Source organism: Strix uralensis, chromosome 2 (genome assembly GCF_047716275.1).
Source record: "Strix uralensis isolate ZFMK-TIS-50842 chromosome 2, bStrUra1, whole genome shotgun sequence".
In the NCBI taxonomy this organism is placed as follows: domain Eukaryota; kingdom Metazoa; phylum Chordata; class Aves; order Strigiformes; family Strigidae; genus Strix; species Strix uralensis.
Genome location: NC_133973.1, coordinates 103,697,917 through 103,934,057, shown reverse-complemented (window position 1 = coordinate 103,934,057; position 236,141 = coordinate 103,697,917). Strand labels below are relative to the sequence as shown.

The window sequence follows — 236,141 nt, the reverse complement described above, 5'->3', positions numbered from 1 at the left end:
AGCATCCAAACTACTGTAGAAATTCTGCATTTCTCCCAGTTTACACTGCCTGCTGCTTGGGACTGTCTTGCATGTGGCACTTGAGAAATGTTTTTAGCCTAAAATTTTCATTCATAAACTTTCACCACCATGTGCATTCTCTCTTCATTGTTATTATTCCCCTCATTAATAGCCTCTTCTGCACGTACTAGTAAGAGACAGCTTTTAAACAATTCCCTGAAATTTTGGGTTTCAGAAGGGGGAAATTATTTATGCAGCTGGCAGAAATTTTTCTACTTTCTAAACGAACAGCTTTAGGAAGTAAGAAATCACAGTGAGAAGAAAGCCTTGGGAAAAAAGTGTTTTACTGGAGCAACAGCAGAGCTGTAGAGGAACAATCCACCAGCCACTTCATTACCTTCCCACCAGTTTTATTTCCCCTTCTCAGTTTTTTCCTCACCCCGTGTCAACATCTCCTGCTTGTTCTGCTGGTGTGGATACTCAATGCCTCCTTCTGAGTGGCAGCATCAGGGGCTAACGGGGCTGAAGTGTGTTTTCCCGTATGGACTTCATTCAGAGACATCTAGGTGGGGTGTGTTTGTCACCCTGACTTGCTGCTGAAGTTGCAACAGGTACCCTGAAAATCTGCATTAAAATGTCATGAAAGCACAGATGGCTGCAGGTGGCAATTTCTTAAACTGCTGCTAACCTTCACTAATGACCTCTGCCAGTGCCTCTGGCATGTACTAATGCCATCGATTAAGGATATTGCTGAACTGGATTTAAGGCATTCTAGCTTGCCATGGATGATTTCATAAAAATACCTTTGGAAAGAGTCATTCACTCCAATCTTTTGGCCCAAGGAAACACCAATTGTATCCAAATCAACCACAACAGGCATTGCCTGTTCAAACCCTGATGACCAGGGCTTTATATCCTTCCTAGTGGATGTAGTTAGCGAACAACCTAAATCTGCTGTGCTGCAATTTTTACCTCATCCCCTGTGAATATGGAGAGCCCATTCCATGCCTCTTCAGTGATAAATTTTGGTGTGTTTGGAGGCTGTTGTCACACATTTCTACCTTAAACCAGCCCAATTTAATTCTCATCACTGACTTCTTAGCTCACATTTCCAAAGGTGTTGCCTGTGCCTTGCTTGACATGTAGTGCCCATCGGGCATCATGCTCCAGCTGAGGCCTCACCTCAAATAACATCAGTCTGAGTTTGTCCAGGTGTGATGAACATGCTCCTTGGTTGATCATCCTGACCATTAATGAGGATATTGAAACATCCTTCCAGCTTATATGTGAAGCAGGGCTTCCTCCTGACAGCATGTTGTTGGATCTGTAAGCTCCAGGAAATATTTCACCTGAAATGTCATTTCCTAGGAAAATACCACATCAGTGTCAAAAGCTTTAGTAAATCGACGTACATGGCATATACCCCATCCACAAGTCTGATTTCATAGAATCAGAATGGTTTGGGTTGGAAGGGACCTTAAACATCCCTGCCATGGGCAGGGACACCTTCCACTAGACCGGGTTACTGTCCAACCTGGCCTTGAACACTTCCAGGAAGGGGACATCCACAGCTTCTCGGGGCAACCCATTCCAGTGTCTCACCACCCTCACAGTAAAAAATTTCTTCCTTGCATCTAATCTAAATCTACCCTCTTTCAGTTTAAAACCATTATCCCTCATCCTATCACTATACTACCTGATAAAGAGTCCCTCCCCATCTTTCCTGTAGGCCCCCTTTAGGTACTGGAAGGCTGCTATAAGGTCTCCCTGGAGCCTTCTCTTCTCCAGGCTGAACAACCCCAACTCTCTCAGCCTGTTCTCATAAGGGAGGTGTTCCAGCCCCCTGATCATCTTCATGGCCCTCCTCTGGACCTGCTTGAGCAGGTCCATGTCCTTCTTATGTTGGGGGCCCTGGAGCTGGACACAGCACTCCAGGTTGGGGTCTCACGAGAGCAGAGTAGAGGGGGAGAATCACCTCCCTCAGTCTGCTGGCCACACTTCTCTTGATGTAGCCCAGGATGCAGTTGGCTTTCTGGTCTACGAGCACACGTTGCTGGCTCATAGTCAGTTTTTCATCTACTAATATCCCCAAGTCCTTCTCCTCAGGGCTGATCTCAATCCACTCATTACCCAGCCCATATTTGTGCTTGGGATTGCCCTGACCCATGGGCAGGACCTTGTACTTGGCCTTGTTGAGCTTCTCCAGCCTGTCAAGGTCCCTCTGGATGGCACATCCCTTCCCTCCAGCATGTTGACCGCACCATACAGCTTGGTGTCGTTGGCAAACTTGCTGAGGGTGCACTCAAACCCACTGTCCATGTTGCTGATAAAGATGTGAAACAGCACTGGTCCCAGTACCGACCCCTGAGGAACGCTACTCATCACCGGTCTCCACTTGGACATCGAGCTGTTGAGCACAACTCTTTGAGTGCGACTATCCAGGCAATTCCTTATCCACTGAGTGGTCCATCCATCAAATCCATGTCTCTCCAATTTAGAGGCAAGGATGTCATGCGGGACAGTGTCAAATGCTTTGCACAAGTCCGGGTAGATTATGTCAGTTGCTCTTCCATTATCCACCAACGCTGTAAAACCATCGTAGAAGGCCACCAGATTTTTCAGGCACAGTTTGCCCTTACTGAAGCCATGTTGGCTGTCACCAATCACCTCCTACTTTTCCATGTGCCTTAACATCATTTCCAGGATGATCTGTTCCATTATCTTGCCGGGCACAGAGGTGAGATAGACTGCCCTGTAGTTCCCCAGGTCTTCCTTTCTTCCCTTTTTAAAAATGGGGGTTATGTTTCCCCTTTTCCAGTCAGCAGGAACTTCACCAGACTGCCATGACTTCTCAGTTATGATGGAGAGTGGCTTAGCCACTTCATCCACCAGTTTCCTCAGGACCCCATAATGTTTGACATTATTTGTCCTTGAAAAAACTGTATTTGTTACACCCCTCACTGTTAGCTTCTAAGTACTTACAAATGGTTTATTGTTATTTTGGGAAGAATTGAAGTTTATGTAATGGATCAGTAATTCCTGAGTTCCTCCTTTTTCTCTTTTTTAAAGTTTCACTTCATAATACAAGAACTGAACAGGATGTATCTTCACCTCATTTTTACATATGAACCAAATAACTCTGATGGAGTTTTGCATTTGTGGTTACAGACTTTGGGAAGCCTGGCACAAACTTAAGTATCTGCTTCTTTGAATTCATTCAGACCTTGCAGATGCAAGTTTCTGACAAACATTTGTTCTAAAAGGGAAAGAAAAACAAATTGTAAAGCTTAAAGGTTACTAATGTGATACTTTAAAATCACATACAAATTATTAAATATATTACTTCTAAAATGCTCAGAATAAAAGTGAATGTTGTATTTAAACATTCTCTAAACTGCTAAAGGTTTATAATGGCAAAATTGAGGTGGGGGAAAAGAGCTTTGCCTCTCTCCTGATGCTTAAAAAGGAGAAAACAGGTGGCAAAATTATTTGTATGGAAAATGGAAGGAATTTAGCCCACCCAACAACTTGGCACTGAGATGAAGCCATTCCTTTTATCTTTTTGTGTTCTACTAAACACAGTATTTGGGAGCTTTCCAATTACAGCAGATCAATATATAAAATTTCTATTTTGGATGACTTTCTTCTTGCAGTCTATCACGGTATGTGTTCAAATAAAAATTAAATCTTTTTTCCAAAAAAAACCCCTGCTTAATAGAGGAAAGAGACAGACTTAACCCACCTGCGTTTTTATTGCTTGCACAAATGAAAGGAAGAAGTGACAAGATGTGTGCGAAGTGGTGGGGGAGTATAAATGCAGTCATGTGGTCATCCTGAATGAGTAAGATGGACTCGTGGCCATGGTCCTGAATCTTCTTTGAAGATGAGGTAGAGAATACTGAGCCAAATATTGTTGTCATAGCAAAAACCCCCTAGTTTTCACAAGAATTGGTGGATGCAGTGCTGAAAACTGGAGAGCATTTTTGTGGCCAAGCCAGTGAGGTATATATTTGCTTTTAAGCACACAGTTTGTCCCATTTATTTTACTTCCAGCACATGCTGAAATCACATACTCTCAGTGGGGAACCTTGCAAATTGACAGATTTGAGAAGAGAAATATTTGATCTATAGAGAAAGCATGAAAAGAAGGGAGATGGCTATGAGAATCAGAGCAGAGAATGAAGCATGTGTCTTTTTACTTTTCTAAGATGATACAATTTTCTGACAGTAGCAAATAAAATGTCAGTAACTCCACAAATACCAATATTAAGTAAAACTGATGCTTTTAGTAACTAAGCCAAGTATAACAAGATTAAATTATTCCTTACTATAATTCCTGTGATTCAAATTCAATTATCTCAGGGACAAATTGCTCCACAAAGTTTTGCACAGAGTCTATTAACTTACTTAACGTGGAGCTGAAATTCTGGCATTGCTCTAATAGTGTTCCCACATTACTTCCAAGGGATCCCATTTGATGGTTTGCATAGCTATTTTTACTTTTTAATAAAGAGAGGATGGCACATGACTTACCAGAAAAGAAAATACATTTTTGCTACTTTAACCTTGTTTAAGTTGTATTTCTAATTTAAAGAGTCTTAATCCATGAGACAGCCATAGCATATGGGAGAGCTCCAAATTAACATTGGTTAGACATAGCCAAGCCTAGTTTAGATAAATGAAAAAGTAAATAAAAGGGACATTTCTGCGTATTTTAGATTAATAAAGCTGAAGTGTACAGAAGTGAATATTATAAATACTTTTATTGAAGATGGTAAAGATAATATGTTCTGAACTTGACTGTCATCTTGTCATTTACCATGGAAGTCAAATGTGAATAATGTTTATCTTTTTTTATAAGGAAAAATATTGTATTGTCTTACTGAAGATTTGCACAGTTAAATTTTTGATATTTTTAGTACTACAACGAGGTGCAATGAACAAGTATGTATCACTACTAGGCCTTACAGGTGTAAGTAGTTTATTAATAGAACTTACCAATCTGCATTACTGCTGCCAAATAAAAACATATCCAGGCACGCATACTTCTCTCTTCTCCTTCATATTTTAGGACCAACCAAACGCTCGGGAATTTGGTTAGTCCTAAAATCTTACTTCACAAGGAGGTGAGGTAAGACCTGTCAGATTTTTCCTACAATAATGGAAATCTCTCGTCAATGGATGGAACAGGAAGTGTGCCTGCTGGTGGGTCCTGCCGGCCCTGTGCTGGTGGGGAAGGTGTGTTTGGCCTCCCTGTTTGCTGCGAGTGTGGTACCACTGGGATGATGCGCAGGGTGAGAGATGGGTCTGCTTGCTTGTATTATTGTGAATGGATCTGCTGGGCTGTGAAATACCCAAGGAGCTAATTCTTCCCTCACCAGGAAGGTTGGAACAAGGCAAAATGGTGACTAGCAAATACATTTTTGACCAGATGAATAACAAAAGGGTAAATTAAGGACAAAGTTTGGAGATGCTTTTTGCTTTATGTTTTTCTTCATTCATACAGTGTAGGAACAGGGATATGACTTACAACCAATCTTTTTTTCCTGTGTGAGGTTTGTGAAACTTAGAGGGGGTTACATGTTTGTGACCTGTGGGTGAAGCTATGTCAGGAGGAAAGGTCTGTGGTTTGAATGGAAAGGCACCAACCTGATGAACTCAAAAGAGACTGAGCAGTTCCTGGTCAACCAGATTTATGAGGCACTAGTTTCTAAGATGAAAGCATCTGAATCCCATGGAAACAAGCAGAGAAGGAATCAGAGACAAGCAGCCTTTAAGTGATAATATTTGCAGATGTCATGAAGACCAAGGGGATGGTAAATCATGAAAAGGGCAAATCATTGAAATAAATTATTTTGATTGGCTGGTGAGACAAACATAAGCAAATATATTTCTAAACAGCCAAATGCAAAGATGTGCACTTAAAGTCTGTAGGAAGCACTTATCTTTATGGGGAATTCTTTAGGGGATGCCTTGATTTTGAAAAGGTCTTAGGGGTCATGGTAATTAATCAGCTGTGTGAGATCTACAGCCAGAATCAAATGGTAAACCGGATTTATGAGTAGAATTGGATCTATGAACAGAAGAATTTCCGGTACTTGTAAGTGAGCAGTATTGCCTCTGTGTTTGGTACTGAGGTACACACAGTCGTGGTATCACATCTGGTGCTGTTGTCCACAGTCCAAGACAGATGATTATTGTTTAGGAAGGGTGCAAGGAAGATCCTGCAAAGCACCTGAAAGACCACAAAACATACTTTATAGTTAAAGACTCAAGGAGTATGTTCTGATTAACAAGAGAAGTTGAGAGACGACTTTTAATCAAAGCTTGGAGGTCCCAAAATAGGAAAGAGGTTAAGGGGGTTCTTCACTCTACATATGAGCTATCAGGAACTCTACATACTGTAAGTTTAAAATGAGGTCTAGAAAAAAAGACAGATTTTAAAGCAAGGATAAATAAATCATTGGAATAACATATGAAGGTTCATGGTTCAAAATTTTTAAACAAAAGACTGGGTGTTGTTTTAAAAGAAATTCTCATTCAGACTCAGGTGCATCTTATGACTTGCTCCACAGAGAACTAAATAATCAACCATCACTACTCTATGCATGAAAAATCTTCTATAGTATATATAGTGCATAATCTTTACTGACTAGGTAATCATCAGGGAACCTCCTGAGTTTATTATCATGGAAATATGATACCTCTTCTGAAGGTTAGAAAAAAATCTATTTTATTAGAGCAAATAGGGGCATACAAATATCCTCATCCTGTCCCAAAAGCAATATTTTTGGAATTAGAGGAGGTCTGGGTCACTATAGAAACCAGAGCATTAAGAATCCTACAACTGAGGCACGTTTTCTGCATTTTCTATCTTATGCTCCTCATGACATGGTAATGATTGAAGTTGTCTATTTATTAGATATGACAGCTTCCACTGATGAGGGTATTTGTAATTCTAAACAAAGAGCAGATGCTAAGATGAAGTGTCTTTAATTTTCTAACCACAGAGTTGTTCCTTTGGTAGACTACTGAGACAGCAGTTCTGTGATCATTTAATACCAACTCTGTGCGGTTGTATGTCATGTAGCAGTACAAATTTGATCAAAATCAGGCAAGAGCATATGATTCCATTTTGGTTGGTTTAGCCAGAGCATAAAGCACCGTGTTTACATTCACTTTATAATTTTATGTTGATTTTATGCTGGCTGAAGGAAGACAGCATGAAGTTAGAGTGGCCTAGACAGAGAATACTTGCTCTACATTAAATCTTCTAGGACAAAATTCTCTCTTCAATATATTGTTAACAAACCTGTATTAGTTAACAATCTGTATTGTTAACAAACTCTGTACCAGTATATTGCGTTCTTATGATTACAGTGGCTTTGAGATCTGACACTAAGTGCCCCAAAACACAGATTCACTGTATTGTCAAACCACAGCTTGAGAGCCAAGCTGAACTGAGAGTTAAAACAGAGACATTGAAAAGTAATCTGCTTGTGCCTGCTCTCCAACCAGAAATGGTAGTACTGCCAAGCTCTGGGATACCTTTGAAATTGCCAGTGATTCCTGAAAAGAAAAAAAACAAGCAAACAAAAATCTTCAGCCAAAACAGGAACACTTTCAGGAAAACAGCCAGAGGTAAGGATGGTTTACTTTGAACTTTCTGTTTCAAAGTCAAGTTGTGTCTCTTTAGATGTAGACCATTATTTGGAAGAGGTTAAATTCTCTTAGGTTTGACCTACATTCAGTTCTGGGGTTTGGGAGGGTGCTGTGTGAGCTGGGCACACCTATTAATTTTAAGGACGGTAGTAGTCATAGTAAATGAATGACCTGCAAGAATGAATAACTTCTTTGTCAACTGTCTCAACAATTTTAGAATCCATAAAGGTGAGACGGTTGTAGGTTGGGCCACAATGATTATATTATTTTTCAAAGCTGGAAGGAGTCATGGTGACAAAGATGCACTTTAAAACTGGCTTGGGAGGGAACATTCCATAAAACCCAGCAATAGAGGCATTAGTATCGTCAGTATAGTAATGAATTCTGGTGGACTGATTTTTAAGGATGAATGGCTTGGACAGTCTGGAATTATAATATCAGAATTTACAATGTAGGTAGCATGAGAAACAAGCACTTTAAGAAGTCTGGACAGATAGTGAGCATAGTCTTTGTGGCAGAAATCTGCTATGAGACCACTGATCTTCATGGTAGTAGATGAACTTGACCCTGTGAAAGCCAGATCAAGTTCTATCTCATTACTGTACATTTTGAAAATGAATTTTAAAAACACATTTCAGGGCATGGAAAAGTCCCAGATAGGGGAGTGTCACCTTCTGATCTGCTGAATTTCACATGGCTTTTATTAAGTGAATGCACAAAGGCTCAAGTCTTTATGAGGAGGCATTAACTTCCATGTAGCTAAAACAGTTGCGTGCCAAGTCCTCAAAGCACAAAGTTCACAAAATTACAGGGTAGGTTTTGGAGTATTGTTTTGAAGACCCCTGAAAGCACCACTTAATAAAAATACGCAATAAGTCTGATCATCTTTTTCTTCTTTTACTAGGAGGTCCAAGGTCTCCCATTCCCATGTAGTTTCAGAATGCAGTCTCTCATACAGTCATAGGATACATCTTGCCTAATTTTTTGGGGGGCTTCTTTTCATCCCATGTTGAGAAAATACATAGCTAAAAATACTTAGGATGCTTTCCAGGGAATACCACCCATGTGTCCCTCAAGACACTCTTCTTTAACATTCCTTAACCCACATGGTATTCAACTACAAGACTATGTGCCCCCATAAATAAGTTGCATAAGTTCATAATATGAACTGTGCATTGCCTTAAAAGAATGTTGAGGCTACAGAAGGAAGCAGTCATAGAGGTAAGAAATGCCAAAATTAAGCAGTCTGTGCAAACTTAATACAGTCCTATTGTGCAAATACCCAAATCTGAGCCAATCTCTGACTACAGCCTATTTTTTTTCTCCTGATTCATTCCAACTACAGGTATTTGCTATTCACCAGATGAGAAGTTACATGATATTTCTTTATATTCTTCATTTGTAGTAACCCTTCTTAGTGGCTTGACACATTACCTTTTACTTCCTATCCATATGGACTAAAAGTAGAGAAGTCACTCAGCATGAACATGGCTTCGTTGACGAACCATGTTTACTCTGGTCCTCTCCGCATACCTTCCCTCTCTCGTGTGGTAAAGCTGCGTTCAGAGTTTCATGGGACATGCAAAATAACTCATCTGTATTTTAAGGAATGTCCCTGCTGTGTTTCCAAACACCTCCTTTCAAACAACAAGGCCCTGGTATCCCTAACAATGGAAAGTATTAGGCAAGCCAAGCCTAGAGATGCTACCAGCTCTTTTTCCACCTCACATAGCATCACCCTCACAACTGCCTTACAAAGGAAAACTTAATCCATTCATCAGCAGTGTCTGTTCATGAGCCATACACCTTTGAACTACTGGATGCAGTTATTTTCTTGGGGAAAGTACAAAATCCTGCTTCCCAATGCACCAAAGCTCTTCAGTTAGTATCCCCCCTTCCATCATCCTTCTTGGTTTCAGAGAACTGAACTGTATAGCATGGGTCCCAGGGAGAAGCAGACTTTCATCCAAATGCCAGGTCTGCATTTTTTCCACGAGCAGGCACCTATCAGTACCGGGCTGCAGAAAAAAATCCCACTACCCAAACCCTTTGAACAGGGATGAAAATATATTCTGTTTGAGAAATCATTAGAAAACCAGATGTCTAAAGGGATGATGCAAAGCATTGCTGCTGCTATTAACGGTGCAATGATTAATGTTTCCAAGTATTTGGGATACAGTTAACCCCTTTCATCAACTCATCTAGGTGTATAAATAGAACTTGTAGGTTTTGACTTCCTAAAAGCCACACAAATTGCCTATTTTGGATTGGGTTACAACAACAGGTTCAGTGACGAATATGATGCTGACATGCAGAACTTTGCAGAACCTGCCTTATCATTAAAACAGGCAAAAAAAAACTCTCTGTGAGACTAATGGGGAAAAAAAAATAGCTTCATAGCTCCAAGCAGCCCTCAGGCACTCTGTTCTGGTTGTGGGAATCTGGGGTGAAGAAGATGAGCCCTACCAGGCTTCTCTAAGTCCAGTGCCTTTGAAAGAGGGGAGGCTTCTCAGAGCAGGGAAGGAGACCTCCCAGCTTTGCCTTGAGCTGGTGTTTTCTACATAATGTTATTGAGTGGGTCTTCAAAGAGGGCTGTGCAGAAGCCGTAAGATGATTTTTTTTTTACTGTTTTTATATGCTGTTTGTTTATTATGAGATCAAACATGTTGCTTACTTGCATCTTACTATTCCAGATAGAACTCCTTTGAAGTGGACCTGTCTAAAAAGGTTATCCACATGTGTCTGTAGCCTCCACTTTCTTGGGGAGCCCTAGTAATCCACAGTTACAGGGATAAGATCAGCTCTCTCTGAGATCACAGGGTAAAAGCATGCAGAGCCTGCCTAGTGCTGATATTACTTTTACACATTGAATCACTGAAGCTGAGGAAGCTGCAGCTGCCAAAAAAATTGGAACATTTTTAAATTAAGGCACCACACGGCCTCATGAAAATTCTTGCTTAGCAAATGGAATGAGAACAGCAAAAGAGAGGTACTTCATTAGCGATTTGATCAGCTAACTTTCCCTCAAGGGTGCATCGAGCTTCCTTTTTTTTTTTTAATCAACTTTCCTGCTGAGAGTAGAAGGGAGAAGTCCAAGACCTCAGTCATCCGTCCAAAGCTGGTTCACGCCATAGGTGTGCATGGGAAGATCAGTCCCATCTCATCAACCCATTTTGCTATAAGAAGGCAGACTTAAACACTCTTCACCTTCTGTACTTGGGCAGAGTGGCATCTCCTTTCATACTTCCTCCTGCTTTCATGTAGCCAGTGGTTTTGAATTCTGCAGGGCAAAGTCTATGCCTGATCCAGTGAGAGTTATCACAGGTGACTGGGACTACAACGTAAAAGTGGCCGAGGCACTCAGTTATTCAGCTCTATCTATCCATTATGGAAAGGGAAGTGGAAGTAATGAGGAGATGTATGTTGGTGGAACCGAGCAGCAGGAAGGAAATGACATTTCAAAGGAGGGAAAATGCAAATGGGAATCTACTGAAGGCTAGTTATAGGGAAGAGAAGATGGGAGCTGAAAGGACCATATGTATCCAACAGTTATCACGCTGTCCATACATATGTTACAGTTGGTGTCATGCTCTACGTGCCTCTGCGTAGACTTCCCATCAGCAAAGAAGTGAAAAGAGTATATAGGTTTCTTTTTCACATACAGCTTTCTAATTCACTCAACCATACCGATTCCTTTCCACCTCAAGCAAGTGGATACAAGAAGAGAGAAATAAGAGAATGTAAGAAAGACGCACTCTTTCACACTCTTACAATCGTCAGACTAAATGTATCATTTCTGCAGCTCCATGGAAGGCAATGAAGCTGAAATTAGTTCTTTGTGCATGGATTGCAGTATTGCATGGTGAATTTTAGGCATCCATAAAATGCAATGTAAATAGTTTACGCTCAGTCCTAAGGGTGAAGTGTTCCATTTGTTTACTTCTGTTAGATTACGGTTATTCTGCAAGGTCAAGGAAATATCTGACTGAAAATTTTAGTACAAATGAGAGAATTATTTTGAAAAAAGGGTGGAAAAGAGCTGTAGTGATAGAATGGAAGTTAAAAAAATACCTCCATTTGAAGAAAGCTAGAAAAATAGTTTACAAAAATACAGTAAAGGTGTGTAAGCCCAGAAACTACAGGAAAAACAAGCAAAGTTATTATACCAATTTTTATTTGTTCAAGACAGAAGAAAATTGGAGAGACATGAAAGGCAGCAAAGGCATCACGCCAGACAATTTTCTGATGGATAGTGGACAATGCAGTCTTGTTATTTTGTGTTCTTCCTTTGCCTATGCCTAGCATCCATCCGTTAGGTTTTGCTGTACATGTCCACGTCTCGAATACAACCTCAGATGGACTCAATTCTTAGATTTTCTTCCTGAAGGAATAAAAAGTTCATTGAGGTGGAGGAGAATTGGAAGTCAGTAACCTTTAATATAGAACAGACTCCAAATTCAGGTTGTTTCATAAAAAGTAATCAAAGCAAAAAAAATGCAAAAAGTTGGATTAGCAGGGTAGAAACATAAACATTGAACACGATAATAACTGATTTAACTTAAACACAAATACATAAGGAGGTTAAACCTTTCAGTCACAATCTGATGCGTTAGTGCACAGATACAAAGACTAGTGAATTCTTTTGCTTCTGGTTCTTAAGGAATAAATGTCACTTTGTGTCCCAACTGCATCTGAAGTCAATGAATCCATCTGCTGACTTTCACACATGCAGAATGCATTTTCATCCCCCCCAAGCCATGTTCATTGGCCAGCGTGATATAATTAAATGGCCCGCATGACACATTCATATCCTTGAATTTAAGCCATTAATTTAAGTATGATATTGCAGTCTCTCCCAGGTACAGGAGGAAAGGGGAGCACAAATAGCAATAGTCCTAAGATATGTCCCTTGCCATTATAGGTTGTCAAATGTGATGTTAACATATTTGACAAATAATAAAGATATCAGCTAATTTCAAGAAGTGCAGTCTATTTTAATTTCTTTTTGTAAAACCCTCTCTCGGTGTTCTTGGTAATGCCTCTGTAGACTGAGGGGCGTGTGGAGAATAACGTATGTCTCCTTCCATTAAATTAATATAACCCCTTTCTTCAATGGCAATATGTTAACTTGTCAAAACTCATCATCTTCATGCTACACAATAAAACATTCCTTAATGCAACACAGTACTATGCTATCACCTAGCTCACCTAGAAGCAAAATTCCACATAAACTATATTGTACCATCTGTTGCTTTGCCTAAGCAAGTTTTCCCTTTAGAAGATAACCCCTGTGAGATGTTAATTATCATCTTGTTTGGAAAAAGTCTGAATAAACCTCTTGCACTGAACAAGTCTTAACATATTAAATTATTTTTTTGTTCTTCCCCGTCTACATATTTCTTTTGACCCAAAGCATATTTTCTTCTTTTTTCAGAGAAGCTTGAATTTTGTTCCAGTTTCAGGAGAAATGCAAGCCAACCAGCTGTCAGTAAAGATTGTCCCATCTTACTAAAGACTAAAACTAAACAGAATTAGCGGTCTTTGTTATTGCTCCCACAAATACTATGGTTGCTTTTCATCAGTTCATGTGGTGGATATGATTTCTTTTTTAGAAAAAGACTTTGACTTGCTGAATGCATAATATGTTTTATATCAGGTTGTTTGGCATAGAAGTAGAATGAAAACCCTTTGGTAAGAGAGAATGTTTTTAAGAGAAAAAGTGCTTTTCTCAATCAGAAGAATAAAAGCAATCTAGATACATTTGTGCTGCATGACTGAAGTTTTGTTTCTTTGTTCACATTTTTGGCTAAATCTGACATATCCCCAACAAGAAACTGTGGATCTCACCAGAGAGAAGGGAAGAGACTGCAATCTATTATTCACCTGGATGTTACAAAAAGATCTTTCATGTGTCAGGTGGTATGATGTAGGTGGTATAATTCGGCATTATCGTGCATTGCTACTCGTCTATCACCAGACTTCTTAAAACTACCCCTGTCATTGGTATGGTGTCTACACAAAAGTGATAGCACTTGTTACTTTGATGCAAAAAAATCAGATTTCAAAATACTAGAAGCAGCTCAGAATAGGACTGACTAATCTTTACTAAAATCTATGTACCTATATATAAATATACAATATGATTTCCAAGTTTTTATTTTATAGTGATTTATAGAAAGAGAAGTTTCTATTTTATGGTTTATTAACCAAAAGACTGAGTTTGCAAGTCTTTGCAACAAGGATTTAAAGCAAACCCATCAGTAATATGGAACTGAATTCTGAGGTTTAAATTAGATTATTAGAAGAACTGACTATGTTACGATCTACTTGGGAAAGTACTAGGCAAAAAGATTCCATGGCCAATGTAGCAATATGGGCTCTGGTTACTTGGGCAACTGATCAACGACTTCGTCTCAGCAGTAAATGCAACACAGGGAAGAGATTAAGAAAAGGAAACAGGAAGGAGGGAGCTAATTTGAAAGAGAAAGAATAATGCCTAGGATCATAAGCAGGCGAGTAGTTTTAGTTGTTCATAAGTACAGGAAAAAGGACCCAATTCTTACAACGTGACAGGATAAAGTTAGGTGGCATTTAAAGAAGAGGTGCCGAGAGAATTTCAGAGCCCTTACCCATTGAGTCTTACCGAAAAAGCCAGATTCTAGTTACATAGAGGATGAAGAATAAAGGGAATATTTTGTAAAAGTACAATATAAAACATGCAGATGTCATCCTCTTCTGGCAGTAGGGAAACCTTGAATTTGAGTAGGTCTAGGTTGCTTATCTGGGGCACACCTTACTATTGTGAAAATACATAGTATTATTGCAAAAACTACTTGATAGCACTGGACTAAAACCTGGGGTTTTTGCACCTTAAAATAGTGACTACATGATTCAAAGAGACCGGATACACATACATTACATATTTAACTTGAATATTATCAAAATTACATAATTAGAGATGAAACTCTATTTCAATTTCTTGTTCTATTTTGTCTCCAGTCCACATTTAGAACACTCAAAAATTAAGAAAATAATCAGTGGTTTAAAAACCCACTAATTGAAAGGTGCCTTATTATCATTAAAGGGTTGCTTTATTAGGTCCTAAAGGGATTGGCTCTTATTCTGTAGTATATTATCATCAGTAATTCCAAAGCAAAGAAGCATACTATATTATAACTGTTTCTTGATGATACAAGGTTTGCAGGAATGGCAAATAATGCAGAATAAAGATGACTGAGCCCTCTCAATCATTTGATAAGCTAATTATGAAAGTTTTAGAGCAGCTGTGTACAAAACAATACCTTGAAGAACAAAGCAAAAAATCTGAGGTCATGGAAGCTAAAGGATGAACATATGCTCTCAGCCTGATCCTCTTAATACAGGTGGGCACAATCTTTACTGTATAATAGGAAACTGTATTCTCTCTGACACTGGTGCAACTGTCACTATAATACAGTGGCCAGCCTTGAGACTGGCCTGGACACTGTGAGTGTCCAGTAAAGAGTCACAAAAAAAGGATCAAAATGTTACAAAGCTTACAAAACAATCTGGATAAATTGTTCCACTGTCTAAATTAGCCTTAATTTCTGATCACTGGAATTTCCTGCACCTTTCGCTGTTGGAAGGACTCCTCTGTAACTAACCCACTGTTCCATGTAGCAGGAATTAGAAACTGTGGTCAAGCTAAATCAAACTTCCGCTTAGGCAAGCTAAGAAGACTGAGCCCACTGTTTTATTCTACTGCAACGCCTATTTTTTTCATGTCTTGATCAGTCTAGGCTCCTGCTATATGCTCTTAGTTTTTGTGCGAGGTAGAAGGATTGAGGGGCTCTTTTCTGATATTTGTATTTTGACTACAGTTAATGCAAAAGGATCTTCTTGTGTCCTGAGCAAGAAGGAAAACTGTGACAAAAAGGTGGAGCTTGTTGCTGAAAATACTGCTTATGTGTTTCTTTCCACTCTTATTAATCCAATTATTTTAGTGGGTGTGCTCTCAGACATGGTCAGATACCTGACCTCAGACTAGGGATTATTCTGTGAAGGTTTATGCACAAATTTGACTTCATGTAGTGCCAGTTCAGAGATGAGATGTTCCTGCTGAGTGACACCAAGTAAATGTTGGAGTTCTTTGAGCTCAAACTTCCCACTGTCTCGCTGCAGAAACCGGAATGCAATTGCAAATACTGGTATTAACTTGAAAAAGCTTGCAATATCTCAAAGTGAGCTTTGTCCCTTCTGTGAAGATTAGTTAGGAAAATTTGCTTGGGTTGTTTTTTGTTTTTTTTTTCAAACTAAGCCCTGAGGGCAAAACTCACTCTCTTGAGGCACCCAAAACATGGAGTCGACTTCTGCTGATGGCCTGCTCTGAAGCTGAGGAAACTTCAGTGCATGGACACAAAGCATTGTCAGTTGAGAGCTCAACTGCAGGATGGTCTCTCCTCTTTAACTCTGCTTAATTCTATGACTGAAATAAGGAAAACAGGGTCTATTTTTGGTTTTAAATGTAATTTATTATGTAATTGTTGCTCAATAAATGAGTTTATGTGGGATACAAAAATACAGAATTTCAACCTGACTTTAAAATCTGTCTTACAAATCAGTGTCATGTTGCTACTGGTTTAAGATCAGTGCTGTCAAATATTAACAAAATACAGGAAATAAGTCCTTTTTCAGGAAATGCTTGTATCATTGAGTCAGTAAAACTGTTTCAGCTTAAGAGAACCAGATTTAAATACTACTTACAGACATGCTTAGCATCTTCTAACAGCAATAAATATTACTCGTATATTAAGTGTTTGCTTAAATTCAGAAGCTAGCAGATGAACTAACTCTGTGTTAGTTTTCCTCTTCCTGTATACAGCATGATATAACAGCTCGATGAAGCATTTGCTATTAAAACATTTCTGAAAATATTTTCAGGAAATGTACTTTCTGTACGATACACCAATTTTGGGTCTTGTGCAGTATTGCACGTATGTATCCTTATATATTACAGGTATGTATTCATCGATAGCTGAAGGAAGGAAAACAGAGAAAACCATGCTTCTTTTTTAACAGGGATAAACAAAACTATTTCATTTTCACCAAGAGAACTGATGTTATTTGGTTTTGAATCCTAAAACAATTTATTTAAAATTTAAATTTAAGTGAAAATATATGTGGTATCACTAAACTGATGAAATTTCTGATTATAACCCTATACCTCAACTTTTTGTCTTTTTACCTGTCTTGTAACTGAAGACAGCTTTTAAGATAGAGGCTGGATTCATCATTACAACTCAGCCTTGCTGAAGAGAAGAGGTTAATGGTAATGTCACACTTTTAGTTCCCATCATTAAGTCCACGAGTTATTTACTGTAACTGCTCTTCTACTTTGCCTTCTTGCTGCAGTCTGAAGGATGATTCTGGTCCCACTTCCCACTGCCAGCATTCTGCCCATTTCTGCCTAGAAAACTATAAGAAAAAGACATAAAGAACAACAATGATGGATCTATGGCAGCCAAAGATCTTTCTTGATGCTCCAGCCACTTTTTGGTGATTGGTGCAATCACCTTTATTGCCCCAGCAGGTCTTTTCCATATCTGACATATAACATTCCATGTCCTCTTGCTTTGTAGAACCTCAACAGTAAATTTCCAAACATTTTTTCCCACTTGCATCTGTCTGTCGTTTTGCCTCTCTCTCTTCCAGTTTATTTCACATATTCTGACATGATCCAAGAAAACAACAGATGGCAACTTCATCCAAGTGGGTGTTATACACGAGGGACTGCAAAACAAGAGCTTGTTTTCCAATAACTTCCTGCCTTTCAGGTTAAAAGTTTCAGAACCTACTGCAATTCTCTAATGTGAGTCTCAAAAGTGAGTTAGGATAGCATGGTTGGCTTAGGCAGGGAAAGATCGGCTGTTGGCTTCAGTAAACTGGGACTGAGACCTGCCCTCAAACAAAATTTTGAATCTAACCTCTATTGACTAGATTTGGATGTGGGTTTTCTAATGTGCAATGCATGAGTAGTAAGATAATACAGTGCAGGAGGAGAAACAGAGGTAGTATAAAGAAAAGCAGGAGAATGAGAAGTGTGGTTATGTGGGAAACATCTTTTAACAAACAGCTGGCAGATTAAAAGGCTTGGGAGAGGAGAAAAAGTGGAAAGCAAGAATGAAGGAGAGAAGGAATGAAGGAGGAAAGGGGGATGGGACAAAAGAGGGAAGGAGTAAAAAGAGAAGGAAGAAAGGTGAGAAGGATGGGTATAAAACATAAGAAGGCATATTTAGTCACGCAGTGGTTTTGCCAAACTCCTCCTAAGCACGGTTCCAATTCTTCAAAATTTTAGGGCTTCCGGTTGTGCCAGGAAAAACGATGAAAATAAATGCTTTAAAAGAATTACAACCAATGCGACATCTTTTTATTAGATTTCCTTGGGTAGAAGTGGGACAGTATCTGTATCTTGTCCTGACAAGTTTTCTCTCTTCCTCAACAAAAAATACCCTTTTGATCAGCAAAGAAAGAGGAGTGCAAGTACTTTGGGCTACATATGGTGATTAGCTATGAAACAGGGAAGTAAGCATATGAAACATGAGAAAATTTAGCTCAGGTCACAGATGAAACTTTAGCTTTTTTTTTTTGTTTTGCTAGGCCTGTTCAGCCTACAGCTTAATCAGTACAGCAGGCTACAACTAATATAATTAATAGCCGTTACTGAAGAAAGGGGCCCATATTATTAAAAATAGTGTCAGAACACAGAAAAAGTACTGAGAATATAAAAGCAAAGTAGGAGATAATCTTTAATTCTGGGATAAAGGGGGACACAACCGAAATAGAATACAGGACATGTCGACACTACTGACAAAAGGCATACAAAAAGGAGCAATTCAAATCAGATAGCCGTGTAGTTAGTTGGCTTTGTCTCACCTGCCTTTGGGTGTCAGACCTGAGCTAGTGAGGTAATGTTCTCATTAGAAAGAAACAGATGTTTCAAGAGAACAATTAGTCTGAACACAGGTACCTGCCTTAGGTCAAGATGAATTACCCTTTTAAGGTGACTATTTTTTTTCTCTGACTATAAGGTGGACCTTCTGTTGGCTGCTCAAACTTAGATGACTAATTTCTATTTGTTCAGGTTAGAGCAATTCAAGGCAACCCAGGATATAAACTGTCACCAAATAAAGCGTCAAGAACTTTGTTGAGATGAGGAAGACTTTTGTACTGGGTCTAGAAGGACTGTGGTGGGTTGACCCCAGCCAACAGCTAAACCCCCACACAGCTGCTCACTTACCCACCTCTCACAGGAGACAGGGAATGAGCAGACATCTGTGTGGATACTGGCTGTTGGCCAGGGTCAATCCACTACAACTTTCTGTGTTGGTCAGTCTTGTTCTAAAATCCTTTATTTTGCTTATTTGTCAGGAAGACTTTGTATGTTGGTCAATCCTGTTGAATTAAAAGACTGCTAAATAATGGTTTACAACCCCCTGGAGCTATAAAAGCAATCGGAAATACTGTTATCATTAAACATTTTGCATTACGCGCTCCTTCTGTCAAGAAACAGAAGGAATCTAAATGATGGCTCTTTCACATGGACTTGTTAATAATGAGAAATCTTTCCAGTACCAAGAAATAGGGTTTGTGAAATATGACATCTGTATTTTTAATGGCAACATTTTGCCTGAGCTAACACACTTGGTGAGAAATCAAAATTAAAATCTAGATTTCCTGATACTGACAAGGATGTAAGAGAAGTAAGAATGCTGAGTAAATTACTCATTCAAAAAAATAGGGATTACTGTGTTTAATTGTACACATCTTCCTATTTCTTCACTTCATTTTTTTGGTGATTTCAGTGCAATGGTTTCTTCAATTTGTCTCCCTCTAGTGGATTATCCCTTATGTGTGTCAGGAGTCTTTAATCTTGAATTTTTCTTTTTTTCTTCACTTGTACTGTGTGGCTACAATGTTATTATTATAACTGAATAATCTATACACAGCGATGCCTTTATTCCATCCCTGATAACTGCATCTTTCAAGCTTGTATTTATTGCCATTGCCCCAGGTATCAGCTGTCTGGGCCACAATTCATGCAAAGTATTCTAAACCCTCTTCCCACTTTAAAGAAACATAATTATACTGTATTGGTTTTTGGTCATTCTTCTGTCTCCCAAATCAATTCAAGGACTGGCTCAGATGGAGGTCTGCGTAAAGCAGCCTTTTCAGTGGTCTAAATTAGGACCTACTGAAACAAAGTAAAGCTAGGTACAGTTAAATCATGCCATAAATATAGAATGACTTTTCTAAGCCTCCAGCAAGTATAATCTTTCAGCAACATAGATATATTCTAATGCTTGATGGATAAAAGATAACATGGCCTACTCTATTTTTCAAAGGATCCCTCTGTAATTTGGAGGAAAAATATATTTAATTCTAACAAACATAGAATGTGTCTTGGGCTCATCTGTATTAACTACATTATGATCTTAGAATTTCTGTGGTGGATCAGAGCCCTTCTGTGTTTAACACCTATAAATCACAACAAAAAGGCAATTTCCTGCCCCAAAGACCTTACGCTACAAAAGGCAGGGCAGCCAAAGGAGTAGACTCAGCAAGCAGAAGGTGGGAATGGAAGGAGGTAATAAGGACTGATAGCGGTTGCTGAATATTATTAGTATTAGCATGGGCTGCCAAACGTCTTTGTGACTGCAGGATTTTATAGGCAGAGGAAAGGTTTCAGGCTTACAGATGCAGATCTGAAGAAGGAAAAGTTCATGACCACTGGTACTGCTATGTCCAAAGGGGTACACCTCTTCCAGACCACAAGTTTTTTCCTGTGAATACATTCAAATTGTACTGTTGATTTTCTTGCCTTTCATGCTCATTACAGACAGCACTGCTGTTCAAGTAGGACATTAAATAGATTATATTATAATTAAGCAATTAGCTGAACAATTAAATCTGAAGTTACATAAATGCTGTGAGCCATACTCCATAACTGCTTGTGAAATGACACCCAGGTCGTTTGTTCCCTGTTCACCTTCTCTTCTTCAAATCCCTTCTAGTACTAATGGGAATAATAATTAAGAACAATAACAATAAAACTCACTGTTAAGTTCCTGCATACTGAGTTACTGAGCCAGCACACTTTAACTTGGGTGCGTTTCCTCACATGGCAGCGAGCTGCTTCACCTTGCACCAGCTCAGAGAGTGGAGAGAGGAGCTCATACCTATCCCCACTCCCCTTCGCAGGTCTACCTAGGAAGAGATTTCAGATGCTAATTTAGCATGACAAATGGTGTAAGAGGGCATTATTACCTTCCCCTCATTACCTACTGTACCACCTGCTTCCATACCACACAACATAACAGCAGTTGGGCTGTCAGCCACTCTTTGTGCAATATAAATCAAGGCCAAGCACACTCAAGTCTTACCAAAAAAAAATCCTTCCTCCCATGAACTCACTTATTGTTCTGCATGGAGCAATTCTGCTAACGCCTACCCACTTGAATAACTGTACTCATTCTTTGAAATCAAAGTATGACTGACTAGTTGCATGCAAACTGGGTTAAGCCCTTAAATTCTGAGCTTTTGAAGACAAAACTGCATCTGACATGCGTTGCAGTGCTCTTGAAATACTTCGGCATACTATGAAGTAAGAAAATAAAAGTACAAAGGAAGGCAAGGCTTTTAAGATGTCCTTAAATTGACCTTCAGAGAAAACCAATGTTGAATACTGGGAAAGGAATTGTGAATGAAGAATAGTGTACTAAGTGTAAATGAAAGCTCCACAATCCCATCTAAGCAGTCTTAGAACATTAATCCATTTAAGATAATAGGACAGCAAAGGACCATTGTTCAGGACAGCAAGTGAAAGTTGAGATGGGCTGGGTTACTCCTTCCAACACAGAGAGATACCATATTTCAATTCTGAAAATATATTCAGAGGAATTTGTGATCTTTTATTATTTAAGAGGCTCCACTGGGGGCTTTAAAAGTGTTTATTTTAAAAAGCAAAAACCTTACAGCCACTCATAAAAGAAAGAAAGAAAAATCTACCTCCTAATGTATAAGCTAAGCATGTACTGCATTACTTTAATCTCCTTATTTTCACATTTCTTTCACTTGTCATAAAATTGAATCTTCCCAGACAGACTGTCTGATGAAATTATATAGTTAGCTACAGTACATCAAAGAAAGCAGGTGAAAGAAAGTTGCATATTCACACACACTGTAATTCTTGTTGACCTAAAGAGGTTTTCCTATCTCCTGCCTCTTCTTTTGGAATCTATCCTCAGTGCAGTTAATGTTTCTAATTTTCAGTTTGAACCATTTCATCTGAACATAATGGAGAAGCAAAACAAATAGCTGACACAACAATCAGATTGTATAAGGTTTGTCTTTGCCTAGTTTGTAAAAGACAATGCTGCTCTACTGGAAACGCTAAGAGAATTCTAATCAAGTCGGAGTTTCCCTGGAGGACCTGTGTTAAATAGTCTGGTCCTGAGAAAGTAAAAATTGTACTTCACTTTAGATATGGACTTTATGAGAGATGAATACCAAAGATCTTCAAAGTCTTTTCTTTTGGAGAGAAAACCCCATCATGGCCTCATGACAGCTGGTTTGGGTTTTTTTATTTCTTGAAGATTTTTTCGGTCATTCTTAAATACAGATTTAATCAGTTTTCAGTTTAAAATTCCCAGAAAAAATAAGCTAATTCATTCTAATTTGTATTAAACACAAGAGATTATATCAATGCAACTCTGTGTGGGATTTCAAATCTCAGACCAGGTCATGTAGAGCTATTTTAAATCTGCACTTTTGTGCATGCATAGCCTGTGAAGGTTTTCATTTGGTGTTCATGCAATGCTAATGCAGTCATGATGTGCAGGCCATAATGCCTCTTCCCACAGATGACACCACAGAAGGCACAATTTTGTGTATTTTATTTACATTGACAAGGTCAAGGGGTCAGGCGGATGATTATGAATTTTCCTGTTAGGTGGACCCAGAACATACGCCAGCAGGGGATTCACTGGCAGCTCCCTTGAGCAAGGATTTAGTATATTAGTGTCGAAATGGAACAGTTGGGTGCTCACCTCAGCCTTCGTTCTGGGTTAAATCTTTCACCGTGTGTCACCCACAGCTCTATTCCATGGCCAGCCAGGCAGACTGATGATTTTTCGTGAAAGTAATGCCTACAGAGAGTTCAAAGGTTCAGGAATGAGGCAGTAAGTATTTTCCTATTTTGGGATTGTGTAATCCCCACAAATGGCCTCAGGCCCTACTGAACTAATGTTGCAAGTTCCACAGCTAGAGTAAAGTCTTGTTCATTAACAGCAAACATGAGCTTGTGAGATTGCCTCACAGTTTACTGAAATTTAAATAACCTTTGTGATACATGGGATTAGCCTGTGCTTATCAGGGACGACATTGAATTATAGGGGGTAAAATTAATACTGTCTTCAGGAACTTGGGAATTTTACTGATGATGATGTGTCATCAGCACATGCTGCCAGTGACCCTTTAGAGATTATTCTGGGCAATATTCTGTAGACAGCAAAACGCAATCCATCAAGACATAAACATTAGGAAAAGCCAAGGTGTTAAGAAAAAAGGAAACCTACCATTTCAACATGAAAACAGATAAAGATTTCGGGTAATCTTTGATCAGATATTTCGCTTAGCTCTTAATGTAACAGCTCTACTAACATTTTGTGGCTGTCTTTGAGTTGTGGGCTTACTCTGGAAAAGCTTTAGGATATGGGCATATGGGACTGGGATGGAACTACCACATTTTATCCAGATACTACCCATTCACTCTACAAACCAGCTTTGTGCACAGTTGTAGCCCACCCCAGTTATAAAGTAAAACACTAAATACGAACCAGTGAAGTTTATTTACCAGGTACTTTACATCAGTGTTGGGGTGAGTGAAGAGCATACAAGAGTTGTCTTAGAGAATCATGACAATCATGAAGGACACCAGAAATCTTTGCCAATGAGCTTATGTTTGATGCAAGTACAGCTAAATCAAATGAGCTGATACCCTACATTGGCGATTAGTTTGTATCAGAAACAGCGTGGCCAGCAGGACTAGGGAATTGATTGTCCCCCTGTACTCAACACTGGTGAGGCCGCACCTCGATTACTGTGTTCAGTTTTGGGCCCCTCACTACAAAAAGGACATTGAATTACTCGAGCGTGTCCAGCGAAGGGCAACGAAGATGGTGAAGGGTCTGGAGCACATGTCGTACGAGGAGCGACTGAGGGAACTGGGGTTGTTTAGCCTGGAGAAGAGGAGGCTGAGGGGAGACCTCATCGCCCTCTACAACTACCTGGAAGGAGGTTGTAGAGAGATGGGTGTCAGTCTCTTCTCCCAAGTAACAAGCGATAGGACAAGAGCAAATGGCCTCAAGTTGTGCCAGGGGAGGTTTAGACTGGGTGTCAGAAAAAATGTCTTCACCAAAAGGGTTATCAAGCATTGGAACAGGCTTCCCAGGGACATGGTGGAGTCACCATCCCTGGAGGTATTTAAAAGACGTGTAGGTGTGGCACTTAAGCACATGGTTTAGTGGTGGACTTGGCAGTGTTAGATTAACGGTTGGACTTGATGATCTTAAAGGTCTTTTCCAACCTAAATGATTCTATGATTCTAAAACACACATTCCTGAGTTCCTCAAATTGAAGTAGTCACTGCTCAGGTGCTGTCCTCTTCAGTAGGAGGGACAGGATCTCAGTGTGTGGATTTTCTGTCTCTCTCTTCTTGAAGGGGTCACTGTCTTTTCTAGTGTCAACACTATGCTACATATTCCCTAACTCCATTGTTAATGGATAACGTACACATTGTTAATGCATGCTAGGCTTTATCAGGCTATGAATATCTGTGAAGCCAATGAAAACACGCTTTCTGATCATCTCACTAATTCTGTGTGAAAATTTTCATATCAACAGCAGTCTAATTTCAATAACCTAACAATACCATTTTTGCATTTAATTCCTGAACATTTGACTTCATGCAGTTCTGAACTCACTAAACTGCTATATTAGTTTACTGGAACATTTTTTAGTTTTCTAGAGTTAAAAGAAATAGTAATTACAGAAATCAACTAGAAACAACCCTCCTGTCCCAGAGTCCAAATAATGCATCAGCAGGACAGCAGAGATCCCCCTACCACTCAGACTAACAGCATGAGTGAACCAGGTCAGTGTATTTTCAGCAGGTTTCACAACTATTTCTGTGAGCAGCAGAATACTGGGGGTTCCAGTGGTGTCCAGGACTTGCAAAACATAGTGGTCACGGTGCTTTCAGCCCATCTTAACCTCAGCCTTCATTACTTTAGTTCGTGTAGCTTTTTACTCTCAGCCTACATCCATATAGTGGCTTCACCCTCCCCCGCCACTTCCCCTTCAGGTTCCTTGTGCTTAATTCACCATTTTCTAACTGTCCCTTCAGGCTTGGTTCCTCATCCCTCTGCTTCCTCAGCCTGGGAAAAGGAGGAGCACTGAAAGCACATCAGAGAGTGTCTTTGTCTGTAGTGGTCCCTGGCCTTGAAGGAGAAATAAGAGGGGGAAGTCCAGCTCAACTGATGCAGTCCTATCCTAGGTCACACTTCATACAAACAGCATATGATGAGTTAGCTGCTAAACTATAATACATTTCCCCAGTTTTCAGAAGCTCGTGATTCAGCAAAACATTGGGGTCATCACAAAGCATCTTTCTAAAACCAGAATGACTCTCTTAGCAGAATTCTAGCCCTGGTTCTAAATCTTGGGAATGGTGAAGCTCCTAGTTTAAGAACTGTTTTCATGTGGGTAAAATCAGATGCAGATTTATCAGGTAGGATGGAGGTTTTAATCTCCCTTAGTTTCCCCTCAGCTCTCCAACAGCACCAAGGAAAGTAGTATGCATTTCCTTCATGTGATGCGGCCACTCAGTTGTGTAGCCTTCCCAGTCACATAAGGGTTATAACTGCTCCTGAGTAAAACACTCTTTTTTCCTTTCTGAAAAGTGGCTAAGCTATTTTTGTTCAAATTTTCAAAAGAAGTTTTCAGCCTGAGGCAGAAATTCAGCATGAGAAATTTCTGCCCAAATTATTAAAGAATGGTGGAATTACAAACTACTGAAAACAGATGGAGTTTGGCATAAGAAATTACAGATGCCATCACTTATGGCCTTTATACTTGCTGAGCATTTATACTGTAACACGTATATAAATGTGAATACACAGTATCACTCCTAAGAGTACTTGTTCTTACCTTCTATGTTCCTTTTAAAAAAAAAATACAGGTTTTATGACTGCAATAACGATCTTCAAGAAATGTACTTCTAAGTAACTAGAGGCTGTTAGGTCAACATTCCAGTGAGCAATCAGATGGCAAGAACCTCCTTACCTCGATGTCATTATTTCTTACAAAAATCAATAATGACTTTATCCTTGCTTGCTGTTTTAGTTCAGTGTAACAGTGCAAACCACATAGAACAACAAAGAGACAGAGGGGTCTGAACAGATACTAAGAAAGCTAATGAAGTGGATGTTAATTCCTTGAAAGAAGTTGTCATACAAACAGAGAACAAAAACCTTCCAATCCTTAACTAAAAAGGCAGTAATTATACATTCTTCTGGGGTGGAAAATCTATCATAAACATCATTTGTAGAACAAAATCTAGCTTTGACTCCTGCCTATTTTGTAATAGTACAGAAGGTGGATATTCTAACAATCATTAGATGCAAAGAAAGTCATTATGAATGAAAGCCAGTTTAGCAAGAACCAGGAGATAAGACAGTTTACATTAGAACCTTGGTATCTTATTGGTGGATCCATTTTTTAAACCAACTTGGATTAAAACAGGGGACAAATTTAGGGTTCAATTCAACAAAGGAACAGCTGTGCATTTCCATTTTTATTTGATTTATATTGTTCCCAATGGATTCCATACAAGAGAAGCACTTTCTGCTATTACAAAGACTCATTATAGTGAATTAGAGTGGCTCCATGGAAATCAGTACTTATATTTGTTCAAAACTGATACACTGCAGAAGAAAACAAGCCAGACTCTCCCTACATCTAGTATCTAAAGCAAGCCATCAGTGGCTACTGATAATTTGGAAAGACAACTATAAATTTTAAACCAAGGAAACTAATATTGCCTAACTGAAAAAAAGATACAAAAGTAACTTCTTGATCTCAGGAATGAAAATTACTGGTAAGCAAGGCCTGCCTCTATGGCTTGACCTTCTCTGTTAGTATCGCCAGATGGAACCACTAGAGAACTGTATGAATTCTAAGACTTCCTTTTTTGCCTTTTTCTGGACATAGTTTCAGAGGAGTTTGATGTTAGACCTACCCTCTAGACAAAGATTTAACAGTAAATGAAGACTGACTGATTTCTATTACTCTAGTTCAGCCAGAACATCTGGGTAAATTTCAGGCCTCGCTGTATTCAATGGGAGATTTCCTACAAACTTCAGACGAAGCCAGGATTTCATCTCAGCTGTATTCTCTGTTCTTGTGTAGGAGAAATGACTACAACTAGGCAGAGATGATGCATTGTTCTTTATAGTCTGCACCTGTGTCTAATTTAGTCTTGCAGCTAGAGCTACACAGCAAAGTAGTTGACAGCTACTAGAGAACAGTCTGGAAACTGTCAACTCACAGAGATGCTTTTTGAGCTCTCACTCTTTGGAATAACTTCATTTCTGTTTAATCAAAGGAAAAGTATTTTTGTTAAGAAACTTCACGTTCCAAATAAGGATGCTGTTAAGCCAGGGAATGAAAATATGAAATAGCTGCTTGTTACTAGTGCTGTAAATCATCTGTGAAAGCCTTCACAAACACACCAGATGCAGACTGCTAAATCCTTCCACTTCATGACAGCACTGAACCACTGACGGAATTGTGCTTTCCATAGAGAGGAGTGAGCAAGTACCAGTTATGTAAAGCATATATGCATCAGTTTGGATTAGCAAGCAAAGCATAAGCCATATTCAAGCAATAATGAAATATTGTATAGCCAGATAAGATTTCACTTGTGGGTATACACATGTATATACAAGAAAAACTAGGTTCTATACATTCACATTATTAAATTACACTAAATTTTGAGTGATGTCATGACTGCCAGTATAGCATAAAAACAATGCAACATTCAAGTTGTGCATCTGATTGTTTGTGTATGCATGTATACATGTATATTCAACAAAATTTCCCTCCCCGTAATTATGCACAGAGATAACAATGTTTCCATTATAACTTTCCCAGCAATGGTTTGAAAAATCAGTAAATACAGTTTTCTTTTGCTGCAAATGGAAAGTTGGAGGCTGAACTCAAAGCTGAATTTAAAGTTTTGGAAAAGTTGACTAATTCAGAATTTTAAGACAATGCTTTAAAAGGCAAAACATTTTATAGATACATGACTCAGAAAAGGCTGAAATGTAAAGCATTTATCTTGTCAGGTGTATATATATACACACACACACACAGAGAGGTAAAAGGAGGCTTTGTACATTAGCAGTGTGAAATTACTGTGAATCTGTACAAAATTTTGAAATGTTTCATTATTTCCAGCATAGCATAAAATCTATTCAGTATGCAGGTTATGCATTTAATTGCTTGCATATCTGTTGCAATTTATTACTATTTATTATTTTTGCTATAGATTGACAAAAGGATCAATGTAATATTCATAAATGAGTCCATTGTTATTTTGCCTCATTGGCAAAATAAAAAATTCTACCCTGTTCCACCAGACCTTCTTGTTACTTAGCCTATCTTTAGCCTCCAGCATTTGTGATCTTCAGCTTACAAGAAATTAGGGCAATATCCATAAAAGGATGTTTCCATTTAGTTTACCCTGCCTTAGACCCAGAAAACAGGTTCATAGACCTATATTAGGTACTAAGAATAGAGTTTATACCCAACTAACACTAGCCAATGGGAAACGCTGAAGATTATGAAATCTCACCTCTTTTAAGTGTTTAAAGCACCTAATACCAAGCTGCAGAAATGCATCTAGGACTAGATCAACATTCATAATATCTTCTAGGGGCTAGAAGTCCGAGTTGTCTATGTTTAAACAGATGCTTAGCTCACTCTTTAGTGGTTGTCCTCAATGGTGAAAACATGCAGGAAACGGGAGATTTACTGGAGAATTCTCCCAGCCCCATGGACACCGAGATACCTAAAAACCCAAATACAGGTCATAAAGATGGTGACTTGACTCTGGCTTCTACCTTGCGCAAAGCTCATGCACCATCTTTTTACTGGTGCTGAGATCCAAGGCTCAACTGGATTTTCCTTGAAACTAGGCTTAGTTTGTTATTGTGAAAGCTTCAGCCTTTCACAAATTATTCTAAAATTTAATCCCAAGATTTCACATAGATCTAAGAGCAGTAACTTCAGTTGAAACAAGCCAGTTTTGAAATCTATTTCAGTAACATCATCTTTTACAAAAATCCCACATCTAAGCCATGCATGTGCAAAACGTCACTCCCGAGCAACCTGGTTCAAATTCTTTTTAAAGAACAGAGGTGAGGGGTGGCACTGGGACAGAAGGGCCCATGAATTCAGCAGGATCTAAGAAATCAGAGGTAGGAAATACCTTTGGCGCATCAATTTACCTCAGCCACCGCTGCCCACGCCTTGTTTTCCACGGTGTTTTAAACGTTTCCAGCTATGGAGTTCAGCCTCTTTCATATTAAAAAAAAAAAAAAAAAAAAAATCACATCGTCCTCGGAGCTCACGCCCCGACCCCCCTGACTGAACACACCGCGGGTTATCAGCCCCCCCGGGGGCCCGGGTCGCCGCCCGCCATCGCTTCCCGCTCCGGCCGCGGCGGCCCGCGCTGAGAGGGCGCAGGGCACGCCCTGCCATTGCTTTCCTCTCCGGGCAGGTACCCCCTGCCTCCTCCGGCACAGCTGGGAGCGAAAGGAGCCCCACCCGCCTTCCCCAGGCACCTCGGCGGCACAGGCAGGCTCGGCCCGCGGTCGCCGCCCCTGCGACCCAGGCCGGCCCCCACCCGCCCCGGCCGCCGCTCGGCCCGGCGCTGGTTTCCGGTGGGACTTTGTGCCGCAGCGTTTCCCTTCCCCTGCCCGGCCCGGCCCGGCCCGGCGGCGGCGGTCTCCTCCGGGCCCATGCAGTCGCGGGTGCTGTGCCTGGGCGGCGGGGCCGGGGGCCCCGCTGCGCGCAGGGTCCGCCTGCTTCTGCGGCAGGTGCTGAGCGGCGGCGCGGCCGCGGCGCGGTCCGGCCGCCTGGAGGTGCGGGCGCTGCACGGCTCAGGTAACACCCCTGGGCCCCTGGGGGGGCGGGTGGCCCCGCTCTCCCCTCAGCCAGGCGGCCCGGGGCAGGCCTGCAGGCAGGCTACCACCTCACGGGCTGCTGGTTTGCCCACTTTGCGCTAACGTCCCTGTTTCTTCTCGTGCTCGTGAGTGTTGCATGAGAGGAGAGGGCGGAGTTCAGTCACAGGCTCGCAGGGACGCTCCCTGTGGCTTCCCATAGCTTCTCTCCCACAGGGTTTCCGAGGAGCAGCCCCACAGCCTGTACCTGGGAGAACTGCTCGTCTCCATCGAGCGACTTATTACCATCCTGCGATGCTTTGTGTTTCTGCATTGCCTGGCTCTGTCCTTCCGCTCAGGCAAAGCCGTAGCCATGTCGGGGACTGCCAAGGCTGATGCGTGTTTGAATGTGCTTGTAGCCTACGGTAATGAGATAGGGGCTGACCTTGAGCTTGCATATGCTGGGAAGCATGACCTGAACTGTCCTGGAATATCCTCTGGTGACCTTTGAGACAGATGACAGGTCTGTGCAGACCAGAAGTGGCGTTTAGAAACGGTGACATATGTCTGTGGTAGCTGGCACTTCTCTGGATGAAGGCTAAAAGCAACAAAGCTGCTAAATACAGAGCGACTGATAAGCAGCTCTGAATTAGGGAGATAGAATGACAGCAAGTGATTCTGATGGTGGGGTACTCACTAAAGGTCTTAATTACACCCCTTTAATACCATTCACTTTTTTTTTATCTGTTTATTAGTTGACTAGTTCATTTCTTTAAATATGTTTGGTTTCTCAAAGGTTTCTCAAGAAGGAAGCCTTTGAGTAATTGATAACCATAAAATTCCTTCAAGAATTTTTGAATAGAAAATATTTTATTTGTGAAAAGTACTAAAAAAACTAGGGTTATTTATCTTAAAGCAAATAGGAATAAAAGGGAGCAGTCAACTGTGTGTGAAACAATCACCTGAAGAAGGTAGCTCAGTACTTTACAGCCCTTTGTTGGGATGGGTAAACTTAAGAACAAGAAGAAATTCAGCAAAATGGAATGGTAGCAAATGCAGTATTACTAAAAATACTTCATAATTTCCATGTGCTATGGAATGTAACTGAGTGTAACTTAGCAATATGCATTAATACACTGTATATGTATATGGATAATAGGAGTATTCCCAGTTGCAATCAATGATGGTAATAGTTTTGGTAGAAAAATTTAAATCTCAAAGCTCTAGACAATCTTGTATCTCATTAAAGGCAGGCTAAGAGATAATATTAGGGATATTTGCCCTCCCAGCACCCGAGACATCCATTCATTATAGTGCTTCCTGTGCTCCTGTGAATTTGGGACCTTGATATTAGGAATACTATCTATTATTTGGTTTTTGTTGGGTTTTTTAAATTCATTTTAAAGATACATGTCCTCTTGCAGGCCCTGTCATTCCTTTGAAGTTACTGAAGTTTCAAAGAGATGGTCTGAAATTTTGTGTGTAATACTTGTTTTTGCTATTTCTGTGCAGCTGCTGTAATTACAAATCTTGTTATAAGCAGTGTTGAAGTTGCGTGTCTTTTCCCTACTGATAAAGAAAATATTTCTGAAAAGGCTGAATGCTGTTAACAGTCAAGTAAACAGCAAATTGTTCTCTACCCAGTAATTTGGATCTGACATCGGTGCCAGATCAGATTTACTGTCTGTGATGGTACCTTTTAAGTGTAAGGGAGAAACTGTTGCCTGATTTTGTCCTGTTGTATGTGAAGGACCATGCTTAGCTTTTCAGCTCTGTCTTTGTAATGTGAATATGGCTTGCTGGTGCACTGGGGGCTGTGGAGGAACTGCTAGAACTATCTAGTAGTAAAGCTTAAGAGAAATCTCAAAAGTGAAAGCAGAGGCACTCAGTGTCTAACAGGTGGTGGGAATATCTAGGAAGAGTTTGAGTTTGCACAACTTATTAATGAGGGAAACTTAATTTGTAGTAAAAAATGTTGTGGAAGGATGACTATCTGATTAATTTTTAATGCAGGTTTCATGCTTCCTTCCAAAATACTGAAAAGAATCAAGTCTTTGTTGACTGGGGAGTTATTTGTGATTAATTATTTTAAACACAGCATGAGCTGAACAAAGAAGTTCTACATAACTCGGTTCACTGACATTTAATTATTTGCATCTATCTGTATGTAATATGAAACTTTTGAAAAAATCTGATGGAATACACTATCAGAGATGCTTTAAGGGGTTGGTGGGAATAAATGCTGAATTTGGTGAAAACTGAAGAGTTGGAAAAATAAAAATCATTGCCAGTCAGATATCACAGGCAAAGGAACGTCTCTCATGTGCTTTGTTGCTCAATGTACATAAAACAAATTACACTTTGTCCCTTGTGTAGACCAAAATATATACTAGCTTCATTCACTGTTTTCTGCAGCTCTGTCTCTCCAGGTTCACTTGCTATGCTTTTCAAGGTCTGGTCAGTCCCAGTTCCTAATCAAACCCATGTTTAAAGCCTAAAAGATCTCCATAATACATACAAGAATATCTGCACAGTCAGTTATGAAAATTGTATCAGACTTCAGAATCCTGTAATGTTAATCATCAGCGTACAGGATCTAAGTGACTGTGGTAAAAATTTATAATCTGAAAGAAGGCTGTGAATGGGACCATGTGTTTAGAAGGGTTTTGGGTGTTTTCTTCTTCCGGGTCTATCACTGTCCAAAGACTAAGGAACTGGTTGATGATGGATGTAAATGCTTTCCAGCCATTCCCTTTTCTAACTTTACCTGTGTTGTTATCTCATTGAAGTTCATATGTTGACAGCTTGGAGTGTGGTTCTGGCAATACTTTTTTTCACTGGCAAAACCTATTTAAGAGACTTCATTCTTTCATCTTTCTCTTAACATTCCTGCTATTGTTCATTGCCTCTGTAGATGTACTTGGGGCTTCATTGTGGTGACTGAAACAATTCCAGTTATTTGATCTACGGTGAGGCCTTATGAACAGTTGTTGTGTCAGCACAACTGAAAGGGCAGCAAATGGAGATGGAATTTTCAGAGCCAGTTGTCGTGAAAGTTTGCAGAGTTATGCCTGAGTTATTTCAGATTATTCTAACATTTAAGAGAGAAAAGGTTGGTGGCAAAAAAATAGTGTCTTTTATTAGTCATGCTGATATAGCTGAAAGAAAGGGATGAGCTGTCAGGCAGATAAGCTTCTGTACGCTCTTCAGTAGAGTTTCACCGTTGTTCCCATGAGTAGATGTCAGTAAATAGCTTCTGAGTTTTAATATTTGGCAGTAGTTCAAAATTTAAATTTTCCTATTTAGCAACTGTTACAGTCCTGATACGTGTTGATGTGTTTTGCAAGTCCTGCCCATTTCTACATAAGGCTGTAGTTGAACCTGCTTGGCAAACTCAAGGACTCAGGATAGTTGCGTAGGAGATGCCATAGTGAATTTTAAAGCTGTTTTGTCTATTTTGGTTATCTTTTCAATAAGTGGGAAGTTTTAAAAAACAATTCTATTGATTTTCAGTTGTAGTTTCTTTTTAGTTGGAATACATTATTGAATTATGTATTAGATACCTAAGCTCAGTTTAGAATAGACTGATAGGCTTTTCTGCACAGAGCAAACTGTACTTCAGGAATCTACATACAGTTTTAAAACACTATGAGCTAATTTTTCGCATAAGTAACACTGTCCACAGAAGATTTGAAAGGCAACACTGGGGTTGCAGTGGGCATCTGTTACCCTATGACTAAGAGGAGGTAGTGGATATCGCTTTCTACAGACAGCAAGCAGAAACCTCCCACTCATGGGCCCTCGTGCTCATGGGGATTTTGACCATCCACATACCTGCTAGGAGGGCAGTCTGGCATTGTGCATTTGATCTTGATAGTTTCTAGACTGCGTTGGTAAAAGTTTTGTAACACACATGCCAGAGAGCCTGGTAACTCTTCACTTCATCTGCTGCTCACAAGTCAGGAAAAACAGTGGCCAGTTTGGTCGTAGATGGCAGCCTGGATTGCAGTTGACATTATTGACTTGTGGTTCTGGAGGAAGGGTGGGAAGGTTGGCAGCAGAATTAGAATCCTGTACTTAAGGACTGCAGGCTTTCACTTAGGAGATCGGTAGGTAGAATCCCTTGGATAACAACCATGAAAAAGGTTCCCAGGAGAGCTTGAAGATTTTAAAAGAGAACTTAATGACAGCTCATAAATGAACCATTCCACAGTGCAGGAAGATTTGGTATTTCAGGATGAGGCCTGCTTGGCCAAGCAGGGAACTTCTCAATGAACTAAAACACAAAAGAGGGTACACAAAAGTAGAAATGAGGGCAGACAACAGAAGAGGACTGTAAAAGTGCTATTTGGTATGCAGGGACAAAATCCCTACCATCTGTCAAACTGCAGATCTTTAAGTCCAGAAGGACCTTGATAAACTTGAGGGCTGTGGTAACAGAAACCTCAAAAAGTTTAAGAAGGAGACGTATGAAGTTCTGCTACTGAACTAAAGTGTTGCTGTGTGTCACTACAGGCTGGGGAGGGACTGGCTGAGTGTCAGCTTTGCTGAAAAGGCTGTGGGCTTGCAGTGGATGTCTGGTTGAATATGAGCCATCACCTCATAGCAAATAAGATGAACCACAGACTGGGCTGCATTAGGAGAGGCGTGGACAGTGGTAAAGGGAGGGTTCATCTCTAGAAAGCGCTGGTGAGGCTCTGCCTGGAATGCTGTGTCCAGTTTTGTGTTCCATAGTTCTTAGGGAGATACTGAGACACTGATGGAGTCAGCTTAAGGGCTACCAAAATTGTTAGGGACCTACAGCACCTGATGGTGAGGAGAAGCTGAGGGATCTCAGTTTTTTAGGTTTGCAAGGAGAGGCCTAAGGGAGGAGAAATCTGTTGACAACTTACAATTATAATTACAAAAATGATTGAACTCTACTTAAATAGTGGCAGATAACGTATCAAGAGGCAGTCATCACAAATTGGGGCTTGGGATGCTCAGGCTGGACAACAGGACAAACCTTTTTACTAGGAAGGTAGTGCAGCAGGGGAAGAGGTTGGCTAGAAGACTGTGGAACATCCATCCTTGAAGGCTTTTGAGACTGTCAGCCAGAGCCACAGCTCATCAAATCACGTCTTTGTGGTAAGCTGATGTTGAGCAGGAAGTTGGAAAAGATGACCAGTATTTCTAAAGTGTTTTGATAATTGATGAAATGGGCAGCTTAGCACTTCGTTGATGTGGTAAGTGTATTACTAAGAGATATTCTGAAATTTACGTATCAAGTATATGTGAGATCATAATTTAAAACTGACTTTTCACATCATAACACTTTTGTAATTGATCATCATCAGACTCTCTACCTTCAGGGTATGCTATTGGCCCAAACAAAAAATAGCTCACTGCAAAGAAATGATTGTAAGCTTCCTACATGACTGGATGTCAGATAAGATTGCCCATTCATATTGTTGATCTTCTACTAATGCAGAAAAATGGAGGAAAAGGTTCACTTCCTGGAGTAAATATTTTGTTTTAATGACACTTTGGACTTTAATCAGTGAAGAGAATCATTAGCCTGGAGTAGACAATTGAAAAATCAAGCATTAGCTTCAAAACTGAAAATTAAAAAAATAGAAGGTCTAACAATAATGTTGAGTAGAAATTGAGTAATATTCAAATTTTATGTTTGAAGTAATTATTTTGGTTTCTTAGTGGGAAAGACTTTCCTTCTTTTGCTCATTAAAAAAGTGACTTCAGTGAAGTGGATTTTTTTGCTTAGACTGGAGATCGGTTTTGTTGTGTGAACATCCAAGTATTTCAGTCAGCATCAGCTGTCAGCATCTGTATGTGAAGGCAGTGTTGGTCAAGGAGCAAACCTACTGAGTGTGAGGAATAAGTTTCTGTCCCTCATACTCATGTGTTTGGGAGGCCACCAGTACCAACATAAGATGTGTGGAATAAGTCATGCTGTTACCCAGTGACTGTGTGTAATGGTTGCAGCCATGAAGATGGCCAGTAAGAGCTGGTATGAAATGAGAGAAATAGGTAAGTTGTGGAGGTAAGGCTGCTTTGTCGTCCCCCCCCCCCCCCCCCCCCCCCCCGAAAAGTTGAGGAAAAAGAAAAAACGAATCCTGGAAAGTGTCATTTCTGTTTCTTCAAATTAAGTCGGCTTTTCAAGGATGAAGGCTGACACTCTTTTCTGTGCCGTCATGGAAATGTGCTGGATAAATATCAGTTAAAAGCATCTTTTTTTCTTCCTACTTTCCTTCACATTAGAATGAAATTAAGACCTGGAAATATACATTTGAACATAATATAGATTTTGAACTTTCCTCTAACAGGTGTGATCTTATCACAAAGAAATTAATGTTAGCAGAGTTTAGCACCTTCACAGTTTTAATATGCTCTTGCTGTTACTGGCTTTTGAGACCAGATGGATGGCCTGTGTACAAGTGAATGTGTAATATACTAAAATGACTGTTGGAGTGTGTTAATCTAACATAAATTGAGGACTAAAGAGGCCAAAAGGCAATAATTTCAGCCACCTAAAAACTCAATGTTCCTGAAGCTTATAAAACCCCTGATAATATAAAGATTTACATATGAGATTGGAACTGTTTCTGTTGTGCACTCAAAAAACTAAACACACATATAGATCTGTGCAGGGTGTTTTCTTTTCCTGTAGGATTTCTTTATTGAAAAATAGCCATTTCAGATTTATTCATATCCTTATTTTTTCTTAATGTGTTATTTCACCAGCTTTTAAATACAAGACCTGTCAAAGGTGCCAACCATACAGTAAAGCTGCATCTTCAAGAAGCCTTTTTACTGAGATTATAACATAAAAGCATCCACAGTGGATCAGAACAAAGGTCCATCGAGTCTTACTATTCTGTATCAGAGAACAGTGAGTTGGCGATGCTGGGGGAGAGTAAAAGCACAGGGTGTTCATGCAGGGGTGCTCTGCCAGAGTGCTCTCCCAGCCTCCAGCTGCCTCCTCTGCAGCTCAGAGGCTTGGAGCTGGAGGTGGTGCCTTTTTATTCAGCCCTCAGTGGACTAAGTAGAAGAAATGGGCCTACTCACCTGAAGAGCCCTTGTCAGTTATCGTAAAAAGCAGATGTAGGTATTAATACTGTTTTCTGTCTAAAATGTAGCTCTAAAGAAGAGAGCACATCAGGTTCTGTGCATTGCAGTTACTGGATAGCTGCATGTGCGAATTGCCATTCTGCCAGAGGTGCAATTCACACCTGTCTATTCCAGATGCAGTAGAAAGAGTTTGTTGTATGTATTGAGGCTGTCTTAATATCTCCTTGTTTCAGAGAGTCTCTTCAGTGTCCCATTATTGGGTCACGATCTTTATGTGCTGCCAATTTCTGACCCATTTTGCATGGGCTCTTAAACGACATGCTTTGTCTGTATGTTGTCTGCCCCGTGAATGGGATGTCCCCCTTCCCTTTTGGATTTTGGCTTATTTGGCACTTGTTTTGTTTCAGCAGCCATATCTCTTTGTGTACATCAAGCACTGCTTCTATCCCACTGTTCCTCCCAAAGACTGTGATACCTAAGATTACTGTTTTCTGTGTGGGAGATAAGAAACCATGGACACATTCTCACTGCTTGCCTAAGCAAGCCTGATACAAGCTACTAAGTCTCCTTACCAGGAGACTTACCTCCTACCCAGTCTGTATAGCTTTTGCCCACAATAGTGCGGTGGTAGCTTGTGAGATGGGTTGGAGTATTCATGGGCTATTCCATAATTTGCAGTGGAGCCAAATAATTTGGGATATGTGTTCGCAAATTATGAATCTTTTTATGCTACCATTTTACCAAGCAGGCTGTTGTCAGTTCCTTGCCAGCTGGTGAGACACTGGAAAGAGCCTGTCTGGGATGACATCTCTGTTCAAAGAGTTTGGAAATGCTGTGGAAATGGAGTAACCAAACATGAGATTTTAAACAAGTACAGAAGAAATAAATGAGACAAGAAAATGTAGCCCAGGTGGAAGTGTGTGATAAGATTGGTGGGCTAATCCCCCCTGTGCTCACTTATCTAGGAAAATAGACTGCTGTTGGTTTATTGTTGCTTAAAGTTCTGTTAAATACTGCTATTATTTTTGCTTTTTGGACAGATGCAAGTTGGAGGCAAAATTCGTCTCCAGGCAGCAACAAACCTGTTAAAAGCTGTAAGTCCTGACTGTGTGCTAGGGGTTTTGTGTGCTCAGCTCTCTCCACATCTTGCATATAGTTCCCTCCCTGCCCATTTTTCATGAAAGTTTGTAGGGTCCATTGATGGTTGGAGTATTTATGGAATTTTTAGACATGATTAGATGATCAAGGGTTAGCATGTTATGGACTGACATAAATACCACCAGAAGAGATGCATGTTCCATTTTTCTGCTAAGACCAAACTCAGTTGTGGGTTTGGGTTTTTTTTAGGGAGTACAGGAAATCAACTATGGTTTTTCAATACTGTGCTAATAAAACAGGTAATTAAAATTCTCTCCTGCAGATGATATCATCATTCCAATGTATTGAAAAAGTCTGACACCTTGTTGTTTCGGCATCTTGTCCCTACTGTGTTTTGGAAGACTGTATACATGAAAGAGTATTTACAGCTTGAGCTGAGGTGATTTAAGTTAGGAGCTAATTAGTCATATACTCTTGTCTCATTGCATGTTGGCTGGGGAATGGTGAGAAAATAAACTGGCACTAATTTCCTAAGGATATATCGGGCAACCTGCTCTTTTTAGAATGTTAAAATTCTTCCTAGTTGAGCTAATGAGAGAGATGTCAACTTTTGCAGGAAGCAGTGGGCTCCTAGGATGTTTTCATCAACTTGGAGGCATTTTGGTCAATCCTTTAGCTGTTCCCCAGTGAGAAATAGTGATTGGAGCTGCAGCAGAACAAAGGGAAAGGGAGATGAAGCTTAGGCTTCAAAAGAAAAAAATGCTTTTTCTTACTTTAAAACTTAGAGAAGTGGGCAAAACCGTGGGAGAGCCAAAGCTTAGAATTTACTCCGTGCAGTGGTTGTGTCTGTTGTCCAGTGACTCTTTAATTTAAGATATATAGCAGTTCCCAGAATGGGGACCAGGCTCCTAAGCTGTTGCAGGACTTTGGAGTGAGTTTGAATTGGCCAATGTGACGCCCATATATAAGTAGGGTCGGAAGGATGATCTGGGAAATTACAGGCCTGTCAGCTTGACTTCGGTGCCCGCGAAGCTGATGGAGCATCTCATCCAAAGTACCATCACATAACACATGCGGGACAACCAGATGATCAGGCCCAGTCAGCACGGGTTTATGAAAGGCAGGTCCTGCCTGAACAAACCTGATCTCCTTCTACGACAGGGCGACCTGCTTATTGGATGAGGGAAAGGCTGTGGATGTTGTCTACCTTGACTTTAGAGAGGCCTTTGACACCATTTCCCACAGCATTCTCCTGGTGAAACTGGCTGCCCGAGGCTTGGATGATCACATGCTTTGCTGGGTAAAAAACTGGCTGGATGGCCAGGCCCAAAGAGTTGTGGTGAACGGAGTTAAATCTGGTTGGCGGCCAGTCACGAGTGGTGTCCCCCAGGGCTCGGTTTTGGGGCCTCTCCTGTTTAACATCTTTATGGATGATCTAGACGAGGGGATCGAATGCACCCTCAGTAAGTTTGCAGATGACACCAAGTTGGGTGGGAGTGTTGATCTGCTCGAGGGTAGGGAGGCTCTGCAGAGAGATCTGGACAGGCTGGAGCGATGGGCTAAGGCCAACTGTAGGAGTTTCAATAAGGCCAAACACCAGGTGCTGCACTTGGGCCACAACAACCCCCAGCGGCGCTACAGGCTTGGGGAGGAGTGGCTGGAGAGCTGCCAGTCAGAGAGGGACCTGGAGGTGTTGATTGACAGCCGGCTGAACATGAGCCAGCAGTGTGCCCAGGTGGCCAAGAAGGCCAATGGTATCCTGGCTTGTATCAGAAATAGCGTGGCCAGCAGGGACAGGGAAGGGATCTTACCCCCGTACTCGGCACTGGTGAGGCTGCACCTCGATTCCTGTGTTCAGTTTTGGGCCCCTCACTACAAAAAGGACATTGAATTACTCGAGCGTGTCCAGAGAAGGGCAACGAAGCTGGTGCAGAGTCTGGAGCACATGTCGTATGAGGAGCGACTGAGGGAACTGGGGTTGTTTAGTCTGGAGAAGAGGAGGCTGAGGGGAGACCTCATCGCCCTCTACAACTCCCTGAAAGGAGGTTGCAGAGAGATGGGGGTGAGTCTCTTTAACCAAGTAACAAGCGATAGGACAAGAGGTAATGGCCTCAAGTTGCACCATGAAAGGTTTAGACTAGATATTAGGAAGTATTTCTTTACAGAACGGCTTGTTAGGCGTTGGAATGGGCTGCCCAGGGCAGTGGTAGAGTCCCCATCCCTGTGAAGTGCTAAGGCTTGGACAACAGGCCCAAGCCAGAGTTGACCTATAGATGAATCCTGTATATTTTATAACTGATAACCATTGTGCTAGTAGGTATTGTACTAGGTTATAACAACCTACTTATGCTGATGTGAAAAGTGCTAAAGCATTGAAATACTGAAGCCTGAACAACAGGCCCCAAACCGAATCTGCTAACTTAGTATGTAATCATTAACAAAGTGTGTAAGCTCACTAGTGAAAGATGCAGCTTAGAATATAATCAGTAGTGAGGACGAAATGCTGAGAGAATGTATCCAACTTCCCTTCTTTAGCCTTGTTCAAGGCTGAGAACCCAAGTATTTGACCTTGTTAGAAACTCCCTTGGTCTCACCCCCCGAGCCCTGGCCAGGCTTTGGGTGGAATCCACAGGAGAATGAAACCGGAAATTTTCCACTCAAAACAAAGGTGCCAGCTATTCTGGCTTGCTGATCTCTAGTATATAAGGCTGGACCCGCTCACAGAGACTTTGGAAGCCTCACCTATGGGTGGACGCACCACGTAGGACTTCCCACTTGCCAGGACAGGCTCTCCAAATCCTCGCTGTAACCGGGGCTGCCCAGTGCCTGCGGATCTGGATGATGGTAACATATGCAAATGGTGATGGATCTTTCTTAATCACTGTTCTCTCTCATGTAGTAATGATTTGATGCATTACCCTGTATTTTCCTATTTGTTGCTTTAGGTGCATTATTCTGCCTTTTCTTACTGCATGTTTTCTGTATTACTGTGTTACATTATTTGGTTATCACCAGTAAAATAGGCCTACTCTTTTCATTCTGGTGTCTGAGTTTAATTGGTATCCTTAGTCAGCAAAACACCCTGGAGGTGTTTAAGAGTCGGGTTGACATAGCGCTTAGGGATATGGTGTAGTTGAGAATGGTCAGTGTTAGGTTAATGGTTGGACTAGATGATCTTCAAGGTCTTTTCCAACCTAGATGATTCTGTGATTCTGTGAATCCTTCAGGCTGAAGAGGGCACAGTACACTTAGGTGCCTTTGAACTGCAAATTCCATGAGAGTCAGGAAATGAACCCTAGACTCCTGCTTAATCCTTAGTTTAGCCCCAGCTCTGTTTGGGACCATTCCATTTCTTGGCTGCTGCATAGGTCTGCCAGAGAAGGGTGCTTAGCTCTAGCAGGGAGGGTGGGAACTGCTTGGTGCTGCTTGTCCTTAGGACCAGGGATAAACCTTTGGCCACCTTTTATTTGGCAGTACTGCTGTTGCCTAACTCTCCCACTTTCTGGCAAGCCACTGAAGCACTGTATTGTTGGGTAACATGTGGCAACAACCACCAGCTTTTACTGCCTTCTGCCAGTATTTTAAGTTAAAAATGGGGGCCTGATTATTTGGACTTCAGGAGCAACATAAAGACCCATGTGCAGACATGTATGTCAGGCTGTGAATCCCAGTCTCAGCATTGTTGTTAAACTTCTAAATTTGGGAGGAAATTAGCTATAATCCTTTCTTCACCATTTCCTGTTTGTTGCTGTAGGTGATTCTCCTCTGGCTGCTATAAATCTAGTCCTAAATGTGTAACCTTTCCTATGGATTGTGTGAGTCATGTCAGAACCTGGGGATTCTCAGTCCTGTGAGATGAGCAGTAACATCTGGGTATGCTGGAAGAGAACTGCATTTGAATGCAAAACTAGTGTCACTGCTGATTGAAAGGAGAGCTGCTGTTTGTATGGGAGGAATTTTAGTTGGCTCTGTTAATTTGGACAAGCTTCCTCTTCAGCATCTCACTCTCTGGTTCCAGCACTGGTCTTCCAAACTCTTCGATTCCTTATGTGGTGCTGGAGATAGGCAACTGTAGACTGGGTCCTCTTGGATGGAGTCAGACAAGGTGCGGATCTACAAAAGGATTTTTAGAAGTTGGATCTTGTTTGTGGGCTATGTACTTTCTACATCTTGTTTCTGAGCAAAGCACAAGCAAGAAGCAGTTCCAAAACTTGGCCTCAATTCATGGAAAGGTAGTGTAATCAGAGTGCTGCGGCAACACTGCACCTCTGTGCAGCTATCTTACTCCAGTAATCCTCTCCATCCTCATGCACGCACTACAGAGCCTGTTGGGCAGCGAAGGTGGTGTTATCTTCAGCAACAGTAATGGAAAAAACATTGTTTTACAAGCGTCATCTTAGTTTCATGGTCTTAATACTGGTGAACTCATTTGCATGGCCCAGATGGTCTCTTGAAAAATACAAACTTTGAGTTTGTTACCTGCCTGCAGTTCATTTTCTTGGTTTCACGGGTTTTGGGTGTTGTGCTGTTTTCTATGTGACCACTGCCACCTTGGTGCTCGCCCATTTCCTGGCCACAAATGATTTCACTTCTGATTTCCAGGAGAAAGTACTCAGGGCATGCCCTGCAATTTAGTTCAAGCCTGTGGTTTCAGAAAGACAGATAAGACAGGCAGGTCCTGGTAAGACACCAGTAAGTAAAATGGCCAGGTGCTTTAGTTTTGGTGAAATCCAGAGCAAGAAATGGATGCTTGAGACCTCTCAAACTGTGGAAGGGTGCCAGGTTCTGCAGCCATACAGTCAGAGAGTGCAGGAAGGGCACACTGACATAAATATGTCATTCTGTACCTCCAACAGGTACTGTTCAGGCTGGTTGAAAACATAGGAAAATCATCACCCCTACAAGTGTTTCTCACTGCTGGTTCTGCAGACAGACAGGCTAAAGATTTAATTTCAATAAATCAATGATGGTAGCTGGAATGGGGTTCACTATGGAATGGGGTTATATAGCTTGAATTCCATAGCTTCGAAAAAAGTAAGTTATGGTTATAACAACAGCAACAAAAGAAAAAAGTCAAGGAATATTAATTGAATGTAAATTGTTCTGGTACCTGATCTATTGAAAAGCAGCAGAGCCTAGTTAGTAAACTGATATTTCTCAACCACATTAGACACTGCCTTGTGAACTCAGTCAGCCTTACGACAACAGGCCTATGATTTAAACTTTAATATAAGGACATTAAGCACTTAAAAAGTATCTGGGAACTAAAAGACTTCTTTTATCTTTTTTAGGTGATACGGTCACTATTGGAGATGTGTCTTTTAAACTCAAAATACCGAAGAACCCAGAACTTGTTCCACAGAACTACAGTAAGAATCTGCTCTCCTTTTAAATGAGTTTCAAGGCTTTATTCAAAAAACTTTTACTCACTCAAGTCACCCCACTGACTTTACTGAAGTTATCTAAGAATTATGTTTTGAAAAAGCATTTTTCAGTTTGGGTAAGGCTGTATTTGCTGAGTTCTTTACTGTATCTTTGGTTCAGCTGGTTATATAGGAATCTCTTAACTTTGAATGTAACTTGTCCCATTGGGCAGTGGGACAGTAAAAGGATCATTTGTGTATGTTTAAATATTTTGTTTAGAATGGGTCTCATCCAGCAATTACTTCTAAAAATAATACAGTAATCTCAAATTGTTTGGTCATAAAACTACACTAGTTTAAAATTATGATTCCATTACAATATGATTATATGTCCTAGAAGTTTTCTGCTGTATGGCAGATGTATGGTGTTTTTCTACTGTGTTATTTAGTATTCTGAGATTGTCATGTTATTGTTGTCAGCAAACATACAGATCTTTGGAATCCATCAAGTTAATGAAGTCAATTGCATAGTGATAAAAAATGCTATCAATTACTTACAAAGACACAGCCAATTATGCACATTAACAATGTGCATACATGTACTTACAATTAATTCACATTATGTTTTGATGCCTTATTAAAAATGCCACGGATTTGCAGCCATCTGTATTTCCTGTTTGTTTGTTGAGAATACATGCTTCTCGAGCTGCTTCTTTTGCACCGTGAATCAGGAAGTGAATCATGTTTTCGTTGTGGCATTTCATAGGACAGTACAGGCCAACTGTTTCCTGAGGATCCAAAATCATCAGTTGCCATTTGTTCAGCACTTTCATGTGTAGGCTGCTGGATGTCTGAAATTTAAATTAAAAAAAGCCTACCGACAACTGATTTTTCCACCCAGATAAATTTTCAGACCAAAACCAAGCACATGTGGCATTCTGAAGGGGTATGTAAGTCTTGTACTACACTTAGACAGGGCCAAGCATTGAGAGCACCCAGTGACTGTCATTGCTGGGCTTGCAAGGTTCTACAGCTGGAAACTGAGTGTAGTCATTCACTTCAAGTGAATTTGCTTTCCAACATGTCTAAATTCATTCCATGAGTTTTGGAGCAGACACCAAGAAAACTTCTGGAGCACTGGGGTTTTTTGGTTTTGTTTATCCTTTTAGAAGGATGGCATTGATAATATGATTTGCCACTGCACAGCTGTCAGGATGGCAATCTCTCTGCTGGGAGAGAGATGCTGAGGGCAAGAGGGATGTTACACGTGCACAGGGAGTGCTACTGATACTGGTACAGTATCAGAAAGGGCAGGAGCTGCTGCGTGAAAGTTTATATTGTTGTGTTCTTAGGCGATAGTACTTCAGTTCATCAGACAGTCTTTAGCTGGCCCTGCTTGAGCAGCGGGAGGGTTTGACAAGATGACATCCAGAGGTCCCCCCCAATCTCAGCCATTCTGTAGACCTGTGTTACTACTGACATGTTTATATTACTGTTTCTTCACTCTGTTCTGACATGCAGTATTTCTTCTGCAACATTTGTCCTTTGAGAGGTGTAGCAGGAATAGAGAATCATAGAATAGTTTGGGTTGGAAGGGACCTTTTAAAGGTCATCTAGTCCAACCCCCCCATGAGCAGGGACATCTTCAACTAGATGAAGTTGCTCAGAGAGCAATATAGAGAGGAAAATTTTGTTTGCTTTCAGTCTTTGACTAGTATGAAGTCTGCCAGTAGTCTGGTAGGCCAGATTGCTGATCTGCATCTGGATAGTGGGCTGCTTTTCCCCATAACCTAGTAGCCATCACACTGTGACGCTTTCCTACCAGGTAATCTAAGGTACCAAAGATACCCAGTGGAATGCTGTGTGTCAGCCGTTGCTGTTACAGGGTAGCCCATGAGGAAAGGGTTTCTGTTTCAGACTGTAATGACACTTCCCATACCTTGTGAGTTCCCTGGGAATATGGCCAAACAGTTGAGAAATGCTGCTTTGTATTATTACTTTTTACGGCTTCTTAAGTGATAGATTTTTGCTTTTCAGCCTTTAGTTTGTGTGCCTGTTTTCTCATTTTGATAATGAAGGACATCAGTTCTCTATGTCAATGACTAATGTGATCTGCTTCACTTATTTACATTTCTTGTAGATTGTTTTGCTTTCTGTTTTTTTTCTGTGCTGTACCAAATGTGTTAATTTGAACAATGCTTCCCTGCCTTCCACTCTTCCACACCATGCCAGTCACTACTACATATTTTGGTCAATCCACACTTTTCAGTGAGATAAAGGTTAGCTTTAAGTTGCTATAACAGCATCTCTTTCGGTTCTTTGGACTGGGAAGGTAAGAGAATTATGAAAACATTTGATAGATTCAAAGAATCAGATATTTTTCTAGTTAACGATTATAAGAAGGAAAAAGTGGTTGAAAAGTAATCTGATAGCAGAAAAGTTATTGAACATGGAACTGTAGAGAGTGATATGATCTTAGCTAAAATCTGATACTACAACTAAAAGTAATGTTTATTAGCACATATTAGGTGTATTATTAGTTGTTTCTCTTTGGGTTTTTTTAGTAATCATGACTGAAAGGAGCCTCTGTCGTGCTTGGGATACTGTTCATCAGTATTCGTGTGCTTACAGTAGGATTACTTAACACACAAAATTTTGCTTATAAACTTAAATATTAAATTAGATAAAATTAAGTAAGGTAGAATACTCGTGTATTTAATAGCAGAAAATCAATTTCAAGCACTTGAGTACAATTTCTTTGTATATTTAAATTTAGGAAGTTTTTTATTCCTTAGTGCTTCAGTTCTATGGTTATGTTACTATGGAGAACAAAGTTACATTCCTTTAGTGAAATTAAGTAGATTGTATTGGCTTCATGTCAATTATCTCCTCTTTGTGAGTCATTTAGAGAGTATGTGCATTACTTAACACATTCTTTCTTGTTTTAAGAGTACCTTTTGTTTTGCTCTGTGAATGACTGCTGTAGATACAAAATGTTTTGGTGTAAAGTAGATGAACTTAGTTTCATATATATACTAATCTATAAACTGAAATGTTGTCTACTTTGAAATTTTATTGTAGTAACTAATATTACATTTAAATGACCAAAGTATTTACCTGATTTCTTTTAAACTAAGACTAGAAATAATTTGGTCATCCACTTAGTGGAAAATATCCCTGAAAAGGTCTCAGACTTTGTAATGTTTGCAGTAGAGTAGGAAAAAAGAGGAGGGAATTGAAGCAGTTACACTTCATTTACTAGAACTGCATATGATATTGTTTTCTAGCTCATCATTTGTGTAGAATAGAATGTTTCTGCTTTTGTTATTCTACCAGATAAAAGTCATGTTAAAATTCAGTGATTTTGAAAGTGCATATCTGTATTTTACAGCAAGTTTTAAGGATGTTATAACTTATTCTAAACTCAGCATTATTATTCTAGGCTTAAAAATAGCCTTAAAAATCTGGAAAAAAATTGTAACACAAGAAGGAATATAAATGTATTAAGTACCTAAAAAGCTTTACATTTGTGGTTTGGTCACATAATTGGTACCAAAATATTTAATTCTATGTGTTACCAGATTAAACTGATTTTTAACTCCTTTATTGAACCTTGTTAGATTTTGCAGAAATGGATAGGATAGGTACTGCTGGTTACCTTATGCTAAATACCTGGCAAGTTCTGTAAGATGCATTCCATTTTGTGTGTTAATGTAAAAACAGTCATTTGTTCTGCTGTTGTTGGCAAATGGCTTTTTCTTGGAAGATGATAATTAAAAGTACATAAAATACGAATTGTTCTTCTTTTTCTTTTTATAAGTGACAAGTAAAACCAAGTCATACACAAGGGAATTTTGTTAATGGGATTTCTGTCATAACTGTGTCTGACACGTTCTAGAAAGAGGGCACTTATTTTTGCACTGATTGTCTAGCAGTAAAAAGAAAACCTACATTTTTAAAATCTCACCGTACCTGAAAAGCAAAATTGTTTCTTTAATTGTACTTTGGAGAATCTTCATACGGCTTTCCATTATAGTTTAGATTCAGAATTGAGTTGTGAGAATGCACATTAATTTTTTTTTTTATGTTCATATCAGTGCACTGCTTTCGTTAATGGTTTCTGTAAATTTTATGAAAATGACTATGTACCTGATATTTCATGTATTTATTAATCTTGACAAAACCGTTCCTAACATAGCTCTTCTAGGACACTTTGTTCAATGATAGCAAATCCTTGTTAAGGCAGAAAAAGGGATGTTCTCTTGCAACACCACATCAGCTCTGCTTCTCTCTGAAGATGCAAGTGCATTTGGGAGTTTGGCTGTAGTCATGTTAAATGCAACTTCATTGAATTGTGGAAGATTACTTTCAAACACTGTGTGATTTTGTGTCAGGTGTCCTGAGTCCACTCTCCACAATGTCTGATCAAAAGTGACATGCATGTATACAAGGGGTTAAGTGATAAATCCTGTTAGTTTTGTCAGTTGAGATATATGGAAGACTAATTATCATGAGGAATTGAAACAGGTTTGTGCATATAATAATGAAATAGAAAAAAAGTAGCACTAAAGGGATTTCTGTACTTGAAAGTGAATTATTTTAATGTTGAGGAAATTGGGGTTATTTCTCTGTAGTAGGCTCAGGGGTACCAGAAGTTCCTGTTGTTTATTCACCTGAAAGATCACTATTGCCTTAAGAGTAAGATACCCCTGTGTCCTTCTCCCGGAATGATGTGCACCACATGTTGAAGCAGGGAGAAGCATGTGTGTTCAGTTGTTGCTCAAAGTAGGAAAGTAGGTTCAGATTTGCGCTGGAACGTGTGTTCTTCTTTCTGTTAACTTTAAATCTTAGAGTGTCAGAGCGCAATACATTACAGAGACAGGTTGTGTTGCAGGATGACTGTAATTTTATGCTAACAAAGACTTTTGTCACTACATTTGTTCCTTCCTAGCCTAAGGAAAGATGTCTGTTGTCAGAGATGGTGATTATTTCAGCAGTTTGAGTTTTCATGTAGGCTTGCCAACTGATCTGCTACTTGGCTATAACCACCTAATCCAAAATCTGAAATAGTGGATTTTTTGTCAGTAGAGCTCTGAATGTTTTAGACCATTATCCCCATTTTGTCTATACAGGGAGTGAGGCACAGGGAGACATGGGGACATGGAAACTTACAGCGAAGGTCTGTGTGGAGCTCAGGGAGTTGTCTGCACTGTTCCTTGTGCCTCAAAGCAAGATCAGGGGAATCCAACCTGTTCCTGAGAGATGTTTGTACTCCTTGTTCTTCATATATGCTGGTGACATAGATTCCAGAACCTCTCTGAACGCTTTGCTCCAGTAATTAGTGATTCTTTTATGAAAAAAAGCTTTTTGTGATGCCTCTGATTCTGTCTTGCATATTGGAAAACAGTAGTTATGATTTTTCAGTCATTTATTTTCTAGACTGAAGTCCAATTTCTTTTGATAATTATTCTTGCTCTTTTCTAGAATCTCTCAAACTTTTCGGTGCTGGACTGAGCTGTTGTGCTCAAAAGCAGACACAATATGTCCCTCCAGTTGGAGTCTGAGCTACAGATAACTGCTCTGGCTGTGTATTTCCATATGAGTTGTACATCCAGCTAAGAATAGTTTCATTTATTCCATGTTTATATGTCACTAAGAGAAACTTAGTCTTCTGAATCCCATTAAGGGTTCCTTCCAGAAAGCTATTTGGTTTTACATGATTCCTTTATATTCTCTTTTCATTTATACTCAGATGGAGAAATATGATTTACCTATGTAGATCTTATACCTTCCTGTGAAGCAATCGACTCAGAGAAATTAATGATAAATGAGTTTACAGTCTCATCCAAGTAGTAACTCCCCCCTTTCTAAGCCCCTGCAAAGACTCACAACTTGTTTCCTTACCACCGCAAGAACAAAAATTTTTGGAATGAAGACTGTTACCATGAAAAATTTATGAGGAAAAATAGTATTCCAGTTAAAACTCTCTGTGATATAACCATGTTATAAGACTTTGAAAACGTTTTGAGCTCTGTACATTAGCATAAAATTGGAAGAGCAGCAATGTTTTACTTGCAAAGGGCTAAATGAAAGCAGCTGAAAGCAGGTCACATAGGAGTACCTCACTCTTCACCTTGGCCATGCTGCCTCCTTCACTGTGTCTTGGGCAACTCACTCCCTTCATTGTCTCTCAGTGTGAATAGGCTGTGAAATAAGTTTCAGTGAGCTCAGTTTGGTTTTTTTAACAATTTCTCTTTTTGAAATGTATAAAGATCTCCCTTTTTGTTCCCTTCTTCATAGAATCAGAGTGGTTTGGATTGGAAGGGACCTTAAAGATCATCTAGTTCCAACCCCCCTGCCATGGCCAGGGACACCTTCCACTAGACCAGGTTGCTCAAAGCCCTGTCCAACCTGGCCTTGAACACTTCCAGGAAGGGGACATCCACAGCTTCTTAGGGCAACCCATTCCAGTGTCTCACCAACCTCACAGTAAAAAATTTCTTCCTTACATCTAATCTAAGTCTACCCTCTTTCAGTTTAAATAACATTACCCCTCATCCTATCACTGCAATCCCTAATAAAGAGTCCCTCCCCATCTTTCCTGTAGGCCCCCTTTAGGTACTGGAAGGCCGCTATAAGGTCTTCCTGGAGCCTTCTATTCTCTAGGCTAAACAACCCCAACTCTCTCAGCCTGTTCTCATAAGGGAGGTGTTCCAGCCCCCTGATCATCTTCATGGCCCTCCTCTGGACCCGCTCGGGGCCCCAGAGCTGGACACAGCACTCCAGGTTGGGGTCTCATGAGAGCAGAGTAGAGAGGGAGAATCACCTCCCTCAGTCTGCTAGCCACACTTCTCTTGATGCAGCCCAGGATGCGGTTGGCTTTCCGGGCTCCAAGCACATGTTGCTAGCTCATAGTCAGTTTTTCATCTACTAATATCCCCAAGTCCTTCTCCTCAGGGCTGATCTCAATCTACTCATCACCCAGCCTATATTTGTGCTTGGGATTGCCCTGACCCATGGGCAGGACCTTGCATTTGGCCTTGTTGAGCTTCATGAGGTTTGCACGGGCCCACCTCTCCAGCCTGTCAAGGTCCCTCTGGATGGCACATCCCTTCCCTCCAGCATGTTGACCGCACCATACAGCTTGGTGTCATTGGCAAACTTGCTGAGGGTGCACTCAAACCCACTGTCCATGTTGCTGATAAAGATGTTAAACAGCACCAGTACCGACCCCTGAGGAACGCTACTCATCACCGGTCTCCACTTGGACATCGAGCTGTTGAGCACAACTCTTTGAGTGCGACTATCCAGCCAATTCCTTATCCACTGAGTGGTCCATCCATCAAATCCATGTCTCTCCAATTTAGAGGCAAGGATGTCATGCGGGACTGTGTGAAACGCTTTGCACAAGTCCGGGTAGATTATGTCAGTTGCTCTTCCCTTATCCACCAACACTGTAACCCCATCGTAGAAGGCCACCAGATTTTTCAGGCACAGTTTGCCCTTACTGAAGCCATGTTGGCTGTCACCAGTCCCCTCCTACTTTTCCATGTGCCTTAACACCATTTCCCAGAGGATCCACTGCATGATCTTGTCAGGCACAGAGGTGAGACTGACTGGCCTGTAGTTCCCCAGGTCTGCCTTTTTTACCTTTCAAAAAATAAAAAATTTATGTTTCCTCATTTCCAGTCAGTGGTAACTTCACAAGACTACCACAACTTTTGAGATATGATGGACAGTGGCTTAGCCACTTCATCCGTTAGATCCCTCATGACCTGTGGATGCATTTCATTGGGTCCCATGGACTTGTGCACCTTCAGGTTCCTTAGATGGTCTCAAACCTGATCTTCTCCTACAGTGGGCAATTCTTCCTTCTCCCAGTCCCTGCCTTTGCCTTCTGTGACTTGGGCGGTGTGGCTGGAGCACTCTCTGGTGAAGACTGAGGCAGAAAAGCCGTTGCTCAGCCTTTGTCATGTCCCAGGTAACCAGGTCTCCCATTTCCTTCAGGAGAGGGCCCACATTTTCCCTAGTCTTACTTTTATCACCAGTGTACCTATACGAGCTTTTCCTGTTGCCCTTGACATCTATGGCCAGATTTAACTGTATCAGGGCTTTGACATTCCTAACCTGATCCCTGGCTTCTTGGACAATTTCTCTGTATTCCTCCCAGGCTACCTGTCCTTGCTTCCACCCTCTGTAGGTTTCCTTTTTGTGCTTGAGTTTGTCCATGAGCTCCTTGTTCATCCACGCAGGCCTCCTGGCATTTTTGCCTGACTTCCTCTTTGTTGGGATGCATCACTCCTCAGCTTGGAGGAGATGATCTTTCTTTCTCAGCCATATTTTATGGCAGCCGTCCCCTGTGCTGGATGTACTGCAAACTGTCATGGAAAGCTGAAGGACCCCCTTGATAATCGGATGAGAGGAAGGTCTTTTTCCCTTCATGAACTTTTGCCTCCCCTGATAGAGGAGGCCATTCTCAGACTCTGAACGTGCACTGTAGCAAAGGTTCAGGGTATGCAGAAGTCTTTTTATTCTATTGAAAGTTATATATATATTGATGTCTTCTAAAGGCCTGTTGGTTATTATGTGATTGACTGAACTAGAGTCATACAGGGACATGAGCTCTAATGTATTTTGTACCACATCTGGAATAGATGTTCTTGGAAATCAGTTCATTTAACTGTCTGTCTCTGGGAAGAGGTAGGTGTCTCCTTCATTTATGGGATTTCTTCTGTAGGTGGGACACAAGGACTGCCAGCAGATGCTGTCTGCTATCTCCAGTGAATCTTATGGCTTCAGTGAGTATAGCATGTGCCAAGAATTCAAGTATGAGTGAACTGGAAAATTTCCGAGGCTAGCATAGCCATTTTAGTCTTGGTTTTATCAAAAGCTGATTTGTGGATCAAACAAGAGCAGCTGCTTCATTTGCTTCAAAATCTATCTACAACATTTTATTCTTTTCTTATTTGGGGATTTCTCCATTCAGCTTCAACTGCTCACTTTACAAAGTGTTTGAGCAGATTCTGCTAGGTGTTGTCCTACTTATCACATATTACAAAGCAATAGAATGCAATTTCTTTCACTGGCCATCCTAGATACACAGTAATAGCAAACTGTAGCACCGACTACTATCCTGCATGTGCCAGATGGTGTCTTTGAGAATACACTTTAGAGGCTTCCTACGCACCATCCTGCAGATTAAGAATGTAGGGCCAGCTACTCAACTACTGCAAATCAGCAGAGTGCCACTAAACAGATTGTGCAAACCCAGTTTGCATGAGATGCTATCTGACTCATGGGATAATTAATAAAAATTGCTGTAATATACATGCTGATGCTTTTTTCAGCTAATTCGCCCTGTCTTCTAAATGTCATAGAAAATTATTATGTGATGCTTATAGTAAAGTTAATGTACAGTTCTTTGAACAGAGAGGAATTTTTTCAAGTTATGTTAGAGAAAACTTAAAAGCTTTGCAATGCAGATACCACTGTACAAGTAGTCTAAGTACATAGAAATAATATATGAAATAGTGTGTATGTGCATCTGAAGTTGCTTTTGAAAAGCATACTCTCCTTTGGAAACAGTTTATGCAGCATAGGCTGCATGTACAAAGAAAATTTTATATTCTGATTTTTAGAAGGACATAACTGGGAAGCTGAAGTAGGCTTAATATCTGGAGCAATGTACAGATATTACATGTTAGAATAGAAGGAACTGACAAGTGGAAGCTGCTGTCATGACAGTTCACCTTAGGGAATACTTGCTTTGAATTGTCAGCATTATTTGTAACAGGATTTGTGTGAGTTTGCAGATGATCAGTGTGCTGACTTTGTGACTGAAAACATGTATTATAATTGATCCAGCTGTAATCTGTATGTGAGGAGAATGATATGAATGGTGAAGCAATGAAACCATTTTCTAGAAAATGTATCAATAAGGAATTGTGTCTTTCGTGTCCTTTTCTCGAAAAAAGCAAAGTTAGGAAATTATAGGAGACTTTTGAAGTTGCATTCTTCATACTAATATTTCAGAGTAAATTTGGATTGTTTAAACACAATTATGAGAATATAAGTGCCCTCAAATTCCTTAAGGTTTGCAGGGGGATCGCATTCCTAAAATTTTGGGGTTTTTTGAATGCTGTACACTCATGTTCTCTTTTACATGACAGTTTGTCTTGCAGATGCTGATGAACGTTCTTAAATCCTGTTTCTATTTATAATACTGCTTTTAAGTCTGACCCGAGTTTTTTCTTGAGACCATCCTAAAAATAGAAAAGATAGCTACACATACTAATGTGAATTACACCAGAAGCATTTGTAGTCGTGACGTGTCAAAGCTGATTTTGTCATGCTTCTAATGCATTACTTTTGACATGAAAGAATTCAGTGTTTCAGCAAGATTTCCAAACTTATTTGTCCACATTAAGTAAAGTAACTTTTTTTTTTTTTTTTTTAATATCTATTATAAAAATACACTAGAGGCACTTTGACAACTTGATACAACAGGTAGAAGGATTAATGACTGTGCCTCTCAGTGAGATCTGTCTTGCAATTTTAATGGTACCTTTAACATAATACTTCTTATTTGTGTGGTGCTTTTCAAATTACCATATCTGTCCAGTAGCAGTTTGGACAGAGCAGTTCTTCTGGTGTGATGTATTACCATTTATTTCCCAGATAATATATGTAACAGGAACTTTCTTAATTTTCTTGAAAATCTCGTAGAAAGGAACATTATTATCTGTGAGGAATTTATTTTCATTTGGCCTGTTGTGCATGGTACGTGTGATGTGCATTGCTTTTGGAAAACAGTATTGCAGCAAAGAAGAAGAAAATATTCTTATGTTCATATGATCATACCATACCATATACAAAAACTAATCCTGGGCACATTAATGGCAGTTGTTTAGAAAGCAAAACAAAAAAGCAAACCTGAAATGTTTATTTACACTTAATTTGATAATCCTAATCCATAGGTTGTTCACCTACATGTGTATGATATTCCTGTTCATATCGGTGGTAAGGATAGAGTAGATTTCTCTGGAGGTGGAAGACTTCAAATGTTTTTCCTGAGTGCCAGACCAAAACATTCAGTTAAAATTTTTGATGAAGTCTTCCTTAGCCACCTTTATGCTTGAAAAATCTTCCTTGTATCTCATACAGTAAGTTAATGCTGATTCTGTGTTCTTACAAAAATGAATTTTAATTCCATTATACAAAGATTCAACACTGAACTGAAACCCCTCAGAGCTGAGGGGCACTGTTGCTTGCTGTCCTTAACTCTGCCCTGCACATACTGCTTCCCCTGTCTCAGGAAAGCTGATGTAGAACTAAGGCTTGTTTTTTAAAATGTTGACTTCCAATTGCAACCAGTAGTCGCACTGAAAAAAGGTAAATAACCAAGTATTAATTTGGAGATTTCATCACCTCTTGCTCCTTTCTTACTGCCCTTAAGCATCCCAGACACCACCCTTGAGGCTCCAGCTTCAAACCCCATCATCGGTCTTGTGAGATTGTTCTGAAAGCAACCATATACATACATGCATACATAAATCTCCATCCTGGCTTGCTTGTGTTCTTCTTCTCCTCCTTCACTAGTGCTTTTTGCTTATGTCTGAGAAAGAGCCAGGCTTCACTACAGGGGGTACGTGAAGGAGTATTCTGGGGATAGATTGACGTACTGCAGCAGGAACAGTGCCCCTCCTTCAGTGTGCGCATTCTGTATGATGCTTTCCAGTGCTGCCAACATTTGCATACGTCTGGTAAAGGTTTTAGTTTAATTACAGTCAGGTTATTGCTTTTTAAAATAGTAAAGGTATGGTATTCTTAATAGAAATAAGTGGATCTGCTTTGAGGGTTTTTTTATTATGATTTTGGAAGCTGCGTGCTGTTGATGTAGTGATATTGCAAGGTTTGCATTTCCTTGTTAATTTAATTCTGTGTTTTATTGTGTCAAAATGTAAACAGGAATGCAGTTGTCTTTCAAGAAAATAACAAATTAAATATGTCCCTGAGCATTAATCTTAGTCTGATGCAAGCACAGTATTCTAATTTTTTCTAAGTTCATGATTCACAGAAGCATTGGGGTATAAGCTGGATAAATCTTTTACAAATTATTAATAACATATCTATATTATGTTAACTGATGCTGAGAAGTCCACTCAACATTGGGTAATAAAAAACAGTCTTTGTGTTGATCAGTTTAATGTGAAATGAGAATCAACATTTTTTTTCTGGTTTTTGTTGAGGTTTTTTTTGAAGGATGAAGTTGAGCAGAGAAAAAGAGAATGGGTAAGATAGGTATATAAACTTATATGTAAATTAAGTAGTCTAATATAAACGGTGTGTGGAATTCCCTGCTTTCCAGCTGCTGAGCTTTAGGGCAGCACATTTTTGTGCCTTTGGTTTGTTTTTGGAGATAAGAACAAAGAAATGTATGAATGGCCAGGTATCTAACACTTTTCAAAATTAAATAATATGTTCTTATCTTTGTGTTTCAAAGTGACAGATTCTTTGGCCCAGTCTGTAGTCCACCATTTAAGATGGATAATGCAGAAAGATCTTCTTGGCCAAGATGTCTTTCTTATTGGTCCTCCTGGGCCTCTCCGGCGATCTATTGCCATGCAATATCTGGTAAGTATGTTGGTTTAAATACTTGGAGACATGGTCATTAATGTCAGTCAGTCATTCCTCTACTATCCAAATGGTAAAAGGTAGTCCTAGAAAATCTTACAGCAAGCTACTTAGGAGGTAAATAAGTTTTTCCATATATGTGCTTTCCAAAGTTCAGTTTTTGTTATAGACGAATAGAAAGTACAGACATTTTAATACATGGTTTTTTGCTTAAACTCCAGGGGGGAAAAAAAGAGTTGGAAAACTGTGTTACCATATGCTATCACAAATGGAGAAACAGTTTGTTCTAGGCATTATGTATGTTAGAAGATTAAGATATCTGCCTACTGTTACAGACAACAAATCGTTTTTGCTTCGTTATATAAAAAAAGAAATGAAGGAAAGGATTTGGGAGAGGAGTGTTCTGAGTAACATTTGGGAACAGTTATCGTGAGTGATTAGAAAGAGTAGATGTGTGTATGATCCTCTCTTGGAATGTGGGAAGGACTTGCCTACGTCCATCTGCATGAACCATGGCTGCACCATGTGCAGAATTTCACGTTTAAATTGTTGGTGCCCTTAAACGATCAGGAAGAGGGGGTTGTCTGCCCCAAAAGGTGATGTGGGTTGGATTTTGTCTGCCATGAGTTCTATCTAGGATCTAGTTGGGCAGAAGGATCACAAATGGAGGTGTTTAAACAATTGTCATAAAGATCAGCCATTCCTTTAAAAATCAAAAGATATGATTTGAAGACTAGCTCTCAGAGGCAAAGCATACAGGAGAAGGCTGCAAGAGTTTGAACTTTGGAAAGGAAAGCAAAGATATCTTAATTCAGCAAACCAGATATACTACTTCATAGCTCAATGTGTTCCTTAAAATAAATGAGAAGGCTTTGGTATAACCTAAAAAGAGGACTTAGGAAACACCTGATATCTAAGCATGGGGCTTAGAATGTGTCTTGTTATTTATACCCCTGTTTGTATGCACCTGAGCTATATTAGAAAGGTTCCAGCTTACTGTTTCAATGCCATGCCAAACAATTAAGTGAAGACTGGTCTTCACATGTGAGCTGATAGATGCTGTGGTCCCTTTAATGAAGCTATGTAAGCCTGGAAAACTTTCATCTGCTGTTGCTCAAAGCTACTACTGTGTGTTCACACACAGGGCTAACTGTTGAAGAAAAATCTCTACTTCACGTTCTGTTTTTTTCCTTTAATTATAAGAAGTACAATTGTATCTACCTGCAGCATAAAGGAATTGGTGGCTTTGTAACCAATAGGCACTGAAAAAGTGGAAAGGAAATAATTTTCATGGGTTTTTTATATATTTACTTGATTTTTTCATACAACTACAGTTAAAAGCTGCCTCTTAAGAGAGATCTGTTAAATATATCATACCTTTAATTGAGGGGTAAGGGCTAAGAGCATTTCAGCATGAATCTGTTTGCTAGCAGAACACATGATAACCCAGATACGGAAGTGGCAGGAACACCAGGTATAAATACATGTTTTGTTTTGTTTTTTCCTTTAAGGTAGAAAATTCTAAGTATATCTCATATTGAATCAAAATAAAGAAAACAATAACCCAAGGGTTCTCATTCTTTAAATAGTCTAGAATTTTACAGATACAGACTGCATCTCATGACATTAAAGGGAGAGAGGATAAGAACAATATAGTTCATCAGTGCACTGGCAAAGCCTGAACAGGTAATAGTCACAACAACATCACAACGTAATGTAACTGAACAGTGAGAGTTGAAGCTTTTCAAACTTTTATGGAAAACTTCTGATTTTTATTCATGATTTGCAGATGCTGATTGTTTTTCAGAGTCCAGAACCAGAAGATTAACTTACAGGATGTTACAGATGTTCAATGGAAAGAATATATAGCTGGTTATTATGTTTTTAGAACAGGTTTGGGAAAAATAAAAGTTTATTGAGCAGAAATTCAAACCATTTTGTTTGAGGCAGAACACACTGTAAACATTTTAAAAATAAGAGCTATTAGATTTTGTTCAGTTATTTCAGATCGCTGTGGTGCTGCCTAGAGCTCTTTTGTACAATTATGTGACTAGACCTATTGTTAAAGTTCACTTACTGGGGTTATAGTCTTATTTTTGTAATAACTTCAGACTATTGTCCACAGGAGCTAACAAAGCGGGAGGTTGAATATATTGCACTATCGAGGGACACCACAGAAACTGACCTCAAACAGCGACGAGAGATCCGAGATGGTAGTGCTTTTTACCTTGATCAGGCAAGTTGCAGTTACATACCACCTAATTATTGTTTACAAATAGTTTGAAAGGAAATCATGATTTATATGATGAAAAAATAGTATGTGGATTACAGACAGACTGACATGTTTCTGATGCGGTTAGAAAGTCTCATGTAACACTCTTGATCTTGTTATTACCGAAAATGTAATCTTTACCCAAATCCAAGATTACTCTGTCTCTTACAGGGTTGATTTAGGTAGAGTATTTTTTATATGCTTCTGTAACAACGAGTGAGATCTATTCTGTGCAAGTTAGACAAGCCCTTCTCTTGGCGTGTCTCTTCCCTAACACTTATATCACATTAGATGTATTCCTGAGATGAATCTTTTGATCTAGTTCATTGAAGAAGAGTCTAGTTCATGTATTTTAAGACTGCTCTGTGCTGTGAAACCCTAGCACAGTAAATGGAGACAATTGGGATATTTGATTTGAAAGCTCACTGTTGATCTGGACTAAAATAATGATTTAAACACTCCTGCTATCAGTATTGCCCCAATCCATTAGCTGATTTAGTACAATCATAGAGTGACTTAGGTTAGGTAAGATTTCTCTTCGTAAGTTACGAATAGCATGTCTCCCTTTTGATTATGCAGGTACAATATAAACTTAATTTAGAATGTGTCTTTTCCTAGATACCTAAAATTTGTATACAAGTTAGGTTTCTAATTAAATTAGAAGTAAGTTCCTCTGATGAGGATGAATTTAAATGTGTTATCTAAAACAGCTTTCAGTTGGTGATGCTATAGAGGTTAATGATATCACCATCATATGAGTGATTTGTGGGTGGAAAGGGAACATGAGAGGAAAGAGAATCTGAAAGCTTTGTTCTCTGTTTTAAAGAAACATTTTTCTTTTTTTTTTTTTTTAATTCCCAGTGGGCTCTTTTTCAGCCTTCAAACTTTAAAGAAACCTTTAAAAAGATTTTCTTGAAAATGACTGAGCAATGGAAGATCCTCAGAAAGGATAACAACTAATTAAATACTTTTTTTTAGCTCCTTCTTTGCCTTCAAATTATCTCATGCTTTTCTGGAAATATGAGGGTTGCACAATATGAGATAATTTAAAATACTGTACTGTTGATTAGGGCTGTAAATGACTTCTCATTTACCAGAGGATAAGAGCATTTGTGTAGGTTGTGGGGTTAACTCATTAACTCATGTTAGCTTCATGCCTAACTGCTGTTGTGGACAGCATTATCCTCACGCTTGCCACAGGAAATCAAGGTAATTTACCCCTGGTGTAAAAGCATTAGTTAACTAACATTTGTAAAAGGCACTGTATCAGGGACTGTAAGAAGCTCACAAAGATGCAAGATAGTCTGTTAACCCTGTATTTGTCTGAAGACTTTGATCCCAATGTAAGTATGAGGCAGCTTGCTTCACTTTGTACAAGCTATTTTGAGTGATGTCACTCCAATAAGAACACTCTAAGATTAGTGTTCCAAGGTAAAGGTCTAAGATTACCTTTCTTCCTCAATCTGTTGGAAGTTTTTGGTTAAAAGGTTTTTACCAGAATCCAGCACAGCAGTACCTCAGACCAAGACTTTCCTTTAGCAAGATACCAAAGTACTAAATTCGGTTGGAATCATGATGTCTTCCCTCAGCTCATGTGTTAATCATCATATGTATAACCAATATATGTTTAAGCTCTGAAGGGAAAATAAGAAAATTAATCATTGATATTTAGATGAGCACTTTTAAAATATTGGAAACAAGAAAGATGAATCTCATAGTTATATTTCAGCTGAAGTTTTCTAATCCTACAACTTAGTTAAAAACACATAAAATATGATACATAGTTATGTTTAGAGCAGTCACAGGTCTAATTATAGTTCAATAATAAAAGGGAATAAAGTTTTACAGGTTACACTGGAGTTGCAATTTTAATTAGTTCATTTAATGAATTTGAGATTTGCAGATGACTGTACCAATTCAGAACATTACAAAAGCCAGACACTACTCCTAAAACCCCAGACCATGAACTTTGAAGACAGAGAAGGCTATCAGTAGGTACCTTTAACAAAATATTTCCAAAAGAACTTGGACTGCTCTCTTTGCCATAGGTGAGCTAAAGAGAAAGGGAACTCATATGAGGGACTGAAGATACAGGCTATGCTTTTCAGGTTTACATACCATTTCCCTTCCTGTGGAATCTCATGCTTGCTCTTCATGACCCAGGAGAAGACAGCAAAGCTTGAAAGTCTGGTTTCCAGAACGTCCACTGTATGAATTCTGTGGGTCAAATAAAACTTAGCTGTTGTTTAAGATAGATGAGTCTTTGCATGCAAATCATAATATAGTAATGTAGTTATCTTACACTTTGAATAATAATATACTGTAACGAAAGCTGGCATCTTGTTACCAGAAATAACTTTAATATAGTGAATCATCAGGTTTGCAGACCCACAAAGGTTTGCAGAGTTGTCTGCGAGTAATTAAGATATTACAGTTGTTTATAGCTCTACATTTAATAGTGATGGATTAAATACTGAAAATTGATATCTCAGAAGTTTCAAAACATCTGATGTATTTTAACATGAAGTTACTGAATATGATTGCGATTATTTAAGATAGATTTGGAAGATGGTGGTTTGGAAGCAGTGGTTGAAATTCCATATTGAAATGTGTATTGAAGGGCCAGTGTATCAAATATCCTTGCATATTAGCATTTCTTAGCACAAGAGTGAAGCAAATGGGAGAAGATTTGGAGTTAGGAAGTTAGAAGAGATATCTGATGAGGGGGAAAAAAACCCAGGTTTTCATTTACCACAGAAATAGGGGACCATTAAAATAAAGGTAAACGTTGAATTCATTGCCAGTTAAAATCATGTGAAATAAAGGACTTATAATGGGGTAATGCTGAATTATTTGTTTTCAATGAAGTACTGACAGCAGAAAATTCTGTTTATTTGTCTTTACCTTGGGCCATTAATTTTGGTTTTCAGCTGTTAATTCACTGTTAAAAGCCTTAGAAATGTCATTATTGTTGTTATTGAGACAAGTAACTTCTTGGTTTTATTCTGTAATTTATTGCATGGGTTAATTATGTTGTATATCAAGTAATTATTTAGAATTACTTAATATTACTTAAATATTTAAAAGTCAGCTTCAAATTTTGCTTTTAGTGATAGAAGAGCTTGTTTTGCAGAGTGGTTTTCTGTTTCTGTAACTATTTGTAGTTGAGCCACCAATTTAATTGAACCAGTATGGAGATTCTAATATCAGCCTATTGTATTTTCAAAAATGAAGGAATTAGATTTGATATGTTTATGTCCTTTTTTTTTTTTCTGATGCATTTTTTATTGTGTCTGTACAGCTATAAAAGGCACACATCTGGTTTACACTCTTATTACTACAGCCTCCTACATTATTAATTATTGCATCTAAGAAAATCCTACATTATTTTAACGTAGTGGATGCAATTGGGAGAGCAGCTAAGCCATTTTGTTAGTGCTTGAGAGATGTATTACTCCAGGATTGTGTCACAAACTGTGTTGCCTGGAATGCTGGGTTTTGTTTACCCTGAATCTTCCAGCCTTTACATTAAATGAAACAAGCTTCCTAAACACAGACCACTTTATTAAGTGTAGAGTCTTTCCTGTTCGGGGCAATCAAACTAACTGAGGTTGGAATAAGTACAGAAATACTGTGTGGTTATGTGCTGAAAAATTACAAATACAATGTTATGTTTTTGAAGACTTGCTGATTAAGCTGTATCCACTGAGAGGATAAGTATGTATATCACTGTCATTTCTGTATATACAGAATTAGACTCAATTTTGGTGTATCTTTGACCTACGTGAACATACTCATTTTAATAGAATACTTTCTCATCCCTAACTACACCATCATAAGTTGTACAGTGATAAAATGTAAAATTGATTGTCAAGATACCAGAAAAATGGTCTTCTACCATGGCTTGAAAGTCTTCATGTAGTAATCAACTAAACACCCAGAATGACAGAAATGACAGCTTAAACCATCTTGTCTGTAAAATGGACATGACATGAAATCCCCTGGAGTAGTACTACACAGACGTGAGTTTGGTTTCTTTTAATCAAAAAAGATTAGAAAGAGAATTATAAAATAAGACGTGAGATTAATTGAATGAAATTATAATCGTATTTGAGAGTATGTGTATACACATGTATGTAAGTCTGTGTACACATATCAAAAACCTTTCTATACCCTAGCAAAGAGATGGGTAAGAGTAATTCAGCTTAAAAAAAAAAAACCAATGAGTTCAATTGTGTAATTCTGTGACTTTTTAACTTACTGCCTTGGAGGTGACAGTGGATTTTTGATGAGCTGGTAAGTTAGCCACAGCAAAGGCATTGTCAGAAAGTATAGTTTAGTTGACTGACTGTTACTGCAGTATATGTCTATCTAGTACAGGGAGCTAGATAGCAAAGTCTGTAGAAAGAAGAGACAAGCAATGCAGTGCTCCAGCAGTATAAAATGTTATTATTAATTTTCTTGTATCCAACATTGCACAGAGAGAGGGAAATATTAGCTAGAAACCAACAGTATGTGGATGAAGGTAATCTTTATTGATGTTGACATAGTATAGCTTGTATCCAGAAAGAAAATGTATTATAAGGACCCCTATATAGTAGCCTCTTAACTTGTAGAAGTGATTTTGTTTTAATCATTTGCAGTACTTCTTTTACGTTTCTAAAAGTGTCAGCATTTAACTGGATTTGTTAGGTTAGCAGTTCAGACTCTGGTATCTTGTTTTGACGTAGAGGACATACAGATGAGTATCTGTGATGTAAATGTGAGGAATATTAGGACTGGGTATTTATAATTCCTTATAGATTAAAATCAAAGGTTTGGGGTTCTTTTTTCTTATGTTTGTGTCTGTTACATATATATTGCACTTTCTTTTCAGCTAGTATTTCCTACAGTGCAGGACGGGGCAATACTTTGTAATATGTGGGATCATAACATTCATAGGCAACATGAACTTGATGGATGGTGCTCTGAATCAAAGTGATTTACGAGTGATAAGTAACTACATCGTTTTTAGATATCTGTCAAGTACTTAATTTCCTTTTTATTCTGATACTTATCCGGAAGAAAAATTTAAATAACCCATCTCCTTTATTCTTGTCCAGAAGACAAGAATGAAGATAAAACCCCTTAGGTTTCTTTGTGGATACTTGCACTGGTAAATCTGTTCAGAAACTCAGGTTGCTTGTTCCTGGGCCTGCTCTCTGCCCAAGATGTAAAATGTTTCACATCCCTGATATAAATGTACTGTTGTACTAATTACCTGGTGTAAAGTGGCTAAAATGGCTGGACCCTGCCTAGGTGGGGACATAATCTCTTGTAAATACAGTTTGCAGGCACTGCTGAAAAAACACCTGACTGTTGTGTTAGTGGAAGGGGTGATGGAAATAAAACAGATCATTTGACATGTGGTAGTTCAAATAAAAAAAAAAAATTCTGTGGAGGAAGCTGAAATCAGTGACTGGGGAAGCTAAAATCAATGACTGTAAAATCAAAGTCTATTCCATTTCTTGTCACATTAACATTTGTGTTCTTATCATATGTCGATTTACTTCCTAGTGTAAACTTTTCTAGCCTAGTTTTCTGATTTGAACCTCCAATAAATTCAGGTGGTTTCTTTTCATTCTGTGCCATAGTGTTGCATCATGAATTAGGTGCTTACCAGTTCAGGCCGTACTTCCTCACTGAAACATTAACTGCTGCGGACAGCTGGAGTCCCTCTTTGGATACCTCCTAGCCTGGCTGACAGTGCTCTGATATATGTCAGTTTGTCTGTCATCTTTTTTTTTTTTTTTTAATAAAAAAGGAGTGAATAACAATGTAAATGAACCTGCCCTGTAATTTTAGTAACAACATGGGGAAAAAATTGCTATAAAACCCACCCATAAACCATTTCATTAACTCAGTGGGGAGGTAGGCTGAATAGTGAAGATGTAGCCCTCCCGCCCCCTCCATTACAGAGGGAGAAAAAGGTTAAATTATTTAATTCTTAAATTACTTTTTTAATTTGATTAACCCCATTAGTTATTATTATATTGATTTTAATAAAACCGGAACATCACATTTGGAATATATGTAACTCAGTATATTTGTGGCCTAAATTGTAAAATGCAAAACTATAGTTTATCATCATCTATAAAGTGAAAATTTTTGTGACAAAAACCAGAATACAGATTTTAGATGAATAGTAGGTCTGTTTGTAATCCTGTCTTTGAATGGCGTTATGCATTCAGAACTTTTTTATTAAATACATGTTATTTTAAACAACTAACACAAGATTTTACAAATATTTAAGGAAAAAGATAACAGTGAGTTTTTATAAAAAGTTGACATTGTTGCTTTGAAACTGGTTGAACATGGCTTTTAATGGCCCTTTATCTTAGTACTGAATTTTTGATACTACTTTTCTTTTGGAGGAAGTATGTTACCACTTCAGCCTATTAAATATTCACCCATTTCAGCGTTGCTCAACCGCTTTCCTGTTTGCTCAGCTCATGAGGGAAAACAATAACTAAGGAATTAAGAGGCCTTAAAACTGAAGAAAAATCTTGAAAGATAATCTTCAGTAGAGGCATTCCATTAGACATGCTGTTTATTCTGCAAATATTTTAAAAATCTAGCAAAGTAGATTTCCTAATAGACAGCCTTATATACTACACTGTCCTCAGCATCTGTCTTTAGACTGTCTCTAAATTTCTAGATAATTTGCTATTTTCATATAAGTATTATAAAAAAATTGATGATCTTACTAGTTCTGTTTCATCTTCTTAAAAGAATAACCTGAGGCACTTAGAGTAAATTACAAGTCTTGGTCAGTGTTCTCTTTTTTTCCCTGGTAAAATGAGGAGTAAAAGCTTATAACGTATTCCATTCTGCATGTCTGTCACTTCTTTTCCTGGTATCTTTAATTGTTTGTTAATTTTGATGATTTAAATTTGAAAAATTTGATTAATTGTACTTGACCCATGGAAAGACATCAGATATCGATTTCCTCTGAGTTTTGTGGTATTTGGTAGCTTGCTAAGTTACAGGGACTCAAATTAATGTTCACCTCCCATCCCTGGAAGACAGACTGCACTATGGATTTAATAGTTTAAGTTCTGTTAGCCTGCTGCAGCCGGTCAGCATCGTATTAACTCAAAACTAACCAAACTTTTGTGTTGTTTTTACCAGATGGTTGTTAAGGATCTCTTTTCACCATAAGAGACATCTGGACATTACATTTTTGGGATGTTTGGGAGATACAGGAGTGAATGGAAAGACTTGGGTGGATGAGTTTGTGTGGGATATTGTGTGGGTGGTGGGAACAAGATATTGCATTGGAAGGGACATCTGAAATGTAGGCTGCAGATGTGGGGAAACCTTACCTCACTAGTTCTCATGTTCACTGAGCTACTTGTACTGTTGTTTTTCCACGTTGTAGTTATGGTTGCTGTGCTTGAGATGTCATTACAGGGATCCAATTTTCAGAGCAGGAGCGAGTCATCATCTAAAAAAAAAAAAAACAAGCTTATCTTGAGGTAGCTCCTGAAAGAGAGACAATTACTGATTACTGTTGAGCAACTTCTAGCAGAATTTTTTTTTAATACAGTTCTGAAACGTAGCCTGTACATCATATGCAGATTGATGCCCGGATTTGAAAAATTAAAGCCCTTTAGAGTTCCCTGAGAACCTTCCTCATGGTTTTCAGGATGACCAGAGTTTTCTGGTTTACAATAAGCATTTTCTCGGGAGAAGAGAACTACCATTTCAGTTCTGTTATTTTAAACTATACCGTTAAAATTTCTTGTGCCTTTACAAACTATTTTGGTTAGTTTTGTAAAAATGTCCTTCTTTCTCTGGTGTTTGTGCATTTCAGTACATGCATTGTGGTGGGCTTTTTTCTGTCCTTCTTCCGTTTCTGACACTGTAGAACTTCATATCTTTATACACTCTGATTTGTGTCAAAATTGGGCTTTACAGCTTCCTTCAATTGCCGTATTTTGCACTGCTCAAGTGGAGGAGCTCACCAGGGTTCAGCTACAAGAAAGACAATGAAGGTCCGCTTAGGGTTGTCTTGTTCCTTAGATAGTTTTGCCTTTAAAGATAAAAATATGTTTTTGTAGGTGCAGTGTGAAATCGAGATAAGCACTCTGCATTACGTATTTGTTGCGTAAAGCCATTGCTAGGAGAGCAGCATTGTGTGAAGGGTTTCTGCTCCCAGCCTGCAGTAACTGTAGGTATTCCCTGGAGCAGGTATTCAGGTTACCGTGCTCCCAGAGCCCTAGGAACAGGGTGGAAGGCAGTAGTGTCTGTCCTTCTGTGATGAACAAAATAGTCCCTCTCTGCAGTTACAGTAAATCTGAAAGTAAACATTTAAAAAATCCCTCTCAGACTTTTAGCAAGAATTAATACTTTTAATCTCAGGTTTGTCATCAAGATTTCACAATGTAAGCCCCCCTGTCAAATTGTGGTTTATGTTAAATATTTAGAATAAACAAGGCTAGTGAGAGAGGAAGGCAGCACAGCTATTTCTGGGTTTTCATTATAGAATTATGAAGATTTGTTTCTTGGAAGCATTTTTTTAAAATGATTTTCAGTGACAGATTGCGAACTTACTTTCCTTCCTCTGATTTTTTTATGCACTTTAGTTTCCATACCAATCCATCAATACACAGATAAAACTGAAATAATGATTCAGAGGATGCCTTGTAGTATGCCTAGCTTACTGCAAAAACTTATTACTCATTACCAACCAGAATGCAAAAATATCATAGTTCAGCCAGAGATATGTAGCTGTTTTGGTTTTAAGAGCAGACTTTATGCTATTTAACACAAGAACTTCAGAGGTAGATAATTGTGCATTTATTTCATTGAATTTTGGAGAACGATTTCCAATATTTCAGATATGCTTTGAAGTTATATGAGGAGCACAATTTGGAAGAAAGCTGATCAGAGTAAATTAGCACCCAGGTGGTGGTGGTATTATCATTGTTATGGGGTTCTTTGATTAAGAAGTGAACAACCATGGTTATTCATTCAGCTACTCCTGAAGCTGATTATAAAAGGTACATATAGGTAGGCAAAGACCATCTGTAGCATGTCTTTTGAAATATTATTGTAGTAAGCAATAGAATTTTGAATAAAAACTTCAAATAGTTTCCAAGCTCCAGAAACTCTGTACTTCTTAAATTTTGAATCCTATAAGCTGATGATCAGCAGGCAACATAGTGTACTAGGCTGCTTCTTAAGATTGCACTGTTAATGGAGAGCATCTTCTTTCTTGAAGTTAATGATTGTTACATACTTTCTGATATGTGCTGTCTACCCCCACAGCAGATTGCATTCATGTACAAGTTCAGGAGAGAGATTTATATTGATACTGGAAGCCTGTTGTTTCAGCAAGCCTTCTTCCATAGTGTGTGTGTCTCAACATGAGTCAACAAGATTCTATGGATACTCAAAATATTTTGAAACCATATGAACATAACGTGTATTTTCCTCTGGCTAGTAAAACTCAGTCATAAAGTTTTCATAGACTTATAATATGCAGAATCCAACCAACTTGGCAAATAAATTGTTTGTTAAAGCGTATTCTTCAAACTGCGTTTAGACAAAATAGCATTTTGTTCATGCCAGGTATTGAACTGACTGCTGAAGACTCGGGTTTTCTATTCAAGAAAGTTGGAGCAGATTTTTGACTTGATCAGTGACCTTCCCAGAGAAGAATGTTAGTACAAAATTTGTCCTTTGTACAAATTTTATGGGATGAGGAGAGAGGAATTTTATATTGCTTGTTAGTAGAGTATGATGTCCTTAATTAACAAAAAAAAAAAAAATAAAATGAGTTCACATATTGATTGCTTTTTGAAAGAATTGACGATTCAGTGGAAGATAAATAATCTGAGGACTATTACTTGTTTAATGGGATTGTTCCAGGTTCCTCAGATAGTGATTATGAAGCTGGATATTAAAATGTTACACAGAATGTCTTTCAGAGAGGGAACCTGATATGGAGATGTGTACCAGGATTTGTGAGTGCCTTTTTTCAGTAATGTTTGCTTGAATCCAGATTAGAGCCAGGAATTATTTCCATTTTAATAATGTTATGAAAAGCTTACGTTATGGCTAATTTACCAGTAGTTATTTATGCTTCAACTGTATGTAAGAAGCATCTAAATTAGTTAGTCTTCTCATTTTGTGTCTTTATCTTCTCAGATGGATCTCCGATTCTGTTGTATGCTTTGTACCATGTAGTAATTCATTTGTTGTGCTGAACTGTTCTTTCTAGTTTATGCTTATGCTTTTGTCTTTCATACATCTGCTTTCATATGTAATTCTTTTTTTGCCCTGTTATTTTTTTTATTCTGGTACTTCCTCATTATTCTTTCTTGTATCTTCCTTCTTTCTCTCTGTCCTCATTTTTGGCATCTATTGTATTCATCAGAAATTTCCATCTGGCTTTATATGACAGGTTCTTCCGTAGGAGTTTATAGGAGACATGCAGAGAAGAGATTTCATTTGTTCTCCCTTTGCAACTGTGCTTGTCTCTAAATTGTTTTGAAATGTAATAGGAATGCAAAAGAAGACTCTTTGGTGCCTCTAAATGTTGCCTGTGCCTAAACCTGCCCCATCATTATCCAATTAAACTTCTGGAAGTAGACAAGTATGCATTGAATTTTAGAGTCTTTTACTGAATAGTAATTGTGAATATTTGATACAAAGTGTAGTTAATTTACCTGAGTGAATGTCATTGACTGCAAGAAAGTTGCACAGTTTTACCAGCACTGGAGTTTAGTTTTACATTTGGCTCCACATTATGCACTTAAATGAACAGCTACATATAAACAACTAATAAAATTAAATATAGAAAAGAAGTAACTTTCTATCCCAAGGGCTCCAAAGGATTATCAAGTTAATGTCTACATTTTTATTCTGGTTTTCATAGAATCGTAGAATCATTCAGGTTGGAAAAGACCCTTGGGATCATCGAGTCCAACCATCAGCCCTACTCTACAAAGTTCTCCCAGTTTTGTAGAAGACCATGTTCAGTGAGGGAATGTAATTCTAAATCTTTTTAATTTTATCACATTTTTTAATGTCTGATTATTTATAGCACTATTTTGTTTTTGTCATCCATGTTTGCTTTCAGTAGATTTATGTTCTAATCAGACTAAAGCAATGTACTGAGGATGAATTACACTGGTGCATAACCAGACCAATCCGAAGGAATACCAGACTTTTTTCTAAATATTTTAATACAACTGTAAACATGTAAAACCACCTTGATTTTATGTTTTCTCTATAAATAGCTGTCCCAGAATTGTTAGATGGTGCTAAAATACCAGAAAATAAAATATATTTTGCAACATCAAAAAGAAAGGGTGCCACATATTGATATATTCTGGGTATGCACTAAATTGTCTTCAAGGTTTTACATTTTATTCTGTTGGTACAAAATACATACTTCTGTTGGGAGAAAAAGTCCAGCTCACAAATGTGTAGCACTGTTAAGGCAGTCAGCTGTCACTCTTCCTGATCACTACTGATGTGAATCTTACTGATTATTACAGAAAAGAATACTGTTTTAGGAAGCATCTGAAGGTTCTTTTTCAGCAGGATTTAATGACATATGTAATGTTTATTTCTATTGTAATATTTGGATTGTTTTGTTTTTTTTCAAAGTGTGCGGTTCGTGCAGCTACTGAAGGCAGAATCCTTGTGCTGGAAGGTTTAGAGAAGGCTGAGCGGAACGTCCTGCCAGTGTTAAACAATTTGCTGGAGAATAGGGAAATGCAGCTTGAAGATGGTCGTTTTCTCATGTCTGCAGAGCGTTATGACAAACTTCTGCAGGTATGGAAATGCTGTTTGGATTTTCCTTTTTTTTTCCCTGTTCTTGGTAGTGCTGGAATACCATTATGAAGGGGAGAGTACTTATGAGTCCAATGAGGAAAATCTCACCAAGATTTCTGTGGGTTTTTTATGGGATATTACATAGGATAAAATAGGCAGGGTGAAGTTATGCAAGAAGCCGAACTACTGCTGACAACAACAACAAAAAGTTTTCATCTGTATCTTGTCTGTCCACATGAAAAAAGAGTAGTCCATGTTAATCTTGTATGAAACCTGTATGTTTCTAAAATGTGAAAGCCAGAATGTGAGAGTAACTAAAATATACTTGTGAAAAGATATTTAAGTTGAAATTCTTCCTATGAAGTTCAGATAATGCTTCAACATTGCAATAGTCTTGTTGCTAAGCTTTTAAAATGTTAGGATACCAAAAAAATTAGGTCAAGATGAGTGACACTGTGTTCATCAGTGCTGTCTTGCTTTTCATTTACAAAAGTGTATGTAAGCAGCCAATCTAAGTTATAGGAAATAGAGAATTTTCTTTTGATAGGAAATGGGATTTTAGTGTCTGCTGCCATTGCTACTTTAACCATTTCCCTTTTTTGGCAGTTTTGAGTCCGACTGCTTAAATATGAGTGGATACTTTTCAGGCTTTTGGGGACCTCAGTAAATTTTGTCAGTTTTCAGCAGTATTCTGCATCTTACTTTCATGTACTGTACTTTCTGATCACATACCTTTCAGTCTTTCAGTCTGACACCTGCTTGCTCATGTTTCTGTCTGTCATACCTAACTGTGGTTAGGTATAGAATTCAGGCCCATGTGGAACAGGAGGGAAATCTGCAATAAACCTTCTGTCCTTGATCCCAATTGTATGAAGTTGCCAACTATGGTGAAGTATTGTAGTGGATTTCTATATATCATTATTTCTTATGCCTCTCATCTGTGGTTAAAATTCTTCTAACCCATGCCTTTTCCAAAAGCATTTTAATGATATTTAATTAGTAGATGCAGTTGTTGAAAGCATTATTATTATATTTTAAAAGTAAGCTTTTAAAATGTAATTGTATTTAAAGACTGAAAATGAAAATTCAAACTTAGACAGTAAGTTTGCAATCATGCAAAGCATCTTCCTCTTTCCTTTTTTTTCCTTTTTAACACTTTCTAATGATAAAATGTTTCAAAATGAGTGCCTCAGGCACACTGCTAATAGTATATGAATTAAATAAATCTCTTGCTACAATACTAAATCTAATACTGTTGTTTTGTTGTTTGGGGAATATTATATAAGCTAATGTTCATTTTCTCTTCTCCTGTGTGAATAATTTCTGTACATCTAGGTCTGCAGGAAATGTACTCGTGTGTGATTTCAAGGAAGACTTAACTGTGATCTGGAAAAACTAAAGACAACATTTTTTTGTATGCAGTGAATCTTTTGCATGACCAAAAGTGAAATACAGCATTTAATGTCCTCATGGAGTCTACTTTTGTGTTATTGCTTATGATAATTTGTAAATGAAACTTCTTAAATGCAGATTTTAGTCCCCTTTAAAGTTATAAGAGGTGAATAAAGAAGAAAACTTGCTCATGGTAATCCAATTCTAATAATTTAGAATAAAATAACTTTTGTGGTCTGTTTATTTTCTGTTCTTTGTGAAAACAGTGTTGTAATGATACCTTTTCAAATTTGACCATCTGTGGGGTCTTCAGTCAAATTGCTACAGGGCTGAAAGCTGCACCTAATCAAGCCTTCTGTCTATGTTCATTTTGAAAAAACTTGCTTTTACCATCCACAAATTTGACTAGTTCTAGCCTAGCCCCCGTGAATGAAAGATGAGAACATTACCGCATTTAGGTTGAAGGACCAGGGCTGTTAGTCAATCTACAGCTTAGTTGTCATGAGTTTTTAACGCTATAAGGTTATTTTTTCTTCTTCTTGCTTTATTTTAATTAATTTAGGATCATACAAAATCAGAGTTAGATGCATGGAAGATTGTTCGGGTTAGCGAAGATTTTCGAGTGATAGCATTGGGCCTGCCAGTACCTAAATACTCTGGTAACCCTTTGGACCCACCCCTTCGCTCTCGATTTCAAGCTAGAGATGTTTATCATCTGCCCTTTAAGGTAAGAAGCAGAAGAGTTGGATTATCTGTACTGAGTAGAGGTAATATTTTGACGTTATGTTTTACTTACCTCTGAAAAGAATCCTTGAGTAATAAATGTATCTTAAAGGGTATTTTTCATACTGGGGCCTAATAAATTCCTGAAAAGCAGTCTTAGAGTTGCCAGGCAATGCTGCAGCAGAAAAATAACTTCTGTAAAACAGTATAACCCTAAAAGAAAGATTTGGTAATATTTTTTTTAAATAAAATTAATTTTGTATCAAGGAGCAAGTAGACTCCTCATGTCTGAATTAGAGGGAAAAATAGAAAATGCCTCATAGATCATGAGCTGTGACCCACAGTACGATCCCAAAATTAATTTACTCAGTGATTATATGTTCTATTTTCAGGACCATCTTCAGCTATTATATTCAATTGGATCAAACATTTCCACAGAGAGGTAATTTTTCATAATTAAAAAAAAATAATGGAATGAATGAAGAAAAGCGATGTCCTTTCAGGATTCCTTGCTATTTTTGTATCTTCTATCACTGCATAGAGACCAGAACTGAAGAAGATTTTTAATATGTGTGGGTGTATGCTCACACAGCTTTTCATATGCAGCCTTCGTATAATGAATCCTTAATGCTTTAGAACTTCAATCACACCTTGCTTATTTGCACTCAGAAATAGTTTCAGCATCTTATACGGTATTTAACATTTTAGGCTTTAGTATTTTAAATATAGATAGCATGTATAAAACTCTGTAATTACTTTTTCCTATGCAGAATTTCTCAGCTCCTGTCTTTTGCTACAACTCTCTGCTCTCAAGAATCTTCTACATTGGGACTTCCAGATTTTCCTTTAGACAGCTTATCGGCTGCCGTTCAGATTTTGGTATGTGCATACACATGTGCTGTGAAACTGTATGGGCTTAAAATTTCTCAAAATTAGATCTGGATTGTTCGTGTTGTTAGAAAGCGATTAACATGAATATTTGAAAAATAAACCTGAAAAGACTAAGGATGGTTTGAGGGAGAAAAGCCCCAGTCAGATATCTCTGGATAATACTTTAACCAAGTATGTAGCGTAATACTGAAGGCCAAAGTATGGCATAACACAAGATTTGTGATGTGATTAAATGTATCTTAGTGCTCAAAACAATGGGTTTTATTCTGCTAAATCATTTTAGCTGGCTTCAGGGTTACCTATAGTTTACCTGATGACACTGTGAGGTAGTCAGTGGAGAGAAATAAAAATCACAACCTAGAAGTGCTGATTTAATGGTATACATGTAAATCAGATAGATTGCATTACAAAGACACATATTACTCTCCATTGACACCTAAAAGGACCTGAAACAACTATTCAAATGTGGGTATAGGAGACAGTTAAGTTGTATGAGATGAAGCCTACATTAGGTCTTTGGGTTGACTGGTGGATTTAGAATAAACATAGAAATAGAGGGTTACTTGAAGATGCAGGTTGTGCACACTTGAAGATGCAATACTTCTGACAGCTGCAGTCTATAGGGAAATATAACTGTACACTTGCTGAGTTCACAGTTGCAGATCTGGCAGATCAGGACTAAAGCTGTGGCAGTCTTTCTGCTTTCCCTGACAGATTTTTGTCCCTTGGACTTTATAATTACATGGGAAAAAGTCAAAGGAAAACCAGAAGGTGCCTCCTGAAGGAAGTCAGGGAGATGAGGTCTGTATAAAGAGAGAGAGGAGTTGGTACCCTTTTACATGCGGGCAGATGTGGTCAACCCAGGAGGGTAAAATACCAGGACAGCTTCTCAAACCCACTCTCCCAGGTGCAGGTGTCTGTAGAAAGGACTCTTAAGATAATTCTCTGTTGTGTCTCCTGTGCAATCATTTTACTATGGTACTTAGCAGTGACAGATTACTTCTACATATTTTATTGGATTATATACATTAAAACATACCAATTGTGTTGCTGTGGTGCTCAGTCCCATCAGTTGTGCTGGATACTTACAGACATAATTTTTTTCTGAATTAGTGGTACTATATCAGATGTTAAGAAGTGATTAAAATTCAAGTTCAGAGAAATGAAACAGTATTTGGAGGGCTTTAAGGAAGAAATACATGTTGGATTTTAAAATAAATTGCAACTTTTTATTCTTTGAGCCCTGTAGTGAAAAATTATTTTTAAATGAATGCCAGATGGCTTTCAGAGTAATGGAGAGAAAATGAGCCCTAAGCTATTATCTAAACTATGGAATGAAGGAAGCATTTTATTTTACATTACAGAATGTGAAGTGTTATCATTGTGTGACAGTGTCTTTTTTAGGTAGACAAGAACTGTTTCTTTTAGAATTAGTTTTAATCACTTGGTTTTCTAAGCTGACTGGTCTCAGTGATTCTAGCTACAGCATTTTTCCTTCGCATTCTGGGTCACGGCCATCCTCTACTTCTAGCTTGGTTGATTTAACCTTTTAAAAGCGTGGAGGGAATGCATTATAATGACTAGTTCCATATCTTCTATCATGGATTCACAGTCCCAAAATGTATTTGTTAGGCTGAAAACTCCTGCCTGCTGTAACTGAGAATTTTTTATAGGATGCTGTTATGAAGAGACTAATTTCATACATGCCATTGAAATTATTATTAATTTGAGATAATGTAGACAAATTATATGTTATGTCTTTATACATAGACAGAGGGCTTTTAAAATGCAATAAAGGCCTCCCTGATCCTTTAAGCGGTACATTTACTACAATGCCTTAAATGGTTTATTTTTACTGATCTTTTCTTAATCTGGAACATTATAAATAGTATTACTGGTTATAAGTATGAATTGAATTATGCATTTCATAAAATATGCATCTCCTGATTTCATTTCTAAGCAACTCTTCTTTCAGTTGGATGCCTATGTAAATCCAAGTGCATATCTGAAAATTGGTTGATTTTATTTTAATTATGTTACTTATTTTTTACTTACTTTGAAGGCTTAAAAAAGTAGTCCCAGTCCACTGATGTTTTTTCACTAGTTTTACACACAAGTAGTCCTTAAAAATTTGCAAGTCTTTTTTAAAACAATCAAGCATTGCTTTAGGGGTTTTGAAACACTTTTTTCCACTATGAAAGGCTTTACACATATGTTTCTTGAGTATTCATAAAGACACTTCCATTTCTTTCTCTATTACACCAGCAATAGAATTGACTCTTTGTCTAGTTCAGGCAGCAACTGACAAAAGAGTACTTAAAACTAACAAGGAGATAATAAAAAAAACCCCACAACTTTGTGTAGAAAGTGCAAGCATACTTAGTAACTCATTTCAAAACAAAACAGTCTTGATCAAACTGTTCAGAAATTTCTAGGAATTGATTTGCTAAATAGAATCTGTACAATGTAATAGAATAAAAATTAAATCCTAGAAATTGCTGTGAATGAGTAGATCATGATTTTAATATAGATTTCTCATCATATTCTTTTCTAGTAGTACTATGAAACTCAGTTACCTGTGGTGGGATTTGTCTCTCCTAACCTTAAATGTCTTTAGGTATCTGAGCCAGTCACTAGTTTCCATTTATCCACAGGAAAGTAATTTTTAGGACATAGTTCTTCTAATCTACTTTAGACATTTATATTATAATGAATTGCACCTGAGAAATGCCTGTTTTAACATTTAATTGAATACTACATGTAGTGGTCATTTGTATATTGCCCTTACAGTTTTATTTTAAGTTCAGCGCTGTATAGGATTTTCAGGTTAATAGGTGATGATAGAATGAGCAAATAAGCTTTTTAATTCGTATTTTTTAATTTGAATTAGGATTCCTTTCCTATGATGTCAGTCCAGCATGTTATTGATCGGCTTTACCCCTATAATGTTTTCCTTGGAAAGGAAGGCAGGACTGCAGTCAAAGATGTGTTAAAAGTAAGTACTGCACATATATATTGTAAAACCAGGGAGCTATGGATTATGACAGTAGTTCCCCTGACTAATGTTACATTGCTACTTCTGTAAAAAAAAAAAGAAATCTTAAGTAAACTAAACAGCTACATTATTGCTGATGCTAAAGCGGTGTTTTAAAAACCCCAGACTTCCTAAGGTAGTAGGTTTCATTATAGTAAAAGGTGAAACCACTATGGTCTGTAGAATATTTAGACCTCCATTCAAGGCTACAGAAAAACCCTTGTTATATAAGTGGTTAATTAACTTGAAATAAACTCTGTGGTTTAGGTAGTCAAATGCTTTAAAAATACCTCTGGCACTTGACTTTTAAGAGGAGATACTAAAATGACAATAGAGACCACATGCACAAAATACACTCAGTATAGTATGTTTATAGATTATATTAGTCTCTAGTTTTGGTCTGTGTTAGCCGCTTGTTGTTGATCTGTTTTGTTGTTTTGTCTATGCTTAATAATAGCTTATAAAGCTTATAATTATGCTTGGTTATTCCATTTATCCTTTTAGAACTTCATCACAGTGCCAGCTTTCTTTCATCTTTGAATATGTTGGAGTTACGTATGTTGTTGAAAATTAGTGTTTGCAACCTAGAGCATCTTACACAGATCTTTCAGTCCTGAAAATTAGAAGTTATTTGTACATGCATATTTAGAAATAACCAACTTTGTAGCTAGTGAATTTTTGTTTTTCCTAAAACCAAGCCTACATGTCAGGGAAATGTTTGTAGCCCGTTGCTGCTGACACTTCCCATACATGGCCTTTTTGCATTGGAGCTCAGTCCTGTATTCCCTGTTCAACCAGGCTGGTTGTCTTCCTGTGTTTTGGGATGGACAGTCCTTCCATTTGAAGGAGGTTGTCCTTAATAACCTGCTAGCTTTCATGAACCTTCAAAGCTACCTCCTGTGGGGTCCTACCTACCTCTTCTCTGAATAAGCCAATCTGGCCTGAAATCTAGAATCTGTAGTTGATGTTACTTGCCTTCATCACTCCCCCTCAGGATTTTGAACTCCATTATTTCATGGTTGCTACAGCCAAAGCTGACGTTGATTCCCACATCTACAACCAATTGCTCCTTGTTTGTGAATAGCAGGAGCTGTCTGTGCATCACCCCTGCCTAGCCAGTGTAGTGCCTGTGTTGAGATGTTATTCCAGGCAGCCTCAGAAATCTAGGTTGATTGTGTCACACTGTGTCGCCCTTCCACCACATGTGTGGGTGATTGAAGTTGCCTGTAAAACCATGGTCTGGGTGGAAATACAGACTCGTATCTGTTAGCAGAGCAGTAACAGCCACTTCTGTTCTTAATATGCCTTTATTTTAAATCCTTTGTGTCATTTTGTTTCCGCTATTGGTTATGGATGGTAAATGTCTTTATGTTCAGTTTCCTCTGTTTTGCACTTCTTTTATTTAATTTTATTGTTGTGCATGCTTTTTCTTCCTGTGTAAGACAGGTTGATTTGACTGGTAAAAATCTTCTTTCTCAATGATCATCTACTTCTAAATACCTCCTTATCATTTACATTTTTCTGTGTTAATTTTCCTTTTTTTTGATACCCTTCCTCATCACTACTTATATGAACTTGTCCCATTATGTCAACAGGTACCTATAATCTTATTTGGAATTTTATTCTATTTGCACACAACAAATCTTGTTAAGCAATAAACCTTCAGAAATACAGAAAATAACTGGTTGTACTGAGGAACTTCTGTTTATAATGACATTATAGTAATAGCAGTGCCAGAACTATATTAAATATGGATAAGAAATTATTTTTTTCCCATTCCATAAGAAATGTGAGAGAGAGGAGTCTAGCAGAAGCCAGGTGATTCTTACTCTGCCTTCCTGCAGGTTTCCAAAGAGTGTCCAGCTAGTATTTGCCACTGAATACTTCTCTCAGTGTAACAGAATGCAGTTAGGAAATACTAATCTTAACTGGGAGGTATTGAGAGTTGAAAAAATAAATACTTGAAGTGTATTTGCAGTTGATGGGTTAGTTTGTGTGAATTGAATCACTTCTTAACATCAGCTAACATTTAAAGAAAATTAAAAAAAATTCCATATAATAAAAAGTAAAGTTTAGGCATCAGACTTAGAGACAGATACGGGGAAGTAGTAATCTAGCTGATAACATTTCTTAATTTCAAGATGTCTTCCAGTCAGCTGTCAGAGCTGAGAAGTGAGGTAGCCAGCAGTTAGGCTAAACAGCTAGTTTTGGCAGCTGTTTAGACCCTGTGCATATTCTCTCTGAGATCATATTTTTCAGGCACCGTCTTCCCAAACATTATCTTCAACTTGGGTAAATCTTTTCCTTATGTGCCTCCTTCCTCACTGAGACTCTACCAAGACCTAGGTATTACTTATATTCCTTATTCTCCATATGAAATACTGATTTACACCTTCCCTGTGAGTGGAAGTAGTTCCTTATGGTGTTACCCTTGGATGTGCAAAGATGCATTGAAATGCAAATATCTTGTTGAGTAGATCTAGTTGGAGGTAAAGCCTCTCAGGCTTCACTCTCTGTATCAACAAACTTTTTCATTTGATACAAATGTGATTCCTTGCATCACACTAGTTAGCATCGAAAAAAGTGTTTATGAATTGCAAACTAATCCAGCATCAGCAGTGATCTGGAGAGCTGTTTATCATACAGAACATTCGTACAAGGGCCACAGTTTGCAGCACTCACTAGTTCATCAGCTTGCAACAGACAGGACATAAGTACCAAAATAAACTTGAGAATGATGTACCTTTGTGTACCATTATTTGAAGTTTCTGCACTTTGGAAACTATCAATTTCTGTTCTGATTCTTAAAGCGGATCTTAAATTTAGAAGATCTTGCAAAGGAAAATATGAGTTGGTTTGAATTTTGGCCTTTAAAATTATTCTGTACCTACGTGAAATACTGTCATGACAAATTATTTTGACTGACAAATGAACATTTGAAATATGATTGCAAAAAATTAAGTAAAAATTTATTTAAGCTTTTTCTCTAGAAGATTTAGATATAGAGAAACCACTGCTTTCCAGGAAAACAGCTTCCAGTTTAACATTCCCAAACAATAAACTTAAGCACATATGATATCTCCCACAGTATTGAAGTTTTCTTTCCCGTATCCTATCGATAGGCATTTATAAAACTGGACATCTTCATTTAGGCTGAGTTTGGTGGCTCATAAGAGACTCCAACTATTCTATACTTATTCATTGTTCCATAAGCTTTTAGGATTTTACTTCAGATTCTTAATTCTGACATACCTTTTGTGTGCTGTTTTTTTTCTCAGTGTTGGAAACATGCATTTTTTTAACCTTCTAATCAAGAGAATCTTCCCATCAGATTTTAGAAACAACATATAGGTCAGATTTGTCTTAATAGATGAGCAAGTCCCTTTCAGCCTACTATCCAAGTGTTTAACTTTGCTCTAAGACCCTTCTAGAATTTTTTCATTCTTTTCATGCCTTGATTATTTGTGTTTACTGTCTTCATCTTATATCAAATAAAAGCTTGTTTGTTCCCTTTGACTTATTTTTGCATAATCTTTAATCTCACCTGGCCTCCCCCTCAAAAACTGTTTCCCTGCCTCGTAGTAGGGCATCTTCAGACTACATAGCACTCTCATAGAGAGTGGGCTAATAGTTCAGAAAACTGGAATCTTCTGTCTTGTCTAGACAACTCTCTTCACTTCTAGGATATTTCTGTTGCAAATCTTGGTCTAAGAAAAGATTTATTTCTCTTTTATTCCCCCCAAAGTAATCTATAATCTTTGGGGTTTTGCATTAATGAATGCACTTAGTGCCAATACATACATTGTACTGGAATCTGTCCTTCAGACTTCATCTGTCTATCCTGTCTTGCACTTGCAGTTCGTATTTTGCTTCCTGTGAAAACAGTTCAGCCCTCTTGTTCCTTGAAATATTCTCTTTCCTTCCCATACAGAGAATCTTCAAGAAACATCAGTTGCCTTTGCAAGCCTCTTTTGGAGAGCTTAGCTGTCTTGTGGGTTCAGCATAGGGGTTATCTGCAAATATGCCTCATTTAAGCTCTCTGTTCCTTTGACCAGCTGGGTCACCACTGTATTCTTTGCAGTTTCCATGCTGAGATATTACTGATTATTAGATACTTTGAAGTGGTCAGAATTCCTCTTCTTCCTTTTTCTGATTTTTACAGTTTGCCTTTTCTCACATGTTTCTAGGCATGCAGAATATGACCTGATGATTATGGACTGCCAAACCACTTCCCTTATTTTTGGTGGCTAGTCTTTTCTTTTTTCTCTTATGTCTGAGGCAATGATGCTGCCCACTTCTGACTCACTAAGTATCTCCCAAATTTTCTGATACTGAATGTGCTCAATAGTTGTCCTTCCCAAGCCACAACTATTTTTCCTTTGTAGCTATCAACTTCTGGCTCAGGCAGAAGCATGCTGAATGTGTTGTACATTCATTTCATGCCACTCTCTGATTACGTATCTAGCTATCATAATTCTAAATGAAGAACTGTATCAGAGAGATCTGTCTTACTCTGAAAGCCACAAATAGTTTTGTTTGTTGCTTCTGTCCGGGTATAAGTGTGGCATCTTGTTTAATTACTGCATTACATATTGTTTAATTACTACAGTTCAGCAGCATCTCCATGATTACATGTGATGAATTAAAATTGTACAAATTCAGTTACATGAATTCAAGTTATATAAATTCAGTAACGATCTGCACAGAGGTAGATAGTCCTCTTTCACTGTCCTAATTTAGGGTCTAAGAGGCTAGCTGCAGAACTCTCAACAACATCTCAAGAAAAGAAAAAAAACCCACAAAAATCCCAAACAAAAAATACCTTAGAAATTTTAGACTCCCAAGAGCTTTGTGTACGAGGTCTGCTGCTGCTATCTCCAAATCTTCCTTGTTTGGTACAGAGGCTGCTGGTCCAAATAATCTTCTTGCTTGCTCACAGTTACTTTCTTTTGTTGGTATCTGATTAACGGATTTTAGCGTATAAGCAGTTTGCAATTTTGTGTATGAGCAGCTTTGGCCCTATCCAAAGTGCCGTTAACTTAGTAAGAACATTACAATTTACTAATGAACATAAGAGTGAGAACATCTGTAGCTCATTTCACAGAATCATAGTTGGAGCTTTTCTTAGAATCATCGTCTGAGATACTACTCAGTAGGCATTCCTGTCCTCTCTTGTTGTTTAAACATCTAATGGTATCTGAAGTAGGCTCAGCTGTTACAATAAGAATATAATTTGGTGCAGCCCTTTACTAAAACACATTTATCTTAAATTCATGTTTAAACATGACATTTTTGTAGGCTCTTGTTCCAGAAAGGGAATTTACAAAGAGATGATGAGCCAAAGCATTTGTATGAATCCATCTCAGTTTTCTTTCTAAACTTTAGTAGGTGGTGCTGTGAATCCTGGTAGTAATAAAACTGCAGGCCTTTTAAAAATTATTTTACATTAGTGACTTCTGTTTTAAAAAAATCTTTTTTCTAAAAAATCTAAGGAGTTAGATAATACTCCTTTTTCTCTTGTTTACTCAGCTTTGCCACTGTTGAATAAAATAGCTCTGTGACTTATTAGGAAGTATTTCTTTACAGAACGGGTTGTTAGGCATTGGAATGGGCTGCCCAGGGAGGTGGTGGAGTCCCCATCCCTGGAGGTGTTTAAGAGTCGGGTCGACATAGCGCTGAGGGATATGGTGTAGTTGGGAACTGTCAGTGTTAGGTTAACGGTTGGACTATGATCTTCAAGGTCCTTTCCAACCTAGATGATTCTGTGATTCTGTGACTTCAGTAATTTCAGTTAGTGGCTTTTTTGTGCATGAATCCCCCTGTTATGACTCTCCCTTCCCCAACAAAATAGACTTTTTACAGGATTTTTTTAAATGGTTTTCATACTTTCTATATACAGCGTAAAATAGAGACTATAATGCTCAAAAGAGGATTGGGAAGACAAATGTCCCGGTTTTTGTCCTTGATATACCCAGAACATGCTGAAGGCTTAATTTGTACAGGTTGTCCTCAATTTTCATTGTATGATAAGGCTGTGGAGCTAAGTAAACATAATGTTTGATGGTTATTTTTATTGGTAGCCAGATGTTTAAATCTGCAATTGGTTAAAATGACCTGCAGAGATAGGTGCTCTATTATTACACATGCTAAAGGCTATCATCTGTTTCTCTTATTATTTTGGTCTGTCAGGCTAAGACTTGGCAAAGTCACCATATGACATTTTCACTTTACATCTGTCACTACAATCAGAATAAGTAGATGGTATACAAACTTTTTGCTTTGGTTTTAAATGTAAAATTTATAGGCCATCAAGAATGTGGACACAGGTATGTGAAGTAAAAGTTGAAGTAAAGTAAAAGGATTTAGGACTTCACAAGCAATTAATCTTGAATATACTTCTGGCCTTGTTTTCAGAAGGAACAATTTTAAAAAACAGAAATCTGTATTGAATAATTAATTTCCCCCACCCCCTAATTCTACAGCGTTTTGAGCTTCAGGATTCAGAAAGCCACTTGCTTCCCAGAAGGATTACGAAAGTAGAAAGTGTACATGGAGACAAACCGTTCAAGGCTGATGTAACTGTCCAGATTGGTGAAAAAGAAGTAACGTTCCAGGTATGAATTTATATATTGATCAAACTATATATGTTTTTAGATATCATTAACTTGTTTTCATCTCATCAAGAATTTGACACACTTGATACTAAAACACATTTGCACTCGATATTTTTTGGGAGAGTAACACATGATATTTATTAAAAAGCATTTAGATACCGGAATATTGGATTGTGGATACACAAGATTTTCTTTCTAGATAAACTCATACTTTCCTACATGTGATTCATTTAAGTTTCTTGTGTTAAAAGAAATGCTAAAGAATGGATGAAAGAAAAGGCTCTAAATTTCATATTTTTTTATTGGATTAGAATAACAGAGAGTACTTATGAAGCTCTCGGTGCTGCTTTCCCTTTTTCTTTTAATAAAAACAATAGTCTGTCTTTGTCTACACTTCAAATAAAATCTAATGAGTGCTTGGTAATGTTCCGACACAGGATGTTGGGAAAATGGAACAAAAGTAATCACATCAAATATTATTAGTTTGAGTTTCTTCCAATGAAGTTTATGACCTGCTAGGTGGTGAAATAAGGTCTTATTCAGGAAACAGATGCTGATCTGAGAATTTGAAGTTAATGCTGAATTTGGAGAGTCTGTAAAGAAGGTGAATTAGTGGGAGTCAAAGAGAGTTCATATTAACATTGGTGAGGAATATCCTCAGAGAGTTTGTACAGTGACAAAGTGAAAAGGGGAACAGCGGCAAATGGGAATCTGTCAGAAAAAGCTGAGTCTGTAGGGACCTAATTCAACTCTTTTTTTGAGGTGAAGGTTTTTGCTTTTGTTTGACCTGTAGGTGATACCTTCTGAAAATAGGTCTGAAGAATGTCTCTGTGGGAACAGGAGGACATAACGAGTTTGCAGATGGAACTGCAAAGACTCCCAGACTAGAAGAGGAAGTGCTTTAACGTGGGGAATGATTGAAACTTTCCAAAGTTATGGTTAAAGTAGCTCCTTCATATTTTCACAATACAAATAGCTCTTTCTCTTCCGTGTTTCTCTGATGAGCAATAAATATTGGTGATTTTTATATTTTTGTCTTTAGCACAAACAGCCTCAAGTTCTTTGCGGACCCCAATGCTGTAACTGAATCGGTTGACATTTTGTTATTTTTTTTTTCACGAAGAGTGAGCAAAGGAGGTGTGGAGGAGGTTGTCTATTAGAAGTTATATGACTGAATGTTTTTTAAAAAGATTTAAGTTTAGAAAGATTTAAGTTTGATGGATGACAATCATCAGCAAAATATTACAGTAGTTTTGGAGAAACGTAACCCAGTCCACACAAAGCCTAGAGTTATCACAGTATAGCTTATTTAGCATTTTGATTTTTTTTTTTCCCTTACAGGTTCCAGCTGGGACTGGGCTGTTAAAAAAGCATCGTCAATCAGATACTTTCATAAGGACTTCCAGCCATAATCAACTGTTGGCAGAAATGATGCAATCCCATATGGTTAAAGATATGTGTTTAATTGGAGGAAAAGTAAGAATTGAAATTTCTTTTCTCCCTCCTTCCCCATGTTTCTTAGAACGTAATCTAGTTCTTATTTTTTAACTTTTTAGGGCTGTGGCAAAACAGTTATTGCTAAGGAGTTTGCTGATATACTGGGATACACCATAGAACCTATCATGCTGTACCAGGTAAGTAAACTATCTGCTGATGATTGTGCTTTAAATATGATCTAAAATATAATGCACAGACATCGATTCTTTGTGTATATTCTCTGTCTCAGTTATTTTAAAAGCTGCAGCTGTATATGAATGTAGCTGCAGGTTTTAAAATCACTGATAATCTCCAATATGAGTTAAAAAAATAAAGGATAGCAAAGATTTCAAATATAGCAAAGTTTTCTGATCATTGTAGAGCATTTTTTATTCTGTTAGAATGCTCATCTAAAAATGTCTTCTTGTTGCAGGTCTAAACAGAGAGGGTACTGTGCAGCAATATAGATAGTACAATGTTATTACATATAAACTAGCCCTGATGCTGCTTTCCTTCAATTTTATTGACTTCATTGTGAATGTGAAAGAGAGGTAATCTAAATAAAATGTGAGGAGGATCTTTTAACACAGTGGTCTTTCTCCTAGCCACAGAGAATAGCAACTCATTCTGTGCTTTGGCATTACTGAATGTCATAGAGAAAACTTTGTCTTTTTGTCTTCTCCTTTTTTGGATTTTTTTTTCCCTTTTGAAGTATGTTTCCTGCCTTTAGCTCAGAGTGGTGACCACTTGTAATTCATGCATGTTGAATGCCTCTGGAAGATCTTTGTCATTCCTTTTTTTTTTTTTTTGTCCATATGCTATTTAATCTTATAATGGAATTCTCCATTATCAACACTATTTTTTTTATTGTTACGGAAGACAGTTTATTGTACTGAGAATACATAATGAGTTTTATGTTTCTGGAAAATTATTTTAAAGTTACTTCTCATATTCCATAGGCTTAATCTTTCTTCTGTTTTTTTTGATGTGTTTCTTCTGTCAAGATCACCTAATATCCTCTTACATGTTTATTTTTTCTGATGCCTAACATGGAATTTTAATCAATGTTATAAATTCTGTGACTTTTCTTTTTTACATTTCTCTTTAGTCTGACGATTACAGCTGTGGTGGGACTGTGTTGCAGTAGAGATTAGAAGATAAGGTTTCATGTTGAAAAATGTTGCATCCTAGAAATATGAGGGCTGCTGTTTTATATACATATTACATTCAATGAATATTAACTTCATTATTCATAGGTGCTAGAACAAACAGACAGTAATCTTCCACCCTTAGCCTAATTGTTGCTAATTTATTTATGTTGTGTCTTAGTACAGATGTGGCTTTAATGATAAATCTGGGGAGAAGCATGCCTTAACACTGAGACACACATAGACAGTTAACACAGTTGCCTTAAAATGGCAGCCATGGGGGTAAAATGACAGGAAGGAAGAACTGGAGAAGTTGTAAGCATGTCCATGGGCTTTGAAGGTGGTGACAAGGAGTTTGTTGTTGTAGCTGCATTTTTCATGAGCTGGAAGAAGAAATTTAAAGTAAAATGTAAAGTTTGTATTTAAAAATATTTGCAAAGAAGTAGCAGTAGTGGTTCTGGAAGGGTTGGACATGCAGAATAATAAGGGAATGAAGGTTTTGGAGCTGTCAGTTGTCTCGGACTATGATAAGTGTGTCACAGTGGGGCTGCTGTACATTTAGGGCTTTTCCCTTTGATTTCATCTGGATAGTTTTTCAGGCTTTCTCACAGCACTGGAGGTTTTTTGCAAACCCCAAGCTCTAATGCTTAACAGTGATCTCCCACAGCCAGTGGTCACTCAGTACATGTCTGGAAAGAATTGTCAGTCTTAGATCCTGATACAGTCTAACTTCATGACATAAAGTGAAAAATTACAAGATTAAAAAGTAGAATTAATCAATTTGCTAGCTTTTCACAATGGAGATCACACATGTAAGGTTTTCTCCATAACCTTGAGGAATGAAAACACTCAAATAAAATATGAACTCCTTGACCTTGTGAGTCAAAACACACCAAATATCACAGGATTTACGGTTGTAAGTGATAATTGGCAATGCTGCAGGAGAACATTAGCATCAGATTTAATGCAACATATTGGTCTCTTTCTTCCATCCCTTTGCTTCTTTAAATTTTTCTCAGGCAACATGGAGACCTCCAAAGGAAGAAGTGGCAGTGGCAGCTGATTTGGAAGTGCAATGGCATGGGGGGAGACAGATACACTGACAGAAATTGGTGGTGAGGTTGAAGGGTTAAAACAGACAAAAAGTGAGAGAAAATAGAAAACAGAAATATTACTGATGGTGAAAAAAGAAAGACAGACCATTTTATGTTTTCCTGCACTGTTGAGAACCTCCCCAGACATGATCCCACTGCTTTTCCTTTCCCCTATGTGGCTTCAGCTGATAAAGATGCAGACTCTGAAACTGTGTCAGACAGATGATTTGTGCTCTTTTCTTACACTTTAACATGGCCAGGTGCAAGCAGATGTAGGTTCCAATGCTACATAGCCTCGTCAATGCAATGTTATATTCATAGTAATATACTCGTATTCCCAGCAGCGCCTATTACCTTCTGTCTAGTGGTATATTAAGATAGGTGCATAGTTTCTGAGCCAGAACTGAGTGTGTCCACCTAGCCTGCATACTTCTCTCTGCACTTGTCACTTTAAACTTATTTTTAAATCATCCCAGGAAAATAACTTCTACAACTTGACAAACCTGCCTAAGGACAGGCAGACCCTAACCCTTGTTTTGCTGCACATGATACAATATTGGGTATTCACCAGCAAAATGACACAATTATGTTTAAAAACATAAGTCTTGTTTTTCAACATCCTACCTTTAATTAATATGGCTTCTCTGAATAGGAGCAGAAGACTTCCTTTTTGGAGACACATGAGAAGAGCTGGTATTAGTTACTCAGAAAACATCTTCCTTTCAGAGGGATTTGTAATTCCTACAGAAATAAGATCTAGGCCAATGATTTGAAGTATTTCCCACTGAAGTGAACCTTTTGTTTGGTTTCACCAGGTTTTGATCAAGTTCAAAGGGCAGAGGGTTTTTATAGAGAGGTTTTTTGGTGATATCAAACAGTATCACTAAGGCAAATAGATGACTGTGAGCTCATTGTTCACTATAAATTCCTGTGTAGACAAGTCTCCCTAAGATCCACGTTTCTATACGTATAGATGTTTCCTATGTACAATGTCATACATAATCTCAAAAGTTTTTACAGGAAACAGTGTATAAAAAAATGATGAAATATAGCTGAGCTATACATCTTCTGATAAATTTTAAGAATTTATTTGTTTCTCTTAAAATATCTAATAACATATCAGGGGCTTTGCCTGGCAAGGTAATAGGATAATGTAATGACAGAATAAATGTTAAATGTATTAATTCATACAATAATTCAGCAGTGAAGGCTGTGAGAAGTTTGATAATGCTATAAATTTAGCAGATTTTTAAACTTTGGTTCAAAAAAGTGTCTTTTTGATTTTTTGAGACACCATATTGTCCTAAATCCATTTCTAAAATTAAGGAGCCTTTTATTTGTCCTATGGTTCATTTTTGTTTTCCGATAATTTCCACAGGCACAAAAATAAGTAGTGGGGCACTTAGTCTGAAACAGTAGCACTATTTTTCTTCAGGCTTTGTGACAAAAATGATTCTTAGATTTTTTTATATCTATAACGATTACTTTTAGTTTTAATATTTGCTTCATCATTCTTTCCATCTGAAGTTGATTTAAAGGCTTGAATAGTGCGAAAAGGCATGGCTCTTTTTATATTGACTTCACAGAAAAAAGCCTCTAAAAGCTTTTATGTTGTGAGATGAGAATCAAATTTACCTAAACCAAGGGTTCTCAAACCTTCTGAACACATAGATCATCTCTTATACAAACAGTTGGCTCAGAGAACAATTCCTGTCTCATTTGTGATATCTGATACCATCATACGGATTTCTCATGATATGCAATTTCATGTAGGCAAATTGCTGACAAAGGAAACTCATCCTGATTAGGAAAGGTTTGGGTTTAAGTTGTTGCTTAACTGTGGTAAGAGACAACAAATGAGAAGCAGCAGCCAAAGAGGTCTTTGTGGACTGTAGTTAGGGAACTTTTGGTTTAAATTGTTTAAAGTAAAACATTTTCTCCCCCGAACAGTTTCAGGGGAGAAAAAAAAAGGCAATATTCAAAGTGATGTTAGAACAGTTTTCTGGTGACTTGCTCTTTCTCTTCCCCAGCAAAAGCAGTCTCTTAAGCACATCACTAGTGTTTGTGTATTGTGATGTTTTTGTTTCTAGGATTTTTTTCTGTTTTTTGCATGACCTCATAATTTTTCTTTACAAATTCCTTCCAATTTTTTATTTGAGAAATACTAACAAAATATGAGTCCAAATTGGCATGAAAAGCAGGAAACATAGATTTTTCACCTTATAATTGCCAAGAACATGATTAGCACTGCGAGCCATGAAAAATGACTAGGTTGGAGGCCTTATATTGCTATAGCTGTTAAAGGGAGTGGAACAGAAATTATCCTACTTGTTTTCTCTCCTAAACTCTTTTTTTTCCCTGTATACAAGATATTTTAGAAAATAAACAATGCAATGTAAAACACATAAGTTACAATGACTGTTACAAATTAAAATAAGCATTTTGTTTCACAAGGCAATATAATGTTGCCATTTCTTTGCCCAAAATAAGGGGAAAAAATTAATTCATATACTTCTATTACCTCCTCTCCAAAGGGAGGGATTTTTAGTGTTAGAGTATTATATCTCATATCGTTATATTTTTAATATCATATATTAAAAATTGGTTTCAAGTAAGTAAATAGAAACAATAAATCACTGCACAGGTACTTAGCCATAAAACAAATCCCTTACAGAAACTGCTCAGGTGTTAGCAAATGATACTTCTTTTTAATGCTTCACTACATTGGATCTCATTCAGCCATTAAAATCACAATATAAACATTCATTTTATATTTCAGAAAATATTTTGCAGCAAAATACACTTCTGAGTTTATCTCCAGAAAACTAATGCATGGTTCTCAAGTGGTTGTTGGAATTACAGATGGACATTCTATATAGCATACTAGGCTCCCAGTCAATTCATACTCTGTGTTCTTTCATTCCTCTAGAGGTGACTTATCAGCAGGTGTGTTAGTTAAATATTCAGTTATACAGCATTTTCTAGCTACTGAATGCACACTTCTGATGAAAGTCCTAAAACCACATTTTTGTCTGGCTTTGATAAAAATGTTTCACATTCTGGTTTTAGTCTAATTCATTAATAAAAGAGAAAAGAGCAAATGCAGCAGTAAAAAAACAGAAATACAATAATAAAAATATGGTCTGGTTTTGTGGATTTCAGTGTGGGACTTTAAATTATACAATGTGGAAGCACTGAAGGAACCAGACTTCGTCCTGTTATTTTAAGGCTTTTAAGGAAACGTAGAAAGAGGAAATGATTCAGGCCATATGACGTAATGTGTTCTATTTTTATTTTTTAAAGTTCGAAGGGTTTATACTTGTGAAAATGACATATGCAAAAGCTACAGCTACAATAGAAAATATTTTTCTCATCTGATTTCAGGTTAAGTTGTGTTCACAGCACAGCCTGAGGAAGGAATTTCATCTTCCAGGTCACAAAATGGCTATTACGTCGTTGTTGCTCTAGTGCTTACTTGTTATAATGGAACATCTAAAATATGTGTGCTGGAGGATATGCTAGATTTTGCCTTTGGTTTTTATTTATCCCTTAAGCGTTATTTTGTGATATCCTATGTACTTTTGATATTTTGTGTGCTACTGGCTTCTTTCTTACTCTGTCCTTTATTCTCCGATGTGCGCTGCTGAGAGGTGGAATGTCATGCTGGTTTGTGTTCAAGACTAATGATGAAATCTTTGCTCTTTCAGGGGACTTCTGTATGAAATAAATTACTCTTGTTTGTTCCAGGTTTAATTACTGCCCCCTTCTGTATACAAAGCTGTGTACAAGTTGTCATATGCTTGAATTACATTTAAGGGCTTTTGTTCTGGCTTCAAAGAGGTGATATTGGCAAGTCTAGAACTTCCAAAGACTGTTTAACATAATGTGTGTGTAGATCTGCGTGCATATTTCTAAACTCTTTTGAAAAGTAATTGAAGATTTCCTGCTAATCTTTTTTGGGTATGTTCTCAGGAAAAACAGAGTGCAGTTTTTTAAGGAGAAAGCATGTACTTGTAGATAAAGAAAACAGAGCATATGAATTCTGATGAATTGATACTTACAGGATATGACAGCTAGAGATTTGCTACAGCAAAGGTATACTCTTCCTAATGGAGACACTGCTTGGAGACCATCGCCACTTGTTACTGCTGCCCTGGAAGGAAAGCTTGTTATTCTGGATGGCATTCATCGAATTAACCCTGGCACTCTAGCTGTACTTCAAAGGTCAGGATGTGAACATGGATAAGTTGAGTGCACGTGATCTGTTTATTGAGCACATGCATACTGAGAAATTAAGTTCCTTCTGGTGAATATCACTTTATAACTTCAAGAATACTGTAAAGATCAATCTGAGCATTGACTTTTAAGTCCTTACATACTTACAAGCAGAAGCAATTCTTTCATGTTCTTTGTAAGTCTATAATAATAAAGGAAATTCTTTGTAAATGCAGAATTTAAGTCTGAATTAAAGAATGAGCTAGATTTTACTCTAAACTTATGAAATCTAAAGATCGGTAATATTTGCACAATGGTTTGAAAATGGAAGATGTCAGGAAACGTTTGAAATCCTTTGAATGCATTCTGCTTTTAAATAAAATGCAATCGTTACAGTTATATGTAAAAGCATACTTTATACTGATTGCAAAGAACTCTTTCTAAACATTATTTCATAATTCAATAAAAAATAAACTTTGCAGAACAGAAGTAGTAATAGCAAATACTATGTTAATAATAATCTATACTGTCAGGTCAAATTTTTCTGCTTTTTCATGTGCCTGCATCATTTTTCAATCTTAAAAGGATATCACCAGCTTCAAAAGCACATTGTAGCAAAAACATTCTGTGCCTTATTTTGTTATATATATGTACACAGAAGGGCAGAAGAGAGAATTATGCTTGCCTTTTTTTCCGTTTTTAATCAGTTTAGCTTTGCCTTCTGATTTTTCTTCTGACATGCATGCATTATATTTAATCAACTTCTGCATAAAAAAAATAAAAGCTGGGTCAGTATATATGTTAGTCATTAAAGACAACTGAAATATATTGTTTCAAGAAGCAAAACAGAAGTATGTTACTTGGTACAAGTATAACAAAATGGCTGTTTCATGCCATTTATCACACTCTACTGGTAAGATAGAATTTTTTATTTTTCATTTTCTTACTAAGTTGACTGACTATGCACTGAAACTACTTATGCATATTATTTTACCTCCACACCTGGGTGCATCTTAAATTGGTATAACTTTTTTTTTAATACGACCCATGTTGACTGAGGTAGCTTTTAGAAAAAGCATTAGTTATATGATATAAGTATTTTAAAAAGTAATCAAAGGCTAGATAAAGCTTATTCTTTGTTTTCAAACAGACTAATACATGACAGAGAACTGACTCTCTATGATGGCACCAGATTGTTAAGGGAAGATAGATACCGAAACTTAAAAGAAGGATTACAGATCTCTGATGAGAAACTACAAGAAAGGTAAAGCTTCAGCTATGACTCTAGAATGCAAACAGCATTTCATCCTGTAGAACTTAATCTCATTTTTTTTTTTTTTTTTACAAAAACATCATGCAAAATGCTTCCCTAATAAATTGATACCTTCTAATCACTAAGAGAAACATAAACGTCAGTTTCCTCATGAGCTTTTTTTCCTTTTCATGGCATGGGAAAATTATATCCTGTTTAGAGTGCTTGAACTAAAAGGAAAACATTCAATATCCTTTAACAGAATGAGTATGAAATTGAAGAGAAATTCTAAGTGCATAAAAACATAGATATAAAGGTATATAACATTTAATTTTGGAACACTTTATAAAGAGTGTTGGAAAATAAAGCTAAATTGAAGTTAAATACAACTTGTTACTTTCCTTTGGCTCATTAGCTAGAAAGGTGGCATTTAATTTACAACTAATATGGGGCAGGAAATCCTAAGGATGGGTTGGGACCCATTATGCTTATGCTTTTTGTTTCTTCACTTCCACTTGTCTGCTAGAAACATTCCACAGATAGAAAAGTTTTCTAGTCCTCTGAGGCCATACTTACTATGTAGTCAAACACTGCTGACCAATTTTAGTTAATGGGAGGGATATTGTTGAATGTACGTCAAAACAAATGCAAGCTAATATTCAGTAATATCTAAGGAGCTAAACATACTGTGATTATTAAATGGCTCTAACCTCTGAAAAAACAGGTGAAGTTTTGTCAGATGCCCGTGCTCATATTTACGCTGCAGGGTGTGCATGTGCCCAGGCTTTGAAGAGGTCTTTTCAGTTATAGTGGGGATGCGTTCATGATGTGCCACGCCAGAGAGGCGTAATTGTCTTGCTGAATACAATTTTTTTCTTTGACCTCCTTCATAGTCCACCCTTTAGAAAAGCTGTTGTTCTTCTACTGCCTGGTTGTTTTGTTATTTCTGGTTCCCTTTTGATCCAAAATACTGTGGGTTTTGGGTTTGGTTTTTTTTTTAAAGCCAACAACAAAACAAACTTCATTTTAAGTCTTCCATAGCATTTATTTTGACTTTTTTGTTGCAAATTGTATCCACACCGATGAGGCCATACACCCAGCTAGATGGGCATTTCCTGCACTTGTTTTATTTGACTGAAGAACTATATATCAGGGAAGTGCTCTGTTTATCAGGTTTTTAAACCCAGACTTTGAAAAGAGAAGCAAAAAAGCTCCAGGGATCCATCTTGAATGGTATCCCAACTTTTCATTGGACTTTGTACTTCAAAATACATCTAGTCTTTGTGTGAGTCTCCTCCCGGCTTTGTGGTCATGGTCCGCTCAAAGGTGCTTTCAGGCAGAATGGCAGTGACTGTGCTGTTTTGCTTACTGTGTGGTACTCTTTAGTTCATGCCAATATACTCCAAAAATCTAGACAGTTCATCACACATTCATCTTTAGTACTGCCCCTCTTCCAGAATCAAACCTCTCTCACAAGAATAGAGCTTTACATCTGGATTCTGTGTCTCCCTATTCTAACGATGGCTGTTTTGTCAGTGGACTCCCTTATAACCTTCATTATTGTTAGACCATGAGAACTGTCCAAGCTATCTTCTTTAATGACTATTCTGCAAACCCATCTCCATACTGTGCCACCTCTGTACCCACTTTCCTTCCCTTCAGGGTCATCAAATAACCTTTTGGTTCCACTGTTCAGTGCTAATTGTGCATTGCTTTTGACTACTTTGGAGGCTCCAAAACTCTTTTTTTGGCTTTCCTCAGAAGACTGTCCCCCTTTCCTTCAGGTTGCAATGTACTGCAATGTACCTAGCCACCTTAATATTTTGCAACATAGTGTATTGTTAATTGCCAAGCCCTAGATTAGCTATTTGATTGACAATGAGCTTTCACCCTCTGATCCATAAATGAGGGGTGTCGATTGTCTTAGGAATACATTTCTGATTAGTACTTGATCTTAACAAACAAACAAACAGAATCCCCACTGTGTAGGCATTCCTGCATCTGGAAGCTTGGTGTGATCATTTAGCACCATCTTGGATACAGATGAAAATTCTTGGTACCGAATTAGCTGAAGTCCATTGTGCTGAGAATCCCACCTTCTCCTAGGTGAAACATTCAGTCTGGCCCTTTTTCAGCTTTCTTCTGTATTGACTTACTCAAAAGAAGTCAGGGTAAAGTAATGCAAACATGTATCTGCTTCTTTGGTTTCGGCTATGGGCTTCTTTGGCGTTGGTGAACCACTCCTCTGTAGAGTGGGCACTGTTCTTGTCAGCCCTTGAGGAACTGAATGTATTTCAGGACCTCATCCTGGTTTTGGTCCCTTACATATTCTGAAAACATCACTACCTTTGACTGGCTCCAGGATGCAATGTCAATAGCTCTTTGATTCCAGAACTTCATTTCTTCCTGCTGCTTGTCCTTTTCAACAACAGTTACCTGTCACTGCAAGCTTCTGTACCTTCCAGTGTTGCAGAATGGCTGTGCGGAATTAGCCCTTCTCTCCAGACACCTAATCATCAAATGATATCTAGGGTATTGACAGCTGATTTAATCACAGACTAAGAAAACATGATGGTGCTAGCCATCCCTCATTTGCCTGCAAAATATTGCCTTGTGGAGATGTTATATAGAATATGTTGTACCTTGAATTTATTAGCAGATTGACTGGGCAAATTCTTACTTTCTGAATTGTAATTAGGAGATGCTTTCCATATCAATAAGAAATGTTGTCTCTTTCTGCTGTGTGTCAATGGCTGTGGCTAGTGTCCTTAGCTATATTTCTGATGTTAGAGTAAGATGAAAAGAGAGCTTTACTTATACTGATTTACTGGATTTGACTAAAGTAATTTCGGTACAGTTGCATTTTGCCAGGCTTGCAGAATATATGCTGTCATTCCCAGTTCTGCTGGGACTGAATCTGGGATGTTTGATGAGTGACACACTACCACTACTGTTAATTTTTCAATAAGGGAGTTCCCTATGGAAAGTGGTTTCAAGTTTTGTTTGAATCAGATTATTCTGACTTTTTTTTCCTAAATCCCTTTCATTCAGCCTTGATTCTCATTTGTATATTGGGAATCAATATGGTACATAGAATACATATTAAGTTACAAAAGTAACATTTTAGTTTGTTATTAACCTTTTTATTATCTACCTGATCTCATGTACTAATGTAGTTCTTACAAGAAACAGAGGAAGAAGAAAAAACATACCGAGAGGCACACCAGTGATTCAGTGGAAGTGCACGACAGTTTTTAATGTCTAAACGGTCAGGCAGGGCCTAAATGAAGTAACTGAAAATAGTCATGAACAGAGGAGATACAAGATCAAGAGAAAAAGGAGTATTTCTGATGGACTAGAATTTGAAAGAAAGAAGCTAAAAACTTCATTAGGAAATCATTAGGTTAGGAGAGTGCAAAGCCATCTTCAGGATTTCAGAAAAAGCAGTAGCTAGAACCTGGAAGGCAGCTGTGATAAAGAACTGATACCTTACTGCCATATGTCAGAGAAACTGAGAACATGGAGTACATAGTTCTCCCACACCCCCCCACCGCCTGCTTCGAGTCAGCTTTGCTGTGCATGAGTGTTCTTGATTGCAGTGACTATTTGTAGTATAGTTGGCAGTTTCTGTCTTCTGTGCTACTTCTAATCATTCATAAATACAAAATAACTCAGTTACTCTCTGTTCCCTTAATTTAAGACTCACTAATGATCATGGTGGCCAGATGCTGTTGTAAGTTACATAAATACAAATATATCTTTTGTAATGGAAAAGAATAACTGATAATGCTTTTTAGTAGACTGCTTGAACTCGGTGCTTTGTGAATGGAATTTTAAAACAGAATTTCCATATAAATGTGTTTTAGAGAAAAGGAGTACTATTCATAATCAATGAGCCAAAACTTCTGTAAACATTTTTTTTTAGTCTGTGTTTGTAAAAGGACCTAAAGATTTTTCCTATTTCTATGAAGAGAAGAACTTGAGATATTAGTGAAGAAGTTTTAGGAGATCCCTTCTTCAGACAAGCAAGACACATTTTGTACTAAGCTTTCACGCTCTTATATGAAAATATTTGATAGTAAAAAATGTGAATATTTTTTCACAGTTTTAGTGCCTTTAATTTTCAGTGCAAGGGTAATAATACTTGTATGTGTAGTAGAATAGAAAGGAGAACACTGCACAACCCATCACATAATTTCCAACCTGATAAGTCAAGAGTTTTTCTTTTTTTAATTAAAGGGATAGTATTTCAGATTACAGTATGGTCGAAAGAAATCACATGCCTCTGTATATGAGCGTAAACACAGTAGTGAATGTGAATGTGCTTAAACCATGGCAGTGTTATTAGCAGTGCTGGACAAAGAGGAAACTGTTGTTTGGTTTTCAGATTGTTTTCACGTTTTGCAGTTTAGAGCAGTAGTATTCATAAATTATACTTTTGGACAACTTCATTTAAAAGTTTTATTACCTTTGTAAGAGTTAATAAAATATATTCTTATTTTAAATTATGGTAATTATTGTTATTGAGTTATATGTTCACTATTATTTCATTACATTTCTACATCTGTTGTGCCTACTAATATTTTTCTGAGAGGGGCTTCAGACTGGTGGGTGCAATAGCTCTGTCAGCACTGACAAGTGCAAGCAGTACATTTACCCGTGTGAGATTTTGGGATACTCCTTGGCCTGCTGAAAGCCTATAAACTACAAGGTAACTAGCAGTGGGCACAGTGTACATTTTCCTCTATTCTTTCTTGTGCCAGTTTGTCTGTGGAGGTAAGTTAGCAAACAGTCACAGTAAGATGACATTCACTCATTTGAGAAAACTAAGTATATTTGTTTGAGGAGAAGAAAAAAAAAAAAAGCTGCCCTTGAGAAAGTGACAGATGGTCCTTAAAGATCTTTTACATGGAAGGAAGTTATAGCTGCTGATTCCTTATTCATTTAATTATTGTATGATTCATTTTCCTGAACAGGTTCAGAGATTAAGAGAAAGTGCATTCAAGTACTGTGCATATCCAAAATTTCTGCATAGAATTTCTTCTGTAATCATCCATTACTTCACTGAGACAAATACTGTAAAGGCAGCACACAGCCTTTACAAGATGAGCAGTGAAGTGTTGGTTTGTCTTATGATGCAGTATTTTAACCTGTTTGGGTGCATATCCCCCCACAACATGTGTGCACGCACAGAGAGATGATGTCCTTGGTGTGGTGAGCAGAAAGGCAGCTATTCTAGGAAAATCTAGAAGTAGGTATATAATAGGATTGTTCAAAAGCTAAAAGAAGTCACTCATAATGCATGGGTGGTTTTAATGCCCTGCAGACAGTAGATTATTTTCCATGTGATTAGGTTGAAAGGGAACACACAGTAGATAAGACAAATAAAAAATGTGGCAGGGAGTGAATTTAGCAAGCAATAAAAGTTTTTAATTGCTTACATTTTCTAGCTTTTACTTTTTTTTTTTCCCCCCAGTTTTGTGAATTTTCAGGTAATCTGTTAACTTTAGACTGGAAGAAAAACAGCGAGAAAACAACAATAGGTCATTCTAGTCCTAGTAATGACAATTCCGAACTCATAAAATTTGATAGAAAATGAGATGTATTAAATCATGTTACAGGAAGAGATGACCAAAAATAGTTTGGTTGTGCAAGGTGGCATTAGGAATGCCATTCTGAATTTTTTTTTTCTTTAGGAGAGGCTTCAATTCCTCAGAACCATGTGTCAATAACAAGGAAATCTTTCCCTAAAATCACCCTGAACAGACTGCGTTCTGATCTTTCTCTCAAGAGCAGTGGCAATAATCCTTGGCTGGAATTAAACACTGATGTCAAAAGAAGGACACACATATTATTAGGAGAGTGTTCTACTACCTGTTTTATCAGTAAACATTTAATAGAGAGAAGGATAGAGCCTCTTTGTATTAATCAACTAACACCAAATCTTCCCACTGTGCTTGAGGCTCATTAATTTAAAAGGTGTCAAGTTTTTAACAAGGTGTGCTTACTTGGCCTTCATCTGCAAAGAACACAAGATGTCAAGGATTTCTTTTTTTTTAAATATAGCTCCATGTAGGAGCTCCATATTATATTCCTTTAGAGTCTTGATCTGTGTTATGATGGAACAACTTTGAGGCTCTTCAGTTGCAGTGATGGAAGCTGGGAACTTTCAGAGCATTGCCGGATTGACTCATTTGTGGCATTTGCTTTAAAAAAACACTTAGCTTGACATTTTCAACATTGCATCAGTCCAAACAACTGGCTTTTGAAGTAGCCAAATAGTTTTATTCGTGTTTACAAACTGGAAACACAGCAGTGATGTTGTGATATGTCCAAGTCTAGAGAGTATGTCAGTGACTTTAACTGATATCAGCAAGTTAGCTTGCCCTTACTTCGCATCTCCTCTCCTCCCACTTTTCCCCGTGCCCTCCCTGGCTGTCCCCACCATGCCCTTCTAGTTAGTGATGTGGAAGTGGTACAAGAGAAATGTGTTCTTTTTACTAGGGCAAGCTGACTGCTTCTTGTGTTCTTTTATGGTATTGCAGAAGGACTAGAATTGGTCCTTTGAATTTGGTGGATTTCTGGAGGAGGGTTGTTTTTCTTCTCAGTAATGGGGGAGAGGTGAGTCGGGAAGTATATGTATTTATCCTATCTAGAAAATGTTTTCTTCTATAATAAGGTTGGCTAATGTTCCCTGACCTTCTTTTATGCTTAGTGACAGTGACATTCCCATTGGTTCCTCTTTCATGTGATGTTTTCAGACATCTATTTCTATTTTTATCAATCAGGGAGTAGCTTCTAGGCTTATGACTTTCAGCTGAGAATAACTCATGCCTCCCCCTGTGTTTGCTTTGATACAAGAGACTGTTTGCTATAATTGCTCTATTGTATCACAGGTTTATTGTTGAGATGAACAGATGAGCCACCTATGCAATAGATTTGTTAATTTATGTTTAGTAGTCATAATCTGTCCAGATTTTCTTGCTTATGCCATCGTTTCCTCCCTCAGTTTAACCAGGAAGAATACTTGCCCCCAAGGTTCTGATTTCAAATGTAGTAATTTATATGGGAAATGACATGATACCAGGCATATCTAGCAATGTAAGCTGTCTAATTTGGAAAAAGCAAGTGAAATTTAATTAATGTCTCCTATTTTAATAGGAGTACTTTGAAATTGACTGTTGAAAACAGGTCCTCCTTGCACAATATGGCTGGCTTTTGTATCTGATTTGCTACTCTCTGTTACTTCTGCTGCTTCTAGAGATCATGCAGTTGTGCTGATTGATGAGTACCAATGAATTCCCAGTCCAAAGAGGTGATAGTATTACATAGATAAGGGAGACAAAAGATGTAAAGAAGGCAAAGATACCAAAAAACGAGGCAGCGGTCTTCTACTGCCCTAACACATGCATCTAAAAGTTGTATATTCAGGTTTGTGTTAATCACAGTAAGCTCCCATTATCTTCAGTGGAATCAAATAGGCAGGTGTCTAAGAGACAGTCACCAAATCCTGCAGTGTGAACTAGGGGACACTGACTGAAGCTAGCAGGTCAGTACCTTCTACCACCGTGAGCAGTGCATGTGTTGCCACAGGAAGTTGTGGAGGCAGATAGGATGAAGTTCAGAAAGGGATTAGAGAAATTTGTGGGTAAACAGACATTAAAGCAAATAGAGATCTACCCTCCAATGTCTTTGAAGATACGACTGTGAATGCTGGGAGAATATGAGCGGACAGACTACTGGTAGTGGCTAGGCTTATGCGCTTTCCTTAAGGAGTATCTCCAGCTGAGATGGGTAGACTGAAGCACCCAGTGGGGCATTTCTTAAATTCTTAATCTGCCATTGGAGGGACCTGTCTCCCCATGCTGACTCTAAAATGAGCCAAGGGTGAGGTGACTGGTTTGGTCTTTGAAGTATAACTTTCAGGAATATTATGAAGCATATTAATCCCACCCCAAGAGTCCAGGTGATTTTCCAAGGGCCACAAAGAGCATCAGTAAGGAGAATGTTCCAAAACTGTTACGAATTCTAGCTCTTCATGGTATCTAGGCCAATCTCTACAGTGTCATTCTTTCTGTCAGTCTAATTAAGTAAAAGAAGTTGCTCATTACTGCAGCTCTGGTAGATCTTACTCTCTCCCTAATTTGCCTGTGAGACATCCTGCTTTAGATAAAGCACTTGTAAAGTCCATCGGATGAATGAGATGTGTCCATTTCAGACATACTATGCAGTAGTCTGTAGCTTAGTTGCTGGTATTTGTTCATCTTGAGGCATGCAGGTACTGTTGCAGATGAGGAGACTTGAGTACCCTTCTGAGCATAAAAAAATTGTAAATTTATAAAATCACAAGTCACATTTTGCAGTCTTTTTTTAAAAATAAAGTTGCATTGCAAATGATTTGTATAGACAATAATTTATTTTTTTATATAATGTAAAAATTAAATTTCGTATTCACTGTTTAAGCCAGATAATGCATTTTTAAATTTTTTTTGCAGGTCTATTTTTCCTATCCATCCTTCTTTCAGAATAGTGGTCTTAGCAGAACCTCCTGTCATTGGAAGTAGTACTCAACAATGGCTGGGTCCAGAGTTTCTGACACTGTTTCTTTTTCATAATGTTCGATCTTTAAGCAAGAGTGAAGAAATGGAAGTTATTAAAGAAATGGTAAGCATGTTCAATATTTTACACATGACTATGCTTACTGAACATGGCTATTTACTACATAAAAAATATTTTGCTATTTCAGTGTAGCATAAATGAGTCTTCATTTTCAAAGCTTATCAAAGCAGCATATCTGCTTATCTCTTAACAATACTGACATAAATTAGCATTCTTATTGTGATATTAAATGGTGCTGTAATAAAAAAACGCTCTTTGTCAAAACTGTATTCCTTTTGGTTGACATAAAGCAACTGCAGCAACTGTATGCTCATTGCATCTGGGTGTAACTGTATACGGAACTTGCGTATCTTGCAGTAAGATTAATACTGTTTTTCTTTCAAGCAGATTCCAAATGTACCCAGTGTGGCTGTGGAGCAGTTGTTGTCACTAACACACAAGCTTCGGGAGACAAATGATGCCACGGTGAACCCTTTTTTTATTCTTTTTTAAATTTACTTTCTCTTACTGTGACTGTTTCTTTTAACAAAGACTGGGTGAAGCATGCTAAGCTATAGTGTTATTTCAAGGCTGCCTGATTGGAAAACCAGCCACAGAAAATTATTGCTGACAATTACTGCACTGCGTACTGTAAACTTTTTTGATTTGTGATGTACATTTTTAGAATCTGCATAAGTAAAGCTTTTAGGAAATTGCCGGAATCCTAGAGAAGTCAGGCAGAACAGTACACATGTTGTCGGTGGGTTTAGATACATGGCTCACAGTGAAACATGCTTGAGGTGCATTTTGAATAGGTATGGATGTAAAGATGTGTCCCCAAATATATTTTGACTACTTCGCTGTAGTCACTGGAACTTTGATGGCTGAAATTATTGGGGCTTTTAGGGCAATGCGAACTACCCTAGCCATTATAAAATGCCAACGGGCAACAGCAAAGACTCGGAAAAAGGGAAGCTCTAGAACTCGTGGCTACAGGAGTTGCTCCTGGCTCCCGCTTACTGCTACAGGCTATTCTGTTAAAGCAGTCTTGTCAAGAAGAATAAGTTCTGCTGACAGTAACCACAAAATTCTTTAAAAAGATACAGCCAAATCATGGTGAAAAGAAAAAGAAATTATTGCTATGGCAACTAAAGCACTGGATGTTTTTAATGTAACTAAAATGTAAAACATTTTTAGTGGAATCCAGCAGTTCAACTGCTATGCAAATGTAATCCATTCTCCTTAGTTTTAATGATTTTAACATGGGTAATAGTTTTTACAGTATTACTGTTTAAGAAGCTGAGAGAGGCTGTTGTGCTCTTCTGAGCTTAAAAAAAGTAAGTAAAAAGGTTGACTTTTAGGTACACCTTTGGGACAGTGTTGTTATTATTATCTATTTAGCTTCCTACACATAATGTGTAAATGTATTGGTTTTGACATATGTGGAGACATACCATGCCTGAACAGAGCATTACAAAAATCCTTTCCAAATATGTGGATGTCTATAGCATTGTGAAATATCTAATGAAGTATAATGTTGGATGAGAAGTGAGTCACAGTATGGATTGAGTGAGGATTCCTGTAGATCAGCAGTGACATGAGACATGTTGGGAATAGCACACCTGTGCGGGGAGCTGAAATATGTGCCTTAGGTATGTCAGGCTATTTATAGAGTTGCCTAGGTAGGTAAGGCTCTGACAGAAATTATCCTGAAATATTAACCATTGTTTAAAGTGATTTTGTTAACAATAGAAGAATACCTGTAGACTATTCAGCTCGTGGGTGTTGTCTGAGTCATTGTAATAGTTTGCTTGATTTACAATAGTATCTAGAGAACACAGTCGAGATCCTGTTGAATTAGATGTCTCATAGATATGTATTACAAAGACTGTCACTAACCCAGTTTTGAGTTTACAGTTGTTCAATATAAAATACTTAAAAAAACAGGTAAGAGAGAAGAGGAAATTTTGTTCCCAAAACTCATAGCTGCCAGCTGCAAATACTCAGATGTGATACAGCTTTTCCTCTGTGGTCCTGTCCTCTATGCTCATTCATTTCAGTGCAGGATCTGATGCTATATATTATTTAGACTTTAAAATGCCCATGTCCTTAGAGATTGTACTCTACCAAGGTGGCACAATGTATGAAATACACTACCTCAGTTACTATACTCAGCTGCCATTCTCCATCAGTGCAGTCTCACAGGTTGTGACTTAGAATGATTGCTGACCTGCCAAAATTTACTCGGGAAACTTTCAGCTGTTTAAAATACTTCTGGAAAGATAATATAATCTCCAAAGGCAGTGAGGGTTCTGGCTAGTGAACAGGGATAACAAGGATACAGTACTCACCCCTCTCCTTTGCCCATGCTTCACACATGGCTGAGTAGGTCTTGAAATGACGCTTGAAATGCCATCATTTACATCACAGTGCCCATAATGCTGGGTGGTAAACTACAGTGGTTCAGAAGATGCTTCACAGTCTCCTGTCAGTGAAAGCAGGAGGAGCAGGAGCAGTCCTCTTTGCAGTTAGCCCAATCTAAATTATTCTTGCTTATTGCTCCATACTATGCTCAAAGGTATTATTTTTTACTTTCTCAGCATTCGAGAAAAGTTACGTACAATTTCATAGAAGTTATTTTTTTTTTAATATTAATTCCTCTTTGTCAAAACTGCAGTTTTCCAGGGGAAAGAATTGGTGTTAAGACATTTCTCAGGCTTAAAAATTATTAACGGGGGAAAAAAGACTCTGAAGTTCATGAAGTGTTGCTTCTCTCTATTTTTTTTCCCTGGATGGCAAATTTCAGGATTTTTTTCCAGTTGAAGCAGCATAATATTAAGATAATTGTAATGCAGTTAGAAATCATTTATATGAACCAAAACAAAACATTTTGAAATTACCTAATTAAAATATTTCACTTGACCCAGGCAAAGCATGGCGTGACTTATCAGATCATGGTCATTGTTGTGTGTTTCCTGCTAAAATAAGGAACCTATTTGTGTTAGATACCTTCATCCGGTAGACATAATTATAGAATTATTTCTTTCTCAGTCTTTATATCTTTCTTTAAATACATGGTCACCTGTTTTGGACTTCTGGTTTTTTGTTTGTTTTTTAAATTTAGCTGTATTTGTTTGAGGTCTGCCTTCGCAGGCGTTGAATCAATTTTGTAATTCATTGCTGAATCGTGTCCAGTTTTTAGCATTTATTTTAACATGTGGACAACACAGAAGGACACAGTGTTCCAGTAACAGCCTGCCCAGAAGGCGTGTGCAGAGGTGATACAATCTCCTTACTGCTGCCCAGTGTTGTCTTGTTTATACATCCAAGAATCCTGCCAGACCCTTTTGCCAGAGCATTACATGTGGAGCTCATATTCAGTTTGTGAAGAGCAAACGATTTTTTAGGACATTGATGTTTTTACAGTGGCTAACCTCCTTGTTTTTATGAATATTGTTTAGTGTTAGGTTTTATACAAAAAATAAAATTCAGTTATCAGCACATTTTTCTTCCTGTTGCTTAGCAAGTGAAATCATAAGGCTAATCTTTTGATGACATCATGATTTCCATGGCAGTGAATTACTGCAACTATTACAGAATTACAAGCTTGCAGATTAAAAAGCACAAGCTGCTGTAGGAGGCAGAAAGCACCTATGAATTAGGAGAAAAGTTGAAATAATTCCTTTTTTACTTTTTTCTCCTGACTTGTTCAATTTAAATCCCTGAGATCCAGTCCCAGAGATCAAATAATTAAAATACCTTGTATTTTTTGACAGGCACAGTCACTGGCTTCATCTTTATCTACTCGACAGCTATTGCGAATTTGTCGTCGACTGTCACAACATCCAGATGAAAGCCTTTACTATGCTGTTAATAAAGCCTGCCTTTCCAGGTAGAAGTGCTACTTTTGGTCTAAATTCAAGAGCTTCTTGGTCAGTTGCTAATATGTAAGATAGTTTTTAATGCGTTCTAGTAGATAATACAGTTGCTGTCTTGCTCCTTAAAGTCTGTAATTTCTTTAGAAGTATTTCTGTGGTATTCTCAAACCTAGGAGGTAAGTAGAAATGACTTTGTACTCTTTTCTCATCTTTATGAAGATATTTCATTATATAAATTGGGTCACCATTATCAGCATTACTTCACTGTCTCAAAACACTCAAAGCAGAGTTATATTAATATCTAGTATGACTAGATGTTTGGTGGTGGCTTGGTTTCAGTTCTAAAAGCTGTATCTAGAAAAGTTATGAACATCTAGGTTTTCTTGTTGGGTTTTTTGGTTTGGTTTGTTGGTTTTTTTATTGTTTTCCAAAAGGAAGCAAATTGTAGTTATCAAAAGGTTTGGAAAACTGAAAGGGCCTAGTTCTGGATACATCAGAGCTCACTCTTTCTCTTTGGAACCTGGAGTCCAAGTGGACTGAATCAAAAGAAAAGGTATTTCCAGAAAAACATTGTTTCTATTGTAGCTCTTACTGGCAGTGGAATGAGGATATTAAATACTTCCAGTCCTAATCCATCCTACATTACAACCCTGTTGCAATATTCAGTAACACTGAAGCCTTTTAAAATGAGCACACAGCCACAAGTGTAGTTCATTGCCCATGGAAGAAGCTGTTTCACTCCTTAGGGGTGGGTGAAATGTTGAAGACTATTTGAGTGTGAAAGGAATAAACATTGAGGGTTTGAGGTCCAAGTAAAGCTTCATACTGATTTTAGATTACAGAAAAATACTGAAAACTTTTTTAAAAAAATTAAAAAATACAACCTCCCTATTACTTTTCTTCATTTAGGTTTTTACCAAACCTTGCCAGATCAGCTTTACATAAAAATTTGCAGGATGCTGGTATTGAGACAAGTCCAGATGACATGAAGAAACTAGAGGAAAAGGATTATACATGTAAGCTTCGGCCATCTTTTGTGCTGCTCTTCATGTATGTTACTCAGATGGTTGAGCATATAAAGGTGTATTAATTATCCCCAAAATTAAATGTAGTTTGCACCAGTTATATTCTTTTGAATTTGTTCTAACAGAATGCAGTGCTGCTCTCATGATGTTGATAATTTTGTATTGTCTGCTGTATTCCCAGCTCATGGAATTTTGCTCTCCATCATGTTTAAGTGTTTCCCAGTCTGTAAGATCCATGGCCTCAGGCTTTCTTGGACTGCTTTTGCTTTTTTTTTTTTTTTCCCCCCTCATCACTGATAACTACTCTTCTGTACAGTTACAGCCGTGTTTTGATCTTAATATTTCTCTGTTCTGTTTTTTACCATCGCTTCTTTCTCTCCACTGTTAAAATCAGCCTTTTTCTCACTGAGATTCTTGTAAAAGTCGTGGGTTATGTTTTGCTTTCATTCTGGTACACACTTCTTTGTTAGTTTCCCTTCTTTTTATTCTCTTTAAATTGCTGTCGTTGTTACATGTCATCTTTATCGAGCAGGTGTTTGTTTCTTTACCTCATCCAGCTTGTACTCATTTGCAGTAGCCTTCAGTGCTATGCATATATTTCTGCCTCTGCCATTTTTTCACTTCTGCTTTCTCCTTCCTGCATGACCCCTAGTCTTCATGCTAGCTGTATATTTTTTCAAATCTTCTGTCAGGCAGCACAGTTTGAGCAATTTGCCATTTTTCATTCACTGAACTTTTCCTTTGCTTTACTTCACCAGTGTTAACCTCTGCTGTCACTCTTCTGTATGTTTATTCTCAGCTTTGTGATGTATTTGACTTCTGTGTTTTTACTGTTAGATCTTTGCAGTAGTAAACACATCTTTGGCTTTAATTAATATGGATTATGGTTTTATATATTTTATTTATGTGTGTGTATATATAAAAATATATATGTAAATACAGATACATTAATATATCTCTAATACACAGTTTAATATTTATGTGCAGCTGTATGTATGTCTGTATACAGACATACACATATGTAGCCATCCATGTATTATTGTTTCTGTATTTGCATTTTTTGTGTATAAAATAATTTGAACTCTTGCCACTTGTGTGATACTACCTGCTTACCATTCTTCTTTTTTATTTGGACACATCCCTTGAATCTTCTTCATGTTTCTCTATTTCATACCGTTCTACGTTCATAGAACCATGTAGAATAATAGGTGAACAACTAAAAACATCTGTCTAGAAATTAGGCTCTTTTCAGTTTTGCACCATACCAAATTAAGAAAATTAGTGGCAAAAAAATAAAATTGTGTAATAAAAACAGTAATATTGTTTACACATAGTTGTTATTTTCCTAAGGACAGAATTTATGGTTCTTTTGATCTAAGAATTTTTTTAAATGTACTTTTTCTCTCAGAGCTGTAGTTGAAGGTTATTTCAACAAGTGCAAATTTAGCAAGTTTTTACCAAAATGTTAAATGTGTCTGCATTCTGGCATTAACCCATTTGAGCAAAAATGCAATGCTGAAAGGAAGAATCAACAGTGACTCTATACTGTTGTGGTGGGTTGACCCTGGCTCTCAGCCAAGCACCCACACAGCCACTTGCTCAGTTCCCTCTGCACCCTACTCCCCAGTGGGACAGGGAGAGAGAACAGTTTTCCCGGTGGGAAAACTTGTGGTTTAAGGAGATGTAACCTAATGACATTAGTGATATTCCAATAATAAAATGAGAGTATGAAATTAAACCAAGGCAGTGGTCACAACTTCTAGTGTTTCTTATGGTACTTTTCCTGTAAGATCACCTATTCATCTTTAATCGTAATAGACTTCTTTGCAATTTTAAAGAGAATTAAAATTCATGGTAATGCAACTTCTTTTTAATGGATACTCTTTCAAGCATTCACTTTCTTTAGATAGAAATCATTTACAGCCTTGTTAAAATTTGTAAATTGTCACTTGTAAGTATTGGGGATTGATTGAATGTCTGCTCAGAGGATGCTGTAAGTAATGCATTTGCTTGCTTCCTGAAAAATGTCTAGGTGAAATAAACAATGGGATTCTGAGGATAGGGTCTGTGACGATGCCAGTTTGTAACTCAACCGAGAAAATGAAAGTGCCTGATGTTTTGTTTTATGAAAATGCACAAGTAAGTACAAACCCCTGGCTTGTGAGGTACAAAAAGTTTGTTAAACGTGTACTAATGTGCATGCTCATATATATTAAATAATGTACTAACTACATTTTAAGGGTATATTTCTGAAGTAGTTTCTTTAGGAGTTGGTGCTTATTTCAGATGTGTCTTTGCCATCCCGTTGTGAAGAGATTGTAACAATCCTGTTGAACATTCATGAAATATGAAGTAACAGCAACTGAAACTGAATTTTATTTAGAATGATTTGATCAGATGTTGTCTTGAGTGATTTTTTTAAATTTTTTTTTTTGTTGTTGTTGCTGCTGGACTAATCCAATCTTAGGGCTACATTACCGAGTCCATCCTGAGACCATGTTTTACAGGCTTTTTGCATGAAATTGTACCTGCCTTTTATTAGAATTAACACTGCAGGTTTGAAAAGCAAAGCAATTAGTTAATTGGTTATTAATTAATTGGCTATTATTTATTTTAATTAGCTTACCTTATTAATTAATCATTAGCGTTATTAGTATTAACTAGTTTGTAGTAGTGAAGAGTAGTTAATGAACACAGTAAAAGGGAAGGGCTTGGTGTCTGTGGGTTTTTTGGTTTCTGTTTCCCCCCAGCCTTTTGTAGACGTAGGTGTACTGCAGCTTTCTTCTCCATCTAGCGTGGAAGCCTCAAAACTGTCAGACAAGGGTATCCTTAGCAGGAGAATTACCCTCTGAGTCACCTTTAGAATATCTTGCCTCTGAAAGGCAACACTGATAGCATGATCTTGTGAAATATTTTTCTTTTAGGGGCCTAGTGTGGGTTTGCTTACTTTTCCTTTCCTGTCCTTTTTTCCTCCCTCACTTGCAATTTCTCTGTTGAAAGAACGCAGAGGGAGCCCAGCCATCATTTAATGCACAAAGGCTCAAATTTATTAGTACTCACACTTCTTTTATCCACAATAATTAGTTCATACATATTGCAAAAAGCAAGCTCCTTATAGGTTGCTAAGGTTAGATACTTTGGTTGCTAAGGTTAAATACCAATCTCTCCCCTTATGATTTCTGCAAGGCCTTCTACATAGTCCTGCTTCTGTTCTTTGTTCTTCTTTGATACTTTTCGGTATTCTCCCATCACGTCGCCGTTGTCAGCAGTTCCTCGGTGCTGTGCCCTTTCTCACGTAGCCAGTTGTTAGCAAACTGCTCCACATCTCCCCCGTTTTCTTTTTGCACTTGTGCTAAAAATATTGCAGAGGCAGTCTTCTGCAGGGCCCTTTGCAGAAGACTGACAATACATGGCAACATCAAAAGCACAACCACAATTACCAAGATCATGACCCCCACAGACTTGATCAGAGATATTAACCATCCTGAAAGTCCCCATCCTTTAAACATCCTTGTTAACCAATCTAATCCATCATCTTCTGTTAAATGTTTGACACCATCCTTTAGCTGCTGTATGCTTTTGAAAATAGATTCTGAGTGGTCAGACAAATTCATGCAACACATTCCTTCAAAATCTTCACATCCATGTCCTTGCGCTAAGAGCAAAAAATCAATAGCTGCTCTGTTCTGTAAAGTAGCATGTCTAACACTATCAACATCAGTTAAAAGACCACTTAAAGCTAAAGAAGTAGCATTAGTCTGTTTGCTAAGCCAACATCCCAACTTATTCAAAGTAGTTAAGGCATTTGCAACACCAACTCCTGGTGCCAATATGGAGGCCGTTATGATTTGGCCTGGATTCCAGAATTCAATGTTATCTCGACAAGAACTTTCAAACCGATGAACGGTCCTTGGGACTCGCTTATGTTTTCGAGTCATATTCAGAATCATTGACACATTTGGTGTTAATAACGTGAGACGTCCGAGGCTACACGGGCCTCCATTCAGTTTAGATGGGACGCCTCCCCAGGCACGATCTCCACAGATTAGAAACACACCAGGAGGTAATGCAAGAGGAACAGCAAAAGATCGTGAGATGTTAGTCGAAGTATAATTGCACCAAGCAGTTGAATTACGATAAGCAGCATTAGTTGCATTCACATTTTGCCCTCTCCGTGTGGTGTTATAGGAGTAATTAAAAAACACACAAGCATCCATTATAACAGAGCCTAGCAACTCTAGCTCTTGAGGTTCTTGCGTAACCTGTGGAAGGTGACTGTATACACCATCCCAATTATCTGTACAATTTTTTGGAGAGTTGCAAAGAGAGAAAATCTGAAGGGTTTGTGGGATTGGCCATGTGTCTACTGGCACTCCCACCAAACAGGTGGAGAATGGATTTTCCGGATTCGCAGTAGAAAGGCACAAGGTTTCTTGATGTGTCATATTTGCCAAAGTTACCCAGACATTTTGTTTAGGTTGTGGAACTACCCATCCTTCACCCTGATGCAGGTTCCAGCACAGGCCGAACACACCGAGCAGGAACCCAGCGAGGGCCGGCATCTGCAGAGACACAAACATAACCCCTGCCCCAGGTTAATCAGTCGCTGTTGATGAGCTTGTCTCTCCTCTGGTGTCATTGGGAGGTGCGGCAGGTTTCGCCCATCTCGCTGGAACCCATACGGTGCCTGTTGGTGTAGAAACACAAAGATATCCCCTTCCCCATATTACTACTTTAGCTGGTCCTTTCCACAATCCATCTTTTGGATCCTTATAATTTACCCATATCTCTTTCCTTCCTTCACTTACTTTTGCCTTTTCATAATGTAACATAGCTGGTGGTTGTTCTGTGTCTCCAAATATACACAAGTGATTCATTACAAATAATGTTTTTGCTAATCTTTCCTGTACATCTTGTATTTCCTGATATTTTGCTACATAACATTTCAAGGTACCATTTGCTCTCTCAACTATGGCCTGTCCTGTGGGAGAATGCGGTATCCCTGTTACATGCTTCACTCCCCACTTGTTTAAAAATCTTTGCATTCGACTTCCGACATATGCTGGTCCATTGTCTGTCTTTATAGTATTCGGGACTCCCATTATTGCAAAACAACATGTTAAGTGTCTGATTACCTGTGTGGCCTTTTCCCCACTCTGCGCGGAGGCCCATATATATTTGCTATAAGTATCTATAGTAACATGTACATATTTAAGTCTACCAAAACTTTGTATGTGAGTCACATCCATTTGCCATACTTCATTAGATTTCGTCCCTCTAGGATTAACTCCTATTCCAATACCAACCCCTTTATTGTGAAAACTACAAACAGGGCATGTTTTTACTATGGCCGTTGCTTCCGCCATTGTGATGCCAAATTGTGTTTTTAGCCCTTTTGCATTCTGGTGGAATATGTCATGTGCTTCTTTTGCCAATTTGTCTTTCGGCATAGGAACATGTACAACAGTGGATACCAATTTGTCCGCTCGAGCATTACCTTCCCCAAGTCCTATATCCCATTTATGACTCCTAACATGGATTACAGCATACGGTTGTTCCCTTATTTTTATGGCCCTCTGTAATTGTAAGAACAACTCATAGAGACGCTTATTTTGTACTTCCCTGACTTCTGCATCTTCTATCCTTGCTACTATTCCTGCTACATACATAGAATCAGTTACAATATTCAATGGTTCATTAAACTTAACCATCGCCCAAACTACTGCCAACAGTTCCAAAGTTTGTAGTGTGTCTTGTGCTGTGGCTTTTAATATCTCGTGTTTCCATGTATTATCTTCCTGCCACGTTATAGCTGCTGTCTGAGATTTCTTTCCTGCATCTGTATAAACTGTGATGGCATTCGGGATCGGCGCCTGTTGTCTTTTTGGCTGTTCAATCCAATGTAATTGTCCTAACCATCTCAAAGGTTCCATAGATAATTGATCAGTTGACAACATCATTGGCCCATTTAACATGGCTTCCTGCAATGCTGTGCTATTTGCCAGGTACCACTGCATGGTTTCCTTCTGCATTGGACAGTATATGAATTGAGGTTCTCTTCCACTTATTTGAATAACTCGCACACGACCTTTCTTTACTAAATTTGCTAATGCCTCAATTTTTTGAAGTAGAGATTTTGATTGTTGTAATGCTGGCGTGATCCATTCTAGCACCCATGTCTCCCCCGTTTTCTTTTTAAACTGCGTAATAGCTCCGAGCAAATGCTGTGAACCCATCCACACAAGTATGTCCAGGGGGAGCTCAGCGTCTCTCCGACGCACTTGTCCAGAAGTAATACGATCCATAATCTGTTGTAGCACTCGCTTCTGGTCTGCTGATAAAGACACCACCTGTGCAGGATCATTTCCTTTTAACAGTGGTCTTAATTGTTGTAAAAGCTCGTTTGGGATGCCCACTATAGGTTTTAGCCATTGTAAATCTCCTAATAGCTTTTGAGCATCATGCAGTGTTGAAATTTCAGGATTAATTGTCAATTTTTGTGGTGCTACTATTTGTTTCGTCAAAGACAATCCTAAATATTTCCATGGAGCTGTTTTTTGTATCTTTTCTGGTGCAATTACCAATCTTTGCTTTGCAAGGGTGTTTACAATTTCTTTTATCTGTGCTTCTGTAAATGGTTCTTTCTGTGCAAATAATATATCATCCATATAGTGATAAATTATAACATTAGTCCATTTTTGACGTAATGGCTGTAAGGCTGCATCTACAAAAATCTGACATAAAGTTGGACTATTCCTCATTCCTTGCGGTAAAACTGTCCATTCAAACCGTTGATCTGGCCCTTCTCTATTTATTGCCGGTAAAGTGAAAGCAAATCGGCGTATGTCCTTTTCATGAAGCGGAATCGTAAAGAAACAATCTTTTAAGTCCACAATCAATATAGGCCATTCATAAGGTAACATAGCTGGATTCGGCATACCTGGTTGTAAAGCCCCCATTGGTTCCATTTGTTTGTTTACTTCTCTAAGGTCATGCAAAAGTCGATATTTGCCTGATTTCTTTTTTATGACAAATATCGGAGTATTCCAAGGACTAGTAGATAATCTTAAATGTCCTTGCTGATATTGTTCTTGTACTAGCAAGTGTGCTTGCTCAAGACTTTCCCTTTTTAGTGGCCACTGCTTTACCCATATTGGATTGTCAGATGTCCAAGTTATAGGGATCGGGAAAGTCCAAGCAATGGCCATTAGAATAAATGGTGATCGTTTGTCAAAACTATTCCCATTTGTGCTAACACATCTCTTCCAATTAAGCAATTTACCCCTGGAGGTAATTGCACTACAGCAAGCACCGCTGTGACTGTTTGTCCTTCAATTGTTAATTGTAGGGGCGGCGTTCGATTAGCTAAAGTTAAACCACCCACGCCAGTGATGGTAGTGGTATGCTCTTGTAACGGCCAGCCTTGTGGCCAAGAAGAAGGCGACAGTATGCTGGAATCTGCGCCTGTGTCTAACAACCCTTCCACAGTTATTGCGTTACCTTGAAATGACAGGTGAACAGTCTTCCTGGGTCTCGTACTCAGATCCAGTGTTAGCAGGGTCAGGCTTCCTGTGGATCCGAAGCCTTTATTTCCGCGACTCTCCTCAGTTATTGGTCGTATTGTTTGAGTCACTTGTGGCAGAGGCACCAGCTGTGCAATCCGTTGTCCCTGTGCAATCTTTACTGGTGGATTCAGTGTATATGCCATAATATAGATTTCACCTTCATAATCTGCATCAATAACTCCCGGTAAAACAAATAGTCCACATTGTGATGCCGATGATCTTCCTAATAATAAAGCTCCCATGGCTCTCCCATTAATAATGATAGGTCCTCGTACATTCGTAGATATTGTTTGAGGATTATTTGTTAACAGAATAACATCTACTGCTGCTGCCAGGTCCAACCCGAGACTTCCCCGGGTGGCGGGTTGAAGGACTGCGCTGCGGCTGCAATTTTGGTCGTTGCGCGGCGGCCGGCGAACGCGCTCCGTGTGGAGTTTCCCGACCGTCTGCAGCAAGCCACCTCATTATGGGAGTTGGATCGGCAAGTTTGACACCATACATTTCTGGCTGTACAACTCTTTCGTACATGCCCTGGAGCTCCGCATCGGTAACACCGCAGCTGCCCCTTTTTAGGTGTTTGCACTTTAACTGCTGTTGCTGCTGAAGTCTGGAGAGGCGCAAGGGCTGCCATAACCTGACTTTGAGTAGCCTGAGCCTGTTCTTTCATTCCTTCCCCTAATTTCTTTATTGCCTCTACAAGAAAAGCCTGAGGTCCAGTGGGTATCGAGGACGCCTTTTCAAGTGCCTCCTCTACAGTCCAATGTGCCCTTAATGTATTCAATAAACTCTTTGTAGCAGGATTGCCATTTTGTGAAATACATTGTTTTAAGAGAGCACCCTGCATGTAGAGAGGTACTCTTGCTCTTTCAATTGCATTTACCAACTTATCTACAAAACTGCCCAAAGTCTCTTCTCTCCCTTGCTTAATCCCCATATACATTGGAACTCCACCTGGCTCTTTCACTTGCTCTATAGCTTCTCTCACTAACCTCATTGCCTCTCTCACTTTATCCGGACCGAGCAATGCTTGAGCTTCTACTCTAGCATAAGGTCCTAACCCCATTAATTCATCCATTGTAACCCCTTGTAATGGATCTCCTGCTTGCCGCTGTACCGCTATCGATTCTAACACTCTCGCTTGCCAATGCGCATTAAACAACAACCACTGACTAGGAGAGAAAATTAACTTTGCTATACCCCGACAATCTGCAGGCAAAAGAAGTTGAGTGCTCCAGAGATAATCTAACATTTGACGAGTCGGTTCACCAGTAACACCATAAGAACTCACTGTAGAGCGCAATTGTGATAAAAGCTTCCAATCTAATGCCGTAACAGTAGCATTTAGTCCACCAGCTGGGTTCGGCTGAAACTGAACTGGAAAAGCCATTGCTGTCGCCATCTGAGTCATCTCCTCATCCCCTTTTTCTAACCCTTCTCGTGCCAATGCATTCCAAGCCCGACACCTTTCTTTAGCGATCTCTATCCCCAGCCCATCTTCTGAGCCAGGAGTAGAATTCTCGCTTTCCGGCGTCACAGTCTGGCTGGACGCGTCAGGGCTACTCAGGGCAGAAGCGAGGGGAGCGGTAGGGAGAACTCGTTCTGAGCTTTCCTGTCCCGTCTCTTCGGAACGTAAAGGTGGTAAAACAAGCTCACGAAACGTAGGCGGTAATGGCCACCTAGTTTCCTCCTCCCCATATCTGGTGTTTTTCTCTTTTGCCGCAATTGCGCCCTGTGCAGCTCTTTTTTCAGCCTGATACCTTAGCAATTCATTATGAACCACCCTCCATAACTTTCCCAACTTTTTTGCTGTCTTATCATCATTCAATGTTAATTCCCATAACTTATCTCCAAATTTTCGCCATTCCGATAACTCATGAACTGTATGTGGATTAATAAAACAACCTTGCTCTACCCCATAAGCTAAAAGCCCCTGAAGATCCTTTTTTACATCTATTCCCTCAACCCGGCGTTGTGCCAGCCAGGATGCAAATAAATCATATGCTGCTTGCCTGTCCATACCTGAATTTTTCCGTTGCAGCCTTTCCAGGTCTCGGCAGCACGTATCAGCAGGGCTCACCGCTTATGACACCCTGGGCGCGGGCCTTTTTAGTCGCCTTTCGCCGTCCTCGCTGCTTAAGGACCTGAACAACCTTCTCTGGTCTTTATCCTTCGTGGTGCCTTATACGTCCTTTGGCACGTATCACGTCGCGGTCACCATTTGTTGAAAGAACGCAGAGGGAGCCCAGCCATCATTTAATGCACAAAGGCTCAAATTTATTAGTACTCACACTTCTTTTATCCACAATAATTAGTTCATACATATTGCAAAAAGCAAGCTCCTTATAGGTTGCTAAGGTTAGATACTTTGGTTGCTAAGGTTAAATACCAATCTCTCCCCTTATGATTTCTGCAAGGCCTTCTACATAGTCCTGCTTCTGTTCTTTGTTCTTCTTTGATACTTTTCGGTATTCTCCCATCACGTCGCCGTTGTCAGCAGTTCCTCGGTGCTGTGCCCTTTCTCACGTAGCCAGTTGTTAGCAAACTGCTCCACATTTCTCCACAGAAAGACTATGCTACATGGGTATCACCTACTGAGGGTGATGACAGGCTGTGCAAGGGGAACAGATGACAGTCTCCTTCATCTTCCCCACTAACATTTCATGTGAGATTTTGTTCTGTGTTGCCATTTCGGTAAAGTACTTAATTTGGGTCTGTTGGAAACGAAATCCTGAGTCTTGCTAGGACTTGCTCCTGCATTGCTTTTCCACCTTCTTGTTTATAGATTCAGAAAATTGTACACAACCTGTGTTCAGAAATTATGCATCTGTTTTATATAGGCAACGTGTGTTAAAAATGCTGTGGAGAACGAACTGCTCTGTATCTGTCCCTGATAACTATGCACTCTGAATGCTGAAGGAAACAACAGCCAAATACCAGTCGGGGTAGCTGTTCTTATTTATAAATGAATTCTACTCTTATTTTCTGTATTACTAGTTTGTAGTTCGGTCATTCAAATGCTGTAATGATCGTTCAGCAAAACCTACTGGACAACAATTTGATTCATGAGTCTAGTGCAATACTTCCTCTCTGTTATCTAAAAATTACAAAAATAAACTGAAACAGAGAAAAAATATATCCTCAGCCCTTTGCAGTGCTGTACAATGTAATGAAATACATGGTGTGTTTGGTCTTGAAACATTTCATGTTCCAGTGGCATTTGGCATTGCCGTAGAACATTGCTGTTGGTCCACAACAGGCATAGGGATGGAAATAATTTTTAAGTGATATGCCAGATGCTACTTTCAAGCCAGGCTTTGGGGAGCATGGATTGCTAAAGTTGACATGATATTGATATGTCTTCTTACAAGTCCTTTGTGTAAATAATTAATCTGAAATGCCTGCATACATCCTAATACAATGCTAATTTAAGTCTTGATGGAAAAAAAAAGTTTCAATACATAATATCTCTTGTGGGAAATCTGTTCTGCAGGAGAACTGTAATGTACACATATTTGGGCAATTTAGGATAAAAAAAAGAAGTCATCAGAGGAAAGTATTCATGCCTTAGCAATAAAATTAAAAAATGTAATCAGTGTGTGTACTAAAACTGACTTCCTAGAATTTATGCTGTATCTGGTCAAAGTTATTCTCATCAGTTTATAAATTTCCAGTGTGTACACATGCCAGAAAATCCAGTAATTTGCCTACTTAAATTGTGCATTGAGTATTCAGTAGTCTTTTGACATGCCTGGTTAGGATTTTGTGGTATTAATCTGTGTTTGCAAGAGTTTCTTCCCCCACCCCCAGCCTCTGTTCTGGAGAGATTTGGAAACCTAAAACATCTTTCACACAGTTAGAAACTGAGCATTTCTATGCTCAGAAATTACAGGCAAGATTTTTTTTTTCTTTTTTTAATCAAGTAGTAGAGATGAGATGATAATGTGAAAAAATTTTATGTTTATCTGAAGGGAAGCATTCATTTCTCTAAGTAGGTTGTCTGACCTACTTACAGATGACCTATTTTTACTAGATACAGTGGAGAAATATACACGACTTCATTGCGAGTAAAGTAGTCTGCATTGCCACATTATCCTTAAATCCTTTCAATCCTTTTAAACAAATTATTTGTGAGGAACAAGGTAAGGTTAAAGGATTTACAGTGTGTGTTACCTCTTATGATATTGGATATATGTAAAATACATCTCCAGCATTTTGGCTTCAATTAGGCAGTCTAATTTAGAAGTTGTAAGGCACATAATAAACACTTCTAGACTTGAGCTTGCATTTTTCTGTCTTTGTTTTCCTTGAAAATAAAGTTTGATTAGAATAGGAAGTGTATTTGTCATTAAGCTAGACCTAGTGTTTAATCTTTAATAAAATAAATATGTGTAATTTACATATTCATGTCAGCTGCCTTTTATTCCCTCTGTTTGGTTTTCTGTAAAGTTCTACCAGGATACATTTTGCTTCCTCCCAGTACAATTGCTGGAAAATTGTCATACACATATTAATGAAAGTTCTTAAACTCTGGGTGACAAGCATTCGACTAGGCTAAAAGGAAATGCATTAGGAGTGATTACGGAGAATTAAATATATTTAGGGAAGTCAGACACCCAGAATCAGTTGGAGCAGAGGAAATACATAAGGAGAGTTAGTGTTTTTGTTTCATTGTTTTAGTCACTGCATAGATTGCCTCTGCTGTTACTGACTGAGAGATTCTTGCTATGAAATAAATAGCTGTTAAGTATAAAGTTAAAAAAATTTTGGCCCCCACTGTATAAATACAGCATGCTGAAAGTAAAGCTCCTCTTGTGCTACTATCATTAGCAAATGCATAAACTTGTATAGAAACAGAGGTGAAAATTGTGGTTTTGTTTCTCTAGCACATGATGGTAATGGAAGATATGCTAAAGGACTTTCTGCTGGGAGAACATCTTCTTTTAGTTGGCAATCAGGTGAGTTAAACATCTCTTACAATGCATGGAACAAACTCATTATTTAATAATGAAATTAAATCTCTGTTTTGCTTCATTGAAATTGCATTAATTTGTACTACTGAGGTATTTGACCCATTTTTTGATTCTTTATCTACTAGTTTCCATGGGTTTTATGGGCACATATCTATGGAAAATGTAAATGCCTTAAATGTTTTTTTGCATTGCTATCAGAGTAAAAAGTCAAAGCGTTGATAGTTAATATGTAACATCATTACCATTAAAATCTTCAGTTAATGGCTTTGGTTATCCTTCTTGGCTATGTATCGAACCTCTCCTTTAAAATCTGCAGAGGTAGATAAGAGGTGTACACATAAATGTTATCTAAATCTTATTTACTGATAGCAAAATATCAGTTTTCTCTAAAATAGATACAGATTTGCTTTATTCTTTGGCTAGTATCTTTGTTGATGGAGACTTTATTGGCAAGATCATGGTGGCTGTTTTGTTCTTTAGTTGGTCATTGCTGTTTCATGGCACCTTCTAACAGTTTATAGGCTCCCTAATATGAGGTATGGGCAGATGTTCTCCAGTTGGGTATGTTTGAAAGTCTTTGTTCTTCAGAACCATCTTAAACTATTACTGCAGCTGTTAGGTGACTTGAACAGAATTATACGCTTTGCCAGTTAGCTCTGAAAAAAAAGAAGAGAGCTTTTGTGATTATTTCTGTATGTTTGAAGTGTTCAGAAAGGTGATACTTCCCAAGCTACCAAGTTGTTTTTTCCCTCATAAAGTAATCTCCCTTTAGTTTAGCTTTTCCTTAGCAAGGATACAATAGTTTTCTAGCAGATGTTTCTCTTTATGTTTTGCAATAGCCTTTGGAAAAAGTCTATCACAAAAAACTAATGGTCTAACCTACATGGCAAGGAATATAAAATGCTAATTGTTATTAATGTGCATATGTTAAAATTACAGTATACAGTTATATACAGTATCATCTATCTAGAGTCCTTGTTAATAGCTTGAATTTACGAAGATATACTTAACCTCTGTAGGCTTTTGCTGGATGATGCCAGCTTCTCCCAAAAGGTTTCATCTATTCATAAATAGAAATTAATGTTTAATAAATGAAAGAAGATCTATTTATTTCATAAACAGTGCTCTCTCTATGCCAGCTTCTGAGTTAGTATTGAAAATGTTGTGTAGTACAGATTGCCTGCAGGACATGCTGTCAGGGAATAGCAAGAGGGGAATGAAGGCAGGGGCAGTGTCCTTAATGGCAAGATTCACAGTCCCACAGTGTCCAAGCAAGAAGAGCGGGTCTGGGGACAGCAGCTGTGGTCAGCCAAGTGGCTGCCAGATAGGTCTGTGGTGATGAGGCAGGTCTGAGGCCAAGCTAGAAAGTCAAGTCAACAGGTTCAGGCTAGGATTAGCAAGGTACAGGGCCAGGCACAGCATCACTGCAGTGTAGTTTTGGAAGGAACTGAGAAAAGGGCCTGAGTGTAAACACAGCTCCCAAGCCATGGGGGGCAAAGGGGACCCCAGTGAGGCAGCAACACCATGTCAGTGCTGACTTTCAACACTCAGGGCCCTGACAGATGCTTCATATGTTCTACCAATTTAGCAAAAATTTTTGAAGACTATGCGAGTACGATTTTTAAGGTATAAGGTATTTTCCCAGCAGTGGTATACTCATCTTTAATAATTTAATGTGTGTCACGTTTTCTCCAAGCTTATGAAACTAATTGAAGACAGCATTAAAAGATTTAACTGGGTTGAAGTACTGGAACATGCTGCTTTGATTGTAGACATCAGCTCAGCTGTACCATTAGGTTGGAAAATCGATTGATTTGCTGTGATTTCTCTTTGGCAAATCAGTAATACTTACAGGTTTTGTTTTTTGATTGCTAACATACTTCTGAGTACTTCCAGGTTTACTCTCTACTAGTTTGTTCCACTGTTCTTACATGTGACTTTTTGAAATACTTTGCCATTCTGCAGTCTTTTAGGACCACATCAATCATCCTTAATTTCTCAGGGATGATGGCTAACCATTTAGAAATTGCTTGGCTAATTCCTTAAATATATTGCTGTAAATTTCTACAGCATGTGATGAATCCTGTTCAAGTACTTTAAAAGCAATCATATTACATCAATAAACTTTCATGCTATGTGTGCAGATACCTTCCCTTTGAAGATACTAGAATTTTCATCTTCTTTTTGTAAAGCAAATGATTAAAAAATAGAAATTTTTGCTATTCAGTTACTTTAACAGCTCATTCTATAATAAGAAGGTTGGGTTTTATGATTGCTTGATACATATAGCCGTGTGTACTCGTGTTTCACATTTGGCAGAAATAGATAATGTTTCTGTGTGGAGATACAAAGTGGTGTTTTGAGTTCTTTTCTGTTCTACTTTCTGTTGGTGAATGAGTAAATCATGAAAATTCAGTGTAAATAACTAATAATTCAAATACTCTGAATCTGAGTATTTCAAAGTATATGACTAACACCCCTTTGAATGCTTGTGTCATTTCCTAGATATTTAAATGAGTTGGCATATACCTTAGAACATAATTTGGTCCATAAAAATGATGACTATATAAGTATCTTCATTCAGTTGTGATTAAATGTGCAAGGTTTGACCTGTAGTCCTTCTTTTAGAGACTGGATTTGGATTTGCTTGGTTGACTTGGTTTTCCTCTTTTGCCTCCTTTGTTTTCATAACACATCTACAGACACAAAATTCCTGTTGGCTTAAGAGCTCTCTATTTCAGAGTCTGTAAACGTAGTCTCTTTTGTCTATTCTTTTTAGTTAAGAGCTGCCTGGTGAGAGTCCTTTTACCAAGATTGTTCTGAAGATATGAACTTTGACAATTAGTATTTGGAATTCAGAAAATCAGAATTGAATTATCCTGGTGGATGTTAGGGACTGGCTTTCTTAATGAAAACAAGAAGAATTTGAAGACAAGTGTTAGATGCCGATAGATATCTTCAGAAGTGTTCAGCTTCTAAAGTAAATACTTTATAACCCACTTCATTCGTGTTTGTTCCGTGGAGCTTATATGGCCCAGGTTTCACAGCATAAATGTATTACATGAAATACGGCTTCGTCTAAATATTTGTTTACATTGGTTGTTGATTTATTTTGGATGCTAACTGGAATGTGCTTCCATTTCATATATGAGCAAACAGGTTTCTTTGGGTCCTTGGGAAAGGCAGTGGATAGATATGAATTTTCAGCTATGAAATAGCTTCCAATTAACAGAAATACCTGTACTTTAAATATGGCTACTGATACTGCTTTCTGAATGAGCCTGTAGTCTGAGTGTGAATGAGACTATCTATGACCATCTATAGTTTCTCAAAGCAGCTTTTTACTTGGCTGAGAATAAGTAGCTATTTATTACTCTAAACGCAACAGGCAAACAACAGTCAAGAGTCCTGCTTAGTAAAGGTTACTTATTCCAAACTTTGCAGTGACTGTTTATTTAGTCACTACATACAGCTCTTACAGCTTCTCCCGAGCTTCTTGAGACTTCTTCTGGAGTATTTATTCTTACTACCAAGGAAAATTTTTAGGATGTGTTTTTATGAAATTTTTCCTGATGGACACTGTGCGATTCATGGATTGGCCACTACTTGGTATCTCTTACTGTCTCCTTGAATTTCCTATCTTTGGCAAATAGGAGAGAAACTATGTTAATAAATAGAACTTTTTTATGTGGAAAAACTTGAAAAATAGCAGTGGCTGAAACACTTTTTTTTTGTCTTGCAATTTTAAATTTTACGTATAACATTTCCCAAATTGTTGCATTTGAAATTTGTGTAAGAGGTGTTGGATGTTTTCACCTTTATTGGTCATAGGTGAAGTCTTGTCAAACATCAGCTGTCTTTGAAGATACCAAACAAAATACTGATAGTTATTTGATAGGGATTTGTGGCTTTCTGAAGAGAGAAGGCTCACAACTTTGTCACATCTGACTTACTTTATAGCCCTGAAGTTTTGAAACATCTAACCACATGTTAAACAAAACTGAAATATTTTATTTGATATTACTGTTTCCATGATTTACAGTGTGAGCTGTTCAGATAGCTGATCTTATAAGTTAAAGAGGTTTTGTCATAGCAATGAATTCTGAACATTTCTGGTTTAGAGCATAGTTAGCATACAGGAAGTATTTAATAGTAAGTTCTGTTCATTTGGGCTTTTACTCTATTTTCATTCACTGTATAAATATGGCATAACTATAAATATTATAAATTTTAATATAGTGCATAAATAGCTTTAAAATACACTTCTACCATTAGAGTTATCTAGAGTTATCTAGAACAGCACAGTTGCATTTTTATGTAGCAGGACAGATGCAGCTTGTACAAGGTCCAGGCGTTCTGCTATGCCTTGAGAACTGCATGTTGTCCCTGGCAATGTCTTCATTAATGCTTTACTAGCCCTTATCCATTCCATAATGTATCTTTTAAATAACACATACTTTTTATTTTGATTCCAGTTTCAATACATACAGCCAATATTCTTAGGTGCATTTTGGTCAGCATGTGCCCTTCTGCTTGACTGTACCTGTCAGCTTTGGCACACAGTGCTTGGCCTTCTACACTTACTTAAAGTCTCTGCACCATTTTCAAAGTGTAGAGCATAGCAATGAAAAGTGGCTGAGTGAACTTTACTGTCCATATCATGTAAACATTGTCAGAATTATAAGAAACGTTCTCTTTGTCAATCTTCCTGAAGAGTGGACAGAGGAAATGCAGTGTACATTGGGACAGCCTCAGTGTTCCTCCGGACCATTCCCTGTTTTTCATCTTTTGCTTGTTCTTCTCTTTCCAGAATTCCCAGTTTCTCTTTTGTCTTATAGTTTTCTTCACTGGCAACTTTTATGGTTATTTCTAAGTATTTGGTACTGGCTGGTCTACTCTTGAAAATTAAATACTTGTGTTACCAGTATCCATCCTGCTTTTATGATAAATTACTTAATAAGGAAGAGCTACATTAAAAAAAAAAAATAAAAACAAAAAACCCAAAAACAAAAAACAGACCAATTAAAAAAAAAGGACAACAAATAATACATTTCTTCTCTTCAACAATTATTCTTAATTATTAATGGATACTGGAGTTCCATATCTTGTTCTGGCTTTCCTGTTGCTTATGTTCTCTTTTCAACAAGAAACACAAAGTTGATAATCAATAAGAATAATCAGAAATGCCATTCAGTTACTGATAAAATTACTGCTGAACACAGAACGCATTTAAATTATGTCCTCTTTCATTTGATGGTATGGAAATTCGGATTGTACTTCTTATTCAAAATTGCTCCCCCTCTACTTCCCTGTGTAGAAGGAGAGCTCTTTGCAAGGTGATAAAACAAGCCTGTTCCTAGATAGCTTGTAGTCTAATTAGACGATGTATAGATAAGGGAAAATCAGAAAGAAATATGAAGTAGAATAAGAAAGAAGAATTCTATAAAGGTGATAAATATTGTTATAAATAATTTGAAAGAAGACCATGACAAAATCTCTGCCAGCACTTAGTAAAAATGTTGATGTAAGCCCACAGTAAGTAGACTGTCACAAGTACATTAAAATAACTTAGAAATGTAATAGCCTTTTGGCACATTTAGTAATTTATTTCCTTGATAGAATATAATTTCATCCTTTCTGCTTCCTTTCTTAAACTGAGAGATCAACGCAAATGAACTCTTGGGCTCCCTCTAGGAATTTATTTTATTCTTGAAGAATTTAGTAGGACAAATGATTGAGTCTTTCTTAAAGATATTTAAAAGGACATGCTTGAATAGATCTTCCTCCTAAGATAATATTCTTCTTATCTCATTGTGAAATTGAATTAAGTAGATACTGACAGTGTATTAATATCAGCCACCAGAAAACTTGAAATAGCAAATGCTTGGTATTTTAACTTTTATAAAAATAAAGGACTTTGTTTTCCTTCTTAAATTTGTGTAAAAATCAATAGCTTCCTCTTGAAAGCAAGAATGTACTATCCTAAACCAATTTTTTATTATTATGAACATGAAGAAACTGAGCTCCAAATGAGCTAAATTGGGCCAAATACTATGATAATTTTGCCTAAGGAATTCTGTGTGACAGTTATGGAAAACTTGGAAAATATTTCTCTTGCTGCAGTCATAACAGTATGTGCACATGTGAGAATAAGCATGCTCTTTAAATGTGTCTCTGCTTATAGTATTGCTTTCTGCCTTTACAAGTTACAGTGAAGAACCAGAATTAAAAAAGGATCAATTAATTGATTTTGCTTTTGGATTTTTCTTCCCACAGATTCTTTGTATTGTAAATTTTTCATATGCTCCTCTCCATTGAACCACAGTTGTCTTATGTTGCTGGAAATGTCAAGATTGTATTTAGCCTGACAGGGCTCTGGGCTGAAGGTTGTACTTAAAGTCAGAAAAAGGCATAAACTCTACAAGCTTATCTAGACCTGTAGTCAGAGATATATCCAAAACATTCCATTCATGACTTCCATCAGGGAGTTAAGTTTATTTGTCCTTATGATGAAATTTTATTATTTTACCATCACCATGATTTTTACATGCCCCAGATGATAATCTCATAATAACATAATGAGATACTAAATGAAAGAACACTTACTGTTGTGACCACTAAACATATAGATTGCAGCCGGGGCAAGACTTAAATCACCACTGCTTTTGCACAACTATTTTCCTTTGTTACTAACATCCAAGTGAGGTAGCAATGATAAGGTCTGTTGCAGTGGTCCTCTGGTAGCAACGTCTAGTGTCTGCTGGTGACACATCTTCTGCAATTATTACACTGCATTATTCATGTTTGTTCCAAGCAGGGAGTGATGAGCTTAATAACACCTGGAGTGTGTGAGAGAGTTCTGTGTAGGTTCTGCTTGTTGCTCTGGTAGTAACAGTACATTTTTTTTAAAAATCAGAAATACATCCTCTGGTACAGCCTCGATCAAAATGCGTGCATTCTTGCAAATGTTTTTGGTGGCAGAAACAGGCAAGCTGTGGGCCTGGAAGGTGGTTCACTGCCAGACCCAGTGTTAGAAACCATATATTAGCAAAAGTGTTTTCATTTTCTTCATTTTCATTGTTTAACCATAAGTTTCTGTGATAAGGACACTGTCAATATAACTCTTTCTAGGAAGCCACAAACTGAGAACTCTCACGTGAGGGTTGTGTATATACTAAAATTGAATGAAAAGTCAATATTGTCTTTCATTCCCTAATAATACAATTTTAATTATAAAATAAAATTTGCTAAGGTGAAAAAGTGATAAACTGCTTTTTTTACCAGTTTCAAAATTTGTTTCATTCTTTTGTAATGAAACAGGTGGTCTGCTATAAAGGATGACTGTGTGCTGAAATGGAAAAGGTGTGATTGCAGTGTCTCAGCTGAAGACCAGTACTGAAGAGCACAACATGGCAACCTCTTTAACTGCTTCAGTATGACCTGCAAATCATTTAAAAGGAAATAAAAATGAGACAGCATGGTTTAGATCTTTTTTCCAATGGTGTGTTTTTCTAAGAGGCAAACTATTAATTTCAAAAACATGAGTCCACTTCTTTTGGACTGTAACTTTATTGACTTTAGTTGGGCTGTGCAGGGAGAAATTTGTCCCACTACTGTAAAGGCTGCATCCTGAATTGCAAAATCCCTCCTGGGACCTGTAACAACCTCGTTTATATTTGAAACTGCAGTTACTGCTAGAAGATTAAGTAATTTTATCCTTGGTAACAAGTGTTTATAATGTCAGTTAGGAGAATTTTTAACTAAGGGATTATTTTGCCTTCTAACTGCGTGATTTCCTTTTTGTTATTCATTAGTGCAGATATTTATTCCCATTTTTCTATTTTGGTTGTCCCATATGTCTGACAGAATAAAAATTGTCTAATATTTGCTTTCTGAAATATTTTTATTCAGTTCAGCCAAAACACCAACACAGATGTTCTTTTCACTCTAATTAGCATGTGTTTATATTTCTGTTAAATTAAGTAACTGCAATAGTGTGTATATAAATAACATGCAGCAAGTGTTAATGGTGAACTACTTTGTCCTCTGAATGTTACCATAGGCTGCAATAATTGCAAATTACATATGATTACATTCTGAATCCAGTCCAAGTTCAACTTGGTCTTTTAGTATGTCCGTAAGAAAGGTAGTTCTGATTCTTTCTGGTTAAATAGTTGACTGCTAGCTATGCGCGTGTCCAGAAGATCCAGGTTGATCCTTGGCACTGGGTATAGACTCAGGGGGAAAGGAGGGTGACTTTGTTGCCATTTTTATCGTTTCTTGTTTCTGAGGCGCCAGTAACTCGTTTTAGAGGTTTTTTTCCAAAATGGGTTAGCATTTTCCACATTTCTTGTTCACCTGAAGAAGACTACCAGGCATATTCTTTACCCTGTGAAGGTTAGGTGGATTTGGAATAAACCTACTTTTCTTGGCCTTACATTAATGAATAAGGAACAAACTCATCCAAGCTGGTTTTTGCAGTTTTTTAATGGTGCTGAAGGGCCTTCTGAATAGCTTTGGTCTTTTCCTTCCTTTCTATTATATCATGCCTTCTCAGTGGAGTAACTGAGACAAAGAGAAAGTAGTAACTTGTCATGAAGTAGGAATGTGGAGGGATGGAATCAAAAAGCTTTGACTTGAACTTTGCTCCAGCTAGTGTTGCCAGCCAAGGATTTTATGTGGTACACCACAGCCTCTATGAAGGCACATAATGTACTCTCTGAAGCAGTTCAGTCTAGAAGTTGGGCAATGTTAACGTGTTTATAATAGCTAAAATCTGGTGGGAATGGCTTTTGGCTTTTGAATACTGCATGCACCTTTTTAAAAATGTATCACGTTTTGAAATCGAGGTATACTTAAAATGAAATAAAAGAACGTGTGTGGGGACTCTGGCGAGATGCGCAAATACAAATGAAGAAAGGGCAATATGTGGTCATGGCACAACTCCCCTTGACTTCACTGTGTTACTGTGGTAACTCTTTTCTTTCTTCCACAGTGGTCCTCGACCATGCTTGTGTCCTCTGAGTGTTCTCGCAGAAGTGTACACTCCTCTTAATACCCTTGGTAATAACAGCATGGACAGAAATACACAAAATCAGCTATTTGGTCGTCTTGCTATTGGACCAGGGGAGGGAGAAAAAAATCTAGCAGTGTTATTTTGTAGTTGGGAAAATATTCTTTACAGGCATAATTTTAAGGATCTGTCATAAACATAAAAACCACACGCGCTTTCCGTTAATGCACTTGAAAGCCAAATAATTTTTTTTTTAAATTACAGTAACCATTTTGTTTGATATTAAGTATGTTTTACATTGATTCAATATGTTGATCTATTTCTTCATCTTTGTACTTGCCACATCTGGCTGCAGTTCCACTCTGCAGCAAAAAGGATATGCAATCTATTTGGGATTGGTACAGAAACTGCATGCAGACATCTGCCCTAGCTCTCTTAGGAAAAGTAAATGAAGCTGTTTTCAGCATGGGTGTTTCGTGCTTGACATTAGGAGTATTCCGATTTATTCACTCATTCATGATTTTAAGTATCTGACTGCAAGTAGTAGGAAACATGGACATGGGAATAAATCCATCCGTGTGCACTACTAGAGGATTCTTACCTTGTTTCTCGTTGCTTTTGATGCTTCTGATGCTATTCCCGAAGTTGCATATTTCCCCCCAAATGGGTATGTTCTTTGAGTTCCTGGAAGAATCTGTTAGCACAATTTCATCCCCTGTTTCAAAGCAGTGGAGAACTGTTTCCAGTGACAGTTTTCAGACGTGACTGGTGATAGGTATTAAGTGTGTTGCAGCTTCTTATTGCACCTATGTGTAAAGCTGTAGATTCTTATGAAGAATCGGATGGAAGAAGGTTCGTGAGGTGTGTGGCAGAGCACTAACTTGAGTTGGCTTTCCTGTGCTGAAGTCAAGTCTGCAGTAGAATCTAGGTAGTTCTATTTTTGTGGTATTTTTAACTCTGCTCTCGTGGTGACTTTGATTTCAACTACTACACATATGTGCATGATTCTCTGTTCTCATAAATGTAGTCAGATGAGAGACTGTGGTCCCATTTTGAGAAGCTTAAACAGTTTGCCGTTCTGCAGCTGGCAGTTGCCATCTTTCAGCTAGAACTTAGTCATAAATGTCATAACTTGCAGCTCTGCTCCTATTCTGTTTCAATGCCAAGTGAAACAGATTAGTGAGTGTCAAGTTGGTTTAATCTAATCTCTTTATTCTTTCTGTGGGTTATATTTATCTGCTTTGCTTTACACTGGTGCAGACTACCAGATGCATTCATGCAGTCAGAGTGAGAAACTCAGCAGAGGACAATGTCTTGTCAGCTTTTGACTGGTTTACAATTGAGCTTTTCTTTCTACGAATTCTTTTCCTTTTTCCTTTGTAATCTCACTGTCATTCTGAGCTCCCAAGTCTGCAGCCACATCTTTGCAGGAAGGATAAGAATTTTTGCATCCGAACTGCCATTTTGGTCTGCATCTACATTAGCATTTTAGATCTGATCATGAATCTACTTTTGAAGGGAATCTCCTTTACTGCAGTTTGATATGTGTCAAGTGACGTATGACCTGGATTCTCTTAGGAAGAGACTAAAGTGGAGGATATTCTCCAGCAGCACACCTAATTCATGCTATCTGCTAATTCCTTGCATTGGACCAGGCTAGGCCTGGGCTAAAGTACCAGCTTCTGAACTGCTTGTACAAAACACACCAGGATGTTAGCAACACCCAATTCACTTCATAAAGCCACTGTCATCATTCTGCACAGCTAGCTAATGCAGACATCCAGCAGTAGGAGAGTTAAAGATCAGTTTGATCTCCAACCAAATTCTTATTCCATCTGGGCTTTTTTTTGTAACTTCCAAGGAAAGGGATTAACAAATACTACCAAGGCAATGCTCTGATTCCACATGACAGTTACAGAATGTTTTCTATGACCACTGAGAATTACCTTTTCCTATTAAGTGCAAGCCAACTTCCTAGCCTTTGCAGCCTCTCAACACCTTTGTGAAATAAAGGGCTGGAAAAAGCTGGTGTTAATTAAAAGGATACATTGTCATGGGTGACATAACTCGAGGGACGCAATCCTATTTCTGGTTATTCCTAGTAAGACAGATAAGTATTTTGCAAATATAAATATGTATATATATAAGTAAAATAAATTGTGTTCAGAAATCTTTGATGTGGATTGAGATTGTATTTGCCTGTAAAGGAATATGGAGAGTATTTTAACAGTTTGGGGAAGTTTTCTTTGTTTATAACTCTTAAATGTGTACAACTATATTATGTCTTAATATTATATTTATTTACTGCAGGGTGTTGGGAAAAACAAGATTGTTGACAGATTCCTTCACCTTCTAAACAGGCCAAGAGAGTATTTACAGCTGCATAGGTAAGAATGCCTTACATTTCCATACTTTGTGTTTATAATCTGATTTCCCATGTTTTAAAACTTATATTTCTGAAGTTTAGTTTGTTCTTACTGTTTGAACAGAGACCCTATTGTGGTAGGTGGCACACAGACCACATGAATGTATCCATTTTATAGTCAGAGGCAATAAGTTGACAGGTTTAGGAGGGGGTACAAGAATCTAATACATTCACATTGCTTAATATGAAAGAAAGTAGAAGTCAGAGTGTTAAACTATGCTCAAGAAGACAGCAGTATTTTGCTGTCATTTCTGGAGAGATTTCCCTAAGCATGAGGTACTGTGTGAGGGCAAAAAAATCAAAGGTGGTTGTTTGAATATTTCACTCATTAGACAAGAAACATTTTACATAGTAAAGGCTTTTTGTTTTTTTCCTTTGGCACTCCTGCTAAGCACATGTATTTCTTCCTCACCCATAAACATTTGGATTAGAAATTTTTTTTTTCATATGCAAGCTAAAAAACGGACTTCAAGACAGCAATCAATTGAAAACCATTCAAAAGCTGAAATAATATCAAATTATTTGCCTGCTTTTTATGACATGAACTTTAAATCAATAAATTGAAATAAAGACTAGAAGTAAAATAGATTGAAATAAAAACTAAAGTCTAGAAGACTCATTTTCAATTGAACTGCATCTTTTTTCAGCTTCATTCCTAATCTTTACCTGTCTTCAACTTTCTAGCTTCATCACCCTGTATCTTTCCACAATCAGTGTTTTCTAAATAGTACTAATAAAAAGGTACATCTTTGATATTTTGCCCTGTAACACAGTCTCTGCAACACTTTCTCTCACATCTGAAGACAAAAAGCGGAGGGAGAAAGTCTCACTTTTTATCTTCAAATGTCTTGTATTCCTGATATTTGGATAGCGCTCTCTCATCATTTCTCTACTGCTGTTTTCTTTTATACTGCCTCTCCTAGACTTCCATCACTTCTTTGCGAAATACCACTTTGTGACCTGCTACTTTCAGCTTTCTGTTAACTTTCCTGTCATCTTCTCTGTTTGGAGCAGCCACTTGCTCCTGAATAAAATACAGTATCATTTTTGCAAATCCCAATTACTTCACAAAATACTACAGTATTTCTGTCTTTCTGTGTGTTTCTGAAAAACTGTTCCCCAGTGAGGTGTGGTCAAGCAGAACAGTAACATAAATTCAGATAGCTCAGGAGAATGTTGTATAAAACATATTTGGGTGATGATGGAGCTCTGTAATGTATTAGTTACAGCATGGTAGTTTATGCATTGCTAGGAAAAAAATATGTGCCTTTTTTGTCTAGTCAAGACAAACTTCTGTAGGCTCTGTAAAGTACTGTTTGGTTACAGGGTTTTTAGAGATAGATTGAAGTAGAAAATTATGAGCGGTCCTATGCAGTTCTACAAAAATAATTCCTGAATATAGAAAAATCAGAAATTTCTATTTCCTGGGTTGCATTTTGAAATACTTTGTGAAGAACTCAAGTCTATGTAATACCTTGGTAAACTTCACAGGGCAAATATTTAAACAAGGATTATGATATTGTTAATGCACACTTTTGGATTGCAAAACAAAATAAGAGCAGATTTACAAAAAAACCCAAAACAGTTAACTACTAAGCTTTTAGATATTTTGTGGATAGAAATGCAGTCAGTAGCTTATGGCATTGATGTATATTATTAGAAAATGTACTAGAATGTGCACTTCATCTTTGATAGCCCTGGGTGTTTCTGCAGATTTCCTGGCTAGTTACCATCAATACCATTAAGCATGCCAACAGGAAAGTATTTCTAAATATCATACTTTTAATGGTGCTTATATACCTGAATTACAGATCTTGAGAAACTGAACATTCAAAGAATGTGTTTTAGTTGATTACCTTGTAAGGGAAAGGAATAATATTAATGCTTTCTTCATGAAAAATGTGGAGGCAATTCAGTGTCAGATGAAGGTGGACGTTCTCTGCCCTTTCAGAAATGTGTCTGACAGGTGGTACCTCATTAGTCCTTGGAATTTGGTTGCAGACTCTCTAGTTCCACTTCAACTAGTCTCTCTGAAATGAGTGTGCACTTGTCAGCTGCATATCCTGACTTTGAGTTTCTAGTGAAGTAGTGAATCTGTCAGAAAATGGCTGATGACGACATCATGAATTCTTGAATTCATCCATGTTAACTGTCACTTCATATAATTAGCTATAAAACAAGTAATATGCATGTATGTATAATAATGCCAGTACAGAATGGGTGTTGCAACTGAATAGTATCTGTTCTGGAGTAAAGAGATATATCCTTAACTATAAAATATCCTTGTTTGTGGCTATAATTAAGGTGTAGTCAGAGAAGAAACTGCTGGAGTGGAAAACTAAGAAGACCTTTAAAATTGATATAATGAAGACCTGTAAGAAGAGCTTTAAAGTTAATATAATGAAGAACTTTACAAAAATGTAGTGTTATGTAACAAATAAAAGTAGTGACTAAGTAATAGATAAAAATAATTAGACTAAATTTCAGAAGTATCCTGATTTATGAATCTAATTGTAATTTTTCAAAAACAGGGTTTTTTTAATGATATTTAAGTGCCAAAATCATGAAGATATTCCAGAAATGTTTACTTTCAATAGCTTGTGAGGTAAATAGGGGGGAAATACACTGTGATGTAGTGTAGTACAGTTTGTTAGGCAATGTAATTGATGTACATGTGTAGAATACCTCACCCCTTTTGCCCACAAACAGGAATATGAAAGAACTAAAATTGCTGGTTTGGTTTTGATTGTTTGGTTCAGATGGGGGTTTTTTGTTCTGTGGGTTTTTTTGTTTTGGGTTTCTTTTTTTACTGTCTTGATGAAATAGTATAAGGAGTTTTGCCAGTCTAACACTATGTATGTCCAATGACATTCAGGGGATATTTGCCTTGGAGGCAATGAGCTATTACCAGGAGTAATTTTTAAATCTCACATTTTATGTCTTATACTTCAAGATTATGAGAGTAGATAGAAGACAGGAAAAAATAGAGTGCTTTTCCTTAAACATCCTTTCTGACATCTGTATTTACTTGCTCTACCACTGATTCACATGGCAAGGGTCAGCCTGACCTTAAGGTTTTGATTGCTTGTGGAGGTTATAAATCCTGTCTCTTAACCTTTCTTACAGCACCTTATTGAAAAGTTTTATAATCTTGAAATTGTTAAGTCTTATACATTATTTTGGGACCGTAAAACCAAAAATTGTAACTGGAAGGAAGCTGTGATTAAATTTAATAAAGAAAGAATGTAAGAAAAATATTTGCTTATAAATTATTCAAAAAGTTGGCTGCTTCCTCTTGCATACTTCCTAATATTAGAAGATGATCAGGAGTTGCCCTGTTCTCTCATTGCATTAATTGTGGGGTTATAGGACTTTTTCTGAAATGGGTGATTTGGCATAAGCTCTGCACAGCCTGTCTCTAGGACCATGCTTAAGAAACATCTTGCTGCTTTTCCATGTTAAGGAAGAACTTTCATCTGCCAGGATTTCCCAGTCACTCCTTTCCTACAAGAGTAAGTTTCAGCTGAGAAATCCTAAATTTTGTTTACCCTTCTGAGATGGTTGTCTCCATTTTGTGCACCCAGTACACCAGCTACATGTTACAGAACAAACAATAGTGCTACCTTGCCTAATATTAAATTTCAAGGTTTTACTGCTTTCACCTTGAGTGTGCATTCATCATGCTGCTAGAAAGGTGAAAAGCTATGATGTCTGTGCAGTCATAGGCCAGTGAGAGGTCTGTATAGAAATTAAACACATACCGGCTGACTTTCTTAAAAACTTTGATGTTCTCCAAATAAATGTAACACAGAGTCAGCTATTTGTGTTGCTCTTAAATGCATGAACCCTGGAAAGCCTCATCGTTTTATGAACCTTGCTGTTACTACTTTTGCCGTCTCTCGTGTGTGATGTGAAAAAAAAAAAAAAAAGATTGCCAGTGGTTCTATACAAAAATCTGAAGTTAAATTTGGTAGACTAAACTGTGGCTCTGTAAAACAAATTTCATTGAATGAGGAAAAAGATTTTTATGGAAACTGATAATATCTTGCTTTAAATTATGAAGTCTCTTGGACCAAGAAGATTCCACAAAATAAAGAAAAAAAATTTAAAGCTTTAGAGAAGACTCAGGAAAGAACATGTGCCCTGTTAAGCCTGTAAAATCCTTGTTAGCACTGATGAGAGCAATAGATACATAAAAAAAATGTAAGCACCCAGCTCTCCTGCAAAAGAATGTGAGAAGAAAGTATCATGGACTTCAGACTGTTGGCTCCTTTGATGTGATCAAAGGAAAAAAAGATTAATTTTACTTCTCTTATCATCAAATTAGTAACTAATTGCACTCAAGAAGGTTTTGATGGTCTAAAATGTCCTTTACCTGACATTTAAACATTTAGGTTTGCATCTATTTGGAATTAAGTCATACTGTCAAGCTGCTTTTTAAATTTTAATGACAATGATTTATCCTCCTTGAAGTTACTGTTTTGGTGTAGACTATATTACAGAACTACAGTATTTATCCTTTTGTTTCTAATGCAAGCCTCGTTTATGGTGCTTTTTTATTTTTCTGGATTGTGAAGAGACTTCTAATAGAAAGTTTCCTAAAAGCTTAGGTTTTGTCTAGGAAGATGTAAAATTCAGTGACTCACTTTTTGTAGTAGTTTCTGCTAGTATAAATGAGGCACTAGGTTTTACATGCTAAAGATATTTGGATTAAATATACATCAATTTTTTGGATTCATACGATGTTATCTGATCTCAGCTTTCATTAAAAAAACACTTCTAGTCTTTAATACATGAGCTTAAAAAAAGGAAAAAAATTTACATGTAGTTTATTCTCATCTGAAATCTTAATTTAGGCAACTAAAGAGAACTGGAAAACTACTGTGGAGAACACAGTGTCAACTCAAGACATGTGAAAGCTGCCACCCCTGTTCTCCTGGGGTTGGATTGGCCAAAAAGAGCAACTGCCAGCAGGAATCCTCTGAAATTATTATCTGCCATCATGAGTTGTGCTCCTAATAGCTCTGACAGCAAACAAAAGCCTCTCTGTCTTGGGCAGTCAGAGATTTAAGAAAAATTAATTGTGGAAAGAATGTCTCTGTTTCACGAAACACATTTGCTTAGTTCAGGAAGGCACAATTTTCATTTTTCTGTGTCAGTACCTTTTCTTTAAAGTTTAGTATACATTATACTCCTTGATTTTTGAGATACGCAGAAGCTGTCTGGACATGGTCCTGGGCACCTTGGCTCTAGGTGGTTCTTCTTGAGCAGGGGGGGTTGGACCAGATGACCCCAGAGGCCCCTTCCAACCTCAACCACTCTGTGATTCTGTGATTTACCAACAATTTCTGCAAGGTAGCAGAAATTTGATGACCCCAGCTAGCTCTTATGCTAGGTATGTTGTAGTAACATGTCTTGCTAAATCAAAATTGTTCAGTAGGGAGGGAAAAAAAAGTTTAAAATTACTTTGTTATCTTCATAAAATTAGATAATCCAGCAGTGATTGTTCCATGTGGGGAGTCCATTTTCACTGTCCTTAGCTGATGTCCAAATGTGTCAGTATGGACCAGTTTTTAAAGTCGAGGGAACTAAGAAACAGCTTCAGACTCATCATTGTTTTCAGAACAAGAAAAATAAGAACATTTTGTGTAATTAGATAGATTAGATTGTGTAAATTTGGTAACTTCTAGAACACTTATTTATTGTTATGAGTATAAATAATGAGCAGTTGTTAAGCAGAAATTTCTCTTGAGATATGTTCTGGTTTTATGCTGTCTCCACCATAGATCAGCCATAGGAAATGCAAAAACTGCAGTTCACCATCTCCTCTGCAGAGTGTCTATCACAGGTGCTCCTCTGCAATTCAAAATGTTCAGGGATGAAAAGTACTGATCCTTTCCCTTGTGATGGGAATTTGATTATACTCAGCTAGTGGGAGAACCAAATTCCCTCTGAGCTACTACAAATGCAGCCACTGAAGTCATGATAAGTAAAACTTGTCAACCTCAACTCTGAAGTCTTCAGTATGTAGATCTGCAGTTATTTAGTTGTGTAAGAACATTGCTGTTGCTTACAGAAATAGAAGCTTTTGATGACTAGACTGCAGTGTGATCTACATCAATAATTTATTGATGGTTTATGAATGGATTTGCTGCTGCTCGGAGACTCAGTGAATCTGCAGAACATACGAAACTTAGTTCTCTTCAAGTGTTCTCTTTCTGTGTATCAAGAAAATAATTATAGGATATTAGCTTATTGTCAAAAAAGAGAATATGAATCTTCATAAAGTCATATGACAAAAAGAGGGAGTGTTTTTTGGTGTATGAGGGTTGTTCTCTGTAAGGTTGAAAAAGTTAAAACTGCTAATAAATACGGTTTGATGCCTTTTCATGAAAATAGACAATGTAGGAAGTTTTATTCTTTAGCATGACAATAAAAGGGTTTATGCCCTTAAATTAGCTGTATTAAGTCTTAGTTCTCCATGTGATATCTCTTCTTACAAGTTAAGATAACTTGTTTTCCACTTTTCTAGGCATTAACATATACGCTAAAGCAGTTCAGCTTTGCTGTAAATTTGACACTTCGCCACTGTCAACAGAATGCTAATATAGAAATTATATTTGTTATCTGATAATCTTACTATTTTTTAGAAGATGTATCACTACCTTACCTTATTCTGTTTTTCCTAATGTTACATTTCCTTTCAAAGAATTTACCTATGGTATTGCACCTTCCTGTCAAAGTTACTGTGTTTGTTCTAGTGACTGATGATTGGAAAGTGTGATACACAGTTCATTTAAAAAATGTCCTACATTTTGTGTTGTGCCTTTTCTAGTTCCCTAATAAATTACAGTAATCTGATGATCTTTTCTTCCAAAATAAACTGAGTTTGCATATGTTATCGTTTTCAAATTAAACGTAATTTTGCTGTGATCTTTAACAACCAAATTAATGAAGAGGTTTGGGATAGGAAAATGAGTTTATGGTTTCCCTACAAGCAATACTTAACTACAAACTGTCCATTAATCTTTAGATGTTAATTTTCTTTCCCTCTTTTTCAGCACACATAATCAGTGTAAAATCTAATTACCTGTTTCCCCTATTGAGATAATTTTAAACTAGCCTTTCAGCTTTATTGAGTTCAGATATTTTAAATTCTAATTAAAAAAGTTGTTTCAGAAGAAATAACTTCCTTTGCCCACGACACAGATGAGCACCTGATACTGTAGAATTATAGTGTACTTGTTCTCAGAATTTCATTTGTCTCTTGAAAGAATATAGGACCATGTAAAACAATTTAAATGCTGATACAGCTCTGCAGGTCTGTTGTTAAAAATGAACAACCAAGGAAGGCTATCTCTGTTGTTGAAGCAAGTGGTCTTAAGCTGCACTGGTTTGTTAGAGGAATACGTTAAACACAGTGAAGATGTGTGTGTGTTGTGGATTTGTATGGTGGCAGCCACAAATAAAAGGTTAGGTAATTTTTCTTGATGATTTTGAGTCTTGAATGTATATGTCTAGAATATTTGCTTTTAATGTTGTCCAGTAACCTTATAGTGTGTGCTTTATTCTTTATGCAGCTCAGGTTTGGAAATAAGTAATAAGATGGCATGTTTTTGTTATGAAGATTTATGTTGTAAAGCACCGAATGGATTTGCTAGCATATAATAGGTGTCTTTATAGTTTTTTACTCTTACTGTTTTTTCCCCTTTTCTTAAATACATTTTCAATCAATATGAAGTTGCAATGCAAAGCTTCCAACAGTTCATGCAAGCTAATGGTCTCTGTTTCCAACATTAGCTTTTCATAAGCTGGCTGACTAGCTCTGCTATTGTTGGATTCCAGGTATGAGAGTGCTACTTCATTTGTCTTTGTGTAGGAACTGAATTCAGCTTGAGTATCCTGCTGTGTGACTGTTATGGAGAAATAACTTAGGTTAGAAGACCCTGTTGTTTCATTGTCCTCTAAAGCTGAAGTAACAGTTTCTCGCTGTTTACTCAGTGAAATGCATTCTTATATACAACAAGGGGATCTGTAGGGTGTCATGTTTCTTCATTTATGGATTTTATGATTAGGGTTAGTGAATTTCTTATGTTATAACAAATTATGTGAAAATGTTGCATCTTGTTTTGAAAGATGGATCACATATACGTAATTCTGTAACTCAATTTAAGCATATAACCTGAATTAAACATATAATTTCCTTTGGCCTTTGTTCTGCCACCTGCAGTCATGCTGTGTAATGAGTACCTTTATACTCCAAATAATTTCTTGGATTTTAAACAAATATATGTCCTGCTGAGTAGCTGTAATGGCCTAGCAGAAAAAAAATCCAGAGATGTAATTAACAGTGCGTATAGATAAGTCAAAAAGGCTTTACAGTGTCATTTTAACAGAGAAATGATACAGCTGTTTGGCTTTTCAGATATTTCAGAATTTCCTTAACATAGTGGTCAGATCATGAAATGCGATGGCTTTATTATAGGTTGGCTAAAGAAATTAATTTGTAAATGTCAAAGTCATGCACACTTCTGTGTTAAGATCGCCTACTGTTCATCAGGATAATCCATGAGTGGATTAGCTAACCAATTAACAGTTTCAGATGGCCCTTGGCCTAATTATTTTTCAAATACTCTTAAAATTAGGTCACAGCAGATGGGTATATCCATGTCTGATTGAAATATAATTGAGAAGTTATATATCCATCTCTATGTACATAGGTATTTAGATAGCTAGATATATCACAGAAATAAAGAACAATAATTATTAGAGTATATATTCCATGCCTCTGATTTTTCCTTTCAACTACCATAAAGTTCCATTTGGAGAATAGGAGAAAGACCAAACCTGAATCTGGTTTATCTAAGCTTGTTACCATGAGCACCAAACCTTAAAACCCAAGGCTGCCTTCCATAGATATTCTCTTACCCTTTCAGCCTCGGTGTAAGTACACACAAAAGCCACAACAGTATTCTTCAGCACTTGTCAAGATGGATTAATTCCACTGAATATGGAATAATGTTAACTGAGGTCCTGACACTGTGTCCTGTATTTGGGCATGAGCCTCCTTGGGGACTCAAGTCTTAAAATAAAGCACTGGAATACCTTTTCCTTAAGTTAGATGATAATGAGTATAATTATACAGAGATCAAATTCTGCTTTGGTGTTTACATTTCAATGTTCTGGGGAGGCCAAGTGTCAAAACATACGGTGAATATTTGCAGATGTGTCATATAGACAGCATTAACATTTATAATGAAGAATTTCATGCATTGATTTCAGTTCTCCAAAGAAGCATCTTTCAGCCAGGTGAAACTCCAGATGAACTATCACAAATTTCCAAAGAGGAACATCATTCTCCTTTGTTTCTTAATTTTTCTTCCTGGCTAGTTTCAGCTCCTGTGTCTCACCAGAGGATATGCAGAATGCTTGGAGATTTGCTTTCTTTCCATCTTTGCCTCCCATCCTGCCCTGTTTCCGGGTCTATTGATAGAGATATTCAGCATTTCCAAACAACTCCAAATTTTCATGTGAAAAGAGCCTGGGAGAAAGTTTCTGTCTCCCATGAATGGAATAAGAAATGCTGAACTCATTGATTGGATTTGTGTAGAGGAGAATTCTATTCTAAACAACAAAATAGGTATCAGGTGCAGTTTCTCTCATCTCTTTTTGGAGTACTTTTTAAAATTCAGTTAATAGAATTTGGGTAAATCTTGAAAATTGACAGGGACAGAATGGACTGAAAGTCTCTGTGGTTGATAGAAATTTCTCCTGCCACATCTCACAGTTGTTCCCCAGAAAGAAGGCATTGCTGTCAAAGAAATAGTAACTATCACAGACTAATACGCTCAAGTAAGTCTGTAGACCTCACAAAAAGCTGCCTTTAGGGTAAATAATGCACTGCACTAGTAGCAAAAAATAAAAAGGTAGTGATGTGAGCTAATAAACAAAAAATCATCAAAAGAATTTTTGGAAGTCCTACTATGAATAGTTGCTGAGTTTCAGTAGCAGATCTTTTTTTTTCCTTTTTTTTTTTTTTTTTTTTATGGAGAGCTTGTGAGAATGGCTTGCTTGATAAAAATATAACTACGTTCTTAGGAAAGACATTAGCAAGCTTTTCATATTTTTCTTTTACAATCAGGAGAAGACAAATCAGTTTAGTTGAGTAGGATTGACAGTATGTCAGACAGCTTTTCTCACTTGCTTCTACATTCCCACAGTCTTGCTTCTTTGTGTCAGAACTATTTTCATCTTGGGTGTCAAATGTGATGAAATTAGGAGGTTTTGATATTCATGTCTTTTTGTTAGAGTCTGGTTAATATTAAAATGCTAATATTATTAAGTGAACATGAATTACAGTTTTTAGTTCCTTTCCTGTAGAAGTGAAATTTTGCAGTCTAATGTTTTGAGTGCCAGACATATTTTGCATTTAGGAAAATTTGCATACCGTATTGTTCAGAAATATTTCAGACTTACCGTATTTTTATTTTTCTATATTTGTACATTTACATAATTCATTACAAACTGGAAATTTAAGAAGAAAAAATCCCTATGGAGGCAAGTTATTTTTAACCATTCTTCACTGTGTTTCTGAGGTTTCTGAGGAACAAAAATTAATGACAGCTAATTGCATAACTTATAATTCTGAAAGGCAAATAACATTTATCTGTACTAACCCTGGCAAAATCATGCTTATATACATGGCTGAATGTAATAGACTATGAAAGTACAGGAGTTTTGCATTCACTTATGTCATCAAGCCAATGGAATTCATATTTCGCTGTATATTTAGCTTCTATAATACATTGCAAATCCCCTGGAGTATTTCCTTAAATATTAGGGCTGAATAACAACAGAGTAGAAGAAAGGAGGGAACCACAGATAAAATTAAAAAAAAAGTTAGAAGCTCGATTTAGGATGTAAATTGTTCCTTCATTTTGATACCTTCTACAATTTTTTCTGATTTATGCAACTTCCATAATAGCACTTAAGTAAATCTTAAACTCTGCTAGTGTTTATTTCCCCCAAAGATATGGTGAATTCCGTCTTCACTGAATAACGAGATCATCCTAAGGATTTGTGTGGGCTGCTGGCAATACAAAGCACAAGTTAGTATTCCGTATCAGGGGTTTGTAAGTAATCTCTGCAGAGCCAGAGGATTAACTAGCTCACCAAAAGTAAAATACACTGTTTTGTGTTACAGTAAAACAGTTGACATTTGAGTCTTTTTTTCTGATGCCACCTGTGCCCATCCACACCACCACTAGAGATCTTACTTTCCTGCCATGCTCTGTTCACTTTTTTTTTTCATGCATTGGTTAAGTGCAAATTCATGATCTGTAAAGCATCCTGTAATGCTTCATCTTCCTTTACCTTATTCTTGCCCTACACTTTTCTTAGATCCTCCCACTTCTCACCTTTCTATTACTTTAAAGAGATCACAGTTTGGGTTTGAGAAATCCTTCCCCTTCACTCCTTGGATTGATTACTTAGAACATTTTTCCATTCATTATTTCTGACTAATTGGTAACTTGTGACTGTGCCTTCATATACTCTAGGGTTTGATTTATACATTTTATAGTTCTTTTAGATCTGCAACTGTATAGGCTTGAACCAGAAATGGTAACTGGTAACGAAGGTAGGCTGATACATACAGTCTGAGAATTTAGTCCCTAAATAATCTGTGTTCAAGACAGAAAAGTTGTTGGTTTATTGTTTTTTTTTTTTTGATCCATTATTGATTTCTCTGCCCAGTGTAGCAATGGATAGATAAGCAGGATGACAATAGAAGCTTTTTTTTATGTCCATGTTAGGATTTCTAAGATAATAAATTAATGCTACTGCTTATTTTAGTGGTTTAAAATCTATATGTTGCAAGTGAATACAATATGAATATAACTGTTTTGGGGAGAGTTGCTGCTTGTGACAGGCTGCTTTTGACAGGGTTAAATGAAATGAAGGTGGTCCCAGCTTTTTAGCCTTTCCCCTCCTCAATTAAAGTTGAGATGAAGTAGCTGAACATTAAAAATCTCTCTTCTCGCCCTATGCTTTATTCCTGTGCATGGGCAACACTGGCATAAATCAATCATGAGTTTAAAGCTAAATAATGAATTATTAGTTATTAGGGACAGAAATCCTGCTGACAGCAGTTTCAAATAAAGGAAATGCGCATGTTATGCTGTCAGTTTAAAACTAGTTGGAAGCTGGCCATTTTAATAGTTTGCTGCAAATAGTACTGTGTTTGATTTCCTGTACCCATGGAGCTTATCAGAATATTGTTGGTTTTTTACAAGGTGTTACAAAATTAAAGATAGAGCTAAGGTGGGTATTCAGAACAGTGAGTCAGCTTAGCTTAAGCAGTCTTGTTATACTGCATAGCTGTGAAAGGTAAGAGATTTTTGTTGCATCAAATCTCACATGCAATGCAAAGGTTACCAGTCTTACCTATAAAGCAAGCAGCGTAAATTAGTCTCTTCTGATGGATTTGTCACGTGAATAGTCCATCATTCTGCTGACGCAGATTAATCCAAATTTTGAAATACAGGAGGAAAGGCATTACATAACCTTCTTGCCCTAAGATTAAATTGCATATCCCATTGCTCATGAGATCGTGGGAGTCATGGGGACCTGTCATCGCCCACCTCTGGATTATTCCTTAGCTCATTGATCGCTCTGAACCCCAAGATAAATGGGGTTGGTTTTACAGATCTTGACAAAGGTTTTGACAAGTACTTCATACAATCAGGAGGCCTTTTCCCTGGGTTATGGACATAATTTATATAGGTAAATCCAATATGGTGATGTCTGTTGCTGAACCTTTCTGAATTGCAGCTGTTTTTTATTTATCTGTACTTTCAGTGGAGGTTGAAATAGATGAAAATAGTGAAGATTAAGGAATATTCTCATTACAGGTTTTAATTAACACTGTTTTAAATTTGAAGGGAAAAAATCGTTTGAGCACTTCAAACATAAATAGAATAAAGCCTCTGTGCCATCTAAGAGCTTACACTGTCCGTGATATAAAATGTAGTAAGTGCTAGTAAAAATTATTCCATCTGGTATGGTTTAGATAGAGCTAAAAATAACTGATTTTTAGAATTCCACGAGTATTTTTAGTCTTCTTTTTTTTTTCGTGGTTGTATGTGGAGAAGAGCAACGAAAACATTAATGATTTGACTATGATACTGCAAATCCCTGTTTGGTTCTTCTGGGGAGATTCACCTGTTTGTCATGTAAATGACAGTTTAAGCATGCTTAACTAGAAAGTTAAGTGCCTCCATGCAAAAGATACAGATGCATTTTTCAGTGTTTTTGTTTCCAGGGTTTATGAGAAATTGAGAACTGCTGTGAAAGTCCTATCAAGAGACAAGGATGCTCCTCTTTGATCCCTAAGCTGGCACAACGTTGTTCTCAGTTCGAGTTTTTCAAGAATTCTAAAGAAAAAAAAAGATACTTCTTCCTCTTAGAAAAAGCGAGCCTTCAGTTTTTCATTTATTCATTTTGCATTTTATTGCAGCTAAAATTCCTGTGTATTTTTAATTAATATTGTCTGGTTTTCCACATTTCAGGGATACCACTGTACAAAGCCTTACCCTACAACCTTCTGTTAAAGACGGTCTTATTATATATGAAGATTCACCACTGGTCAGTAGTAACATTTGGATTGTATATTTGGAAATGTTTTTCATTTAAAGCAAGTTGTTAAACACGCTGGCTTTTTAAATAAGCAAATTATGTGTGATTTGATTACTTTTGTGGCACAGTCAGTGAGTGTGGTAACATTTCATTAACTTTTACTTTGGTCATGTTTGCTGTGCCAAATGCAAAGAAGATGATAGTCTTGGGAGTCTGCATGCACAAAGCGAGCATGGAAAATAATTTAGGATTAACCTGACACATTCTAACTGGTGGAGTGGTGTTTTCCTCCTCCTCTTTTGTAGCATCTCACAGCTACCTGCTAAGTTGGACTCCAAACAGCTGTTGCAGCCATTCTTTAGTTCTTTCAGCTACATGTTGACAGTCTAGATGCAAACTGCTTTTGCACTTCTCTCTCGGCACTCCAATTCATCCTCAGTCAGGCTCCTCACTTCCCTCCCGACCACAGCCTCCTCTCTGCTACAGTTCGGTCACAGCTTATCTCTGTTCTGAGTCCCTTTTGTGTCTCGGTGCCACTGAGTTGTCACTACTACTGACTGAGAAATCAGTAATGCAGTTTCGTGCAAGTTTTTTGGGGGGTTGTGATGTTTTGATTCTTTTCTCTTCTAGGTAAAAGCAGTGAAGTTTGGACATATTTTGGTAATTGATGAGGCAGACAAAGCACCAACAAATGTTACCTGTATCTTAAAAACTTTAGTAGAAAGTGGGGAAATGGTTTTGTCAGATGGAAGGCGAATTGTTGCCAGTAAGTAGATAGAAAGCTTTTTGATCATTTACAGTACAATGTAATGTGTTGCTGGTTTTCAGCAATTGCACTACTAAGTAGAGACCCAGAGAAATGGAAGAATTACTTTATGCTAAAAGGTTAAGAATTAAAGAATTTACAGTCATTTTCTTTATTACTTTTACAATAGCCAGAAAGGTTTTCTTAAATTAGCATTCCATGAATTTTGCTGAAAAATTAAAAAAAACCAACCAAACAAACAAAACCCAAAAAAACCAACAAACTGTAAATTGACCTCTCTGCTTCTCATTCACCATAATAAATAAAGATCTAATTGACCAAATTATAATCTTGGTTATTCCCATCTGGACAGTTGGGGTATAATTTGATCAGATCTAGAATTGAAGATATGAGTATATCTAAGGCTGAATTGTTTAGGGTTTCACCTAATCAAATATTGCATATGCTTGTATTATTTCAATATACATCCTGCAGGATGAGAGTATTTTGTAATTTAATGGAATTTAATTCATGTGAACTGCAGGAACTAAGTATTTTAATTATTTTTCAAGGAGACCATGTTTGAGATGCCCGCTTGATGTTAGTAGACACTGTACTTTACGTAATGAGTTTCTTTTTAATAATATTGGGATCAATGGTTGAGTGGAGCAATCATTCAGCACTTGTGTGGCACAACACTTGAGTTTTGTCATAAACTGTAGGTGGGCATTTTTGTAAATACCTTGCTAGCCAGTCTCACTTATTACTGTAAGTTTTTAGAGGAGGTAAAAGGATTCCCAAACATCATATGCCACTGGAAACATGCTGCAAGAGAACAAGTGGGGGCAGTCTGACTCATTTTGGAGAAACAGTCTTTGCATGTGTGGAATCATGTGTCTCTGGCTTCTCACAGATTTTTGTAATAACCAGGAGGAATTTCAGTCCCGTGTTCCCAGGATAATGGCAGACCTATATAAAACCACATTTTATTATTTTATTCACCATTGGCTTCAGCATTTTGGTGACATTAAATATAAACAGGACAGGTAGTCCCCACCTCAAGAAGAGTGGATGCTTTTTCATGTTTTTTAAATTAAATACTTTGGTTAAATTTTCATGAAACAAATTATGAAACTTTAAAATAAAACCTAGAATACTCGTAGTTGAATGACATGCTAAGAAGTTACTGAGTCTTTTTTTTTGTAACTGTTCTTCTAAGAACAGCATAATTAGATTAGAAGAATTCTTCTAATTCTAAGAAGAATTCTTCTAAATCTAATTATGTTCATTTAATTCATTCATAATCACAGAGCTTAAATACGCAATTAATAAATTTTATTTCTTTTCCAGATCGTGCTCATGTAGAGGGGAGAGAAAATGTAATAGTTATTCATCCTGATTTTAGAATGATAGTTCTAGCAAATAGACCTGGATTTCCTTTCTTGGGTAATGACTTTTTTGGCACATTAGGTAAGTGATTCATATTAAATCATGATCTTTAATAAAATTGATTAACAGAATAACTGTCTTCATTATATTTCATGAGGAGAAAGGGTGTTTATACGTATTGATACTTTGTTTCACATAAGACACTAGAAGTGAGATTCAGCTTGAAGACTAATGTGTAAATTTACATATCTTAATAAAAGTGCCCAAACTTACCCTGAAGCGAACAGCTATATGTGGTCATCTGTGTTACAACTATTTTGTTTTATGGGATTTGGACAAACTCAGCAGACAGACAAGGTTATAAGAAATCTTTGTTAATGAGCATATATTGTGTACAAATATAGCAAAAACATGAGTTGTAAGCAGCTTAATACCTGACATCAATGGTTAACACAATTGCTCACCATTTCTTTTTTCCCCCATATCAAACAAGCCACGGGCCAGGTGCTGTCCTCTTCAGTACAAGAGATGGGAGCTTGGTGGATGATTCTTTCCTCTCAGCAGTGGAGGCTACTGCAATTTTTAGTGTTAGCACTATGCTACATGCTTCTTACTCCTCATTAGCCTCCCCATGCACGTGGCCATGTGTGATAGGCCTTTCCAAAATATATATATTTAACCAGATATTGAATTCATCCTAGTTTCAGGTAAAGCTGTCCAAATTTCACATCACAGTTTCTTATATCAACAGCAGCCTCATTTCAGAAAGCTGCTGGTAGGTCCTAAAAATCCTGTGTATCACCGAAGATTCCGCACAGCTTCATCTCACAGCAAAAGCAAGAATTTACGTTGCATAAGAGCAAGTGATGAAGAATTCATTTGCCTGTATAGTCCAGCATTAGTCTAAGTGGGCCTCTGGCAAGGCTTTGGCAGTGTGACACCACTGCTATGAACTGAATAGCCCTCCAGACTCCACTGACGGTGTTATCTATGTTAGCCTAGACATTTATGTGCAGGCACCTTAATTCATCTGTTTTTACCTGTTAGCCTTGGCCATAATGCTTATTCTGCAAGAAATAATAATGTACTGAAAAGCAGGTACAAACCCAATTCTGTATTGCATGATAGACGTAGTTCCCAGTGAATGGGCATTCTGTGTCAAAGACTCATTGGATCTGAAATTCACACAGCTGTGTTGCCTCAAGATGTTTCAGTATCTTGCCAGATTTCTTACCATACTTCAAGACAGGCAGAGAGAAAAGATAAATCTGGTATTTCCTCTAGACCTCTCGACTGGGTTTGCATTAGGGCGTTCCTGCATATCAAGATTTCCCTGCATCCTGTGGTGTTTTGAAGCTGTTCACAAATTGGTCCCATTCAACCTGTTAGTCTTTTCTTAAAACCTTTTTTCTTTTCTTTTTTTCTGCATTCATTTGACTTGTGTTTCTTCTTGAAGTCAATTTCTCCTTTGCGGTCATCTTCATTAAAATGACAAGAGAGATCTCCCATGTTTCCAGGAACCTCAATGTTTTTCATAGCAAGTTTGTCCTTCACATTTTTCAAAGTTTTTGTCTTGTTTTAACAAGCAGGTACTCAGCATCCTTTTGAGCCATTGCTTTTCTATTTAAGGTGATGTATGAAATTTAAAGGGGCTGTTGTGATGCTATCTTTTTATAAATTACTTAACTCTATGCCTTTTTTTCTTATTAGGGGACATTTTTAGTTGCCATGCTGTTGATAATCCCAAACCACAGTCTGAACTGGCTATGCTTAGACAATACGGTCCTGATGTTCCAGAGCCGATTCTTCAGAAATTGGTGGCTGCCTTTGGAGAACTCAGGAGCTTAGCTGACCAAGGAATTATTAACTATCCCTATTCAACTAGAGAAGTTGTGAATATTGTAAAACACTTACAGGTACAGTATGTCAGATTTCATTGAAAACTTGATTTCATTGCTACTAATTTTTTAATGCTTGAAGGTTTTAGAGAAGAAAAGGCCATTATAGTTCATGCATTTTTTTATTTCATTCTTATGACAAGTTTTGCATTTTGAAGGAATCATCATATTCACATGTTCAGATAGTCTGAGGGTAAGGATTACAGATGTACACAGGCAGATATTTTTTCTGTATGTTTATTTATAGGCATAAGAACAGTATGAGAGCCTTTTTTTCTACTATGTGAGAAAATATCATATTCCTACTGTGAATACAGTATACAGTGTTCATACTAGCCTTCATTATAAAATTCTATATTCAGCATAAAATACTTCCAGGGCAGTGCAACTGTTCACTTTATGCCGCTATAAAATTTCTGGGTTTAATCATTTCCTGGGGGAAAACAAGTTCCTGCTGCATAACAGTAATACATCACTGCTGGAAAATGTTAGATGGATAACAACTTAGCAAACAGGTACTTAGGATCCATGATTGCTTCCTACACACATTTTAACTGTGAAATCGTGAATTCTGATTTAATGATGATTTTTTTTTTTAAGATTACAGTAGAGCCTGACTTCTCTCTTTATAAATTGAAGAATACTTTTTGTCTGCAGTGTTTGAAATATGAAGTATCTTAATGCTCTTTGAAGTGGCAGTGCTTTTATTTTATTCTGTTTGCAGTCATAAAATCAGTAATTTGTAAAGTTATAGACTATTTATTGAATTACTGAATCCTAGATTGAAAAAAAGATTAGTGGAAATATTAATGTAATTATTACAATTAGAATATAATTTCTCACAAATTATTTGACCTACTATTCTCGTGTTTAACACTGCATAGTGTAACAGGGTTGCATGATGCTTTTGTGTTTGTGCTCATGAAGGTATTCACATACATTCATCCATATACACAGACATTTAGATCCTGCAGTTTAGAATTACTACTTGTAGAAATCCTAAATTCGTCTAGATTTCTGGGGAGGATAAATTTTTGTGCTCTGTGATCTCTAGCCTGCAACGGGGTCTTGAGACAAAGTAAATTGGTGCTACTATGATATCAATAATATAAAGAACAAATAATGCTATCTTTATAACTTTGTACTAAGGATTAACAAAATTCAGACCTAAAAGCTGAGGAATCTAGCCAAACACATGAACAACGTGGTTTGTTAGGATCCATTACCAGTTGATAGGTATTTGTTTACTGAACTGATAGAACATGTACATGCTGATCTCTAAACACAGAGTTACATTTGAAATGAAAATGGAAAAATTACAGACTTGAGGAACAGTTGCTGTGCTGCTGAAAAGCTGGTGCTTTAGGGTTTTTGTTAAATGAACTCCTCCCTGTCTTCATACTCTTTGGGTGTTCCTACCTTCCTTCATAGGTTCTTTCCTTCATCATCTACCTACAAGTAACCTGAAGTTGCACTGTCTTCTGTCACCAACTGGTGCAGAAACATAGGGCTTAATTCTTCTTTTTCTTTGAGTGTGAACAGCGTCTAATTGAATATTGGAAGAGCTGCATTGCTAATTGTTTTGAGGACATTTACTCTCTGCTTCTGTCTCCTTCACTTAATCAGATTAGTATGGTCACTTCAACCTGCACAGATCAGCAGGGAAGTTTCCTGTCTGCTAAGTTTTCAGCTCTTTCAAAGCCAAGTGTAAATATCCAAATAAATCTCAAACTTGCAGCTTTGATTTCTTCTGTAACTTTTGTTTTCAAGATCCCAGTCTTTTTGAAAGGATGCAACATTTTGTTTACTGTAACTTGTTTTTCAATCTGATTAATAAAAAGGCTGGGAGTAGCCAAATGTAAACAATGAATATAAACATAATGGTTATTCCAAAGTAAGAAGCTTTTAGGTCTTCAGGTAGAGAAGAAAGAGGAAGGAGGGAAATGAGTCAATAAAATTGCTGGTCCTTAGGAAGGAAGGAGGGAAGTTAGTCATGTTGTTAAACAATTTCCCTTAAAGCAGTTCCACAGCCCCACTCTCTTTGTACTATTGTGTTGATTTCTTTCACATAATTTTGGAATTTTTTGCTTCTATAAAAAAGGGTTGGATGTTTTGGAGAAAAAAATTGCTGTTGATTACTGTTATCTGAGAGCACATCTGAGCATCAGGGCTAGTCAGTAAAAAAATATTCTGATTACTGTGACAACAACATATTATTAGGCTGATCTCTGCACTCTGATTAGTTGTGGTCTTCAACATATAGGATTGTGTCTGCAGGGTAGTTACAAAAGCATCTTCCCATAAAGATTATGCAAGTAAGGAACCTGTAGCAATTTAGCTGTAGCTTAGACACTGCATTCAGAGCTAGGTTGCCTCTATACTAACTTTTTCTTAAGGAAAGGGTTTTTTGGAGAAGCTCAAGATGCCAAAGTAATTTGAAGACCTGAAACTGCAGGCATAGGGAAAGTTGTCTAATGCAGGTGCCTAACTTGGCTGCTGCAACTATTTCACCCCACAGATCGTATAGGGAATTTGGATCTTGCAGCTCTAGATTGCAGGTGACCTGAATAAGGCCTTTTTGTCTTGCTTGCCTGCAGTTTTCAAATTGTGTCAAACGTCAGAAGTATTGATACTAATAGTGGCTTATGGGCGAGCTAAGAAGCTCTGCTCTTGCTCTGTTGGGCTACCATATGCTCTCCATAACTACCAGTGTATGCTTCTCTGCAATCTAATCTGCTAGTTTTCATGAGACCTTTTGTATGTTGTTTTGCAGAGTCAAGATTCACGATGTCCCTGGTAGATGTTAATCAGGCAAGCCACATTAGTCCAGATAAAATAAAATAGCTTTTTCGCTAACTCTATTGAGTCTGGGAAAGCTGAGATTCTTCTGATAAGCCTCTTTTCTTGTTTGTATCTAAGATTGCTTTCTAATAGTAGGCACTAGTATAACAATTTTCAAACAGTAAATGCCTAAGGTACCTTCTGGCCCTGAAGTCTACTATTCATCAGGCTTTTAGACCTGTTCAGTAAGCTTTTGTGCTAAGATAGTACTTTTTTCTGTTCAGCCTAATCTCAAAAGGAAACTAAGCTTATCAAATCATAGCTTGTATCCCTACCTCACCTTGCTGCCAAACGCACATCAGTAATGACCTTCTACCCTTTTGGCCAACCACAGTGAATCTCAGTTACCAGTTTTCAAAGATAATTAGGTTTCTGCTGGTTTAATCAAAATCAGCGGCTATGTGACAAAGAGGAACAGATTGAAATTAGTGTCCCTGTGAAGGAAAAGGCAGGGGGAGAATTCAGCTGTTCTGCTTGACAGCAGATGATGCCCACTAAAGACATGAGCACGGGTTAATCGATTAGTATACCTGTCGATCAGGATGAGCCATAGATGTGGTGCTTCTTGCCCCGCTGACAGGACAACTGAGGAGGCATGAAGAGAGCTGGCAGTGTTCGGTGAAAAGGCATCAGAGATACAGGGGCAAGCCACGGGCACAGAGGAATGAGCGGGTAGGGACAGATCTGTTAGTGTCGTGGGGGCATGGTGGCCTTCGGGATGGTGCTGGCAGGATGGGAAATGTGCGGGCATCTGAAGGCACTAGAATATGTAGGGAAGTGAGCGATAGTGAGAACACAAGGTAGAAGTCTAAAACAAAAATCTGGACTCCTTACAGACTGGATACCAGATAATTTGTCACTTTGTTTTCAGGGTACTGGTAGAAGTACAGTAGACCTCAATGTATATAGTGTATTTTAATTAAGATTCTGTATTTGTACTAGGAAACTGTTATTTTGCTAATAGCTTTTAAGCAGACAACAGCAATACATGTACTCATGGAAAGTTAGATTCATAGCAATATGTATTTTTCACCAAGCCGGATTCTGTCACAACTCTGTATCTAATAAAGAACAAAATATATGTATATATAAAAATATAAAATTGTTAGAAGCAAAACCTATGTTACTATTTTAAGGAATAGCCAAGAATCTCAGCTGTGAAGATACTCTAAGGTACACGCAGAGGTGTTACTTGTAAGGGGAGGAATCAATGAATGAGAACCAGACAGACTGATGAGAGATCAATTTTTTTCTGCAGTAATCTGGTTTTAAAAATCAATATAAACCAAATTTTTTTTTTTTTAATGTTCAACTCAAACATTCAACTTCTTTTCTTTTTTCTTAAAGTGAACTGTCATTGTCTTTCTTCAGTAAGCAGTTGTCCAGGCAGTTATTAAAAAGTGGTTGGATTTATTCTGACTGAAACAAGAGAGTTGTGGTTTTTTTAATAACTGAAGTAGAGAGCCTTTTGACAAGTGGCTTCTGTTCAGGACAGGTTTTATTGACAGCAGCGATCAGTTGTACCTGAGGAAATAAATTTTTTATGATGTTCTACTGATACAAGAGGCATGGAACTATTAAGGTAATTCACTGAGGAGAAGAGGATCAATGTCAGAAGTCATGCAATGATTCAGGTAAACCATGGACATACTTGGAAACCAGATAATATATGAAGCACTTGACCAAGGTTTCTGTAGTATCTAGTGCAGGGCAGGTAAAAGAGTAGGTCATGAGTGAAGAAGGTATCTTAGTGCCAATTTGTTGGTTGTGCTTTGCAGTGAGAAGGGAAGAACACAGAAAATGCAGTATTGATCAACATAAATGTTCTAAAATAATTACTTAAGGAAGGGATTTGGTTATATAGAGTATGCACAATTCTGGACATGTTTTGTTCTTGTTGTCAAAAAGAAGACATGCTTGAAAACAGACTGAGATAGGCTCCTGCACACTGATTACTAAGTAGCTTTACATGTTTTTAAACTTAACTGTGACATACATTTTTATAAGTTAGTGGGCTTTTTTTTTTTTTTTTTTTTTTTCAATATGATGATTACTTTGACTGCAAGGTGCAATTTGCATTATAGAAGTTAGTACTTTCACTGCTAAACATTGTCAGAAAACTTTTTTCACATTTATGTTACATGTGAAACGTTTATAAAGTCTTTGGTTAGAATAGCTGTTGGGAGAAATTTTATTTTTAGTACCTGCTTCATTCAGTAAGGAAGGGACATTGTAACCAGGATGGCACAGGCTGTAGGACAACTTTACATTATACCACAATAACTTGTATTTTGCTAAGCTGTAATAATGCAGAACTTCTAATAGGTTCCTCATGGACAGGTTTAAAAAGCAGGACATAGTTTAGCGTGCTTTATACCAACACTACTACTGAAATATTCTGTGATATGTACACCACAGATGAAAAAAAGGTTTGTACAAGCCTATTTTAGCAGTGGTATTCCATTCTACCACAGCAACTAGCTAATTTTAGTATTGCTTGTGTCACAGAAATTTTATTTCAGAGATGAGATATTTATTAAGTTGGGAAGATTTTAAACTCCTGACTAAGATTGATATTTGATTAAGAGTATAGGTCAAAATATTTACAAAATTTTTCTAGTTTCTTCTATCTTAGTTTTTATCTAAGACTCAAATGTATTTACTTTTAATACATTTATATTTCTCTGACACTTGTGTTAAGTCTGTTTTTCAAGGTTTTTTTACCAGCCTTGCTCACTAATGGGGAAAAAACAATTAAGACTTCAACTCCCTAAAATACTTCTTCACATGGTTATCTTCATCACTGTAAATGTGCCACACTGAGGTGGGGTATCCAGGTCCTTGTCTGAGATGTAGTATTTGAGAATGAAAGGCATATAAAGAAAAAGTGAGAAGTTTTAAACAAAAATGTTGTCACTCCCATGTCTTGCCAAAAAAGGTAAAATAAAACAGGTGGTAAAGTTCTAGGCTATATAGTAAATTGGTGATTTTTTGTTTGATTTACTCCATTTACATATTACAAGAATAAGATGATTTTTTCAGATGTTTTATTGAAGAGTATCTGTCAAAAGGCTCAGTGACTTAGCTGTGTCAACATGTTCAACTTAAACAGCTGTTTTTATCAATGGCAAGTAAAATCTAAATTTTGCACAATACATATTCTGTTTAAATTACCTAAATGTTCCTTTAAAAAAATAAGCTTTTTTTTAAGCCTGAAATTATGGCTGCATGTGTTAAGGTCCATGCTTATTGAAATCTGCCTTAATTTAAATGGGGACAAGTACATGTTTGCTATTGTTATTGGAGTTTCAGGGTTAATCAAAAGACAGAGGAAGTTACTGACTAAGCACTTGGAACCAGTTTGCAGAAAGGCTAAACCAGCTTTTCACACCTATAGTTTCTTCTGCAGATACCAAAAAACCCCTTCTTCATTTCAGTTTATTCCCATTCCATAAGTTCAGTTGACTGCTCAATCAAGGTTTTTAAGTCTTAATGTCTTCTAGGTCTTAGTGGGAAATGAGAGGCAGGAAAATCTGTTTTCTTCTTGCAGAACAACAATAATCATAAGGTGTGGGAATATGTGAGTGGCAGCTCTGAAATGTAGAAGAACACACTGGCCTTAAATCATCACTCCAGTTCAGTAGCGAAACTTTCTTTGTTGGAAATACTAATGAAAGTTTGATAAACTGGTTTTTTTAATGTACACAGCACATTTCAAGTAGTATTCTTCACTAAGAAAACAAATGTTTGCAAATCTTAAGTGAATTTCTGTTTGTACTAAAATCCATCATGGCCTAAAGTCATTTTTAGTAAGCAGTGTGTTTTCTGCTTTCTATATTAATTGTTAAGAATCAGAATTCTTAAATGAATTGTATAGTTGAATTATATGAATATATGTATTTGTATCTGATCTTCAGTTAGCAGAAAGCAGTTCCAAATTTAAAAAATACAGGCTATATTTAATTATATATTCTGATGATTACACCATCTTGTTATCTGTATAATGAAAACAATTCTTTAAAACAGGATGCTGAGTATTTAAATATTTGTATCCTGCTTGTTTGTTTAATTCAGGTTTAGTGTCAGTAACTTCATTCTGACTTGAAGCAATGTATCTTCTTTATTCTGGAAACTAAAAAAAAAGATGACTTGAGCACTGTCTAAGTTGAGCAGTTACTGTTATAACTGCTCATTTTAGAAGTATTTAATGATATGCTGTTACTTAACAGATACTCAGTAAAAGAAATTTGGGGGTCTTTTTTCTTCACAGAAATTTCCAGCTGAAGGACTGGCAAATGTTGTTCGAAATGTCTTTGACTTTGACTCCTACAACAACGAAATGCGTGAAATTTTAATCAGCACTTTGCACAAATACGGGATACCTATTGGAGCAAAACCGACCAATGTACAACTGGCCAAGGAGTAAGAATAGCATAAGATATATACTAAGAAGACAGGTCTCTCATGATCACTTTTTTATAGTGTGTTATCTTGCTGCTAACTGATTTTAAAACAATCTGGAATACTTGAAGTCAATACTCCTCTGGTTCAAATTCATATTCCTCCAAATAAGTTACAACAATATAAATTACTTTATGATAGAGTATTTGCTTATTATTAATACTTAATGTCTATGTGCATATTGATAGCTTGTATGGTAAACATATATATTAATAAAGGGAAATACTTGTTTCTTATCCTGTGTTTTTAATTGAACTGCAACACACTTCTGTCCTGTTATTACCTAAATCAATAGCAAAAAAAAAAAAGTTATCTTCAGTAGTGGATTTTGTCTTTGATACTCACAAAAGGCTTTACAAAAATACTTTTTCAGAATAGGACAATGCATGTAAGCTCTAAGAACCATTTTTGAATGTGTCTGTATATCAGTATTATTCTTTAATTATGTTACCAGTTGATATATTACACCATATTCTTTTTCAGAGGTTAGAATCAAAACAGGGGTTTTTTTAAGACAAAACTAAATTATGGAACAGATTTAACTCATTCTTCTACAACTTAAGATAACAGGCTTAAGTAGATCATATTGAAAAGCAATTAGAAAACTTACTCTGGCTTGAACTCTAATACATAATTTATTTATGGAGAAACAAATATTTCCCTTTCATGAAGAAATGGATATATGGAAAATTGAATTTTCCATGGGACATATATATTTTATATTTGCTAAGGAGGGACTGATTCTTATGACATAGTGTCTTGATATTAGGTGTCCATGTGTAGGTTTCTCCTGCTGGAGCACCACTGTTATCATATCTAACATCCTATATATAACTATGAAAAGAAGATTGGCAGTGTAATGATTGTGGTGTACCTTTTAATTTTGATGACAGAAGAATTACGTGCCTAGGGAACCAGTACTTGAGCAACTACAGTGTCTGTCAAATTGACAGTACACACTTGAAACTCTTGCCATAGTTTCTTTGCTAAAAGTCACTTGGTAATTTCTATTTTAAAGAATTATGATGTTTGTCATAGGTTTTGAGAAATTTCCACTTTATATAATTTTTAGAAGTATTAAATGTGGGTTTACGTGGGTGGATTGAAGAGGGCTCTTTCATAATGAGAAGATCAGAGGTTTAGGAAACAGAAGAGAAAGATTGCTCTAATGGGGAATGTTCAGTCTAGAAGTGAGAAGAGAAGAAAGATCTGATCATATTGAATTAGGGATAATCACCCAATCATTTTGAATCCGTCACTGAGGTTTTATAGGACAGGTTACACCGATGATGACAGAAGACCCACCACAAAAACTTCACTTGACTGGCAACTGTGAGTGCATACTCTGTACACTGAAAACCAAAAGGAGGAGAAACTACAGGAGCAGTTCACACATAGTTGATAAAAGCAACTTCTTCTTAGATCTCACCATGCAAGTTTCGGACTAGGCTGACCACCTGGCTCTGATAATCCAGCAATCTTGGTCTAAGTACCTTACTTACATCCAACACAGCTGGCATTTCAGGTTATCATAGAATCATAGAACGGTTTGAGTTGGAAGGGACCCTTAAATACCATCTAGTTTCAGCACCCCTGCCATGGGCAGGGACACCTTCCACTAGACCAGGTTGCTCAAAGCCCCGTCCAACCTGGCCTTGAACACTTCCAGGGAGGGGTCATCCACAACTTCTCTGGGCAACCCGTTCCAGCGTCTCACCACCCTCACAGGAAAGAATTTCTTCCTTATATCTACTTTAAATCTACCCTCTTTCAGTTCAAAACCATTACCCCTCATCCTATCACTACACTCCCTGATAAAGAGTCCCTCCTCATCTTTCCTGTAGGCCCCCTGTAAGTACTGGAAGGCCGCTGTAAGGTCTCCCCGGAGCCTTTTCTCCTCCAGGCTGAGCAACCCCAACTCTCTCAGCCTGTCCTCATAAGGGAGGTGCTCCAGCCCCCTCATCATCTTTGTGGCCCTCCTCTGGACCTGCTCGAGCAGGTCCATGTCCTTCTTATGTTGGGGGCCCCAGAGCTGGACACAGCACTCCAGGTGGGTCTCATGAGAGTGGATTAGAAGGAAAGAATCACCTCCCTCAGTCTTCTGGCCACACTTCTCTTGATGCAGCCCAAGATACGTTTGGCTTTCTGGGCTGCAAGCACACATTGTGGCTCATTGTCAGTTTTCCATCCACCAACACCCCCACGTTCTTCTCCTCAGGGCTGATCTCAATCCACTCATCACCCAGCCTGTATTTGTGCTTGGGATTGCTCTGACCCATGTGCAGGACCTTGCACTTGGCCTTGTCGAACTTCATGAGGTTTGCACAGGCCCAGCTCTCCAGCCTGTCAAGGTCCCTCTGGATGGCACATCCCTTCCCTCCAGCCTGTCGACCGCATCACACAGCTTGGCATTGTCGGCAAACTTGCTGAGGGTGCACTTGATTCCACTGTCCATTTTAAACAGCACTGGTACCAATACCGACCCCTGAGGAATGCCACTTATCACTGCTCTCCACTTGGACATCGAGCTGTTGACCTCAACTCTTTTCAGCCAATTCCTTATCCACCAAGTGGTCCATCCATCAAATCCATGTCTCTCCAATTTAGAGGCAAGAATGTCATGTGGGACAGTGTCAAATGTTTTGCAGAAGTCCAGGTAGATGACATCAGTTGCTCTTCCCTTTTCCACCAAAGCTGTAGTGCCTTCATAGAAGGCCACCAAATTTGTCAGGCATGATTTGCCCTTAGTGAAGCCATGTTGACTGTGACAAATCACTTCCTTATTTCCCATGTGCCTTAGCATGGTTTCCAGGAGGATCTGCTGCATGATGTTGCCGGGCACAGAAGTGAGACTGACTGGCACGTAGTTCCCCGGGTCTTCCTTTATTCCCATTTTTAAAATCGGGCTTATGTTTCCCCTTTTCCAGTCCGCAGGAGCTTCATCGGACTGCCACAACTTTTCAAATATGATACCCTCCAATATCCTACTGCTCCAATCCAAGACAGCCCTGCTGTTGGTCATGAGATTTAACCCTGTGGAGGTTGTAAACCATGGGTGGATCACTTTGAATTACAGACACATCTTTCAGGAATGGTTTATTTATTTATTTATGGTTGATTCTGCCTTGGGGTAAAAGAACATCTAGATAAACTCTCCAACTCTATTCCAGCCCCTATGGCAAGCTCCCATGATGGACATATTGGGGTAATTTGGTATGGTGTTTAGACCACAGCAGAAAAAGTACTTCCTGAGGCTGCTACATGTTTAGAACTAGAGTACTGACCTCTTCTATAGTTTTCTAGGAATTTGAGAGTAAGAAAATGGTGCTAATCTAGTCCGTTCCACTTTCTTCAGAAAAGATGCAAGTTAATCTAAAACCTTTTTACCTGATTTTTGTCATGATTCATACATGAAAACCTTCAGAGATGGAGTTCTATAACCTCCCAAAGCAAGTCAGTCTTGTTTCTAAATATCCTTGCCATTAGAAAGTCATCTCTAGACTAAACACATCCCCTTCTCTCAATCTTCCCCCTTTTAAGGCCTCTGGTTGTTTTTATTTTTCTTTTACAGTCCCCCTCTCCACTTGATTCATGTCCATTTTTAAGCATTGTGCGTGGAACTGGACAGTTTAGTTTCTCCTAGAGCTGAGTAGAGTAGTATGAGAGCATAGAATAGATATGTATTTCATGTGGCAGTCCCTTTTAAAAACCTCAGTATGTTTGCATTTCTTGCAATATTTAACTCATGTCTGGTTTTCTAAACATGAACCTCCAGATCCTTTCTGCAGAATCCTGCATAGCACTTGCCCCATCTTCACTTTATGTAATCAACTTCCTTCATGCTTACACTTTTCTTACTGTATTGTATTTTTTCAGATTAGTTCTCTGGCTTGTCAACATCACTTTCAATTTTAAGCTTGTTTTCCTACCTGCTTATATTCTCTCACAAGTTGGCAATCTGAAGGCTTACTAGGTGTGATTTCTACAGTGTCCTAGTGACAACAGCATAGCCCCGCAGAGGCTCACTTCTGTGCTCCAGTCTTAATTTGCAAGACTTTTAAGACTTACTAGCTAGTGTAATCAATTACTCTGTGTTTCTGTTAAGTAACCTGAAAACTAGGATAATAGTCCAAACCTCTTCTGCCTGAGGATGTTAGTCATACCTGCAACAAAATCATTGCTATTGACAAGAATACAAATCCTGTAGAATTAAGAAGTTTTGTGATACATAAGCATTTCCAGGAGATTCTGGAACAGGAAAATGATTATATTGAAATGCTGACTCCTTTATACAAGTATTCACTGGCTTGTCTTGAATCAAACAATTTGTGAATCTTTATTTTATTTTAGCAAGTTTGGGAAAAGTCTGTCTTCTATTACTTAATCTAAAAGGAAGCTTGAATAAATCAGAATTATTTAAATTGCTGCTGAAACATAAGTGATGTAAATACAGGAACAAAAGCATGAGAGACACGAGCAACACACTACAATACAGGTCTCAGTAGAAGGAACTTTGAGAATTGTATCCAGCTGAAATTACAGGGGAAGTTTAACAGATGGTACCAGTGATCCTTATGGGAATTTTAGCTTAGACTCTGGTATTAATACACCTAATCTTGGAAGGAAAGATTAGGTGATGTCTAATGACCATTTAGAAAAGAATTCTTGCAGTAGTTATTTTTTCAAAAGATAAATTAATTTGTAGATGCTATCTCATTTATTTCCAAAATTAGTATCACATATTAGACCTGTAATATAATGTTTTATTTGGGCTTTTTTTCCTTCAGGGTTTTTTTTTTCCCAAATAGGATGGCCATTTTTCAAGGCACTGACATGTTCAGTGTTGTCAGGTTATAACATCATGATGTTGTCTGTATCTCTTGGTATCACCTGTTTAATAGTATATAATTTCTATCAGTATTGTGTGTAAAGCAGATGGCTTGTCTATGATGCTTTGCTAAGACATAATGGGTAAATGGATTACTCATTGTACTAAATCATTATCTTTCTTTATGCACATTTACACTTTGTTTTTCCCATTGGCATCTGTTATGTCACATTTGTCTGAACTCGTGTTGATCTGCCATTTTGGTGCACAGTTCAGACCATTTGCAATTCATAGGTAAAACAGCATTCAGCTGTAATTCTGGCATTTATCCGTGATGAAATTGCCATTCCATATTTTTCCTCCTGTCACTGTCCACTTCCAGGTGCTTGCTATAACTTGAGTATTCATTTTATGTGAACTGAATTTTTTATATGTAACGTAAATTTTAACAACTTTAATTTTCTCTTGAAATGGGTTGGGTTTTTTTCCGTGGATAATCTGCAGTTAATTGTTGAGCCTGTCTCATACCATATGTGTCTCTTGGCCATTCTGTGCATTGCAAGGGAAGCCGGGGGGCGAGGGGAGTCTGCACTTGACTATCAGGGAACGGGAAGCCTAACATAAGATTGTTCTGTATGTCTACTGCTTATATTCTTAATCAAAAAGTTTTAAATAAAGTATGGAGATCTGGTCGGTAAGGAATTTTCCTGGATTCAAACTATATCTTACTTAAGTCAAAAACAGTTAGGTGTGATAGAAGTCTCTTCAGCTAGATAGAGCACAGGCTGTTACTGAAGTCCTTGAACAATACATTGTGTGCCGGCACTGAGCTGGTTTACAAGATCATGTATTAAGCAGCTTTGTTGCCTGTCACAGTTCATGTCTGCAGCTGTACTAATACGATAGTTACTGGCTATATATTCGCATTCAGTGCAACTTCAGTCTTACAAGATCTGTGGCCATTTTCCAGTATGTTCTCAGAAAGCTAAATATTATAAAGCAGGTTCTATTGACTTTTTGAACACAGTTGTTTTGTGTCTTATTTTTTTTATTAATCTAAAATGAATTTATTTTCTAAAATCAAAAAGATACAAATGAAAAAGAAGTTGTGTTCTGAAGTACTTTCCAGAAGCAGAAGACACTAGAGAATTACCTTTTGACAGATTGCCTCCCCTTAGACCACTGTGCATGAAGAAAATCGGGCTAAATAGTAATTTTCTGTAGAATTGTCCCATCAACTGTAGGTCCCATGCAACCACCTCTTCTAAACAAAATACCTGCCTACATAACCATTTCATGGATAGCAGTGATCTTGTACAAAACCAAGATGCAAAATTAAAGAGTAAATAAACATTAAGAAGTATTTCTAAATTTTCCTTAAGCAACAGGCTTTGACAGATCCATAATCAAAGAACTCATCAGGAATAATTCTTTAGAACTTGATTTTAAGTCTTGGCTTTCTTACAAGATTACTACAGTCTGTCATGTAGTTTTTCTGTTCTAGAAACCCTTTACAGCTTTTGAGGAAAGCAAAAATCACGGATCACTGTGTACACCCCAGCTGGAGAGAGCAGTCGAGTTTCAGTACTGTTCTTACCTAGCCACTTCACTTTTTACACCCATCAGATCTCTTTGGTTAGCAGATTTTTGCCGGTGGTGGCATTTCCATAGTATTCTGTCTGCCTTTTATGTAAACCGTATTTGGTTAATTAATTTGAAATACAGCAGTGTGGCAGGAATGCCTTGAAAAGCTTTTTACTACTACTGTCAAAATTTGCTTGTTATTTATAAGTCCTGAGAAAAGAAGATAATTTCCCTCCTTCACTGCATATCATATATATTCACTAGAGAAAAACTGTTAGGATGTATACATGTTTTCAGTGTGGTCATGTTCCAGTCATTCTGCACCCTCACTCTCTACTGAAAATCATTAAGGAGGCAGACTGGTTATGAGACCTTTAATGGCACTAGCTTCTTCAATACTCCTAGTCTTTCTTAGACCAGATTTGTATGAGAGAGCAGTGAGATGGAGTGAAAAAGAATTGTCAGGCCCTGGAAGAATAAGATCCTTGTTACTCTTGACAGAGAACGCTGTATTATGAATTCTGCTTTCTGTTTTATTCTTAAATTCTGTTCTACCTTTCCCTCCTCTTCGCTGTTCATGATGACTTGGTCTGCTGCCCCAGAGAAACTAAATCATTCAGAAACAGGGAAGAGAAGAAAACCTCAAGAATCTAGGAGAAAGGAGAAATCAGTTTTCCTGAGGGAAGAGAGGAGCTATTAGCAAAACAAATCTCCAGAAAGCTGAAACAGAGTGGAAATGTTTTGTTTCTTTGGGAATGCAATCTCTAATTCTGTTACTATATAAAGCAGGGTATTTGGTTAGAGCTTGTTATTAACATATGTTTTGTTTTAAAATTTAATAAGTGTTCATGATTATTAGTGAACCTGTTGATTTCTAGGATGTTGTCCATGGAAGTAATGTGTAAGGAATTAAAACCACAGTCTAAATCCTTGTGGAAGTTAATGTTCCATTGAGCTAACAGGAAACAATTATTGCTGATTAAAGGCATATCAGAGATTATGGTACTCAGAGTCACATAACAAAAAAAAAAATCTCCAGTTTCTTTTTGTATACAAGGCAGTTTTGGCTCAAGCCATAACCAACATTTTGCCAACAAATAATTTTGAAACCCAAATGGAAGCCTGACATAAAATTCCAGTTCATGGATAAACAGACATTTAGTCTAGTGATTTGACTGTTCACCCATTTTTTGCCTGCATGAATAAATTTTTCTAAGAACTGTGCATATTTTGAAATAGTGCATCCTGAATGCTTTTTCCTAATGACATTGAATATTGAAATCTACAATATATTGTACTTGCATTTTTTTTGAGTCTGGCTTAATTTCTCTTCTTAATTCGAGAAGAATCTGGCTAGATTAGCTAGGTGTAAAGAATGGAAAAATGCAAACTGAAGTGAGGAAGAATGCAAAATAATAAATCACTCTTCAAACATTGGTATCTATTGATATCCTTAATTAGGCAACAAACAGGCAGTGAAGACTTTACTGGTTCTTTGACTAAGAAAGGGAATTAATGAGATGCACATTTCCAAGCCATTTTCTGTTGGCAAAAAGTGTCTTTGGCTATCTGACTGCCTTGGCAGATGGTCCAAATGCAGAATGGTCATGGAGACTAAGTGACTACCTGCCTGTGAGTACTGGCCTCTCCTGGTTGCTTGAGGTTTGGTGTCAATATATAGCAAATATTAATGCAGCTTCCCTGCATGAGTTGCAGAGATGAGAGGATATCAGTGTTTGTTCTGTCACTTTTCCTTTAAGTTCTCAGTGGAAAAAATAAAATAAAAGTAAAATTCCCTAAGTTTCATATATAGTCCAACTGAGATTTTTTTATTTGGGATCCCTTATTATTCTGAAAAGCGTATCAAGAATAAATTAAACAAACCTTTCATATCTAGAGGGGCCAAGTTGGCTGATTGGGAGAGGGGAAATAATTGTAACGGTAGGAATGAACATCATCAGACAGGACAGAAGAGTCCAAGCACAGACTTTTAACAAACAGTCTAAGAAAACTTCCTTGAAATAGGCTTTGGAGATATTTATAGAAACTGGGAGAAAGAATGTCTTCTGTTCTCTTGCCAAGTCCTGTAGCTGTACAATAATGTGCAATGGCGTGTAACACAGAATGTTGTTTTGATAGGAGGTCTCCTTAGGAGCAACTGATCCTAAATAAAAGAAACCAAAAGTGATTAGTTCATTAGCTTGAAGGTATTTGTGCCAATTAATGAAGTCAAACCGCTTTCAGCGGTTGCAAATCACTTCAGAGGAAAGAAATAAAAATTGTGTTGTCCCTATTTTGCTGTCAAGCTACTTTGTCATACACAAACATTTTCTTTTCCTATATAAATGAGCTTTGCTGTGGCCCATATATTTCTTCCCTAAATAAAAGGTACAGAAATGAAGAAATTAGACCAAGGCAAGCAACTGAGGCTTTCAAAGATGTCCCTGTCCTTTCTGTAGACTGTACTGGACAGAAGGCAGTGGGATACTCTCACGTCTGCATTCCTTTGCCTTTGTTCATGTAAGCAGTAGCAAAATATATGGAAATAATTTGTTGAACTTTTATTGCATGGTTAACTTGCCACAGTGTTTACTGTGCTTATTCTGCTGGTTTTTAAGATGTGTGTGCCACTGGCAGGAGTTCCTTTAAGCGGTACTGTCATACCCTGCCTGATCTGAATAAAGCCAAGCAAGAGATGGTTTGGATATATTTTATTACATAACTCAGATAATTCAGACTGGAAAAGTTTTCCTTTTGAGGCCATGTTATGTGAATTGCTTCTTCTTTTATGATGCTGTTTAGGTTGTGACTGTATTAGTATTCCAGAAGGCTAAAATTCTTACGATTTAAAATGTAAAAGAAATTAAATACTTTAGTGAGGAAGCATTTTCTACAAGAGAATCTTCAGATATGCCTCATTGGAAAAATGCAGTTGTTTAAATGATTTATTCCATATCAATTGCTGGTTAATGAATGTAAAAATTCATTTGTTCCTACATTGTTTGACAGACTGCCATTACCAGATCATAAATTTATGGGCTACTGGAAAGTCGATCAGCCGCGGAATGCACAACATAAACTGCTGTGTCCAACAGAAACTCAAAAAATAGATGTAAAGGTTTGTCTTTTAATTTTTTTTTAATTCATATAATACTGTTTTTATGCATTGGGATGAGAAGAATCTAAAATGTGATTAATTTCTTCAGGAAAAAGAGTATATACAAAGCATGGTCCTTATTACTTGTTCTTGGGCTTTTTTATACTGTCTAGAAAAATGAACGTTTTTGTATACCTAGCCCTCACAATGTAAGATGTGCTTTAAAATCAGTAAGTTTGTTCAGAAGTTCTTGAAAAGAGGTTTTTATAAGGATGTTGAAAATACCATATCTGAAGGAACTTTGTAGCTGTCTTGGATGCTTGAAGGTGGCCAGTTTGAGACCCCAGATCTCAATTTTTAGATAAGATCAGAAACTGAAAAGAATTGTTTCTATTTTGCATGCAGCCGAATTCTTATGGGTCTTTGGCGCTGCCAAGTTTGAATCTGAACCTTTGGTACAATTTGACCTGCAGCCAAAGCTTCTAAGTCCTTTTCATCTTTGAGTTCTTGGCTTAACTTCAGTAGTTATTACTCCAGTGAATAAGGAATAACCTGAACTGCTAATGTGATTTAGGGGTGCGATTCAAATTTTATATAATAAGAAATTTCCATTGAACTTCTTTGAAACAAAACTATTCTGATTTTTATCTTGTATGGACTGAGTTGTATCAGTACATGATACCTCCTTTGTGCCACTGAGCACAATGGTTCGAAACCAATAAAAGACTGAAGAGGAAAGACATGATGGTTTCTATACTGTAAAAAAAATGTCAGTATGGACATTCGGAGAGCTTGCAGAAAAGCATTTCCTTTTCCTTTTTATTTGTTTAGTAATTGGTCTGTTTCTGTTGTTAAGTGTCTTGAGTCTTGAAGAAGACTTGCAGATTTTCATAAAGAATGGTGAGTGGAATATTTTAGCAAGCCTCATTGTTATCATTTGGTTTAGGGCCCTGTGTACTTAAATATTCAAGGCTTTCCACTGGAACGACATGAAGCCAGGTCCCTCAGTTTCACAGAAGAGCTTGCTTTTTGGACACTGCCTTTGGGTGAAGTTAACTTAGTTTGCGATGTCACAGTAACAAAAGGTGCGGTAAGAAAAGCTACTAACTTTTGTAATGACCCCTAATATTTTAAATATATATATATATAAAATAAATATGTGAAGTATTCTCAAAGTGAGGAAGCATTAGGCTGTTGATTTCATAAGCGCTTGCTGATAGCCAGTGACAGAATATAAAAGGGCAATATGAGGGATTCTAACTGTAATAACAACACTTTGGTGCATTTACAGTAGCGTGTATTTCTAGGTATGTTTGCAATGGAGTATAGGAATAATACTAGGAATTGAAATATGGGAATGGAGGATACAGGGTATGGGAATGGAGTATAGGAAAAATAATATTTTTTTCCACTTTTTTAACAGCAGGCAAAATACAAAAATAATCAGCCACTGAAACTGGAGCATAATTTCACTGGGTCATTGTGGTCTTTGTAAGGATATGCATCTTTTTCAAACTAAGAGAAAGATATGTAATTAAAGTAGAACACAGCCACAAAATTACAAGTCTGTTTAGTTTGTATGTTCAACACTGTATTACTTCACAAAAATGATTCTTTGACTTTTCCTCTCTCGATTCAGTTTTAATACAAAACTTTTAACTTGCAGAGTGCTGTGCTTTTTCCCCCTGTACTTATACTGATTAAAAAATTCTTTCTTACTGGATCAATACTGCTTTAGTTACCTATACTACTTATGTCCCAAAGTGAATTGCATCATTGGGAATATTCATAAACGTTTTTAGGGCTCATCATTAAACATGTCTAAACTTTTATAAACAGATTGCTAATGATCGATACTGGAATCCTGCTTTTTCTGCTTGTAGCCTTAGTTTCGAATATATTAACAGACTTTTATGACAGCAAAACAGAAATTAGGTGGCTTTGTCTTGATTTCAAGATTTGTCTGAAATCAGTCAGGAAGGCGTTATATGTGAAAAGTTCCATATGAAGTTTGCATTCATCCCATGTTTAATTATTAAATACATTAATTGGAAGGGAAATTGGGATAGAGAAAGAAGGAGAACCATGATTATAAACAAAAAGATCTGTACAGATTTTGTATATATTAGCGGCTGGCTGCAGTCATGTCTATACAAATGTGCCTTGGACTACTTGTTTAAATAGTTAATAGTGTTGTGGCAAGATTCTGCCTGTTAACATTTAGTTAGTATCAATAGACCATTGCTGTCCTTATCTCCCTGTGTCAATGGTGGTAATTTTTCTGTACATTTTTCTATATCATCTGCCAAGTTTATGACATATATATTTCCAGAAGAGCAATGCATGATGTCAGTAGCCTTTCATTAATTTTATTTTCTTATTTCAGAAGAGGAAGCTGAAAATGTTCTTTATGTTACTACGTGCAATCCTGTTTCCTTGTACTTCATGAACATTTCTAGTAAGAGTGGATACTTTTTGGATCTTTATGACCTCTTCCCGAGAATAGTTGGAAGTGTCTGGCAACCTTTTGTGACTGTGGCACCTCTGGGAAATCCACTCAAAGGTCAAGTGGTTCTACATGAGGAGGAGGTAAAAAAAATTAAAATATAGCTGAATGTTTAGTGATGAGCAAAGTAGTATCATAAGGGTAGGATCGCTGAGGAGTCTACCTCTGTAGATTGAAATAACCTGGACAAGCCTACCTCCTTCTGAATGTTCTCTTTTTCACTACACTTGAAGCTTGGGAGTTGACTTCAGCTTTAGTTTTTATATGGAGATATTCCTCTTGCACTTTTTAGCTGGACAATGCCCTTTTGCATTCTTGAAGCTGAGTTCTACCTGCTTATCTTAGTTTCTTTTACTGATAAGAGGGAAATTGGCCTTCATGGGAGAAAGGGAGATAGTGAGTTGAGTTCAGGAGTCCCAGTCAAGCAGCATATGTTTGCAAAGTGCAAAGTAAGCTGTTCAATGCTGTGAACTTAAATTCTTCTCCGATCTTGTCCCTTTTTACTTTTCAAATAGTAGATGAAAGAGACATTTTCTGAGTCACAAAGTAAAATGTTGCTTGTATTTGCTTCGTGCCACTACTTTTGATTTGTTTTGTCGATCCTGATGTTTCTCATTCTGTAACATCTGAAGTACCGAGGCTAGAAAGAAGGCTATGTAAGCCTTGACATCTAGTGTATCAGCAATGCAAATTTAGAACCACTGACAACTTCAGTGTTGGTTTGACTCAAATCCTTTTTTTAAAGTCAAGTATTGCATACTTTCCACATACTTTCCACTTTCCATTACTATCAGTGAGCTAAGTGGAATATTTCCAATTCAAAACTTCTTTGCCTAGGAGTGGGAAGAGACAACAGCTGATACAGTGCTGCTGCTGTTCATTTTTTAATGTTAATAATGGTTTATTATGTTACCTACCAGTCATAGTGGTTTGACATGGGCATTTAATCTGTTCATTATTGTTGATTGGTTTTTTCTTTTCCTCTTGTTGTTCTGAATTTCTTCCCATATTTCAGTAGGTGAGATACTCTGATCTAGAAGAACCTTTCCTACACTGAGATGGGGTATTAAGTAGTTTTCAGTCATTTCATAACTAGTATCTCTGCAATACTGTTGTTCCAGGAACATTTGTCAAGTGTTGATGCCACTTTCTGGTCTCAAACACTATAGTTAAGCTCAATGCCTTATGAGAAACACAATTCTTCCACCTTTAGTAGAACTGCCTATGTCTTCTTTAGCTTTGTCTTGGACACTTTCCAATGCCAACTGGAAGAAATATGATTCTGAAGTTACCTGCTTGTGGTGATTGCCTGTGCGGTTGTCTTGAACAGCTGTAGAAGTACCATTCGGGCTATTTTGAGATGCACATAACACATTTGTTTGGTTCTAAACAATCTTTGGCCTTTTTTAGTGAAGTCAATGCAGGAAACTGTAAAACAGATGGCAGTCTATCTCATGTCTAAGAATGTTTATAATGTCTCATGCTTTTTAATATAAAGCCCAGCAATATTCTTTGTTTTCTAAGTCTCTGAAATTCCTACCATGAAAATAACTGTCCTGCTAATTTTGTTTTTAACCAAATCACAGTAGCATTTAGTGTCAGCCATGAAGTTTTTATCAAAGGTTTCTCTGTGAAGCTTCAGGTAGTTAACTCTATGACTAGTTTTGCCTGTCCTCCTGAAATATATTTTTAAGTGACAGTGTGAATTAAACTCTGAAATAAAGTTTGTTCTGTGAAGAGACTATGGTAGTTCAGTGCCCCTTTCCAGCTAACTTCAGTTGAGCTGTAACCTCATGTTTTTTCTCTGGCAAAGCTTAAATATTGCCAGTTTGAGTCTTGCCTTTCTTAGCAAGTGCTACAGGTGAACAAATCCTGTCTGAAAATAAGCCCATTTTATGCTGCTGGAAAATGATACAGAATTCCAATGTTCTGAATGTTTTGCATTATCTTAGGACTTTTTACATAGAGATAACATTAAGATAGACCTTACTCACTGAGTGTGAAAATATGTTTCGATAAACTATGCTGCAAAAAGTCATTGTATACTTAGGACACCATTCAGAAGTAATTTTAGACTTCTTGGGGAATTTAAGTAAGCACCTTGCACAGAAAAAATGATGAAAGAGGATTCTTTTGTGTATTTTATGTTCATATCCATGGATCATATCAATAATTTATTTGGGATTGGCTTTCAAATGAGGCACCAACACACAGGTCAGACAAATGCTGCTGTTGTAGTCTTCACAGCCACTGCTATCCTTCCTTACATTATGGCTCATGTGTTAGGATCTCTGCATTTCTAGTTCCCACTGAATTTAGTTTAATTTTTCCACACAGAGCTTAGGTTTTAGTCCCAACTCTTCCTGCAGTGGAGCCATGGAAAAATCATGTGCTTTCTTTGTACACCTGTGAAATGAGGTGGATATTGTTGAAATTAAATCCATTATTATTGATGTTAGCAGGTAAGCATATACTCTAAGCTAATCAGCCAAGTACCTCCTGTATCTGTTGGGAGGATAAAGGTCTGCAAGAGCAATTCATCTTAGCTAAGGTAGAGCATCGTGAATTGCCGTCTGGAGGAACTGCCCTCTGGAGGAGCGCCTCTCTTGTGACTGACTACAGAAGGAGCCTTGACATATAGTCAAGATGCCTACCTTCAAATGTACTAAGGTCACTAGCAGCCATAAGCTCAGAATTTGCAGCATTTGCATGTTAAAACAAGAGGATTAGTGGCACATCTGTGTTTTGGGCAAGGCTCCAAGGATTGGCTACTTATGCTAAGGGTGCATCAAACAGATCTTCAAGAAAAACAAGTATTGTAAATGATGTATGTGATCCTTTAGAGGTTTGTCTACGTATACTTGCAAAAAGACCAAGAAGTATCAACAATATTTGTAGAAATAAGAAGTTGCATTTATTAAATTTTAAAAAATCCATTTGACAGCTTCATAAATAATATAATCCATTAATTACACAATACCAAAAGCTAAAGAGTTTTAACAAAGGTCTTTGGAGATGAATGTTTCTGACTAAGTTGTAAAAAATAACAGTTTTAAACAGATGATAACCTTATTGGAAAGGATGAGATGATGATATTGTGGTTCTTCAAATAAGCTTGTTTGATTTATTTCTCAGATGACATCCATCTGGATTGAGTAGAGCCCTCCAGTGAAATAAAATAAAAAGTCACCATTCCTTCCTGTCCTTTTAAATAAAATTTTACTAAAACTGAACTCCTTGGGGATTTAACTTAATAGCACAAATCAGAGATTTATCTACTTTTAGGCCACTTTTACATCTTCTTGGAAAAAAGAATAGATGATTCTGTTCTTCACGGTGGCCATTGGTGTCAGTGAGCGCAGCATGTTTTCACTCTATCTTTTTGTTCAGACTAAGCTGATAGACTTTGAAAACACTCTTCAGAAATCTGAAGTCATTTCCTCATAAGATGGGAATTGCATTCATCTTTTCAAAGCAGCAATGCCTCTGCCCTCCCCACGAGTACTTCAGGGTGTACCCCTATTTCCTATAAAGCTTCGTGCCTGCCTATTTCACTTTTCTTTTTCTTTCTGCACCTATTGCTTTTATTGCTCAGAAGGAGAGGGAATACAGACTGAAAAGAATTTTGATATCTTTATGTATGATTTTATATGGGATTGTAAGAGGAAAATGCACATGGAGAATTGATTTGCATATAAATTAACTGCACACTTAAATGTTTTTTCTTACAAGCACTTTGTTGAAAAGCTACAACTGGACAGACAGAGTAACCTACAGTGTACCTCAGGGAGCACAACAAGCTTTGCCCAGGCAGTGTCCTGCCAGCATCCTTTAACTCTGCTTTTATCTTTCTCGGTCAGAAAGTGGGATAGGGAGGGAGGGAAGTGCTTTTCCCTGTCCCATGTGCTGCTGGAGCTTTTTGTCAGAGCTCTCAGATAGACTGGGAGTGAGGGACTCTGTGGCACAGAAGTTGACACAGATATCCACCTTGCTCACTATGTGTAGAAGATGGCAAACATCCTTTAGGAGAAGACTTTTTTTTAATAGTTTGTGATCTGGCCTGAAACACAAGTGGGGACCTGCATATGGAAGAACCTTCAACCTACTAGTAGTAATGTGTGAAACCTCTAGTCCCCATAATATTCTGATGTATGTGTTCAGGAGAAAGAGTGTAGTTTCTTCAAAAACTAGTTAATGTTATTAAATACTCTTCTTTTTTGGATATTATATAATGGTTTCCTTTTCCTTGTAGAAAAGGAAAGGTGTGCTTATATCGAAATGTGTGCAACTTCTACAGAAAAGGTGAAGAGTTTCCTTTTCTATAAGCACAAAGCTTATATCTCTATTTGCTGTTCTCAGTTTGCTGAAATCTCTAGTACAATCAAGTCTCCCAAATCATCTGGGAGACGCCACTCATTAACTAGAACACCAATAATCTACTTGCATACATTCCCCACCTCTGAAGGCATGGAGGTCTGAGCCCCAAACCATAAATTCTTGCACAGACTTTTTTCGTTTGAACCTAATGAACAATATGATATCTCTGTATCTGTTTCTAATAGTTAGTGTCAGGATTGTTACATATGAACCACTTAAGGAGTTGTTGAGTCGCACTAATAGAAAGGTGCTTGTGGGACAGGAGGCAAGGTGTAGAGTGTACAGAGGGGTTACTCTCCCAAGCTAAGAATCGTCCTCATCTGAAGTTGACGATGAAGAAGAGCCTGTGTTTGTGAGCTCGCTTGCTCAGGATGTGAGCATCGAGGGCAGAAGAGAACAAGACTGAGAGTGAGTACAGGGAGGAGAATACAAGATGGTTAAACTGAATTGTTTGTACTGTCACACTCTGAAATTGGAGTGTATTCCTTCCCCTAACTCTTGTCTCTGTCTGCAAGACCATAAAGAACAACTTCCCATACCAGCAAAGTGAAATCACAGCCCTGTTTGGTTTAAGGACTTTTAAGAGGAAAATGCCGGCTAAAATAAAAACAGCAGTAAGGAAAGGGAAACTTTGCAGTAACTAAAAATAAAGGCACACCACTTCACGAGATTGGTTATTGCATCTGTCCAGAGTTTGGAATTCCAGACATCGGGGTCGGGAGGTCGCCCAAAGGTTACTTTTCTCCCAGTCAAGAACAAACACAGCGGAATTGCACACCAACTTCTTTTCCCAGCCCACTTGAAGAGTTGCCAAAGCTGCTCTTGGATGTGTTCACAAGTGACGCAAAAATCTATTCTTAAACACAGACAGAATATACATCAGTCACTTAGCACAGAAGGAAACCATTAACATCAAAAGGGGTGGAGTAGAGAGGCTTTTTATATTACCAACTGCTCTCATAAATTTAATGCTAAGTGGAAGAATGTAATTGATTTGTATGTGTTCTTTATCTCACATGGAAGGCTAATGCATTGCTTTGGTTCAGCAGTGCTGTTGCAGAATTATATAAATAAAATATGGCAGAAAACCAAAGTGCAAAGCAAATGCCCTATTTTTTTTTCCTGAACCACATTTCTATAATTTTGGTTTGTAATACATAAGCAAACTTCTTTTTTTAGAGGTATTGAACTCTAGCTGAAATTCCCAAATGCTCCAAATAATATGGTAATATTTTAAATGCTTTACCATATTTAGCTTCAAATGTCTGTCATTATTAAAGTTCATTCTCCCAAATGATCCTAGTGAAAGTATGAAGCGTACCCAAAACAACAAAACTGCTGTGACTCAGATTGTTTGTATTTGTTTTAGATAGGAGAATTTGTGGGAATTTATGTTTTACTCCCTTAACGTCTATCATGCGTTATTGCAGATGTTGTACGTAGACAGTTTACTTTTAGTAAGTCCTTGCAGAACCTAATGTACTTGCAGAACTTAAGATTTCCTTGAATGGCAAACAAAAATCAACCCACGGCTTAATTAACTTGTTCTTTTGTACCTTTTAAATTTCATTTGATGCGATTAAGTTTGGCCCTGAATGATTGTTCTTAGTTAAACACATTAGGAGCAGCTGTAGTACTTTGTAAAAAGAAATGTTTAAAATGTCTCTGTCATTTGACATCATGTGTGAACCCTGGGGCATTGAGTAGCAAACAGAAATCTGAAGTTCAAAATTTAGCATACTGTATTTTCACATGTGATATGTGGAGGACACTTGCACCACTCTGTTCAATATCCTGTCTGCTTCTGATTTCCATCCTTTTGAGTCATCCCACTGTCCTCCAACAGCTGTCCTAGTTCTGACACTGTAAGCTGTCTGAGTGTGCAGGTCACAGAAGGATTGTCACACACTGCGATATTTAATAGGCTCCACGGTATCAGAAGTATGAACTTGGAGAGAAAGTACTAAGCCATTTCTTCTCTCACCAGTTTTTCACCTTCAGTGTAACTTAAGTAATGGGTACTTTAGAGGAATGCTAAGAAAACATAAAAACTTAAATGAAATGTTTTAGTGACTTTGCGCCAGGGAAGGTTTAGACTGGATATTAGGAAGTATTTCTTTACAGAACGGGTTGTTAGGCGTTGGAATGGGCTGCCCAGGGAGGTGGTGGAGTCCCCATCCCTGGAGGTGTTTAAGAGTCGGGTTGACATAGCGCTGAGGGATATGGTGTAGTTGGGATCTGTCAGTGCTAGGTTAACGGTTGGACTAGATGATCTTCAAGGTCCTTTCCAACCTAGATGATTCTGTGATTCTGTGACTTGACAGAACTAAATTGGTATGTTTCTCACATGTAGCTGATGACAGCTTGGACATGTAAGACATACTAGTCTAGTTCGTAGAGCTTATGCAGAAGTGAATGTGAGATGTATAGATAAAACATTATGGAAAAACTAGAATATCATTCCAGCCCTTTATGCATGTACTGAACTTCTACAATTAAATTTCTCCATGAGCTTTGAAATTAACCAAGAAGATTCAGCCTACGTTTTCAAACAAAATCTAGATCATCTTTTCAAAATGTCCTAAGTTGCTAGAGTTGCAAAAGTGCTTCAGACAGATTTGTTGTAGTCTCTTAAATGGGCTTGAGATGTGCATGGATCTGCTTTTCATTTACAGAGCAATGTTGTGTTGTTGCTGGATACAAACAATGGTGCCCTTCGCCGACTTTTGATCTTACCAGATGCTCAAGAGTCTCCTAAGAGAACGTCTTGGTGGAGTAGCAAAGAAGAGATGGTGAGGAATAGCACCTGCCTCTACTATACTAAGTGGTTTTTTTAAACCAAAGCTCAATATTGGAAAAATTGCCCCAGGATCATTTACCTTTTGTTTTTACGGCCCAAGAGTTTAATTGTTTACTCTTATGTATGTTTAAATGCCTTACACATAAAATAACATTTTTATGGACTAGTGATATGAAAAATGTAAGTTGAGTACTGTCTGAGGATATGTATCTTTAAAATATCCCTCTTTGGAGCTAGAACTGGAAATAATGGAACATTTTGTTACAAGGGATTATGTCCAAAATAATGAACCCGATTATGATGCAATTGTATGACTTCGGACAAGGCAGGCTAGATAGCATTTTGAAAGGTAATTAATGCCATGGATTATTCTAAATAAAGGAAAAATGTAGTTCACTTTCAGGGGAGTCAGGGAAACTCACTGGGACAAATCTAACAAACACTAATTGCTGTATGATGTATTTTTATACAGAGCAACTACAAAATGTGCCGAGAGTTTTCACACAAAAACTGGCTGGTATTCTACAAAGAAACAGGGTGAGAGTAAATTATATTCTTGTATTATAACAGATCTCCTCATGTACATCCCTATCTGATCATGCTTTCCTTGGCTTCCAATTTTACAGAAACTGCCTTATTGTACTGGATGTATTAGAGGGTCAAACTCATACCATCTCGCTTCCGATCAATCTGAAATCCGTTTTCCTGGCAGCTGAAGACCGGTGGCTCTTGGTGGAAAATGAAACAAATCAGTTAGTTAAACGTAGTTTACTTGATGGCATTATTTCTTGTTTGTGTCTTGTTTATGTTCAGGAGCTTCACTCGTGGTCTCAGAGTATTTTTTTCAGTTTGTAAGACTGGCTAGACTTAAACAGTTGGTGTTTAAGATGCAGATTTGCTCTGGTGAAAGTGCAGGTAGGCTTTTAGAGTAGGAAGTAAACAGGATATGCCTGTCTAAATTCATGGCTCTGAAAATCTAGACTAGCTTTAATTATATGCATGTTAATACTGTTTTTATTGAGGTGATATTGATCTTTAGAAATGAGAATGTTGGTGGACCTAGCTTTGGAAATACAGCCACATCATCCAGAGTTAGTGCCTGCTTGCTTTACTTTCACGGTCACATGAAAGAAATATTACTCTGCTGTCTTATTTTTATAAATGCACAGCAAATAAAAGTGTGTAAATAGTTACCAGAAGACAAATCTGCCACTTGCTGGCTTATCCTGTCCTATCTCGCAGATGTTTGGTAAATCGTATTTAGTTTTAGAAAAAGGTGTTGATAACCTCGTTTATATAAATGTAGAATGTTTTCACTATTTCAGAAGATAAAAGTCCTTGTTTAGATTTACAAGCCTAATCCGGAATTATTATAAATGTGTATCCTTTACAGGAAATTTCTTTTAACCAAGCGTGCCCATATGGAAGCTGAAGACAGTGAGGTTTGCCAGCTGTATGCATTGACTGAAGAGCCAGCTGACATGGGATTTGGCTTAACAATGGGTATTGAATGCAAGCTTGGCTTGTTCTTTTTTTAAAATAATTTCTGTGTTTGCAGCTGCACAAACAAGGCTCTTTTACTTTAAAGGTCTGGGTAACCTTCTCTCTGATTCTCTTTTTGTCCTCCCCTTATCATGTTTGGTTAATAATAACTTTTCACAAAAGCATGGCAAATTCCATGCTGAAACTTCAGGTTGTTTGAATAAAGCATCTTTGTTTCACTGTAACGTTTTAAGACCTTCAGCCATGGACTTTCAGAAGACATACAAGCATACAGAATAGAAAAGGAAAAAAGACAACTAGGCAGGAATTAGAACACAGGAATAGAAGGGACTAAATATATTGATGAGTCCAGTCTGTAGGCTGTTGCAGGTCTGTTGCACACACTCAGATGAGCTAGAAGACATTTCCCAACACTTAAAAAAATACAAAAGACCTACTATTAAAACAGGACAGAAGTCACAGTTTCTAAAGTTCTGCAGATAGTGTGCAGGAGGCCATTGAGGCCTCCTGTTAAAAGATAGGGGGAATTTGTTCAATAAAATTCCCAGATATTGCTAGGCATTGAGGCATGTCTGAGCTACAGAAGAAGGCAGAAATGTCCAGTAGTCATCATTCTGCCTGGTAAGATCTGTCTATCTTCAGATCTGATGACATTTTCAACCCTGAACATTTGATCACAGTGCACAAAATCTTTAGTCTCCCTGGTTTAATAACACTGGAAGTACATGTGCATCCCACCTAAAGAGTTCATAGGCTTTGGCTTATCTCCAGTGTGTCTCAGGGAGACAGAGGAAAAAAATAGAGAAACCACTTTATATCTGTTAAAGAGGGAAAAAGTTTTGTCCTGATCCTGTGGCTAGCATAAGTATGAAGAATGAGATTAATACAGTGTAAACATGATACAAGCAAATGTTATTGACAAGTAACAAATACAGCTTGTTTTATACAAACAGCAACAAATTGGATACCAAAGACTCTAACCACAGCTTAAATATGTAGGATCCTTTTTCTCTCTTGTACAGTTTACTCTATCAACTTATCAAGCTTCATCAGAGCACAGTAGTTTCCTTCCTCTTGCTACCTTATTTAGAAACTATGATAGAGTATCATTCCTCAGATGGGTAGAAAAGTTATTATAATCTCCATTCTCAAAGTATTTGTGGACAGTTTATTGCTGCATGCTTTTTGTGCTATTTTTATCCTTTGTTATCTTATTTCTTCTCTTCCAGTCTAAAAAGTTATATCCCCTCTCCACTTTTTTCCAAATCATCCAGCAAACCCCAAATGTAACATCTTCAGCCTGTTCTCATTCTTTGAGGCAGAGCCTATGGCAGGAGAACTAAGAAAAAGTAGATCAGTGTGGGTTTGCCACTGACCCAAACCAGTAGCCCATTCATCCTTTGAGGGAGGAAAGATTTTCTCCCACTGCCAGGTAAACAAGACAGTCTGCCCATTGAAGTGGAAACAGTGTATGCTGCAGAACTAAAGATAGCAGGTTCTGACTGTGTTGATAATTTGAGGCAAGGTAAAGGGCTGTTAGAGTTGCACAGAATAGAATTTAGTTTTCCATAGCTTAAAGAAAAAGAAAACTAGGCCATTATTTACCAGAAATGTGTTACAAATAACATTATTTAAATTGCAAAGACAGCAAGACAGCTACCAAGAAATGTCACGTTGACTCTTACCTGTGCAAACCTACATTTTACCTTTTTGTGCATTTGCATTATAACAGTCTTCAATGAGATCACATGCTGTTCTATTCCATAGGCTTCCTGCCTCATTTACACAATAGAGGGCAAAATTAAGTGGTATAAGCAACTACAAAGCTAGTATTTCCTGATTTTAAGTATTTAACTTTTTAAAAGTAACATTATTTCCTGACTTCTTTTCTGTGTTATAGTATAGTATAATCAAATCTTCTGCTTTTGAGTAATTTTATGCTCAAAGTAATAGCAGTGGTCAGTGCTCAGTGCTTTTACAGTTAATATTGTTTTCGATTGCACATCTGGATTTAATGACTTTCATTTTGTTTAATTTCCCTGTTTAGAGTCAGAACTGTGTGTGCCACATGCAGTTTCAAGTGACCAGCTATCTTCAGAAAACCTCAGTGCAGCTGTGGGACAAAAGATCAGCTCCCCCAACAGGATTTTCTCAGATGAACATAATTATGCTACTATTGTTATTGGTTTCCCAGACCTCTTGGTAAATACTCAGCATTATTATACAATGAAGTAATATGATTTCATTTATTCTGTAACCAATTAAGTACCTGTTTACCAAATGATATGGAAAAAGAAGGGAATGGCCGTAAATGACAAATCCATGTAGAGTACACCATTTGGTAGTCTAATCTAGAGGGATTTCAGTGGGGTTTGAAATAATAAGAAATTGGACAACATAATGTCTAGCACAGACAAAATTCATTGTAGATAAGTTCTGAATATCGCTGGCTAGAGGAATATTTTCTAAAGCATGTGGTTTTATAGATTTTTAATTAAATATAATCACTGAGAAAAAGGATATCAGTATCATTTTGGACTGTTCAGTGTGAACTTTTTACTCAGTGTGTAGCAGCTAGCAAGACTCTAGATTTAAGAAAAAGAAAAAAGATACAGAAAATGGTAACAAAGCTTTACAGCCCCTTCACTATTTAATAATGTAGTTAAGTGTAAATACTGCATGTAATTGTGCTCACTTCTGTGACACAATTAGGGAAGGTCCAGAAAAGAAAGTGAAACTTAACAGTGTAACAACTAAGGCTGTTGCAAGGACTGGAGGTAAACACAGGGAAAATAAAAGCAGTGCATTTAATTCTTTGTATTTATTTATATTTACTAATATCACAAGATGCTTATGGAATAAATAATTCTATGTCATTTTTGCTTCATAAATTGAGGCAAATTAAAAAATTTAACTGTTAACAGACATGAATTTTGGGAAAGCCAGACAACTGAAGAAAATACCCTGGAATCCAAAATGATTCAAAAATATATTTTTGTCAGTAAGACATTCCCTGTCTTTGCAAATAGCTTTTGAGTTTTATTTGATTTGGATTTATATTACCAAATCGACTATATTAGCTTTTCATATTATTTATAATAGATGTGAGTTTATTGCTGGGTTAGTCTAGAGGAGAGAGTACTAAAGATGCTACACATTTCAATACCAAAACTGGTGATGAAGCATTTTGCTCTCCCCGATATCGACTGAAGCCCTGTCTTTCCTTATACGTGGTTTTGACATCCATGTGAATGTCAAAGAGGGAGCGCTAAAGGTGAATGTGAGGGTGGTGGGACAAAGCCCCAGATTCACTGTTTAGTGTTAATGGTATAGGTATTTAGTATGAACAAGGTATCTAAGCTGTTGTTTGTAGTAGAAATGCTCAGCTGACCAAACATAGAGGCCTTCTTCAAGATGAGATCATTTATTGTTTAGTCTCTATAGCGGGAGATGAAGCACGTGGCTTACATGTGGACACCTGCATTTATGTCTCTGAACCTGGAGGCAAATCCCTTAGACATTAGCCTTAATGCCTATCTTTGAATTAATTACTGAAATATCTGTTTGCATTTATCTACATTAGTGGAAACTTAGATTATGGTAACAGTTTGTTACATAGTTTGATTCCAGATTAGGTTATTTCAATGCTTTCTGTTCCTGGTTCAACATGAAAAAAGTGTTGTTTCTACTTCAGATCTTCAAAGAGTCTCAATTCCTAAAATTTGTGTAGGTGGTCTGTTGTTTTTAACTCAGATAGGAGGTTTTAATGACAAAATAATCCAGGTATTTTCCTTGTCATGTGGTGACATGAGAGGTAACCACAGTAGGTCTGATTTGAAGTTAGGTAAGAAGTGGAACTTATCAAGAAACATTTGGTTTTAGGCTCAATAATAGTAACATTTTGCTCAGTAGACTCCTTCTCTCTTGCAGTCTCCTAGTGAAGTGTATAGCTGGAAAAGAAATTCCTCTCTGAGTCACAAACGTGCTTCTCCTTCCGATCAATTTTATTATGGAGCCCGGAGGAAAACAGGAGCTGCAAAACAAGCCAATTGTGTAACTTTATTGGCTTCTAATCAAATAGTCAGAATTTTAGCACCTGGAGATGTGCCTTTGAAAGACATTTACCCAAAAGGTAAGAGGTTCATATACTTGTGCTACAACAACTGTACTCACTTGTTTTTGTTTTGTAAACTGCAGTCACTCACGAGTTTTTCCAAAATGTTTTTAAAGAATCACAAAGCAAGCATTTGAGGAGGAACAAGAGTAGTTGCCCTCATTTTTAAAAATAATTTGAAACTTATTAACATGCTGAATTATACTTCTGAGGATTAACAGGCTACCTACGGTGTGAATATCCCAGTAGATGGGATCTCCTTCTGTCTGCACTGGGGACCAGCTACAGGAATGTGATCATTCCAGTTCAGCAAATGGCCTTCACCAGTATGTCCAACCTCTGCTCAGTGACATGCAGTCACACAGTGATAAGACAAACCTCTTGTCCATCTAGTTCAGTACGCTGTCTCCAGCAGGGCCTATAGAAAGATTATTTGGGGAATGCATGTGAGCCTGGCCACTTCTGTGTCTTTTGCTTTATACTTTCTCAACATTTGTTTTGCTAGGGATATTGCAGGGGGCATCCGTGCCTCAGCCTTGAAATCTTCTTTTATGGACCTGTTGTCCAAAGGTTTGTCTGGTCCCTCTTTGAACTTGTGTGTCTCCACAGCAGGCTCACAAGTTCACTGCTCTCTGTGATCAACTGATCACCTACCAGGTTTATCAAGTGCCCCTCATTCTAGCATTGTAGGGTTGGATGAATAACAGTTCTGCATTCACCTTAACCATCACCTTCATGACTCTGAAAGCTTCAATCACATCTGCCTTCTCTCCAAACTGAAGAGACCCAGGCTTTTTAGTTCTCTTGTCCAAGAGAATGTTGCATGAGCAACATTCGTGTACAGCAAAACCATCCTCCACTTGTACACTAATAAAGCAGGTATAGACTACAGACCTTCAGAATTTTGTGCTGCCATGCCAAGCTTTCTGTTATCATTGTATCTTTAACTTCTTCAGCCAGTAACTAAAAATCTACCAGTTAGTGCTAAATAACAGCATTTGTGAGTTTGCATTAATTACCTCTAAAAATCTCCAGGGAAAGGTCACTAGCAAAAGAGAAAACCCCCAAAATATTTGTGTGTGGTAGAATGGCAGGTTTTTTGAATTCATTAGCACCAGAAGCTATTCCTGATTTGTTCCTGTGGTGGTTTGACCTTGGCTAAATGCCAGGTACCCACCAAGTCACTCTATCACTTCCCCCCACTTCCCCTTTTTTCTCAACAGGGCAAAGAGGGGAAAGAAAATAAGACAGGAAAAAAACCCCACCCTTGTGGGTAAAACAAAAACAGTTTTAATGTAAGCAAAGCAAAGGTCCATGCGCGGGAGCAAAAAAAGAAAACAGATTTATTCTCTACTTCCCATGAACAGGCAATGTCGGGCCTTCTCAGGAAGCAGGGCTCTGATACACGTAGTGGTTGCCTCAGAGGACCAAGGGTGACCCCACCACCTTCCTCCTTTTTCCCAGCTTTATACTGGAGCAGACGTCATATGGTATGGAATATCCCTTTGGTCAGTTCGGGTCAGCTCTCCTGGTGGTGTCCCCTCCCAAGATCTTGCCCACCCCGTCCCACTGGGGGGGGAAATGTCGGAAAGAGCCTTGGTGCTGTGTAAGCACTACTCAGCAGTAGCCACAACACCAGTGTGCTATCAACACCCTGCCAGCTCCCAACATAAAACACAGCACCATGAGGGCTGCTACAGGGGAAAACCAATTCCGGCTCAGCCAGACCCAGTACAGTTCCGTATGTGACCTCTCAGTCCCAGAATAAATGCTTTATTCCAAATTAACTCCCTTTTACAAAATAAATGATCTGTCTGCCCTCATTTAATGCAGATTAACTTCCCCGTATAGACAAATCCTTTTATCTATTACTAAAAGGATAAAACATTTATCTGACTAAAGAAGTGAAGTCAAGGATATAAACAGGCTAGAAAATTGAAGTTACCTACAGTCGTAAAGAAAAGGTTAGCTTTTAAAAATACTAAACTCAATAAAACATAGAGTTAGCATGATGATCTTGGAACTAATTATACCACTTAAGGCAGTAGTCTTCACATACTTTATAAACTGCCGAAGGGTCGGACTGGGTCTTTTTTTTTAGGCCTTTGTGGTAAAAAAAAAAAATCTGAATCTGAAGTGAATGGTATAAAATTTCAGAAGGTAAATCTTCTGAGCTTTTGTTAAAATTAGTTTATTAATTTGAGAGGGAAGGAGTGCTTCCAAATGGTACCTAGAATTGAGATGATGACAGTTATTTCTAAAAGTCTTTTAAGTTGCTGTGGTATATAACACATTATAATGCTAGATTAATATAATTAAAAACCAACAGACATTCTTCATGAATCCTGGATACCAGTGACCTGAGCAAATTATCTGTCTGTGAATTGACTTCTGTCGGACCGACCAATTTAATTTATATCTGTTGTTATAGCTGAACAAGATAATAACTTTTTTTTTCCTCAACTATGGTGAAATATATTCATGAATAGTGATTGATAGCTTTAAATGTATTTGTACAGTGCTTTATGGCCATTTAAGTTGCAAGATTTAAGGCCTGCTTGAAGATCATTATCATTGATTTTTCTTTTCTAAATGACATTTTAATTTATGAGTTACCAAAACTGATCTTAATGGAATCATGTTTAGTATGACCTTACTGATACAATTAAATTGGACCTGAGCAAGACTCTAGGTTTTCTGTTCTACAGCCTTTTTTCAGGACTTCAGACATTTTCATTTATCAGTTAATGGTCAGTTTTTCTAGTGGAGGAGGAGCTATGAGTGGAGTCTTACAGAGACCTGTGCTATTCAGCATGGTCATGAAAAAAATGGAAAAATAAATGAGCAGTGAGGTGATGATGTTGCTGATGATACTGGTTGTTATTCATGGTAGAAAGCATTCACCATGACGGATTCAGAAAGACTACAATGCTGACTGCAATAGAAATGGCAGCTGAAATTCAGTATAGAAAAATATAATGTACATGAAAGAAGAAAGAGCGAGCCCTAATTCTACATCTAAAATGATGGAGCTGATCAGTACATCTCAGGAGCATGATTTTGGTGTTATAACAGATAGTTTACTTAAAGTATCAGTTCAAAGCTCAATAGCAGTCAAAAAAAAGCAAATCAAATATTAAGAATTATAAGGGAATAAACAGAGAAAAAGCAGACGACGTCTTTGTGCTGTTGTGTAAATCCATGTGTCCTTAACACTGTGTAGTTTTGATACTCCATCTCAAGGTGGGAGAAGGCTGAACTGGGATAAGTTCAGAAAAGGGCAACGAGGATGAGCGAGATTGTATCGGCCAAATCTCCTGCAGGCGGAGACAAGATCAGGAAAGGGGCATATGGTGGAGTTTTACAAGAACATGTATGGCATGGAAATGCGGAAAAGGCAACAATTTTACACTTGGTACAAGAGTTAGGCAGCTAATGAAGCTAGTAGGAACTTAATCAAAAAGGCGGTTCTCTACAGAGCAGGGAACCAACCTATGAAACTGCTTCCCAAAGGATGTTGTGAATGATGAAAGATGGATCCAAAGGAAAACTGGACAAACTCATGGATGGTTTCTAAATACATAGACATAAAACCAAACATAAACACCACATTCAGCTTGAGAAGCCCCTGGATTGGAACTGGTTGCTGACTTGAGGAAAATACCACATGTACTTGTCTATTCTTACACTTTTCAAGCATCTGACTACTCTTGGAGACAGGATATTAGATTAGAGGGACCCAGTATTGCCGTTGTTATGGCACGAATCCAAAATCTTTCCAAGTGAAAAAGTGAAGACAGAAGAAGAGAGACATGCATTCATGTACTCACTTGGAAGGTGAGATAATAAGGTACTAGTCCTTACTGTGCCCATTTGAGATCCAGTATTTGCAACCCTCTCTGCTGGGCTATTGTTTCTTCTGGAGTTTGCCTCTCAATCTCACTAATAGACAGAGTATTTAATTGAATGTGCATTTAACTGCTACCAGTAGCTGCTTAACAGTCTTGGTCCCTTGGAGATTCAGTGTTGCTTATTCCTGATTGTGCTGCATTATTCATGGGGTCCTTTGGACGTTCGGTGATTTGTCTGTGCTGTTGTTTCTGCATTGGAAACCTGTAGTCACTTACCTACAAAAGTTGTGTAAGTCTTTGTATCCTTTCCTGGGATATGGTATAGGGAAGTAAAGGCATCCTATGACATAAACTTGAGGATGTAGCAGTCCCTTGAAGATCTTGCACTAGTGTCTTCTGTTGCCTTTGAGAAGTTGTTTTATAGTTTTGCTTTGGTTTGCGTATCTATCAGGCTTTCTTTCTCATCTTCTTGGACAACTGGTCAGTTCTGGCACACAGCCTTCCATTTCTATTAATAATTCAAGGTACTCAGCCAAAGTCTAGCATACTCCAGTGTGTATTACCAAAACTGTTCCAGGAACAACAAGCAAAGAAATAATTTCCTTTATGTTTTATTGGAACTGCAAACCAGGATAATAGTTATGTTTGAAAAGAAATTATAACAAGTAATAATTTCCCCAAAGACTGACAAATAGATGTATGGCCACAAAATATAAACTCAGACAAGAGATCATGGCAGAATCTAGCAAATAAGTATTAATGTTTATTCTAAAAACAAGGCTATAGAAATGAGGGCTACTTGAGAGCAAATATTTACTTGGATTCTCAGCACTTTCTAGATATGAATATAAAATAACAGTCTATTATTGAGTGTGTACCTCTATTAGTGTGACAGGAACTGAAACAACATGTAGTGTAACACACAGTTACAGGAATAACCTCAACACATCATCTGGTCCACCTATTTATACAGGGACAGGATGACACATGTTTAGACTCTTCTTAACTGACGCTTGTCAAACAATTGGCCTATTGCAATGCTTCACTCTCCTCGTATAAGAAAAGCTTTTCCTAGTATCCAGCTTTTCTTGCTGTAAACAAAAGTGAATACTTCTTGTCACCTCCACTCAGTCAGGATAATACTGTTCTCTTCATAAGGATCTTTTCGGTATTATGGGACATGTGTTTTTCAAAAAAAGTCTCTTTCTAGACCAAAAGAAAAGTTAATTCCTTGCAGTTGTCCTTATAGCTCATCTGTTCTAACCTCTTTGTCACCCCCAGGACTATCCTGTGTGTCTTATGTTCTCCTTGAAGTTTGATGTCTAGAGCTGCGCATAGCTATTCTTCTCCATCGGGCTTTGGCAAAAGAGGAAAAAGATGTACTTGTTTAGGTCTGAGGTTCATGTTTTATTGTAAGATTCTTGACTGCAGTTCTGGGGCCTGGGCAGTTGTTTCTGTGTTGCATTTGAACATTTGATTACCTTTTTTTCAGCTTCCTACTCTGCAGTCCTTTGTCTTTTTATAATTTAATTTGGTTGATTTGTGTTCTCTCTCTGATTTATTAACTTAAGTTTAATTCTTATCCCACAGTTCTACTCCTTCTAGTTCAATATCAGCTCTATGTTCTAGATCTTTATCAGAATTTTTGATGTGTATCTTATTCTCCATTAGTACCATAAGAGAGTGCACATTTTAAAACAGTAACAAAACCTAGGCAAAACAAAAAGTGCTCCATGGCCCACAACCCTGCATTTTTCCAGACTACTTTCTCCTATTTCCAACGTGTTTCATATTTCCATTTTTATGAAAATTAGTAAAGTCAACAGATGTGCTACTGTAGGTATGCATACTGTGGATATGTAGATACAGTGATATGCATAAAGTGCTGCTATGGGTTTGATCCCCTTTACTGCTGATCTTACTGGTCTTTTCTGTGTGTGCTGTGTGCAAGCACCAACACTTCTGCAGGTAACATCAGGCTCTCCATTTCAAAAAAGTGAAAGATATGTTGTTTTAGAAGGAAATATAGACTTGCTTGCATCTTGTGACAATGATATTTTGTACCCATACTATGCAGTGTAATTCAGTCTTCCGTTTTTTTTTCTGAAAAACTTAAGTTCCTCAATTTATTCCAGAGAGATGAAAGCCAGCTCCTAACTGAAATTCACTTCTGAGCCCCAGCAGAGTGTACTCATATGTTGGCAAAAGCCAGTGTAGGCGCGTGCACACACACATGCACAAATGTATTTCTGAGTGAGGGACCATAGTATTAGCAGTATTCATTAAATTGTCTATGAACAGAATATTAAATACCTGATAGTCTACGTCTATTTACTGTGAAGTTATAAAATCTTTGCATACCGAGAATCTACCTGCAAAAGAGTGGTTCAATTTAAGGTAACAACATTTAGGTTAATATTATTGACAAATTTTCAAGTGGGAATCATAAGCACAATGTTTTGAAATGTTCCTCAATATGATTTTAAAGCCAGACATGCAGCTGGCATTATCTTTGGTGACAGATAAAAGCTGTGAGTTAGGGATTGCAGTAATGCCTGATTAGTGCTTTTGTGAGTAGGGCTATATTTGTGTGTAATTTTAACATTTGCTATACAGATACATTGTTCTTCTATAATTGTGCCTGTCTGGGTGCTCACTATCATAACAGTAAAAACAATTCCATATTTGCAAGTTATATTCCTGTGTTGAATGTGGAAGCTTATCATTTTCTGACAGGTACTGTATAATGAAATGTTTAAATTTAATCTGCTAAATGCAAATGCAATAACCAGTTAAACATGCAGCAGGAAAATAACATGTTTGTTTATTTTCAGATGTCACTCCTCCACAAGCTGCTGGATACTTGGAAGTAACAGATCTTAATTCAAAGAAAATCAAATACATTGCTATTCCTAGGTAACTGATTTTATTGATTAGAGCAGACTGTCTTACAGGAAGAGCAAAGAGAATTTAGTTGTATTATTACTTCAGGATAAGCAAATACTTCTTCGGATGTGGAAAGTAAGAATAATTCATACCCAGCATGTATAATTCTGCAACTGTTGCAGCATATTTTTGTCAACATTTTTATCTGTCTACCAATGAAAATGTAGCTTTTAATAGTAAATATGAAAGGTAGCTTTATCTTCTGATTTTCGTTCCCTTTGCTCTTTCCCCCTCTTCACCCACTTCATCATCTACCCTCTTTCATTTTGTTTTGCTGTGTTTATTTTCTCTTCCTTTTTTCTATCTTTTGGTCTAACAAAGACAGGCAGAATGATCCAGTGCTAGGTGTTAGGAAACCAGGAATCAAGTTCTGGTCCAGTATAAAGTTCACCTTGAAAATAACTTGAGCTTCTCTATGTTTTGGTTCTTCCTTTGGAAAGTATACGTTCCCTCAAAAGTATCTTGCATGATACACAAGTATCTTGTATGATACATTAAAATAGCCAGATTATGCGGCTTCTCTCTCTCGCCATTGTAGAGCATATTTGAAAATGTTTTATCGTATAAACATACATTTTGGTTACAAATTGTCATTTTCCATTGCAATAATAATAAACATTTTTGTTTTACATAACAGTCTCTCAACTTAGCATGTTTAAATAGCACACATATGAAACCCACACATCAGGAATTTTATACTTTTTTTTCCTATCCATTTCACGGTGGTTTTAACAACATTGATTTTCATTTAAATTAATTCTACTTCATTAAAAAATCTGGGGAATTTTGATTTAATAGAGAATTAATTTTGGACTGTTCACCATTTTATAATTGATCCATTGGCCTGCATCTTACACAGTCATTCAAAAATGTAAGACATTAACACAGAAATAGTAAGGAATCACACTTTCTTTTACACAAGGATTTTATAAGAAATTACAAAAATTACAAAGCCAAACTTCAACATCATGACCTTTAACCTACTGTGGGGATTTAATCTATTTATGGCATATCTGAGCAGAAGTCAAGATTTAAAAATGTACTCCATGAAGGACTGGTAAATAAAGTGACTTTTCATGTATATGAACAGTTGTATGCTAAAATCTTAACAACCTTTCCTCCTTCCGGCATAGCTAGCCTGGTCAAATCCTAAGATAATTCTTCTTCAGTTGAATTAGTACATGGCAGTTTCAGTCATAGGTAGAGGCATGTATGTTACCGCTTCTTTTATCTTTGAAGATTATTAGTTGTAGTATTGGAGCAAGTTGCCAAGTCATTATGCATGTCATTAACAGTACTGAAAAAATGCAAAGAATCTTTCCTACTTTATCTAGATTTCCCTTCATATTATGTAGCTATTAGGCCCTCTGTTTCAGCAGTAAATTTTTGTCTGCAAGCTGACTGTGTAAAACTACTAAAATTCTCTCTGCGTAAAGCTGTGCCATCTTTAAATGAGTGTCTAAATCTTCACTTTTTATTAAAGCACTAGAGAAAGGTGTTACTTTAAGTTGATGGAAGGGCATTTTCCTCAGTGCCCAGGTCATATTCTTTCCTGTTTCTTTTGTAGTTTTATATTTTTTTATAACAAAATTTTTAATTTTTCATATTCATTATAATTTTTTGTAAAGACTGACTATTTTCAGATAGATGAGATACAGCAGTGGGTTAGGCAGCACATTCCCTTTCAGCCTGGTCTTTAATACTGCTTTTTGTACTGACAAGTGTCTTTTGGTCATATCCAGTTTCAGTAGGTGGAATGTTTCAGATAAAATAGTGGGTCTGCAGGGCTTAGTTATAGTCTTTCATGAAATGAGGATGTAATTTCATTTAATTGTCACCTTAACTACAGAAATACTCATCCTCTTTTTAATTGCAGCTTCAAGAAAAAGATTAATTAATTCTTGTTTTTCAGATCACAGTCTCTCTCTCCATATACATCTTGGCTCTCTAAGATCTCAGATGCCGATGCCCTGTTGGCACCACTGGGCAAAGTAGGTTTGGTTAGTGTGGACATGGGAGGTGGTGTGAGGCTTTGGGAGACAGGGCTGGACAGCCTTCAGCGGTCACTGCAGGACTGGAGGAACATGATTGGCCAAGAAGATGGTCGTCCTGTGCAGGTAGGCGTTCACAAAGCTGAAGTGAAAAAGATTTAACAAAAAGAGTTGCAAATGAGTTTTCAGCTGGGAGAGGGTTGATGAGAACTGTGTCGAAAAACACTGTGAAGTAGAAATACGCCTGTGAGAAAAATTGAATAAACGTCTTCACTGAAAAAAAAGACACAATAGCTTCATTAAAAAGCTTATTTGTGACCCCTGTAATTATGGTTACTGACAGTCTCTTTGTCTTGCAGTGTTTGTATTTTTGCCAAATTCCAGTACATTTAAATGCAAATCAATTCTTTATCTCCTGCTGATTTTTAACTGCAATTTTCAAAATGTAGAATAATGAAATTAATTTTTAAGGCAAGTGTATACTTTTCCAGAGTTCAGATACTTGGAAAAAATTACTGTGTTTGTCCTTTAGAAAAGAAACTTGAAACCTAGGTGGAAGATGCCTTTGGTAATTTTGAAAGTTCTCCCAGCTGAGCAGAGTTACAAGGGTCTCCATACAGCCGTGTTCTTATGTGGAAGGTTTAGGTAGATGTTGAAAATATACAGCATATACATTTATTCTGTGTATGTATACACAGGTGCTAATGTATGATCATCATTGCAACACAGAGGGAAAATTCAGGACTGTTCAATTGCATCTTTAATTTCTGTTAGTGATTGAAGAAGGTATCACTTCACTTCAAAGAGCTAGAGTATGCTTTAGTGTGCTTCTCCACTTTTGACTAGGAAGATCCTGTCTCTACCATTGCAGTTATTTCCGTTTCATTAATTTCTGTAACCAGTTTCACAGTACGTTAGAATGGGAGAACAGGATGAGTCTTTTCGGAATTAGATCTCTATATTTTTGTTTACAAGGTGTCCAGGTATCTCAAGTGTGAATGAGATCTATTATGCCAAAAACATAGCTCTTTTTTCACTTTCTTTTCCCATTCTGAACTCCCTTTCTACAAGATGTTCTGCAGTTACGCAGACTTGTGCAAGAACTGACGTGTTCTTCTTACTGGATCTCAGCAAATGCCTTTCATAAAAGTAATGTGAAAAGGAAACTTCCCGAGTCGCATGTTTGCACGGATGCTTGTTGCTTTACCAGTGCCATTTTTATTACCAATGCAGTAGCATTAGCACCATCTTATGGTCAGATATAGTCGGCTTACACCAGCCCAGTTTCATCTACTGATGAAGTTGATTAGTAGAAATTGAAAGAGCCAGAAGGAACAGTTAAGAGTTTTATTTGTTTTAATAGTTGTTTTTCCTTTTTTTTTTGTTAACTTGTAATTTTATTCAACAGCATTACTGTACTGTCAATCATAGTCATACTGACTCGGAAACTTTTAACCAGTCGTTTAACTAGTAATATCAAGTAATCATTTTTTAAAAAGGCTAAGAAGTTTTCCCACAGTCACAAAGCAGTTTTCAAGTTCTGTTACAGAATTTCTCTCTCCTGACAACCTGCCTCTCTAATTAGCAGGCACATTCCAGGGTAAAGTCTTCTTAGAGTATCTTTCTTCTTTTCTCTGTCAACACAGTATAGCTCAAGTCAGTGGTTTGTCAGAACTCAAACTGGCATACTATTTGATTTGAGCTAAAGGGCTGAAACAAACCCATCTATATGATCTGCAGACTTGCATGATCATCACTAACTTCTGTTTCTCTTCTTTACACACTTTGCTTTAAACGGAAAGATAATGAGACCTAAGAAACTTTTTTTACAAAGGCATTACGGAGCAATAAGCAATAAATTAAATGTTATTTTATTTTATGTACATCTCCAATAAGATAATAGATATGCCATTGCTGTGTAAACTCTGTACTTTGCTATTTGGAGATGACGGCCTTCACCTTTCCTACTTAACTCAATTTTTCAATGGACCTAGATATAAAAGCAATACTTTATTAAGGCATTAATTTCTGGTAATGAAAGCATTTTATTAGCTTGAAAACATACTCATGTAGATTCCCTGTGTAAGGTAAGCATAGCAAGAACTCCAGTGTTTCCTGTCCTAGAGACTATTACTTTTCTAAGAAAGCTGCAGCTAAATACTTCCTGATACCTGTTTTTACATAATTTGAGATATTTTACAGCTACGTCTTGATCTGTTCATTCAAGTGTATGAAAATCATCTTCTTTTGTATAATGTTTCATGCTCATGCTAAGTATCTTGGAGTCTGATGAAACATCTCTAATTCCTTGACTAAACTTATCATCCCCAATCATCTTTTAACAGAAGCTCTCTTAAGAAAATTGTCAGTGTTCCACATATCTCTAGAATTCTTTCCCCACCCACCCCCAATTTTCCCTTCCCTAAAAGCTGCCATCGATGCATCACACAAAGCTACTACAGGCTTAGCAAGCTTATTAGCCCTTCAGGGTGATGTTCTTAGACCAACAGAAGACCTGTCTAGGTGGTTGGTAACCACTGTTCTGCAAAAACACACAGAATCTCTCTGAATCTTCCTAGCTGTTGAGAGAAAAACAAGAGGGCTTTCAATATAAATATAGATTCAAAGAACTGGAAACAAATCTTCAACCAGGCTTCAGTTGGAACTATTCGTACTATCTTCTAGGGCTGCATTTTGACTTTCACAAACACATTAGGTCTTATAAACAGACTGGATGTACATAAGCAATGAAACAGGAAAAGAAACAGCTGTTCCACTTACAATCAGTAATTAGGTTCCCTTGATATAATGTGGCAGTCTTAAAAATAGTCAACATTTGTTTTGTATTGTTGATATACTCAGCAGAGTTCAAACTGCTGAAGTCTTGAGGCTACAAAAATAGTTTCTGGAAATACAGTTTATGTTTACATAATTTTGCATTTATATAGGCAGGTCAGAAATTTTCTTCATTTATTGAAGTTTTGAACTCAAAGTATGACTACAGTATTCTGAAAATATGAAGTTGGAGTGCCTAAAATACAAAAATCCAAACAAAATGCTGGAGTTTCTAAAGTTATGAACTCTTATTTGAAATCCAAAAATTGTTGAGTATTTTCACTGTTTGGTGTTTCTAAGAACAAGGTCACTTCATTAACAAGTATCTGAAAAGAATTTGAAAGACAATTTGTTTTTAAAATCTTGTCTTAAATGTTTCATGGTAATAGTCAGACATTGATAATTTTGTGTTACTTTTTGCATTAAAGGGTTATTGATAGAAATTAAATAGAAGTACTGATTACATTCTTATATAGTTGGGCCATTGTTTTTCAGTAAGCATTGTTTACTGTTATGTCTCATTTAGATAAAGTACAATGCTTACATAAAAATAATTAAAAGGTGTATCATTTAAAGCTATTTCAATAGATGGTAAAGCATCATGCCCTTTAGGCACCTGAAATCTCCAAAATGAAATCTTTTTTCATTTATCCATGATTATCAGCAAAACCATTTATTTCTGTATTCATTCCACTTAATGTTCTCTTGCTGTAGAATGTTGCCTAAAATGTTTTATGCTATGTAAAGATTATACTCAGAATGTTATTGTTTTCAGAAGTCCCAGGACATAAGCAAACCTGTTCAGTGCATAAAAATGTAGTTGGGCAAAGATTACAAAAGCATTGGCTTGTAATTAATGATAATATGTATCTGAACCTTGAGATTGAATCACAACATTTTTGGCAATTCTTGTGTAGTCTTGATCTAGACAATACCACCATGCAAAATGACATCCCAAAGCTGAGGATAGTCTCATGTTATTTCAGTACCAAGATTGTCCAAAGTAGTGATCTGGTTGATCAGAAAAACCCCAAATTGTTATAACCTGAGATTTCTTTGGGGCTTATTTTGTCAAGTTTTTTGGTATCCGTGTTGTTTGATGTATGTGTGGAACCTGCAGTAGATGCATCATCTCTTATGTGCATGAGATAAGTTTCTGAAATCGCAGTGTTGTGTGTTTGTGGCTATACATAAAGGCCTAATGAGTTAAGTAGTTGCAACTCTTGATTTCCTGTGGACTCTTCTCTCTCATTTTCAGTATAGCAAGCCTTCCTCATAAACATTCAGGTACTTAGTTGGAAATTAAATCATATTTTCATCTAAGTGAATAGTTAACAAAAAAAAAAAAAAAAAAAGAGTCTTCTTTCCATTTTCCCATCTTTCTGCTGTAATCCTAAAGCAGGGTCACAGTCTCCTGGTAGATCCCAGATCTTACAGCTCAAGGCCTGCCTGTTCTACAGTACTCTGCTTCTTCAACGATGGTTATTGCTTACATCACTTTGGCCTATGACAGAGGCCCACTCTACATAGGTGTTCTGTATAGTGTGTGTTTTCCTCAGAAACTTAAAACTCTGAAATGTTTGGCTCAGGTTCTGTCTGCTATAAGAGCTCATGTGGGTTTCTTAAATGATCCAGATTCAGCCAATATAATGTTAAGATCACATACTGTAGGACTGAGCAGAGGAAAGATACAGCAAATACAAATTGAGTGGGCACTAACCTTGCTACTACCAGCTGTTTAAAAATAGATAAAGTATTTGGCATTGATAGTTCAGCTACCAGAAGTTTCATCTGTTTCAGGCAGTAAAATTACACCTATACTCACCCATGAGCACGTGCATGTGCTGCGTAAAACCTGAATAATAAAACACCTCCATCATCCCAGCTGCTTAGTCTCAAGACTGATGGGCAACATTCAGCTTAAATCATGTAGGTGGGCAGTCCAAAGGAAGTGTGTAAGAGAGACGCTGACACCTGCTCAGGGCAGGTTTCTACCTGGTCAACAGCTCAAAACATTTTGACAGCCCATGTCACTGAAGACCATTCACATAGTGTCTATCAATAATAGTCCACCTATTGGGGACATACCTTTATTTGGACAATTCCTCAATATAAAACCAAGCCCTTCCAGAGACAAGAAGTAGCATGGAAATGTTCTCTCCCTTTTTTTTTCCCCTCTTTGCTTTTGTGACTTGACCTGATCTGTCTATTTTCTAGCAAAAAGCCAACTGAACGGTGAAGTCACATTAGAATTCACAGAATCACAAAACTGAGATGGTGGAATGAATCTAGAAAAACACATGAATGAGAAAAAAAATCTTTGCTTCTCACCAGTGGTTTGAACAACAAATGCACAAGGGGCAGTTCTGCAGTAAGTGTGTAGAAATTCATGGAGTACTGGCCCAGATTCATTCTGTTCAAAGAGGTCCTAGAGGTGGACAACTCAGCATGACTTGGATATATTTTTGATATGTTTCAGGCTTTGGCATTAAAAGGAGACATGAATAAAATGTACGTAAGAATAGGGAAGGCTTTAGGTTAAGGTTTTGGGAAACTTCATTCAAGATCTTCTGCCCTGGGGAACTGACTGAGAGAATAGTTTTCTGTCAAAAATGAATGCTTTTATCTTAAATTGCAGTTCCTTTTCCCAGTAGTGCTAGAGGCATGTTCTTTTGGTTTGTGCTGTGACTAATTAACATTTTACTGATACAGTTTTTCACAATGCATGAACCATTGTAACTAGCTAAATGGAGAAGTGAAAAAAAATTACTTAATCGATCCTTAACCGTTTCCATTTGGACACCCCTAAACATTTAAATATTTAATTATTGCAACATCTGGAGCCATTAAGCATTATCATTGCTTTCCAGAGGAGGGACCTGAGACATAAGGAGGCAGGTCACTTGTTCAGGTTCATGCTGTGTGTCTACACTGCAGTGTCAGAGGTGGGATAAATGCAGTACATGCCCATAAGGAGATAGAAACATACTTTGTACCTGTGTTGCCAAGCTGAGTAGCTTGAGTGTCCTTGAATGCTGCAGTCAGTATGAATGTACCTTAAATTGGGCAAAAAATTGCATATAAGTGCAGTGCAGCCACCTAAGAAAACAAATGTCAACTCTAGATAGCTCGGGGTTGAAACATGCTTAGCTACGATGAGTATAGACATATTCAGCAAATCTCAAGAAATGCAATAAATAGATATTTTTCTCTGATTTAAATGGCTGTCTTCACGGTCTTACAGCTGCACTCAAAAATTATAACAGAACACATAAGTTGTTCTATGTCCTGTGAATAGCTGGAAGACAGGAACATATGGTTCATGTCAGTAATGTAAAAGAGCAATGTATATGTGTTCATCACCAATAGCTAAAAAAATTAAGTGTGGTTTTTTTCATGTGTTTTAACTGCTCAAATCATACATGATGCAAGGGCTTTTTGCCAAAACCAGCATTTTGATGAGTTAAGCAGCACTCAGCAGTAGTTCCCAACATTCAGACTTCTGCAATCCATCGGTTAACCTTTAGATCTGTTGAGGGCAAAGGCAAACGCTAAGCAGCTATTATGGGATGCCAGGTCCATCATTAGAAATATATTTAAAATGTGTTCCTATCCTACCTAAACTTCAGATAATGCCTGTGTTGAACTGGAGTCAAATTTGAGTACATTTTTGAAGTAATCATAACACCAAAAATGTCAGATTTATTGTTGAAGCTAGAAGAAACACATTCATGTTAAATTAGGTGGGGGTATTGTGCATATGTAGTTTTGTGTGTGTGTGTGTGTGTGTGTATTTACACACATATATATTTATGTATAGGCACACATGCATACACACGTTGGTGCACACACAGTTCAGGTTTTTGCCCAGACATCATACCTGGATGTTGACTCTCTTGAATTAGAATTACCTCAGGAGATCGTCGTAACTTTGCAGGTACGCAGTCCCTCCAGGACTGCATTTCAGAATGAACAGGAATTGGAAGTGGATTTTCAGAAGAGATTTTAGAGCAATTTAGGAAAAAGATCTTGGGATCCCTGTGTTACAGACATACTTAGCCATGAGTAATGCAACAGTACTCTCTCATTTTGTCAGGTCCTTGTCTGTAGTCAGCCAGGTAACAGACCTGTTGGCACGAGTCCTGCTCCTTGTCTGGCTTTTGCACCCAAGGTGTTATTTTAGCTGGTGTGTGCCTGATAACAGAGCTAGAATATAGCTGAGACAGCTCCCCAGCTTTGGAAAATGAGAAACTTTCCATGGATGTATTCACAGCCTCCTTCTCCCAGATGCATTTTGATCTCAGAATGGAGGAGGGTGGATACAGTTGGACTGGCCTCCAATTGCAACAGCAAGAGGTTCAGAGCAATCATCATTAAATATGTGGAGATCGATCGTCAGGAATGCAGGATGATACAGTATACAAAAGACTGTCTAGTAAAATCTACAGAGACATTTTTAAAAAAAGAGGGGGGAAAAAAGGTCATAGTTATTAACAATTTTTACAGTTTGACTTCTTCATTGTATGGCCAGAACAAGGGCAAGGAGAATGTGGCTGATAGGTAGTAGTGCTTTCAGTCCTGAATTAATTACAGTTGAGTTTTTGGAAGGACTCTGATTAGTTTCTTTCATTCCATCATAGTGCTATTACAGAACAAAAGAAATATTGTGTAGCTGCCTTTGAGTTTTCATAATATGATGTGGGTGCTTTCCTTAGAGGGTTTTGAGAATCACCTGTACAGTTGTGGAAATAAAACATTAGTAACAAAAAGATTGCTCTCATTTGTATGAAGTGAATGTCTGTTTTCCTTTACAGCAGTCATGCCTTGGTTTATTAATGGATAAACCCTTTGAAAACATGCCTCAAGTAACTTGTAGGATATCGTTGATCAAACTGTCTTATTAAAATCTTAGTTTGTTTACAGAGGGTCACCTTTTCTTTGTTACAATTTTTCTCTAAAACTATGCTCACTAAACACCACACAGCCTTCCAAGAGCCTTGGTGGAGTGTCAGGAGATAAAGGTTTACCTCCCAGAGAAGGATAGACATGCTCAACTATACCCTTTGCCCTGTTTCTTTTTAAGACTGTATTAGATCAAAAAAAAAGAAGTAGGTATATTGTACTTAATAAATAAGGCTTAGATTTACAGGCAAAAGCAGTTCAGTTTAATATCTTTAAACAATGGTTGCATGTACTTGGATGCAAGCAGCTCAGGCAGGTTGCTGTGGCTGTGCTTGGAAATATTGAAGAGTAACAGCAAGGAGGAGGAGTAGGGTCCAACTCCAGACCTATAGGCATTTCGGTGTCTACTTCTGAGATAAGCGTGTGAGCTCCATTGTGACCAAGAAAACCTGAAGAGCTCACCTTGAAGGAGACACTGCATGGCTCTTCAGACACAACCACCTGTAGTGGCATCTCAGACACCTGACTTACCTGGGAGATCCCTACCTTTAGCTGCCTACAGTCTGGATCCAAACCCCATCCTCAACGTGCAAAGCAGTATTTAAGATTTTAAGGAAATGGATTCTTAGAAATGGAAAGGGGTTTCCTTTATGCCTCTTTCTGTTAGTTGGGCTGAGACCAGAAAATCCATAGTTGTTTGATTCTCCACCATCTTTGGGTGACGATCATCTTACTCCCTTCCTTAAATAGTCTTGTTTATTCTATTTGTATTCCACTCAACTAATCACACAGAACTCTACATGAATTATTCAACCTTTTAGTGAATTAATACTTTGTTTTTATTGAATGCATTCTTTTTTCCTTTTGATTTTCTGAAGCTGCAGTTTGTACTTGAAAGTTTAGGTTAATACAAGTTCATCTGATGAAATTCGTTTTTTAGGTTGGATATTTATCTGAAGAATAACTGATTCAGGAGTTTCAGTGATCCCAACTTGTTTATATTTACTGCTCAGGATCTACTTTACACTGATGATTTTTAATTTTTTTTTTCCTTTTTTAAAAGTGACATTTTACTTTATAACACTTTCACAAAACTCCAGCCTTTTCCTGATGTTAAGACTGAACTGGGCAAAGCTGCAGTTCTTGATTCGAGATAAAAGCATGACCTATAGCAAGAGTGTCTAGTCCTCCCCACCACCACTCCCAGTTCTGTATTTTCGATTTTAGACCAAGCAGTTTTTTATGACCACGTGAGGGCATCGGTGAGCTAATAACAGTGATTTTTCTTATCTTTTAAATACTGGTGGTGCAAACCCCATAAATTATGAAAAATATATGCAGTGGAGAGTTTTTGTAAGTTTGGAATAACTATCTGATGGCATTCTGCAGTCCTGCATGGAATCCTGAAAAACCTGAAATACTGCAGATTACAGTTATCTAGTCAATAAGTGGATTACAAGGTATAGTTTGGGAACGTTTGCAGTTCTGAGATCCATGAGCCCTGAATACAGTTTAGGTCTGTGACCTTTTCCTGGACTTCATGATTCATTTTAGCAAAGTGAGGAATAGCAGGCGTATACCCCCTCTTGAATCAAAGCACCTGAGTATGGGGATGCGTAAGACTAGAAAGCCACAAACCCACAGAGCTCAAGAAATTCATATCTCTAAAAGTCTCCACTGGATAAAGCAACTCAGATAAAGATCCTTGGTTCTCTATCAGGTATTTTTTCCTCATATAAATGTCCTCAGCTGAAATGAGACCCTTGTTGGAAGCACTATGCAAACATGTCTGAAATACATTCCTAAAGATATTCCAGTCTAATTAGAGCAGACAAAGAGCAGGAGTGGAAATAACCTTCATTTTCTGTTAGAGCACGGTGATCCAGCACAAAGTTCCTCTTTCTTCCTTTGACCTTCCTGTGAAAGCCCACAGTTCTCATGGGAGAAAATATAATAACCTCAAGATGCCGTCTTTCAGATCTCAAAAACTCTGCAGCAGTGCACATTGCTGACTTAAAGGCTGGAGCTCCTAACAGGGGTGAAATCTTGCTGTCCCAGTGAGACAAATGCATACTAATAATTCTGCCCTTATGGAAGTTGTTCCCTGATTAGCGAAAGGACAAATGTAATGAAAATTTAAATCATCTGATCTGTTACAGTAGTGCTAAATATAGGAGGCTTTCCTTTAGAAAACAAAACAGCGTAGTTGATCTTTAATAACTTATGCTTAAGGACAGATTTGACAAGGTCCTCGGTCTACAGAAAATAAGGTTTTTCTGCTTCCACATGTGATTTTTTTTCAACTTTCTTTTGACTGTGCAATGTCCCTGTGGTTTTCTATTGAGACTATTCTAAATTGTCATGATTTGTTCACTTATCCCATCTTCCTATCTGTTGATTATTCAGGGAACTCCAGAAGAAACCAAATTCAGTGTTTTCTGAGTTCATTGCTGTTAGAAGGTGTGTAGTAGTCATGATAAATAACCAAGCTAGACATTGTCTGTCTGCTCTGATAATATTTTGAGGTAGATTAACATACTAAAAAGGTGATGACCTCACCTTTTTTAGTTGAAAAGAATTAATTAGGCAATTTTTAATAACGACAGAGGAAATTGGACTTTACACAGGTGTTAACATAGCAGAGGGTCTGTTAGACAGAAGCGACTGTGTGATATTCTCTCATTACTTCACTTAGTTTGTCCAGCTTTTAAGCCACAGAGTGCATGCTCATGGACAAAAGACTCTGATGCATCTACTGCTGCAGCAGAGTTTCTGAGTTGGTTCTTATAGTGACAGCATTTAAAAAACAGCATTTCAAAAGAAGACCCACAGCAGTGATGACTGCATTTTGTATAGTAGTTTCAGTTATTTTAGCTGGTGTATTAAAAACTTCATTTGCAAAGCAGATACCTGTTTTTATGTGTTTCACTCCAAATCTCCACCTCTTTCCCCACCCAGATTCACTTCTCTAAAATTCCATTAAAGCTATGATGCTTTGAACAGTTTTGCTATTTGAGGCAGGAGTTTAATGCCTGTGTGAATTTCAAAAGCTGCTTTTAGAGAGAAATGTTCACAGGAGTCCGATAATGCATGAAGCTTCATTAGTTCGTTTTCAATTCTTGCAGTTTTACAGACAAGATAGAAAATCAAAGTGAGGCCAAATGAATGAAGAAAACCTATTAAATGTTTTATACTGCAGTGCGACTAATGTTTTTTTCATTTCAGGTTACAATTGAGGAAACAATGTATTTCATACATTATTATTGTCTTATCTAATACCGAATATTCCTTTCTGTGGAAAAATTACTTGTGGGGTCAGTTTTGTGCTGTTGTGAATAGAAATTGTGCTATTACTTTTTAACACATAGCAAAAAGCTGTACATGATACGGTTCAAGTAAAAGTAATAGAAGCTATTAGATTTTTTTGCCTATTTTTGCCTTTCACTGGTGTAAGTAGATTATAAAATGTTTTATTTCTGTCTTTGGTAGAATCAGTTTTACAATAGAATGTAAAGCCACCATGGAACAGGCAGATTAGCCTTTGATTTGCCTGATGTGGAACTTTTATAAACTCTTTGAGAAAATAATGTGTATATTCATGCTGCTGATAAAGAATGTGTTGGAGGAAAGGATGTTCTTGTGACCTGTTAAATGCAGCCTAGGGTAATACTGAGGTTTTAAGGTTGTTGGCAGGAGGGGAGGGGGAGTAAAAGAAAACAAAGATTTTGTTTCAGGAAAAAATCAGGTTTTTATACATCCGCTGAAATACATTCTGCATTCCATGGAACATGTTTCCTAATCCTTTGTGCCACTGTGGAATGGATTACTTAATGCCTTTTTCACATTGAGAATAGTCATGTTTTGTTACAGCCAAAGTCAATCTTCTTTCATAATAATGTATGGTTATCATAAAATATTTTTCACTGATTTTGATGAAGAAATTAACATCTCTCAAATCACTTGCAGGAGAAAAGTCTAAGGTGTTTTAATTTCTTTTCCTGCAATGTTCTTCTAATACATGCCCAATCTTTGTCCACATTGCTAATGAAGCAAGCAAGCTATTTAAGAAAACATCAATATTTAAACTTCATAGTATTTGTAGTGGTTTTATATTAATGTAATTCATATTTTTCAACAATAATTTAATGCATTGTATGGAAAGTAACCCATATTCTTCACTGACTATAAACTGCCCTGTTTAATATATCGTTTATTAATGAAAAGGCAGAATAGCAGATTAATTCTTTCCCTCCATGCCCCAGGTATGTTAGGATAAGAGCGCATATTTTCTAATTTGCCTTTTAGCAGGGTTCTTTGCTTTATGATAAAAAGAGTAAATAAAGAATGGGATCTTGCCAGCCTAGATCCTGGCTACATCTGCCTACTTTCTAGGACTGTCTAATCATGCAAATAATTAATCTATTGCACAACTCCTTACTTTACATTAAACTAAGCACCTAAATCATGCAAATTGTATACTACCTCAAATCTTAGTGTACACATTCTTTTTCCTGTTTTTGTCTAATCAGCAGTAAGAAACACCAAACAATGCAGTATTATTACTAATACTAGAATAAGTGAAAATAGTTGTGAAAATAATTATTGTTTGGGCACCTTAGTGTTTTTCTTTTCAAAAATCTTCTTACATAAATATTCTCCACAGCTGTAAATATTGCAGCTGTGACCCTGTTTGCTTGTATTTTGTAAAATGATGTTTTGCCCAATTGTATGTGTTTATTAAGTTGAGACAAATGAAATCATGTTGGTTTCAGTTTTAGTAAATGTGTTGTATGTGCAATGATCCACTGAATGCTTAAAAGGGCTTAGTAGAAAGGCTGGTACATGTTTGTCACTGCATACAACATGGAGGAATTCCATTTATTTCTGTTACGGAGATGTAAAATCATATAAGGAATGTCCAGCTCTCTTTAAACATACCTGATAGGATAAGAAAAATTTTATTTGGGGAGGTTTGGGGAATGGAAATGTAGTCCATTTCTTAAAGTACAAATTGCATCCCTTTACACCTGCAGGCTGTTAGCCTGGAATTAGAGAATTTTTTCTGGGTTTTCCCCCCTTTTTAAGTTGTATCTGGATTATTAAAATAAACATTGTGTTTTGCGTAAGAGGACTAGATATGAGTTAGTCCTGGCACAGCCAGACATATTAAAACTAAGAGGTGAAAAGTCTGTTCCCCTGTACATGAGGCAGCTCTCCCCCATTGGAAACAAGTTTCTTCGCTAGTCCTCAGGCAGAAACTTGCTTTTGTTGCTGTGAGCAAAGGAAAGGAGCTTTTCTGGCAAGCACTCCTGAATGGGAGGCTCTGACACATCCTGTGCCCTTCAGGAATTCTAATGAAGTTAACCACATCGGAATACAAAAGTAAGCTGCTGTATTAAAAGACCATCTACGCTCTAGCCAGCTTGCTGTGTTGAACAGAAGCCTGTCCTGTACAGGCTAGGATGACAACAATATCTAAGACTGAAAAAACAACCTACAACAGAGACACATCCCCAGCTGTTTCAAGGAAAAAACTCTTTCTCATTTTCCTGGAAGTCATCACTCATTTATTACTTTTCTGTTCAAAGCTAGAAATATTTTCAACCTTATCCGACTTCTTCTTACAAAGTTTAAAAGATATTTCCTAACCTGTAACCGCATGTTCTTTTTCTGCTAGCGGTTAAGTCTAAGTACATGTTCCGTCCCTTGTTTTAGAGATTCAGCTTTTTACAAGACTCTAATGGAGGTATGGGCATCTAAGACAGTAAGAGCTGTTGGTTAGATCTCCTGCTGAAACTCCTAAGAGTAAAGAGAATTTCAAGTAGGAAAAAACAGGTGGAGATGAGATTCCCTCCCTCTTTCCCTGTCTCCACAATAAAGATAAATCCTGGAATTTTAGTCTTTACTTTATTGTAACAGACTTGAACAACGAGGAGCTGATGTATGTATGGGCTTAAAAAGCTTTGGTGAAGAGGTGGCAGTGTTGAAGGTCATGAATACTCTGACACATGTATGATTGAGTAATAGATATACTGAAATGTTCATTTCAGATGACTTTGCTAAGTGTCTTTTACTGATTAAATTGAATACTATTATAAACATGTTAATAATAGAGATATTAATATCTATTCAGTCTAGATGTACCTTGAATAGTTCTTTAAAAGCTTCTCATAAAAAGTCACCTAACTTAATGATTTTATTGCCATCAGACATATAAATGTGACATACTGAAGACTGTCTGTTGTTTCTTTTATTTTATTTATTTGCTTGGCACAAGTAAATTGGGTGCAACCAGCACTTGTTAAGATACAGAAATACACAGTTGTGCTACTTGGGACTCCTTTGAGGTGGTGAAGCTTCTTTTTAAAGACATTTTTTTCTTCTCAGTTGTATTTGCAATGTATAATTAAGATTACTGGGTGCTAAAATATTGTTAAGCTCACTTGTACGAAATCAGCTGAAGCTAAATTTGATAATGCTTTTGGTCAGTTTTACTCATAGTCAGAGAGATTTGTTTGAAATATATTAGAAGAAAATGAATTCTGAGCTCAAAAGGGAAGTACCATAGTTGTGAAAACAGCTCATATATTAGAATGAAATACTGATATAAGTGTGGGACATAAATCATATTAATGATAGTGTACAGCAGCCCTCTCCATAGTTCACACACTTTTGTTAATGGTTATTTCAAGCTCATTTCTTCCCATAGTTGTGACAGTGTCTTGTAAAGACAATGCACAGTGTATCTGGGTCAGCTGTGTGATCCTCAACAAATTCAGCTGCTGTCTTTTACTGAGGGATGATAAAAGTATTAAAATGTATTGTATGCCAGTCCTTTCTTACTCTCCAGGGGTTAATTTTACAAAATTAGATGATTTCGCATCAGAATTCAATAGAATTCCATTCCATGGTCACTTAAGTGGCATGACTATGGTTCTAGACCCACTTCCATAGTTGAGATTTGGTTAGTACACAATATAAACTTCCCTTACCATAGTTTGCCTGACCAGCTGAAGTCTAGACAAAACTACCAGCCTTTGACTCATCTTCAGACCAGCCCCTAGTGCAGGTTGGTATGCATTTAATAGCTGTTTGGCATAAATATGACACAGATGTGAAACAGCTGGTTTCATTGTGCTGTTGAGTGCATTAAATCATGTAACTGTCTTCTCTGAGCCTCTTTATCTTCTTCGCATGACTATATGAAGGATGATAAGATCACTTAGTTTCCAAACTGAATGTGTTTGTGTCAGTTTCCCTTATTCAGTTCACTCATAGAATCCCAGTGTTGTCAGGAAGAAAGAAATGAAGTATAGCCATGTAAAACTGTTTTGGCATTTATTCATATATGTTGGAAGGAACTGATACAGAGCAAGTTGTTCAGATACTGTGTATCTCATTGAATGTCAAATGAGTGTTTAGTTCTATTCCTGCCTGACTGCCCTTGCTGTCAGGAGTGAATGGATGTGTAAGAGGCAGGACCAGAAAATTAAGTCAAAGCTTTAACAAGTTTTGGTATTTGCTGTTGTTTCTTCATTTCCTTTTTTCTCAAGCACATCTTTCATTCCATTGACCCTTCAGAAAAGCACATTCCTTTAGCAGCTTTCTGACCTGCAGTCTTCATATTCTCACATAAAATTTTTGTTTGTTTGCTTCGTTGACTTTGGAAGACCTACAGAGCCTCCATCCACAGTCCTTTCAAATGCACATGTTACCCATTGGTGCCTGAGAATATAATATAGTCAAAGAAAAGAAGAGAACAAAAAGATTTTGAACCAGGGACTAAGATCATTGATGATTACTGAGAATTTGGACTTTATAGAGAACAAAATAAGAATCGCATGTACCCCAGGAGAGGATGGCAGTTGTACTTCTTGTGTAGTGAACACTTTGAAGAAGAACCTGCCCAAACAGGCAGTGGAAAAGTGCATTCATGCTCTGATGATGAATCACCAATATATATATAAACAAGTTTAGATAATGCACAATTGAAATATGTGTGCTGTGAGTGTTTTGGAAATGGTGGTTATTTTGAAAATCAAATGGAAATCTCAGAAGGAAAATTTCACAGATTTTCCAGCTATCCTCCTCTGAACCATACCTCATAGCTGAAACTCAAGGCTACTAGACTGATTCTTAAGCTATGATAGGATTATGCCACTTGTCTCTTTTTCCTCTCTCTCAAGCAATCTTTTTCAGATTTGATTTTAATAGAAATCAAATGTTGGATGTTTTCCTGTCCTTTTAAGAACAAAAAGTCACAAATTGTTATAAAATAAAAGATTTCTATTTACCACATGCTGTTTCAAAGTTACAAATACCTCCTTTAATCAGATCAACACTACTGTAAAATAGGTTTATATGAAAACCTTGTCTAGTGCATATGTACTAGAAGTATTATTTTTGAACAACTTACGTGTGATAAATATATGTAACAAAGCTCTTTTGTCTACAGAACTTTTCACTTAAAATTTAAACAATGCTTGTAATTTCAAAATATTTAGTGAAATTTTTCAATGGAAAAACTTGACAAAAATAGAATATGGCATTTGCGTCACCGATTATGGTTATGTTTGCCCCACAGAGCTTCCTTTTGCAGAATTCTGAGTAATTGTCTGTGAAGAACCCAGAAGGATGAACATATAAAAAATCTTCCATCATTTTATTGTTTCTCTTTACAGAATATTTTGTTTTGATTCATGAGGCTGACACTACCATTTTGGTTTTATGATTTTATTTTAAACTAAGTTCAGCAATTTTTGTTGCCCTGTGTTTCTGATAGTTTTGAAATCTACCAGTTATGAAGAAAAACCCTGTTTATTTTGGAGGAAATCTCTTAAACCAAAAAGGTATATAACCCTAAGGGTAACATGCTGTTGTGGTTAAGTGTCTTTCTTCCTATACAAATGTTAAATTAATGTAATTTATCAGATTAGATCTTGATTTTACACTAATGACATGGTTCACAGAAGATGTCTTGTACCTCTTTGAACTAATATAAATTCTATAAAGAGAAAGAAAATGATATTTTGAACAGCTGCCAAGACACTGTTGTTAGAGCACATGTTTTCAGTTCAAAAACGTGTATGGAATTCATGTCAGCATGAAGTTGAGTCTGCAAGACAGTGAATTCAAGGATTAAACTGCTCTCTAGTCCCAGTGAAAACCCTGATAGTGCCAGGGAACTTCTAAGAAGGCAATAAATTGTAGTTATGGGGGCACATAAGTTCATCAGAGAATTAAATGTATTATGGTAGATGAGAAGAAAGTTAATTTGTAGAGGTTAAAGACATCAACTTTACATATCTGTCACTAAGTTTCATTAAAAAAATAAAGTGGCATTAAATTATAGAAAATTAGAAACTGAAGGGCAGTTTACACATGAATCATTGATTCACTACATGACTCAGAGTTGGTAATGGGAGGGAGTATTTTTACCTCCAGTCACCCACTTAAATTGAGCCCCAGCCTGAGGTGACTCAGGCCTGACCATCTGACAGCTGTTCAGCTGTGCAGTGAGTAGATGGGGAAGGTGCAGTCAGCAGACAGGTGTAGAAAACCCACTGCTGTAGACTTTTGTGGTCATGATAGGGAAGTTAAGGATTGCGTGAGCATGTCATTTGAACTAGCCATTTACTGATGAATCTCAGAGAGGAGCGTGTCATTTCTTTAGTCCCTGTTCATGAAAGGAAGATCAATCTTCCCATCAATAAAGAATGCAGAGCTTTAGTTTTGTGTTCATGAAATTTGTAAATGGATGTACAGTACTATGGTTATACAGTACTATGAGAAGCATTCAAACTGCAGATGATCCTGTCTGCAGGGGGATTTAGAATTATGTTAGCCATTATCTGTAAGCACTTTTCTGGTGTGTATAAGGTCTGAATGCACTGAGCAGTTCGGATGTGGCAGTAATCTTAGATCTGGTGTGGGTCTAACGTGCCACTCAGGAGCCCTGTTTTACTCTGCTTTATCCTGTTTTCCTCATCAGGTGGGATGTTGCATTTATTGAATGGTCCTACAGCTCTTCAGCAGACCTAATATGCTATTAATAGGTTGTTAGAGCAGCTTTCCTTGCTATGAGAGGTGTACAGCTCTATTTTTTATTTTACAGATAACCATTCAGAGGGACAGTGGTTTGGATGTCAGTTCCCCCAAACATGGAAAAGTGGATCCAGACAACATGCCACATGTCGGTGGAAATACTTGGGCTGGTGGAACAGGTTTTTCATTCTGTTTTTTTAATGCATCATTGACAGATGTCTAAGGGAGATGCTGTGCTAGTCAAAAATGGATTTATACAAGGCCACTGTTACAGAGGCTCTCAAATAAACAACCAACCACCAAAAATTAAAAATTTATTATTAACAGAATTAACTAGCTTTCCGTAAATTAAAGGTTCGAATGTCTGTGAGAGGAGAACAGAACAACTTCCTAGGGTTTAACGGCAACCCAAAACACATAACAAAGCACAACTCCTTAGGGTTTAGGCAACCCAAAACACAGAACAAAGCCCCACTCCCTAGGGTTTAACGGCAACCCAAAACGCTCTATCACTCACCTGACAAGTGAGGGCTCTCAACCTCAAGGAACTGCTCAGGGCAGCATCCCGACCCAAGCCACCTCAAGGAGTTTCCTTGGGCATCACCCCAAGCCAAGGGGAGAGTTCTCAACCACAGCATGCTGCTCCAGGGGATGAGCTCAAAATGGCTCCCCAGGGGACTCCATTTATGCCCAGGCCCAATCTGACCTGTAGTCAACAGCAGCTCCCATTGGCCAAAGGCCCCAATTACCACGAAGCCCTGACAACAAAGGCAGCCAGGAGCTGCTACACTTCAGCAGCCAAGAAGCTCTGTTTTCATTGGGTGGGTGCACCTGCCACAGCCACCTTCTGCTTAGAGCTATTTTAGCCAATACAAGGTTGCTTTATTGCCAGTGAAAAGTATTTGAATTGTCTACCTTAAACTGTGTATAGCGGATCTCTACTTCAATTACATTTTGTTGTATCTTTTCATTGGCCATATAGAGGACCAGAAGCTTGCAGCCACAGAAACTGGGCTGAGTCATTTGCCATTCTCTTAGATGTCTCTGTAGCTGCAGCAATTTAGATCGTGTAGGCAAGAGGCACACAGAATAGGCAAAGTGCCTTCTAATTCTAAAAGGGCATGACAGTGATCACTAGATAAAGTGCTTTGGGAACAGTGTAAATCAGCAAGTTCTAGGGAGAAGACAGAGTCTGAATTAATGACTTTAAGGACTAGGAGCTTCAAGGAGATGTACAAGACTTACGTGATCTATAGTCCCCTTTGTACAAGATGGAAACCATTATGAATCTGGTCTCCAGGAACCAGAAGCACAAGTATTCCATTGGAGTTCTTCTTTACCATGATAGCTGCTTGTTTTTGAAAATCTTTGGCAATAAAAATTTCTACTGGGAATTGTTGGCAACATTTTTGGAACATCTGTAGATATGACAGTGGAAGCTTTAAAGAAAATGTGTTCTTATGTGTTATCAAATGCATATTCTTAATTTTTTATCTCAATCATGTTAGGTGGGAGAGACACTGCTGGGTTAGGTGGCAAAGGTGGACCGTATCGACTGGATGCTGGCCACAGGGTTTACCAAATATCTCAAGCTGAAAAGGATGCTGTTCCTGAGGAGGTTAAGAGAGCTGCTCGAGAGATGGGTGAAAAGGCCTTTAAACAGAGGTAATGTGAAAGTCCTTATTTTCCCTTCCTTTTCCCAGAAGAATTTGAAAAAGATGCCTGAAAAGAATTTTCTTTCTCAGCTACATTTATCAACAGTGTTCATTATCATTTAACAAAGTTTACCAGCACATGTTTAACTATTCTGGACAAGATGTATAGAATGTTTTATTGACTTAAGCCACACTATTAAAATGACTGTGTGATTTGGTAGACTAAAACATAGCTAGGTGGATAAGGAGACTGATGTGAATATTTATCTTTTTAAAAAAGAGATGTACTGTATGAAAATTTCTTTGAATTATGCTGAATCAAGATTGTGTGTTGTTAGGAATTCATCACCTAACAAATGTCTTTCAGAATGAACCATTACGAGCAAATTGCTTCTGTTTGAAAGATCAGTAGCCAAATGATGAGATGATTTGAACTATTAAACCTCAGCAGACACTTTTACCTGAACCACAGATCTTCCCAGCATTAGTGTAATGCATGGTTACTAATCAACTGTTTCCCAGACTGTGCACAGAGGTTCAGATTTCTTCCACCAGCTGAACTCTCAGGTCAACCTCTGGTACTTTGCATTAAAGCAAGCAAAGTCATTCCAAATGAGTTTTGCATTTTAGCTCAGGACATATCGCAGTGTGAGTATCTGGCTGAAAGCAGAGCGTACTAGACACAGATTAAAACATTGGACCAAATAAATCTAGAAGCAGCTTAATCAGCTCACATTTTGTTGCTGTTAACAGAGTAATTCCTAATGGGGGGGGCAAATCTGGATGCTGTGAGGAGCAGGTGAGATTGCCATTTGCTTCAACTGATGTATAATTAGGCTGTTAAGCATAGAGCATACACTGTACGTGAACCACTGTATTAAAGCAGCAATTTACCTATTGCATTCAGGTCAAGTTTCTTTATTAATCATCGGTTTATTACTGAATTACCTGGAGCATTTAACATTGCCATTAGAGCATTAGTGATTAATAAAGACAAGGAAAATGTATAGGTTATGTCAGTGGTTCACAGGAAAAGATCCTGAAAAGAAAAAACCTTTTAATAGTGATCTAATTTACACAAGCAACGTACAGAAATTTAAATTAAAAATAGTCACTTAAGGTTTTGTTTTCAGGGGGAAGGCGGAGCTTGTTTTGTCTTTTTTCCTAGTGCTTTATGGGGGGCAGGTGGGGAGGACTACTTTTAACCCTTTCTGTATCCCCATTCTTCAGAATTGCTTATCAGTTGCTTCATAACAGAAACAATCAATATGTATGGTCTTGGCTACTGTACACCTCTGTGCACATGCACATATACACACATGGCATGCTTGGATGAGTTTCCACCTGCCTGTGTGGTGATTTACAAAATTCTTGCTAGGGGAGATTCCTGGATACTGCTACATGTTGTTGAAACAGTGAAGCTGTGTCCTGTAAAATCTGAGTATCTGTACATGAGTTAACAATTCATGTCCTGCTAAAACCAGTGACCTGGCATCTACCAGCTATAAATGTAGCCTATTCTGAAGCCACACTTGACTTGGGTTTTTATTCTTTACCTCTTGGATAGTTGTGGTAACAGATAAAATTAAGAATAGTGAGGTTGGAGTCGTCAGGCTGAACTAAAAAAGCAAAGGGTACTGCAGATTTCACTGCTTTGTTTATACATGATTATCTGGAAGGGAGAATTTTAATATGAGAGCTATTAATTGCTTTCCTGGCTAAAAAGTACTTCTAGTGGAAAACATTTTAAATTGCCCTGTTTCACTAGAATGAAGTTAGAAACTGCTCTTGAATAGATGCAGTATTTTTCTTGGTATTTTTCTGAACTAGCTTTCACTGTGGATTGATATAGAGTCTAACAAAGGAGAACTACATGTGAGGTTTTTTCTGTTTGAAGCAAAATGTTTTCTTCATTGATGTGAAGATACTGAACTCCATTGCAGGATCCATGAAATAAAGTGCACAGCACTGAAAGTTACTTTGTCCTGTATCTAATGAATAATAGTTGGCTATAATGAATTTTGTCTATGCAAAATTCAAAATAGAAAAAGACATAGTCATATTAAAGACAACAAAGATTTGATGTTTGATTTTAATGTTGTCATTAAAGGGCTAGTCTAAACAGCAAGTTCTCATGTATACTGTATGTTCCAGGCAAGTAACTTGTGATGGTATTAAAAAACTTGTCATTAGAAATATGACTAGTCTATATATACTTTACATTTATAGTTCATTTAAAAATCAGTATTTTCAAAACAGTGTGAGCGAGGTTATGCTGTTAGGAAGTGCTTGTTTGAAATGAGCTGTGTACAGATAGGCCAATAAGTTTTAACTCAGGACTCAACTCAGCCGCATGCTGGATGGTGGGCTGGCCAGATACACCGTTGCTGCCTTGCTACATGATGCTGGGTCATGGAAAATGTCCAACGGTGCACACTCCCAGCATATCCACCTGTCCTCTAGCTTGTTCTTCACTGTTCTTCACATTCACTCTGCAATCACATTCCAATTGTGAGTTTCACCAGTTTGAGAGTATCTGCTTAGCTACGATGTTGAGAATAATGATACAGAACTATAAGTGAGCACATCTTAACTTATAGAAAAAGCATATGGTGCAGATGTTGTACTCTCTGTTAGGCTTCTGGACAGGATAGTGTTTGGTGACATGACTCATTTTGTTGTGGGGGAGTACATTTTTGTTAATGTTCATTTAAAACTTCTTTGTTTCAAGGTTTCATCATTTTATGAAGCACAAAGATAGGTATTTGAGACAGAGTTACTAGTTGTAGGTCTTCAAGGACAGATTTTATAGTGTGTCTTTACTTAACCTTTGTGTTAAAGCATGGATCGTGATATGTTTAAAATACTCAGACGGTGAAGTAATGAATAGGCACTCATGATCCTTTTATGTACAGATGGCAACACCTGAATCAATAAAACCTTTAGAATTTGATCACAGTTTTTAAAATATCTGATTTACTTCCCAAACATTAAAGCAGATTAGGAGAGAGACAAAGGATTAGTAACTAAAGTTTTAATGTGATGCAATCCCTGTAGACATTGGTCATCACCTGCCTTGTCAAAAATTCAAAAAAGCAGCTGCCACTTCTTTGAATTGTCTCTTGTGTGTGGTTATTACAGTCTGAATTTCCCTGTTATCAAGTAAATAAACTTGTAATTTACATACAAAAATGGATGATATGCTTGTTTCTTAAACTGTGCTTAGCTCCCTGTTCCTTGTTTTAGATTGAAAGAGATTCAGATGAGTGAATATGATGCATCAACTTACGAAAGGTTCTCTGGAGCAGTCCGACGCCAAGTTCAGTCACTCCGCATCATTTTAGACAATCTGCAGGTAATCTTAGATTCACTGATAAGGAACATGGTGAGCTCATTACATTAGGCCTCAAATACTATACTGCTAATGTCCTGTTACCATCTGACGATCATACCTTTGAGGGCTAAAAGCAGATTCAGGTTATAATCATCATTAGGAAAAACAGTCTCATATTACTATTTCAAAGGCAGCTTTTAAGTGGGTCCCAGTGCTCATTTCTACAAGTTACAGCATTCCCATACCACAGCTTACAGAGATTAGTTATTCAGGAGCACAATTTTGTGACAGAAAATGCTATACATTATTAAAAGAATATGTGATGGTGTGTAGATCACAGCCTTTGTCTTTACCTCCTGTCCACAAGACTTTTTAGCTTAGAAGTGCAAATGCTATAGACCTTAAAAGAAGCACTCCAGGTCAGAGCTTTACTGCATATACAGTTGAAAACATGAATTTTTCGCAGGTTTGTTTTTAACTCTTGCTAATAAAAATAGGTGTAGCCCAAATCTAAGTGGAAGCTGACCAAAACCACCAGTTTGCCTTTCTTCTAGTAATTGGTCCTGTGATTGTTCCAGGTTTTATTAATACTAGTGTTCATATATGGGGTAAATTAAAAAAAAAGTTAATTGTTTGTAGGACGAATCTGCTGATCTTCAGTGAAAGGAAAATTAATTTTACTCCTTATAAGACATCTCTGATTAAAAATATTTCTGGTGAAGGCTACCAACCACTGGTATACATATATCTTAGTCTATTAGGTAGTCACTGTGCAGTGTCTAATCTGTCTCCTTACTTCAGCAATAAAACAGAAAGATAGAAAGAAATTAGTTTGTACATTGACAGACTCCTCCTGGGTCAAAAAATCCAATCCCCTGGTATTGCAAGTAAGAAAGGTAACACTTTTCTTTGTCTTACTTGCATTTTTAAGCCATTGTGACTACAACAATGCTACTGTAATCACATATATACACAGAGAACCATTAGCCAGTTTTATTATGAATGTATCAAATCAGAGAGATCCTCATATAATGAACATTTAAGATGGTCATGATTAGGTGATTCATGCACCTAATATATGTTTCAGTTCAGGATATAGGCTTCTGCTTGTAAAGAGAGGTTTCAATTGAAAAATTTTAGATATAAATCTCAGTTCTTCTTACATCATTTATATCTAGGTGCTTTCTTTACCGTGTTTCTAGTAGACATGCCATTGGAAGCACATTCTAGGTGTGAAGTGAATAAGTGAATCTTCAGTTTAAAGTCTTTTTTTAGTCTGCCTTGTCTGTTTCTTAGAGCCAAGGGATCACGTTAATCATAATCAAAATACAACATGTTTTAATATAAGGAGACATATCCTGTTGCTTTGTTAAAAAGGTCATTTTAATATCAAGGCAAGATCTTATAAGCCTTATCTTATTTTATGAGACTTTGCTAACTTCCTGGCAAAATCTATAACAGCTAACCATGGAGATAGTAAATGTACTTTATGATGAAAAAGCAAATTCACTGAATTTAGAAAAGGTAGCTCATAGAATAAAAGCAATATTGAAAGCAAGTTTTTAACTATAAATCTTTATACAGATTTTGGTAGGTTTTTTAATTGGAAGATGCAGTAGAAAAATGAAGATAAATGATAAACAGGAGTTACTTAGTTGCAAAATGCTTCCCATTAGTTGGGAAGCTGAGTCCAAGCACATTTCATGTTATTTTTTTAAGAAAAAAAAAAAAAAAAACAAAACCTTGAATTCTTCAGCATGTTAAGTCTTTCAACCCTGATGAAGGACTATGCCTCTGTCTCCCCTTTTTCCTGGATAGTGCTATGTACACCAGTGGTTCTTAGCTAAAACTGCTTCTTTCTGTTATCAGTCAGACATTCCTCATTTCTCAAATAAGAAGTCAATGGCACAGTCGGTTGCAGTAAACTTTGCAGCTGTGTGTTTTTAACTTTGAAAATCCCAAATTACCTTCCCAGTAGAGAACACTTTTGGCTTTTTAGAAACGTTTGAGTTTGCTTCATTTGAAACTTAATGTGTTCACATAATGGAAATATATAGTCCATGTTTATTTAACCTGGATTTTCTTTTCAACATGTGTCCTTTTTTTGTTAGCTTTGTGGGTTTTTTAAAAATATGTTCCTTTGATTAAATTTTACATCCCAAGAATCAGAAGGCTGGGATTCACGTCCAGTTGTTGATGGCTCACAAAAATTAGTAGCAGCAGAAAGAGATGTTTGGAATAGGCTGATCCTTGAAAGTGATACATAAATACAGTCTGAGAATGTAATTTCATTGTTTGGTTTACTTTGCATAACTCTCTGATTTCTGTCAGGTCTTTGAACAACATTAACAAAACATTACGAGTTGTCATTTATCTTCTGTAAAAGTAGCAAAGCCAGAAGTCCAGGAAATACAGTCAATTATGAGCTTTCTTTTCTCCCCTTTTGCTGGCCAAACCCTGAGTAACTCTTGTCTGTCTGAACTCCAGACTCAGAAGCTTACAGTCAGTCACTCAGAAAGGCCTTAGATTTTAGATGACTTACCTTCCAGAAGGCACTTCTCAGGGAATCTGAGGCAACTGTCTCTGTAGCTTCTGAGCATCATTTAGGCACCTACATTTAAACTGGGCAACCCTGAGCCTGAGTCACTGACCCTACTAGAGCTCTGTCTGATTTAGACGGTGTGGGAACTGTCTGGTCATAGCAGCAAGAATAAAACAGTGGCAGTCCTATTATAATAAACATGGCTCAGAGAGCTGACAATGTGAAAACCCTGTGCCCTGTCACTTGTAGTTTTCTGATTTCAGCAGCTAAGGGTTATTATACATTATGCATAATGTTTTCCCAGAAACAAATGGGAGTATTTCATACCATCCTATACCATTATGAGTTACATATTTATATGTGATTACTTCACATACACAACTTTTTCTGTGATATTTACAGACATCACAGTTATATTTTGCAGGTTTTTTTGTAAATATGTGTTCGATATCTTTCAGTGAAAAGAATTCCTGCAGTGGTGTATTGTGGTCAGCCATTGCCATAACCATATGTTATCAGCGTCTAGCACATTTTTCTAATTTCAAAAGTGGCACAATTAATATATATACAATATGTTTTCATCAATATGGTTGCAGTATATTGCAGTAGTAATGAGTTGTATGCCCTTTCCAGTAAAATATCAAAGCAACGTATATATGTAATAGTTCTGTTTTTCTCTTAAAATTATACATGCTTTTAAACTTATGTTGCTTTCAAGCTTATGAAAATTAAATACTGAAAATGCTTTGAAGCTTTTCTGTAATATATACATGCATTGTATAACACATTTAAGGGGATTTTTTTTCAGCTTTTATAGAAGGAAGTAAATTCTTAGGAATTTTGCATGGGAGAGGCAGATGCTAAGTAGTGTAAATAATTTTAGCATTATTTTGGAAAGAGGTTAGGTCAGATTTTGTCAGCATTCTTTCCTATTTTAGGAGAGAATGTCAACTCTGTGTTCCTCCAATAAAATTTCAGCTCAAATACTATCTTTTGTTGCATAAGCTTCAAAAGGTATTAAACGTTTTTTAGCTATGCCCATAGTTAAAAGCAATTTTCTCCTCCCACTGCTGTTCCTTGAACAGCAAATAGCCACAAAGATAGAGCATTGTCTATGAAAACAGTGGTGAAACTAATTGAGAATTTGCTCAATGAAGCTGAAACTTTATAATCTTCTGTTGTTTGTGCCTCCTGCCTACTGAAAGGAAGCAAGTGACAAAAATTTGACAAAACAACAGCCGTAAGGAAGCAGTAAGGATCTACCTCTGTTCCAGTACTTATAGTGGCTAAGATGACTAGGCACAAAGTCATCTCATCTGCATCATCCTGGAAGGTGCATGATCCATTTTAGACAGGTTCTGCTCACTCAGCAGCACACTGTCTTCAGGAGCATTTTTTTAATGGTTAGTTGGAGTGTTGTTGAAATTTGCCGTGGGTATCCTACTGTGTTTTTCACAGCAGGAAAACTCCTACAGTGTGATATTTTGGTGGATCATGTAGAGGTCACCTGGAATTTGCAGGTACCTTTTTGTGATGTTACACAACTCTTCGGACAACAAAGGAATCGATGATCCTATGGAAGAAGGGACTTCAAATTTCATCCCAAGAATATTTAATGGTAGTAGAAACTCCTAGTTGGTGGTACAGACAAACTCATGGATGCCCCAGTGCCAAAGTGGGTTAAAGCTAGATTGACTGTAGCACCATGAATATGTATCAGAGGGCACAACTGACGGAATTCACAACCTAAGAAATCTTTTCCACTTTCCCCTTCTGTGGTTTACTAAAAGGCTGAGGTTTCCTTGTATTGGCATTGTTTTGCCTCCCATCAGGAAGCATCTGTAAAGTTTTTGACACTGTGTTTGCCACAGCTTTGTAAATTCTGTACTGTGGCTTTGTATTCTTTGTGCCCACTTATTTTCATAGGTAAGTAGTCCATTAGTCTTGAGTAACTATAGGCAATAGACAGTAGTGCAAAACTCCTTCTTCTATACACAGCAAAAAGAAAAACTCATAAATTTTGACCAAAACAAAATCAAAGATTCTCTGAGGCTTAAGAAGCCATCATCTGACTGCTCGGAGTGTACAAAATTATAACGATTTGTTCTCTCAGATCCCAGGCCTGCAGTTTACTGGGGTTTTGTAATGTAACACTTCCTGCTCATCAGAGAGCAACTGATTTTTATTCCTGAGAACCAATGTTGAAGGCAGTTTATGTCCTGATGGGTATTTGATTTGCCTTCAGCTGCTGACCAGCAGTTTGCTGAGAGTACAAATGCATTATACATATACAAATTTAAAATCTTCTTTCCTTGCTGGACTTATTACTGGGATGAGCCACCTCAGCCTGAAGATTTAAGCAGAAATGAAATAAACTATGAAACCCATATGTGCAGACTTTGCTGTCTTTAGATGAATCTTACATATTATGAACCATGATGAAGCTATCCATTGAAAACATTCTTAAATATATTGTTTATAATATTAAAACACTTGAGTCTTCATTCTTAAGTGCTTTCTTCTGTGTACAGGAGTTCCATATTTGAGTTCCTGGATTGTATTGCATGTTCATCAAGCCAGACTGTAGACAACCAATGTTCTTTTAAAGGAAATAAAAGAAACGTTCAGTGGACTGTCTCATGAGTATCACAATTTTCAAGGTTTTTATTTTAAAACATAAATATAGTCTGTTATGAATATTACTTTAAAAGATACCATTTACCATTACCTAAGGTGAATACTGCTTGGTTTTACCTTTAAGTCACACGATGTTTTTTTCCTGCACTGCTTGAATGGATAACACGTAACAAATGTTCAGTTATGCATGTCCTTCTGGTTGTATGTATTTCTGCAGAGGCTTGTTACACAGATTTCCAGCATATTTGCAAGAAAAAAGGTTAACGTTTCTGCAGTCCACAGTTAAACTGCCATATATGAAACAACTTAAAAAAGACAGAATTACAGAGGGAACATATTCTTTGTCAGTGTTAATTTTTCCTTCAGAGAAAAAGAGCAGGATAGCTATGAAAATGTATTTGGATTTCTTTGACTTATGTCAAAACTATCACATCATTGCAAAGAAAATTCATGCATATGTCATTTCAGTAGGTCTTAAATTGTCTAGCATACACTTGCATTACTGAGGGAATTAAGGCATCTTTTCTGTTGTAGGCCAAGGGTAAGGAAAGACAATGGCTGAGACACCAAGCTGTTGGAGAGCTAGATGATGCCAAAATCATTGATGGGCTGACAGGAGAAAAAGCCATATATAAACGACGGGGAGAACTTGAGCCACAAGTAAGTATCCAAGAATTAGCAGGGAAAAGTAGGGAAGAGCTTATCCAGTCAGCTGATTTCATGCTGGCTGCACTATGTGTGTGTTTGGAGTTTGAGTAAGTTACAGACATGAGAAACTCTTAAGAATCTTCTCTGGCTCTTGAAGTCCCTGAGACAGAGGAAACCACAAGGTGGAAAATTTGCTTCACCTGTTCTTATAGTCTTCCACATGTATTTGCTGTTGGCCACCCTCAGAGGGAGGATGCTGATCCAGGCAGTGCTATGTTTTTAAGTTCATATTTTATATTTTAATGAGATGAATGCAATTAGCAGAAAAGTTTGTTTGTCTAAGAAAAAGGAAAATATTTTCTCACTAATTTAATTTTTGTTAATAAATACCTTGATGTCCTAGGAAGTTTAAAAAACCAAGTGTTTTACAAATGTCCTCTCCTTCTGTGATATGCAAAGAATTTCAGCTTTCACAAATATTTGGATTTACAAGAAGAAAAATGATAATGGGAAAAAAGTGTGAGGAAAAGCTATTGACATACAATAAAATTGTCTGCCCTATGACTCAGTTCAGCCATTTCTTAGAAGACATTATGGTTAGGCTTATGTGAGTCAGCAACAGAGAAACCACTTGAATCAGACCAACAAAACCTGGCCAAAACTGGTGGGGCTGGTCCATAATATTAACAGTATTACTTAATGACAGATTGCAATTTTTGACTACACTAAGAACTTTTTTTAAATAGCTGAATACAACATCTTTTTGCATGTCAGCTACCCACATCTGATGAATCCCTGGTATTATTTTTTATGCTACTTGGTCCTGATGTCTGTTGCTTTGAACAGTTTCTGGAACCTGGTACTGTTTGTGTGAAAGATCAATAAGGGAAAAGTGATTAGATCTTCATTTCTCATTTTTTTCAAAATGTGTTTACTCAATGTATCAGTTTTAAGGCTTTGTAAAAATAGCTCTGTTAGGAAAAAAAAAAAAGGACACCTTTAAGATTTGAATAAAAAAGTAAATGTAGGATTTAATGGGCACTCTCTCTCCCTTTGTTTTGGGGAGAACAGGGATGCCACAGTCTATTAAGAAATAATTAAAAGAATAAAGCACACAAATGCTTGCAACCCTTTACAGGTAAAAGAAACATTTTAGTTTTTTGTCTTTAATGTGACTGTTTTTTTGGCAGATGATCTTTAGTAGCCATATACCTGAGTCCAGACTCATCTCATTGCACAGTAAATAAAACACCTCCACTGAATGTACTGTGCCAAAAATTGTTAAAACAGATGGAGATTGTTTTCAGGAAAAAATAATCGTTTCAGCATCAGAATGAAGAAGAAACTAGTAGTTAATCAGAACAAGACTTCAAACATTTTTGGAATGTTATTAACCCCAGCAGACAAGTTTTTACAGTCTTATATGGGTCTCTGTTAGTACTGTAAGCCAAGGAAAAGCATATCCATTATGAGCCTTGGCAGAAAGATCAAATTTGAGAGTCTTTTTAGTGAAATAAAATGTTAAGAATCAAAACTGAGACAGAAAAAGCATTTTCCTGACAAGCATGTGTGGAATTTTTTGAGGTATTTTGTTTCCAGTCATTGAAGGTGAGGGGAGAGAATGAACTGAGGTATCTGCCAAGTAACTGGTTTGAAACAGTTAGAAAAAAGGTTAAAATGTTTTTGTTCTTTTTCTAAAACATAATCAGTGTTTGCTGCATAAAAGTTTCTTGCTTTGCAAAGTGCGTTGGGTTCTCTTTCTGAAATGTTTTATCATTACTGATGTTTAGCTTTCCCAGTTATATTGGATTTTTTCTGCTATGTTTCCCTGTCAGCCTGGGAGCCCCCAGCAGAAACCTAAACGCTTGCGCCTGGTGGTGGATGTTTCCGGTAGCATGTACCGCTTTAATGGGGTGGATGGACGACTGGAACGCTCCATGGAGGCTGTCTGCATGGTCATGGAAGCTTTTGAGAATTATGAGCACAAATTCAAGGTAATTACAGCTGGGCTGGGAGCTCTGTGGTTATTGTACAGGCTGTGTGGAGCAGTGGAAAAAGTGGTTCAGCAGTCAGTCTAGCCAAAGAACATTATTCATTCCCACAAGGAAATAAAGACATTAATCTATTTCTAGCAACCTGAAAAATAATGCTAGTGAATAGATAAGAAACATTACATGCTTCAGCAGGGGAGAATTCAACCTAAGACTTTTAAGACTTTGATTTAGTGAAATTTGCTGCCTTTTTCTGTATTTATCTGTTTGTTTCTTTCTTTGAGCAGAAACGGTTAAGCCTACAGAACACAAGTAAATATGAGCTTCAGGACATGCAAAGATGCCCTGCCTTTCCATCTGCCCAGAGTACAGACAGTAGTACTTTGTCATGGGAAAAGACCAAACTTCTCTGTCCCTTACTTGTGTTCTCTTCCAGTTACCTGAAAGCAAGAAAATAGTTTCCTGTACTGAAAGGTATTAGGTTCCAAATGTTATTTCATGGTAGCCAGCAAAAGAAATGTAAATAAATTTTATACCCTTTTTTGTCTCAGTAAGCCTAAACAAGACCTTAAAAAAGACAGGAATGGCCAGTATCAAGTTAATTCTTGACAGACTCAGTGTTTAATGGAAGAATAAAGAGGTCTGATGCTTTTGCTGAAGAGCATCTCAAACATAAGACTTAAAATACATCTGAACAAATTGTAAAATCTCCTAAACAAAATTAGTAGAAAAGTTAGTCCAGATCAATTCAGCCAGGTCTACTTCACGTTGTTCCTCTGACAGCATAATCCTACAAGTTTCTGTTCTGTAGAATCTCCTGTACAAAAACAGGCCATACAGAGGCACGCACTTCTAGAATGTCTTCTAAAGTGCAATCATGCAAACTTCCGTTTGTCAGGGAAAAGGCTGTAAAAGGGAGACAGGCATTATGTTTTTAGCCTACTTTCCTAAGGAAATGAGGCGTCCACTACCATACTCTCTGACAGTAATGCTTTCTCCCCCTTAAACATGCTTAAACAGAGCATGTTGCACAGTTTCAAACAAACTTGAAATCGTGGTTTTGTTCCCAAAGACACTAAATTCCTTCAAATGTCATGATAATAGGCCAGGTAGAGTAATGCTCTGTATTCCTGTTGGAGAAAACTGCGGTAACTCTGACCTTAGACCTTAGCCCAGAGAAGCCATGTGGGAACTCAACTATAATTAAGAAGATCATGGGAAACAAGGAGTTTATTGGTTCAGCTGCTCATGTATCTCCTGCTTACTGATAATAGAAAAGTTAAGGACAAGTATTAAAAGGGGCAGTGTAATTATACAACACAATTTGTGTAGCTTGGTAAATCAGGCATATCTGAGCAACACGCATATTAGTATGGCCAAATGCAGGATCTTCCACAAAGGAAGGTGACATAGAAGTAGTGGACACAAGGATAAATATGATATATTGGGGTATAGTCAACATGACTTTTGTAAAGAGAAGTAATGAATTCTGAAGAATCTCTGTGTATGTGACAAGCAAGGTTGGTTGATAGTATCCTTAGCCAAAAGCATTTGACAAAGTCCCTCGCCAGAGGCTCATGGAGAAATTATACTATTTGGGGATAAAAGGGAAAGTCTTCAGATAAATGAACTACTGCTAAAATTATAGAAAACAGACTAGGTCATTTTTTAGAGTGAAGAAGTAAAGAAAGGTCACTGGTGGAACTGTGTCGGGATTTGTGCCAGAGCCCATGTTGTTATGTTTTTCTGCATATTCGTAAGTGATCTGTAAAAGGGGGTGGATAATGAGGTGCCTAAAGTTGTTAGTTGTATTAAGTTATTTGGGAAAACAAAAAGAAAATCCAGGTGCAAGAAGTCGGAGAAGGACCTGTCCACGAATGGTGACTGGGAAATAAAATGGCAGATGGTGTTCAGTGCTATTAAATGTAAAGTGCTGCAGATGGAATAAAACAATTCTGATTTTAAATACACAGTGAGAAAGTCTCAGCTATCTGTTAGTGCTTAGTCTCAGCTATACATTAGTGCTTAACAAAGTCTTGTAATTATGGTGTATGGTTCTTTTAACACTCAGTGTCCACCAGCTGTAAAAAAAGAGCTAATTAAATGTTAGAAACTATTAGCAGAAGAACAGACAACAAAGCAGAAAGCATCAGAATGTCACTGTAAACATCCATAGGGCATTCACATCAGGATTAATGTGTGCAACTTTGGACCCCATCTCATGAAAGTTCTTGTAGAGCTGAATAAGAGAAGGTGACAAAGATTACAAAGGGTATGGCAGTGTCCCCGTACAAGAAATGTCTTAAGTAGGCAAGAACTGCTCAGTTTGGAGGAGGTAAAAAATCAAGGAGCTGATAAAATCTTGAGTAAAATGGAAACGGTGACCAGGGCAGTTGTTCATTCTGTACTACTACAGCTATTCTGCTCTCTTATGAACGTGAATTATTTTACATTTACGCAACAGAGGACAGTGGCTTAGAAGGTGGTGACACTGAAAAAAGTTGTAGCATAGTGGTAGTTAACCAGCTGTCCTTATTTCCAGTGCAGCTCTATAGCTGAGAACCCAGACATGACCCTCAGGTGCATGGTAAAGGATAACGTGTAGAGTAGGCAGACAGAAAGCCCACTGTGCAGAATTAGTAAGATCATTAGGAGCTGTCTTCAGAGATCATTAGGAGCTGTCTTCAGTTCTGGGATTTTGAAATTATGTTTCATTAGCTTTCAAATCCCTCTGTGTCTATTACAGATTATATATTCTGCTTGACAGTAGTTGCTATTGACCAGTGTTTTGCCCTGCACGTAGATGAAAGCCCATATTTGACCAAGCAAAAAGCTTGAAATGCAGTTAGTTCTAACTGTAAATGTGTCTCTCTAACAGCCACTGACCATTTATAAAAACACTTACACAAAAATGGTGTCCAGTTATTAATGTGAATGTTGCCACTCTTTATGATGATAAGACAGGAGTAGTAATGTTATCCTTACAATTTTTGAATCAAGAGAGCTTATATATAAGCTCTTAAAAGAACAGTGGTGAAGAAGATGCTGGAAATTTTAGTGACATGCCAAGGAAAAAATGTTGTCATCAGCTTCTACAGCTGATTGACTTTGATTGTCTCTAGAGTAACTGTCCTCCATTTATAAGGGCTCCATCCACTGGATAGAGAACTTTGGTGAGGGCAGTAACAGCCCCTTGATTCAAGGCTGGCCAGATCCAGCATGAGCTCTGTCAACTTCAGAGCTGCTTTTGCCCAAGGGAAGAAAAGTATTTTTCTTCCTCCACATGTCTCTGTGCTGCCTCATTGGGATTTGATTAATTCAAAGCATACTACCTACAAGATTAGACCAGAGATGACTATAACAGCAAACAGTATGCAGCCTTATGTTTCACTGACCACTGAGGTCATCCCCCAAAATGAGCACAAAAAGAAGCATTTAGTAACTAGTCATGTTTGAACCGTGTTCTTAACATGATCCAATGATTAGGCCAAAGTATCTCTTTTCAACCTACATTACACAGTCCTCTCGTATGAGAAATCTCCCATGCATGTGCTGATGGACTCTGAGTCATTCTTCTGATAAAAATAAATAGCATTTCTGAAATCTCCAGCTTGAAAATACAGATTTTTTTGGTCTATAATCTGGTTTGGCAGTTGCTACACCCGCATGAATGTGATCAATCACCAGAGCTCATGACAGTTCCTCAGTTTCTAACAATTAGGTCTTCAGAGAGTAAGAGCACCAGTGAGTGTTCTAAAATATCACTGATTCCAGTCTATAAAACACTGACACTTTGCAAGATGCTGCTAATTTTTCTCAGGACAAAGCTGAAGTTTTGGTATGTCTGCAAAAATAGAATACATTTCTCATTTCTAAAAGAGGAACTGTTTGAAAAAAGAGAAAAGAGCACACAACTGTGTAGTTTGCAATGAGAAATCTGCAGTTTATCACTTTTTTCTTTCTATTCCTTATCCTCTTCTTACCCGGTTTTATTAAAACAGAATTTTTTGGCCTTCAGATATGCCTGCTGTTATCTGTCCCTATTGTAGCCCCATCTGCAAGGGTCATAACAACATGTGCTGCAAATTTGAGGGGTTTCTTGTACAACATATGTTGAACCTGGGGGACCATCAGGCTTGTTGAGAAAAGCATTCAAAGGGGATTTACATAGTTAAGCTCCCTTCTGCTAGGTAACTGCAGTACAAACTTTGGAAATCAAATCTTGGCCTTTGCTCAAGATCACTTTTCTGCTGGTGCTTGGTTTAGTTCTTTGCTAAATAAGGTTGTGAATTAATCAGATAGGCTTTTCCTTGGTTGTGAGGTTATCCTACCAGCTGAGCTTTCCCCATGTGTGGTACCGCTTGGTATCACTGATGATACTGATTGTCTGATTGGTCTTTACAGCACTGAAAGCAGGTAGAGAATACTTTCTCCCTGCCTTCTTATACAGAAGAGCTAAGTATTGGGTATGTGACTGTACCAATCAGGTAATGAAGTTGTCCTTCGTAAAGTCAGACAAGTGCCAGCAGGTATTTGTCAGCTTTTTATGCTTGCGTAGGACAACCCGCCTGTTTCCATTTCCCATAAGTGCAGGCAGGCACTGAATCATTCCTTGTCAAGGGGGAAACGGGAGGCTCATCCTACAGTTGGGAAATCCATTTAAATTAACAGCCGTGTTTCAAAGCCCTCCTCCAATGTCATCTCATCCACGCTTCCTCTGAAGTGCTTTATTAAAGAAAAGAGTGGGAGTGACTGAGATAATAGAAGCTACATTTTCAGTCTTATACTAATAATGGAGGTTAAATATGTTCCTACAAATGCCCTTTGACCCCTTTAAATGTGGGGATGCATTACTTATACGTATGTTATAATAAACAAGTTGTTTTGCAGGATTAAAGTTCTTACATCTCTGTACATCTCATTTTAGGTGCCAGTTATTTGAGAATGTACATGCACATTTGTGTGTATGTACAGATGTGAAGCACTGTTAATTCAGGAAAAGAATAAATGTTCCACATGCTTGGCAGAATAGTTTCTTTTAAATAATAAACAAAAGGATTGAAATAAATTCAGAAAAAAAGAACCTTCAGTGTTGTCCAAAGAAGAAGTGAATTTATAAAGATCTAGCCCTCTAGCAGAAGCCTGTCTAATTCACACTGCCTTTTACATTCAGCATGCGTCTTCTTTCAGCTTTGTAAATGCCTTCAGAAATTAAACCTTTTGGCATGGCAGCTGCAGAAGACAAAGTCTTCCATTTTACCCATTTTAGGCAGCAGTAACCATCCATTCAGTGCAAAATATGACAGTAGAATAAGGATAGTTTTAACCTGTAAGGAAAGAAACCAACAAAATTATGCTATTTCAAGAGATGTGTTTACATGTTGTGTACTTGCAGCTCTGAATAGAGCAGTTCTTGTCTCAATGTACCTGAGGCTGCTGGAAAATGAGCTGCTGTGTACCACAATAATATATTCATTCAATTAAGCCTGCACTGTAGCAAACATGTATTTTGCTGCTGGATTTGTCCTCAGAGCCTGTGCTTGCAATCTGTTTTGTAAAACAAAAGTCAGTTCTGAGTAAGATCATATCACAGCTCTTCTCTCACTTGTAACTCCATCCACATAAATTCTCCTAGGAAATTATGAGAAGAATGCATCGGATCCTTGCTCCTCAGAGGCCCTTTTTTGGTGCTCATCTTTAGCTACTGCAAAGGAAGAAAACTGGTTTTGACAAAGCATACATGTTCCTGCATGTGTTGGGGTTCCCAGTCCACCAGGGCTGTGGAGCTGTCTGCACCTTTTCTTTAAAATGAGTGCACCAAGATAACATCGAAACACTAAGGGTTCATTTTACTAGGACACAAATCGGGAGGAGGTAATAATTTACTGAAAGAAAACCTGGGTGACAGACTTAAATCCTCCTTCTTTGTCCTTGCCCTTGCCCTTTCCCTTTGCCCTTGCCCTTCTTCACTCCAGTTTTACTCCTGTCCCAAACTCTGTATTCCTGAATTGCAGTAGACTCCATACATTCCCCTGGGCAAATGTCTCCCTTCTGTCACCTCTAAAGCTTGGCTGTGAGCCTGCTCCCATCCCTCCCTCCCAGGGAGGGTGTCCCAGGCTGCAGTCCTATGTTGACTTAAGTCAATCCAAGTCAGTGCTGCCAACGTTCCTGTCCCCTCCTTTGCTGGGGCACAAGTACTCATCCAACCTCATAGTTTGGGGAGCTAAGCTACCCAAAAGCAACCTCACACTCATTAGGTTTTGGCTACTCCTGGCCCTTGACTTGACTTCCAGGGGGATCAGAGGACCATAAGGACCAGCACACAAAGTCTGGTGACCGCAGCACTTCTCTTTCCACAGAATGGCAGGATCTCACCCTGCTTTTCAGGAGGCCCTACTTGACCCAGAATGCAGCAGCCAGGACAAAACAAACAGCCACCTTCCTCCTGCCTCACCACACTTTTTTTGATCACAAATAGCATAGTAAACTGTCAGCAGAAACAAGAAAACAGATAACATCTGTTAAATGTAAGTGTACATACTCGGGCTCATGCATGGGCACACACGGAGAATAATAAGCAGCTAGCCAAGGAGGGAGCAGACAGGACATGATGTTCCCAGGTGAGCACCTTTACATGCCTGCGATAGTTTGCCCAGGTCATTTCAGCCTCGCCTTGCCCATACCCGGGTTGTATGTTCCCGCCTTTTGCAAGAATGTGGAGCGGTCCCAACTATAGGGTCAACCTCTGGTGTTTCATTTAGGAGCTACAGCAGTTCCCTTTACACAGACTGGCACACTGAGTTTAAACCCATCCTTTTTGAGATGAAATGTTGCTGTATTATTAGTGTGTGCCAAGAACCAAAATTACATTCCTACAGAGCAAAGTTTGGCCTATTCGCATGAACTCAGTATGGCAGAGCTGATACCAGGACACCCAGTGGGAGAGGTCCATGAAATGCTGAGAAGGAGCTTGTTATGAAGGAATCAGTCTTCTTTTTACACAGGAGAATGACAGCATTTTGCTTTACGTAATTAGATTGTTGATTTAAAAGTGATACCAAATACAAAACTTCTCAGCAAATGATGTGCAGGGTTTCACAATTAAGAGCCTACCCTGAAGATCTGTGGACATCTCTGACATTAAGAACCACTCTGTATATTTTCTGCTCCATTAAACCACTGCTTTATTTAGTTCCTCTGATTTAAATAACCTCTAGTTTTTAAAGCAATATGCATGCACGCTCTCTTTGTGTGCAATTCACATTCTGGATTTACTCCTGTATTAATTCAGAAGTATACTGAATGTAACCTCAACGTTATTATCAAAATTTGTGTATTTTCATTTGCCATGTCTTTTCTCTGGGAAAGATAACAGTTAGAGGAAGACAGAAGCACCAGCTAAATATTCATCAGGAAGGAGAGAGTCTGAAGCATTATTGGTGATAAGAAATAGGTTTTCAAGAGAAAGCATGTGTCAGACTGGAAGCCTTATGTGAGTCTGGGTAGCAAATACTAGAAATGGAAGAGCTGAGGAGAACAGGAATGGAAGAAGCCAACAGAGCAGAAAGAAATGGGATTGTGAGGGGACTAAATTATATAAATATTTTCTAGGGGAAGGAGGTCTGGGTTATATGAGGCTGTCATAAAATGGTCTGACCTTGGGTGAAATAATCTATAGTATGTGGCATGTTTGCTGTTTTGCAGAAAGAGGTGTCCCCTTTAAAATTGTTCCAGCTGCTATAGCTTTCTTTCTCTCTTGATGTATTTCTAAGCAAATTAGTGATATGAAAACAAACAAAAAGAGCTTTGCCAATAAAGAATGCCATTTCTCCAGTCTCCAGGACCCAACTTATACCAAATAAAGAGGTCTTCAATAGGATAGAAAAACTTTGAGGAATAGACCTGCCCTTTACCATATGATTATGTGGGAATTAGGGATGGTGAACCTGGCAGGGACCTCTAGGCGGTACTTGAATAAAAGATAACAGAAAGGCAAAATATTGCACAAGGGCTCCCTGTCAACCAAAGACAGATCTGTGCCAGCTAGTCAGGGAGAAACACAGGCATGTTCGTGTTGAGGAATTGCCAGCTCAGGTCTCTCTGGGCTCAGGATCCGTGCACTGTGCTCTATTACTTGGTGTAGACAGCTCTTAAATCCACTTTTGTCTTGCTCATGAATTCTCCCTGGGGTGACTGCCACATCCACAACACAAAGGGCAGGTCAGGACCTTGCCATAACTCAGCTTGTCTTGGTTTTCATGTAACAACAATAAAACTCTCACGTAAAACAAAGGCCTTTCCAATATTACATTATTTGTTCAACAAGCTATTTGAACTATTACAGCTCTACATGTCATTTTTGCAGCAACTTTTACAGGAGAATGATGTGCACACCATCTCCTTTGAAAAAGTACACAAACGTCTTCTTGGAATTCACTTCTCTACATACTTTCAGCAATGACTTTGATCTGTTGTGCACAAAAATAAGGAGTGCTGATTTTCAAAAAAGATGGCTTGTAGAACTTTTTTTTCAGAGCAGAATGAGGTCACAAAAAGATCCATCAGACATGGGGACTACTCTCAAACAATGCACTTCTTGTTTGTCAGACTCAAAAGGACAAAAATTGCTACTTTAAAAAAATACACAGACAATGTGAGAGGGCAAGGTCTTGATCTTATGCATCCCTGCTCTGCAATTGGTGGGATGATGTGAAAAACAGACCATGGAAATAAGTAACTGTTCTTTAATTTTATTATTTAGCAATTCTTTCCCATGTTTTCATGTTGGTGAGAAATTGCAAGTAGTTCCCTTAAGCAGCTCATAAACAGATGCAGGGAACAGTATTTGGGTTTTCTTGTTGAAAGCAAATTGCCTTTGATCTGTCTCGTGTCATTGTGACCCAAGGGCCATTCATGACTAACAGATGACCGATGAAGTTTCTTTCTTGCAGTACGATATTGTTGGACATTCAGGAGATGGCTTCGACATCGCCTTGGTTGAGAGTGACAAAGTTCCCAAGAACAATAAGCAAAGATTAGAGATTCTTAAGGTAAATCTTACTGATAAGTGATGGTGGATAATTAAGGATTTTATGACTGCAAAGTTAAAATTATAGGTGGGTCACAGAATGCAAAACATAAGGAGCGTAAAATAAAAGAAAGACAAGAAAGCAAAATCTACATATCTGCATAAAATTGAAACAGGACCTTTCAGAGACATGGCAGAAAACAAATTATGCCAAAATAGTAGAAGCTAACTATGCCTTTTTCTGGACTGCTGTGTCATAAATATGTCATGTTGACTACCTGTCAAAGGATATAGGAAGTTCCAAGCATTATACAGTGATATAGATAGCTCTACCTAAATCATGTGGTGATATTATTAGTGCAAAAGTGACTAATATAAACTGTAGAGGGATCCCAGGTCAGTGATTTAACCTGGTATCTTCAAGAAGTTATGAGTAACAGTGGGAAAATGTGCCAATGCTAGATTGAAAACATGTTAAATCACAATTGCAAAGTGAGTGTATTCACCAAGATTTTACTGTAACAGGATGAAGAAAAATTGAGTATATTCAGGATTTACCTGGTTGACAGCTTAATAGGTTAGAACTGTGTATTTGAGCTTCCTTCAAAAAGTATTTTTAAAAGATCGGCAGTTACTTGGGTTAGAAGGACTGGATTTTCTAATGTCTAAAAATCCTTGCCTTCTGCATAGGAAACATCTTCATCAATGAAAACAGTGTATTTATTTCATAAAAGCTTGACAAAATGTTTCAACATTTTTAAACCTTGCTGCCAGTGTCAAGAGTCAGATATTTGATAATAACTGTGACACTACTAGGGTTTGGAAGTCTAGTGCAAATTATAAACAGGTTTGGAAGTCTAGTGCAAATTATAAACAGGCAGGAGCTGGTCACAGTATTAGGAAACTAAACCCTGTTGTTTTCCTTAAATACATAGGAATGTAGCTACTCAAACTGCAGCTGATCAAAGTATTTCAAGGCACAGTCTAATTACGTCCATGTGTGGGTTTTGACTGTTTGACCCACTCCGTTTTTAAGAAGTGATGCCTGCCTTAAAATAAGACATATTGTGTATAAAAAGCTGTATGTGGAGCACTGTCCACATTTCTGAAGCATACTCTAATATAGCATAACTGAATATTTACTTCCTCCTGTGCCAGCTGAAATTAATGTTTATTCCTAAAGTCATCTCACATATTTCCACTTGGTTATGCTTTGCACGTAGATCATGCATGCCCATGCTCAGTTCTGCATGAGTGGAGATCATACCTTGGAAGGGACAGAACATGCCATTCGTGAAATCACCAAGGAAGAGGCTGATGAGTATTTTGTTATCGTCTTGAGTGATGCAAATCTCGAGCGATACGGTATTCAGCCATCAAGGTTTGCCCAGATCTTGACCACCAATGCTCAAGTCAATGCTTTTGCCATATTTATAGGATCCTTAGGAGACCAGGCAGATAGGTAAGTATATTTTTTTTTATGCCTAATATAACTTTCTTTGTTTCCATTTATCATAAATCTAAACTATGCTTTTATTCCAGTGAAGTTAGGTATAGTTGCCCATGCTGCTATTTTGCACTAAGGTTTTGATCATAAAATCATAGAATCATTTGGGTTGGAAGAGATGTTTAAAGATCACACAGTCAAACCCCCCTGCCATGGGCAGGGACATCTTTCACTAGATCTGGTTGCTCAAAGCCCCGTCCAACCTGGCCCTGAACACTTCCGATGATGGGACATCCACAACTTCTATGGGCAACCTGTGCCAGTGTCTCACCACCATCATCATAAAAAATTTCTTCCTTATGTCCAATTGAAATCTACCCTCTTTCAGTTTAAAACTGTTATCCCTTGTCCTGTCACTACAAGCCCTTCTTTTGATGCAGCCCAGGATACAACTGGCTTTCTGGGCTGCAAGTGCACATTGCCAGCTCATGTCCAGCTTTTCATCCATCTCTTTTTTTTTTTTTATATCTACTATCAAAAAGCAGTAGCTTCTGACTTGTGTCATGGAGGAGACTAGTTCATGGGTCCTTGCATACATCCCTTATGGCCTGCTAGCTCAGAGCATTCTGCGCATCTGAAGAGAGAACCTGAAGCCATCCTCCCACTGGAGGATATGTACTGTCCCTATATGTAATATCACTACATAATCATGACAGAGATGTGGTGCCTTTACTATTGCCCAGTATGTGGTTTGAATGCGTGTGGGCCTAAGAAAAGAGATTAAAGCAAGAGAAGCTGGAATTTAATGGTCTTCAAAACTGCCAAAAATTTGGCTCAGATACTCCCCTTGTGTTAGAGACATAAATTCTTTCAAGAGCTGAGCCAATATGCCCTTTTATAGTGCTACTACATAACTTCACTTTAAATTGTTTGAGCACAAGGGAGACGAAGGAAATTCTCTCTCAGGTGTCCCTCGTTTCCACACACACTGAGGACCGACCAGTACATGCAGCAAAAAGCTGGTATAGCCACAAATATCAACAGTGCCTTTTCTGTTTCTGTTCCAGTCTTCAATTAGAGCAGAATGAGAGAAGGCCCAAAGGGAATTGGCTCTTGGTACATAGTTTTAGTCAGGAAAAGCGTTGAAAGATGCAGCTGCACAGCCACCCTTAGTTGTGTCTGCAGGTCTGTACATCAGGGCTGCATTATGGTTGAAAAGAGAATCCATTCTGAAAGATTATAATTACAGAAAGTCCTTTTACTTCTGCTAGGAATTAAAAAAAAAGCACTGACCATATCCTGCTGTGTAAGAGGAGATCTCATAATTGCCTAGTTCACTGGGTATGGAAAATTCACACAATGCTGTGACTGAAATGCATTTCTGTGTACGTGGAAATGCAGAGTTAGACAAAGCCTTCCTGTAACTGCTATGGGGGAAGGAGAAGGGAATTCTCTGTTTGCAGCTTTTTTAAAAACTCACTTTAAAAGTGAGACTTAACTTAGCATTGGAGAAATGGTGTGGAGCATAACCGCCTTTAAAAAGCAGTGAAAAAATAAATTCCAAGACTGCTGACTGGACATGAGGGAGATGGGGTTTGTAACATGCATCTTGTTTAGCTTTTTTAAAGGAGGTTAAGCTGTGAATAAAAATGTCAGGCTAATATTGGCAGAAAAATATCTTTCCATCTAATCTGCTGTGATCTCAAAGAGGAAACACAGAGCACATTTAGAATCACTGAAGGTGTTGAACTGAAAGCTGTGGGTTCATGGTAATCTATTTAGAGTAAGTAAATACCTTCATTTCCAGAGTGAATCTCTAGCTGCCCTCAGAAAAACAGTTGTGGTAATACCTCATGGGGTCACTGATACCTTGATCTCAATGGAGTTTTTGCACGTCAGAAAGAGGACATGCATAGAAATCTCTAGAAACACTCCTGATTGTCTTGCTGAAAGGACCTCTGTGACTTAGCTGCTCTCAGTGTTTCCTCCCACTGCTGCTTTCCCAAGCCTTTAATTGCATGGCGACAGCAACATGAACGGCATGGGCTGGGAAGGTATTCAAAAGGGAAAACATCCATTCTTAAGGAACCCTGGCTTGTCGTAGGGCAGATAATTTGTAATGGTAATTGTGTCTTTTCCCTCATTCTGCTCCTTAGGCTGCAGAGGACACTACCAGCAGGTCGGTCTTTTATTGCCATGGATACCAAAGATATCCCTCAGATTTTGCAGCAGATCTTCACATCTACGATGTTGTCAAGTGCCTAAGCATCACTGATGTCACGGTGCGTGAATTCAAAGAAGAAACCCACTCCTGCTGGAGATGTAAACCCTAAAGCTGAGGATAAACACAGTTATTAATAAAATACATACTGTTCTCTAATCAGCAAAGCAACCCAAATCTGCACAACAGCCGGGCTGTAAAATTTCACTCAAAATCTCTCCACCAATTTAGTGCGTTCAAAGAGTTGCAGCGGTGCGGAGGTAAATAACAGGATGACAACAGAGCGAATGTTTTTCCAGAGGGCCAGATAAATAAAGGACAGTTTGTGATCATTCCTCTGCCTCCCATGTTGCCAGCACGATGGGATCATCTCACCCTGTTTTATTAAACACGGTTTGCTGGGATTTGATAATATTATGCAAGGCAGAGCCAGGCAATCTGTTTCAGTATTTTGTGTGCATATGTTTGAATGGGTAGTTAACTCCATCTCTAATTTAAACAGGACTGCTCTTGCAGGCAGGAAACCCTTCCTTCCTCTGCTGTTGCTTTCTTGTCCTGACAGGCATCTGGGCTTCACCACTGGATGCTCAAAACAATGGAGCAGTTTGGAAACACTGACTGTCGCGTGTAAACATTCATTATCTGATCAGGCACGGTGCTCAGAGTTGTCAGATCTAGAGAAAGTGGCTGTTAAGATGGAAAACAAAACAAAAATAGATTCTTTCAGTTCTGCCTGTGAAAAGTAAGGGGAAGGGGTCAAAATGGTCTTAAAAGCCCAACAGCCAGCATTTCTAAGGAGGGAACTACTGCTGTGTCTCCTTTGCATGACCGATGATGCTGTCCTGCTGCACTGTTGCCCAGAATCCCTGGGATGGTCTCAGTACGTGGAGGTGCCTTTTCAGTCAAGAGACAAGTTATTAACACTTTGCTAGAGCTCCTTCATGATCTGTTTTGCTTGGGTCTCTTGAAAATGAAACTGGATGAGAGATCTAAGCATGAGAAAATAAGTTCTTTATTATAAAGGAAAAGGGAAAAAATCTATATTAATTTTACCAAGATATCTGTGTTGGGGTATATTTAATATCCAGGATAGTTATAAAGACTTACTTTATCATTCAATCGTCTGGTGTTTGACTTGTCCCATGAGGTGATAATTCCCTTTATCTGCTGAAGAATAGATACCTTGTAGTGCATCAAGAACTCTGGAATACTTACGAATTAAATGTATGTTTTAATTAAGCTGGGGCAGGGGGTGTACATCATCACCAATACTCTGCCGGTATTAATTTGAGGGTAACTGAATGAAAAAAGTCAAGGGAGAGTACTTATAGAAATCTGAAGGAGGAATTTAAGTAGTTCACTTCTAATATTTCTCTTAATCCCACAGTTGCTCAAACCGCACTGCAAGCAGTAGATTTGGAGGGGAGGAGGTGAATTAATTTGATCTTGTTAAATACAACCGTTGGTGTTTTAAAGGGTCCAGTTTCTGGTGGTCATTCTCTACTCCAGCAGTCCTGCAGCAGAAGTCTTTACCAGAGCATCAAAATGTCCCATCTTTAGGATGTGTTTCAAAGCCTGGCCAGCTTTGAAACTCTTTATGGCAAGAGAGGACGGAAGACGTTTTTCAAAGACTTATTAGTATTGTTATGATAACTATGTATGTGAAAACAAAGAGGTTGAAGATGCAATTCCTGTTTGGAGAGAAGGGGATTGGGAGGAGAAGGTTGAGAAGGTTATCCCTGGCTGGGACAAATGCATGTACACCCACATAAACACAGACGCAGCTACTAAGGGGAAATATGCTTCAAAATATAAATATCTTGGTCCTGTAAACATATGATGAGATACTAAATGGAATAAAGAATTGGCATATTAGTAAGTCTGTTAGTAAATGTGTTTTTACATGGAAATTCCGTCACCACCTCTGCTTTTATTGACAGAAGTCCTTTAGAAAAGAAGCATTTTATTACAGTTAATTAGCAAATATACTGTTTACTTTCTAGATTACTTGAGTGGATAAACTTTCTCACCTCAGATTTACATGCAGTATAATACTGTTATCTTTATTGTAAAAAAAATAGAGCTATTTAAGGGAAACTGAGGTAAATCCAATTTTAAATCTTTTGATTATCCCTGTAAATTGTATTTCATGTCATGCTATTTAGTTACCTTTCTGTAGTGCTTGGTTTAATTCTTTGTTTCAGGAGGTGTCTGTTGTGTTTCAGTTCACATTTCATGGGCCCACAGGCTATGACCATGTCCGGGGCCAGGCCCAGTCGGGAGGGTGGCTGCGAAAGGGTGGAAGCAGTTCCTGGTAGATTTTTGAGAGAAAGGGAGAAGAAATGAATGAAAGTATGGTTTTTTTTTCAGTTCAGAAGGAGGGGAGGGTTGGGTTTTGCTTTTAACAACACTTCATTGCAAAGCATATTTGACCCGACAGCATCTCTCTAAATTGTAACAATTCAGGGCAAAATTTTCCCCAGGCCATGCATCTCTCACCTGCTTTAATACCCATTGCTACGCCAGGGAAATCAAAGCAGCAGCTGTGCTTTTCCCTGTCTCGCAAGGACGACAGTGTTTTTTCACTGCTCAGAAATTTAGCAAAAACACTTCTTTCATGTTCCTGGGACTTGCAGAGCTTCTTAATATGCATTTATTTTTAATTAGTAAAATGCTTAAGAGTAATGTGGCTTTGTTTAACAGCAGCACCACTGGCTGCTCTCATTCAATGTGTGCACCAGCATTGTGTGTCACTCATTCCTTCTGAAAGAGTGCTAAGGTATTTTTCATCTCTTCTCCTAGTTTATGAAGGCACTTTCACACTCCGTTTTTTATGAAAAGGCACTGTTTGAACGAATGAATAGAGCTGCTGGTTGGAGCAGGTCCTGACCTATCGCCAATGCTTTAATACCATTAGTCACATCAGCAGTAGTGATTTTTAACTACCTCTTATAATGCAGATTTTGGTCTAGTTCTGTTTGTATATGTAATGCGTTCATACTCACTAGCCAGTTAGTAACAGTACACGGTCATTTAGGATTACTGTGTAACTGAGGTGCAAAAAAAAAAAAGTACAGAAAGCCCAGGCAGATGTGATTTCAGCCAGAGCAAATCACTTTCAACATTTAGAGACATAAGCAGCTTCACACAACTATGTGTAAAAGTGATGGGTTAGCATGAAGTACAAGGAGAGTTAGGAGGGACTCGTAATCTTTGACTCCAGCAGTCTTTTTTCTTCTCACTTTGTTTTACCAACACTAGGTGTCAAACATGATTGTGAATGTCGTGCTAGAGCTTATCCATTAGCCTGATAAAATTAAGACTAAAGATCCTGGTCACTGATCAAATATACTGATGTAATATTTGAGCAAACAAGCATACAACAGGAGATTTAGACACTGTACTGTATGTGCAAAAACCCTGATGCCTAGCTGGGAGTACAGTTAAGAGATGCAAGAATACCACAGGTTTTTTAATCTATCTAGTTAAGATTTTTTTTAAATTATTACAAGACAAGTATTAAAATTATTTGGACAATTAATTAAAAGAGCAAGCATTGTGCTGTGTTGGCTAATGCATGTTATCATGTTTATTAATAAGTAACATTCCTATAAAAATGAGAATGTACAAGATATTTATTGAGAAATAAAAATACAATTCCTGACCATGTATCAAATCCAGAAAGTTGATTTGAAAATACATTGTTGTACATAACCTCTAGATTAGGAAAGGTTCAGGGTTTAGTTAGTGCTTTAAATGCCTGTTTTAGTGAAAACAGGTAAAGCTCTTCAGTTTTTCTGCTGTAAATATAATGGAAGTTGCTGTTCACCTCCTAGATAATTCTGCTTCTGGGGCAAATGTCTGTTTTGGCCCCATCTTTAAAAAAAAACAACTTGCATTTTATCATTCACTATTCATTCTGCCAGCATCTGGGGAGAGCAAACACGCTTTCCTGTCCATGAACCTTTTCTCAACGTTTCTCCCTCTCAGCCCCTGTCTGTGCTGTATAGTAACAGCACTCAGCACATGGAAGCATCTTACATGGTCCGTTATGTGTGGAAGATATTTTATCCAACGTAATAGGTGTCCAACAGTCCCTGAACATCACACAAGGTAAGTTACAGTCTTTAACCCTGGATTGGTGCTCTGGGTGTTATAGTTAGTGAGTGATAGATATTGATGTCCAAAGCATTTGAGCATTTTGGAATAGTCCAGTGACACCAAGACCCTCCCATATCAGTTGAATTAAAATGCCTCCCATACCATATGGGACTGTGCTATTAGGGATACTTTTTCCAAGACAATTCTCAGTGTAGCTGTTTGATGTGACCATGCTCTTTGCTGGGAATGTTAGTGGTCTCTAACTCAAGAATGTGTGATTGTTTACAACAGGTTGTAGCGAAAAAATTCCCCTAGAAAAAAATAGGCTTGCAAAGCAAACCATTCAGCTGAAGGAGTTCATCTTCTAGGAGACAGGCTTTACAATGCAACTCTATCAATGGTTTATTTCTCGCTATGTACATTGCTGCAGTGTGATGCACAGTATCTGTTCTGCACCAGCAATCCTGAGAGAAAAACTAAGTTATTCTCTGATATTACAAGCATTAAAAGTTTATTTGTATTGTTCAGTCTCCTAACTGGTTAAAAAAACCTAGAGTTCACAGTGTCATCAAAATAAACAGGAAACAAATTGCCTAACTCAGAAGTGCTTTTGCTTTTGAGATTGTTGTGACAATTTGAACAGCATTGTCACTGAATAAAATGTTTTAAAATCAACTACACTTTCTGGCAATT

General features: G+C 37.6%; 1 protein-coding gene and 1 long non-coding RNA gene across 5 annotated transcripts; one reads left to right on the top strand and one right to left on the bottom strand.

Moving 5' to 3' along the window:
- Nucleotides 1–11,819: 11,819 nt before the first annotated feature.
- On the bottom strand, nucleotides 11,820–29,735 carry LOC141939579 (uncharacterized). 4 transcript variants are annotated; one of them, XR_012627635.1, is made up of 6 exons: nucleotides 29,604–29,735; nucleotides 29,268–29,336; nucleotides 22,746–22,844; nucleotides 20,393–20,480; nucleotides 16,886–17,115; nucleotides 11,820–12,043 (listed from the first exon to the last, which is right to left on the bottom strand). It is a non-coding gene; the product is annotated as an uncharacterized LOC141939579 (long non-coding RNA). The 4 variants fall into 4 exon arrangements; XR_012627633.1 differs by lacking the exon at nucleotides 22,746–22,844; XR_012627634.1 differs by lacking the exons at nucleotides 16,886–17,115; nucleotides 20,393–20,480; nucleotides 22,746–22,844.
- VWA8 (von Willebrand factor A domain containing 8) lies at nucleotides 29,679–233,226 on the top strand. The gene is made up of 45 exons (XM_074859582.1): nucleotides 29,679–29,925; nucleotides 43,379–43,456; nucleotides 55,953–56,083; nucleotides 58,209–58,319; nucleotides 70,017–70,184; nucleotides 72,139–72,303; nucleotides 72,692–72,741; nucleotides 73,070–73,178; nucleotides 76,081–76,185; nucleotides 82,707–82,838; nucleotides 84,180–84,314; nucleotides 84,395–84,472; nucleotides 90,620–90,780; nucleotides 91,922–92,035; nucleotides 100,519–100,687; nucleotides 101,030–101,107; nucleotides 104,398–104,513; nucleotides 105,409–105,515; nucleotides 107,557–107,663; nucleotides 117,973–118,044; nucleotides 129,383–129,459; nucleotides 143,066–143,141; nucleotides 143,763–143,898; nucleotides 145,228–145,347; nucleotides 146,977–147,182; nucleotides 154,276–154,427; nucleotides 163,888–163,996; nucleotides 164,922–165,060; nucleotides 166,362–166,564; nucleotides 173,534–173,650; nucleotides 174,131–174,195; nucleotides 174,285–174,410; nucleotides 175,052–175,161; nucleotides 177,209–177,363; nucleotides 179,092–179,293; nucleotides 185,961–186,042; nucleotides 187,985–188,189; nucleotides 205,915–206,023; nucleotides 207,353–207,509; nucleotides 210,746–210,854; nucleotides 216,547–216,672; nucleotides 218,496–218,654; nucleotides 227,603–227,701; nucleotides 228,903–229,141; nucleotides 231,283–233,226. Exons 1-45 carry the CDS (start codon nucleotides 29,781–29,783, stop codon nucleotides 231,389–231,391), a joined length of 5,718 nt encoding a protein of 1,905 aa, XP_074715683.1. The 5' UTR covers nucleotides 29,679–29,780; the 3' UTR covers nucleotides 231,392–233,226.
- Nucleotides 233,227–236,141: the final 2,915 nt, after the last annotated feature.

What these genes read in the sequence shown, in the direction of transcription:
- VWA8 (XM_074859582.1), top strand. Translation starts at nt 29,781, where the DNA reads ATGCAGTCGCGGGTGCTGTGCCTGGGCGGCGGGGCCGGGGGCCCCGCT. An exon ending in ACTCTAGCTGTACTTCAAAG is followed by an intron (nt 90,781 to 91,921) that starts GTCAGGATGTGA and finishes GTTTTCAAACAG; the next exon opens with ACTAATACATGACAGAGAAC. An exon ending in TTAGGAGACCAGGCAGATAG is followed by an intron (nt 229,142 to 231,282) that starts GTAAGTATATTT and finishes TCTGCTCCTTAG; the next exon opens with GCTGCAGAGGACACTACCAG.